Below are 288,358 nucleotides of genomic sequence, written 5' to 3'. Positions count from 1 at the left end.
TGTATCTTCATTATCTACAGCATCTGATGGGTTCAGGGTTGGGTCAACCAGATGAACTGACATCATGGAAAATGTCAAAGCTGTCGATGGAAGGAAGAGATGTGCTTCAAAGACAGAGAAAGTTCTCTGAAGTGTTTCTTCAACTGTCTGTTAAACAAATTAGGAGGGGATTTTTTTTTTTGTATTATTTGTCAAATTAGGAGCTATGACGCGGAAAGACCCCTAACTAAATTCTTCCTGATTTTTCTGGGAAAGATAATGATGTCATTCTTTGCAGCAGGAAATAAACACTGGTCCATCAGAATGCTAATGTGAGGGCCCGGTTGTTCATTTATTGGATTTGTGTGGGATGCTTCCTAATGACTGGAAGTGAAGATTAAAGCAGAATAAACAGGGCGAAATTCCATGAGTGCCATGGAGAACAGTTGGCCTTATGTCACCATTGGGAGAGCGTGACGAGCTGTCCTGAGGGATCATGCGCCTGCTCCCACTATCTCTTCTGTGTCATATGTCACAATTTCACACAAATTTACTAAATGTTTTGAGGAAGTGAGTTAAACACTGAACCCTGGGGACAAAGCTGGGGGTTTATCAAGTTAGTTTATGACCTAATGGGACCTCTAAGCAGCCCAAAATCACTCTCTTGGCTTAAAAGGTTTAAGTATGTATAAGTTGCTGTGTGTTCAGTGACTTTTCCTTTACCAGCACTGTGCAGGTTGTTACTTTTACCATTTGCAAGTATTTTTGCAAGTTAGTGTTGTGGTGCAAACGAGTGGGTCATCGTCAGGCTTCAGCAGAGATCGATGATGAGCTGACCAAGACTTGAATCAAGTCTTTGTTCAGCTTTGTTGTCCTTGTTCTTAGCGGTGTGTCTTTGAGAATCATTGAGAGCAACCTTAAAACCAGATTCAATTTCCTTGTCCCTGTCCAACAAGCAATTATTGTGATTATTGACAGTTTCTCCTGCTGAAGTCATTTTGGCCTGTCTGAACAAAAGACATTCACACAGCTTAAAACCATCAAATATTTGGCATTTTTTGCTCAAAAATAACTTGAGATGAATCAATTATCAAAACAGTTGCGGCATAATTTCATCAACTCTGCAACACCTGAGGCATTTTGCATTCTCCCTCGGAAGTCATAAACCTGTAAACCTTTCCACCGTCTGCGTTTTCTCTCTCCGTCCCAGATGACATGAACACAAGTTTATTGATCGGTCATGTCAGGGTGTATGTCAGTTAGTAGAAGCAATGAAAGATCAAGAGATGGGCTGTGGAACGTGCACAGTACAGCACACACATACTGATCACATACATATGATTGTCTTGTATTTAGCCTCAATTCAGGAGAAGTTTCCTTTCTGAAAAGTTTCAGTTGAAATTAAAGCTTTATACCACCAGCTTTCAAGTCAAGTTTCAAGTTTAACCCCTAATATACACCTTTATTTAGAAGAAATGTGAAAAAAACATCACTTCTTGGACTTGTTTTCAAAGGACAAAGATGTATGTTCGACATCAGCGTTCACAGATTATTCATCCCCTGCAAGACTGCACTTGAATGTACAACCGTGGTCACTGTTTCACTTTCACTGCATGCAGCTCATGTGGCAGTTCTTTTATTAAGAGGAAGTTGAGCGTCGCAGAGGGTTTACCTCTTTCAGCTAGCTTCTCTCGAGATCCTGTGGCTGCAGTGTGTGGTCAGCTATAGGTGTCCGATTGTTTACATTCCTCACGTGTTGCATTCACGCAGAAATGATCGCCTCAGAACGAGTCCAACGAGCCAAGTTTCTGTCCGGTCGCTTTAATTTGCGGGGGTCCCATGAAGGACTATCATTGTTTTAATTAAGGCCGTTTAAGCGTCGTAAGTTCTCCAGGCTGAATGCTCCTGTCTCGTGCCTCTTTGTCCTTCCTCCTTTAACGGTTTAGCATTCATTCTGGATCTGCACCTGTTGATTGGAGCATACGTCTTTCCCGTTTTACTTCTTGAATTTACAGCCCTCAGCTGGAGGGACGACCTTTCACTCGGCCTCTATGGGAGAGCTGCAGCAGCTGTGATGACTTCACTGGCTCCTCGCGTAAAAAGACATGGAGGAGGGGAGGGGAGGCTCTCCGCACCTTGAACCTGATAGCAGCCTGATTTGACACGCCGCCTCCGTCAGCTGTTAGCTTCTATCTGATTGAAGCAGGTTTTTTTTTTTTCCAAAGAAATAAAAAGGTGTATTCATTTCTCCTCATGGTCTCATTTGTATCTTTTCATGTGAATCAAAGAGAGGCAGGAAGAGACCACTAAAAAGTCCCCAGTTCTTCATATGTGTGGTCCTTGGCAGCAGAAAATGGACTTTTATGTGAGGCCAGCAGCTGTGTGGAGAGAAACATTAGCAATGCTGACTCATTACAAAGAGTAGCTGAACAGTCCGTGCCAATTTATTTCTGCTTTTGGCAGAGAAGGACACACTTGCAGTGGATAACAGCGTGTCAGTGTGAGGAGAAATCTCTGCTTTGTAAATGGATGATTTTAGGAAGTGCCCCATTACCGGGCAGCTCCTCACGCCTGCTGGCTTTCCTCTGGAGCAGCTGTCGGTCAGCGTGTCAGTGGGTAAATCTCCGAAATACAGGCCGCTAATGAGGCTGCAGCTCTTGAGGAAGGCCTGGCCCTGAACTCGGCATCACGCGTTTTTAAGTGACGAGGTTCCCCGGAGAAAGTTTCAGACGTCTGAATATTACGCATATATCCACTCAAGCACACTCATCTGCAGATTTGCTGTCTGCAGATCTTTTCTGACTACATTTTTGAGATCTCATTGTGGTGGTTGGTGAGACTCGGGTGGTCTGTCAAACCCAGGCCAGCTCCAGGGCGGACCTTTAACCTCCCTTCAGGGTTGTTCACGCCGACTGTTGCCCTCCTGTTCATCACTCCGGTCAAGAGGGTTTTTGGTAATGAGCTTGTTGTCGATGAAAGACCTGTCGCAGATCGCGGCACTAGCATCGGCACTGCTGCGCATTCCTGCTGGTTCACGTTACAGCGGAGATGTGAAGCAACTGGAGTTCGAGTTTAGTAACTGGTGACTCAAAGGGGCTGACGAAGCTTTTATTCAACTGGTTGGAAGCAGCTCATTGCAGCTCTTGCGTGACCCAGTGCCCAATCAAGTGGGCCGAGGGGGCAGACGTCTCGTAATGCCAAGCAATGTTCGATCACAGTTAAATCTGTAGCTTTATTCAAGGTAATGTTTCATTTCATTTGGTCACATATGGTCACACACCTTGGCGGAGGTAACTAGCTATCTAACTGCACTATTGTCAACTGGATTTTCCGTTGCTCGCTCATGATTATTTATTGCCACTTATTATGTCCAACAATGAAGACAACGACTCTTATGATCCCACGCTTCTTCATATTATCATCAGACTGTCTTTTGTTTGTGACAGAAAACACACCCTGTGCATTCATGGAGGATGGTTCGTTTGGTATCAGTCCTTTCTTGCTTTTGTCTTTCTGTACTGTTCCCACTCACTGTTTGCACCTCTGGCCATATCCCTCCCTTGTATAATAAAGCCACATCTGATCTGGTTTGATGTCGGGTGGTGGTTCCGGTCTAATGTGCTGCCAGTATCACGGCGTTGGGAGTGTTTATGGACGGCAGCCAGCCAGCTCCCTCAGTGACCTATTGTAGACGAGACTTTCCCCTCCGAGCGCCGCGGTTATCAAGTGACTGACCTGGTTTAATCAACGTCAGATGAAAAAGGATTTCCCACAGCGCACCAAAGTCACGGTGGGAAATGTCATACAAGCTCTCCTGCTTGCAAGCCCTCAGCACTCTCGCAGCAGTTAGTTTGGCTGCTGCTTATCACATATAAATAGAGATGGTGCATAAATGAAAGTGCAGTTCAGGTTCAGACATGAGTATGCAGCGCCTGCATCATGTCCATAAGAGCTGCTGCGCACTGTAAAAGGTACATGTTACCGAGTGCCAGCATCTGAGAGCCAGTTTTAGCCGGGCCACGCTCAGATACCAAACCTCCACAAATAGTGTGAGATCACGAGAGGGGGCACGGTGCCAGTTGGGTCGTGTTGGTTACAACCTTGCCCACATTCTTTTGATTTGCTGTCAGCCCCCTGGAAATACATTTTCTCTGACACGTGGCTTCCTGGCTTTTACAGCCACTCAGCTGCTCCAGAAGTCAACCTCTGTGTGAACCATATAATGTCCTTATAATGGGCCAGTGATGGAGGCACCAAAGATATCAGCAGAGGAAGAAATGAAGCCTGTTACTATCTTACGCTACGTTTTGCTGTATAGGACTTCATTTTGTTTTGATTTCACTGGAACACACCTGGATTTGGGTTTATATATATATAAAGGGGCACTCCACAGATTTTACACATTAATTTATTCATAACTGACTTTTTCATTTCAAGAAAGGTGGATTTCTGTGTTTTCCCTTTAAGCTTGAGTCATCACATCTCATCCTCTGTCACCTCAACTTTGGTCATTCTGTTTTCTTATCGTACAATAAAGAATCACTGGATGCCATTTTTAAAGGAGTAGATCATTTTAAAACTGGATTTTGTGTCTATATGATCCCAAAGTTCTCTTACAGAAGTTAACAATAGCATCTTTTATGAGAAGAACTGTTCAGAAAATGTTTGTAGATTTGGACACTTAAAATCGGGCAAATCCGATTTTTGAACAGAATTGTTGACAGTTTTTGTGAAAAGTTTTTCACCAAATTGACTTTTTTATCAGTAAATTTGGTATTATTTGGGGGTGAGGACATGAAATTACCAGCATCTGAACCCTACTTTTAAATGGTGCATTAATTTGAGGAGGGAGCGACTCTATGTCCTGATTTTAGCCTCAAATATGTTGACAGCTATTCAGTCTGGGTTTTTTAAATATTCTTTTTGATATGAATAGATTATATTCTTTCCCCCAAAACAGCTTGTTTTGCTTAAACATCCTCCCAAGACATGTAATAAATAACATTATTAGCCTATATTTCTTTCTTGTACAGGCAAACAAGGTGGTGTCCTCTGGTGTTGCTGTCTTGTTTAAATTTCAGAAGTCACAGCTGAAAGCAGAGCTGTCCATAATGACATCAGTGCCTCTTCTGTGACACGTTGCTCTCAACTTTACAACCAGAGGCTCCTCTAAAAACTCTGGTGTGGTTTATGGCCTGCCAAAATTAACACATACTCATCAGGTTCATTAATGTGTCAAAGCAACTTGATGTTTTAACCCCTTAAACCTCAGGGGATAGTGAGAAATTAGAAAATAAAACTTTGTTTTGAAACCCACAGATCTTTCATTCTTGACGAGGTTTAAGATGTTACAGATGTTAAAATGATCCTCTGAACAATATTTGCATTTGATGGTCTTAAATATTAGAAAACACCTTCCACTATAAGCCAACAGCCACCAACCTAACAATTCACTTCAACCCAAAATGTTAAACCTTTGTACCAGAGGCTGAAATGCATCATATTTTGTGCACATGTCATAATTTGTGATCAGTAAGTTGCAGAATGTTGGCTAACACTACAATCTGATGTTTTGTAATTGAGGGTGGGGTTTATAACAGGCCTGTTGCATTAGTCTTCGTTAGGTGTACCTTATAAACTGGCCACAAAGTTTATTAGAAATGATTGTCTCCCTCTTACCAATAAGAAGTTGAATTCCTAAGAAATAAAACTCATCTGTACAGCTTGTTCTTGTGTGACCACCTAGCTAACTGTGGCAAACGCCCGCTTAAGTTGCTGTGGTTATTGAGGTTAGGGTTCATCACTATCACTATTACTTGTTTAATATAAATGACAGTCTTTCTTTTTCAAATTAGATCTTGAATTTGTTTTTTTAAAAAAAAGTAGAATCCTTTAATTGAATACAGTCAAACATGTATACAGCTTGGTTTGTTGTGACCAGTAGCCTTATGTTAGCTAACAGTTGCAAATGTTAGCTAACATTACATGCTGTAGATTTTGTGTTATTGATATTACTCAGTCAGTTCACTGTTGTTTTTGTACCTTTCACTTTAGTAGGATTTTAGCGTCAGTGCTTCTTAAGTAGGGAAAGCAAAGGGGGAAACTCTGCGTTAACAATTTTAGTTTATCTTCTCTGAGTCTTTCACAGCTAACAATCCCAAGTCATAATGAAAGTGGTGTCTCATTTGCAGTATTGAAAGTTTTCGTCTTGATAACTCGCATTATGAAAGGGGACAGCTCAGAAACAGTCATATCAGTAGTAAAACATGCTCCTCTTTCTCTGTTTTGCAGGCCGGGTGGTGTTGCAGACCCTCGCGTAGAGTTTTGCTGCAGCTGTTGCGCTCTGAAGGTACTGATCTGAACGGGATGGATGCAAAAGGTGGAAGCAAGTCGGTGTTGGATTCGGTTTCACACACACAGACTCACACAGAGATACTGCATGTTTTTTAATACTATTCACTTCCCCCTTTCTTTGAGAGGACACAGATACACCCTGAATGGGCCCCTGTGGTGATACACATTGTGGTTGGGAAGTACCTAGTGCTACAACTGTCATGCTGGTCTGCTTAAAGGGACAGTGCTGATTACTAGATGTGCACTACTTTCTCCTCTCAAGTCTTTGAAACATCCATATGGTTATATAACTCTAGAACTATTCTGTGCTGAGTTTAGCAGTCAAAGAGGGTCTTTTCTGTATCATACACGATACATGATCCGGGTATTGACTTGTCTCTTAAAATGCAGAATAAGTTCTGTGCATATGTGCCGAATTCAGAGGGCAGCATTTCACCAGAGTAACCACCAACTGCTGCTAACTGTAGCTGCAGTTAGCTATTCAGCTCAGTTAGCAGGACAGCTAGCGGTCCGGACTGTGAGCACAGAGCAGCAGAGGAATGTTATAGCAACACAAAATATATGTCATAAATTCAAATTCTTGTAATCATTCTGTTGATAATTATTTTCAATGTTTTCAACTAAAATCCTTAAAAATTAACTCCAGTTATTTGCACCTTTGATAAGAGATCAACTGGAAAGTCCCTCTTCACCCTTGTGAGAAAAAGGAAGACAGAAGTCCTCTCAAACATTTCAAAAACCTAAAAATATCAATGATTTCTGGGGTCATGACACTATTGAGCCAGCATACAGTGAGAATTCATGACATTGTGTAAATGAAGTCAAACCACAATGAGGTGAAAGAGGAATGGAATGTGTTTTGCAACAGTTTATGAAACCACACACATCTTTACTTTCATATGCCTCCTGCATGTTGTATGTACTTTCTGGCACTTTCCACTGTTGAATTCTGTAAAAGAAAAAAAAAATTGTATCTCGTCTGAATAAAATTTTCACCCTAGCAGATGTTTACTGAGCGTGTTTTTCTTCGAGTCCGACAAGCGGACGAGGCGTGTTCCTTACACCGAAGCCCGTCCTGGTTGTTCTGCATGGCTGCCTCCTGTTTACAGCTGCAGAGAGTGAAAGCATTTTATCTGTACATGAGCTCTCACAAGGGGTCATTTACCCACACAAGGTGCTATATCTGTACTTCACAACACATGACTATGTGCTGTCCCGCAAAATTTCCAGTTATTGCTGTCTTGAAAGTGTTTTACGTCACAGTTTTTTCTTAAGTAGCTCCATCAGGCAGTTTGTTATTGGCGATACCAACGCTGTACTCGCCGGAGTAACAGCTGAGATCCGCGAAGTCGGGAACAGGTGACGAGCAGAGACGATGCTGCTCGTGAACATATTCAGACACAAATTCCTACAAAACAGCAAGCCGATGATAAAAACAAGATATTATGTACTGTATCAACCAGGGAACTTTAAAGGCGATGGTCGGTGGGGTTGTTACCTGGCCAGCTATTTCCCATCTTTAAGCTAAGCTAAGCTAAGCTAAGCTAACCATCTCCTGGCTGTAGCTTCACATTTACTGTACAGATTTGAGTGTGGTTTTCTTGTCTGACTCTCTTCAAGAGAGCAAGCGAGAGTATCTTCCCGTAATGACAGGCTGCTCCTTTAACACACACATTCTGGCAGCAGTTGAAGCAGGCGTTGAAGTGCCTTGCTCAAAGGCAGGCTGAGTATCATTTGGGTATGCAGGTGTGCAGGTGCACGTGTCGGTTCAGACTTCACTCTACATCCCTCTTAGCTGTGCCAGGCCAGCAGAAACCTTTGGATGTGGTCAGCTGAGCAGTTAGTCATGCTCACTGGGCTGGAGATCCTTCTGCCACCATAACTTTAAAAAAAATCTTCTGTACTTTATTTGAATATCCTCGCTTCATGTTAAATGTCCCCCGGTTTTTTAACACGAAACACCCATCCTGAGCAATTTCGGTTGATCTCGCAGGACGACGTCTTTTTGGAAACTCGGCGGGTCAATCTGTCTGATTTTCTCTTTCGCTCGCTTTGATGTGAAGCCGAGGTTGGATGTGGAAGAAAAGACAGGAGGTTAAACAAACACAAAACCTCATTTAAATAAACCTCTGTCAACTCCCACTCCCACTCCCTCTGAGGTACAGGAATGCGCTGTCGTGCTTCACATCCCACACAGAATTGCTGCAGGACTTGAGGTAATGAATGAAGCGGGGATGCCCACCCAGCAGCCAGGAAACAAAGACAGACTGCAGACTTCACTCCCAGATTGGTAAAGCATGACTGAGTTTCCCACCACTGTGCCACCTCATCATACAGGACGGTCTAACCCACACAAACATCCATTGGCATAAGGTACTCTGTGTACACACAAACCAAATACTCTCATTCAACTTCTTTTTTTTATGGCCCGAGATGTCTACTTTTTTGTCCACACACTGTAGAAAAAAAAACTTTCTGGAGTGTTTTATTACATCAAAATCTTTATCATCCATCATCTCACTGAATGAAACTTCAAAAAGGAAATATAACTTCCTAAAGTTCATTTTAATCTTGTTTTGTTAGTTTAAAGCTCCAGAAAAGAAATCTAGGTGCTCACTTAGCTTCTCACTAGGAGCAGTGGAGTCGCAGTTTTCTCCCAAAGTTTGTGCACTTGTGGTTATTTCATATCAGAAATGTCCTTATTTGTCTGTTTGTTCTTTCTTTTCCTGCTGGTTTAAAGTGGGCCGGACTTGTGATGTCACAAGCTTCCAGGCACCAATCGGTGTTTAGCAACATTTGAATCAAAACGTGATAACAGAGGAAGATTGTGAATTAAAAAAATGTTCACTAAATAATAAACCTAAATTTTGCCTCTTTACTTATGAACAGATAAAAAAAAAGTAAAGATGTTCGACAGTTTTCTGGGGTCTTAATGAGATCTGACGAAATATTCCTCACATTTTTGTTATGCAACAAAGCGAGGTTTATGATGAGTACCCGTGGAGTCGTCTCGTGTTCTTACAATGTGCTGCGACGCTTTACAGCCCAGTAAACTTGTTTAAATGTCAAATTAAGTGAGCCTGACGAGTCTGTTTTTTTTCTTTTACTGGGTCAGAAAAGACAGCGAGGTGAAGTGACAGTCGGAGGCCAGTCGGAGGCTAGAACGCAACAAAAGGTATCACATTCATCGTTTACTGTCACGCCTGTACAGCAGGTAAGAAGCTGTCAAGCTGCCTGTTAGCTTAGCATAAAGACTGGAAACAGGGAAGGACATTTACATTTGCAGTATGTTTTTAAGAAATTACTGGACTAAGTGTGCAGGTGTTACCTTGTCTTCAGTCACACAGTTGCCTGATTGCCGTGGACATATGCGTTGTGCGTATGAGCTGGACCCAGGAAGTCAGTCCAGCTTGCAGTAATATAAAGACAGAAAGAGCTGATTCCCCATGTCTGCAGTCCTTGTGCTGTCTGAAGCTAAGTGGCTGTTCGTGGTCGCTGCTCATATGTACGTGTGGCGTCATTCATCTAACAGAGCGCAATCCAGCAGATTTCCCAAGATGCTTGTCTTTCTTAGTTATTTTTTTACCATGTAGTGATGATACTAGAAATACATAAAGTGTTGTCATCGTCATCAGTTTCATGTCTTGATAGGTTATCACCTTGATATGACCTTTTCCCTGTTTTAGCCGATCACTTTTTAGAGTCAAATAGATTCAGTTCAGAAGAAAGAAACACAAAAATGAAAGGACTGTCTGAAAAAAGAACGTTTATGTTAATGTATCTAAACATCTGGCAACTCCTCAAACTCATCGTGGGAACCACAGTTTTTAGATCTCCAGTAAGTCTATAAAGAAATCTGCTTGATACTTTTGTGGGTCCTCTACATTCATCTTGGTCTTCTGACAGCTATTTCTCACTATGGACCAGTGATGATCACGCGCCGGCCGATGATAAACATGCCACAGAACACGGTATTTACATTAAAATGACTTCCTCTCCAGCAGTCATCACCCGGAGCTTTTCAGCGGAGGAAAAAAAAAATGTCCCGACTGTCTGACCTCATCGTCAGTGGGTTCACGCCCTCGCTCTTTTGATGTGGCTGCTCTGTTTGTTCACCAGCGCCAGCGGTCTGTTCTCTCCCATTCAACAATCTGCCACTTGCTAAATCCCTCACTCTGACTGGGCCGCGGCGGCATTGTTTGCATTTTTACACCAGGAGGTGAGAAACATGCGGCCTCGTTCGCGCCTCTCGAGCCCCGATTCCAGCTGCAGGGTTCGTTCTGCAGAGATCAGATGTGACTTCTCACCTGCGGTCAAATCCAGCGTGGGCTCCGTCAGACAGCCGGCAGTGTCGTCATCGATGCTGCTGATTGGCTTTTCAGTTTACTCTCCACCATGAACAAACTCTATTCTTTGAGTGGTGGCATTTCTTTTTAAGGTTGATCTGCTGAAGGCTGGGAGATATTTCTTAAATCACGAGTAGATTGTCTTTATCGCCATGTCTAGAGAATATTGTTGTTCCAGTTGAGACAGAAACATCTTTGAGGAATCTGGAAAAGCCTTTAAAGGGTAACTCCACCTAATGCCTATGTAAAAAAAAGTATTATAAGGCCTTTTGTGGCTCCAGAGGAATCTGCATGTAATCTGATAAATTGTCCTCCAGGGACGTCACTCAGTGGCTAAGTTGCATTATGGGTAATGAAGTCCACTGGTCTAATGTTTGACTCCTATAACTCTGGACTTATTATAGACAGCTTGAAACAAATAATCAAAATCCAAAAGACACAACCAGAGATATCACCTTCTTTATTCCACACATTCGTCTTCCTTTACCCACAATGCAATTTAGCCACTGAGTGACATCACTGGAGGCAGTTTAGCAGACTACAAGCAGCTTCCTCTGGAGCCACAAAAGGCGTTATGCTATAATCATGCAGTACTGCTCTCCAAGACCTGTGAGCACACTTTAATGTGTATCATTCGTGGAGTTACCCTTTAAGTGTTGTCAAACAACCTGCCATCTTTCAAAGTTTGGTTTTATATTTACTGTACCTCCAGAGAAAAAGTGACTCTGGCTCAAATGTGAAACAAAGATTTCATGAGAAGCAAGAAACACCTGAAACCATGATTCACTCGCTGATGATACACACCCGCAGTTTTAAAATCACTCAGCAAACTGTTGAACGGTCATGCTTTGAACTCGTCCTAGTGGAGGCTGAAGAGTTCGAAAAGTAACAGTGTTCAAGGGAAAGTTTCCAGAGTCGCCAGAGACACAAAAAACTTTTTTTAATGAATCATCACTAACAGGAACAATTAAAGATAAGATGCATTCGGCACTGTTTGATTACTCATACACTCCAGACTGCGAGGCATCAACTTAATTCAAAAGCAAATAATTCAATATTTACATTTTCTTGAAACATGTGTTTGCTTTATCGCAAGGAGCCGCCGAATCACAAGCATAGCACTCCGGCTCACGCACTGAGGTGAACTCTCTCACTCGCAATTCATTGAGAAGGAGAAATAACAGCTGAAACTGAAGAGAGGAAACCATAGAAGTATCAAGTCAAGTTCCTCTTGTCTTGACAGCTCCACCAGCACCATAAAAGGAGGGGAGTTTCATTCACAAATTTGCACTCCTTGAACCCACGACAGCACACAGTGGCACCCTCAGATGCTGGATGACTTACAGTGCGTAAAAAAGATACTGCAAACACAAAGCGTGACGAGGCGAAACAGGCGGCTACTTGTGTAATCATGCAAATGAAGCCCATGCATCCCAGATGTAACAGGATGAAACTGGCTTATTTAATGGTGATAAAGTCGGCGATGTAAGCCCGCTGTGACTCTACAGCAGCACAGTATTTTTACTACTAAAGGTCAGTGAGGGTGAAGCGAGATAAGAATAGAAAGGCCCCATTAAGCAGCAGTATGTCTTCATCAGCAAATCTTCAATTAAAATAGCTGCACAGACCGCTAGTCATTTAATCCCTTTATCTAAAGGATCTGGACCACTACGCTAATGGGTGTGTACATATATGCATGTGCCTGCTTTGTGTTTGTATATGCGTTTTCTTATCTACCCATCGAGTAATATTATACAGCCGCCCTTACTACACTTTATCTCTTTTATCTCCTTTATCTCCTTTTTTTTTTCCACTCAGCTCAGATCTCAGAGGTACGACACTTAACCAAAAAAAAAAAAACTCCCCGCAGCGGAGAGTCTGTAGATTAAAAAGTGTCCAGGCATGCTGCAGGTGAGCAGCTAACCCGGCGTTCCCAGGCCCCTCGGTGTGTAAAAAAAAAAAATAGTACGAGGCAGCTGTGGGAGGTCTCTGAGTGCCTGTAACTTGGCAGGGAGTGCGTTCGAAAGTATGCCCTCTCCTTTAAGTCAAACACTAGCACAGGCTGCTACTTGCTCCTGTCCAACTGATCTGCCCGCCCACACATGGGAAAGCACTTTCCAGGAATCACGCTCCACCAATCTCGCCCCCCCCCCCCCATGCCCAAGCCAGGCACCTTTATTTCATTTAAACCCATCACTTTTGTTTGGGTTAAAGAGATTCCTTAAAATAACAATCTGTACTGTAAGGCACAGTAAAAGGCTATAAAGTTCCAGCGAGCATTCAAACGGCACTCTTTAATCAAAGGCTTGGCTCGGAGGACCAAATAACGATGATACAACTGAAAGTGAATTTCCCCCCATACTGCTGAACAGGCCGCAGTATACGGCGCTGTCACATGTTATATAGACTTAAACTGCTCACTATATCAAAAAGGCTGCCCATTTCCTGGCGGTGAAATACAGGCTCTGTCACGGCCATGAGTGCTGAGCTTTTCACTCGCGTTGCATTTTAATGTGGATGTATGACGGAGGAGTAATTGGAATTTATCCCAGAACACTCTCGCTCAGTCAGAGCTATACGTACAGTGTGACTCTGCTGGCTATCGAACGTTTAAATTAAGACTTTCCACGAGACTCCTGACATTTGTAATGTGGAGCGTCTGTGTTTTTTCCACCAGCATATGCTTCAGCAGGAGGATGAAACATGTTCGATTCCCTCGCAGGATGAAGAGTTGGTTCAACGCGAGTGCGAAGAAATGATTGAAAACAGTTAAAATACTCCCTCCCCCAACAACTGTCCATCCATCATAGGCAAACCCGACGCCACAGATCACATGAGAATTCGTTTCTGCCTATTTTCTCACAGAAAATGATGTAATTGTACAGCCGCTGGCAGCGCTCATGTGACAGTCACACGTGCTGTTATGTCCTACAACTTGAAAGATCTGCGTTAAATATTCATCTTCTTATTCAGTATACACAAGTAGAGACAAGGAAGACGGTGCTTTCTTGCCCCAGGTTAGGAGAAGATTGATAAACCTCTCAAATCCTGACATAAGGCTAAGGGGCAATGAGTTTAACTGTTAGCTTAGCCAAAACTAAAGCTGTAAAGACTATAATCGGGGTGGAGACCCAACCCCGTCTCTCCAAAGTTCAGAGATAAATCTACTAATACCTCCGAATGTCACTACATGTTTTCCTTCTTTGCTAATCCACACACAAACAGAAATCTATACAAAAAGACTCCAGGAAGTCACATGTGGTTGCAAGGAAACAGTTACAGCACTTCAACATTTCTGTTTCATGTGCGCATTAAACAAGTTATAGAAAAGGTATTTGTGAGCTTGATAGTTTTTTTTTTTTGTTTTGTTTTGTTTTCTTTTTTAGCTTTGTGGAGGCCCAAGCTAGCTGCTCCCCCCATTTATACTAAACTAAGCTAAGCTAACTGAACACTGGCTCTAGCTCTATGCCTCACATAAACACATGAGAGTGTCATCAAACTTCTCGTCAACCTCTTGGCAAGCGGGTGATTTTACATGTAATATTGTTTGACCCTAATGACTGTTTTTAATTCAAGTGGACATACAAAACTTTTCAACTTTGCTTCTTCCTTGCCTTTCCATGGTGTGTTGTTGCCGCTGTCACAAATACAGCGTTAGCAACATGGCCACCACTAGCAGCCTGGCTACTGGCCAAGTTAATAAACCGAACCTGTCCAACCCATGAAATCCTAATTTGACCTATAAACCCTGACTTCAGTGCTATGAAAAAGCAGAGTATTAATAAGTAGGCAGGTTCCAGTCAAGTCCAGTCCCAGTGATGAAGGAGAACAGACTGACACAGATCTGCAGCTCTCCATTGAGTGAATGTCCATCTGTCCACTCTTGTTTTACCTCGGTTTCTGTAAAAGTCTCAAAACGCATTTTGCATGTACATGTTGTGGGTTGTCTTTTTTTTTTTCACAAAATGTAAATCGTCACAGAAAGCTCAACAAGTTATTTTTGGATTCCAGAGAATACAGTGAGACACCGTTGATGTCTGTGGAAAATGTACAGCCATATAGGTATTGAAAAATTCTGCATCGCTTAATCTATTTTGTTCAGCTTCTTCACTCTGAGTCACGGTTAGGGGAAGTTGGTGCTCTTTATATGCATATGTACTGGCTGTGAAAACGGGTGCTGCCTTTGTCAAGGTGCCGTTTACAAATCTGCTGGGGGCCTCCCCTGGTCAGCCTGCCTCTCAGTTCTACTAAGCAGTGTGTCTATTCACTCTCTATATTGCTCCATTAACCTCAATGATAATGAACCTGTATATTGTACTGTAGGGGAAAAAACTGATCATGACTCAAGACTCTTCTTTTAAATTATGCAACAGTGTACATACCAGAAATGTGTGTTTTAAATGTCACCTGGTATCTCCTCAACAGGAGTTATTATCTTATGACAATAATTTGTTTCAGTGGCAGCGGCAGCTGATCCCGGAGGATGCACTGGAAGTGATTCACTCATCCTCTGCTCTTTCCACGCTCACAGCAGGGAGCCGACAAGTGAATTACCTTAGCGTTTACACAGATGCTGACATTTAGACAGGGCCATGAGAAAGGGGAAAGTCGGAGTGATCGGGTTGCAGCCAGTGAATCATTTTGTTCACCTAGAATACTCCGTGTTTATGGTGGAGTGTGTTGTTACGGGCTAACATAACAGCCCGTGAGAGGATGGCACATCTCTCTTGTCTGTTTACCTGCTGGGTTTATGTTAGCGGGTGTTGCCGCTGCCCTTTGCCCCCCTCCCGGGTCTCACCCTGGGAACGGGTCAGCCGGTGAGGGTGTGAATGTTGGTTAAGCAAACTAACATTACTCAGAGCTGCTTTCTGACAGCGGTTTTTAACACCTGATGGAAGCCGAAATGTGAAAAACAACAAACTCCCGTTCAACTTTTCAGGCATTAAAGATCATACAAAAAGCAGCTTTTTTTTTTAGCTCAAACACACAAACTGCCACTTATCTTCATGGCTGGAAGATCTCACTTTAACATTTAAATTGCACAAGATACAGGAAATTGCATCATCAACTTTTCAGGCAGGAGTCGGCGCGCATACTCTAAATTTAATGTGGTGAACCACTTACTCTGCGACTATAAAAATCTGTCTCTTGAATGAGGGCCATGTTGCGCATGTGTTCTGACTTTGTCACAGCTCTTGCATGTTTATCACCCCGCTGACACTTCTAGGAATGATGGTTGTCATGTCTTCACAGGATGTACCACACGTTTCTTTGTAGCGTGGACCTAAAATAAAGCGTCAGTTTCCTCTTTGTTTGAAATGCGCGTTTCCTCTCTGCAGATTCACTTTGGCTTTTATGTTTTCCTATGCTGGCAAATTAGCAGCCTCACATAATGAGCCAGAGGTTAATATACAGGATTAACCTTAATAAATGAAGGAAGGTGCATGAAATATGCATCAACTAAACACACAGACCAATTTGTTCTAGAATAATTTAGGGGATATTTGTAGGGATATTTGGTGAACTCCCACGAGGCCGCGGTGCTCCAGAGGGCGTCAGCATTTTGAGGTATAATTTGGGAAATGTTGCAGTCGTAGACACCAACCCAGCTCCACAAAACACCACCACCTCCCCCGATGCCCGACTTCTCGTTTGTACCTCCTGTCCTCTCCTGCAGTTCAAGCAACGGTTATCAGAATTGCAAATATCAAGCGCGGGGCCGGCTCCTAAATCAGAATTATTAATGACCGAGCCCTTTTGAAGTTTACTCCGGGAGGAATCGCCTTACAGAAGAGCAGGAAAGTATTTAGCCTCGCGGACTTCGTTGTATTTACATTCAGTAATTACCTCACTATGTAAATGCTTTTAGTACTGGTGGAGGGAGTGCGCCATTCCTGGGCACGATCCAGACTGACTGACTGACTATGCACACGGGATCCGCAGGAAAACAACGCAGCGTGTGACTCGGTGTTACTGTTTTTAATTTCATTCCACTGAAATCAGCTTCACCGTTTACTATTCACACTCCTGACACGATGTCAAAGCTGCACTGTAAGTTGCACTGAACATTTTCTGCTGCTGCTGCTTCACATCGAGATTGCTGTAGAATGTAAAGTGAATGTCCCCCATTTTAATGGTACTTGAGTAAAAGTCTTAAAGTATCTGATATTAGAAGCTTAAGTGTCAAAAATACAAGTAAAGGTAAATAGTCCATATATTTTATACATGCTGTGGATACTGTTAGTCTCCTGATTACTCATCCCATGCATTTCCTTTCCTTTTACCTTTTTTTTGCATTTAACTGACTCTCGTACCAAGTGAATTTCCCTGCAATTTCCGTGCATCGATTACAGATGATTAACAGGAGAGCTGTACATTTACATGCACAGTTTAGTAGGATTACAGCCATAGTTTGACTATGCTACTCAATCAGACAACCGCAATTATCCGAGTATATATGACGGTGAGAAAACTGATTTGCTGGCTGAAGCGTGTCATACCCCGGTACGATAGGTGACACTGTAGTCATTTCAACTAGTGCTAACAGAGATACCTCCGGCTGACCTCTTTACGTCACCAGCTGCCTCGGCATTCGAGAAAGATGGCGTACGAAGAGCGAGGAGAAGGTACATCTTTGTACATTTCATTTGGTGTACATGATTATTACACAAACGAGATGCACAGTGGCGCTCTTGCTTGCAGTGATTTCTGAGGAAAGACGCCATCGGCGCTGTCATTCTACTTCCGGCTCACGGTCCCAGGAAAAAAATCTCGAGCCTGCACAGAACGCAAAATCTGAATCCAATCTGATGCAACGTATACATATAGAAGTAATTATAGGAGTAATCCAACTATCAATCGAATAATCTCGGTGTTTCAATCTGACAATGAGAAATCCTATCCGTGCTCGACGGAGGGGTTAAAGTCAAGAGTTACCTGCGACAACTGACTTTCACAATGTTTGGAAAGCCTCGGTACAGAAAAGGGCTTTCTGGGGCACGAGGGTTTTTTTTTGTGTGTGTGTGTGGGTTTTCCAGGTCACACACGCAGAGTCGTCTCCAGTAATTTCACTGATGCCTCACTTCTTGTCTGAGTGGGCCGCTGTGATTCAAGGCAGTATGAGATCTACTGACAGACGGCGCTGATAACGACTGACAGACCCACAGATTTTGGAGATACCCTTTATGGAATCATCGGGACTTCCTGATTTAATATCGAGCGTGGGGACATTAATCCGTCCCTTTTTATTCAATCACGAGCCAAGGCGAAAAAGTTGTGCCAGCCTCAGACTCTGTGGAGACGACGAAGAAGACGAAGGAGCAGCCGCTCTCCGCCCACCATGATGGGCAGGGAGCTTGTGACGCCGGTGCAGGAAGACAGTGTAGACTCTCCCTTTCTCTGTCTCTCTCTCTCTCTCTCTCTCTCTCTCTCTCTCTCTCTCTCTCTCTCTCTCTCTCTCTCTCTCTCTCTCACACACACACACTCGGAAACCACAATTGGATCAAAGCTTGTAATTTTCAGCGCAGTGGCGTTTAGGCATCTCCCATCTAATATAGCGCCTGTTGTTCAGGAGGAGTATAGTTGTGGAGAGGCAGCATAGAATCATGTGCGTCCACAAATGACAGCTCAGGCCCAAAAAAGACAGAGTTCACCGGGTGCAGCTCCGCGACGCCTGAAATTAATTCGCTGCCTCTTCTTTTACTGCCGAGTGATTGGACTCAGCGGCAGGAAAAGGTCAACTAGGAGAGAACATTTGATGATTCAGCACTCAGTAAATGACTCGGTCCACGGTGACGACTCTGGGGGGGGGTGACGCCCTTGACCCCATGAAGGAGCCTTTTTTATTATTTGAGCTGAATAAATCAATTATTGTCTTTGTGCGCGCAGTCAGAGCCGCGAGACCCAATGTCTTTTTTTTTTTTTCTTTATATGCCATCACGTTCATAAATAGGCTGATTAGGGGGAGCGGTGGGAGCGCGGGTCATGTGCTGCAGTGTGACAGACAGTGAATGGCCGGCTGTGTTAGCTCACGGAGGAGGGAGACTCGGGGATGCTGTGTACATGAAGGGCCCTCTGTGTCTCTGCCGTGCACACAAGTATGCATCTCATTACTAATTTTGGACTGAAATAAATCCGCAGCTCAGGGTTTCGGGCTTAAGGCCACCTCAGCTGAGCCCTGACCTAAGCTGTCCGCAAACTTGACCCCTTAACGTCATTTGTGTGAGTACAAACCTCTCCTCTGGTGGGGAGGGAGGAAGGGAGGGGGGCAGAGCCACAAGGTGATAAGTAGTTGACTTATTGGTATCATGGATGGATTACTGATGATCCTACTGGGCACAGGCCCCCCACCACCACCGGAGCCTCTGTATGAGGTTACGTGCAAATACAAAAAGATGCAAAAATGACCAGAAAGAGATTCAACACAGCCTGAACAAGATGCAAAAAGACCATACAGATACACAAAACAGCCTTAGAGACTTAAAATGGCCACAAAGAGAATCAAAAGTACCAACAAAGAGTTGTAAAATGATCACAAGGAGAAGCCAAACAACCACAAAAACATGCCAAATGAAAACAAAGAAACAAAACAATCACACGGAGACATAAAACATCCACAGAAAGACATAAAACATCCACAGTGAGACCCAAAAGAGATGTAAAATAACCTCAATGAGGCACAAAGGACCACAGACACAAAACAACCATAGAAAAGACTCAAAAAACAAACACTCAAAAAGTACCACAGATGTAAATCGACCCAAAGAAAAAGCAAACCAACAAGAGACTTAAAACAACCACAAAGAGATGCAAAACTGCCACAAGATGCAAAACAGCTACAAAGGGGCTCAGAACAAACCACGAAGAGATGCCAGAGGACAAAAGAGACGGAGACGAAACAACCACAAAGAGACGCAAGATAGCTGCAAAGAGACAGGAAACAACCCGACACAAAAGATGCAACACTGCCACAAACAGACTCAAAACTCCAACATAACTCGAAAACAACCGCAGACAGAAGATGCAAACTGATCCAAAGATGGATTCATAACAAATAGAGAGAGACACAAAAAGACTACAGATTCAAAACAACAACACAACAGCCACACACAGCCATTCAGTCATTTCTGAACCCGCGGAGAGAGAGGCAGTCCAAAGTACACACCTGAGAGAAATCCTGTACGTATCAGCAAAATGAACCCTGCCGCTCTGTGACCATCGTCCGACAGAGAGATTGCAGGTTATCTGGTAACTGGACGGCACGATAAGTGAAGAAATCTGACAAAAAGACATTCACATACACACTCTAACCGGGGTCAGTAATTAACGGGGGCTCGGGGCGAAAGTGCCCTTGAAGGATCATAAAAGGCCTGTAAAAAAATGAGGGGGCATAAAGCGCCCCTGATGATTATGAGGAGCCTCTTTTGCATTTCGCCCTGCTCACATGTCTTTGATGGGTTGTCAAATATTCATGTGAGAGTGCCACCGCTGTCCCCCTGTGGACCACTGAAGGTGTCTCCAGGAGCGTTTGATCAGAAACCGACTGGGTGTGCAGCGTGAGGCGGCCGGCTCCGACTGACAGTCTGCCTGTTATATGATTACACATTATATCATAGTAAAATACATAAATATCTTACTGGTATAAAGAGTGTGAAGGAAATCAGCATTGGAATATAATGAGACCCTGTGTGTCTTTAAAGACACAGTCGGCAGCAGAAATGTAAACAAAGGGCGGCCCCTCCCCCGAAACATGAGCTGAAATCAGACAGAATAATTTTGATTTTTAACGTAAGGCTGAATAATTGGTGCTGCACTACGTTCAGTTATGATCAGTGAAGAAACACACAAAGAAACCAGATCTGTAATTTAAACGTTTTAATGATGTATGTTCTGTTATCTGCATTGTGACGCATTCATGGTAGTCAGAATAAAACCAGAGCGTTAGAGAACAATTATCTGCCTTTTTTTTGTATCTTTATGTGTCAAAAACAACACCAATATACAAGTGGATTGTAATTACTCTTCATTTGTGAAGGCATTTTTTTTCCGAAGCACACAAACAAGATGAAATAATGTTAATAAAATGGCCTATTTGCATCAGAAAAAATTACAATACAGGCCGACTGAACGCAGCGACCTCTAGCGGCTGCAGGTGTTATTACGGCAGCAAAGGAGGAAGTCAGGTGGCATAAAGAGCAGCAAAGTCTGAAAAAAGGACTTCTGCCAAGGAGACCGCTTGTTAGTGTCCAGTGTGACAACAAAAGTCACTGGTGACTTATTTCATGAAGTTCGTTAAGTTCGCAGCCAGAGTTTTTTCACACCGAACATAACCGCCCCGACTGTGTGATTTGAGATAGATGCTAGCTGCTATTTAAATCTCCTGGTTGTAGGTCACACATAACATGTCGTCAAAATGTCAGACATCGATTCGGAGCTGTCACTGCCTCCGCCAACTGTTCAGAGGCAGAACAACACCGACCCGCCCATCCACCCTTTTATACATGATGATACAGAATAAATGCAAAGCGTTCTCTTCCTCCTTACAGTCCAGATTTCATTCAGATCGAGACCTGAGACAATGTGACTGTCTTCGGGATGTGGTCCGATGATGTCTACGATCTGCTGCTTTCTACCATTCCCTCTTTTTCTGGCAAATTTGTGATGGTGAATGTGACGCATAAGAAAATAAAAACACAGTAATCTAGAAATGGGAAGGAAGACAATCACCTGTTTTTTGTGCTTTTACTCGCATTTCAAAAAAACCTGCGTAATCTTGCTAATTTCTGTGTAAAAGTGTACGTTTTGCCCTCATAGCATGGCATTATAGCACACTTACTACAAACAGTTATATTAACTTCTAAGCGCAGAAGACACATGCTTTTCCGGCTTCTCGGAACATCCTGCTCTAACATTTCATTTGCCGGCTCATAAATCTGTCCAGGCCCACAGCAGGAAGCGGGCTGAGCCTCTTACAAGAGAGGGCGCCTCCACCGCAGCGTCACCCAGTGAACCCTCTTACCTCCCATTCTTGCCCTGTGACAGACACCCACAGCTGCTGCATGGACGTCCCGATCCCTCACTGTCAAAACATGGCACCCACCCAGAGTCCTGTTCAGTAGTAGCTGCTTACTACCTGGGAACGCTGCCAAGGCCTCTGCAAAGAGATACTATATGTACAATAGTCGTAGCGTTTGACACTAATCCCTCCTCAGCTGTATTATGTGTGCGAGTGTGCAGAGTGTGTACATGGTGTGTGCAAGCGTCAGATTTTTTACGTGGTGTTCCGCACTTGAATAAAGTGGATTGAATTGAAGAGGACCGAGTCGAATATCCAGTTTTCTCATTAACTAATAAGGTCTGAATGACTTGCTTTTAACGGTCGTCAGCAAGTGAACTGAAGGGGACCAGAGGCATCTCAGTACAAAGATCACTTGTTTATGGGCCCTAATCTGGATGATTTATCTTCAGGCTCATTTCCCTACAGTTCCTAGATATAAGGCAGGGGCCCCGGACGAGTTTACTCAAAGTGTCCGACGAAGACAAACGTGGAGGAGCGGTTTCTGATCTCTGGAGTGATCCAGTGCAGGATAAGGACAAATGAGTGTTGCTAAGGGTGATTGTAGGAGAGTTACTGATCTTGTGACGGGAGCAGACAAGGTGACGGACGAGGTCGGCCGGATGCGAGCGGAAGTTCGGCCTGCAGCAGGCGATCCACAATGGCTGAGAAAAGGATTTCGCAGGCAGATGAGCTGACAGCAGGAAGGTGTGCAGGTGATCTAGGGAGTGTCGGCGGCGCACAAGGAGGAAGATTGTGCACCGTTATTCCTCCCCACCGATTTGTGTGAAAAAGTACAAGGAATGACGAGGCTTTGTTGTTCCGCCTCCGAGCCCGGCAGCGGAGGTAGCAACGGCGCCAGATCAAGACAGAGCAGGACAGGGGCGTGACGCGTTTTGTGTGCAACCCACCATCAGGGGATTTAAAAAAGCAGCCAGAGACAGAGACTCTAAAAAAAAAAAAAAGAGCAGCAAGCGATTCCGTCCGATTCGGCTTCTGATCACAAACACAAATCCGCAGTTGTCACATCATGGTGTATAAAACAATAGGCAGCACTGTTGCCACAATACAGTATTTCACAAAGATCTGTGATAATGCTGATTGACGGCAACATAAAGCGCCAGTAATGTTCAAAACATAGCAAACACATAAACGGATGCATGTTTTTTTTAGGGGGCTAGTACATCTTGCTGTCAGCCCAGTTTAGCAGCACCCGGTGGGTGCCACGCGCTGCTTCTCCACACAGTCAGGGAGCTGACGGTCACACAACCCCACATCAGAAGACCCGAGCTGTCATCATTAAAGGTGCTGTTCCTGGGTACTCTGTGAAAACATCACACTCGACGCTGACGCTGCTGAGTTTCACGTCGCATCTCCTTTCCTTCTGGAATGCCGGCATGATATCTGAAGTCCCTCCACGATCAGGCCCTATAGGTTGTTTGGTTAGGGCTACTAACACAGCTAAAGGGAGCCACACAGGTGAGAGGGAAACACATGTAACATGGGGAATCTGCTGGGACACAGCCACACCGCAAGCCTCGAATGCTGCAGGTGTTCGACCGGGGCCGAGGGCTCATCTGCAGAACACTTGTCACCTCGGGTTAAGACCTGGCAGCTCCTGCAAATTACGCGTTCAGTTATTGCAACGCAGAGCAAAAAAAGTGGGAGATAAGTGGAGGGACCGGTGCTCGGGAGTTTCAGACGATTGTGTTCTGCTCAGTCATCTGCTTCTTTTTAATCCTTCGCAGAAACACATTTCGGGCTCCCGGCTTTCCTCAGAAATAATGTCTTTATTCCTGCCTCGTAGTGGCAGCGGCAGGTGTGTGCGAGCGTCTGTAGGCTACATTTCCACAGCGCTATATGGTTGTATGTGTGTGTGTGTGTGTGTGTGTGTGTGTTTGCGCCGCTGTAGCTCGGGGGGCCAGAGGGAGGGGATGACCGACCGGCAGCTTCACGTGTAACTGCTCCATGTGACGTACCTGTTATTGACACTGAGCATTCAACAGGGCTCCTGTGGGACCCTTGAACTTGAGAGCCGGTCCCTGGGAGCAGCACTGGAGGGCTGAAGAGTTCAGCACAGTTAATGTTCAACCCTTTTGATCTCTGCCGAGAAGTCGCATTCCCTGAATTCCTCACCAGCATTTCCAGCGGTAGAGAGACTATGAATGGCTCTACAGAAGACAGTTAACACTCTCCCATGCCTTCTGCTTTTCTTTTTTTTTCTCTCACCTTGGAAAATCACAGCAGGAATAAAGCGGATCTCAGGGGTTATTAAACTTAGCTCACTGTCAGGAGGGGCTGCAGCCAAATGGGAGGGGGGTTTTTTTTGGCAGGTTTTCATTGTTTTCTGAGTTTCTTTTCCGGATCAAAAAGAACTAAATATTTGCTCTCTGTGACAGAACAGAGCAAAGGACCGAGTGACGTCCAATATGTCACGATATCAGGGAAAGCTCCATTAATCATTATCGAACGGGATGAGATCATGCTTTTGTGATGTGATGTTTTTCCCCTCAAACCGTTGGCCCACCAGATCTGGTCAGAGTGACCCGCTTGCTTTGAACTCTGGGTAAATTGAGCAACGGGTCAAGCCATGGTTGAGAGATACAGGACTGTTATCTAGAGAGAACAGAAAGCCTTATCCCGACCTGCGCAACCGTGTCCCTTCCACGTTTGGACGTTTACAGCCTGCCGCCGCCGCTGCTGGGTGTTACCGCCGCAGACATCAAAGCAGCAGAAGCCTTCTTAACGACAATAAAGTGATCACGCCGCCGCCATCAGGGGGGAAACCTGTTTAGTAATTTGCTTAAAATGTCTGCCATGTGGATGCCAGGCTTTATTATCAGAGATAAAACTCAGCAGATGTCACAGCAGAGACGACCAATTTATCGCCCATATGAATAAAATGACGTGATCTCGCCGAGCGCCGTCATTGTAAAACGCTGATTGATTGTGTGAGATGTTTCTATTGTTTGAGTGCCCGGGCTTAGGAGGTTTAGCGTGAGCGTGATTAACTAATGGAGGGACTTAATCCCAGGTAAGAGTCGGACGCTCGGGGCCCCCGCAGCTCAGTGAACGAGCAGCCTTCACTTAACCTCAACCAAAATGCTGAGTCGCAGGAACCCCCTCGGTCACCTGGCAGACGTCATCCTTGAGGGGCCATCTGCTCTGAAGAGGACTGGACCGGACGGGAGAGTGCAGCTGACCGCGGTTAGCCAATCGGAGTGACTCTGATGATCCTTGTCGGCTTTGACATTGACAGCGACAGAGGGCCGCACTTGGATTTGGAGTTGGCGCTTTTGTTTCCAACAGTACGAGAGATGAATGACAACACGACCAGATGTAGCAGCTTTCTCGGAGCAAACTAAGGACAAAACACAATTAAGGGAAAATGCACTCAAAGCCCCAGGGATGGAACGTAACTAAATACATTTACTGTACAAGTACTGTGCTTAAAAAGAGCAATTTGTAACATTTTAGTTTGAAACGTTCAGAATGTGAATGGATCTCACTGGAATAATTTTTACATAAATAACACAAGGACTGCCGTGTCACTGAAAAGAGTCGTGGTCATGGTCGTCCTTGTAGCTGGAACTGCACAAAGATAACATTTTCATGATGACATTGACAAAGAAAACTGTATTTAATGTAAAGTGCTCATGTCATTGTCGCTCCAAGATCTATGTAATGAGGTCAGCGTCCAGTTCAGCGTACCAGATTAATGTGTCCTTTGTTTCTGTCTTTTCGTGGAGATTTACCGATCATAAAGAAACATCAAACAATGCAAACATTTCCCCGTCAGAGCCTACTGAGTTCAACCGCAGGGGTGATTCTTTTTTTTGGCAGTCATTTTAATCACGTTTTTGAGCGATGACAAGCTGAAACCATCCAGTGATTGCGGGGGGGTGGGGAGACTTGTGCAACAGAAAACTATGTAGTTTCTGTGTAACTACAGTCGAGTGATTGACATTTCCAGCCAACTGATCCTGAGGAAGGCACCTCGCTGAAACGTCGAACTTTGGAAGCGATTGTATCTGAGTTATGAGTTTCTGCCGCTTTCCCATTTGTCTCTTTGATGTGTGCCTGCGAGCCAGCACCTCCTTCACTGGAAAAGCTGTGTTTTCCATCAGTTTTCTCATTTTTTCTCCTCCCTTCCTTATCTTGTCAATCAGCTCACGGTCCCTCAGATTTTTTATTTTTTTTTACTTGTGACCCCTTCGGGTGAATCGCAAAACCTGCTGTAAAAAGAGCTGACAGGTTTTTTTTTGATGAAATTGGTCAACCCAGTCATCAGGATATATTGTTAGCCATCAACTTTTCTGCACACCACAGATACGTCTCGGGTTGACATTTGTAGCAGATGTGGCACATCGCGTTCACGTTATCAGTAGACTTTCACATCAGGAAGAGGATGAAGGGAAGGAGGTGATGTTATTACAAGCTGCAAGGCTCAAGTTCCAGTGTGTTTGGACATTTTGAGACTTTTTTGTGGAAGTAGGATGATCTCTGGGCTTCTTCAGCGGCGACCAAAACAAGGTGTCATTTTTTTAAAGGAAGTCGAACCATCAACTTGCATTTTATTGGTGACGAAACCCAGGTATTTTTCACAGGACGTCAAATCATTTTTAAACGCATCATTGGCGAATAAAACCTGATGCTTTATGTCTCCAGGTGTTGTTTTTTTGTTTTGTTGTTTTTTGTGGGGAACAAAACTAGGTATTTTTCAGGGGATGTAGGACCAACTCCAAGCATGGAAGTCGGATCATCTCCACATGTTTGCCCAAACAGGAGCGCCTCCATGTCACAGAACAAAAGGCTCAGTGGCTCTATAGCACCTTTGCTCGCACCATATGGCCGGTTGTTTCCTGCCGTCAGTCGCTCTGCCGCTCTGACAGCCGTAGAATGAAACGAGCATCTGAGCATGTGCAGGATCTCCTGTCATCACCGGCCCGAGGTGATGAACTGATTGCCAGATCGTGATGGGGCGGCACCACTGAGAGTGGCAGGAGAGGGTGGGGAGGGGTTGAAGGAGTGAAGGGTGGGGGTGTGGTTGGCGGGGTTCACTGTGAGCTAAGGCCTCTGGCTTTACAGTCAGAGGATTGGTGATATAATCCTCTTACTGTACGCGGTGTGCTGTAAAGTTGGAGCAGACCTCTCTGGTCTCAGCCGCCCCGCACGGCAGAAGAGACAGACGGAGACATGACAGGTAGCTCTGAATTTACACATCACTCCGTTCTCAGCCTTGTTTCTTATTGAATGGAAGGCAGCAGCTGGGAACTTTATGATCCCTTTCACAGGTGTGGCAGAGGAGGACGTGTCGACGATGCGCCTCATCGTGCGTCTGTGTGTTTTCAGATCTCGTGGTGACGGCGTCCTGTGATGCTGCGCCGGGCACTGATCCAGAAAAGAAAAATAGCTGTAATTTTTTCTGTAAGTGGCCTTGAGAAGGGAGTACCCGACAGTGTTTATCTCCCAACTGCAGTGCAATAATGTTTTATGAGTGCACGTTACAGTTTTATGCACACCTGACTCCCTGAGTGTTGTATCGCTGCTGCTGCTGCTGCTGCTGCTGCTGCTGCTGCTGCTACTGTGCCACTAACCTTTAAGTTTGACACTGTCCTCTATAATTCAGCTGGTGTGTCAGGCTGTGTTTTCTTTTTTTATGCCTCTGGCGCTTCAGAGTGAGAGCAAGGTATTGAGTCCAGCTGCAGTTTAAAGGGCCAGTTCACTCAATCTTTCTACTCACATTTTTAGGAGTCACGTTCATGCTAAATGAAATTAATATCAAAATCACAGATAAGTTAAAACTGTCCGTTTCTCCATGCTGCAGTTTTTACATTTCTTGAGGTTTCTTTTTTATTATTTTACTTTGTTACGGTGCTGTGCTTATACTCGGGTTAGGTTGAGGCACAAGGAACAGTTAGCTGGATCATCTTTAAGCTCAAATGAAATGAAATGATTCCTGAAAAATATCCAGCTTACAAATGTTGAAACACAGACTCGAACCGTGGTCACTGGCTTGGCAGTCTTGTCGCCTTTAAATCACCTCCCGTCCCAATCGCCTGCTGACATGAAACTACGCAACAAACAATGAATTATGAACGTGCCATGACATTTATTGTAGAAATGTCAATATGCTGTAACACTCTCATGTCTGTACAATAAACAAAGCTACGGCCACTAGCTGATTAGCTTAGTTTAAGGACCCGAAACAGCAGGAAATGCCCTGGCTCTGTTTTATCATTATTTATTTACTAGGGTAACTATATATATTTATATTTCAAGTGCTAATATAAGAGTAAAACTGATCTTCTCATGACAAGATAACAAAAGCAAACTTCTCAAAACGTCAAACTGTTCCTTGAAGGGAGATTTATAGTTGTGTGATAAGAGGTAAGACCACAATAACTAATGACGGATGCCTAAAGCTAGGCGGTAAATGTCAGTGATGGTAGCTTCGAAAAAACTTTTAAAACCACGACTCCCCAGCTGATTTTGTTGATGATGAAGACGAGATGAAGCAGGTTAATGAGAGGGTCCATCACTTTTCTACTTTTCTACAGAATCAGTGGCCGATTATTTCTCCTCGTGGTGGTCGATGTCATCGTGGAATCGAAAGCTACTTGAGCGCATGTAAAAAGCATTATTAGGTCAGACCATGTTCAGTGCATCTGTTAAGTGTTGATATCCACAGATGAAATCAGACGCTGGAGGTCAGACCATCAAATCTGACCGTCACCAGGCATTTTTGTGGCAACCAAAACAGGAATTTTAAGCAAAACCATGATGCTTTTCTTACCCTAACTGAGTTTTTTTGTGTCCAAACCTAAGCACAGAATAGGACACATTGTTACAAGAAGGGCGAAGCAGAAAATTGAACCCAGCAAATGTAAAGTTACAGCATAAAGAAAACTCATCATGTGGTTTTGCTTTCGGTAACATTTATTCTGGCGATTGGGTTGCGCTCCAGAATCGGGCTCTGGTTGGTGGGTCGCGAGGTTGTCTCATAGTTTCCAGCCTCCCAAGATAGTCCTGCGACCCAAATTCAATAAAAGAGAATTGAATTTTGTTTGTGGTGCTCCTGGAAAATAACATCTTACCCTAACCCTAACATCTTGTGTCCTGGTTATTTCTCCAGGCTTTCATTAGGACTAGCTCGCCGGTAGAAAATAGTTCCAGATGACGTCTGTGGATTATCAAGGGTCACCCACATATATTGTCTCTCAAAGGAGATATTATGCTGAGCATCTCTGCCGTCATTTTTCATATTTTTAAATATGTTTTGGGGCAGTTTATGCCTTTATCTGAAAGTGAAAGTGGAGAGATGCAGCAACCAGTGAGGTTGTGGTTCATGCCTGATCACCGGGCTGCTCCTCACTGAGTTGTTTTTAATGTCCCAAGCCTTAAGTATTTGTCAAAAATGAGGCGGCAGCTTTAGTCTTGGTAGCAAACACATGAAAACTTGTCAGACCAAACCTGTCTGTGTGGACAGATACAGCACACCTCAGTGGTAATACATGTTTTCTGAGTGATCCGGTTGGACCGACTCTTCAGCACTTCCACAGGATTAGGCGCGCACATTGAGAGGTATCAAACTGTGAGATGTGTCATCCACCTCCCCACAAAGGCTCAAATATTTTTTGGGAGCTGCAAATTTCGCAAAAAAAAAAAAGAAAAAAAACACCCCCAAACCTTTGCACCACCATTCACACCCCCAGCGGCTTTCATGCAATCATGCTTCAGAGAAACGTGGGAGTGGTGGTGGTGGTGTTGGTGGTGTGGGCGGTTGTAGGGGGGCTGGATTCTGCCTATTTGAGGACTCTCAGTGCTGCTGCTGCTGCTGCTGCTGTTGCAGCTGCTGAATTTCTCACAGTAGCAATTTCAAGGACGCCAAAATGAATTACACATAGGGAGCCCGCGTTTGGTAAAATCTCTCCGCCTAATCCGCACAATCCCGTCCTCCTCAGCTAATTCCATATCTGCTGCAATTCAGGAAAAAAAAAAAAAGAAAAGAAAGTGTGCACGCACAGACGCGCTCCCTGCATTCCCTCATCCTCTCACACTCTCCCTTTCTTTCTCACTCTTTTCACAAAATATTTGGTGAGCCCTGATCTGTGATTTGCATGAGCAATAATTAGGAGGCTTGGGGATTAAAGGCACCGGAGTATGCTTGAGTGAGGAGGCGCGCGGTGGGAGGTGTCGCCTAATCGACAAGCGCCGTTCAGATAATAAAGCAATGAATAACAATTGCTCCTCGACGCACACGCTCCTGACACTTCGCTGAGGATATTGTACGAGCTTTTTTAGAGGCAGGAAACACGCGACAAGAGGGAAGACGACTTCGGCAGCTAACAGAGTGTTGGTTTGCTGGTGCGGCAGGGTGTGTGATGTGTGTGTGTGTGAGGAGATTGATACCAGAGCTGGAGTGTGTGTGTGTGTGTGTGTGTGTGAACCAGCAGCCTGTCTGCATATGCTCCATCCTTCACCCGGCTCTTATCCCACAAGGCCTCGGTCTCTTTCTCGTCCGCTGGCGTCTTATCAGGGGACAGCTCGTCAGGGACACACGTGCCATCGTTCTGACACTGACCGTGGGTCATTGAAATGCAAACAGAGAACACACTAAACCAAATGGGGTCGAAGAGCAGCAAATATTTGGCCAGGACCCTTTTTCTTTTTTTTCTTTTTTCACTGATGGAGCCGGCCTGTTTATGGTCGATGAAACAAGGTTAGAGCAGATGGCCATTCGGCGAATACGGAACGTTCATTTGAACAGTCCTCAAATCAAATAAAGCCGATACTTGTAGAAACAGGAAGGCGCATACAGGAGCCGACCCTCCAATCTCCTCTCATTAAAGATTGAACGCCAGGAAGGTCAGCGGGATGACATGATCCATCTTAAAACAAAAAAAAAGAAAAAAAAAGAAAGGTGCCATGTGAAACGGATGACGCCAGAGGACGGTTTCGCCGCTGATAGAGCTGTGCGGAATCAAAAGAGTGGAAACTGTGTGAGAAGAGAAGAGGCTGTTTCATGAAATGTCACCCAACTGTCACACTGAGTCAGGCCAAGCACAGGAGAGGAGCTCCCTCTATCTACCAAAACCAAAAGGGAGGCAGAAACACTGGTGCTGCTCACACACACACACACAGCAGAAGGTTTTATTAATCAGCATCCAGTGATTCCTCAACATGGAGCAGCGTCCCCCTTCCACCTTCACCCAAAACCCCCCCAGCTGAAAAATTCCCTCTTGTGTTTCTTGCTGCTTGTTTTACAGACTTCCTCAGAGACAACTTCACTGAGGTGCTTCAGCCTTGAACTGATAAAGTTTTTAAAGAAAGATGAAACGGTTAGTAAGAAACGTGTCCAAGTGGTGCCTAAAATGCTGAATGTGACAGGACCACAGATCAGTTGAGGGCGGCGCTGGACATGTTGTGATGCTGCGTGCAGAGGTCACGTCAGCAGCCGTGTGCGAACACTTTGTTAACTGTGAGTAGATTTTTCAGGTCTCCATTCTTTCCTGACAGCTGTTAACTTGTACTCCTTACATTGATACACTAACTTCTGCGCTTTAAGCTCCTTCTATTTCCAAAACACGCTCGTCACATCAGTTTGAATGCATCTGAGGGGAACCATCGATTGTTTGGATTTTGCATCAGCGCACGCCACCTTTCCCTCCTCGTCACATGACTGATTTCAGACGCAGCAGGATGACACAACATGAAAAGAGACTGGGACGGAGAGGAACTCTGTGTTGGTGTCTCATATCTGCAGCCCCTCTGTCTGGATTGTCTTATTTTCTCAGTTTGTTGCTGTGCCTGGGGCGCTTTGCAAACCCCAAAATCGGTCTGTATTTGAGGCATACACGGTAATTGCCTTTATGTAATTCCAGCACATCTCTGTTGTGCTAACGCGTTACGGTGGACTTATCGGTGGACAACTAGCTCCGGAAACTTTAACAGTGAGTGGGAGGTGTATTGTTCTCAAACTTTTATGCGTTTTGTTGTAGTTTTCACGCTGCTGAAGAAACTGAGAGGGAGCAACACAAATTCATGCCACTTGCAGATACAAATATTCTAAATGTGTTTATCATCAATTCCACGTACAGTTTTTAAGCTTATTGCCTCTGATTGTTATTAATGTTGTAAATAAGCGTAGTTTTTGTTTCTTTTCTTACCGCCGTGCCAAGTATATGTGTCGATCTGGGTGGCAAGCAGCTGCACACAATCGCTCTCACAAGGATGAAAAACAAGATGCATTTAATCAAATTAAAGTGCGTCTCATCAGCACCCCACTATCCTTTATGTGGTCGAGCATCTCAAAGAGCAGGAAAAGAAAGAAAATCCTGCAGCCGCCAGGAAGAACGAGTGGAGTCAACGCACAGAGAAGTGCAATAAAGCACTTGTGACAGTTGACAAACAGTAAACAGACAATCAAATAGGCAGCACATCCGAAAACACGCTCCTCGCAGCTGTAGACACTTAACTCAAAGAAAAACACACCACTGAGCAGCTTTTTGTTTCGTTTTTACACGCCCTGTACTCATTTCCTTTCAATTGTTTATGTTCTTAAGAGGATTTGATTCATGAAATTTGTCACAAAAAAAATCCTGTATCGAAAAACAAACAAGGGAATTTTTTCTTTTACACCCACTGGCAGCAACCTCCCACAGACACTTTCAGTGGGTTTTTTTTTGTTGTTGTTGTTTTTTTTTTTTTAAGAAAGACTGTTTTAATGCTTGACGCATCATTAAAGTATTTTCTCCGAAAAAGAAACTCAGAGCTGAAGCTGACGGTGAGCTGCTGAGGGGAAACATCACTGTATGTAAATATGTCAACGTGTCAGCTTTTTTCTCAACAGTCTGCTGCAGCTTTAATCAGTGAGGAAATACACAGATCATATAGTTCATATGCACGCCGAGCAACGGAACATCAAACCATCAAGAGGAAAGGTCACAGATTTGACAGATTTTAGTTAAGTAGAACATTTTCTTAGAGAAATATATCTTACTTTTAACCCTGAGAACACTAAATCTGTGCTGTATTAACATTCTCTTTAAGCTTTTTAAAGGTACTAAGTAAAGTTTATTTATGTTGCACCTTCCACGATCAGATGTGATAAAATGCTTCACAACAAAAAAACAACAAAATCAAGACAGAAACTAGAGACATAATATAAAAAGTCTTAAATACATAAAATGAAAGAAACAAATGTCAGTGTCAGACTCATAGGAGACATGTTCTGCTCATTTTCAGGTTCATAACTTTATTTTGGGTTACTACTAACAAACACATCCGTTTTCTCATACTGTCCAGTTCTGCAGCATTGTGTTCCCCCTCTGCCTGAAACACTCTGTTTTAGCTCCTGTCTCTTTAAGGCCCCCTCATCTGCTCTGATTGGTCAGCTCAAACATGCCAGAGCCAGCTCTGCTAAATTAATTCTTACATGCCAAACTAGCTGCAACGAGGCGGAAATTATGCAAATGTCTGGCACTGTGGCGTAATGTGATGTCACAAAATTACAAAATTAAAAGCGAGACGTTTCAGGAGTGGTGTTTTCTGTGGGAGAGAGGAGCTTCTGGTCGTGCACTGAAGACTGAACAAAAAAACAGAAAAGCGTAGTGAGTCTCCTTTAAAGAACTGATGGAGATCAAAGCTGCAGGACCAGAGATATCATCGTTCTCGGTCTTCTTCCGTTCTTCCCCGGGGCGTTGTGTTCAAAATAGATAAAGTTTGTTCATATTAGGATCGGATATCGTCATTAAGATTCCTTGATAAATCACCCTTTGTCCAGCAGGAACCCAGCAGGATTCCCCCCAGAAAGGCCAGCTTTCATTTGTTCAATCCATGAAGTGTCCCTTTAAAGTGTGCAGAAGAATAGGAATTTGAACATCTATATTTCCAGTAGCACTTGGATGCAAATGAATCTGCTGGGGAAGATTGTGTGATGCGATTGAAATCTCCACAACAGATTGTTTCCAGGGTGCAGAAATGATTCTGTGCTTTATTCAGCCATAAACCCTGGAGAATACTTAAGACATAAAAAATCAAACATATTTCATTCCAATCTGAAACAATCTCCAGGTTTATAAAAACTCCCCTCCCTCTACCTTTTATCACTTCAATATGTTTATTTATTTTTTCAGGTATGGAAAATGATGATGAGGTCAGCGGGCTGTAACATCTTCTCTGTCACAACATCCCGCCTGGAGAGCTCTGTTGTGATCCGACCGCCTCGCTCCCTGGGAAATGATGCTTTTGACATTTATAGCCGCGGCACATCCATCCCTGACGCACTTGTTGTTTGCACTTTGTTTTATTGAGCGTGATGAGTCAGTCTTTCCCTTCTACTGTCCAGCATGGCAGACTCTGTTTCCACGGCGATATATCCTCCAGACAGCACCCGCAGCACGATTGATCAGATGGTCGATGTGTCCTGACGCTGGCACAGAGGACGGCACAGTCATAGATTTTAAATGTCTCATGTTGGGGGCGGTGGGGGGATTCAGACAGTGACCTCGGAGCAGGTAGTGGTTTTACCGACGGAGCTCACGATGGCGGGAGGCAGATTTCAGCTGATGCACGAGGAGTGGCTGCTGCTGGTGAGGATCAGACAGGATTAGAAATAAAAGAGCATGACCTTTTGGAAGTCTAGACCAAAGCAAATACAAAAAAAGATAAATGATTAACTACTGACATGACCTCTTTGGTAAAACAAATATTCCCATTTTGCTTGAGAACCTGATAAGCACGCCAAATTTTCAACCCTTAACCTTAAACTTCAGTTGCCATTGCAAATATGGTCCACTGGTGACGGACGAATGGACCTCTGCAGCAGCTTTCCACATCATCACGGTTATCAGCTTCTCACCCCCAATTCCTTAATCACTTTCATGGAATTCAGAAATCCAGTAAGTGTCCATGCTGGTGTGAAGTCATGACTAAGCAGATCACGCAGGAGCAGTGATGCTGGTGTTAAATCATCTCTGACAACACTGAGACACCAATAATGTCGTTCTGATCTCCCGCTCTGTTTCTGACCTCTTCGAGAGTGTCATAACTCTGAAAGGCTGCCAGTGAATCTTTTGAGATTTTGAGATTGAGGTTTATGGGTGAAGGGAAAGAAAATCCTGAGGAAAATGTTGGCTTTTTCATATTTCTGCAAATAACAGATGCATTGGTTGGAAGGTGGAGAACATGGTGGTGACGTTATAGCAGAGTGTTATCATCAGTTTTCTCTATCCAGAGCTGCAGCACTGTATCCCCCCCTTTCTGTTTCAGCTCCTGTCTCTTTAAGACACCCTCCGACTGAAAACCCCCTCTCCTCTGATTGGTCAGCTCATACATGCCTGAAACAGTGCTGCTAACAACAGAGCAGCTGCGCTAAATCAATTCTTTCATGCCAACCTTGCTGTTTGCCACAAATTATGCAAATGTTGGACAAGGTGACGGAGTGTGATGTCACAAAGTCACACAATAGAAGGCGGGACTACTGACGAGGCGTTTCAGGAGCAGTGTTTTTTGACAGAGAGAGGAGCTTCCGTTGGTGAAGTCTTTTGACCTTTTTAACTTTAAAATCTCCCCCAAGGTCCCCTTTTAACTGAGAAAAGTGTTTTATTTGAAACTTTCCGTTTTTCTGACTGTTAAAATTTCACAAACCAAACCTTTCTCCTCCACAGTTTATGAAATTAAAAAATAAGAGTGCTGAGCCCATTTGTAGCTCGACACAAAGGACTCTTTTTTTTTTTTTTTCTTTTTTCTTTTTTTTGGCTGGGGCACAGCGGTCTGAACTGACAAAGGGGGGAATCTGGCCTTTGTTTGCTTATCATCTGTAGCTTTAATGAGGATACCACACACGGGCAGTATTTTAACAGGCTGTTTTAAGGCCTAATGAAGGGAGTGTTGGGTCAGACTGAACGGTAATGAGGCGGGCTGCTTAGGGACGCTGCTTTCGATCGCCCATTAATCAGCACATTCCTCTCAGCTTCACACACACTTTCTATTTTATCTCTCGCTGTCTCTCTGATTTTCTCTCCCCTGTAATTACACAGCAAATTCTCCCCACAGGCTGCTGTCACACACACACACACACACAAGCACGCTAACCACACGTTTACACACTTTCCCCTCATCCTGTCAAGGTACATCAGGAAGAGGCCATTTCCTCATCACTCTCTAAGTAGAGCTGCTGAGTGAGACGAGGGGAGGCAGAGGCGGAGACGTTCAAACAGACAGAAAGGGGCAGGGGTAGCCATTAGTGGAACATCTTGGTAATAAATGCGTCTGCACAAAGCAGAGAGTGTTGGTGTTTGAGTTTCCTTTTCGCTCTAATCTCTCTGAGCAGTTTGAGCGGGCGCTGACTGATAAGTGGCATCCCCCCACCCCCCACCCCCACCCCCCTCCCCTCTGCACAGATGAAATGTCTCTGGCCTTGTTGTTTTGTGTTTGGTCATTTCACAGTGTGCCCTGCACAAACAGAGCAACCGGCTGAGAACACTCTGAAACAAAGGAATAATGTGGGGGCAGGAGCAGAGTGATGGAAAGCCGTCATAGCACGGTCGTCAACAAGAAAAGACTGTAGTAGGAGTCGTGGCAGGAGTCAAAGTAAAAGGCAGCTACAGACAGAAAGTTCACTGGTTTGTGCACTTCAACTTCCTCAAAGTAAAAATGGATAAATAGATCAATTAAAACATGCTAACATGCTCACAATGACAATGCTCAGCTGATATTAAGTAGGTGTATTGTTAAACATGTTAACAGTCTGAGTTTTGCTGATTGGCGCTAAACACAAAGTTACCAAACTGTTCCTTATTCACACCTTGAGCAAACATGGAGCAAAAATTTGTGACTGGTAAGTCCAAAGTCCAACATTCACTCTCCTTTTAGCTCTGTTTTTTGTCTCGACCAGCCACCAACCTTTGCTGCTGACTGTGTCCATCTGCGTTTTGGTGCTAGGCAGGTAGTTCACGTGTTTTAGGGCTTTTTCCCTCAAAACAGCTGCCTGCTAGACCTACTCAAGCTAAAACAATGTCTAAGAGGTGTGAAAGTGAAGCCATACAACTAAAAAGCTTGGTGGAACAATTAGAAAAATGCGACTATTAACAGATTTATTGTTGTTTACCATGATAACCATCTGAGTTTTGCATATAAGCATGCTAAGATCTGCTACTTAGCACTAAAGTACAAAGGCACTAAAGGCTAATGAAAATGTTTTGCAGGTATTTGGTCATGAGCCGAATTGTTGGATCAAGTAACTCTTGGGCATGCATCCTCTGGGGACAATGCATATCTGCACATTGGTACAAAATGTTCTGACAGTCAGTCCCATATGCGTTTAGACATTTTGTTGTGTAAGTGAAACCCTTGACCTGCTGGTAGCACCAGATGAAAAGTCACAGGATCAACAAAGTCATTAGTATTCAGACTCTGGGGATCATGTACTAAATTTCATGCCAATCAATCTAGCAACTGTTGAGACATTTCGCCCTGGAGCTATGTGGGCATGGAGATATGGCTGAAAAACAAGATCTGCTGTAGCCAACAAGCTTTTTAGTCTGGATATGGAAACATATCTAAAAGTCTGATGCTAAACGTATCGACGAAGTCCACTAAAACATTTATCATAGATCTTTGAAGGCTGGAAAGAAAAATGAATACATACTATATTCTGTTTACCATGAGAGATGCAGGTAGCCTTTAACCCAATCGATAACAAGATGAATCATCCCTCCAACTTTCATCGACACGCCGCTAAATCCTCCCAAAACTTTTTCTAAAGGAGTAGTTCAATATTTTTTGCAGGCAGTGTTGTCAGACTGGTCAGATGTTGCCAATCAGAAACAAGTATTTTCAATTGCTGCTGTAAAACAACAGTTAACAATCTGCATTGTTTATTCAAGAACCACTCAATTGTGCAATATCAAAACCAAAGCTGTAAATTTGCAAAATCCCTAAGAGTAAATAGTGTTGTCTGCATACAACCGGCCTGTCAATCATGATTTACAGCTCGCTGAGGAGAGACGCCCGCAGTGAAAATCAATTAAGCGCATTGAGCTGTTGCAGAAGGACGGTGGCAGCCATGCTTACACCCTCATCTCACAGATGTACTGCGTAAAATTCAGCGTTTATACATCACCAGCCCATAAACCTGTCATGTCACGCAGCTACTCACAGATACCCCAAACACAATTAGCCCGGACATCAAATCAATACCCTTCTTCTCAATTACGCCGCGAGATGCTGAGGCGTGCGGAGGTGATAATAAAGTCGTGATGGGGTTGACACTTGACCTCACATTGTCCTGCTCGGTCCTTTTCTTCTTCTTCTTCTTCTTCTTCTTCTTCGAGCTGCTTCTCTCGTCCTTCTGCGATGGAAGTGGAAACGAGCGCTGACAGCTTCTGGAGAGCCGACTCTCATTGTTCTCCTGCAAAAAAGTGCGCTTTAACAACTGAATTGATTCTTTTTCCGTGCAAGGTAGGAGACGATTTTCTTGCCTGCCCCTCCGACCCAGAGTAAAGCTAAACCTTTATTAGCTGCATATTCGATACAGAAACAACAAAATCGTTTTGTCAGCAGCATCGTTAGGACCGCTCGTCAGCCTGTCAGGACGAGGAGGTCACCGGTCGTCCTTTAACCTGTGCAAAGCTGAGATAGCAAAGAGAGAATATTCTGCCAAGAAAGATTATTTGAGAATTGCCTCTCGGGGGCTCTTAATTATTAAGCCAATTTCCTCCTCTTATGAATTTTACCGTTACTCAAAGCACTTACTGGGGCTGTAAATCACCGCTAATGACACAGCCGTCCGTCCTCCATAAAATACGACTTAATCCAGCTTTAGTGGGCTATCATGAAGTTGTAAAGTAATAACCAATCATGACACATTGTTGGCAGTGGTTGAAAAATGTAATTATATCCTCATTAGTCATTTTTACTAATGGTTTAGCCGCGGTGACCGTGCCCAGTGTTTACCAGGAGCTGCGACAGGTGTGACAGTTGGTATTGATTCATCCGTAGAGCTGAGTGAATAGCCAATAGCCGATGGTGGGGCTTAGAAACACCCTCCAGACTGACTGCTGGGAAGCAGGTGGGCGTCAGCTGCCCTCATACATCACAGCACTAACAGCCTCTTCTGCAGACAGTGGGGGGAAAAAAAAGTGCTCGAGGCGAGAGCTGGAAAAAATGTCAATAGAAATGAGACAAAAAGGGAGACAGAAAAACAGAGAGGCAGAAAGAGAGGGAACAGCGAGGCCTGAAAAACAGATCAAACTGAGTGGTGGGGGGGGGAGAGAAAAGAAGGTGATGTAAGAAGAAAAAGCCGGCTGTAAGTAAAACAAAGGAGTCAGCTGCTGGAGTCGTGCACGAACAGCTGGTGCCAAAAACAGAGTCGAGGACAAAGTGGGTTCTGTTTGGACTGGAGCGGGGCCAAAGCTGGGCCGGGTTAGCAGGCAGGGAGCGCCGCCAAAACCAGAAGAGGCCTACGGGAAGATCATTATATAACCGAGAGGGGAAACCTCACAGGCACAACAGAGATGCTCTTGACTCCCTAATGATATGGCTTGGTTTAAACCTATGTCAAAGGGGAAGGCAGGGAGACATTAAAAAGAAAGAAAGGCGTCTATAAAAAGAACAGGAAGAAGGAAAAGAGGAGAGTGAAGAATGCAGCCCATTGTTTATCCATTAACCACTGCAGCAGAGTCTATACTGCCTGCCTCCTCTCTCACTGTAGAACAAATCTCACACTGATTCATGATCAGATATAATAACACCAAATGGAAATTCTGCACAGGTAACTGGGCTCGAATGGAAACTGTTACAAAAAGCCAATCCGTTTTCATCCACTTTTCACACTCTCAGCAACGTCTTTGCAAAACTTTAAAGAAATGTGGTTTTCATTTCCTCCTCCGCTCCGCCTCGTAGTTTTGCATAAAAAGTGTTAATCCTCGATTTTTTTTTTTTTTTTTTTTGTGAACCAAGTGTCTCACAAATAAAACATTTATTTGGTCCATTCAACATGTGGCCTGACATAATGAAATCAGTGTGTCGGATCAAATAAAGCAAAACCATTATGGGGTTTTTTTCTATTCAATCCTGGACAAGAAATGACTCACTTGACTGGAAAAACTGTGAAAGTGACACTTATTGAGTCATTAAATGGTTAGTTCAACCGCCAGCAGCAGTCAGACTAAATAATGCAGAGCTGAATACAACAACAGACTGATAACTGAAGTCTGTGAGGTTTGTTTGTGTATGCATGAGTGGATGCAAGTATATGGTCGTTTGTCAGTGTGTATGTTTGAGTATGAATGTGTCAGACAACTGTGTATATGTATCAATATATGTTTTGTTTTATACTTTTTAGATACATAGATATACATTTTTTGATAAACAGATATATGTTTTTGTAAACTCTGCTTCTTTTTTGGTGTCAACTGTGAGCATAAATGCTCATAAACTAAACTTCAATTACACTTGCCTGCCCAATAAGGGCAATAAAACAAAAAACATAATTATCCCAAAATAACTTTTCCTCGATAGAAATGTAAGACATGGACCAAAGAAGATGACCCACCGGACAATAGCCCAAGATTTAAAAGACGAGGGTGTTGTTGGAAAGAATGCAGCGCATTGCTTAACTTTTCCAGAATTGGAACCAAGCTAAGCTAACCAGCTGCTGCCTGTAATGTTAAGATTTATGCTTCTGCGTTGAATCAGCCAGTCCACTAGGTGGCATTACATTTATGCCTTCCCCTGCAGTGCTCAGCAGCAGCGCTAATACCAAGGAGTGTGACGTGTAGTTCCCCCAGTAAACACACCGATCTCCTCCACTGTTGCAGTCCCTACTGATCTGCCGGTTGCTGCTCATCTTGGGTTAAACTCAGCCGGACCTGTTCCTTGCGGCGGGAGCATCTCTGGAAAAGAGAGAGCCAACAGGCCGGATGTCCCAAAGGGAGGCCTTGGCCTGTCCACTCTGCCAAGACCCAAGACACTGTGAGCCCAACAGGTTGGTGTGATTACCAGGGAAAGTACAGCACATATATATATAAATGCTCACAATGGCATAGGCCACTTGCACAGGTTACATGTACAACTATAAATCAGCCTTTGCAGTACAGATATGAGAGCAGTATATATTTTCTGATCTAACTCTCAGCAAGTGACAATGAGAAAGAGTGAATGAGAGATTTTTCTAATACGAAAAATAATTTATTTCTTAAAGTTGTTAAAGTTTTATGTTGTTGGAAGCATTTAGTAATGTACACAGTATAATGTTCACAGTAACAGCATCTAGTTTGCCCTGTGTGAACTCCATGTGAGTGTCAAGCTATACTTTCTTTTTTTATCAGATATTTGACAGAGTGCCAACCCTCCTCATATACAGCCCAGTTTAAAAAGAGCAATCATAAAGAAGCTCCTCACTTATCTCCGACTCATATGCTTTCTATGCATTTAAAATCAGAGGCTTTTGTTTCACGCTCCTCTGAGGTTTAGGACAAGTTAAAAGCCCTAATTTGTGGAATTAGCACTTCTATGTTTGAAGACTGAACTCCTCTGTGAGCTTTTTCATTAGGTTTTAGGCACTGAGCCAATTTACAAGCTACAAAATGACACAGGAGAAGGTTTTAAGAGACACCAGCTCCTTTTGCTCATGTTGTAAAAGCCTTATTTTAAAACTTCTGATTGATACACATCGATTACTTTACAGTGGAGTGTTGAGGTATGGTTGATTTAAAAAAAAAAAAATGGTTTCATTGTCCATAATGAGGATTATTATGGCAGCTGACATCTGAAAAGACCCTCAGCATTCATACATGAGAACAAGTCATCTAGACTAGATCCACAAAACGACAACAGCCATTTTGTTTCTAGTCATTTAGTCTTTATGCTCATATTATCACTCTTTGTGGTCACACTGTATCTCTCTGTGGGCATTTAACAGGTCTTTGTAGTTGTTTGCGTGAAGTTGTTGTCATCTTATGTCTCTTTGTTGTTGTTTTATGTCTCCTTTGGTCGTTTAGTGTCTCTTTGTGGCTGTTTTGTGTCTTTGTAGTTGTTTGCATTTCTCTGGAGTCATTTTATGTCTCTTTCTAGTCATTATATGTGTCTTTGTAGTCATCTTGTGTCTCTTTATAGTTGGACGTTTTAAGTCATTATGTCTTTGTTGTTGTTTTCTGTCTCCTTTGTTTGTTTAGTGTCTCTTTGTGACTGTTTTGTGTCTTTGTAGTTGTCTTGTGTCTCTTTATAGTTGTTTTGGCATCTCTTTGTGGTCTTTTGTGTTTCTTTACTACTGTGTTCTGTGTCTTTGTAGTTATATTGCATCTCTTTCTATCATTTTTTCTTCATAGTTGGTCATTTAGGATCATTTGTAGGTGTTTGCTTTTTCTCCTCACAGCACAGTGACATATAACAGAGGCTCTAGCCAAGTGGCCCCTTGACCCTTTGTGGCCCTGGGCCTGTGCCCGGTGAGCCCATTCAGTAATCCATCCATGGATCCTGTTATGATTAATAAGACACTGGCAGCCATTTGGATGAACGGGTTGGATCCAGTTACTGGACTTTTGAATAAATCAGTGCTGCAAGCCTCTTTGTGGAGTCCATTTTTTTCTCACCTGTTCTGATTTCGTGGTGTGTTGTTTTGACCAGTTCTGTTGGATCTTTCACAAGCTGCGTCCCCGAACAGCTGCGGGAGGCAGCTGCTGGTCCATAGAAAGGGTGCAAACTCCCAACAGACTGTGGATTCATGCTGCACTTCATGCTCACCCACTGATGGGATGGCAGCGGGGCACTCTGCAGACATGCCTAGACTTGTTCCTAATTGTTCATCGAAGGGCTCAAATCCAGCTCTTTCCTTGTCTGTTTTCCTCGTGTGCATGTAGCTTCTTCACATAAAGGTGATTATTTTTGATAAGCTGACACGAAGTTGCCAGTGATGTCATGTTGACATCAAGATAATGGACGTAATGTCAAGTGCGTAGCCTGCGGCGAAGTGTTTTTGACCCCGTGCCAGCCAAACACCCACTGACACACATTAGCAGCCCTCGTTTTCTTCACAAGCATCACAAAAAAAAAAGAAAAAAAAGATGCACAAATAAGCTCTGACTGCTAAATACGGACCTAGATGGTGTGCTAATCACCGCCTTCATTGTTGGTTACGGTTCCTTTTATCTGTCTCTGCGGCTGACGAGCTGCTGGAGCATGCATCGAGGTGTTAACATGATGAGCTGTGCAAAAAGGAGAGGCTTGTTAGCAGATATTCCTGAGTCAGACTGGATTGGGAATACGGCAGCAAGTCAAACTAAATCAGTGTAATCATCAGTTCTACTCTCGCTGGTGATGAATGGCTCGGCATCACAGCAGCGGAAAGTAGGAAACTTTAGTTGTAGGTGTGATTTTTATCTTAGGACCAGCTCAAAATGATGATTCCTAATTTGATAAATTGAGTGGAATTCGAAATTCTTTTCAAACGCTCAGGGGCTGCCTCTCCTTTTTAGTGGTGAAAATCAGAGACTGATGTGTTTCACCACCGTCTGGCGGCAATAAACAGATAATTATGTTCAAGTAGGTGTTTGTCTCATCTTATATTGGTGTCACATAATATGGACAACTTTAAATCAAACCTAAAACATCTGTCTGTCCCTCTCAGCTGCACCTTTAATGATTTCGTTCGCACTCGCAGCAACAATACTCAACATAATCTGGCTGACGCTCTTTACTATGTTGTGATGCTGCACTAAAAGTCAGTAAATCGTGACAGCAGCAGACATAAAACACTCTAATGGACGCCGACTCTTCTGAAACAGACTCGCATTGAATTTAAATCACCTGATGCCAGAATGAGAAATGTGTTTTGGCATTTAAAGTCATAAAAGCAAATCGCATATGGAACAGTATATTAAACCGGGAGGGCATGCATAGCTCATTGTAACATTATTACACGCTGCACTGGAAATCATTTTGACTTATGTGTTCATAAACAAAGACGAGAAAAAAAAGTTTGAACTTCAAAGTTGAATTTCAGGATGCAGACAGCAGCTGCACCGACTTTATGAGTAGGTTTATTAACATTGTGTGAAGTCAGTCGCTGCACTTGCTTTGGTGTCATTCAGATTTCATGAAATGGCGGTTTTTTTTTCCACATTTTGCCTGGAAACCCTACTCTTACATCACTTGCAATATGATTATGCACATTGTGGTTAAAAGACAAAACATACTTGATCATCTGATCTATCGTGTCTTGAGGATCTGACAGTGAGGGATATTAAATCCATCCTCAGGTGATCACATTACGAGAGTCACGTTCAGGGGTTGTCGCAGTATGAGGATTTTGAAGCTAACCTTGATATTAAAAAATGAAATACTGATATCATGTTAATACTAAACATTGTGTGAATAACCAGCACAGATGATTGATTCACTCATTTAAATCTTCTTTATTTATATAGACCAAAACCACAGTCACATTGTGATACATTATCCATTTACTAACAAAACACACAATAAGCAAAGTAAAATTTGGACTAACAGCAATTTCCTACAGATATCGACAGAATATCATTAATGTGACTCGTTTGTGCACATTGAAAATCAGTTGATGTGACAGCCTTATTACAAACTATGATGAAATACGACAGCAGAGGTACGAGTCTCGTATAAACACTAAGAAAGATGTAAATTAGAAGCCCCTCTGCAGTCAGCTTCACTGTGATAAATCTTTATCACCTATCAGAGAAGCAGCAATAAAACATGTGAATCGTCATCACTTCAGACTCACCTTCTCAGTGGAGCACTGTCACTGTTTGTTACGGTAGATTTACGTTTATTAACACCTGGCTAGGTAAACAGTGATCAGTCTTCTAAGTGATGGACAGTGGCCACCAGTTATCAAAGCTGCTGAATTCAAATGCAAACAAAAGGAAAAAAAAGAAAAATTAACGGCTTGGATGAAAATGTTCTCTCCGGACTGTCACACAGCTGGCTTGACAGTTTGTTGACAAGATTTGGGAGCACGGAGCGACAGCGAGTCCACGCCGTCTCATCTCGTACAGCTGACAGAAGGATCCTGTCCAACACAACATGCTGTAAGAATCCGTTCCACAATGTCCATCGAGCAGCTGCTCCGCTGCTTCCATTCATAGTCAGCGGCAGAATGTAACCAAGTGCATTTACTCAAGTGAAGAAAATGTAGGTGCTTTACTTTTTCATGTAAAAACCTTCCACGGTTCCAGCGTCTCGAGTGAACGGACCGGCAATGTTTCCTTTTAATTTATTTCATTAGTTTTATCTACTTTTTAATAATTTTTAGCTCTGTTCTATCAGCTGGGCAAAACAAGCGTTTTACCAACATCACTTTGGGTTCTGGGTAACTATGAGAACATTTCTTATTGTTTTTACAAACCAAAAAATCAATTGATTATTGGAAATGTTACCCAGCAGATAGTTGAAAAGGATCTCCATTACAAAGGTAAGTCATGCTTTTACATTAATGCCTGAGTACAAGTAATAATATATAAAGGTTTAACAGTCACAGGTGACATTTTTCTGAATTTCTTGTCTCTACTTTTACTAAGGTCTTGAATACTTCAGCACCGTTCGGTCATGTTAAATGAGCTTCACTAGCAGACCGAGTTCGCTCAGTTGTCGTAGAGTTGAAATAGTCCGCATTTCTTCAAGGACTCACTATATGATCCTTCTTGTAGCTGTTCCAGTGCTTTGAGTCATTTCACATGGCCTTCATGGTAGTTTTTTTTTTTTTTTTCTTTTAATCCTGGTCCTCGGGGAACCCCTGCCCTCCATGTTTTTTGGTCGTTCCCTTCTCAAAGCAACACGCCTGATTCGGGTCTTTATCGGGCTTCAGCAGAGCTTGATGACGAGCTGACCGTTTGAATCAGGTCTGCTGGAGCAGGGAAACACCTCAAACCTGCAATGCAAGAACTGAAGAGCGCTGGTCTGCATGAGATAAGACATGTGAATGAAAACTGACTTAAAAGTTTGACATTACAATCATGAACATTAAGATTTTCACCCTGCTCTCCATATAAGACACTCTACAAAAGTCTGGCTAATTAATGAGTAACTTCACTTAATCACTTAATTTGACATTCCTTCCTCAGTGCTGAATGGCAGCCTGTATTATCTCCCCGGTAAAGCCGGAGCTTCTTTCTGATCATTCCCTTTTTCGAGCTACCAGCTCCTCGCTCGCCTTCAACACCTCCAGCGAGCTGGCAGATCGACTAGGAAAAGCCTCCTGCTCCTCTCGGTCAGTGGACTCACTCGGTTGTACTACAATCCCCTCTTTGTGTTCTTTCACTCTAATGGCTTCTTTATAATTTCTTCCTCTGTTCAAAGGGCATGCAGTACTTGACTGGCTGTAAATCTGTTTGGAGACTAATCTGCCACTACCTACCAGCTGCTCTCTTGGCACTTACCAGGGCCAACATTCCCGTTGCCATGGAGATAACCAGTCATGCCAGTTACACATAAGGCCTGGCGCTGCGCCGAGCCGGCCGAGTGTTGTGGGCGCGTGCGTGCTCGTGTGAGTGTGCCTGGATAATGTGCGTCTGTATTATTAGAAGTCAAACCGTGTGGTCTGTCAACCGCCAGAGAAAAGAAGAGGTTGTTGATTAACTGCCATTACCAGCTGTTTGTCAGTGTGAGCCTGTTAAGTGGTTACGCGCTGTACAGTATTTCTTTCTGTGTTTGTGTATGTACACAATGTGCACAAGAGAGTTGGCCAAAGTCAACTGAACGTTGGCTTTTGTCTCATTGTCTAATCGAAGAACATTAAGTACACGCAGCCGGTTATCCTGCCTTGCAGGCTCAGGACTGATGAGCGGCGAATGGGCCAAACACAGCCTGTCATACTGTCTGCACTAACAAATAAGTCACCTGTGGCATCTTGTGCCATCCACTGGATCATATAACGGAGCCAATGTCTGCAGCTGTTTGGATTTAAGAGGTAAATTCAGTTATTTTTTTACTGAACTTAGTAAAGTGAGGTTGTCATTTCGGAAATATGCTTATTGTCTTTTTCACTGAGAATCAGATGAGAAGGTCGTCATGTCAGTGCAGTTGATATGAAGCTATCAGCAGCAGCAGCAGCTAGTTAGCTTAGCTTAGCCTTCAGACTGTAAATAGAAGGAAATATGTTGAAAAAATATGTTGAAACTATTTGTGGTTTACAGAGGTCATGTCTAACCCTAACCCTTTTTCGTGAGCTAAGCTAACTGGTTTAAGGTTATAGCTTCATACCCTACTCTCCACCCTATAGGGATGACAGTAGTACTATTTTTTTTCATCTAGCTCTGAATAACATAGCAAATGTGTGTATTTACAAAAATGTTTAACTATTCCCTTAAAATCTTTACACCAGCCCAGTCTCTGATATATCACACTAGCAGTTAACGTTTCAGCAAACACCAGATATGTCGAAGTTTGTACGTGGCATAGGCTACGTAATGTATTGATATTTGTAAGTGTGCCATATCACATTGAAATTACATGTTTGTTAAGTGACTCTGACGTTGGTAGGTGGAGGGGACAGGTTTGGAGTTTAGGTAGACCTGTAGGACCATCTCCAGCCGTGTTTGTGGTGACCAAAAACAGGTATTTTAAGCCGAACCTTGATTTTTTTTCCTCTAACCATGTGATGTTGGTGCCTGAACTCTTTGAAAACTTTGTAGGTTTTTCCAACCTTTGCAGCATCAGGAACTTCCAGTTTTATGGGCCATCAAGTGTGGAAAAAGTCTCCAGGATTATGATCAGTGGCTGCTTTTATTTTGAAACTACAGCTTTGGCTCCCATTTCTTAAATTCTTTTGGTGCATTCAGGCTCATATAACTGTGTCTTTGTTTGTCATGTGTTTCTTGTGTGTCCTTTGAAGAGGACAGTCACAGACACCACGGTAGATTACTAAAATGAAATTACTAGTGTACAAGGAGCCTATTTTCTTTGCTTACACGCCGGGATTTTGGCATCAATTAACAATAAAGATAAGACCTTTCGTCATTTATTTGTGTCCGGGAATGATCAAACGGCCTCTAGTTCTTTTCTACCCAAAACACAGAGGAAGAAAAAAAAAATCTTCCAGAAATAGCAACTTTATGACCCAGGATCGGCTGAAATTTGCTCAAATTCTGGGTAAATCTCTGATCAAGGACCACAAAAGGCAACAGGGTTTTATCTAGTGCCAGAAATTTTGAGCCATCATTATAAGGATTTTGCTAAAATGAATGTGAACTGTGTAGAAAATCATTTTTCAGCATTATTCTTTATTGAGTTAAGTGTGTGAGTCTTTGAAACTTAAATATGAAGCTCACGAGGACCTTGCGTGTTCTCTTTCTGTGTGTTCGGTGCACAAGTGCTGCCAAAAATGTGTCACAAATTTGGCCTTTTGATGTTGGTAAAAGTCGTATGCGAAGCCTCAAAACACTTAGCTTACTGTGAGTCACACAGGACACAGTGGTTTGAGACAAAAAAGATTAAAAAACTATTGTTGTCCATCACGGCACGCACACACGTTACCTTTGCACCACTCGTTTATGATGTTCCCGTGTTCTTTCCAGGTATGCTTGAGGCCTTTCACTGAACACCACTTGCGACATGTGCAGGGAAGGAAACAGCTGTGGTTTGGTTGAAACCAGGTGAGAGCATGTGCTCTGTGTGTGAGTGTGTGTGTGTGTGTGTGTGTGTGTGTGTGTGCTCTGGCAATGACATCACACATTCCATGACGTCGACGTGGCAACAGTGAAAAGGCAGAGGAGAGGTGAGGGGGCGAGCTTACACACCGCAAGTCTTCAATTATGTTCTGCTTTCAATTGATCCTCTTTAAGCCGCAGAGACCTGCGAGGGAAAATATCTAAAAGGAAAAAACCCTGATGTTCACAATATTGTCTGTTTATTTCACCCATGGAGTATAATTCTGTATCTGCTCGTTCCAGTGATTCACTTAAATGAGTCACTGGATTTATATTCGAATTTATATTTATATTTAGTGGAATAATGGGCTGCACCAATAAATTGAATGCAAAATCCCACATTTATTTTTGCCATCGTCATATCGGATTAAAGATGCAATATGTAAGATAAAGTTAAGCAAGCACTCAGCTGAAACGAGTATCTGTTACAAATAAGCATCATCCAAGTAGGTTTGAGTGATCATTTTTATTTAAAAAAAACAAAAAAAACAGCAACTCCTGATCAAACCATCAATTTCAACTTTGCATAAGCCACACCCACTCTGTGTTATGCCCCGCCCATTTGGAGTAGGCTAAACATACCTATACAGATGACGGCAAACTCATGCTTCCCTGATGAAGGAATAGATGCAGCACAACACTAGAGTAACCATTAACTGAGGCTAACTGTAGCATTTGTTAGCCAGCTAGCTCAGTTAGCCGTGCAGCTAGTGGTCCTATCAGCTGAGTCGTGTCGCTCCGACCAGGGCTCTCACTCAGGAGACGACAAAGACCTACAAACAGGCTAGCCGGTTAGCATGCTAACTTAAGTAGACATTTCTGCAACAGGATACATTAATGTATTTGACATAATGTCAAAACTGTTATTTCTGCACATTCTGTCAATAAGTTTTGTTGATTTTAACTTGAAGGAATTTTTCACTCTTCCTGTGTTCATAAACAATAAAGTCTGAGTTTCAGCAGGAGAGTCCTGGCAGTTAGAACACATACAATACAACTGCAATGTTCTTGGCTTGAGTTCAGCTTTGCTGCATGTTATGCTTCTCTCTGTCTTCCTGTAGTAATATGGTATATCACACATGTATCCATTTAGAGCACGTCCTGAGCTGTATGGTTCTGCAGTGATGAAAAGAGGTGACCTATTTGGTTACCATTGTCTGTTAGGATGATAATCAGTGACTACCCTTTAAATTTAGATCTCAGCTCCAGTGCTGAGTGTCATATCCTGTGATGTGTTTATGGCCCAAACCTACTAACATGTATGCATGTGAACAGAATCAAACCAAAGACATACCTTATGAGGTTCTGCTTCATAATATGTTCAAATTCAAGTAAGTACATGGCTTCAGAAGGTTTTAGTGGGTTAGGATGCTGAAAATAAAACCACCAAACCAAAGCAACCCAAACTATTTCTCCTTCTTGACCTTTTACCTAGAATTTGTTAATTTCCTGCATGTGAATCATGGGAAAAACCTGCTTCCTCTTTATCGATACCATTTCTCTGGTTATTGTCTTGAACTATGATTCACATTCTGACATTAACTTAGAGACATTTTTTATTAGGCTGAAGTTTAGTCAGTTTTAATCAGCAGTGTGATCATTCCTGTCATTGCCTCTTCTGAGCTTTGTGTTATCTGCTTCATCTTTGCTGTTATTTAGTTGAGACTGATGCTTTCTGTCTGTTGTCTGTAGCATCAGTGACTGTTAAATGACTCAGAACGACAAGTAAATTCGGCACTTTTGAATATGAATAAATCTTTTATATTATTGTAAAAAAAAGAAAAATGCAGGATGATTACTTCAGGCGACTTTAAGCCTTTAAACCCTTCATCCCCTGCTTTATCACCTGCCTCCATTTTGTTTGGCGGCAAACACTAGATAATAGGAAACTGAGTGAAAAAGACCCAATTCCCACTTACCTGGCACTCAAACCTGGATTTCCAGTTTCCCAGTCTGCAGATGTGATTACTCTTAGATTGAATGCACTACTTCCAGACACTGGAAAGACTATTACGGTGTGGGCTGCAATTCAGGTTTCGGCTCTGACTCTCAGCAGGTATCACAGAGGATGAACCTCTTAAGCTGCTTTTCACAGGGCTAACAAAACAGCAATATGTCCAGTGATGAGCCGCTGAATCGGTGGTCAATAGATCTACAGGAGGCTTTGGTGCTCTAATCTCACTACGTTACCACCTCAGAATAGATGAGAAAATGAGGGGACAAGAAACGCACAGCATCGTGCGGGAGAATATGGTGCTGTGACGCACTCTGGAAAGTAAATTAGAGCCCACACAATACCATAACATATCCCGTATTTATATGGATCTGCAATTGTGCAGAGCTTGCCAAGTGTCCAAGAGGGTAATTGGATGAGTCTGTGATTAAATGAGCGAGGCGTGGGTTTCGTCACAGTCCTCTAAATTAATCCTTGCACCCTGATTTGCATGTATTCAAATGCACATTGTCGTCAGAGTAGAACATGCATGGAAATGATTGCCGATGACTTGCCAACACCAGCCCTTCAGTTTAGTCCGTATTAATTCCCAGCTCCTGGCCTCAAGCCATGGCGGGAATGTGTGCTGGAGGACGGCCGCGTGCCCTCTCTCAGCTGCCTCCTAATCTTACCCCCCAGCCTCAGGCTCGCTCCGACCCCTCGGCCCTGCCTGTGCGGTCCAGCCAATCTTGTCTTCTGGTTCTCTCCTGCCCCCTAAAGCACTGAACACAGCATCGGCCTGTGATGGTCAGCTCTGGTGGATCCCTGACTGATTTCCTGAGGCACCTCTGAATAAAGCAGGTGGAACACGCGACGGTCAGCTTCATACGAGCGCTCTCCGAATGCATTAAGTCTGCTATATGATGAACTTTACATTACAATAAATCGCTCTGACTGTAATCTTCCTCATTGTTGCGGGAAGATGATGGAAGAGGGAGAAATAGCGCTTGGCAATCAAATATTCCCATGTCGTTGGTGTGCTGGCGTGCTTCTTTGAACCTTCTTGATTCACATGCATTCCTCTCCCAATAGGAGCTGTCACTTTGTGTGGACATTGTCCCTTCAGTGTGTGTGGCTATAGGGAGCGTCTGATGTCCACTCCGGGCCACTTGTCTATGATGTGAATGGGAAGACAATGAGACCCCCAGTGGCTCCCTCTCTCCATGACCCGCCTGGGGTCTGATTTGCCTTGGCAAGGGGGACAGAGGCCCAAAACAAAGCCGAAGGAGTCTCCAGTGAAGGGGTGCAGAGGTCAGCCCCAACGCCCAACTAACAGGCCCGTCCTCTAGTTTGGGCTCCTAAATGGGGAAGGGACACAGAGGCGTAGAGACAATGGGATAAAAGGGACCTCCAAAACCATTAAATTCTGAGGAAGTGATGGCCGTGAATGATGACAGAGACTGAATAGAGACTCTTGAGGTGGGAGGTACGCTCCATTAATGACCATGGATGCTCCATTATGGCAGCCCTGGGAGGTGGTGATGAGGTGGTACATTTTCTCCCATTAGGCCTCTCTTCTCCGATCGAGGAGACACTTCCAGATTGATGCAGGAATCCTAGTCGGGCCTGTATGGACCCCCGCTGTGAACCTCGGGGACAACGTGACAACGCTCGGGCCCCTTTAGAGGTAGGACGAGTCAGATTACTGTTTGTGTAACGTCAAGCCTTTCAGAGCCCCCTAAAGGACACTTTGATTGATGGACTTTCCCTTTTGCACCGAGCATACAGGACGATGTGGTCATACAGTTCATGGCTCCGGCGTTCAGCATAATGGATCTGCTGCTGATTGGTTTTAGCAATTCAACTCTGTCAAACTTTTCTAAAGGCTGAGAGGGATCAGTGATGTTAATGATGATCTACTAATTTCTCTCTGTCAACACTGATATGATGGACGACCTGTAGAAATGCACATTTAAGTACGAATACGCCGATCAACATCTATAGAAGTCACTCTATAAATTCAACCTCATCCCTGTTAAGGCAGATTTATTTCGGTGTCTGCATTGAGATTATGGAGCCAACATATGTTGCTCGTTTATCCTTGGCATTAAGTGTACTTATAGTCCACCAGCTCTCTCAGGGTTTGTTGTTGTTGTTTTTTTTTTTGTTTTTTTTTTAATCTCAGATGTGATTGCAGGCCATTAAACATATGTTGTTTTTCATATTGATTGAAAGTCTGTAGCGAAAGCCTGAAAGAGAGATGACATGTTATGATCTTCATCATAAATACAGACAATCCCCCCTCTCCTCCGCTGTGAATTGAACATTTTCTTCCTGAAAAACTCCACATCCCTCCCGCCAACTCCCCTGTCCTTTTACTTGGACCTGTTCCTGCAACTGTGATGTCAAAAATAAAACTTCTTCCCTGTCTGGATTGCCCCCACCCCCCATCCCCCACCCCCGATTCCCACACACTTCACTGTTTTACACAAACACCCGGGGAACACTGGGAACATTTCAAGAGTGACATGAAGTCCCCGGGTTTCGAAAACACCAATTCTGTCATTCTGAACAGTTTTCCATGATCCCTCTGAATCAAGGAATCTCCTGCGTCTTCATGTCAATCAATAAAACTGCATTTAACACTACAAGGCTTTCAGCAGACAACCAATTTGGTCCACGTGTTGTTAGTTGTCTGTGAATCTAAATCTAGATAAAATATTCTGTGACTAGAAGTGTCGTACAGTGAAAAACCTCGACTACATAAGAGCGTCGGCTAAATGGCACAGTTAAAATGTAAATTATTCAGGTTTTAAAGTCACCTCAACAGAAGGCGTTTAATAATATGCGCATCACATGCGGGTGCAAGGTTGTTGGAAAACAGTGATAAAATTCTCAGAACAATAACCAATTCAAGTACCACAAAAAGAAAACCAAATTAAATCAAATAAATGTCCTTCTGAGTGGGCTGTAATAGCAAACTACTTGAATGATTAGCATTTTGAGATGTTTCATTTTTTTTGGGCTATGCATGGGCGGATTGTAACGTGACAAGAATGAGACCTTTAGTTGCGACGGTCCAAATTATGTGACTTTATGTTTGCTCTCGAGTGCCTCTCTTCTCCGCTAACAGAGAGCAACAGTAGCTAACGTGAGTCTAGAAATGGCGTCCGCTTCTTTTCTGAGATATAAGTGATACCTCTATCATGTTTGAACACCAAATAGGACTTCAAATGGGGTAACTGCTCACCTTTGCCCTGTCCAAAAGTTAAAAAAAAAAAATAACTACTACCACCTAGAAACTCTTTAATGAACATATTGCACTGTATTTGTTAAATCCATATGAACACAGTAGTAGATACAACACAAGGTGGTTTTACTGGGGGTTATGTGCTGGCCTATTTCTTGGTTGGGTGTAGTGACTTCCTGGAGTTAAAGCTGGTTTCTTAGCAACCTCATAGACACATGAAGATGCCATGAAGTTTGTGTTTTGTACGGATTTAAGAAACAAGATATAAGGTGTTCATAAATGAACTCTAATGATGATGCAAGCTAGACTTAATCATTTTTGTATGCGGCAACACTAGCTGTTTTCTCTTGCTTTCAATGTTAAAGGTAAGCTAAGCTAAGCAACTGCTGGCTGTAGCTTATTGATCCATACAGCGTCTCCAGTGTAATCCAAGATTTTGGAAGCCCAAATTGATTTGAAAAAATTTAATTTACTAAGCCAGTATCTTCACTATAGCTGCTAAGCTAAAAGAATTAGCATCTAAAGTTAGTACACATGAACAGCCACAAGTTGTGAGTGTTAATAATGCCTTTTCAAGTCATTCTGTAATCTCAGGGCTTTTAGACACTTGGATGATGGCGAAGCTCCAGTATTGTTTTGTAATCTATGAAATGACCTGACTTCCCATCAGCATCAGGGTGAGTAGATAATGACTGAATTTTCATTTTTTGGGCGAATTTACCCTTAAGGTAAGTTTAAACAGTAAAATCAGTCTCAGTATTTCCTTCATCAGAGGACCAAGGAGGTGCCAGATTCCATGTTATTTTTCTGCACAATGTCTGTGTATGTTATCTGTAGATTCCAATGTAACTCCAGATTCATGTTAAAAAGCAGAAGCATGTCTAGACTATAATTACGTGGCCACAAATAGCTTGATTTAAGGAAGGCAGCCACATGTTTTACAGTAAGAGTCCTTAAAAGCAATACTTCACAGCTGGCTGTGAATGCTCAACAGTGCTGTCAGGAGGATTTGACTTTTTTTTCCATGCAGAAAAATGCAGCAGCCAAAAATAGGCATTCCACACTGTGAGGAATTGCTTGCAGGATGATATTCTATAGCAGTTCTCCAAAGCCACACGTGGCTCAAATCTTGGGCGGCAAACTCTGAGCAGAGATAAGGAATGCGGCTACCAGCACAACACATTTGGGGCATAATTTGGGCCTGTGCCTAAATCAGGGTCAACAAAACAACCGAGCACAAGCGCCGTACATGTCCAGGGCACTTCTGCACACTCCTCTAGTGTCTCCGTGTGGTGGCACTTTCAAGAGAAGGAGCACTACAGACCTGAAGTGCACTTACGCCATCTTTGAGGTTAAGTGCCTCGCATGTTGTTGCCTCTTCCGCACAAAAATAAGGAGATGCTACCCGAGCGTTTCTAGGGATGGCAAGAGTCTGGACCAGTGTTTTTTTATATTCCGGAGGTAGCTCAAAATGCAGCAGACAGACGAAAAGAGGGGTGCATCCACTGACATGAGGATTCATCTGATCAAAGCAAGTGCACTAAACCTCTCACCGAGGGAGCGCTCGCTGTCTGCAGACAGAGATCCCTGCTGCTGACAGAGTTAAACAGGCTGCAGTGGGAATAACGGGGGGGGGGGGGCGCCTGAACTGTTAACTAGCAGTAAGCATGCTAATATGCTAATGCCACTATGCTAATCACAATTCCCGCATAGGCGCGGGGATTTAGCCCGGGCAATGAGCAATTAAACAAGGGTCAGGTTTCACCTCTGGGAGCAGCCCGAGAGATAAACACAGCTTACGTTAAAGCCACATTGATTGATGTAAACGGAATTTAAAACTGCTCAGATGCGAAAAGACGTAAGGAAAAGATGTCAAACTGCACTCTATATATACTAGAGTGAATATATAGCAGAAAAATGAACTGGGATTTAAACTATTGGGTTGATTGATCCATTTTCAGGGCCTGGTCAAACACAACCAGGCCTCTTTAGGAAAAGGTCTGTTTTCCGAAGGTTGCACTGTATGTCTAACTCGGCTACAGTACATGCTTCTTGTTTAAGGGTCTTTGTTTGTTAATTAAATTGGGAATTTGCTTTTGTGCTCAGTGCACTGCAGCATACATAATTTAATTTTACATCCATAATAACCCCCAGCCCCCGCCCGTAGCTGGTGTCATGGCCCTGGAACGAGTGAACTGGTGCTCGCTTTTGATTCAACTGTAATTAAAGTGGACTGATGGACAATTAGTCTGGTCTAATTTCCAGGATGGCAGTGGTCGTGTTCTCACCTTTGAACCGCAGGGCTTGACACCAGTCTGACCCCCTCGGCTGGTTCTACAGACGGCTGTGTCGGGGTCAGCAGGGTGGAGAGGTCACCCATACTATGAATTCTCAAAGACTTGTTTGCAGCGATTTGACGGATGTGCATTTGTCTGTATTGTTGTCGCCTTTAGGTTTAATGTAGCTTCAGTGACACGCGTCAGGTCATGGAACAAAAACCAGGAATACTCTGGTCGATTTCTCAGTTTTTCTGCAATGGTTTTTAACCACATTGGCCTGCCAGAAAAGTATAAATGAAAGCAAAATTGCAAAATTATTCCAAATCGTTCCATATTCATTTTCTTTGTGATTATGCAGAAGACCCAGATTAGATCCTGACTCTGTGGTGTTAACCTCCAGATTACAGAGGTTAAACCCATAACCAGAGACTCTGGAGCCAAAAGATTTTTTACTCTTAGACTTACTGTCCAAAATGTACCAGCGTGTTCAGCGGCTATTTAAAAAGACTGGTGTTACTACAAAAAGCGTCACACAGCAGATGACTTGACTGTAAACATGTTAAGTTAAAGTGACACCCTTTTGTTAGCAATGAAAACGCCCAAACTAATAAAGGCGCCCCTTCATCTTCTTTAAGGAGAGCTGACCTATTTGTGTTCCCATTGTTTTGGCAGCCTCGTTAAGGTCTTTATGTCAGCTCATCTCCTGCTAATTGTCTCTGGTCCAAAATTAAAGACGAGGCGCCGTTATTTGAGAGTCATTGTTCAATTTCTCAGTAATTCATGTAATTGTTTGATTAGGATTGAGAGCATGGCGTCACATCCGAGCTAGCTTCTGGTTCACCTGTGGATAATTTTAGCAAGACATCGGGACATTTGGTATTTTAAGTTGAAGCATGATATTTTCCTGACGCTAACCAAGTGGTTTATGCACCTAAACCTAACCTGATGTTAAACACAGCATAGAAAATTGAACCTCGAGAAATTTAAAGTTGCAGCTTGGGCTATTACGATATCAGACTATCACAATATCTATAGAAAGTTTGAGAAAAAGCTCAGAAAACTTCACATTCGTCTTTAACTTTATTGTATTTTTTTTCCCTCTTTTCGGCAAACAAATAAAGTGTGGGTTGTGAAAAGAGAGTCTATAATCACAACTGTCAAAAGACTATAAAAAGAACAATTACACTTAATTAATCTTTCCATTTTATGGCTGTTGGCAACCAGCTGTATGGTGCCTGATTAAGAACGTAAAGAAATGATAATGAAATGATATGAGGTAATGTAGCATCTACATGATAGTATCATATGTGTATTATTCACACAATATCAAATTAACATTTTTAAATATTATGACTACGGTCACTATTGGCATATTGGTGAAAGCCCTTAGCTGCAAAATAAAGTTTTAACATACCTGTGGTTTGCATAAAAATACATTGCAAATATTTACTTAGCAGATTCTGAGCCTCTTCCTGGGTTTTACTTTCTATATTCCACATATGACAAATTGGCTACAACATACATACAAACATACATGCTATTAAAATATACATCAGCCTATGTTATCTCAAGTGAAGTGTACTAACATGCTCATTAGATCCCGTTTCATGTTAAACCACCTCAAACGTTTTCTTGTGACAGCGTTAAAGGAAATCGCATCTCAACACTCATCTTATTACCGACGATGCCCATGCTATACATTAATATATTCATGTACATGTCATCAGATGTTCGCTGTTTACGGTCAGAGCACACAAACACAAAGCAAGTCGCCCGGAAACAAATGAGCATTGAACAGCAATTGGGGTAATCAGCTTTCCCCTTGATGCAAATTGTTCGAGGCACTCATTTAAAAACTCTTTTTAAGGAAGACGCTTTCAATTAAAAACTGCCTTGAGGAGGTTTTTTGGCTTCGGGACTGCAAAAATTATTTTATCTTAAAAGTTCAATCCTGCTGTTTACATTATTTTATTATTTAAATTCCCATTAAAGGAGCACTACCTAGTTTTGGGAAATACATTTCCATCAGAGGAGGAATCTTGTTTATATGCTTAAACAAACTAAACATACAAACGCTCATAATTTTAATGACTAAATTAACTGAATAAACACACTGACCTTAAAGAACAACACAATTTTATACTGTTTTACTTTGTTTATATGTGGCGGACCCTGCCACATTTCTATCTCTAAACAGTGTTCTGGTGACCTTATTTTCCTCAAAGAACAGCTTGTTTATTCAGTCTTGGCAAATAATTTATTTATTTCTGACTTTGTATTATTACCTCAGTAGTATTGTAAATATTAAGCATTTGAATTATCTCTCCAAAACTACATAGCGCCCCTTGAAGGTGACAAGAGTCTCTTTTACAACCCAGGTATTGGACATCATGTACCAACAAACTTAGTGATGAAACTCATGCTGGGTTGTCATGGCAACCGGGTGAAGCGCTCACAGTTTGCATTGTACTCTGAATCCCTGGCTCTGTGGAGGCTTGAGCCACACAGACTCTTGACAGGAGGCTTATAAGAAGTCAAAGCCTGTCAAATCAAAAATTCACATGATGAGACACATCATGGTGGGGCGGCCTCACACTTTCTAGCTGTTTGCATCCTGACAAAATGACAGTGTGTTATTCCAGGGGAGAGGCTGGCCTAGCAACAGTCCGACACGAGTCATGAAATCCCGACATATGCTGTTACGTCGAGCACGAACAGCAGAATTTACTCGCATCACGTGTGCCTCTCTTTCCTGAGTTATGTCTTGTTCTGAGAAAACCTCATGATACTGTACACATCTGGATAACAGCAGCAACAACAGCCTCTCATCTGTTTCTGAAGATTAGCGCAAGGGTTCAGTGTACCGGCACGGGAAAGACATTTCTTTGAAATTAAAGAGGATGAAGGAACTCACTTGTACGGCCTTGATTTACTTGTAGTCAGCAGCTCTCAAGGGCGCAGTGATGTAACAGGATGGATATGCACCAACAGGTCCTGCAGGCAGTGAGAAGGTACAGCCAACACAAACATGGACAAAAACAACATTTCAAGACAGCTAAAGGAGAACATGGACATTTGAATTGCTTTTGATTTTTTGGACCAAAAGAAGGGTGAGCTGTGTAACATCAAAATACAGTAAACTGACTTCATAGCATCTGTTTTTAACATTTACCAAACAGCTATTACACCATAGATATGTGCACTTCAACAAGCAGCATATAAAAATGTCACATATGGCTAAAGAAGGAGAGGGTGTTACCTCGAGTGACAGCTGGCTTATCTCCCCAGCTAGCACAGATAGCCAGCAAATTTTTGTTAAAAACACAACACAAAAGTTACTTCACTGTAACTCAGCGATATCGTCTCTTATTAATCAACATGTCAATTCAATTTGTTATTCCATGCTGAATAACTAAATGTGGCAGTTGCTAAATTCAGTCATGACATCTAGCTAGGTTAGCTAGCTTAGAGCAGCAGTTAGCGGTGGGCTCTAGTGGAACTGTGTGTGACACAAGCTTTAGATAACAAATTAAAATGTATTGAATTTTAATCTACAATTTGAATATGTTTTTGATGTCAATTTCACTAATTTAGTGGATCAATCCACATGAATGAGGCAGTGGCCTTGTTTAATTCAGCTAAACTCTTGCTAATAGCAGGGAATAATTAATGCTGCCTTAAAGTGAAGTAAACGTGGTCTATAGGCTTTTTCTCAGTCTGTAATAAACATGGGGAAGTTGTTGATATTCCGAACGGCTTCATCTCTTTTCTGCCCCTGCATTTCCTCATTACGTCACCAGCTAGCTAACTTGCTTAATTGTTAGCAATGCTGAGCAGCATACCGAGCAGCAATACATCTTGAATTAAATAAGCTAATTTAAAAATTGTGAGGGGTTAATGTTAACGTAGCCAGCTCTTCTTAAACACCACAAACCACTAAGGAGATATGACTTAGCGTCAATATAAATGGACGTGTTGGATAATGTAATATTTTCTGAGGTGGTACACAGTTTAATAAGCTTTAGAAACACTGGTTTATATGACTAGTGTTGGTGTGTTAGTGTTTAATGTGCCTGAGCAACCTCTACAACACATATTCAAATGTAATAATTGTAGATTAATTCATCTTTGATTTAAATATACAGGAAATTGTACATGAACAAGTATGTGACATGGTAGTTTATCTTAAATAACTGAAGGCAGAGCTGTTTTTGAGCCAAACTGGCATAAAATTGAGGCATGACAATCTGTTTCAGAGTGGCCATCCGGAAAACATCAAACCATTTTTCCTCCTTTCTATTGCTTCTATAGTAGCTGCTTACTCATTCTTCCATCCGACCTGCTATAGTATAGTCTGTAGCCCTTTGCGTGTTCAGTTTAAACAGCAGGGCTTAGATCCTATGTGAGTTCTGAGAAGCAGCTAGTGTGTGCGAACTGACAGCTGATTGCGCTATGGTTTAATCTTGTTAGGGATTTTCAAAAGTGCTGCGTCCACTCAGATCTGGAGATAGGAGCGCCGCGCAGCCTTTGTGTGCAAAATTTCAACGCTCCCAAAAAAGGGGGACAAAGGGCCCCCCTGGTGATGTCATTCCGCTGTCAGCAAGCAAGCCCTCGCTGCAGGAGAGGGGCCAGGACAGGACATACTGTGACCATCGCTCCCACCACCACCAGCGCCTCACCCCGATGGCCTCTGATCCAACCCCTGGTGTGAAGTTCAAGACCGAAATCTGCATTGGAAAGACATATAGTCTAAATATTTCTGATCCTACAGAGCCTAAATCTGTCCTCTAGAAACTAACATCCCCACGAATGATGCACATATGTCATGTTTTTTTATTTTAAGTGTCGCTCGAGGCGTATTCGATTACCACCAGTGCTATGAAAGTGCAGCTGCCCTTATTTATCAAGATAGTGTCTTGTCTGCACACAACTGACTGTCCATCCCAGTGACACATGATGCAAGAAATAGCTTCACTTGTTACTAAAGTAACTGCTAACAAACATGCTGACAACCATCAGCTTCTCAATGACGGACCGGAGCCGTATGTGCCCTACGAGAACGGCGACGTTGGCCAGTTACACTACTGAGGTGACCTTTGGAGTTTCCTGGTGGATAGATGCTGATAGCATTGATGCTAAGTGTTTTTAACTGCTGTTAAATGTAGTCAGCTGCTGTTAGCTTGGTGAGCAGTCCACGCTGACTCAGCCATGGTTTGCCAGGAGACCACCTCTGTACAGTATTCCCCGTCAGTGAAATTGGCCTCCGTCTTCTTGGAGGCCGTGCTGTCCGGCGGTGTTCACTGGGAGCTTACGGCCGGAGCGTCGGTGACTCAGCGGTCCGGGTGTGGGATTGGGTGTAAGACACATTTCCTGCCTGTTTTTACGGGAAGCACACAACTTTGCTGAAGCCAATTAGATGGATTTGACTAGCCGTTTCAGGGCAACTTTAATGAGACTTACTGTAACGTATTAATGGATGTTTACTGATGTAATTAGTAGTTATGGAGGTGCTTTCTCATGTTCCACACTCTGACACACATGTACTGCACTGCCTACCCTTTAAAGATCTTTGACTCTACTTAACCTCCGTTTAAGACTTAACACAAATTGAGTTTCGGCCCCCCTGGCATTTTTGTGTCTTTTTTAACTCGCAATGTGAGTTGTGCAAGGAATCGTTGAGCCACATTCCAGAAAACAGTTTCATAAATCTCAGCAGTGTAGTGTGTGTGTGTGTGTGCACGTGAACACAGACAGATGTGTCCCAACTTAGAAAACTACACTACACAGCAACTCCTGTTTCCAAGAACATGTAATGTCGCTGAGTTCTCCCCATTTTTAGAGGGTGAATCTGGAGATGGTCTCTTGGCTTATGTTACAGGACATATCACACACACACACACACACACACACAGTGACAAATATACAGGGCTAAGCTTGTGCCGACATCTTACACCTGGTTTCAGATATAGCGTACGCATCCAAGTGTTGTGTGAGTACTTATGGGCATGTATGTCATGTCCATTCATCAGAGGTGACATCCCCCCTTCACTCTCACACACGCCATCAGACACACACACTATTCTTGCTCGAAAAAAACGTGTCAGCCCGTGTGGTGTCCCGTTTAAGTCAGCGTCTCTCCACGTGCCTGTAAATCATTCGTGCGGTCGCCACAACATCAGATGGTCCCGTCGAGCGGGAGGGACAGTTACGAGGAAACGGACAAGCAGACGCAGCCGGTGCTGTGAAAATATGGAGTTTGACAGATTGAAAGACAAACATCCCCTCGGGGGCCACAGGACTCGAGTTGTGAATGACCCCGGTATGCACAACAAGTAGCCGGACTATATAGATCATCAAGGTTTGGAGGGGCTGTAGCTCACTGTGCAGACTGTGGTCACATAAAACACATTTTCATGATTGAGCGTCCTTGTTTAGGGTTCACTGGGTCAAGTGACATACTGATGTGTTATTTGATCTGACGCTTCATCTTACTCTGAATCATCATAATAAAGGATCAGTCACGCCAGCATTTAAAACGAAATGAAATATGAATAGATGATAAAATGCTCCACAGAGGTTTCAGAAAGTTATGAGACAGGAGTCAATGGAGCAACTGCATCTTTTAAATAAACTGCCTTTGCCCCCTTAGCAACCAAGCTACATCAGCAGCACGCCAGACAAAGAAAACGCTAACTGACAATTCAAAGCGCAATTGATTGGAGACCTTTTTCCCTCCTCAGAAGAGGGCAACAAGAAGGAGTCCTCAAATCTGAAAATACGTTTGTTTTGTTAAAAAAATATGTTTTTTTTTTTTTAGCTTTTATGGTTCCCTCGTCTGGAATTCAATGGGTTTTTCCCGTTAAACATCTTTTTAAAAAAGTCTGTAGTTAAAACAAGTTACAAGACAGAAGCAAGATATTTTCCCATTTTGGTCCACCACATAAATATGTCAGTAAGTAATCTGCATTTGAAGCTTTAAAAGAGCAGTTGCTAACATGTGGCTACTTCTGGTGATTTCATCTAACTTGCTGAAAAAAAGCATGTAAACATTGTAAACTTTTGTTTGGAGTTTATCTTCTGCACAAATCTAAAAATCCTAAATTGTCAGAGGAACCACAGTGATGCTGTCGTCCACATTAGCCAACAGAAATACGCTTTACAACACTTTACAATCCTGAGAACAAAGAGGCGAGTTGTGATAGTTGCTGGCGTTAGCACGTTCAAGGCAGGCTAGTGTGCCTTAGCTTTTTAGCTACGCTTAATGAACTATATCTCAGAAAATGTTTGCTGTGTGTCATGAAGTAATGTGTATTCTGTCATGATGATGCTGTATGGTTGCATTTTGCTTCATGCTGCCATTCTACGTAAATGGGTTGTATTCTAAGGACAGAAGCAAAAAGACCTGCTGAAATCACTGTAAGATTGAAAGTAATGTAAACGTAAAGCAGTAGCTCTCTTCTATCAGGAACAATATCTATTAGTAGAACAGTGGGAGGATTGCTAGTCATCTTCCTTCTACCTTCTTGCCTTAATTTAGCAAAAGAACGGTTCGAGGAATAATAATAATTAAAGCAGTAGATAAATCTGCCCACACATGTCATCAGGGTCTTCTTGTATTCTTTGTTCAGACACACAGTTAACCATGGAAGGAAGTCTGGCGAGATGATGATACTTCAGAGCTGAGCCATCCTCCTCATGGAAACCTCCTCTGCTCGAGCATCCGAGGGGCTGAGAGGCCGCCGTGACGTGGGCGAACAGACAGACGCTTCGACCACCTGTGATGGAGTGTTGGTGGATGACTTCACGGCAGCTCTCGGAGGAAGCCATGTGAAATCCATTGACGGCAGAAAAGAGAGGGAGAGAAAAAAAAAAGGGCCGGCCTGGCTCGCCGTCCTGAAACTCTGAAGTAAGTGAAGAGGGTGTCGAAGCGGAGAGGAAGCGTCGTCTCAGGTTTAAGTATGACAGGGAAGTGGTGGGTCTGTGGTGGGTGTTTGCATAGAGCAGCAGCAAGGTGCAATTTACTCCGCTATAAAAACAGTTTTCCATGGGGGATTAGGCTGGTTTTTAATGAAAAACTCTGATCTCTTTGGGCATCTGGACTGAATGATGATATAACAGTTCAACTTGAGGCCTTTATTGACTGTAGGGTGACTGATGTATAGAGACAAGGCCAGTGCGCGGGCTTCTGTTAGCAATAAGTGCCTTTCATTTATATGAGAAACAAGGGGCTTTTGAAGTGGAAAAAACACCACCTCTGCAATGTGTTCATTAAAAAAGTAATTATACTTTTCCCCTGAAAGTTCATCATCCGGGTACTGAGTCACAGCAATTTGAAGCAGGACCCCTGCACCGCACATTTACCCTCTACAAAGAGCTTCAATGAGGACAAAGCACACGTTTTCCCATAAATACCTGAATTTGGCCAGTTAATGATGCCTGCACAAATGGCCCCCAACCAAACTAAATAGCCCCGATTGCCGGTTAATTTATTGGAGACAAGCGCCATACTGAGATCAAACGAGTCGCTCTCGCTTGTAGCACCTTCACTGCAATGAATTTGCTGACCCCACAACCCCTCTGCATATTTCTATAAGGGGCATGGGAGGCCGGAAGAGAGTCGCCCCGAGGTAGAAAAGGGGGTTAGCTCACATGCGGTTTGGGTTTGTATGATGCATGTGTAGCCCAATAAATCAGCTAGTTAGGACGTTTTCTGTACACACACAGTAGCTGAGAGAAAAGCAGCGACAAGGCCAGATACACCAAACGTAAAATAGCTGCAGGGGGAAGAAATGCGCACGAGAACACATGACTTACAGATGCACAGACGTTTGTCTGTCCTTATTGTTCTCCAGGGATGCAATCCTGAAATATTCAAGATAAAAAAAGAACATGCAGACTCTCAAAGACTCCCAAGCACGTCCCGTGTGGCTTTTTTTTTTTTTCCTTATCCTTCAGTCAAGGTGAGGCTTGAGTTTCATTAGCAGACAGCTTTAATGACCAGGTTAAGGGCCTGGAATTCCCACAACTTGAGCATATGAGGAGGATTTAGTTTGGCTCTTTTGTTCCTGACATGAAACGGCACATTGTTAAAAGTGGCCTGAAGGCAGAGTGGCCAGAGTGCACGACAACAGGTTGGGATCACTGACTTGTGCGGGAGTCATTGTTGCTCCAGCATACCAGAGGAAGATGTTTCTAGCGGACCGTTAGCTGATGGTATGCCGCTTATTTTCTACCTACAAGTGTGTGAATTCTCCACAGCAGATGCTCTGACATGGGTTTAGTTTTAACTTATGTTACCAAGACTGAAAAAGTGACATTATGAAACTTCCTCTGTGTAAATTCACACATGCTTCGTGCAAATGGTCTGGTTTATAAAAGGGAGTATAGTGTGAGAACTGGCTGAACGTGTACCGCTGTACAAACATCTGCCTGACCCCTGGTTTGACCTTACGGACAAATCATCTCCTCTTGTGTCCCTTTTTTTCCCCCAGTTTATTTGCCAAAAACAGAACAATTCTTCCTTTGAGGAGCTGTACAGAAGAGCCTGAGTAGCTGCGAGCTACGTTCCAACATGGTCACCTGAGCAGTAAACGTCTGCCATCGTGGACAGCCAGGTACTGAACCCCACTAAACAAACCACACGTAAATCTGTGCTTCCACTAAATGTTTCAGAAATATTGTTCTTATCTGTATCTATATTTTTTCTGTCTTCTTCAGTGTAAATATTAGTATTCTTTATCCTCACTTGGAGGATAAGTTATTCAGCAGTGCTTTGTTGATGGACTGACCCGTGTGAGTGATGGGTGTTTATGTCTCTATACATTACTTGTACTGCTCCGTGGTGCTTACTCGACAGTGCTTGACAAAGATCTCTGTCAGATCAGAACTTCGCTCTGTTAAATTAGATTTCCTGGGAGCAATCAGTACAGTGTGCAGACCTTTTGTTTGACCTCTGCCTGCTTTATGAAAGAAAAAAAAAAAGAAAAAACTAGTCTGTGGCCTCCAGTCTTTTCCCCCCGAGTCGATAAAGACAAACCATCACCGGGGCTGGCCTCTCGATGGTTTTTTTTATAAAAACACGCTAAAAGCTTCCCTCTGTATAGCAACGGCCGGGTGTTTGTCTGCAGTTATTTGATGTGGGTGAATGTGTCAGGGTCACAGTCAGGAGGTCTCCACCCCGCCAGCGATGGACCCCATTGTTCATTGAAGACCCCCCTCTGTGTTATTGAGACATGCTAGTCATCTCCATTATGAAGTGTAATTAGGTTGTTGTGCTTATTAACTCCTATTATCAGAGGAGCCCTGAGATGTCTACATGTGGCTGGTGGTACGGGGCCGGATTCACAGATGGCTGTAAATTCATGTTGCCATCTTGTTCCCAGACTGGCAGCAGGAAAGCAGACCAATGCACAGTTTCTATGAATTTACCTTCCAGACTCCTTAAAGGAACATGGTTTGGGGCCTGTTTTACATTAAATGGTTATATTTAAGATAGACAGATCGATAGATTTGATTTATGGTGCATATTTTGTCAGATGTAAAACATTTCGCTTGGTAATTCAACTGAGATTGGACATGTTTTAGTTTTTCCTTCATGATTAAGTCATCTGCTTAGTTTCCTATCTGGTTACTGGATGATTCACTCTACCCTCTGAGCCACAATGATTGTACTATATCTGCTACTGCATGACCCACAGCTGCTACCTGGGAATCCATTACGTGATGACGCACTCTACTTCCTGATGCACAACAGCCTACTGCTGCTGCTACAGCTGATATAGTTTGTGCTACTACTACTCCTGCTGCCTTCCGGTTACTCGAAACTCACTCAAGCTCCTGGGCCAAGATTGTATTACTGCGACTGCTACCTGAGAGTCAGACTAATTATTTCCTGAGCCGCGATGGCCGTGCTGCTGCTCTACCTAGTGAGCCCAGTGCTGCCCTTGGGAGCCGGGAATCAAACCAGTGACCCTCCGATTACTAGACGACCCTCTCTACCTCAGATTTTTGCTCCTGTTTTCCCAAACGGACAAGAACCTGAGCTGGGTTAACTGATATTCATTACTGGACACACATTGTGGTCCCATGCAGTGATAACTTACTGTTCAGACTGGCAAAATGGCCTTCAAAACTATTTCAAGTCTGTCATGATTGTAAACTAACAACCTCCTGGGATCAAATTAAGCTCTTATGTTCATGTTAATGTGTAGTGCAGGCAGTTCATTTAGTCTTTAGTTAATGGGCTGAAGAATTGAAAACCATCAGTTTAATCAATGTTTGTTAAAATGAGTCACACCCATCTCTGCACTCAGGATTAGTTAATCAATCAAGTAAAGCAGAAAATAACTCACTTAGACTCGATTCCTGTTTGATTAGAGTGAATAACAGTGGCTCACGAGGCAGCGATGATGTGGAGAGATGCTGTCGAAACTTGTAACAAGCATTCCGCTGCATTAGGCTGATAATAGGAGCTCTTCATTTCCTGCTGGGATAAGTGGCCTATGTAATAAAAGTCTTCCTGGTGTCGCTTGTCTTTACCCTGGTGGTCCAAACATCTGGCCAACTTCCACTAAGTTCAGAGTGTAGCTTCCCTATATTCGTGCATCCAGTCGAAGGGAAGCATTAAAGGGGGAGGTGGAGGTTTGAGTCGATTCTCTCTGATTGTTTCTCACTCTGGAAAAAGTAGGAAATTTGATAACAGGTAAAAGTCAAAACTACATTTCGGATGTTGCCACACAACATGTGCACCGCAGGAACGCCTTTTAAGTGAATACATAATGACATGATGATGCAGCATCGCCTCTGGCAGCCCGGTAATTGTTTTCAGGTCTAAGCAAACATGTTAGACTTCATCTGAAAGGATTTCTGTGGTGTTATTGACAAGAGAGCTCGATCATTTCCACTCTGATGCATCTGATCGTTTCAGCGCTCAGACAGCCAGCACTGTCTCGATGTAAACTCACCGTGTATTTATAAAGAGGCGAACATTAATGCCTTAACGTTGGCTGATTTGCTTAATTAGCTTTTTTTTTTAATTAGCACGCTAATAGCTATAGTCAATGAAGCCATATAGAACAACACTCATTAACATTTTTATTTCTTTCCTTAGTAGCGGGTGTTTAACTTTAACTTGTTATGTACAGTTTCAAGAAAGTCTACATGTATACGTGTTTTACTTTTTTACTACAGGCTGCTTACAGTCATTTGTCGGCTTCACATTAATTTGTCTTAAGTGCATTTATATGTGTTGTTATGCACATTTTGAACTAGCGAATGTTGAGAACGAAAACAATGATAGAGATAAACAATCAGCTGAGGTAGAAATGTAAATGTAAATCAATAAAAACAGAGGGCGACGAAGTTTAATGTAAACAAATAAGCAAATAAATAACAATGTAAATATAAAGCATTTGACATTTGTTGCTCAAGTTTCCGATCCAAGTGAGAGATGGAAAATGGCCGCAGTTGAAAACATCCAATCGGTGTGGATATCATTTGATCTGCATCATGTTTTTCACCATTTGAGATAATTTGTCAATTCATTTCACCGACTTCCTCTGCAGTGGTTTAATCACACGCAACTGGAGAATCAGCACCACCAACGAATGGAAATGCACATCAATTCACCTTTTCTTTTGCAGATTTACGTTTGGATGGCAAACTTTTGTTTTCAAACCTCCAGAACAGGCTCAGAATGTGAGGAGAATGTGACTTAACATAACATGAGCAAAATTGAAATCATTAACTTGTCCGTGAACCCTTTTGTCTGAGTTACGTCAAATAGATTTCCAACAGCAACGGTTGTTTTTTAATGGTGTCTGTATAAAGTTTTGGGTCCATCACTAAACTCAGCATTCACCAGAGACTCCAGTTATCCTAACGACGTAAAATACATTTCCCCTTTGAAAACCAGGACTTTACACCCAGCCAACACGACAGTCCTTCTCTCCCGCTCCTCTAAATGACACTTCAGCCAGTGGAAAAGTCAAGATTGCTCTCTCCTCACTGTGGAAGACACCATAATATCAGACAAAGGTCATGACCCAGATACAAACCTGCAGGACACAGTACGCCGTACATTCCTCTCTTATTGACTGTGTGAAGTCAAACCTCCACTGGATCCAGGGACTGACCTCTTTGGAAGCTGAGGAATGAGGAGCCGGTTGGCAGGTGAGGGGATGAGAAGCGGGTGACACATGAACCCAGAGTCCGTCCTCCTCTGTGGCACCGAGCCCGAACCTCTGAAGGGGAATGTGCAACCATAACACGCCCTGCTAGAGAGCAGCAACCTGAGACGTTCTCCTTATAGACCACCGTAATCAGGAATATTCTTCTTTGCTGGAAACGTGAGGATGAGGCAAACGTGTTTGTGATCCTACCGAAGAGTGACTGTTTTCTTCAACTTTTATTTAACCAGGCAAAATGTTTCAGGAACAAATCTTTGAATTCTTAATGAATGAGAACAGATAAATTGAGAAAAAATGAAAATGAAGTTTAAATAGTAATAACGCAAAGAAACTTTAAAATTAAAGACAGTTGGAAGCGGACAACATCAGCTGTCTGAGAACGTCAGACCGGAGCCACAGCGGAGCATCAAATTGTTACGGGTCAAAGGTCATCCACTGTCCAAGAGTCAGTGGACGGGCCTTAAAAGATCAAGGAGGAGCTTTTCAAACCCAACAACAAAGACCACGTTCAAACAAAGACAGGAGTCAACCACTTGTTATCCAGCCCAGTATGACTTGAAACTGCATCTGTTTTGGACAATTAAGTGCAAAGGCAGAAAGTCTGGGTTTAGATACAAAGGTTGTCGGATCAGATTCATGCAGGAGCTGTTCACGGATTCAAAATTAACCTTTGAGTTATTATCATCAGGATCTTTTAACCACAACCGTGCCTTAATCTTCATTTATTTGCCATATCCACAATTTTTCCACAACCATACAATAGCTGGCATTCACAGATGTTACGCAAACAGATGTTGTTTAAAGGTGTCTAAAAAGAACTCTTAATCTTGAGTTACCAGCACGAGTCGTACAGTTGGATTATTAGTGGTTATGTGACCCAAACAGTCAGAGTACTTTACTGTATATTAGCTGCTTAGCAAGTGGGCAAAGGCACACACACACACAGAGAGTGTGAATGTTTGGGTGGTAAGTGTCCAATTTCTCCAGAAGGTCTGGCTCTTCACCCAGCGCTCAGAAAAAGTGTTTTTGTTTTGATTGAGATGATATTAGACATAAAATAAGGAGATTTCCACAATTATTGGAGGTTAAGTTTCAATTTGCTGAGGAGAGCTGAGGTGTTTGGTCAAAAACTAAAAGGTAAAAGCTTTTAAATGAGCCCTGATTTTACATTAGTTTATCACAGATACTCATGTTCCAAAGGACAAGATTGAATGTCGATGCTCAACACTGACTCTGTCTCCACTTTGGTTTTGCTACTCCCTCCTTGATCTCTCATGAAATTATTTTGTTCTCAGCTAAATGATATTTTACATCTTGTATGCACTTTGTAAAGCACCTTGAACAACTGTATTGTCTGTAAAATATGCAGCATAACAAAATTCCGTCCTCGTATCTCTGATCTGATTTCACCTCTGATTTCAGCTCAACCACGATATGTTTATCTAACCACATGTTTAGGAGCCGTTTCCCAAACCTCAAAGCAGAAAATATCAGGAAATGTTCTGGAAACGTGAATTAACGCCATCGATCATTTCAAACGAGCTGAACAATCTGTATTTGCAGTATTCTAAGCTTTATGCTGCTCTCTGTTTTCTTCATGTCCCACATGGTTCTCCTGCAGGATAAAACAAACGTCTCAAATTTGTGAATACCAAATGTGATGTTCACGCTCAGCACGATGGTGAGTCAAGGTAGCTGCTCGCTGTTTGATTTCCTCTGAAAGGTCCCTGTTGGCTGGCAGAAGGAGATTGATTGCGACATCAATGCAAACCACCAGGGCACACTGCGCCGTCTGATGGAAATACTGTTTAGTGTGGAAGACGCTGAGGTTAAAAGGCTCGTGCCACAGTGGGAGAAGAGGATGTGGGAGTGGTACTCAACAACGAGTCTCCTCGGCGTCTCTCAGACAACAAAGAGACACGGGGCGCTGTCTTTTGACGCTGCTGATCTGTCATTTACAGAGTATCACCCCAGAGGTTCGAACCATGAATGAAAATGTCAAGTGGAATTTCTGCTGAATTTCACCACCTTAAACCCCCTGAAGCCACCATCGTTAAACCAGTTATCCTCCTGATATTATTTAATACAGGACGCGATAACATTTAAACCGTGTCTCTGTAGTGATTGTGAGATTGTGGATGTTAAAGTTCATCAGTTTTTTTTTTATTTCATGTTCTGGTCTGTAAATGTCTGACTAGATAGCATCGCAGGATTTCAGTGGCCGATGATGAGAGAGGCGTGGAGAGGATAAACATCATCATGGCTCTGCTCATGTATGATCCTTAGGGCCTCCTTAGTGTCCACATTACGTTTCCTTCTAGCGGAAAAGCGTTGACGGTGCCCTTGGAGGCGCACTTGTCAACCTTGAGACCTCAAAGATAGGGAGGATTTTGAAACCAAAGCAGGGCTCTGGGGGTCCTAAACACCCCCCCAGATATTGTGTTTTTGTTTCCTGTATTCTGGTCTAATTTAAAGAATGAAAGTGTGAACTGCAGCATAAAGTCGTATTTATCACTTGTCACTTTTTACGTGTCACCACCCTGTGTTTTGACACAGTCCCTGATTGTCCGAAAATCAGACGTGGCAGATTTTACAGCCTTTTTCCTTCAAAACTTTACAAATGAAATGTGAATTCTTCTCCAGGGCGTCTGAAATGTGTTCAAATATTCCTCTGTGTATTTCTCTCACTGAAGAGGTGCAACAGAACAGCAGACTACACATTGAACTGTGCCAGAAACAGGTTATGATTACTAAAAGCGGGAAAATGTGTGAAAAAAATTGTCTCAAATCAGAGGAAAGACAGGAGAATTGTGACCCCAAGAAGAAACCTGAAAAATGGCAAATGAAAAATTGGAGTCTTCAGGGAAAATCAGAAGGGTTGGCAAGTAATGGAGTGCTGTGTTGAAGAGAAAAAAAAAACCTGCATGTTGGTTTTGATTAAATTAGTTAACACTCTTGTAACAGAGGGTCGAATACACGGTTTATAACAAGCCACAATATGTAGGTTGATAAAAACTCTCATCAGCAGAAGTCAGTGTCCGGACGATCTGCCCCCACAAATGGACTTTTCTGTCTTCTGTCTCAGGATCGGAAAACACGGCAGAGACAAGCTTTTTTTCTTGGCTACCATGGTGACGGACCACAAGTCCCGACCGATCTAATATATGTATGGTTGCATGAAGAAGAGCAACAGTGACGACCTCATCGGCTCTCTGAGAGGTTGAGATCATGAAGCACTCAGAGCAGCCGCATGAAAAAAGAGCTCTGGAAAGAGAGCGTGCTGTGTACGCTCCGTCCTCATTGACAGGAACATACGAAAGTACAAACAACTCAGACGGTGCTGGAGAAAAACATTATGTGGACACAAGCCTTCAGTCTGTGCTCAGCCTGAGAGCTGCAGAAAATGTTCTTTTTAAAAGGCTCCTTGAAAAAGTGGGAGCCATTTTGGACTTCTGCATGCCAGTCGGTAATAGCCCATTATTTAAACATTCAATGTCGGACACAGCCACAGATGTGGTCCAGAGAGGGGCTCATTCAAGGATACAATTTTCATTATGTTTTACCCAGATTGTGATTTTACTTTGTTTGTCGAACTTTTTACCAAGTGGTGGAGGACGGAGAACAAGGTTTTTATTGGAAGCTGACAATATTTTCCACTCTTCTTCAGCATTATTACCAGGAGGGGCAGTTTTAGCGAGAAGATCTCTGATGTGATCTGCAAGTTACTCATTAATATGAGCCGTGCAACTTCCATATTTGTTAGACACAGTTCCTATTTCTAAAAGTGGAACTGGAATTTGATCTGATCTGTCAGCAGAACAAATGCACCCAAGCAACCTTTGTTTTCTTTGTGGCAGAGTCAAACCAGCTCTTGGATGAGCTTTTCGTATATTTTTAACAAGGTCACAGACCCAGAACTAAGTCTGGCAGTTCTTGGTTGTGGCACGTAGTGATCTGAATCTCTGGAGCCTGGGGTCGGTGTTAGCTAACTACTGTGGCCTCCTTCTCAGCATAGCCAGTGGTTAGGTGAGGCGATGGTTCATCTGAAGAGGGAGCTGCTTGGTACAGCAGCCATTCCTGGACTCAAGAACATTAACATGGAGCTTCTGAACAATCTCCACTGTCCAGCTGTGTGGTATATGAACCCATCAGGAATTGTTACTGCTAGCTAGATGATCATCATCATCACCCTGAAAAAGTGTCTCACCATTGACTCTTTTTAGGCTTTTACGGGCACAATGGATTTTGGATATATGTGGGAACAAGCTGTCAGTCAGGATAGTGTTGTTTGTGTGAAAACAGAAGCCAGCGGTGAGTTACCTACACTAACGTAGTTTTAGTGCCTGAACTAAACCGAACTGCAGCCGTACAACAAAGGTCCAGTTTGCCTGTTGCTGGTACACTGCAACAGTCGTCTTGCCTTGGGAACGTGATTTACTGTACTAAACGGATTTGGGAGTCGCTGACAATTGGCCTATTCAGTTTTTTTTGATATGAGGATGTGAACGCATGAGAGGAAAACTGTGCTTCTCTTTCTGCTCATGAGTTTTTTGTTGTTTTTTTTAACACTGGATAGTCATCCGGGGGGGTGTCACGGTAGGAGGATACAGGAAATTGTGACATGAAATTATATGCGAATGAAAACACGTAATTGTGAATGGAAAGATTATCAGTGTCAGTTATCACTGCAATAAACAGGATAATCCATCTTTGTCACCCCTCCTTGCGCTCAGTCACCACCACCAGCAGACCATTAACGACGAAGCCCTGGAGAGGAGATATTGTATGAAATAGGTCTGAGGCTCCAGGCTCCTATCTGTCTCTTACTTTGCTTTTCCCTTGAACCCCTTTAGCCCCACTGAGCAAATAAACATTAACAAAGAAAGAGACTCAAACAGCGGGTTGTTGTTCCCAAAAAGTGGAAAAATAGATGGCCGGCGGGGCACCACCACCCATCCAACCACCTTAAGTATCATCCGCCGCGGCCCAGACAGACACATCAAACGAGCAGAGCGGATGATTCCTGCCCTCCCTGAAGACTTACTGTACTCTCTCCCCATCTGCCTCGCTGAGCATCTTAAATGGATCTGCCCATTGACCTGAGTGGGCTCATAAATCACAGAGATGGCTTCCAGAGGTGGGTTCTCTGAGAGGTAAAAGGTTCGGCAAATTGACCTTTTTCTCCTCCTTTTTGAGCCCCCCGATCCGAGATTTTTTTTAAAAAACGGGGAACACTCCTGCTTCCCCGTCAAGATTTTCTGGCCCGCACGAGAAATGTGTCGGGACAGATCGGGTTACAGTTTGTGTGTGTTTGCGCTCCTGCTGCTGAATCCTCTGAACACAAGAAGAGCTTCAGTACGACAGAGGAGAGAGCGTTTAATCCTCGTTTTTTAATTGAAAACCAAAAATCAAACGATCCACAAGCACAAACAAAATGTTGTGAGAAATGAGAACAACCAGTACAAGCAAATAGTAAATGTGTACTTACTGTCTGTCTTCCCTTTTCACACCTTTGTCTGCTTCTATCAGAGGGAGATGCTCGACTTTTGTAGCCACTCCATTTATTTGATATCACTAGTTACTATTTTTTACACATAAGACAAAGGAAGCGCTTATAAACGATCATTCTTTCATAGATTAAACTACCCAGCAGTCATCAAATACAGCTGAAATTTCAATTAGTCACCTGATAGTGAAATTAATTGCCATCTACTTTGATAATCACTTATATAATTTTTCATGTAAAACATGGTTTTATGGTTCCAGCTTCACAAAAGTCAAGATTCGCTGCTTTTCCTTTTAATTATTTCAATAAGTTATAGTTTTTCTATTCATTATTCTCACAAGTCTACACAGGATAAATCATTTTAACAATCAATTCATAGAGAAAATAAGCAGCAGATTGATCCACAATGACAAAAAATATTAGTTTCAGTCCTATACATAAAACTATACACCTGAACCAACAGCAACAGTAAAATCGTGTTTCTTACATAACACAATATGTAATTTCTGCTCCTTTTAGCAGAACAGTACAAAAGACATTTGTCAAGTGTTGTGTGGTGAGGGCCAGGTGGAGGGGGGAGACGGTGCAGATCAATAACCTTCTGGAGGAATAAACACCTGGAGTCACATCCTTTTCTGCATGTATGCAAAGCAGTTTACTGACAGGAGGAGAGTTCAGAGATTAGTTTGAACTTTTAAGTTTAAATAGTGGACCTGACTGCAAGCAGTGATGGTGGGTGGAGCTGACCTCCACTGTCAGGTGTTTATGTTCTGTCATGTTGACTGTCAACTGGACACGGAGACGAAATATGCCTTCACTTCATGTACGTAACGTTACAGGGTGGAGAGGAGGTAAAGAACAGAGAGAACCGGTGTGTCTGGTGACAACAACCACCATCGCTGATAGAAATCTAGCTCTAACTCTCCTGGAAGTGGCGACCAACTGAAACGCACCGTTACCTTGAGTGAACTTGTGGATTTAATAAGTAATACGTGATAAGAAATACGCTAATAATATCATCTGTAACAGGGTAACAGTCACAAGGGACTTTTTTCTGCATGTAGCTCTCTAATCTTTCAATACTTTAATGCCATTTCTTGAGGAAAATGTTTTTGTCTTTCACATGTTCAGTCCATGACTTTTCCTTCCAACACCGATCATATCAGAGAAGGATTCATTGGATGGTATTTACGGGCAGTTTTTACAAAACAAGATGCAGACTGAACAGACTGAACTGAGATTTTAAACTAACACTGGCTGATGGCTGACACGGATATACAGAACCAGATCAGTTTTTTTTTTTTGTGCTGCGGTGAGGCGAGTTGTCAGAAAGGTGCTGAAATATTCCCGTAAAATGTGTTTCAGCTGTGGTTTTTTAGGTGAAGTAGTTTCTACAAAAGTGAGGCTGCCAACTCCAGAAGGCACAAACTGTTCAGACACACTAAGACCAATTTGGGTTGAAACATTTTTACTCCACGTAAGAGGAGGATTACATTCTGGTATTTTTTTATTTATTTTTTTTTTGGTGAGGTTGTTCCTGAAGAGCTGTTTTTTAGGGATTGCTAATACCAGACCTCTGAACACACCTGTTTTATGTTTCTCATCTCCACTTGTCTTCCATTTTTGACCACTGACAAATAAGGTATTTTTCGAAAGTGTGCATCCAGTTGGCAAAGCTTTTCAAAGACAGTGGTGAGTATGATTGCACTGACTGAGTCATTTTGGTCAAAGCTGCTGGTTAGAGTTTGCTTCGATTGTTCAGGATGATGCTTTTGAAATAAGGAGAGAATAGACTGTCTATGTGGACGTGATAAACAAAAGAAACTTGACAAATAGAAAAACACAGTAGCGCAAAACCCTGAAATGATTTTGATGTGCGAGAAGCAGAAACCCAATTTATAGAAACGTGTTCGGTATATATCCACTAACACGGCCACTAGGTCAGCTCCCCTCATCACTATTTATGAAGAAAGTGATAATTCTGGCTTGGCGGCTCGCACCAGTCAGTTTGGCGCTGGCACCCACATCCACGATTACCCAGGGTGCCCAGCAGAAGGTCAAATCCTGCAAAGAGGCCAGGTCTGAAATATGCCTGTGTTCAGCCTAATGACCCACAGCACAATTAACACTCCGCCGCTCAGCGGGTCAGCGCGCGTATACGGACGTGTTTATTGGATGTTGGCTTTGGTTCCCCGGTGGACCCTGTCGCGCCCCAGCTGATCATCTTCCAGACTGGAGCTGGAGGCACTCCAGTCTGACACATGCACAGTACAGTGGAGGCCAGCAGCCACACACACACACACACACACAGATGGAGGCTGACACACATAGCAGCACAGAGGAGCCAATGAGACGCCAGGAAAAGTCAGATTCAAGTGCTATTTTCATCCTCACGTGAGAGAAAAGCTTTGTTTCACTTTCTTTCTTCACTTCCTCTCCTAACAAGGTCTTTTTTTTTTTTTCTTTTTTTGACGCTCAAAATACAAAGGTGTGAAGCTCGAAAAGTTATGCAGGCTGTTATCATTTATTTTCCACATGGTTTCACGTACAGTAGAGCTCCTCTCGGCGCTCCCGGGGTCACAGCAGGCAGCTGTCCGGCCCCAGCTGACTGGTCAACAGTACAGCAACTGTGGATTTACCCTAAAGACAACCCTCTCTGGTCATACAATCACACGTTTGCTGCTTTTATCACCCCTGTCTCACATCCCACGTTAAGAAACATAATGCAACTGACCCATTTCTCTCACAAAAGTAGCATCTTTTCCATCTCTGCGGACCAAGCCGTTAACTGGGCGCGACTGCCTTCAGAGGGGATGCTCTACACTCCGCATTCAAAATCACTTAAGCCGCGTGAATTTAAATCCTTTTGTCCTTTATTGACTTTTGGGCTCACGCTGCGTTCTCTCGCTCACTTGCAGGAAAAAAAAAAAAAAAGAAAGAAAGATGGCAGGAAGGACGGTCACTGCAGTTTCAGGAGAGCGCGTTGGAGAGGAGAAAAAACAAAAACACCTGCACACACGCCACACCTGTCCTCGAAGATGGCGAAAAAACTCTTACCCCCCCTCCCAAGACTCATCATGCAGCTCGGATCACTTCTTTCCTCCCATGTGTTGAATGTGCAGACACCCCAATGTGCCAGACCCCGCGAAGCAGGTGCACCTCGCCGAAGCCAGATTTTAGACCCACCGTCTCCTAGCAACAACACCAGAAGAGGAGAGCGCCACCGGCTTCCAAGGGCTACCGCTATTTACCAAAAAAAAACCCTTCCTCTGGCTTTGTTTGGCTCTTTTGGTTTAAAAAAAGAAAAGGAAAAAAGAAAAAGAAAAAAAAAAAAAAAAACTAGGCCACCGGTTCTGGTGCACCAGACTGAACTGGTTAACAGATAGAGGACAAATTAGTGTGTAGTTGTTTGTGGTTTGCAGCAGGTGTGAGGTATAAATGAGCGGAGGGGTGCTCGTTGGTGCTCTTCCAGGTGATAAGCAGGTCACAGAGCCACGAGGTGAAGTTTTTCCGGGCCAGATATCCTGCAGACTGCCTCCAGCCAGTCTGTTAATGCACCTCATTATGGAACCAACACACACACCGGCTGTTTACTTTGCCCAGGTTGCTGTTTTAATTCCGACAACCAGTGCAAAACATATATTAAATGGGCACCGTCTTGTTTTGGGGAAGAAATTCAAACTCAACTTAATGAGGCAATTATACGAACTCAGAAATATTTGGGTTTTTTTCCCATAACTGAGTAAAGAAGGTGTTCTCAGGGGAAAACACTGAAGCTAGAAAGGTTGCAGGGTCCGCCAAATATAAACAAAGTAAATGAAATTGTGTCGTCCTTTAAGGTTAGTTTGTTTATTCAGTTTGTTTAGGCATAAACGAACCAGTCAATGAAAATCTTTCCCTTCTGCTTAAAATGTCTTCTCCAAAACAACGTAGTGCACCTTTAATATTACAAATAAAACATCCAAGTATGGAGATCCGTTTTTTTGTCGAAGTTGACAATTATTGATCTACAGTAGGACTGCAACAGCACGCAACTAATCACAGTAATACATTTTTATTTTTGAACCAACAGCAGCTCTTCACTGTGCAGTGTTTAGCAATGAGCGCACGTATCCCCAAATTCTGTGATATTTATAGCTTCTTATAAACTGAACGATTAAATCCAAAAACTTTTTATTACTTTGCGTCTGTAGGTTCCAACTGACAACAAGTTTCTTGGAAGCAACTGCACAGTTTGGTTATAATTAGAGGCATGCCCGATTAGTCAGCCTCCAATTCATTCATTCAAATTACAGTAATTGTAAGGACAAAGATTCAGTGCACAGCAGGTGAGATGAACATGTAGAAATGTGACAGTACACAGGTGAGCATGCAAAACAAATAACATTTACAGACACCAACATACACCACATTTGGAGGTGGTCCTGGCCACACGTGACCACTTTCTTTTAGTGGTCCTGAGCCACATTGAGGGGGCTGCCCACTCCACTGATATCCTGCGATAAACTTAAAGAAGAGGCTTAAAAACACAAGCAGAATGGATTATACATGATCTGATTTTCATGTCTAAAAGTCTCATTCGAAGGAAAAGTTTACTTGTGAGTCTCATTTTGATTCTCATTGCTTTGGTGTGGCGACTGTCACAACCAACCGTCCCAAACTGTCACTATTTGAAAGGTTGGAAATAAGAATCTAAATTAAGCTTTTCTTACCATTAGGACCTTTAAGTTTAGAGAAACATAAAACAAATTTGCCAAACACCTAACTGAAATTCGTATTCATCTATGCCTCCTTCTATATTCAGCATTAAAAGCGATACAGTCGATGTTTCTGTTTTTACTTTCTGAAAGCGTCAGTTTGTTGTGGCACAGCTCTACCGAGCCTGGCTGTTTTCATGTTTTACCTACCAACATGTTGAACATTTACGCAAAATCTCTGAGAGAAGTCAACATTTTATTAACAGTAAATATGTCAAATTTTACAAATACAGTCAGCAGACACCAATATAAACAACTGCTTTGACGTCTGTGGAGAAAGTCCCCAGATTCCCTTTAAAAAACGCACAATTTTAGATTTGTCAAGTTAGAAGAAACATATTAAACTTTGTGAAACACTGTCTACTACAAATTCTTATTTATTTGAGCTTTTTTATTAATTCGGCAAACATTATACATAAAAACATAAAAACACATACAGTAAAATCTTGGGTTTGAATATGTCAGTCAGTGTAAACATCATATAGCTTAACTGAAGATGTTAAACAAGATGACTCCAAGGTTTGGGTCCACACACGTGTTTGTGCTGCAGTATTGTATGTAAATAGCATCACTTACTGGCAAAACATAAGCTAGTGCATGTTGTCATTAGTATAGATTGTGTTTAAAAGTAACACAAACATGTATCATTGAAAACCATAAATCTGGCAGAAATGACACATGCAGTCGTGATGATACAGTAATTACTTCTGTGTGAAGAGTGAGTGTGGTTTAAAGACATCTGAGTCATTTGGAGTGTTTTTAAAAGTTCCTCACAGCACACACACAGATGAGGCAGACGATGTTACACCATGAAATGTTATCTATTGTCACTGTGCCTTTAATACAGAGGCCGGTCCTTGATGTGAGTCCCAGCCTTCCTTTCTCATTGTGGGCCGTCCCAGCAGAGATTAGGGGCCTGGGCTGCTGAATGGAGGCGAGAGGCACCTCTTTTTTTTCCACTGGATGCTTTCACTCATCATGAATGAGTGTAATTCTGAGAAATGTGCCCCATGAACAGCGGAGGAAACCCCTAAATCCAGCGGAGCTCCTGAGGGGATCTGTCTTTGACAAACGACTTCCCCCGCGAGGGGAACAGAGCCTGCAGATCACTCAGGGCCTCTAATAAAAAAAGCGAAGGCGCGATCTTACGCGTCAGCGTCGTGAAGCTCCTGGCTGCTTCTGTCCGGTGTTTCTGTGTCAATGAGAAGTGATGCTGCAGGTAATTCATCTCCTCATGCACTCTCATATTGTCCCATGTTAAGTCTTGTTCTGTAATAGCAGAGGAGCAGCGGAGAATAACAATAAAACAAACACTGCTTACAGTTCTGGCACATTCTCCTCTCAAAAGGTCAAACATCAGAAAGCTGCTGAATGAGTGACACTGACAGATGCTGTCAATTCTAGTGGGGGTTATACTGCCGGTGGTTAGCAGAGGGGCGAGGGGAGGGGAAGGGGAAGGGGGTGGGTTGGTGTTCAGGACGGGAACAGACAGCTGAGTGGGCGCGATGCTCTCCAGAGCCTGAACAGCTGAGACCAGGAGGGCCGGAGCAGGCGGCGGAGAGAGCAGCCTCTGGGACTCAGCTTTTTTTTTTTGATGAGGAAAGCCTGTTGAGGAAAAGAGATGAAGTCTGTCTGCGCACTCAGAGCCGTTCCTTAAGCTGAGCGGAAGCCATTACCCAAATCTCCGCAGACTTGACACAAAGAGCTGAGCGCAGAAAAACTGGCTTACAGGCACTCAGCTAATAGACAGCTGCGCTCAAAATAGAACGATAGCGCTGTATCTGGAGCAAACAATGCACAAACTGCTGTGCATTATCACAAACGACCCCTTCTGCATCTATTTCACCCGTAACGCTCCACAACGGTTTTTTGTTGTTGTTGTTTTTTTTGTTTTTTTGCAGTTGCACAGCAGATATCCCAGCGCGTTGCGTGGGGAGATTAGACAGACTGTGGCCGCGGAGGTACCTGACTCAGTGCATTTCGGTTCAACAGTCTAACAACATACATTCAATTCAGGGAAACCGTTCACCGTGAGGACCTCCTGCTCTCAGAGACAAAAAAAAAAAAAAAACCTAAACAAAGAAAAAAAACATTCTGGACTGATTTCCAGAGTCAGGAATGCTAAAAGCTCTAAGCCATACTTCATGGTCGGGCATCAAAGGACCTTCGGAGGTACTCGAATGCTCAAGCTTTCATCTCCACTCTGCTGGTTTAAGTAAGCCTTGAGTGAATGATGGGAACACTTTCACACAGGGAAAGAAAAGGAAAAGAGCTTGATGTACAGCAGCTTCCTTTTTTATTTTTTTATTTATGAATTTAGCACGTGAGAAACACAGCGTCGACTTCAGCCCAGGCAGAAATGTTTTTCACTTTGAAGCGCTCCCTCGACGGTAATATTAACACCTACAAACAGAGCTACCCTGCGGTGTCTGGAGCGCCGCAGGTAGCGTGGGATGTAAAGCGATCTGAGTAGGGCCTCCCCACAGACCAGACCACCTCCACACTATAACTCACCGAGGGGGTCAAGTTGAGCGCTCAATGATGTGCTCGGTCGCTCCTCCACCGCAGAACATGACTTCTGCGGGCCAGAATCGCTCCACTGGGCCCACCGTCCTTCCTCCTGATAGCTATCTGAGCAGCGACATCTGTTTTCAGGCTGTATTTACTAAACTCGGGACGGGAGCAGATTCTGAGACTCCCAGGAGGCTCCTTGTTGGGTCCAAAGGGCATCTCAGCATCCACAATCCATAAAATGAGGCATGTTAGACATAAACGGGCGCTTCAAGGGCCTTCAGACGAGGCTGTCACACGGTGTCTGGTGTGCAGTTAAAGACAACAAAATGTTATGCCGTCTCGTTTTACAACACCGTGTCCTCTCGCTGCAGCGGCTACGGAAGAAAAACAATCAAGAGAACAATGTTTTGTCACGATTATTGGCAGTTATTATCATCTATTAAAAGAATAAATTCCTTCTTTACCTCGTCACCAAGATGTAGCTTTGTGTCTCTTCTCAGCTAGTCTGAATTTAGAGAAGTCAGCGCCGTTGCTACGTTGGTCAAGCTTTCCATTGTTGCATAGTTTTCAGTGAAGTTTTGCCATCAAAATTCTTAGAACTTTAATTTTAATTAATTTCAGACAAAACCACGCTTCTCGTTTTGTAGCTGACAGCCGTCGGTTTGACAACCGTTGCAAGCAGGTTTTATCAGCTCTAGCTAGCCAGTTAAGCTAACGTTGTCTCCATGTGTTTGTTGAAAACACTGTTGGCAGATTACTTTTTATTGTTTCAGGCTGACTTATTAAAAACCTGTAGCTAGGGTTGCCTTTAACTTTTTGTGGGGGGTAGAACCCATCGTCGCGTGGTCTTTGTCATCATTGTAACAAATTAAAATGTTAACTTACTTTTGGTAAGTTTTTCACGGTAACGCTACTTGATTAGCTTGGTTTGCTACGTCACCTTTTTATAGGCGGTACGCCTATTTGGAAGGATTTCATGTACCATGCGAAATTGGCCTTTAAGCATGCAATTTGAAAAGCTTAAAATCATGTAAACGAGGCTAAATTTAGCACGCTTACTAGGTGATGGTACATGAGGAACTGCATTATTTTTGTATTGCAATGTAAAGCATGCTAGTCCTAGTATTTTACACATGAAAAATTTAAAAAACGCATTTAAGATGTGGTATTTTTTGCAAATGATATTAACTAAACCAAATGGAACAAGCAGAGTCTGACAGAGCTGCTAACATTAGCTTAAACTTTAGCATCCAGCACCCAGCGCTTCAACATGGAGTAATACAACACAAAGTGTGTGTTATTCTCTAGTTCAGTTGGCCTAATGTTTTGTTTTTGTGTTTTCAAATTAAATGATTACCCAGTATCCATCCTCATGGAGGTTGTGTAAATGTCATAGGCTAATTGAATATATCCTGCCACCAGTTACCTATATGTGAGACTGCATGTGATAGCATTGATCATTTTATTTAAGACGAATCATAATTTTCCAGACTGAATCTAAACTTATCACAAAGGAGGTGGATGATGAGGAATATGGAGTAAAAACAGGCCAAAACATAAACATGACTTCTTGCCTTTGACCCAGTTGTACACGTCAGTTATCAGCAGGAAATCATATGTTATTTACAGTACGCCTATATTGTGATGGTAGTCTTTGTTGCAAAACAAAACAGAACATTATCTGTAAGTTGATCAGGAAGGGGTCACACCAGGCTGACAGGAGGAAACTTTTGAAAAGATTCCATTAACTCTGCTGAGCTGAACATAATCGGACAATTAAAAATAACACAATGAGGCTTAACTTTCACGATTTGAAGAGGATAAAGTGCTTTTTTTTCCTTTTTTTTTTGCTAAGAGAAATAATGCAACAGTATGTGTGCCTGGTAACAGCCAATTTTAGCACTTTCTAAATGCTTCCAAGGATGAAGAGGCTGCCATGGCGGACCATCTGGACGCTGGACGTTTCGCCACTCAGGGGTGAGGGATCGTTTTTGCGAGACGCATACAAAGGAGAGACGGGATGATGCAAGATATTATTGTGGGTGAAAGCAGACACGGAGTCTGAGTCCTCGCCGTTGAACCTGTTTCAGAGGTGGCGGAGGTTAACTCAGTTACTTAGTTGCAGTCCGTTGGAGCTGAATGTCTTGGGATGAAATGTGATCAAACCTGCTCAGAAAAGCACCTTCCCGTTAATGACTGTACACAAATGAATAATAAATCAAGTACTTCAGAAAGTAGCGGAGACACGAGTCCCGTAGAGTGACTAATGGATCGTCAAAATCCTGTCACTGCCGCGCGACGTGGCCATGGAGGGTTGGTAACGCGTGACCACAGCCGCCTCTCGGACCGCGCCGTAGGATAATGAGCCGAGGTGATCGGCCTGTCAGATAAGGGTGAAAAACTCTGATGTGGCAACACCGTCTGTCAGAGTACGGGAAGCGTGTTGTTTTCAAAACAGAAACGCTGGTGGTTACTCATGTGTGCATGCATGTCCAAATGATACACAAAACAGTTGGGGACGGGGAAACGTCTCACCTTCAGCACAACGGTCCAGGTAAACACTCGTTTGTTGTGACGCAAAAAACGCAGTGGAGCGAAACGTGAATATGAGCGAGTGTGTTCGTGCAGCAGAAGATTTGGATCAGTTCATTTCGGGGACTTAACGTGAAAACAAAAGGACTCAGAGCGAAGCACCTGCCTCACCTGAGCTGTCGGAACAGGAAGCACGAGGAGCCGGATGGGTTTTTAAATTCCAGCGTCTTTTGTTTATGCGTAAACTCACACCTGATATTGTAGCGCAGGCCTTTTTTTGTGTTGTATATGACTGGAGGGATTAGCTGGTCCCAGATCACATTTGACTGGTGAATGCTTTATAGAACAGGCTGTGCAAAATCCCCTTTTTGCTGGCATTTGTTATTCATTGCAGAGTTAAATCTTATATATATATATATATATATATATATATATATATATATATATATATATATATATATATATATATATATATATATATATATATATATATATATTTACATGTTTTGGTGTGCAAATGATTCATCCTTACCAAAGTTTTGGAGCCGGTTGAGTCAGCCGTACGCCAGGAAATACTGTTACTAATTCATCTTCCTGCAAACCACAGATACCATTTTTGTGGTGTTCATAACTGGCTGTGTTTCAGGGGAAGTCAGACCATCTACATCCACGGTCATGGCGACCAAAGCAGGTATTTGAGTCTTGCTCTGAAATCTCACAGGTGAGTTGTTGTAGCCTCATCAGCAGTCGACGGTCAAAATGAGTTACTCGGCCGTGAATTCGGAAATAAACTCTGACTTGCAACTCCTCTCTCTCCAGCTCTGACTCACGTTTCCACCATCGTCTTCCTGCAACAACTCGCCAATGACGAGATTTCAGAGCGAGACTTCTCCGTGAGCGAGACAAGGATCTTAACAGTTGTCAGACACTTTGATCAACTTTGTCAGCTGTGGTTGCCGCAAGGATTACGTTGTGGTAATTATTACTGTTGTGGCAATCTACTGGACTGATTCCAAAACTCTTGGTAAATATGAATCATTAAAAGCTGGAACTTGCCTCTGATAAGTTGTATAAATGGATGAACAACTGCAGCTTCTTTTCCAGGAGGTCAGAGGTCACACAGTCCAATTAGTCAGAGGGGATTTTTTACAACTTAACAACCAAATTATCTCTCAGTAATGACTTATAATGGGTCTCTGTGGTATCTGTAAATTATTTATTGAACATAAGTAAGGCTAATTAGTAACAACCTCCAAACGCTTTATATCAGTGACACAGTAAGAAGTGGTACCAATTCACCGTCTCATAGAAATATTTTACTTAAAAAGAAAGTTGGGGTTTTTTTCCTACATTATTTTTATTTCACTGCCACCTTGAAAAGGCACAAGCGCACACCAAAGAGACATCAGCTAAATGGAACGGAAAAGGGGACGACTGAATGAGCAGCGTTTTATTTTCAGCAGGAACGTGACACAGCGTGCGGAATTAAATTCAAATATTTACCTGCTGCTCCGCACTTCCATTATAAAAGTGTGGTCGCTCTCCCCTGCAGGGATGTGTGGGTCAAGGAGAGACCGAGCGAGCGGACGCGCCGAGCTGACGCTGATGTCTTCGAGGCCATCGGGCGGCTCGAGGATCTGGGCAGCGGCGAAGGGGAGATCTGTCTGACTTTGGTGTGAATAAAACATGCCGTGGCATGTTGGTAGCGACGATCGAGGAGGCCCCCTGCATTATTCATGCAGAGTAGCAGGCGTGGGTGAGGGTTGGCGGTGGTGGTGGTGGTGGTTCTTGTAAAAGAGGAAAAGGAGGAGAGAAAGCAGGGGAGGGGGGGCGTGATACGCTCTGAAGGTGTAAGGGTGTTGCCAGGCTGTAAAGACCAGAGGTCGTCCACCCTGCAGCTTGGCTCAGTTGGTTACCATCACACTGAGGCTGCTCGCACACACTGACAGAGATCTCCCTCTGAAATAGTCACGCTGGAAATTTATTGGTTTGACAGATTAGAAGAGGAGACGACCAACCCGGGCTTGTAACAATGTCAAATGCATTACATTTACGAAACGTGAGCTAAAAGAAACAGCATCATCAGGAGCCGGCAGATTAATAGATTCAGCCTCATTTAAACAGAACGCCAATACATGGTCTTCAAACAGCGGCGCTCTGAGGAGCGATGAGCACAGGATGCTGGTGTCTGCAGCAGCCGTGGAGAGATACTCCTCGGCCCCGCTAACCCCAGAGACGGGGCTCTCCCACAAGAGCTGAATAAGTGTTTTCCCTCTGCAGAGGAAATGTGTTCCAGTCAGCAGCTCCTCTTCCAGTCAGGGAGAGGCTGACAGACAGAGCTGCGAGCCAAAGCTGATGCTACTGCACCACCTGCAGGCTCAGATCAACCGTGTGTGTGTGTGTGTGTTACGCGTTGGGGTGTGAGTATGTTAAAATGATCTTGACATTGGGAAGTTGTTTTTTTTTCTGCCAAGTACATCTTTATTTTATCAGTCAAAGAGAGATAAGGCCAACTAGGAACGAAAAGGAAAACAACCTTGGTTCTTTTATTCGGTAACAGCTGCAGACGGTGTGAATTATTGTGAAAAGTGACGCTGTTAAATCTCAGTTAAAAAAAAAAAAAAAAAAAGAAGGAATGAAGACTTGTTTAGTGCCTTTTTTTAGTGCGGATATTGCAGAGAAGACTGCAGCTGTAGTCATTCATTTCTCATGTGACACGCCCTGCAGAGTAATAGGTCAGTGATGCTGGAGAAGGGCGTGCACTGCAAAGGAAACGCATCCTCACACAGGAGATACTTCTGCAACTCAAACTTCAACCTCTCTTGATGCTCTGGGGGAGATATGCTTATCTCCTTTTCACACAAACCAGCCAGGAAAATAAAATGACCCTGCCTTTTGGAAAACGAGTGCATTGATAATTAATAACCCCCATGTGCAAAAAAAAAAAAATCTGCTCACCTCAAAGTTTTTTATTTAAGCCGGTCATCTCTGACAGCGCCCTTTCTAGTAATGTAAGATAATCCTGAAGCATGGCACGAAGGCTAGAGGTGGAGAGGAACAGCGTATCCGCTGCCAACAGGGCTTGATTACAGTAATGTGAACGCTCAGTAGCAGCTGGTGCTTATCGGCTCTGGCTAAAGTCAGCAGCAGCAGCACTGCGCCGGCTGACACACCCCTCCCTTCTCCCAACACACACACACACACACACACACACATGCAGCCTGGTTTTTTAATTCAATATAAATACACTCCATCAGCCCATGGAGGGGAAACATAGTGGAGCCAAAACCATTGCTGCTGCCTAAAAAAAAGAGTCAAGTGATTCATATTCTAGGATTTCTGAAGATGTAATCAGTGACATTTACAAATCAACACATCTGATTTTCACTTTTAATTCTATCCTGGCCCGTCGTCGTCATACAGGAGAAGATGGGCGATATATTAAAGAGAGGAAACGCACATGAATCCAGTTAATTTGTTGTTCCTCTGTAAGAAGTTTGAAAGATGCTTCTTTGATTGACGGGTCATCTGCGTAAAAACAGCAACAATAATCAACCTGACTACAGAGGACGACGTAATGATGTTTTCTTTTCCCTGTCAACAGAACAGTTTGTTTCAGGATCTCAACATAAATAATATTTTCTGTGATCTCGATGCAGAGAGCTGTCAAAACTCGTGTTTGTGTGATCATGGAATATTTATTTTGTTGTCAGCTCAGCATAACATCAAAACAGTTCTGAAATCATGTGAGCTTGTTATCTTTAAAGTAAAATATGTAAGAGTTCTGCGTTAAAGTGTCTCAGATTGAGTTGTGCACTCGTGTTCTCCCAAAAGTTTCCAACAATGTTCAAACCCAGAGAAATCCACAAGTTTCCTCATGGTTAACGGTGAGTTTTCTTTGTTCGCCTCCCGCTGTAACATCTGAGAGAGCCAGAGAGTGAGGAAGGAATTCAGCAAAGGGGAGTAAACATAACATAAATACGATGTTAAAACATCACATCATCCGTGAACATTTGAGTCTGAGTCACGTCTGATAGATTTCCAAGTCAGATTAGATTAATGTATTTGAGTCGTAAACTAGCGAGTGACTGCAGCAGTCGAGGGTGTTTGTGTCTTTGCAACCAGGTCAACTCTCACTAAACTCACCAGAGACTCTGGTTCTCTCTCTGTGTTTCCCCCTCTCCTCTCTGTAACATCAGGATCATTCAGTAAATTCATTTCTCTGCCAGCTCCACTCAACATTAGAAAAATCCAACGTCCGCCAGCAGAGGTCACCACTGTGGATCGCTGCTGCAGTCAGGTTGATAAATAGGAGTGAGGAGGAAAAAACACTTGTCAATCCTGAAAGTTAAAAAGTATTTTAATCTCAAAGCTCTCCAATGTGATTCTGTCTTTTGTTTTGTTTTGTTTTGTCTTGATTGATCACCCTAATGGCAGAAATTGCATATAGTGCTTTTAAAGGATGAGTTTGATATTTTCAAAAATATCAGTTTTCTTGGTGAGAGAAAGACGAGAAGATTGTTTGAAAGTGGAGGCAGGGTGCAGTTAGCTAAGCTAATCGGCCACAGACCCGATGAGTGAAACAGGGGTCACAAAGATTTCCACACTTTCGCACCGAAGACTTCCTGTTTCCAAGAATAAAAAAACGAAACTGTTTCATCATTTGGCCTGAACAGGACGACCACTGTAACACTGCACCTTGCTAAGACCACACCAGCAGATTTCACACACCGCCAGGCCTCTCCTTCTGAATGTTGTGGCGTTGAGTCGGATATTACTCAGTGACAGGATGGCTGGAGACAAACCTCGACTGTGGAGACTGTGACCACAGTTGCACAGTCATCAGGACTCAGAGTCATGATTTATGGTCCTACACAGAGACAGAAAACGGTCGACTCCCTTCAGGACCTCCGTCGGAGGAAATTGCAATAGGCAGGTCGTATAAAAACTGCAAGTGGAAGTGAATGTGGGCACGACAGTTTTGTGTACACAGTCAGAAAAATCTTGATGTCCGAGTCAGGCATTCATCTGAACCAAGTTTTGAGGTTATTCTTAGTTCGTAATCAGAACACTTTCATTGTTATTGGCCTGTCAAAACGTGTGAATGGCCAGACGATGCTACATTTACTGTTTCACTTTGGTAGGAACAGAATACGTAAGGCGATGTTATGTATAAAAAAAAGTTACTGTTACTCTGATAAAGTTACAGAAAAAAAAACATTTTAAAAAAAGATGATGTATTAGTCTGTAACCATGTCAACACATCAGGAAACTCACACAACATCACTCTTAATAAAACCAAATACACTCGTTATTTAGATGAAATAAGAAAAAATAAGAAAGGAATCAAGTTACATATGTAGATTATATTATAAACAGGTTATTAGTAACTGTATTGCAGTACATTTTAAAATGATACGATTGTAACATTCTGGAAAAAACACCCGTTAAAATGTTTAAAGGGCCTGATAAAGAATGCTCTCTAATAGATAGTTCTCATTATTACTAACAATAATTTATCAGCTCGGAAAATCTGTCATGACTTGTAAATAATATTTCAGAACTGCTTTTAAAGCTTTGTAAAAAACGGCTCCATTGATAGTCGATAAATTATTGCTTAATAGATTGTAATAAATAAATAGCTTGGAAGATATTACTTTCTAACACTGTGTATATGTTTTTAAAAAGTCGCCTCCAACATTATTTATAGTAATAATTAAATTATTTATAGTTTTATTTATAATGTTTATTAAGACTTAATCAGCCAGTGGTTTGTCAGGAAAATCTATTGGACTTGTAAATAACCAGAAGACATTTCAGAACCACTTTTTAATGAGCCGCAAGTAACTAACTTTATCGTCTATTGATAGATATTATAATAATTGTTCTACTTACATTTGTGAATGATGAAATGTAGTTATTCTATTTTCTAATAAGCTTCTGAAACCTCTAAAAACACACTTTAAGAAGTTTGTTCAGTGGTTAATTATTTATTAATGCTTTAGAAACTTTGTAATAAATTGGGGAAGATCTTTCAAAATGTTCAAAATACAAGATACTATTGTTCCACCCACTCATACGTTTTTCTAACAGTATACATTTGTGTACATGTTTGTATTTGGGGTTTTAAAACGTTGTATTCAGCTGGTGTTTATCTTCTGTAACTTGGTTTATATCCTTCATTCTCTGTATAAGTCAAATGTAAATGGATTGAAAAGCATCAACATCAGCTACAGTTTATAAAGCCTTTGTAAACATAATCAGAAAGTGGTGTCAGTATTTCCAAGGAGTACGAAAGTTTATTGTGGTGAGTGGTTTGACACAATGATTGTAAACATGTTCTCCTCATTTTCTTTATCCAGAACTTTGATGAGAAAAAAAAAATCAGAAAATGCATGTTTGGACATTTGTTTAAGATTATTTTATATTAAATGTTAAACGTATGTATTTTTGATTTAAAGTTACAGCAGAGACCGTATCATAAAAATGAACGTGACTAAAGTAAGATTCACGATTAAGAAGACTTAAGAGGAGCAGAGGTTGCTGTCATCTTTGGCCCAAATCCTCGGTGGCGTGCCACAACCTCCTGACAAGCTGTTGCTTGCAGTTTGGCCGAGTGTGAATGGCTGGTGCGGTGACCTGCAGAGGGGGGTCAGCGGGGTTCAACAAGCTCAACTTGATTTCTGCTGTCAACAAGGAACTGACAGCTACTGAAGACGCACCTCACACTCGCAGCGTCTTCTGAAGAAGGTGTGAAGCACGAACATGTGTGTGAGATGTAAACAATCCACACTGACTGATCGTACCCGGCGCCGTCGCAAGAATTAATGTCGGCAAAGAGCTTTTCTGCGCAACACAGATGTGTTTAAACTTTGCATCTCTTTATATTCCAGCTTTACATTTTCTATTCAACATTAAGACAAAAAAGATCATGTTTTGGCTTAAAATACAAGTTTTGGTCGCCAAAAAATCTCCTGCAGATGATCCGACTTTTATGGATATAAAACCGGTTTTGGTCACCATAAAAACACCTGGAGGTGGTTCAGCTTCTCACGAAAAAAGCTAGTTTTGGTTGCCAATAAAACGACAGGGGTCTTAATTTGTGTGCAAAATTGTGTTTTTTGTGGCCACAGTCGCAGCTGGAGATGTTCCTCAGCTCACATTTAAAGATACGAGGTGGTTTTTTTTTTCCACTTACAATTATTGAAACACAGTCTTGAACTGCAGTCACTGGCTTGGCGGCTTGTTTGTCTGTAACTCCAGCACCATACCCTCCACCTCCACACACACGTGTTTGCAATATGATACATGTTGAAGACATGTCAGTAAGGTACGAAGCTAAAGACAAGTGAAGTCTTGTTTTGTCCTCTGCGTGGCCCGTGATCGGATTATGATGGATCACATTTGTACAGACTGTCCTCCTCTCCGCCTCAGTATAGAAAGCCTGTTTGTCAGCATGTTGGGGGATTTTAGTGGGCAGAAGTTCACTAAAAAGTTAAAAAAAAAAAAAAAAAAAAAAGGACGCTTCTCGGTGTAAAACATCCACGTTCTTTGACAGTACTTTAGAGGAACTTGTGCTCGTGCCCTCTCGCTCGTGTGTGGCAATACTTTCACTGACTCTTAGTTCCTGAGAAAGCACTGACACTTTCCCCCCCCCTCGAGCGAGTCGTCCTATCTGCCCAACGGACAGAGATTACAGCACTCTGAGTTCAGTTTGGCTGGCATGAAACGTGATCCCTCGACGAGCCGTTAATGTTTTGACACGACTGATTAACTAAGACTCCCCCGATTAAAGCAACGTACAGGAGGAAGTGGGATTCTGGGGGGGGCTCTGCATCTGCGAGCAGTGTGTGTGAAAGGGGGGTGGTTGAGAGGAGGGTGGCGGGGTGGTCTCAGAGGATAGCCGTTGTCTTTCTCGGAAAAGTGAACTTGTTCTCACCCAAGAGACAGATGAGCAATGTGTTAGGGCCTTGTGGTTTATGGACAGAACGCAGTTCTCAGGCTGCTGGGGTTTTCACTGGAATTAAAAAGAGAAACTCTGTACTCAGAAGTAACTGACAGTTGTGCCAGTTCACTGTGGCACACACTGGAATAGTCCAAATGTCAAACTGTCAAGAGAACGTGAGAAACAGGCCTCGCCGTCTGAGAGGAGGCAGATTCGTCCTCGAAAAAGCACAAATGTTTCAATTCATTTCTCTCTCCATGTCGCACCTTCGGTCAATATATTGACTTACTTTTTTCTGTCCGAGCCGTGACAACATGAGCCACGTGACAGCTGACCTGATCACGGTCACGAGGTGTTTTCTGCGAGGCGTGGCGAGCATCGTTCACTTCCTCTGCCGCCCGGACGTCCTCATCACGTAGTCACGTTCCTCTGTTAGAGGCGCGTGTGTGGAGGTAACAGCGAGCAGTTGGCTCGAGGAACACGAAGTCCTGACACCTTTTTTCTCTCGAGTGTGAAGATCAGCGCACAAGATCGCCAGAATAAATGATACAGATAACGTGCAAACTTTTTCTGTTGTAAGAAGCGCTGCGTTTATGGTCTGTTTAGGTTTAGGTACAGGTGTGGCTGTAACTCAGGGGAAGGTCGCTGGTTCCATTCCCCTGGTCCACATGTCAAAATGCACATGGGCAAAATAGTGAAGCCCAAACTGTTCCTAATGTTCTTTTCGGCACCTTGCATGGCAGTCTTTGCTATTTTAAAATTGGTGTCATGCTCATAAATGTTGCGGTTGCTTGTCAAACAACAACCAGACATTTTAGTCACTGACTCTGTTTTGTGACTAACTGAGGAATCAGGTACCTCATACACCAAGGCATGGATGGGGATTGAACCCATGATCTTTGGTTTACGAGACCAACGCCTTACCACTTGGCCACCACGCCTGATGGACGCTGTCAGATGGTAGACGATGGATTCTGAGATTCGACCTTCATCCGCTATCACTCAAAGGAAAGATGATCTTGGCAGCTCTCTACTCATTTCACCGTTGTTTCAAAATAAGAGCTCACTGTCGGCCAAGGTAACTTCTTCGAGGATCAACAAATCAATCTACAAAATGTGCTGTGATGATCGAAATTAACAGGATATTTTCAGTTTGATGACAGCAGAGAGTCGGGATTACTTCATCCATGTTTTTCTGGAAAGGCAAAGCAACATTTCTATCTTGAACTAACAGATTCTGAAACAAATGCAGTCACCGATGAGACATTTGAAGACTCAGCGTCAAAGAATGGAGGGGGATTGAACCCACAACCTTCAGCTTTCAAGACCAACACCTTAACACTTGGCCATCATGCCTGACAGCTTAAAGAAAACTAAAGAGATGTCTGGATATCACATCAGATCAGTTTTTATTCTCCAGGTACAAATAATAAGAGACGCAGATTTCTGACAACAAACCTTTATGATATAGCAATGTCATTATGGATTTACTTATTATTTGGTGTATGGAAATTTCACACTGAAGATCTAAATACACAACAAAATAAATTCATACTCTTGAAAAAGAGGGATCTTACAAAAGACAGGCGATTGAAACAACACAGCATATTTAGTTGGAATAAGTTTATTAACTCCAGGTGAATTATTTCATGCAAAAAACGATTAAATCAAAATAAAGTAGTGCTGTTAAATCTGCTTAAACCTTGAAAACTTCGCTCACGGCCCGACTACATTCACTCATGATCAATTATATAACAACTACTGGGAGAAAGTGGGGAAAGAGTGAAGGCCTTGTGGACCATAAATGAGCTTTTCGCAAACACTTAATTTGTTAGAAAAAAAATATGCAAATAGCGTCAAACAAAGTGAAAAAGCCAGACTGTGGCATCATAACAAACCTGTAATGCTTCCAGGTTCACCGATTTAAATGGCGTTCACACAGAAAACAGTGGAATAATCGGCTTCACAAATGGGTCAACAGCGCAGAAAAAGTTAAAAACACGTTTTAAATGCGCTGGATTTGTGCTCAGACGCAGGTAGCAGCACAGAGAGGCGGAGGAGGTGGAGGGGAGCCAGAACAGACTGCATCACGCCTCTCGTCTCTTTCACCTGCATTTAGGCACAAATCACGCATATTAAAGATGTCTTTTCACCTCTCTGCACTGAATGAGACGCTTCACCTCCTGTTCTCTATTGGCGTACTTCATCAAAATACAATGAAATAATCATAACGCCTCAGCCTCCTTCGCTCTAAGCAGAATAAAAAGGCAGGGCCGTCTCACTCTGCAGATAACTCCAGATGAATAATGTAAAGAAGCGCGTTCGTCCCTTTGGGTTTCTGTAATCGAGTCTGGAGGTGTCTAATTACTGCTGGGAAGACACCTGATTGTCCAACTGCCGATACATAATTTACAAGCAAAATAAAAAGCAAAATAAATTATAAAGCGGCTCTCCTCGTTAAGAAACACGACACATTATTTTTTTTTTTTAAAATGGCTCACATGCTTGATTTCAAAGGTGAAACAGGCGCTCCACACGGTCAGAAAGAGCCTGAACATGAGTGGATGTGCTGCACCTTCATCACATCATCATCAGCAGCAGCAGCAGCAGCAGCAGCAGCAGCAGCAGCAGTTTCCATTTCAGTATCCAATATAAATATCAACATGTCATGTGCCTGGAGACATTAAACTATGAGAGATTAAATGATGAAATAAATATACGGATTCAGTCTAAACTAGATGTGAATATAAAGATCACCATCTACGTTTATGCCCCAGTTCATGTCAGTTTAAACACCACAAAGAAACAAACAAACAAACAAGGCTGAAAATTCAGATTAAACCTTCATTCTGATTGTCTAACGTAACTGTTAGAAAAGTTTTTTCCACAAATCACGACATAAAAAAAACACCAGTGAACAGAATCCATTTTGTTTGCCGTCATATTCATTAAAATTGCTCCACTACAAGTAAAAGTCTTACATTCATTTGTTGTTGATTCTGTGTACGCGCAACATTTTATTCTACTTTTATACTCCTGAGTGTTGCATCAAATCTTGTGTAAAATCTAAAATATCTGATATAAAATGTGTTTAAGTGTGAAAAGTCATTTTCTGGCAAAAGTATCAAAAGTACAAGCAGAAGTAAATAGTACATATACATACAACTGATTACTCACCTGGACAATTATTGAATCCCAGATTCAATATTTCCTTTTTTTTAAATGTGGTTGCTAATAAAAATAAATGTAGTCCAGTGGAAATATAAAGTAAAGATGCCAATAAAGTACAGTTATCTCCAAATAGATCTTAAGTAAATGTACTTAGTTACTGTGAATGCAGCATTTTAAGTGCCGGGTAATTTAAGTCTGCAGTGACAAATATCAACAAAAGTCTGCTCAGAATGTAAAATAAGATGCATCTAGTTTTACAAACTGAGCAAACAAACTACATTTCCCCTCTGACGTCACATTACTTTCCTGCACTGTTGATGGTGATGTTTTTCAGAGGTTTTGGGCTCTGAACATCACAGCTTTTTAAATATTTTTCAGGTGTGGTGAATCAGAACACCTCAGTGGGAGACGTTGACTTTAGTAAAAAGGTTCAGTCCTCTGGATGTGTGAGCTGGTGGTGCAGGGATGAGTGAGAGCGTCTGCACCGACGGGTCACGGTGGGAGACCAGAACAAGGTCGCCGCGCCCACCGAGAAGGTCACGGTGACGAGAGCGTGCTGCCGGCTCCACATTTATTCACTTAAAGAAGCTGCAACAGACGATACAGGGCTGCAGCATTTTCCCATTTTTCTTTTCTTTTACCACTCTCTCCCTGAAGGACTTTAAAACCCACCCAAGATTAAACCACTTCATTTCCTCCCGTCTGCCTCCTTCCTTCACTCCCTCCTGCTTCCTTCCTTTCCCATGTCTGTTAGTGCAGTGATGCTGCAGAGGACACACCCATCCACCCTCTGCTGCCTCGCTCTCTCTCTCTTTGACCCTGAGAAGTTCTCCAACGCTCTGCTGATAGTGCTGCAGTGCCCACCCAAGAGTCGCCCCCCCCCCACTCTAAAGCACTGCTGAAAGGAGCAGGAAAAAAGAAAATAATTTTTTTTAAAAAAGGGAAAAGGTTAGTGGGCTGAAAACGAATTGAAAGGATGTTTCTGTTCTGGCCTTTTTAAAAGTAAAAAGAAGAAAAAGCTTTAATATTGGAAGGAAAGAAGGAATAATGGACCCAGGAAAGCTTTTTTCTTTTTTTTTTTTTGTCATGAAAGGGAGATGACCACTTGTCTTTGACATCACACAATTATGTTTCCTTAATGAGCCCATTAACTACAGTGGACAGTGTTCACAAAAGGCAAAGCACATTCAGCAAATATGTAACAGTGACAAATGACTAAAAAAAAAACATTTCTTGTTTTAACTCCAATTTTTAACTCGCAGATCTATCAAACTGGAGCTTATCTGTCGTGTACGTAGTTAACATCTAGTCATTAAAAATACAGCCATTTCATTTTTTTCCAAAAGAAAGAGGGGATTGATCAGCGACCACTCTCATGTGTGCGCGCTAACAATGTAGATACAGAAGCAGCCGGTGAGTTAGTGTCGTTTAGATGGAAAGGTCACAAAACAGCAATCCTGCCACTGTGAGAGGGTGAAAAATGTAATATTCCAGAAGAGTTCACCTTCAAGATTCTCTAAAGCTCATTAATCAATACTTTAATCGTTTCATTTCTACAAAAAAAAATGGGAAAATAATAATAATTGACTTCTTTATGGCAAAGGGACTTAACTCGCAGATTTAGTGGTCAGACAATTGTAACAGAGTGAAAAGTTCAATATTTCCCTTTGAAATTGACAGTACAGTACTTTAGTTAATATAGTCTACTACATTTTTGACTTTTTCAAGGTTTGAGGCTTCTGTCATGCACTTACTGAAGTGCATATGAATGACGTGATGATCAGTTTGCTTAAGGAAGATCAAACAAACTACTCGGTGTCTACAAATCTTTGATTAGACCTGAACAGAACAATTCAAATCAGAAGACTGAATGTTAAATAGCAAAGCTAATGAACTCCATACTTACTGTACAGGCATGAAAATGAATAACATTTTCATCTAACCGGTAAAAAACTGAACAAGTTTTTTTTTTGCTTTGCTGAAAGAAAATAAACCCTCTGTCTCTTTGCATCTGTTTGATCAAGCCACAAGATCTCAAATGTTCTTTCTCACTGTGCGTCTGCTGACGGAGCATCGCGTTTATCTCGTTGTTCACTAAGAAAAATAACCAAACCTTTGCAGTAAAGCTTCCACGCGGACATGACGACACCAGATAAGAGATCAAACCTGACAAGGCGGGTTGTAGAAAACAAGAGTTCTCCTTTTAATGTCTCCAGCCACAACATACTGTCCATTTTACAGTACAGACTCCCAATTGTTTAATTTGATTTTGCACACATCACAGTTTAAAGTTTTCAAATGAAAAATACAACACAACTATGAAAAAAAAGGACATATGCACAAATTAAAACCTATAAAAAATATAAAAACAGTACTCTTAAATCTCATTTCGACAAGTACCATTTCAATAAACAAATCATTTAATAATGCACAATAGAGCAGACAAATTAAACTGAACCATTAGTTTTAAATAGAAGGAAAAGACATCATTTTCATCATGCAGAGGATGTAATATTAAATAACGAATCAAACAAAAATAATATATACTTCTCTATATATCTCTCTTTTAAATTTTTCAAGTCAAAGCACTCCCGTCCCTTATATAGGGAAAAAACAAGACATGTTTAAAAACACCAGAGGATCCACAATGCTTTCATTAGCTGCCATTGTCGCATGGCCTTTTATGGAAAACATTACATCTCAGCAACATCTTTTTGGCACAGAAAAAGACGTTCATAATGGCAGTAGCATTTTGCATTATAAAAGAGGGCGGAGCTGTAGCTCTTTTTCCATTATATATATATAAAAAAAAAAAGCGAAACAAAAAAAAAAAAACAACAACATTCTGTGCACCGACATCAGTCAGGAGAGTGGCGTCTCCCCCCAGCAGGGTGTGAGGCAAGCAGTTGTAGCAGCAGCAGCAGCAGCAGCAGCAGCAGCTCAGCTCTGCAGCATGCTCTTGATAGTCTTGTTGGTTGATTCATCATTCAGATGCTTAGTTGTGTACCTGCAGGTGAGAGAGAACAGACTGCATCACAAACTCCTGCACATCCAGTGAATCAAAGTTTTGTATTTAAAGTCCTACTTAAAGGAACAGTACACCCAAATAAGAATACCGAGTCGTTATATTCTCAGCCTGTTGCCGATGGAAAGTTGGTTGAAGTTTCATAATCTACACAGCTATAGAAATGTGTAATTTCAAAAATTTTTAATCTAAAATGTTACTCAGAAAAGTAACTGCATCCAGCAGATAAACGTGAAAAGCAGAATATTCCACTTCGGAATGACTCTAAACTGGCATTAAAAGAAAATAAAGAAACTCAAAAAGTACTTGAATACAGTGTGTTGTCATCCTCTGTCAGATCAGATTTGTAACTGCAAAAAGAAAATTTGGCAACTTCTGCATGCGAGTGACCTCATGCGCCCGGGTAGTGCCGGGCTGCTTCGGGCCGCCGCACAGAGAAAGAGATACAGATGTGAGGTCACCACAGAAATGGACCCGTCAGCTCCAGCAGCTGCGAGCGTCTAAAGCGGCTAAACTTTGGGAGACTGTAACGAGGACGAGGTGTCAGATGGAATCGGCCTTTCCGTAAAGGCTTCGGCACCCAAGACGAGTGTAGCGCAGAGGGCTCGCAGCAGAGCGAATCCCCGCCGGACTGTGTGAGAGTGAGTCACTGACTGAAATAAAGCGAAGGGTCTGTCTGCTGCCCGCAAACAGGCACAGACATCATTCAACTCACAGCATGAGCAGTCGTCTCGTTTTCAATGCCAGCCACCACTGGGGGATTGAAAAGTATGTTTCCTGCCAGACTGTGGCTATAATCACATTACATGCTGGGCTGTAGAGGGAGGAACACAATTTGACTCCAACATGAGCTCACCTGAGAGCGTTGAGAAGGCCGTCTACACTATTCGGTGGTTGATCTTTGAGGACTTTGATGCAGCCTTTCATCTGCGGAACAAGAAACAGACTGTTAGCATTACCTAGAAGATGTAAGGTGGAATAGTGGAGCAACATGGCTGTACTCACGTCGATTTTGGACGACTTTGCGAAGGCTCCAACAGGATGGACGTAGTCGTACAGGATGATGACTCCGACCATCACCCGCAGGCAGAAAGACACTGTCTCCTCACTGGTGAATCGGCTGCGGTACTCCCTAAAAATGACACGAGGTTGAGATTAGACATGCGAATATCAAAAGAGCGAGAAGTGAAGCCGCTCTAGTTACTCACGGTGTTTCCAACATGACTTTACACACAGTCGCCATTGTGCTTAAGCAGTCTGTCGTGTTCTCGATGGGAAGGTTCTTGTTCTGTGAAAAGACAGAAAAGAAATTAGAGGATGCTCTCACACACGTGTTCATCCATGTCCACTACTTTCTCCCGTCAGCCTCACCTCGGACACAAACTTTGTTGTGCCATCACTTAATGTTTTCAACATGGGCGTGGCGTCGGCGTAGAACAGAGATATCCGATTGGCCAGTTCATTGTTGACTTCATTCTCACCCTCCGCCTGAAAATGAGAAAAAATGACGACATTCTAGGTTTAAAATTCACTTTCTTCCCTGAATGTCTTCAGGGCAAAGGTCAGGGTCGGCCACAGAACAGAGACCCTGGAGCTCACATGGACTCTAATCATAAATGAGTAATATCTGAATTTTAATGGACAAAAGCAGTTGGAGCAGGCGCTGTGAGAAGCGTGGAGGAAGTAAACGCCCACTGATTTTATTCAGTGGTTCATTTACTTATTTCCTCTCTCCACTGTTACTGTATAGACCTATTGTGGAAGTAACCTTGACCAATCCTTAAAGATATGGTTCTGTTGTTCACAACATAAAGAAACTGGGCCTCACAATGTCCAGACCCCGAGACAGATATGGACTGAATTGATCATCAATCAGGCTGTACGTCACTTTTTACATTATGTAGAGATTAGGGCTGCACAATTAATCCAAATATAATCGCAACGTGGCAAAGTGCAAAATCCAAATCACTTTTGGTCGTTTTGATAAATCTTGTTCTCCAGATGTGAGAACACAAGTTCGTTTGGAGAGAAGAAACAAACGTCATGAAAACAGAATAATCGTGCCCACTAATCATGAATCAGATCACAATATCTTTCAATTATCAAATTAATAAAAATATAATGTTTTCATAGAAATAGTTGATGTTGTCCCCCCATTTGGTAAAGTGGGGGAAACAAGGCAACAGAGTATTTAAAAGACTGCATGGTTGTACTGCAACACCTTTTGTTCACTGGTTAATGTTCCTCCACCAAGGCCAGGCTCACGGTGCAGGATATATAAAATCAGCTTGCAAACACCTCAAAAAATTTACACAAATGTTCTGCACACACTACAAGACTTGAAAATAACGGCACACTATTGCAGTATATTATTAAGACTGGCATGGTAGAGGGAGCAATAAAGCACCCAACAAGATATCATGGGGAAGCAGATGTAAACAACTTGTTATAGTAACGTAACGTTAAAGCTGCTCTATGTAGTTTTGGGAAAGAAATCTCACAGGAGAAAGATTTTCACTGACTGACTTGTTTTCTAGCAGTGTTCTGGGACCTTATTTTCCTCTGAGAACGGCTTGTTTATTCAGTTATGGAACAGATAAATATTTCTGAGTTTAATTATTACCTCACTAATACTGTCAATATTAAAGTTCTGGGAATCAATATTTTCTAAAACACTGCACAGAGCCCCTTTAACACTTTGCAGTGAGAAAAAACAAAGCAGAAGAAACAAGTCTGGGTGAGAAAATGTTTGGGGTGAAGCGGTCAAAACACTGGTTGCCCATTATTTATCCAGACCTGGAGGTGAAATGTTAAATGTCAATTTTAATGTCTGTCTACAGTAGTTTGCTAGCTAACATTAGCCTGGAGGGTTAGGGTTGTTTACTATGGTGGCACTGTAAACTGCTCCAGGATGTTATGAAAATACTGACATAATGACAATCGCAGTCGTCCAGATTTTAAATCCTAGATGTCAAACACATTTAATATTTATAAAACCTGATGACCCTGCGAGCAGTTCTGGAGGGTTAAGACTGCATCTGTAAACCCCTCACATTACCAGATAATCTGGACAGACCTTTAGAGCCGACCAAGCTCCCGGACCAGATTTCTCCAATTGTCTGGAGGGTTAATTCTGTGTGATCCTGGCCTAAGTCATCACGCTATCTTGTTGAATGAGTTTATTTTTTTGTTCTGGACTACCTGTTGACTCGCCTGATGAGTATCAGAAAAAGCATTCCGAGAGTTAAACTGCACACTTGCACATCAGGTGCGTCTCTCAGAGTGTGTGTGGATTCATTTGTTTGCAGAGATATAAGACAGATGAGCGACACCGAAACTACTCTAGAGAGGCTCAATAACAAGCTTGTGGTATTGAGTCCTCTTTATCACCTCCGCCAAAGAGTTTATGTTTTCGCTCGCTCCGTTTGTTTGTTGGTTTATTGGTTGGTGAGCAGGATTACACAGAAACTACTGAAAGGATTTTCATGAAACTCAGCCCCAGGATTGACCCCGTTTATTTTTGGTGTGGATTTACGCAAGTTGGTAAATTCAGTTCATAAAATATGTAATGAGGTTTCTTTATTTCAAACCTCTTTAGGATACATGAAAATGTTACCTGGAAATATTAGTTCTGTTTCGTCAGCTCCAATAGTGTGTGACAGTGCACATAAAAGCCATTTTATTAAATGAAGTCATAACTGAAGAACAGTGACATAAACAACACCAGCGAGTCCTGTTGCTCCTCCGTGTTCCCAGCTGATTAACTCATCCTGCTGCTTTATAGTTTCAGACTCAATGAGACACTGAAATCACCTGCCGGCCGGCCAACAAAGAACGAGGCGTCTCTTGAATCAGTTCTAAATTTGTATGCATATTCAAACCAAACCTTTCCTGATTTATGTTTTATTTTTCACGAAAACACAGACAGAATATGAATAATCTCCTTAACATTTCAAAACAACTCGTGTTTTAACAAATGATGAGATATGAGCTCAAAGACTTTCTTTCACTGCGGGGACAGATGTGTTTCATCTCAGATGTCTGAATGATTCAGCTGTCTGAGTGGTGACTAAATTGCTGCTGCTGCTGCTGCTGCTGCTGCTGCTGCTGCTGCGAGTGTCGGAGCAACGAGGGAGGACGGCAGCCGGAGTGTCTTTCAGCAGTGACAGGTCCTAACGACAACATGTCTAGGCCCATTTGCCTAATGGCGTATTCTGGTTTAGAGAATAAAACTTCCTGTCAGACGGTCAAAACTGAGAACAGCTCATTCTGCACACGCGGGAACTCTGAAATCAAACTATTTCTTGTGCCTTCAAGGTGTCCTTGAGGCTGCTGAATAAAGATGTATATCAGGGTCTGTCAACTTCACATCTCTAAAGATTCCGTCTGCAATCGATATAGGAAACATCCTAAAACGGTTTTGAGTGAGCTGCATTCTTTTTATAGCACTCAAATAAATCTATCTTTGTGGATTAATACAAACAGGCAGGACACTGAATTAAACCACAGGTGTATCATTTGCCTCAAATGTTACACATTGTGCAGCACTTGATTGAGACTTGACAACAATGTTAGAAAAGCTACTGGATTCTCTTGGGGCCTCAGCAAAGGCACCTGAGAGATCCCACAATATCATCTGATTCTGTCTGAATGGAGCTTCAAACCCGTAACTGCATATAGACCCCACTTGTCATAAAATAAAAAGTGACCAACAGGCAAAGCAATGTTGTTGCCAATTATCATTTTATTTCTATAGACCTGATAACCTTGACACACCCAAATTATTAGCAAACAGCTGCTTGATTACACATCTGGCAGACATGAGGAAACATTACCAGTTGTGTCCTAGACAGTTTACCTGTCAAATCTAAGCCCGAGATTCACAATTCTTTTAGCTCAGGAGATGGTGGAGACTGAAGACAGAGGGAAATATCTGTCCATTAGCTGCTAAATCAAGGCTTATGTCAAATAGAAAACTAAAACGATGAGCTAAATTATTATTATTATTTTTTTACTACCACCAGGGATACCTTTCATGTGATCTGATAGCAAAATATTAATATATCGCTGTTTTTATGAGGAGTAAGTTAACACTCCTCTGTAGCACAAGTTGTTGGGCAACAGCGCGTGGAGGCAAACTCCCTGAACTCCCCGTGGGGCTGATTTCATGTCGCGAGACGCTTCCTGTCGCGCTCTTCCTGACTCCCGGAGGCCTCAACAGTCCGCAGACATCATTCATCCATCCTGCCTTCCTACTGATGCACATTTCTGAGCTGCTCTGGGATTATAATGATCACTGATGGCTTTAATCAACATCGGGCCCGAGTAAAGACAAATCATGGTGATGCACATTTTCTAATTTGATCAGGGTCAGCGACATGGAAACATTAAAGGAAAATAAATTACAGACTGCTTGGAACTTAAATTGAATATTTTTGTATTAAAACAAACCTCTACATCTCTGCTGAATGTATTGATGGTTGACATAAATGTTACCCTGGTTTGTGATGTTACACAGCTAAACCTATACTGCCTTGTTGTTAATTTACTACAGAAATGCATAGAAATTATAAAATGATGATTCCTAGCTGTATGATTGCTTTCGACCTGAAATTTTGTTGAAAGACATGGCTGTAATAAACTTTGTACAATGTCTCAGGCTTGATAAAATGCTTAGGTAACAAGTGTTATTGTCTGTGTTTCTGATGCCAAGGACTTTACACAATGAAACTGGCAATGTTTGTTTGTTTTGTGTACTAGTTTCCATCAAGGAAAAGCTAATTGCTACAGCACACTGAAATTTTAGACTCATTCTTAATTTATAACAACTTAACGGCTATAATAAATATTTTTATAGCAAAAATGTGAGTATGTGCATAGCTCCCTAACAAGGCTCCACGGGACTAAACCATTAGTGTGTTTGGCTTGTACAAAATAGAACAATGTCACAGTGTAAACCTGCAGAGAATTCTCACTTGAATGTGCCATTCCCCTCGGCTGTATTGAGATTTACAGGGAGTTTCAGCTCATTGTTCAACTGTCTGGGCCCAGTTTTATAGTTTTATCACTGTAACCCCTCTCATAGTGTCTCAGTGGGCAAAGTTTTTCTGCCCAAAAAAAGGCTCTAAGAACCCGGAATCTAACCCAGAGTGGAGAGGGGACACAATGTACTCACCGGTACGTTGTTGATTCGCATTCGGCTCAGGGTTCTCCTGTAGTAGCTGAAATCATTCTGAATGGCAGGATTTGTCATCTGCAAAAAAAAATAAATAAATAAATAAATAAAGAACTCAGCGATACATTTTAATAGAGGGAGAGAGAGACAGAGAGAGGGAGATGGAGGGAGAGAGAGTCTCCGTGCATGTCTGTAGGTGGCACAGCCTGCAGCAGGACATTCAGCTCGGGATCAAACACGCCATCATCACGACAGAATGCTTTAGCCAACAAGGCAGAAACATAGCTTTGGGGGGAAATGACATAAAAAGAACACAGATACAATTACAATTTTATTTGCTGAACTGGATTTAAATCCTCTGACACTCATCCCCCCTCACGTCCACATCCCCACTTATCCTGTCAGGAGAAATTTGGTTATTTTCCCGTTAGAGTCGGGCCATGCATCAATATAGTTTGTGACACGAGTGGTCAACAGTTATAAAGCTGACAGAAAGGTACAAAGGGTCTCATTAAGGCTTACTGTCTGATATCATTGAAACATACAGGCTCAGATAAAACCCACAGGAGTCGGTTAACCTCCCACAAAATATGAATTATTGGTTTCCACCGTGAAGCCAAACTGACCCCTCAAATAGATGGCCAACCAGAGAGCTTCTTTCAAACGTCACCACCAGTGAGAGCTTATCATGTGGCTAATTATCCTCATTCCTGTATGAGCCTGTCAGAGTCAAAGCTGCACTGGCAGCATGCTAATCCCGCTACAATAGACTGGTACTCTGTCTGTGTCCACTGTACGCACCAGGAGAGACAGGCTGCTTCGGCAGGGAGGGGCTGCACGCCGCACAGACACTTTAACTAGGTCAGAAGCCCATGTATGGGTGTGAAAGATTGATGAATAGGCCTGGCATGCCACCTTGCACCCCCTACCTTCGTGTTTTTATCCTGCCAGTCTGGGAAGTGGGCACTAATTGGGACGTTGCAGCAAGTTGCCTGGGGGTGTCGGGGTGTGTTTTTTAAGTTTTTTTTTCATCTAAGGAGCGAGGGTGTAGGGGAACCAGTTCACCCCCTGTCTAAACAGATGAGTGCCCGCACAATTATGTTTTTGACAATGGGCATTCGACCGACACCCACGCTCGATTCGTGGTGTTTTCTGGGTTGCGTATTGGCAATTTGTGTCTGAATCAGAGCCAGATAAGTTCTTGGAAGTTCGCTCCCTCCATTGTTTATAAAAAAGCTGCCACATTATGCTGAAATCCGCTCAGGACGACAACAATTTGCAGACCTCTTTTCCCCCGCCGCAACCCTTATTAGCCATTCCACTGACATCCACTGCATTATAAACAGCAGAGCAGTATCAGGATTCTAATTAAATGCTAATCATGTGCTCACTGGCTGCAGTGTAAAATTGCACAGAGCTAAAAATCAATTCGGGGGCATCAGCAGTTCTGGTGTGCATCACAGGAGAGTGCAGAGTTTATATCAACATCTCAAGAGGTCAGTTTGGGGTTTAGAGGCAGAAATAGACACTTGGGGGATGTTAGAAATAGACAGTCGTACTTTAAGCTCATCAAAGCGCAGTGTGAAGTGCAGGATCTCGGCAAACTGCTTGGCCAGCGCCTGCTCCCGCTCCAGGTGCTGAGTGGTGTCGTCGTAAGTATCGCTGGTCAGAGCTCCCAGGAGGCTGTGCAGTGCTGCCTCTGTGAGGAAAAATAAAAAAGATATCTGTGTCAGAGGGTGGGCACAATAAACATCAGCCTTTTAGTGGAATATATCTATGTATGGAAGTCTGATGAGGGCCTTGCACTCTGAGATGCTGGCATATGTGTATATATATAGTCTTCCAGGTCATCAGTGGGTGCTGCCGAGTAGTCTTTCAGTGTTTTGTTATTCAAGCCCTGAAACAGCTGAAATATCAGCACTCCATAAAAAGATGCAAAGGTCACAAGGAAAAAAAGAAAGAAATACCATACGTAGCTTGGAGAGGTGATGAATGTTCAGGAATGAAATGTAGAAGAGTTTGCCAATAAATCAATTCCCAAGGTTCTTTTTGTCAAAAAACAAAATGTGATTTACAATCATATTACAAAAAGATCAACAGCAAACAGTGATTTCTAAGAAGTACTTTTTTCTCTATTTTCAGGTTGCTGTAAATTAAATATTTTGGGGCTTTGGACTGTTGGTTGGAATAAAACAACAAAAACATAAAATCACTAGTCTGGAAAGTCATGGGCAATTGTGATATATCATGTAACTTCATACACATATAAATACACAATAAAATTTAATTGCAGCCTATGAAATGACACGTGGGACATGTTTACATATAGTGGTCAAATTAAAGCAGATGTTTTACTGTCTTGGGCGGGAAAAGAACCTACCCACATCAGTGTGTTTGAATGGGATGATGAAGTATTTCAATTGATCTGTCAAGGGATCTGAGCTTAAATCAATTGTAACAGTCAAAACTGCATCTACAAATGCTGAACATTCGGCAAGTTTAAACCAAGCACCACCAAACTTGCAGTACATGTCGCAAAAAATTTAAAAATGTGTGTACTTTCCTGCATAGACAGCTCGGTTCAATGCAAGTTCAACCTTTTTCAGTGGTGAAATAAACCTTTGAGTGAACAATTTCAGTAACTTACTTATTATTTATGAAGTTAAAAAAAAATAAACACTTATTTTGTTGAGTTTTTCCAGTTTCTCAGAACATGCAGACTGTTTTTTATGCTGGTAACTTGAATAGCCTGAAGTGTTGGATGGAGTGAGTGGAAAAATAACTGACAGGTTTATCGATAATGAAAAGAATCCTTAGTTACAGCCCAAAAGCATAACAAAGGTGTAAAATGCTCCTGTTAACACTGCCAACAGTGTGTCAGACTTGAGGTGCATCACACCAGTAAACTTTACACGCCAGTAAATCAAAACACTGCTGTAAATCTTGAACTCTATTTATATAGGCCAAAATCAAACATTTGCCTTCGAGGGTTTCACGTTGTGTACAGCGTATGACACCTTCTACATTCAGCCCCTCAGAGAAGCAGTAGGAAGGATCCTTCTTCTACATGTTCATAACATGATCATAACCACAGTTAGATGTGTTAACAGTGTCCTGTTTCCTAATCAGGATGCCTCAGCTGGCCGACAGAGACAGATAATGGGGCAGTGGTGATGCCCAAACTGCCCAGGGCCCAGTGCCAATCGGGGGAGGGGGGAGGAGAGGCAGAGAGATAGTTTGAGGGGGGTGCGAGAGGCTTTCCTGCTCAGATGCAGATGAGACATGGGACTAATTATCTCATTGGCATGTAATGGGGGAGTGGGGGGGGCGGGATTTCATTCAAGTAGGATTACACTCATTGTTTTGACAGTAAGTAAATACAAAGCCTGTGCCATGGCTTGACATAACATACCCACAGACTGATAATTAAGCATGCATGAGGACCATCAGCAGGGAAATGAAGAAAAGATTAAGTGAAACGTCTTGAACAACTTCCGAAAAAATAGTATTATTAAAACACACCTGTCTTGTTCAGAACGCAGATCTTGTTTTCAAGAAAGAAATAAAAGAGAAAAAAACCTTTCAAGCCCAGAGGGAATTTTTATTTATAGATGCAGACGGTGTTTAAAATTCAGTCTAGACGGCGAACAGAGGCTTCAATAATGACATAACCCACATCTGATGCAACAAGGCTGCATTAACAAATGAGCACTTTAGGCAGATGTATTCTAAATGCACTTTACAATTCTTGTTGATTACACACGACGATGAGCATGTCAACATAACCCAGAAAAGGGCAGAAATAGACGGCGGTCTACTTAAGATAATCGTGACGGTACATTCAGAAGACAGACAGTGCGCTGGCAGTGCAGTGCAGTAAATTGAGCACGTTTGCCATTCAGTAATGACTCCCATCTGCTTGGGCCAGCGTTTGCAGCGAAGCGGCTGATTAAAAATGGCCTTAGTGGTGCAGTTTTTTCCTCTTCTTTTCCCCTTCTACGTCCCAGTCAAACCAGAAGTTAAGATTGAGCTCTCAGGCCTTTAGAAATGAGCCACTCTGTATGTCGGGAACTCAGGGCAGGGCGGATGTCTGATCTCATCAGGTCACGGCAGAGCAGGCAAGCAGAATGCGGGCACGTAGGCGCTTTACTCAGAGAGGGGAGGGTCAGGGGACGGCGAGACTTTAGTCTGGTGTAGAACCTACCGTGTCTGACGGACCAGACTGACTCTAAATCAGCCCGTTTCTTTCAATAACAGTAAAAACCTGTGAGCGGGATTATCAAAAAAAAGAGAACATTTTTCTGTCAGCCATATTGAATTTAAGTAAAATTTGAAATGAAGTCAAAGCTAGAAACCCTGATTTGTCTCTTACATCACAGATTGATTTATTCATCAAGCAACAATGTCAACATTTGTTGGTTTGAGCTTCACAAATGTGAGAATCTGCTTTTTTATTCCTGCGAATAGGTGAATATTTTGGGGTTTCATTCTGACTGTTGGTCAAATAAAATAAGAAATATGGAAATATGGATGTTACCTACAGTAGATATATTGGCCTATAGTAAGAAAATCAATGTTCAGCCATGTTGAATTTAAGTAAAAGCTGTAGTGAAGTCAAGGCAAGAACTACTGGTTTGTGTCTTGCATAACAAACATAACTGACCTATTTAAATCATTCATCAATAAATTAAAAAAAATAATTTACAGACTTTAGCTTCTCAAATGTGAGAGTTTTGCTACAATTCTGCTTTTTACTGTTATGAATAACAAAATATTTTGAAGTTTCAGGCTCCTGGTCAGAAAAAAAAAAAAAAAGAAGATAACACCTTGGATTTTAGGCAGTTTTGTACTAGAAAAGTAATATTTTCAGTCAGCATTGTTAAACTTTAGTCTATGTAAGAAGAACTGTGCTCACTGAATAGCTAGAAGAAAAAAATGAAAACATTTAAAAAGTCATACATTTACTATGTTCAGTTTCTCAAATGTAACAATTTTGTAGCGAGTGTGTTTTATGTTGCTGTAAATTAAAACTTTTAAGCTTTTGACTGACAAAACCAATAATAAAGATATTACCTTGGATTTTAGGTTGTTTTATTCTTGAAAATGAATCTTTTGTCAGCAATGTTGAATTTCAGTTAAGTAAGAATCACCATATCAACTGTAGAAAAAGAGCGCTGTCTCTTTAATTCAAATGCAAAGCTAGTGGCAAACCTAGAAAATGTTTTTCTGTCAGACATGTTGAATTCAAGTCAGACTAGGTGTCAAGACAAGAACAGTTCTGTTAAGAGAAAACTTAACAAAGAACTGAGAGAAAGTTAATTAACTGATCTAGCTTTTCAGTGTTATAAAAATATTTATATAACTGATGAAACAAACAAACAAAAGTGTCAAAAATCTAATAATTCCAGTTTCTCAAATGTGAAAATTTGATTGCTATTTTATGTTTTATGTTTCTGAAAAATAAATATTTGTGGGTTTTTGACTGTCAATGGGATGAAATAAGCAATGGGAAGATATAACCTTGAATTTTGGGTAGGTTTATACATGAACATTTTTCAGCAAAGCGTTTTGTGTCATGGTGAGAGCTAGATGGAACAGGAGTGAGCTGTCCCTTTAATTCAAATGCTAAGTAAGTAAGTAAGTAAGTTGCATAACCCTCCCTCCATAATATCTTCCATCCCTGGTTGTCATGCTCTGCAGATCGCTCCACCAGCCTGTAGTAAAGGACTTTGAGCTTTTATGCGTATCGGGCAGGACAGCCGGCTGCAGAGGCCATCATGGCTCCTGCAGCCTGGAGTCAAGGCAGTGAAGTAGAGCAGCAGCCAAGGCTGGGAGGTGGCCTACTTCGTTACATAACCAGGCTGTCGCCGCCGCCCACTGACTACTCCATTGACTACCTTCTTCGCTGCCATCGGGATTACTGGGGTTGAGGGCATCAAGGCATGGCCTCCACCCCCCTCAGCCTCAGGGTCATAAGAAGATCAGGGAGCAGTAAGCCTACTCCTCCCTTCCCCCTGTATCTATGCTAATTAAACAACCTATAGCCCCATCCTGCAGAGGTCAGTGCACAGTGCAACGCAAGCAGCATGTTGAGAAATACCCAGCTGAGGGGGCTTTCAAAGCATGTTTATATAAGGCTGGGGTGCATGTTGTGTGTGCGTGTTATATGTCTGTTGACTTTTGCAGCTCAGCAGTCAATAATGCAGATGCACATGCAAACAATTAAGGTCACGTATGGAGGTTGTGTCTGTGTGGCGCCACGTTAAAAGACATTTTACATACAGAACGTCTGCTGTCGCCCTTCATTGTATCTTTCCTGGATTTTTGGTTGTGCTTTAAAAAAAATGAATTAAAAAAATCATACACAGCACTAAAATTCAAATCATTGCACAAGAGGATTTTTCAGTGAGAAGTGTCACACATAATCTCACAGGATGAAACAGCGTGAGCTTCAGTCTGAGAATAAGAATGAGGATAAGGTTCCCGTAGACACAGCACAGACAGACACGTACCTAATCTCTGAGAGAACTGGTAGAACTTCTTCAGTTTCCCCACCAAGGGAACCACAGCCGCCCACGCCTGCTCCTGTAACGCCTCATCGTTTGGATTCTGGATCGCCTAGAAATAGAAATAGAAATAGGAAGACCATTAGTATTCCAAATGTGTCAGTAGATAAACGTTTGAAATTTTTTACGAATGCTCAAAGTTTACGGCCATGCATAATTGTGTGTAAATAGTTGTTGACAGTAGTTGTTGCAGTGTGTCCCACACCGCTGGTACTTCACAGCCCTCATCTGTGGCTTTTTGGCTTTGAGATTGAGTATGGAGAATCAGCAGCGGAGGCTGATAGTGAAAAAAATCAAAATGAGAAATCAAAACTGAAAATGAAAGGGTATCCCCTTAAACTTGCTGCTGTAATATCCATGATATTACCATTATCATTTCTCCTTATTTCTCACCTCCATCTCTTGAACGCTGCTTTATCATAACAGTTTGCATATCCACAGTATCGAGTTCCCTTTTGAATGATGAATACAGACTACCAGAGTTATTTATTCTCACACAGGCGCAGAACATACAAGTTAGTTGGCCATCAGCTGTAGTCATCGAGATGTGTTCAAGTGCAGCCATTCGGCCGGGACAGAGGCAACATGAAGCAACATCAGAAAAAAAATATATATATATGGTGCTGAAGGTGTGGATGTCAAAATGACTTCACCGGACTTCTCTCTGGTTGAGGCTAGCAGCTACATTAACTGCTACTCTCATAACACACCTGAATCTCTGTCTGAACTGTCTGCAGTCGAGGTGCATTGTGGGTAATGTAGGCATCACTTTTGATAAGGAATAAAAAGGATGATATGTTCTGGTTCTGGGATGTATCTATTTGTAAACTCTCCATTAAGAGTCTGCCAATGTTTGAGATCTTTTAAAAAGGAACACGTCCTCCTCTTTCAGATGTAAGAGACAGAAACATATCTCCACTCTGCTCTGTCTTCCTGAGCTTGCCATAAAAGTTTAATAATCTGCCGATATTTGAGGCCACGGAAGGCATTTGACTGCACCCAGTTGTTCACTAAACCATTGTTGTTCACTCTCTGGGAAGCCAATACGTCTGCAGTCGGAAATGAAATGTGTTCTAGGCTTCATTTAAAGACCATGGCTTAGAAGCAGACTGTAGCAAGAAGTCAGAATTGATGGCCTCTTGTAACAGCTTTATTTTGTCAGACTTCTTTGTCTTTTTTTTTTTCAAACCAAACAACAATCCACAGAAACAAGGTCTCTTTTTAGAGCACAATGAAGCCAAGAAGGTAACAGAAAGACAATGCAATATATCTTGCAAATCACACAAACCTGATAAATTATTATGAGAACATCCTCATGGGCTCATGAACTCTTAATAAACCCTCTCTAATGCAGCATCCTGTCTGTCTGACTCTGCAGCAGCTCTGTACCTCTCTGATCTCCTGCCCCGCTCCCTTGTATGCCTGCAGCTCGTCCAGGATCCCCTTCGCGTCCTTCAACACCACGTCCACCTGATCCCACACCTCCCGCTCTGCATCTGTGGGCTGGGCATCTGCAGAGGACAACAACAACAACAAGGTCACAACAGGGCAAAGCTGATTGTATTTAATCCATATTCACACTGGGCTAGACATACAGTAAAAGACAGCTCTAGGAACTCTATCAAATCCTTTGATATGATAGAAAGTTTAATAAGCAACTTTCAATTATGTAAATGAAAGCTCACAGGGGTAATCTCATCTCTTCACTGCTTCGTATTTAGTTTTAACACCACCCACTTTCCTGGCAGAGATGAGGAAAATGGAGCAAGATAAGACAAATGAGAAAGGGTTGCAGAACTCTGTAACAACTCTGGGTGTAGAGATGCTTCAGTTTCAGTGATTTTTTGGTAACACTTGTGAACCTTTCCACCACACCTTGCCAAGTGTGCCGACTGCAAACGCCTGTTCCGCTGCAGAAGACATACTGTACCTACTGGAAATCGCAACTTGTATCTGCAGCTACAGTTTAGCCTTTTTACTTCTCAATGCATTTTTGATTTTGCATTTTAATTAATTTTTAAAATCATAATTAATATATTTGGTGTGAGCTTCCCTGAGGTCTGATTTCAGGGCAAAACACTGTCTGAAAATGTGAATACAAGCCTGAGTGTATGGTACATTTAGAAGAAAATTTTACAGGATTGATCAGTGCTGCATGAAAAAGGTATTTGTTGCAGTGATGTTCTTTTAATATAAAATTCACCTAGAAACAGTGTGAGCTGTATGAGGCATTGTTTTCTCTAAAGGTATGACTGAGTCTCTGGGTTTGCCAAGTGTGAGAACACAACTGTACAGGATCAAGCTGTGTTCTGGGGCCTTAGGCTACGCAGCAGCTGAACTTCAGCGCTTTAGATTTGAGGAGGGGGCTCTGCTGCAACTCTGCCCCGATTGATATTCTGCACACATTCCAGCATGGAAGTGGCAGGTTGATGGAAAGAGCAGGAGCTCTAGTGGTAGATTTGGCTCTTTTTGCCGTTGGGAAGAACTTAGAGTAAAAGATAAGTGGTGGAGAGGTTGATAATGGTATGGTAAGATATTCATGTGATCGATATCAGGAGAGGGAGCAATTACTTAAAAATAGACTCACTTTCAAAATCGAGGAAAAAATTGGGCTCCTGTTCCAAATCTGTGCAAGTCAGAACTTTCAGTAGGTTCCCCATGTTATGATACCTGTTGAGGAAAAAGAGAGAGAAAAAAAAAAAATCGATAAATGAAAAGAATGCAGCAGAAAAGAGAGCAGGTGCTCTATATCTATGACACCTCGCTCCTGCTCTGCTTCATTGCTCTGGTGTTTATATGAACTCAGTGGTGCCCCAGATGTGCCCACCGCTCACAGACACCAGAGTTCCCCTCGGACCCCCCCTAAACTCCATATGTGTTTCCTGTGCCCAGGCTCTGAACAAACCAGATGTCAAACCCCAAAATCTCCAAAAATAAAAAACTCAGTTCTACTCTTTCTGCTTTGCTAAGTTTCTTCCCGGCAACCGCAAGCTTTAACAGGCAGCATGCAAACTAATCCATTTCAGCAAGCCTCCGCAGGGAAAACAAATATAATCTACAGTCACAACTGCACGTGGAGTAAGTGGTTGTTTGCCGCACATAATAGGACACGTCCAATTAAGCTTCTATAAAAGGGGGAGTTGTCATGCATAAACACAAGAGGACCGGTTTATGAAGCATGTTGTTTGTATGTGAATTAGACCAGCTTGTATGCAAAGATTTGAGTTCACTTCATCTTCTGTGCAGAATCACAATGTCTTCAGGAAGTGCAATGCAGTGTCTTGGTCATAGGAGCTGAAACATGGCATCAATATTTAACAAGTCCTAGTAATGCACATGTGGTGTAAGTAACAGAGCCTTATATTCACTGCAAGAGCCCAGTGTGTTCCACAATACAACCGTTTGCATATGATTATTACATACATACAATCTATGTATGAGACACATCGGGCAACATTTAAATAAGGGAAAATTAAGAGTACAACAACCAATTGTTGATTATAAATAGATAAATCATCGGCCTAAACATGGGAAATGTATTCTTATTGTTGGTCATCAGCTGATAATGAAATTAAAGCTGTTAAAAAAGGAGCTGATAATATGAAGCCAATTTGCTTTAACTGACTCAACAACGAAAACGTCTACAAGTCTTTACCAAAAATCTGATAGGAGCTATGGTATATTGCTCACTACATCTTAGCATTTCTGACTATCACGTTAGCAGGTTAAAAAAAAAAACAAGCCAGGACATTCTCAGGTTTTGTAATATGATGGCAAAATGACTAATTTTGGGTTCTGGAAAATAATTCAAGTCAAATCATCTTCAGATTCCTTCCGCCTAACATGTTGCAACAGGGCTGCAACTAAATGTTCTCTTCCTTGATTAATTAATAGCTCTAACTCAATAATCCCTACATTGTTGACAACAGCTATAGTGTACAATAACAGTTGTACAATAACTTTTATTTAAAAAAAAAAAAAAGTCAGTCTGTGTTTGACTTCTTTAGTTATTCATTGACTATCAAAGCTGTTACATCCTTGTAATCGACTAATCATTTCAACAATCAGTGACTGTGTGGGGAGATTTGGACAAAATCCAAAGCAGAGCCTGAACCACTTTGCACTTCAACAGCAACAATGTACAAGTTAGTCCCAGAAATGACCTACCAACCTACAACCTACTGCTCCTCCTCACCTGCAGTAACACAATGTGCTCCTTAGTTTCAAACTTTCACACTTTAGGAACTTTTTAACTAGATTTCATTACTGTTCAACGTGATGCATATCTGGGAACAACTGGGCTGTATCACTGTACTTTATACTGCTGTAGTAAATGAGACGTCAGCTGACTTAAAGGTTAAAGAACAGGATGACTGAGAGAGAGAGGAAGGCTAGTGTGCCGTACCGTGACTTTACCGTCACGGGTATACATTCCCTGCTGAGACGGACATACCACTGACACAAACACACACATGCTGCACATACTGTATACATATACTCAACACCTCAGCTGTGCCTTGTGCAATAAAAAGTGACAGCCTTGCAGAGCCCTCTCCGCTGGTGTTCATCTCACTCCTAGAAAGCACTGAGCTGATTTTTCTCAGAAGCAAAGGTCAACAGACATATGACAAGTCAGAGATCTGTGACAGTTTGTCGAAAGAAACGGTGGCAGGCTCCATCAGAAGAGACACATTTAACCCCTGGTGACAGAGTGCAGTCGGACAGGACGTACCCAGGAGAGGGTGGAAGGGGAGGGGGGAGGGATGCAGAAAAAAGTGACGAAGTTGAACTTGGGCAGGCAGATGTCAGCGGAGATGAGTGACGGCTGAGGAGCCAAAGTGACTGAGAGAGGGCCAGTGGTGACAGGGTAAGACATGCCAACACAGGTAATGCTGGGAGACAGGGAGGTGCTGCGACAGAGCAAAGTACACACTCAGCAGTCACGAGCAGTGGGAGAGAGGAGATGTAGTGGTTTTAAAATGCATGAGATGCAGCAGGGTGGGGTGGGGCGGGGAGACATGTATTCCTGCATCTTGAAAAGCGTGCAGTGGGTCATGTCCTTACTTTAACAGAGAAGATATTAGTGATGAATGGCCAGTTTCTACATGAGTGCTGAGTTGGAGGACACAAATGATCTTTATAAACTCCTCTTCCTTGTCACCAGGGACTCCATCAACACATCAGGTGAAAGACTGTCGTGTCAAAGGAGCGAGTGACGCCTTTGACACGTGAATGCTTCACTCAGCTTCATTTTGTCTCACAACAAACCGAGTGAATCGCAAGAAAGTAGAATGAACTTTCACTGACCACCAAAATACTTGCTGTTGTATGTGTTGTTGACCAGGTCACTGGTTCAGCTGAAGAGTGCATACCTCCACTATTGCCCAATTAATTTAAACAAGCCTTATGCAATCTAAAATATATCTAATCCGCTACATCCAGATTTGATCCACATTAAACTCACTCATAGACACCAGCCACTTAAATACACCCAATTCTTTCCGCATGGTGGACTCTGTGGAAGAGGATCAGCCCTCTCTGTGGATTAAAAGGCTCATTCTAAGGTAACAGAAACACAATCATTCTTAGTTTCAGGTCATTATGCATTAGAGAAAAAATAATTAGGAAAATTGTGTTGATTTTCCACCCACCCAAAAAAATAAAATCCTACAAACTGGATCTTTAAATGTGAATATTTGTGCAAAATAAGCAATTCAAAAGTCAACTTGAACATTTTATAGACTAAATCAGTTACTGATATACTGAAAAGTGAATGGCTGGATTAATCAATAATGAAAATAACTGTAAATTGCACTTGGACACTGTGGCCTGTTAATAAATGTTGTCAGTTTATAAAACTTATCCCCCATCATAGCTCGGGAGGTGAAGCGAGTCATTTAGTAATCGGAAGGTCGCTGGTTCGAATCCATGGCTCCCCCAGCTGCATGTCAAAGTGTCCTTGAGCAAGATACTGAAACCCAAATTGCTTCTGATGAGCACTTGACACCTTGCATGGCAGCCTCTGCCATCAGTGTATAAATGTGTGTGTGAATGTGACAAGTGTTGTAAAGCGCTTTGAGCGGTCAGTAGATACGAAAAGTGCTATTGAAATGCAAGTCCATTTACCATCATCATTTGTTTAACTCATACATTTTACTTAGAATTTACTTCAAAAGCCCTTTCAACAACTGCTTGTCACTAAGTCGACCCAGTGACCACCTGCAAAGGCCCACCTGCCTTGTCCAGCCTCGTCTTATTACCCTCCTCTAATGTGACCTGAATGTCTGACTGTGCCAGCGCCGGCACCTCACTGGCTGTCGGAAAACAGCACCTGATCCAGCCTCAGAAGGGATGAGAGCTGTCAGTGACCTCGCCCTGCTGGATGATGTGGGCACTGCCCGTCATCGCTTAGACTCATCTGGTCCTCTACTGCCACCTCTCAGCTGCATGCGGACTGAGGTCGGTCGGGCTGGGCTGGGCTGGGCTGGGCTGGCAGAGCTGCCAGGGCTCGCAGTGCTTCAACGTGGGCACTGGCAGCCTTGCAAGCACAGCTCGCAGCTCCCTTGTGCTGCTTCGAATGAGGTCATTTTAAGGACGGGGATTTGCGTGGCTGCATTTCAAAGTCCAGCAGAGAATCTTGAAGTGTAACAGAAAAAAAGCAGATTAAATTTGTTCATTTTACATCCATCCCTTCAACTCAAATTTCATCTTGAGAATAATTTATCAATTACATAAACATGAATTTATAAACCTCACAGCCTGTATGATCTTCTTTTGATGATGATTGCTTCTTTAAAGATTAATTCAAAAACAATATATGCAACTGTGAGCAGCTGGCTGCTTAATGAAAGCGTAGTAAGAGAGAAGTGAGAGGATGAAGTGATGGCTGACAGTGCATAGACACTGTTTCAGAGACAGAGATTGAAAATTGAAGATGCCCCCCTCCCTCAGTGGCTGTAGTAGTTCCCAGGAGTGCTGGCATGTTCTGGGCACCACAGAGAGCCCGACGACAGCCTTGTTGTTGTTTTGAACCCCCCCACTGAGCCATCGCGTGCTCGCAGCGAGGGAGGGGAGGGCTGCTTCTAAGGCCAGGGGCAGAATCTGACAAGCAGGAGCCCGCGCAGCTCTCCCATTGGCTGAGAGGATCTACCCAACAGCTCACTGTATCCATGGAGTCAAAAAAAATTTGGTGCCATTGAAAACATTGCAGCAGCCAATCAGAGCCGAGCTCCGCGTGAGGAGCGAGTACAGTAGTAGTAGGTCTTGAAAGCACATGAATATATTAATACAGATGAGGTAATGCGCCAAAAACAGCGGATTAGTTGGGGAGTGAAGTCAACTGGAGACGATGGAGAAATATTTAATTCCACTACCGAGTACTTAGTGATTTAATGTAATTTGATTTTTTATTCTGCGCAGCTCAGCATATTTCTAATATTTTGATTCATTTTCAAATGCAAAACAAGCAATATTAAGACATACACTGATGACTCCAAACTTATTTTATTTTGGTTGCGAAATATGAAATTGATTTTTGTAACTCTGCTGTAAAATAATCCATAAAAATGTCAAAATGTTGCATACATGTGAGCAACAATCAATATACTAAATATCTGCAGATGGTGCAGAAAGGTCGAAGCTTATTTTGGTAAAGGACACCAAAACAGTGCCACGCCCATGCAGCAGCCTGACCTCAGGATGGCACTGCCTTTTAAGAGTCTCCCAGCTCTTTGCCTTGCTTGTAATAGGCACACCAAGACACAAGGCACCGCTGAAACCGAGCACTGCGGCAGCGTCCTACAAAAACAGCTCGGGGGCTGATGGCTAGCTAATGTAAGGGAGGGATAGTGCTGACATTCCACTACTCGGCTGCAGCATGAGGATCCACGTGCCCTGCTGCTTTACTATGGAAAGAAAAACAACGCCCTCCCCCTCCCCGGCTGGGGCGCAGGCACCGACGGAGCGTCACGTGGGCTCCGCCGTGGAGAGGCTGAGCGCTTGCCTGGGGTGTGGAGATGGGGGGAGGAGGCAGCAGTGAGCATGTTTACTGTATGTCTGAGTTTATGTGGGGCTAGGAGGAAAATGCTTGTCTCATTTTTTTTTTTATCTTTATATGATATTTGAATAAAAAAAAAATATCAGTGTAAGCAGGGATGTGTGCTGAGTGTTACTGCATGTGTGGGAGGGGAGGGGGCTCTCGAAGCGTCACACTGCAGCAGAGGCGGGCAGAGCTCGGCAGCTTTAAACTTGACCTAGATTCCCCGGGTGACACGCCACATCGCATTAGCCCACTCGGCCAGACCCGGACCCGCCGGAGCTCGCTGACACTGGCCCGATTCGACAGGCAGAAAATGGGGGAGCACTTCCCAAGTGGGGCTGGCATGTGCCCCCCCCCCCACATCCTCCTCCGCCTCCTGCCACCTCCCCCTTCTCAAATTCTCCTCACCCCCGTCCATCTCCTGCCAATCCTACTCAGCTGACTAAAAAAGGCTTAGGGGGCACAGGGCGATGAAAAAAAAAAAAAAAAAAATCGGGGGGAGGGGTTGCCATTTGTTTGTTTAGGGGGGTGAACTTATCACCTCGTAGCCACGCCTCTGTATTGTTGCACCCACGTAAACATCAGCTAATGCCCCCCTCACCCAGATACTGGCAAATCAAAACAAACCTCACAGGAAGACTGAATCATTACCACTCATGGCGATACTTGAGGTGACATCTAGTGTCGGTCTCATTTGACTCCTGCAGCCACGCAGGAAGCTAAAAACATTTTGAAAATAATGCCTATATGAGCCGCAATGAAGCCAATCATGAATGGAAATGGACATATGAAACCGGCCGTTTGTCCACAGGAACAGATCAGAGGCAGGATGAAAGTGGGCAGCGCCTCATCCTCGGCTAAGCTCCTCTCTTTGGACAGCACCTGATGAAAGTTGGAAACCATGGCAACAGGCGCATACACAAGAGTCAGCTAAAACGCCGGCTCCATTGAAATCGAGCTCTATGAAGAGGCTTTCAGCGCCACTCTTCAGTCGCACCAATACGACACTTTATACCATCAAAAACACACAGAGATGCTGACAGCCTGCGACTGATGTTAGTTTCACATCAATCCATTCAACCTAAATTTTAAAGGGCAGTAAAGAGTCTTCCACAGCAGTGGCCTATATGAGCATCTAAAAAGGGCTGGAAGTGTTTTGTGACAGATGCATCTAAAAGAGCCCTAAAATCACTGCATGAAGTCTTTGATTCTTATAACATCTGTCTTTAAAGGAAGCCCTCCCCACCCTGCCCTTGAGAGTCCGCTGACTTCTTACTTGGATGTGTTAGGAAATCATTAAGGAGGGTGGGAGTGTGGGGGGCATATTGACTCACAGTCGTCGGAATAAGCTGCAGCTCCTTCAGGGCAGCTGCTTCTTAAAAACCCATTCAGATGCTGCTAAAATTGCCCCAAACCATCATTACTCGACTGACCTTCTGACTGACTGTGACTCACCCGCACTGCATCCTTAAATCCTACTCCGGCACACTCCTGAGCATTTCAGCACCACAATGGTACACGTAAGTAGCTGCTGAGGAAACTCAAAGCGTGATTTGAATTGATATACAGTGGATCATCACCTTCAATGTTTTATTTTTTCCTGCACAGTATTGCCCTAACAGGATTTTTTAGGGTGGGGCTCAGAGGAGGTTTTGGAAGGATGATGAGTGTCAGATTGAAGAGTATAACCAGCCTTTTCATTCAGTAAGAGAGGAGAGCCATCTGGAGGAGGAAAAGAGTAATGAATGCAAGGAGGGAATTATAGGGAAGACCACTCCCAAACATATTAACAACTACATGCAAGCTTTAATAATGCATAGGAATTAAATTTACAAATGCAAATGCTAGGAATTTAATCACTTTTATTTGCAGAAAATAGTCACAAAGAAAATTTAATTAACTGAGGGCAACATGTCAGTTTCCTGGGATCAGAATCGTGGTGTAAGAGCACCATCCAGTGTTCACACGCAGCCACTTCAGGGCAGGCGCTCAATTGGTAAAACAGAAAAATTAGAATGACATTTCTGCAGACTGAACCTTAAATGCCACGTTTCATGCTAACCTGACAGCCGCTCAGGCTTTCAGACATTGTACGTCTGCAGAGGAATGAGTGCAGCCGGACGTGCTCCTCGAGGGAACCCGGGGCAGGAAGTTACACAGTGTCAGCCCTCCAGTGGCATAAATAATAGATAACCGAGGAGAAGCTGGGAGCTTTTAGCTGACATAACAAGCCACTCTACATATTACACCCACTCAGACATATCATCTCAAATGACCAGCTCAGAGGGCGGGTGGACAGAGAGGACGAGGCATCTACCATATGCTGAGTCAAGAGCAATTTCTCTTATTCACTTATTTTAGTTCGCCTTCTCATACAAAGCTGATTAAACAGGCTGAACATATTTATTTTTATTGTGTATTTGAAGTCACTCCTAGCCTTTATTTTAGACAAAAAAAGACAGAAGCAGTGAGTTGGGGAAATCCCTAATAGCTATAAATATTACAAAAATCTATAGTTTTTGTGCACAACCAACCATCTACACAGGTATAGCAGTGCTAGTCTTCACCAGCTGAGGGCAGTGTTCACCCAGTTATTAACAAACGTAGCAAGAGGACAGCCAAGAAAAGCTTCACCTCAGGCTGCTTTCACCACACGTCCCCTTGGCTTAGCAAGGCTAATCCATCCTGTATATACATATATACATTTACACATACACACATCCACATAAAACCCAGCATGCTGCATTAATTCCATTCTATGTTTACAATGCAACATGTCTGCTGCTCCCCTGTACTGCCACAGGGCTGTGTACTGCGTGCTAACTAAAATAGCCACCTATTTTAGTGAATGGATTCAGTCTTACTAGGAACCACAGCAGATTGTCCTTAGCCGAAACACACATGCACACAAACAAACACTACAGGTCTCTCGTGGGGACACACTGACTTAGTGATCCTATATATGAACCACCTGAGGCTTAGCTGTCAAAAGCAGTGCAGCATTCCAGCACCAAAGCTCAGCCAATCGAAGGACAGCCGTGTGTCATGGTAACAATCTCCGAGGAGACGCAGAGGAAAATACAACATGGGATGGGCAGACACGCAAACAGGGGAGAGATGATGGCGAGGTGTGACAAGCTGAGGAAAGGAAACACAACCTGAGAGCAATACAAATAACAGTTCCTTTTTTTATTACTGTGAAGTCAAACATGAACTAAAACTATACACTGCTAAAAAAAAAAGAAAAGAAAAAAAAGAAGAACACAGGTCATCCAAGCACTTAATGCCACAAAGTCGCTGGCCATTAAATAAAACATGTGAAATGTACTTGAACAAGAAGCTCCAGATGCTGGGCAGTGACCCTGCGCCCTGTAGTTACATAAACTCTCTGGCCCTTGGGGGTTGAGGGGGGGTGAAACAGGAAGCTGAGAGCACCTACATTACTCAACTCCTTTTTATGGCCCACAATGCACTTCATTTCCTGAGCCAGCATTACACATACACCCACAGTACAGCACATTAAGGCTATAATAGGCATAGGTGCACCACAGGCAGTCTTACATAATGACATGTCTACTCTATCTGTGCACCCAAACCACCACAGCTCTAAAACTGAAGGTTAGGTCATGTTTGAATCGCAATAAGATAAGGTGATGGACGCCAATAAAGTTTATTAACAACAGTGAGTTCATCTAGGTGAGTGTGACTCATCTTAAGAAAGAATTTTTAAAGATCATCTTGAGTGAATGGACCAGTTCCCCTTCATTATTTTTTCCTTTGTTAAATTCAGAGTGTAGGCGTAAATGAGACACAGGAGGGACAGATCTGGCAAGATTTGATTCTGCGCCGGCTGGGGCTCAATGTCCATAGAGAGCAATGTAATGTATCGTTCAAGCTGAAGCACACACTGTCACAGTTGCAGTTTTCTCCACTGAAACAATAGCTGTTATATGGACAGTATTTCTTCAATTCGCGTGAAATCATTCTGATTAAAAGATTCAACCTGAAACCAGAGAACTGCATCTCTTCATTTAAAGTCTCTCTCTTTGAACCATGACTTCAAATTACTAAAACAAGGTAGAAAGGCAGGTGCACACAATATTTGCCTGTTACGTTAAGCAACCTGCTTTTCAAGTATTGTGGCCAATTCAAATGAGAATTCAGATTCAGACGTTGAATAGATATGAAAAAAGACCTGTAAACAAATAATTGTAGATATGCAGATGGTGGGGGAGAACGAAACCATAGAGACGGCAAACAGTCTAAAAGTCTAACTCTACATTTGTAGACTTATGGATGTGGAAGGTGGAATTTAAGCATATGTTCTCGTGTACATATGGGCTTATTATCTGAGAGATCCCTTCCTAATACCCTAAATGTAATATGGGATATGAAATCAACAGCAACAAAAACACGTTCCTAAATTTAACTACAGCCAATAATTGTGAAGATTTGCTGCTTTTCTTTGACCAGTGTTATAGTAAAACAAATATCTTCTGGGTTTTTACAGTCCGGCATTTTCTGGCATGAAATACAACAAGGAATTCAACAATTCAATCAGAAAATAATCTGCACATTTCTCGATAATGAGCATAATCACTAGCTGCAGCCTCAAACCAATCCTTTAACCCGTTCATGCATGGTGTCCAATACAGTGGACAGATATTTGGAAGCCATTTTGAACCATTTCAGTTGGACTACTGTGTCGCAGTCACCAGGTTGTGGATTCCTGAAGCCTCGCCAATAAATCCAGTTGATTATCATATTTGTCGGTTTGAGATACAACATCATATATTCAAAATGGCAGAGGGTAGTCCTGATGCAACAACTACCTCTAGAATGTTTTTATTCAGATTTTACCAACATTTGTGAAAAAAATGACCACTTCTGCCTGATCTCAAATTAAATGCCAAGATTTTCTCTTGTTCAGATTTTATTTCAAATACTGGCCCAACAAGCAGAATATTTCCTTTGATGCATAATGTCCACTGGTGTTGACTTTGGACTGGAGTCACAGAAAAATTATGTACAAGAAAATATTATTTAAAAAAAAAAACTAGATAAAAGTATTTTGAAAATCTCTTATTTGGTTAAAAAAAATATAGTTTAACCTGTCTGGATTTCTGAAAATAAAATAATTTAACAGTTTGTCGAAACCACTCTCTATACTGTTGATGGTGTCAACTGCAGTAGACATCTCAGCAATTAAAAGTTACTGGCATTAAAGACAAACAATGAAAAAAATTACTTTGGGATTTAATAATTCATGCATTAAAGGGTTTGAAACAGCTTGCTCCAATCTTACAAGAGTCAGTAAAGGACTTACCAGCAGTGAAGCTGTGTGACTGTCGGGAGCAGGGAGGCCCGGCCTGGCAGGTGGCCCCGGGTCACAGTCCTCCAGCAGAGGTCAGCCTATGAAACACAGGTCAGCAGTCAGAAAACATCAAATTTGAGTCTAAAAGAAAAAAGGCGTAACACTGCAGACAGAGCCAGTCAAGAAGAACATTTCAGTCTAAGGCCAACAGCTAGAAACAACCAGTGGCATAATTCTTTAGATGAAATTCCACTTCTTAAAGCACACAAATTCCACTAGCATTCTGCATTTTCTGGTCAACTGCTCACACCTCTTCATTCATGTCATCTTGCTATCAAGTTCCTGTTTAAACAAGGTGATTAAAATCGCACAAAAAGGGAACACCACCAGTGAGGCTACAGATAACATGCAAGTACGCAACAGCAAGCTTGTTCTTCCTTGTGAAATATGAGCTAATTGTAGAGTCTTTATAAAAACATGGAACAAATAGACGCAACATTAAAAAAAACAAAAACACCACTTCCTATTGTGCAGCACTTCCTCTCATTCACCTCAAGGCCTCCTGCCACCTCCTTTGAGCTCTGCAACACAATTAACTCAGTCCACCTCATGTTTACTTCTCTTCATTCAGAGGAGGCTTGAAATATTGAATAGGCAATTAAAACATAGCAGTTTGTCAGCAAAACATTTACTCTCATTTATCAAAATGAAAACACACATCTAGTTTCTGACCAAAGAAAGAAAAGAATCTCCTCTTTTTTTTAAGATCAAGCGTGGTCTCTGGAAGCCAGAAGCTTGTTTCACAAGGCGTGCAGCCCTGACGGAGAGCTCAGTAGACTGTGAGACCATTAGGACCAAGGCACTCCTCTCTTCGCCAGCCTGCATACAAATGCACAGCAATAGTGACGGTGTTGGTCATGCATGAATGTGATCAGACTTCAAACCCTGAAACTTCAAACCCACAAGGGTGTGAGAGCGGTGGAAGAGAGAGGCGATCGAATGAGACAGTGTGAAAAAGGGCAAAGCACAGAAAGAGCAAGAGGTCGACTGGATGCTGAACTAAGAGAAAAACATTCTTCTTATGAACCTGATAAACGACGCTGGAACAGTCTCTCTTCCTGGACATGATTCCGACACAGGCTTTCCTTCATGTGAACTGACCGTGAGGACTAATCCAATAGAGGCAACATGTCACAGGGGACATTCTGGGTGACATCTGTGGCACAGCATTATGGGAGTCAGCTATGCATCATGCCTACAGCTGGGGGGCACGACATAAGGCCAAATCAACCCTTGAATGAGCACATGAGGTTAGGGGGGTTACAGTCAGACTACAGTGTGTGGAGCAGTGCATCAGTATCTGAAGAAACAGAAGACTTTGGTAGGTAACTCAACAAACCCAACCAATGATTACTACATTAGTCTTAGAACAATGGAGTGAGCATCAAAATAACAAGCAATGCGTCTCGTTCTTGTAATTTCATGGACTTAAAGATGAAGGCGATTTTTTTAAGTTTGAAAAATAGTCAGCTGTCTTTCAATTTCAGACATATGCTAAGGTGCTATCAGAATGGAGATCACTTGGAATACTTATAGCAAAACTTGTTTTGTTTTTTTTTCTGAAAACCTATTTAGTATTTTGTCACCAAAAACCAGTTCAAACAATTAAGAATACCCACAAGATTTTTTTGCTTACTCAAACAGGACAAGGAGTCGAGTAATGTAAGACAAACATTGGAAGGGTGTTGTATGTCTGCATCATGAAGAGGGTCATCACAATAAAAGTAGCACCCAATTGATTTATCAGTTGGCCTATTTGAGATATATCCATACTGACACATATGTTGCCTATATGAAGGTGTTTATTTTGTTTATTCATTTTTACAGAACAAAACAGAAAAAGATGCTTCAAGTAGTTCAGACTGGTTAAATTCCAAGTGAAGTTTACTGATGTCATTTTGGATGATAAAGATTTACTGTCAAACTGTAAAATATCCCTCCTACATTACCTTAATGGTCTTTGTTGTAAGTGATTGATAACCATATTTTTGTGGGATCATTGCAAAAAATGCATGTTTGTGTCTTCATACCACGTACACAAAAATACTGGCTGATGTATTGATATCAGATTTTATTTACTCCCCAGTGTACGCGACAGCCCCAAACATCCAGCATTGGTCAGCCTCTCATATGATATGAGACGGTGGATCAATTCTATTAACACAATAGTGGTAAATGACAAACATCACATCACTACAGTGCTATTCAAACCATTTTGAATCCAGATTTGTGGCTCATGTTGTATATAGGAACACTGTCATTTTCACCTCAGTGCTGTGGTGGGAAAAGACCCACATGATGAGATCATTCTAAAGCCGTGTGTGTGTACGTGTGTGTGTGTACGTGTGTGTGTGTGTGTGTGCGTGCGTAGTGATTTGCTCATCCCTTCAAGCAACAATTATACTGAGGGAAAAAGTTAACCAGTACCACTGTGGGGGGCGGGGAGGGGTCTGTGTTTTAGTGTTTCCATTAGCTCGGAGCCATCAACTCGTCACGTGAGGAGCTGTTTATCATGACAAAAGCCTGAAGTAATTTAAATAAGGACAAAGTCATGTGAGGAGATGAGTAAGAGCAGTAAGTCAGGAATTGGGAAATCTGAAAGTATAGTTCACTAAAGTTTTTACTACGGGATTTAATGGGAACTGGATACTGCAAGCTCATATTTACCAGAATGACTGGTCTGATATTGCTTTTTTCCCACTGCATCCAAGGCAATAAAACAAAGTCAACTAAACACTTACTTCCCTCTGTTTCAAAGACTCATTTCCTTGTTTTGATTTGTCACTTCCCAAAGAAGGGCACAGTAGCTACATTCCAGAACTGGATTTGAAGGTTTAGTGTGTCTAAAGTATTCTGCTATCAAGGGTGGGGGGGGACACTTGAGGGGTGCTGACACACACTTCAATATGTGCTCTCACATCAGCTAGAAATCAACGTTGCACATTTGTCCTTGGTTTTAATTTACTCCGCCACATGAAGGACTCTATAAATGTGGGCCAACATGTGTGGGCCTGCTGTAAAAACTGTGTGTATGCTTGCGCACAGCAAAACATGTGTAGAGTCCGAGTACAGAGCAGGCCACTGAAGTAATCAATAGGATCTATATGTGGCACATGTCCATTTGTCACACACAAACATAATGTAAGCTCAAATGCCAGCTGAGTCTATCCTCAATGGTAAGAACATGTGGGTAAAATATGAAATACCTAAAAATATAATTCTAATATTAATTAACTAGTCTTGTTCTCAGCATCGGCTATACAGTAGGAGACGCTTATGTCTAACAGGTCTACCAAGAGACATTGGAACTTATACAGTGGTAAGTAAAACGTCAATTAACACTCACGTTGCCATGACAACTTGTATTTCAACCGTTCCCTACCGGTGAAAGAGAGCTGAGGAGGGATATCTACTGTGTTCATGAATTTGCCGGAGCCCACACAGAGCAGAGCTGAGCCCCTGTGGAAAATCACTTCATTAAGAAAAGCTCCAAAGATCATCAGTTACATGGAAATCCTCAAAACCGAAATGTCAAAAGAAGTGCAAGAGCGCATTTCTCTCACCTGGATTCTAAAATGATTTACACCATGCCGAGTAATTACAATCAACCATACAACCCGACCACAGCATATGAGTTTGTCATTAGTATTAGTGCTCATTACATCCTGTAAGAAGCAGCTGTTTAGCAGCTGAGGGAGACATGCTTACCATGTCCACATTCTTAATTTAATATGTGAGCAGGCCATTGGACTGGACTCAAAGAAGAGCTGAGGCAGAAAGAAATGTCACCAAGGGCCACCAAAATTCTTTTACTTCATTTCGAGGGGGACCAAATGTCATTGCATCAATCCTACAGAGAGCCAAAGGCACATCCCTTCCGATGGACCACCATGGGACCTTATTTCAGAAAATGTGTACAGTAATGAATGGAGAGGGGTATATAATTTTTTGACACCACTTGAATTGTGCCATGAACATGGCGCCACATATGATGTTTCATTTAAAAGATGTTTTTTAAAGTCTAGAAAGTCTGTTTGCCATAAAAAATTTTGTTCTTTAAATTGCCGCTGTCAACATGGCCAAATTCATTGTGATATTCCCCTTTTTAGTACTTCTTCCATACCAGGGTGTCAGCAATGCTGTGCTGCAGCACAACACAATGGGGTTCACCGAGTGGTTTTACACAAAACTAAATGGTATCTTACCATCTTCACAAAAAAAAACCCAGCGATTTTATGACTTGAAAATCATGTGATGATCAAAACTGCATTTCTCTCAAAAAAAGGAAATGAAGGCCGATGAGGCACACCATGTATGAGCAGCCTGTACAACTTCTGCAACTTTAAATTAAGAGAGCAAAGCGATCACAATGAAACAGAACAAAACATATCACCATATTAATTATCACAATACATAACACTACATAAAATAGGCCTATATGACTTCTGAATATCACAAGAGGGCATATTATGATCAGGGCTGGGCAAAATACTGACATATCATTATTGTGATATAACACTAATATCAGCTTAAATATTAGATTCTATAAAATCATAATATGGTGAGTTGTCATTGTCTGTCAGTTATAAAAGGCAGTATAACAGTTACTTGATGTAATTTTCTGAGCTGACTTGTCTTTACCCACTACTACTACCCACATTAATGATGATTATATATCAAAACTCTTATTGTCTCCATTTACTGCGCAAGTCAAAACTGATGATCATCCATGTACAGTCCTAAAATGTAATGAAGTGAACAGAGTCTAGATTTCAGTCTATGAAAAATATATATTGAGTATTTCAATACAGCCTATTGCCAGTTTTCCAAAATCTAGTAAGGATTTAACTCTGAGGATGAAGGATTGGTGCGGGGGCAGCGCAGCAACGGTTTCATGCAAAAACTGAATTTCTAGCATGCTGATCTGCCATCTGTGGCTCTGTGTCCACTGACATGTAGGCGGCCACATGAGGATCTCATGCCTGCCTCGTCTAACATACTGGAATAAAATTACCATCACCAACACAGGGGTAGAAAGATCTTTGTTTTTATTTTTTATGATTTGATATGATCATATTTAAAAAGACAAAAAAACAAAAACAGCAGGACAGTAAAATAATTGCATAGCTGCTTTAAGGGGCTGTCAAAGGAGACAATCTCACACTGATCTTTTTCTCTACTGTCTATTCTGTAGATTCTCAAATCTGAGCCTGGAGGGGTTTTGTGTGCATGTGTGAAAGGTGTGGGGGCAGGGGCACACACAATGACAGCTTTTTTCCTTTTGAGTGGGCCATGTTATTTATAGCCTTATGCTGACAGATTCTATGCAAAGTCCACTTTGCCTTCTTTCCACATTTACTGTGAAGATGCGACTGCTGCATACAGAGAGCAACAAATGAAAGCATCCTGTTGGAGGCCTTTGGATGGCCTGCCTGCAGGAGAGAAGAGAGAGGAAAAAAAAAGATTGGTGATTGTGCTCTCTTCTCATTATGTGCACGCTCAGGGCTTCAGATAAGCCAACATCACAGGACGGATGTGAGAAAGTTGAGAGGAATGCTCGAAGTCTACCAGCGCAGTCAGAGCTGCAGATCAGAAACTGGCAACACATACTGACTCATACACATCAGAGGCGCACATCAAAAGTACATTACTAGCCGCCGCTAGAGGCCACAAACACAAACCAACATGGAGAGGACCTCCACAGCTCCAGACCATCAGTCTCTGCTCATTTATCAGCAAAACAGTCAGCGTGTGTTCGACAACAAACTAGGAGATAAATCTGTTGTAACAGCAGCTGATCCTCTCATGGACTCAATAAACACATGCAGTCATTAAAAAGTACAACACTGACTAACTAATTAAATCAAGACAATGCTAATAATTCCTCTGTGTGCAGAAACATGCAGGCCTACTCAGAAGGGGGGCACAGTCAGCTTTTCCTACTGAGTGACTCAAGTGTGTCATCACTTCAGCTATCATCTGCTTATGGACAAGAGCAGACACGCAGTAGTGATGGGAAAAAGGAGATTCACGTGTACTGAATAGTAGCTCTCAAATGGCACAATTTCAAGAACATTGAATGTACTACAACTCAGGAGCTTAAAAAACATATTTCTAAACAACAAGAGAAAGCACTGTAGACAATAAATGACGCTGAAGTCACCACCTTTCCTGGATTAAGCCTCGTCACGATAATGGTGTTAGAGCAAAATGCTGAACAGGCCAAATCACTTAGAGGAAGTTAATCCGAATAACTGAACAAACAGCATTATGCTATAGAGGGGGATCAATACAGCTTCATTCTGCATGAGGCGAAGACAGCAGCACCTGACCAAGCATGCTGCCTGAAGTATGTGGAATACTAGAGGCTGACATTATGATGCAAAATGCCCTGTAAAAGAAATGTAAATGTTTAAATTGTCAGAATATTTGGTGTCAGAGAGGAGTTGTTTCTTGTTATTTCCTGAAGCTGCTCTGGGTTGTAATTCATTTACAAGGGCTTTGGTAATTGTGTCCACGCACCACAGATCAGAAAAACATCCAAACCCTACGTGAACTGAGAACTAATTAAAAAAAAAAACAGTTGACAAACCCCTAACCCTGATCAAACATTCTCAGTGAGATGCCCTACAGCTGATATGACATGTATTAAAGTCTGAGGCAATCACTGTGGAGTAAATAAACACTGACTGGTTGCTTCAAATGTCACAATAAAGTAAAAACCACACAGTGGCACAATAACTTAACATGTTGCAACAATGCCTCCACTAGACAAGACTTTTAGTACGAGTGGATCACTTCTCCAGTGAACCTCATACCAGGGATAACTGCTGTAACCCAACCTGAGGCCAGCAGCTCAGTGACACTGGGTGTGTGCAAGAGGAGTGGGTTGCAACGAGGGGTCTGCAGAGCTTGGTGACATTCCAGGGAAGTCAATGATTTATTCATAGGAAACTGTCCTAATGAGATGAGAGGAGAATTTTCATTTTGTGTAGTTGCTTGGTCTATAAACGTAAGAAAATCGTGGAATATGCTTCTCAAAGTCCAAGATGATGTCCTCAAATGTCTTGTTTAGTCAGCAACCCAAAAATATTCAGTTTACTGAGGAGGAGTAGAGAAACCAGAGAATATTTACATAGAAGAAGCAGGAATCGTTCAATTCTTACAAAATACTCAAACTGCTTGATCTATTATCTAAACTTTTTTGGGGGAGGCAGTTTTCAGAAAATATGTCTTCTAAAAAATAAATGTTAGTTCATTTGTTCAGCGTCTGTGCTGCTCTGCCCTCCAGATTCTTGGGAGGACTCCTGGAACAATGATTAATAATTAAAATTAACTACCATTACACTCACTTTAGCCTCATGTTATCTCCACAGCTAGTGTCTCAGAGTTGTCCCAACTAGAAAATACAGGAGAAAGTATGTGGAACGGCCTCTGACATTGGCTTCCTCAAAGGGGTCCCAGTGGGTCAAACTGAGAGGAAGTTTAATAGAAAAAAAAATGGCTAAATTTATCTGCATTATGTTTGCACAATGACAGAAGAGTTTATCATGTACACCACATCTGCGTTCCTGTTGTTATTCAAGCAGCCATAACGCAAACACTGATGTAAAGCACTGACAAGTCCTATCTAATGACAACATCCTTGCTGAAGCTGTATGACATCACAATAAGGTTCAGACCAGATTTTAAATAAATAACATGAAAACAGCTAAAAACAAATTATTTCCAAAAAAACAATTGTGTTGCTACAGTATCCAATATTCATTTCTAAGAAAGCTCATGCCGAAATACACCTGCATGCCTCCACATGCAGTTGACTGGGATTTATGAGGTACCGCATTTGTGCCAAATGAGCCGTATTCTCATTTCATGCTTGTTTCACAAGGTTGTGAGAAAAAAGCTCTCACTGGCTGCTTCCTGAACCAATGTAATGCACAACTTCAGATTTCACTTTCTTGTCACAAGTAGCCTTTCGCCTCACTTTTGTAATCTGTGCAACTGCTGCAGCAACGTCTACATGTTCTTCATTCTACACTTATCAAAATAAGGAAGAGTTAGCTTTTAACTACTTGGCTTGCTTCAAAAGTCATTCCATCTATTATCTCATCTGTCCACACCGGTGCAGAATGAGTACAAGACATGGCAGAACAAGTCGCACCCTGTCTTACAGTCATGCAACTTTGCCATGTCTTTTCCAGCCTGTATTTACAGGTCTACACACATTCGAACCATGAGAACAGAAAGTTGTGTCCATCTGTGAAAGAAGATGCAGCCAAAGAGAGAAAGGTGGCTTCCTTATTTGAAAAAAATGCACTGTGACAGATATGACGAGGACAAATTGCAACTCAAACAACCTGGAGGCATGTAATCTCACACAGCAGAACTGGGTTTGCCTTCAAAGACGGGCCTTTTTCACTGTCTTGCAGTAAATGCAGGTTAACTGACATTTAAAAAAAGTGCTGCAGGGGACAGGTAAAGGTCTCACTGATGAGCCTCCAAACTCAGTTTACATTCACTGAAATTACCTCCATCATCTTTTCAGTAACACCATCTATCTGAGTCTTCTTGTCCATTATAGCGTGCTCAGCAAAACTGTCACAATTTGCACACAGACATGAGACATTGGAGACAAATTCAAGGTAGACGTTGCATCACAACCACAACAGAGCTGCACTTGCCATCAAATTCGGCTCTCTGGATGTTTCACTTCCACTTTGAAAACGTCTGCAAGGACTGGCCGGAAAGAAATCACATACATGTGCGTGCTATGGTTTGGTTTGCAGACAACTGGTGCAAACTTTAGACAACCAACTCCACTCAGTGAGTTGTTTTCACATGAAACAGTGACAGGTTTATTAGGAAGCCTGTGGTGGAAAATACCAAAGTATGCTCACCTTTCATGCAGATGTACTACATTTCAGAGTGAAATAATGTACTTTCTGTGCCACGACATTCATTGGACGTCTATTATGAGCATATGAAAACCTGATCTATGAACATACAGCGAATAACACTAGCCAACAGCACACACACTACTCAAAATTAGTTAAGGATATTTTAGTGTTTCACGTCTTCCGTTTTGTGAATGTTTTTGGTCCCCAGAAATGAAATTTTAATCAGAATCACAGCGAGGGGGAAAAAAAATCCTTCATCATGTATTGATTAGCATGAAAATAATCAGAGACAGCCCAGCCAATGGCCCAGCTGTCAGCGTGTGCATTTCCTTCAATGATGCATCATTTAACCGCCTGTAAGCGAGCAGTCTTAATCCCAGCCATACGGTTTGTTAGTTTAAGGCTGTATAGATTACTTGGCCGTGTGGAGCAGACGAGGCCGAACACAGCTGATAGATAACCTGGCATTAATAATATATGGGCCAGGCATGTAACATCTAAATGCCTCTGGCCAAATAAAGGAAGAAAAAAAAAAAAAAAAAAAAAACCTAGCTAGCAGTGTCGCCCCAACGTCTACCTTGAGAAACCTAGCGCTGCCCTGAAAAAGGGGGAAGTTAACGGTACATCGAGGGTGTAACCTAAAAAAAAAAAAAAATACAAAAAGCAAAACAACTTCGACTGTTTGAATTTTACAGCAACTTGTCGATACGTCGTTATGATTTCCGTACGCTTGTTATACACCATTAATGTTCGAATTTCAGCACTCAAAACAAGCCGGGGTGAATGGCAACCGGTGGACGGGTACGGCGGTTAAGTTGAGAAGACATTAAAAGGTCGGACAAAGTGGTAATTTTCTCAGGTTTTTTTTCCTTTTTACCTTGGTGCTCGTAGAGAAACACGGGAGTCGACGTCTGGATACCACGCTATAGGAGCCAGCAGCAGCGGTGCGGGGCTGAAAGGAGAAGAAAAGCGATTTGCTGCTGCTGCTGTTTCCGGGTTGGTTATTGAGCGTCACTGTGTGAGCCGTGCGAACGAGAGAGGGGAGTTCGGTTTGAGCCACCTCTGAGCGCGGAGGGGGGAAGTTTCACACTTTCTTCCGCTGTGTGAAGCTAGACCCGCCCGGTTAGCCAGGACCCGCTGCTGTATTTAAACCATCACTTGCACCGGATTACTACTGACCCAGCCTATTAATATGTCTCACCGCGGCTTTAATTAGGACCTCAGCAAGCCAGTTAGGTGCGTTGTTTGGACCAGTCGGTCAACGGTTGCTCACTCTACCCAAGTGCCCTTGAGCAAGAAGCTAACGTTAGCCTTGAGGTAGCAATAGGAGGCACTGAAGTGCTACCTGACCCTCCACTTTGACCTCAGTGTAACTTCAGACCACCTTGGATCAATTTGGGAAACGTGAATCAAAAATGGCGGCTTTACTTGATAAATTGAGGTACTAGCTTATGTTTAATATCTACAGCAACAACTTTGTTGTTCAAGAAATATTCAAAGGAATTTGAGAATTTAATTAAGAAGTGGCTTCAGAAGCAGGTAAATGAGGTTTAATGTATATGTGTGCCTAGCAATCAGCATTTCACAAGGCTATGTGTGAACTTTCAAAAGCAACCTGAGCAAAACTCACAGCCCCCAAAAAGCTCTTCAAACACAGCCCACTTATGAGACTGTAGGCAGCAGAGTATGTTTGCATCTGCAGAGCACTTATGCAAGTGGTTATCCAGATTTTCAGTTTGCCCTTGGTTAAATTTAGTGTCATTAAAAGCATGATAGGCACATGTATGCAGCGCAAAAATTTGTTATGGGAATGTGATAGAAGTAAAAAAAAAAAATGCGTCACGTTGTTGGTGGGGACCAAAAATATCACACAAAAACACAAAAGACAAATTTTGTCACGGAATAAACAATCAAGATCTCTGGTGTCCCATTGACTTTGATTACAGCGCACAGGCTGTATGAAGCCATTTTACGTTGTTTTTCTGGTTGTAGTTTATACTTTAAAACAAGTCCCCACCTGCCTCTGTTGTTTAAGAGAACGCTGCAGCGGCATTTTGCTGTGAAGCTCCTGAAATGTTCTGTTGACTACAAAACTTCACCCTCCTTTCCATCAGCATTAGGGTGAGCAGGCTGGACAATGACAGAATTTCTGTCTTTGGGTGAGCTCATCCTTTAATATCCAATATGGTTGGTATTTCTGAAGTTTTAAAAAAGTTCAAATGAGACTCTCACTAGAGGTCATTTTCATTTTCCTTTATTTATTCCTTAATTTATAGTTTTGCCATCAGAGAAGGTTTGAGATCCTGTTATGTGCGTGCTTCCACCTGTTGTGCTCCACTAAGGCTACGCAAGTCAACAGGTTTTCAAAGCAATATTAAATATATAGGTGCCAAATAAAGTGCAGCCACGCGGCCACAGGACTGGATGAGTAATCCAACCTCAATGTCGATCTTTTCATGCAGCTTAAACAAGAGCATGATTTGCCACATTTTAACATTAACTATACCACAGACATAACGTTTTATGTGATTGCGGGGCTTATCCTCATTCAGCTCCTCATTTTCCTAATGTATAGGCACAGGGTTACATTCAGTGTGTTTACTGCCTGTCAGTAGTTTTTCCTTTTATGCTTTGTGGCCCCAGTCATAGTTTGTTTGATACGTGCCCTTCAAAGACTGGCAGCTCCACCAATGACACACCTGGTTGTAATTTGAGATCATCAGGCTTTAAAAGGTCAACCATCTGTTGTTGCATCATGATGAAACTTTCTTTTATAACATTAGCGAGGATTTTACTTTCTCTTTTTTGTTAGCTTCTCAGCCCTTTGTTGTCTTTAGGTTCAGGCTACTCCACTATCCAACAGTATCAAAATAGCCTGCAAAGTTCAGCTCTTACCAGACAGACACGCATCCTAATTAAGGTCTATCAAGCAACACACCTGTATTCAATTAGGTGCCCTGCCCTGGCCAAGTGGAGCTTATAAAGCTGCTCCGTAGAGGCAGGCCAGATTCATTTGATAGAAGAATTTAGAAGAGAACAAGGTGATTTTATCCCAGAACCCTACAGTTTTGTGTGCTTGGTTAGCAAAAAAAAAAAAACACCTTGAACCATGGGGATGGAGAAGACTCACGTCAATATGGTGATTATCGGTCACGTCGACAGTGGAAAGTCGACCACCACCGGCCACCTGGTGTACAAATGTGGTGGCATCGATCAGAGGAGGCTGGAGAAGTTTGAGAAAGCTGCAGCGCAGGTGAGGAGGGGGGAAAGGGGGAAAAATACCTGCTATAAAGACACTTTAAGATGTTTAAAATGTTTTATAGACTTCTGTAACTTGCTTTCACAGATGGGGAAGAGTTCCTTCAAATTTGCCTGGGTGTTGGACAAGCTGAAGGCTGAGCGGGAGCGAGGAATCACCATTGATATCTCACTGCTGAAATTTAGCACTCAGAAGTACACCATGACTATAATTGATGCTCCGGGTCACCGTGACTTCATCAAGAACATGATAACAGGAACGTCACAGGTAAGCAGCATCAAAGTTATTCCTCTTGTGTGCTTAAATTTTTTTTTTTTTTTTTCTCACCAGTATTGTAATTTCAGGCAGATGTTGCCCTCCTGGTGGTCTCTGCAGCTAAAGGAGAGTTTGAGGCCGGCGTGTCTAGAAGCGGTCAGACCAGAGAGCACGCCTTACTGGCGTACACTCTGGGCGTCAAGCAGATCATAGTCTGCGTGAACAAGATGGACCTGACGGAGCCGCCTTACAGCCAGAAACGCTTTGACGAAGTGGTGCGAGGCGTGAGCGGCTTCCTCAAGAAGATTGGCTACGACCCGGCGACCGTCCCCTTTGTTCCAATCTCTGGCTGGACTGGGGAGAACATGATCACTGCAACACAGAAGGTGTTAATGATGATTTTGAAAAGTTGCAATGTTTTGGACATGCAGCACCTTTTAACATGAGTCGCCTCTCATCTGCAGATGCCCTGGTTCCAAGGCTGGAAAGTCAGAAGACGGGAAGGGAATGCAAGTGGCCGAACTCTGCTAGAAGTCCTGGACTCCATTCAGCCACCTGTGCGCACCATCAACAAGCCCCTGCGATTACCTCTGCAGGATGTCTACAAAATTGGAGGTTAGAAGTGGTGCTTAAAGTTGATTTTGACTGCTGCCTCGTCATGTTCAAGTCTGTTTGCAAGCCTGTGAATTGGCTCCAATCAGGAAAATGAAGTACAGGTGTGCAGAAGGAGAGTTTCAGAGGCTGATAAAGGGCCTCAAAGGTTATATTAACTCTTTTAAAAATGCTTTTTGTTCATCGGTTCAGGAGTTGGGACCGTGCCAGTCGGTAAAATTGAAACTGGCATCCTCAAACCCGGCATGACTCTGATGTTCTCCCCTGCCAAGCTCACCGCCGAGGTGAAGTCCATCGAGATGCACCACCAGGGGCTGGAGACGGCTCTCCCAGGACACAATGTTGGGTTCAACATTAAGAACGTGGCTGTCAAGAACCTGCGGCGAGGGGATGTGGCCGGCAACGCCCAGCAAGATCCTCCATCAGACGTCAGCAGCTTCGAGGCGCAGGTTGGTTCAGTTTGAGAGGAATCTGATGCAAATGCGGCGTTGCCCTGTTCTGATGGTTTCTCCTGTCTTTAGGTGATCATCCTGAACCACCCAGGGAAGGTCAAAGCAGGCTACTCTCCCGTCCTCGACTGCCACACTGCCCACGTGACCTGTCGCTTTGCTGAGCTGAAGGAGAAGCTCGACCGGCGAACAGGCAAGAAGCTGGCGGACCAGCCGCAGATACTGATGTCTGGAGACGCCGCGACAGTCAAGCTGGTTCCCATCAAGCCCATGTGTGTGGAGAGCTTCTTCACATACCCTCCCTTAGGTACGTCTCTCCCATTTGAGTCTAAATGTCTTCTCTTCACTCCAGTGTTTTACATTTACCTTTTTTTTTGTGCTTCCCAGGACGCTTCGCTGCGAGAGACCTGAAGCAGACGGTTGCTGTAGGCGTCATCAAGTCAGTGGTGAAGGACCAAGGGTCAAAACTTAAAGCCCAAGTGTGTAAATAAGTTTGTGTACCAGTATTCTGGTATGTCTCCTTTGTGAACAGTTTTATTTTCTGAGATGCAATTTGTGTTTGACACAAAGTATTTATGTTGTCTTAAAGTAAATATTCCTGTGTTTATTAAATCCAAAAGAAGCTGTAATGGACAATGAAGTTTGGTTGAAGTGTGAACTGAGAAAATAAATGATTATTATTTGGAGAACTTTGTCTTGAAACTTAATCCTGACACAATTTACCATAGCCCATGTCTTAAAGCTGGTTGCACAACTGTAAGGGAAAATTGAAACTATAGTGTTCAACCTTAGTTCAGTTTGTCTTGGACACTTTGGGAAACTGACATCTGTAATTACTGTATTAAACTATAGAACAAGAAACTAGTTGACTTACAACTTGGTTTTGTCAAACTTGGATGTGAGCAGTTGCAAAAACAGTGGCAACTTCAGGAAGTTGATCTCCTCAAACCCCAATTTGTTTTGACTTAAAGACATGGCTTTAAGAATAACTGAGCTTTTGGTGGTGGACTTTGTTAAAGTCCTGCATTCAGAATTGTATTTAAGCAAAGTATGAGCAACAACATGAACACTTAATCTCTCTATGAAATATTTTTGGCATAAATACCTCATGTCTACTTGCACTACATGGAAAATCGATTCATAATTGTTCATCTAAATGTGATTTAAAGGCAGCTTAACACCAAATTGCATCAGTCAAAAGCTGAGGTGACTAGCTGCCCTGCTGTCTTATATTAGCAACAGATTAGCTATATTTGATCATTTTTATGCTCAATCTGTGTAGTTTGGTAGATTAATCCCATGTTTACATGTTAATCGTGTTGACGTATGTTTCCATGTAAACATTTTAACTGGAAGTAACACTTTTCTTAGTAACATAATAGAAGTGGCATAAAATGTAAATCCACAAAAGCAGGCCTAGCTCAGAGTAAATGTACATCGGATATGAGAGCTGTATTGATTTTAAATAATTCTCCTTCAGAATGTGAATAAGCACATTTGTCAAAACATCTACTGTTCCTTCATCTCAAGTCTAACAGTACTTTCAGTAAGCAGCTTAGAAATGCACTTTCCCCTCTACTGCCTGAGCTTTCGAAATTCCAAGGAGAGGCACAAACTGATCTGGAAACCACAACATGTCATAAAATCTATGGAGCAAAAACAGCAGAGTCACTGTGTTGAAGTACAGCACTTTTAATGATACAATGGGTTGATGGGTTTGTTCCTTAACATGGGAAGAACTGCAAGTCAGTGAGGACTGGGTGAGAATACGTCGGCTCTCCGGCCGTTTACAAAGTCCACTTCTAAAAGACATCTCTGGCTCACAGGCAAACCTGGAAAAGTACTGAATCCAGTAACATGGAATGATATTAACATGATTCCAACTTAAAAATTTCAAGCTCATGAGGTTTTACAAGACACTGAATCGTGAACACAGGTTAATGTGAAAGTTGTAGCCTGTCAGAAAATCAAGTTATTGCTAAGATGTCCTCTTGAGTTTTCCCCGTACTTAATAGTGGCTTTAACAACAGGATACCCTTTTGTGTAGTCCTGCTCGATTAATAGTGGCTCTTCAAACCCTGAGGTGAGCGTCTTTGAATGCAGCACTCCACTCAATTCCAGTCATTGTTACACCATGCACAGAAATGGTCAAAGGACTGTGGAGATGGCGTCAAGTTCACGCACGGAGCATACATACAGTGAACAGTGTAACAAGGAGTAAATTAGTGACCTACAGTGAACCACAGGCTTTGATAATCCACCACACAGTAGCAGCAGGTTTCTATACTGTAAAACAACCATAATACGTGTACACACAAAGCAAGCAAGAACAAGGAGTACATTTAATGAAAATCTTTTCACCTCGGGAAGATCAGTGGGAGACTCCTGCCTCTTCAGTCAATTATGGTGGTAAACAGGGATGCAAGACACAAATAGTGACATGACCTATTTCACATTCCATCTCTTATTTGTCCTTTTTCCAGAAATATAAGCTGATAATTACTTGAGGGCCAGTAAAATTAATACAGATAAAATTCAAACTCTACCGCCCCGATGCTTAATCTGACAGGTAGAGAGAGCAATGGTACATGTTTTGTACAATAAAACATGTATATACACTCACACACAAATATATATATTTACATACATATATACACAGTAACAGCATAAACATAGACTTTAGGTAAGTGCTAGGGTTTTGAGAGTGGCTTCGTCTCAGCCGTGCTATAGGGTTAAGATAATACTGGTAAAGGAAGAATACACACATTCTTTGTACAGCATGGATGAGGCATCCATGGCTAGATGAGCCTTCTTGGGTTTCTTCTTCGTTGTTTTTTTTTTTTTCTTTAGGACACTTGTCATCTGACAAGGGGGTGTTATGATAGCTATTTACAGGACCTCCCAATGTAGGGAGAGGCGTAGTGCAAGTCTTTCTGGCTGTCAGTCACTCAGGATGTGCACAAAAGACATGGGGAACACCCCTTTTCTTTCCGGATCTCCTTCAATGTGCCCGATCTGGAAGTAGAGAGGGTAAAAAGAGCATGTGAGGAGAGAGAGTATAATGCGGCTTTCAGTGCTAGCCAAGTGTGTTTGTGCTTTTGAACTGAGATTCCTGGCGATGAAAAGAAGCGAAGCGGCACTCACCCACCACTCCTGGTCCTCTTCTCCTGTAACTATGATCACCTCTCCTTCGGCGAAAGTCAGCTCGTCATCGTTGTCAGCCTGGCAGTCGTAGATCGTCTTCACCCGGCGGGCTTTGCTCTTCCCCTGGATGCACAAACATCAAAAAAGTTATAACAGATGACAAAGACTTCTAAGTTTAATGAAACTTCCATGTAGCTACCATCATATTGCAGTTATAACCATTCATCCAGTTCAACAGTCAAGCCTATTAAACCTTAAGAACAGAGAAGTTCAGGATCAGCTTTAAAATCATGTTTATACCGTGTTGATCTTCCTCGGTAGTGGTACTGGAGTCTCTGCAGTCCCTGCTGGGGTCCCATTGGTGTCTTCAGCAGCTTGTTGTATGGGGGTCCCTATAGTCGCCTGCTGATTAGGTGACGGTGAGTCCTGTGGCTGAGGCTGCGGTTGAGGTTGAGTTTGAGGTTGAGTTTGAGGCGGGGGTGGCGGTTGCGTCTGAGGCCTTTGCACCGTCTCTCCAGGAGGCGGCCTGGGAGCGGATTCGGCTGTTCCAGGTTTGGGGGGGATGTCAGAGAGGTGAGGCTTGGGAGGCAGGTCTTTGAGCTGGGGTTTGGGCGGGAGGTCTCCCAGCTGAGGTTTAGGAGGGAGGTCAGAGAGCTGTGGCTTCGGGGGAAGTTCTCCAGGTTTCGGAGGAAGCTCAGACGGCTGCGGCTTTGGGGGCAGGTCTCCCGGCTGAGGCCTGTCCGCCAGAGGGGTCTTCTGCGGGGTGTCGGTTGCTGGCGGTGACTTCTGGAAGACCTCTGGAGGATGGCTGGACTTATCCATAGATGGGTGGTGTATGGTGTCAATCTTCCGCAGTGCCACTGGTGACAGCAACATACATTTTTCTTAAAACCTTCTTCAGTTCAACAGCTAACACTAAAATGAAAACTGGTGGGAGACTTTACCTTTTTGAGGTAGTTTGGGAAGAACCCTTGGACCAAGTGTAGACTTTGTGTTGCTTGAAGTAGTGCTGCAACAGAAGAACAGAATCTTAAAAGATGCTCATCAGCAGGAATACATTTTATTGAGGGGAGTGATGCAATACATTTTAGGATAATCAAGCACAAATGTCACAGTCTCTTTTAGTACCTTTGCTGCTGAGGAATTCCTTCAAACTTGTTAGAAACAGGAGACATCTTGCTGACAGGAGGAGGGGTGGAGTCGCTCCCTAAAAATATTAACATTGATGACGACAAACAGATTACTCGACACCATAACAGAGTACTAACCGCGGGATTAATTTGATATTAATGCGGAAATAAATTAACATGCTGTGATGGTTAAAAAAAAAAAAACAATGAGGGAGGCGTCATCTGGCTGAGCTTTCCATGAGCCCGCATTGTTGTTGGGAAACTGAGGTTGTGCAAAAAAGTGACATCTCGTAATTAAATTAGTGGCTGGGTGTGACTGTATGTGTGACACAGAGTGCACAAAACACCACAGAGGACAAATGATAAAAGTGGAATAACAGTCAAAATTATCCCCATTACACATATAAGGGTAACAAGAGTGCAGGTAAGTTGAGTGCGGTGTGTCTCCTTTAGTCTCCAAGTTATAGCTAAACAATTTGTTTCATATTTGAGGAAGTTTATTGTTTTGAGTGAGCCTCATGGATGTCTCTTTGTGCAGTTTGAGAATCCTGTAGTTGTCATTTATCTGAACTAGTCATGGTTATTGATTTATTTTAGAAACATGCAGATACATGTCATGTTCATAGAAGTCTAGAATGATCTCATGTCTTTGTTAATAATGAAAAAGGTATTAAAAGATTTATAAATTGTACATTAGTTAAAACATCTCTCCATCATTAGAAACGTTTAATTTCATAGTTCTAGGAGCTCCACAAATATCTAGAGCTGAAAAAACAGTCAGTTAGTTAAGCAACATAAAATTAATCAGCCAATATTTTGTTCTTTTGAAGCAAAACTGTCAAACATTCTTGGGCTCCATGTTTTCACGTGTTAAGATTTGCTTATTTTCTTTTATCTTGTGTAAAAGCAAACTGAAAATTTTGCCAACACCTCTAATCAATTCCCACCTTTGACTTTAAATGTTTTTTTTTCAAGACTAAATAATCAGTTGGCTGAGGTTAGCTGAGATTACCATTCAACATACCTTTGCACACAGAGGTATAAAAAGACATCCATTAGTCTTAATCAAAACTCCTTAAACTTCTAAGAAATCCCAAAGCATCTGAACATGAAAAGGAATTCTAAACCTCTAAACCGAAATAGTCATATTCAAGGTTCACTTATAAGCCTTTTGCTGGAACTTTGGCCTTGGAATCATGTTCAGTTGTTCGTGTTTGTAAAAAGCTTGTAAGTGGATCTTGAGTTAAGACTCTCTTGTTAAAATCTTCAGGCTGGAGTCGGTCCAGAGTGAACCAGCTCTTCTGTTCACACGTGTGCTTTGCATCTCACCCCCAGTTAAGCCCCCTTTATTGAGTGGACTGTGAGAGAGCGGGCTGGGTGGGTCAGACAGGGTGCGTTTGTGTCCAGGAGGTGGGGGCGGAGGCCTCTTCTTGGACAGGGTGGAGCTGCCTCCTGGTGTGAGTGTAGAGGGAGGGCCAGATGGGGTAGGAGCTGGAGGAGCGATACATAACACACATGAGGTGATGAGGTAATCCCACCCCCCAAATAAGTCATTCTGTTCACCCCAAAAAACCCAGAGAAGGTAGAGGAGAGGATGGAGAGGAGAGGAGGAACTGGATACATGAAAAAGGTTGTGTTCTTGCTGTCAGGAATATGTTTTTGTGGGACAAGGTGAGGAGGTACCGAAACCGACAAAATAAAAAATATAACAAAAAAAGTTTAGTTTAGTTTAGTGAAGTAGAAGATTTAAGAAGTGACTCAATAGGTAAATATGCCCTCAAATGCACCAAAAAGTTAAATAAAAAACAATAAATAAAAATAGGCATATACTTAAGAAAGAAAAGCAAGAAAAATAATCAATATATATATATATATATATATATATATATGCAGAAAAATGAGGGGAAATACAAAGATAAAATAAAACAGGAATAAACATGTACATAAATTAATATGAAAATGTATAGATAAAATAAAATAATTAAATGGGATAGGTAAATACATTTATTACTAAATAATAAAAATATGTTAAAATTAATACACAGGTAAATAATTAATGTAGCAAATTAAAAAACAAAAACGTAAATGAATGTCACATTTTGTAAATGTACTTATGCCTATATTTATAGTATTTATGGTGCATTCAATGAAACACTCAATTATTAATTTCTTTATTTTAACTTTTTATTTTGGCAGTTTCTGTCCTCCAAGGGGGAGACACATTAAAGCAAGTAAAACAAGATACTGTCTGGACGGAAATAGAAAATAATGAAATCAGGATTCGGGGTGTGGGCAAGTATTTGTTGTGTCTGCTCTGTGAATTTTTGTCTCTATTGGGACTCCAACACACACTGGTCTCTAATACAGAGAAAAGTAAGGTGAAAGCAGCTAATAGAGAGCTCAGCCAGAGAGGAATCAGCTGTGGTTAAGAGTTTACAGCTCAAGGATGGTGGGACATGATTTTTAATAAGACAAAAATTCAAGTAGGCAAGAAATATTTAACAGGAGACTCTGCTTGCCTACATGGTCCCCTTGTTTAGTTATAAAAACACACCACCACCCTGTGAATGTGAGCTGTAAAGGGAGAAACAACTGAGGGATAACTGCATATGGGGCTCACAGCCGAGTAAGGAGGGGGGAGAACGTAAAAACAGGATATTCACTGATGTATGGTCGAGTGCCAGCCAGTGTGGCGTAGTGCGAATGAGAGCCAAGGAATGCCAAGTGTGGAGCTGAAAGAATAGAGAAACAAAAAAAGAGAGAAAGAAAAGAGAGCGAGATGAGGAGTGTGGGAGAGAATCTACAGTATGTCAGTCTTTAAAAGAGCTGCTCCCACACACTATAAAATAACAAGATGAAATCTTATCAGTGGCAAGCAAAGAGAGAAAGGAAAAAGAGGGAAAAAATGGCGCTAAAGCCCCCCGGAGGCGAGCTCTTCAGCACCCACTGAGAGAGAGCGCTGCTAATCTGGAGCCTCTGAAGAGTTAGCATGTTATTCTATATGTATGTATGCCATTCAGCCTTTTAGTCAGGCCTTTAATCTTATTTTTGCATAAATCAAACTTCACAAAATCCACTTGTTTCCAGTGCTATTTTAAACATTTGAGGTACCTGGAACAAAGGGAAATAAAAACCCTGCAGGCAATTCACAAATAGTAGTTATGGTTAGTAAGTAGACCCTTTCCAAATCCAACAAACCAAAGTGCTCCAGGAACTGAACATTTGAAGGTCAGGAACTAAATTTAGATCCTTGTTCCTCCACTAGAACGGCAGGTTAAGTTCCTGAGTGCCTTAGAAGCTTCTCAGAAAAAGGGCTATCTGACCGTTAGCTGAACCTGTCACCTGGCTAGCAACCTGTTGGGTGTTTTCTTTTTCAGTCAACTCAAAGCTAAAAACACAAAAGCAAAAGACTTTTTTTAAAAAAGGTCTGTTTACCTACTGTACACCAGCTGCTAACACTAGCCTGTTTGGCTAACTAGTTTACAACAAATGATGGTGGTTTTAAGATGGTTTTGCTTAATAAAGGCCCATTCATGACTAGCAAATCCACTATGTGAGTGCAAGATGCTATTATTAGCATTATCTACTCAGCATGCTAACACGCTGCCCTTAGCTTGTCCAGGCCCAAAGCTCCTGTGCAAGCAGTAAAAATGGTCCTGATTCTGCCTTCTACACGTCACCTTTTTCCTGAGACATGCAGCTTTAGCCTCAGTCTGTTAGCATTTTATCATGTATGTAGCCATTTCATGTGTTTATGTAATACCATTTCACAGGGTTCCTGTTAACCCGGGAAGAAAATATTGAACTGCTGGTGATGGAGTTAGTGCTAACTCGAAGGTTAACAGCTAATAAAATCTACAAGTGACAGCCATCATTTCAGCCAACAGAATCAACTGTTGTTAGGCAGAAATGAGAAGCTATTTGTTTGAGAGTCTGACAGTAATTGAGGGCTTAAACATGTTAATTTACACTGGAAACAGGTGAAATTTCTCACATCTTGATTTAAGAAAAATAAGATTTAAATGCTTAATTATGGTTTAAAATGGCTTGTTGGGATGGGATGTTTTGCGGTGTAAGCTTTTTCAGCCATGTACTAAAGCAGTGAGTGTTAGTGTTTTAACCCCCTCCACAGAGGGAGGAGTGTTATTTTTAATTCCAATACTGAAGAGACAGCACGCCCACACTGTACCCTGTGTATAATGCGTCGAGGCTAATGATGAAGTGTGTATCCTGCTTCCCTTTCACACGCCTGGCTAACCATCGCCGCCCTGCCCTCTCCTGCGGACATGTTTTCCTGAATATTTACTGTGAAAGCAGTCTCAATGACACCTGCATCCCGCCCTCTGATCTGTTGACAAATTGCATTCCACTGCAGGGTGTGTGTGTGTGTGTGGACTGCGCAAGGAAGAAACTCTCTAGAAAAGTGATAACGAGGCATTCCTTGGTGCCTACTCCTGTCCTGGATATCATCAAACATTAACAGACACAATAAAAGACAGTTTCAAAGACTTATCTTCCCTCAACAGTAATCAGACACAGTGCAGCATACAGACAACCTTTAGACCATTTGCGTTACAGGTTGACATTTGCAAAAGAGGTATTAGCATAACAAAATCCCCTGAATTCACTGGCTGTCACTGGTCATAAGCTAGAAACTGTAAAAACTGTGGCTGCTGTCCGATAATGGATGCACTTGGAGCAGGCAGGTCTGACCTTTGCCCTGGTTCCTGGGTGGCAGAGGCGGGCCGTCAGCCACAGGGGAGGAGGTGAGGTCAGTGGAGGCGCTGTACATCTGGTTGGTGAAGGCGCTGTAAGACAGACGCTGCTGCTTGTCCCTCTGGCTGATGAAGCCCGGCAGAGAGAGCTTGTCGTGTGGGGAGAGGCTGGAGGAGTGGCAGAAGCTCTGAGGCCTCGGAGAGCGGTCCTTCTTGATGGGACTGGGCTGCAGAGGGACACAAGACAACTGAGACAGAGTCGACATCAGTCTGCAAAAACGTTGTCGCTCCTTGATAACATAGAGCAGAAAATCATAAACTGACGCGAAGATGCTTTAAAGGAATAGTTTGTCATACACATACATATATACAGGCTTACACTTTAAACAAAATAGATAATGTGATTAATTAACAAGCTTTTGAGGTGATGGTAGGCAGATTCAACAGATTCAACAGAGCCAGAGTAGCTGCTATTGCCTTTTTCCTGCTCTCATGCTAAGCTAAGCTAACTGGCTGCTGGGCTGATCTACACCTACAAAGGTGTTTTTTGGAAACAGGATTTAAACAATAAAATGATCTCCACAGAAATAACTGGCATCCTAACATGCATTTTACATGAACAGGAAAGCATATTGTCCGTGCTTGGGTTGCTTAGTTACAGGAAATAATATGAAGAGGCAGACAAATGATTGCTCTTCACCATCCTCAATGTTTTATTCAAATACTGTCAGCAGCTGTTTTTGTCTCTCTTTTCAATCATTGTATTTTTATTGTCTGTAATGACTATACATCCACTCTGTCACTGTACAAATACTCCATCATAAAACATGCTGACATTTGCCTATGCTGCTACATACACTGATAACACCCAAATACGCAAATATGGGTGTCTGCTTCATTGTTTTCAAAGTATTAGTTACTGGATACCTTGACCCTGGAAGGAGCTTTTTCTGAAAGCTTTCTTGCCGAGAGTCACATTAAAAAATACTCTGTCCTGTCCACACAGGTAGTTCTTAAAACACAGCCTTTTCTATTTTTTCTGTACACATACAGACAGCATGAGATAGATTAGATAGATAGATCTCTGAAAACCTTTGCTTCAATGACAATTCAATGCTTTTTAAACCTATATTTGGGAACTTCTTCACACTGTAATATAGCCAGTAAACTGTGATATGTAAAAGCCTTATTTTTAATCTACATGTCTAGACAACTTTTGACATGCAAAACAGCAAGTCTGCTTCCTGGAAAGTTGTTTATTTTTTTAACGAGCCCAGCTTCCCCTGACTTGCCTCATTTACTACCTAATGAACCGTTTTCGAGACGGCCTTGCACTACGGTGTACGGTGGCAACTGTAAGTAGAATTAATTGGTATGTGTGCTCTTATCATGCCTTTCTGCCTCTACATGATCCAGTGATATGAAAAGCAGCACTTTGATCTTCTGTGGACATCAAACACTGACTTGTTGATGCTTTTAAAAGCATCTTCACACATTGTTTCTATGAAAGCAAACAACGAAATAGAAAAGGTTCTACTAACAAAGACGCGAGGAAGCAAGAAAGCAAGAAAGAAAGAAATAGTTGTTCTTATTAGAGTCCAAACAAGCAGACATAACGTTCTGATCGAACCTTATCGTCGAGGTCGTCGTCGCTCTCGTCCATCTCCTCCAGTCTGAGGCTCCACTCGTACTCCACATGGATGTGAGGGTTGAACTTCCCCTCTGCCGCCTGCACAAGCTGACACACACAAACAACACACACAAAAATAGCTGCTATCCCTTTCTAGACAAGACAAACGCTTTTCAAAGCAAATGGCAAACAGCAACAAGATAAAGCCGTTACATCAAAATTAACCGCAAATAAAATTACAAACAAAACTCTACAAACAAGAAACACAGTAAACAACAAGGGGAGGAATAAATATGTTGATACATTTGTTTATTAGACATTTGACACTTCATTCAAAATGGCTTTTTTTTTGTCTGCATGCTCACACTGCCGTGAGTAATGAACATACATCAACAATTACTTCCACTCTGCTGTCACTGACTGCCTGAAGCTGGAGACAGATCTTTGACTGCCATCTAGTGTTTTGACTGATCTGGTCAAGGCATGTTTAATCAAGCACAATCTACAGCCCACAACCCTTTCTTTAGAGATGTGTATTTTTTTGGAGTTAGTCATTTTAAAAGCCGTTAAAATCCACTGTGGTGTCCAGAATCACCAGCTGGGTGCTCCTGTACTTACTGCCTCCTCGCACTGAGTGTTCCTCAGTCGCCTGGCAACATCCAGCGCCGTCTCTCCGTTCTGATTGGCTGAAGTAGGAGGGATAATCAACAGTTAGAGTGTGATGCGTGAGCGCAGATGACTTTAACGAGAGGATGTGTGACTCACGGATATCGGTAGCCGGCTTGCCCCTCAGGAGTAACTTGAGGCACTCGGGCTTCTCGTACATGCAGCAGTAATGCAGGGCAGTGTTCCCCCACTCCGTCTGCTTATCCAAGTTACCACTGGGAGAAAACACACACACACACACAGTCAGGACACAGGTCAGCCTGAGGATTTTCCACAGTCCTGCAGCTTCAGGTAAAAGTGTTATTACACAGGATTTTGTGAGAAAAGGGCTGGACATTTATGGACATTTATATTCACTCATAATAACAGCAGCATTTGGATGTGGGTAATGATAGGGTGTCTACTGGTGTTAGACATCATTCTAATGCTTTATAAGACATTTTCAATACCGATTTTTGGGTATGTTTCCGTTGTTATATGGTGATTAGAGAGAATAAGTTTACATTATAACATCAATAAGTGCACGTATAAAGTAAAAAGAAAATATAAGTGTAATTCATTATTGTTTATTGTTTTACACAACCTTCTAGCTTCAGTTGTGTAGATTTTAGGGATATGAAGCATTTGATGATACTCAAAGGAAAATTACATCGAGATACCAAAAATACCAATGCTGGCACTGGCAGACTGTTTCTACTGCACAGTTTAAAGGATGAATGACTTTTAAAAAATAATATTCATATGCATTGAGTTTAAGACATTTTAAGGACCCACAGACCACCTGGATGACATAGACTGACTGTTAGCTGTGCAAAAAACAGGAAAATAATCAATTTACGTCTGCTGGAACTCCCAAGTAAGGGCCAGAGAAATATGTTTAATATCAAGGGTTACAAATGACAGCCCAGCATCAATTAATGAGACAGTCCCACTTGTTTCTGTGGAGGCTGGCTGTGTGCAGTCTGAGCAGTGGTGGGTAAACAATCGAAAAGAGAGGAATAAATTAAGGCAGAGAAGAAAAGTGCTTGACCCATTTCTGTTTGCCTTGTGGGAATGTGAGCCGAGCGACGCTAAGCTTTCCTCTGCACGTCTGCTGCTGTACTGCAGACTGAGGCACGGGGAGAAGAAAGGCTCGCAGCAGACAGGCAGATCAAATCTGATGCTGAGCGTTTCAACAAAAACTGCTGTTTACTGCTTGATTTTCCTCTAAAATGATGGCGTGTTTGAAAAAAATCTTCACAGCTCTTTGACCTGCATGAAAAGCTAACCCCAATCCACACAATTTTGCGAGACTTTCTAGCTTTTTTTGTTGGTGAAAATGACTTTGAAAAGTACCTGTTCTGCACAAGGAAGTCCACCAAATGCAGCGAGGTCTGGTCAGCAGTCCGTACAGAGTAGTGCAGTGCTGTCTCTCCGGCTTCCTGCAGGGGGCCATCAAACACAGCAAAGACACTGTGAGACAATCTTGGGCAGCATCCATTCTGTATTCTCTCCCTCTCTGTGTCTCTTTCAGCATTTAAACAAGCCGCAGTAAACAAAATGGCTCCTAAAAATAATATTTCAGCAGGCACGAAGCCTGGATTTGTCCTTTTCTGGCAGTCTTACAGTAATTTCGTCTGTTTCTGTGAATTAAAGCTACAGCTGGTTGTGAATTATTTTAAAAATGGAGAAAAAACGATGAAATGTATGTTGGAATATATGTGCTGTACATTTGGTGCCGTCTTGGCATCTATGGGGGGAGTGAGTGCTGTGTTAAGTCGAGCATCCCTGTTGTGCAGTCTGTGTGAGGGAGGTGGATGTCACTGTGCTGTCTGCAGCCATTCAGACGTACTGACAGCAGCAGATCAGATATCGGTGAGTCAGACTTCATAGCGCAGACAGCAGCAGCAGCAGCAGCAGCAGCAGCAGCAGCAGCTCCCTCCGTCACCAACTGATATCCTCTTTTATTCTGCTGCTGCTGCGATGTACATTTAATTTTTCATTAGAGAACAACCGTGCCCGCGTTGACCCATTTATGTCAGATTAAGTCCGATCACACATGTTGTTTACGGCACAGTATCTTCGCCATCTACCGCTCGTTATTTAACTTTCATTTGCGCCTAAAGCAGCAGGCGCGAAAGGCCGAGGAAACAAAGAGGAAACAGGCTGAACCAACGGGATGAAAAAAAGCAGGGACATGAATTAGGCCGCCGCAGATGTCGTCATCTGAGAAAATAAATGGGATGATGCCCTTCGATGTGGCGGCGGAGGCTGCTGGACATCACCACCTGCTGGCGAAGTTATCCGCATGACTCAAAATTTTCCAACTGTTACACCCTTTGCTATCCGCCAAATAACTCACCAACTGGTAGAAATGTGTCAGCGTTGGTCGCCCTGCTGGGAGTAAACCTCACATGAGGACTGAACACTGCAGTAAAATGTGTTCAGCTCTGACAGGGATAGTTCTATGGCTATGGGAGGAGGCGGACACATAGGAACAATTGGAGGTAACACACTAAACTTGAATTCATCCAAATGAGCCACCAGATCATGTTAGAAAAAGGTATATCTTAAAGTGCCGGGTCAACTAAAGCAACTACAAAGACAGTTTGGCCTTATGTACTGAGATATCAAGCTTTACTCCTTTGAATCTTTGGTCGGTTGGTTGAGAGTTGGTACTGAGACTGTGTCCTCGTTAAGCGGCTCAAGGTTCAAATCTGACATTTGGCCCTTTTATAAACCATCAGGACTCACCGGCCCCACCTCCGGGAGCGGCTCCATTAGCTCCACCCCCTCTGCATAGACCTGGATGAGGGCCAGCAGGTCCCTGGACTGGACTGCCTCAAACAGCTCGATCATTTTAGCTGCCGCGGATGTGCACGTCTTCCTTGCGTACTTGTGGTCCACATACTTAGCATTGATGAATTCCTTCCTCACCGTCCTGAAGGGGAGAAGAGGGGTTCAGTCAGCTGTTTGGACATTCAAATCAGTTTTCAGGGAGTATTTAAGCTTGGTCAGTACTCACATGTCACTGGATGGAGTGGGCTTTGGTGAAGGGGAAGAAAGGTTTCCCTCCATGATCTCATTGAAACTACTATTCCCTACGTTCTTGGCCAGCTGGGGTAGAAAGAAGGAAAAGTCAGCATCGTGTATCTCTCTTCTGTGCCCACTACTCTTAGTTCTAATATTTCACCACAAACAGAAATAGTACAGGGTGTTAACCGTTTCTCCGACTCACCAAGAGTTCTGAGGTCCCTAGCTTGTCGAGCTCCATGGACTGGATGCGGGAGATGTGAACCCCCATCTCTCGGTGGATGCCGGAGCACTCGATGCAGGTCAGGATCCCCAGGTTGGTGGACAGCCATTTAGGATCTAGCAATACAGAACATATGACAGAAAAGTGATGCAGAATATTCTCTCCATACTCCTCAGTATACAGTTGCTGCTATAGTTAGCATGGGCATGAGCGGATGGACAGATGGTGCAGGTCCTGTAAAACTATTATTAGTTGGATAAACGCTTCAGATTTAAGCCTATACTAAAAAAGCAAATGACAGATTTTGATTCAAGTTGGACCAGGAAGCACTGAGAGCTCCAAATCGCAGCAAGAAGTGCAGTAATGCCAGAAAATGCAGCTCAAGTCCAGCATGGAGTATTAGACACATGTCACTCCTATATTTGCTAAAGGCAAAAAATGCACAAATATTCTATGTGAGAATAACAAGTAGGATATTTTTCAGCAGCAAAAAGCATCAGTACTACTCTTTACTGTATATACGTTTTGTGTGGCTGTGCTGTATGCAGCTGCTGTCAGCAGAGAAATTGGTTTCTCAGCGTCCTTACATTTGATTTATTCCTGTATGATTGCAGAACTTGGGAGAGAAATGGCAAGCTGTGACAGAAGCCATTACTCTTGCGAGGCACTAACACCAAAATCACTGACAGCAATGTGTAAAGACAGTTTTCTATGCATTTTCTGCCATGAAGCTACTTCATAACTGTGCTGTGACTGTTTGAACAGGATGTAACTCTTCACAACACACACAAAAAAACAGGCCCGCTGGCACTATGGGTGTTATTTCCTGTGGACTGATAAAGTATAGTCATATACAAATCACACACAGGACAGATCTGTGGCTCAGTGTCTAAGTACTCATAATCGGTCTCATTTTGAAGGTCTCTGTCTTGTCTCCATCTCAGACAAAAATTACTCTATGTTTTATTTCGTTGCTCAAGATCACAGTTACTGTGGATTTCCTTCAATTGACGAACTGCTTGACAAATTCTGATATAGGTATTTTTACACATAAACCTTGCATTTAAAAAGGTCCAGTGTGTATGATGATACTGTATAATCACCTGAAACCAAGAACCATTGCATTTTAGTTACCATAGAATGAGAACGGAGTCCTGCCTCAGTAGTGGGAGGATGAGACGAGGGGTGGTCGGTTGGTTGCAATCTGCAACCTCATTGCTAGATGCCACTTAAACCTACAAACTCTTCCTTTAAGTGAAGCAGTTGCCAACAACAAAACCTATTTATTGGCTTCATGTGTGATTTTATCTATAAATCAACAACAGATGTTTCAGACATCTAGAGAACTGTCCTGAGCTATCCCAATATCCCCAGACTCCTTCACAACTTGTGTGGTTTTACGGGTAGTTGTGTGAGAAGAAACTTAAACTTTATCAAATGGCTATGACAAATTCTATTCTTGTATATCGGACATTAAATGCAATATTTTTGGATGTTTCTCTCTTTGTAAAAAATGTCTGCATGTGTGATTTAAGTGTGTTTTGCCAACATTTAGCAGTCGCTAGAGCACCGTGTTTCAGCTGATTTCATCATTAACACAACATTTAGGGAAAATGTTACAGTAACATGTAAGCATGTTAAGGTTTATAAATAGTAACCAGTAACAAATCGAGACAACTCCATTTGGGCATCCTGAAGATATGAAGATATTTCTGTCTGTGTGTAAAAAAACATTAACTCACACATCTAAGTGATGTATGGGTTTATTAGAATATAGAGTGGGGAAGTGATCTGCTCGCAAGTGGTCACATGCTGATGCCAGGTGTTAAGTGACAGCACTAGAGCCGTCAGCCCAGAAAAACCAATGAGTCATACACGAAAACACAGGCCGAAGGTGAACACACGCACACACATATTTTCATAACATCATGTACAGATGCGAGCTGGTGATGGGTGGCAGAATGCATGTTAAGCATGATGAGGTGATGCATGGTGACCTCTATAGCTGCTTAATGCTAAAGCTGCAAAGCTGTGTCTTATAGAGGGAGATCCTGGGAGAATTCAAATGAGATAGAGCTGTCCTCATTCTGCTCAGACCATAGGGAACAAAGAGGTGGCCTTTGAAAGTCATTACAATGACCTTTTAAACGTGAAGTTAATTTCATGCATCGAGGAATGGAAACCCTGTGCCAGAGCAATGTCTGAGCTCTTTTGTGATTAGATGAAAGGAAACAACCCGTTATATGATGACAACTGTTCTGTATAGAGGTTTAACTGACCAGAGAATGCATCCCAAGCACATCAACAGATTAAAGATAGATTGATTTCCATACAAATCACACACAGTTGCAATTGTGGCATCGTCATGTTAGGGCTTAGAGTTAGGGTTAACACACTATGCGTTTTGGTGACGTATACATAATCGAAGAGTCACTCTATCAAACTCAATTTAAGTCCAGGAGGAGCTCCTAGCTTTTCATTCTTAGATATTCAAGATGCAACTTAAACTTAGCAATATATCAGTGATGTTAGTGTGTGACAACCGTTTTGATACTTTCTTGTTAGTTTTATTACTTTTCAGTTTTTGACAGTTTTGTTTCCATTTTTACTATGGGTTACCATTTGCTCTTTCTTTTGTCTTTTTATGCTTCCATTACACTGCACTGCACTTGTCTGCTTGATACTGTGCTATTGGAATTTTTATATTTCTCGTCTTCTTAATTTTGACCCCAGAAAGACCAGCAACAACTTTGTGGAAGCTAACAGGGACCCATTAAATAATAAGGAATTAGGGGGTAAAAAAAACCACAGGAAACAAAGAGGAAACAGAGCCTAAACCCACATCTGGAAGACTTGTTACTACTGAAAACATGTCCAAGAGCGGACACAGCGACAAGACTATAGACATGACAAATTACCTCCGCTCTCTGCAGATTGCAGGGGTCGACTGAGCGTGTGTGACTTATGTAACAACGTGATATAATGATGTTGTTTCTCAAAGCTGAGAAATGCTTTCTTTCCCCTCAGAGCATGAAGTCCTCCCGTCCATCGGTCAGCAAGTGTGTGTGTTTGTGTTGACAGAGGAGAATGTGTGTGTGTATGTGTGTGTATGTATATAGATATATATATATATATATGTGTGTGTGTGTGTGTGTGTGTGTGTGTGTGTGGTAAATGTCAGAGGGCCTGAACATCTATGCCACTCCTGAATGCTGAGTCTTTGCTTCTTAATGCAGGGGAGTATCAGGATCAGGTTGTGTCCTGCATGTTAACGACACTTGCACATGCACATACACACGCACGTGCACACGCGCTCGCACAGACACACACGCGCGCTTGTTTATTGAAGGCTGCTGGGGGATTTGCAGTGCAGCTTGTTCAGTTACCATCCAACTGAAGGACGCTGAGTTCAGGGCTGCTATGACATTGCAAAGGAATCAAGATCTGCGTTCTAAATAAAACATTTGCTTGCAGTTACATCAGAAAATGCTGAAGTGAACGTGTTTGTCTTTCACAGTAACAAGGTGAGGGTCGACTAAGCACAAAGCAGGAAGAGGATATGTATTAATATATATGTGTGGAGCCTCTCTGGGCAGACACACAGCAGCAGTACACACCTGCAGCTCCGCAGTCGCAGCAGACTTCATTGCCCGGCATGCGCAGCACGTCTTCTATGATGGCTTTGGTCAGGTCCTCTAAACCGTCCTCGCCGCCGCTGCTCTGTTCGCCACGAAATGCCATGTTCAAAGCCTCCTCCTTACTGTTGGTCAGCACTGAGATCCAACTGCACAGAGGAAAAACATCATTACTGGTGTTATAAAATACACTTTTAATACACTATTCATAACGTAATTTGTTAAGTATATCGAGAGATAAAAACACTGTGAGATATAAAGTATGTGAGCTAAAAATCAATAGCTCATAGCTGAAAATCTCATCTGAGGATTATTTCTCGATTCTGTTCATTGTTTGGTCTCCACACCAGGGCCAGAAAGCTAAGCTGGCCCACCATAAGGTTCAATTTGGCCTGCCAGATGTTTCAAGCAAAATTATGTATTATAAATAAATATAATCATGTTATTCTGTTTTAAGATCCCCAACTATTAATTGGTGTTCATAATCTGAGCACAGGAGGCACAGTGACACTTGCACTTGGAATCCCAGTACCATTTTGCATCTTGACAATACAACAGATTAATGTTCTTGGCCTGATCCATTAAGTTTCAGTTTTTCCCTTTAAAATGTGACAAAAACTTGACGGATGACCATCACAGTTTCAGGATAAAAAGATATTCAACTCCAAACAGAGAAAAAATAAATATCCTAACTGTTTAGAGGCAGAAACGTGGGGAATATTTGGCATGTCGTTCCTGAAATACTCTTTAAACAATGAATCACATGCCTGTTATTCATCTGGCAACTAATCGTTTCTGCTCTAGAAATACAAATAAATCACAAAAAAATGTAAATCATTGCAATGAAAGAGCAAGATACTGATTTCCATGAACTCAATACCTCATCACTCTATCATCACAAAAAATAAACTGTCTGTATGCTTCATTACAGACTGGATATAAACCTAAACTGCACAAAAGATGTTTGGAGAGCTACTAAGACGATAACAATAGCATTCCTTTGACCCGAAAGGTTCTAATTTTGGATTACTTTCCTCAATACTCTTTTGGCTGGCCGGTTTACTTACTTTGAAAAAGGTAAAACACACACAGATGTACACACACATGCACACACCCACACACACTGTGGTCATTAAGCATGCACGCAGACAGGAAAACACTGTGGCTGCCTTTCAGACATGGCCTCCTGCAGTTCAATACACGGCACAATCTGCTCCTACGCTCTAGCCACTGATCTGTCCCTCACACGCACACATGCATGCACACACACACACACACACACACACAGGGCTTTATGAGCCTGACGTCAGCATTTCCTCTGTCATTGTCACTCAAGCCTGTCTGCAAAGGCCGTGGCCAGACAGGGAGAGGGCACATAAACTGAAGTGTGAGACTGCCTGTTAACCTGAACGTGTGAAAAAAACCCAAGATATTTTCATCCGCAGAAGCGTAGGTGCACAGATGCTGAGCCAAAGACTTCCTGTGTTTACTTATATTATGCATTATAATATGCTGCTCGCCTAATTGAGGGGGAGCGTAATTGCACAAAGCCGGAGCCCTATGGAATACTAAATATTTCATGGAAAATCCCGCCAAGAGGCTGCAGTTAGAAGTGCGTGACAGAAGCGGCGGTGAGGAGCAGAAAGCTGGATCCCAGCGGACGACATGTACGTACTGAGTGTTCAAGCAGCGCTGAACCAAGTGCCGCAGCCACTGCAAGGCATGAGAGCGAGAACATGCAAGAGCAGATCAAGTGCCACAAATCAAAGAGTGTTTTAGTCGAGGCAGCTCGAGAAGATTCAGATTTGTGTTAATATGATTCAGTGTGTTTCTGAGACCTTTTTGAGTCTGTTTATCCATCATTTTGGCTTTTGTGAATTTAAAGCAGACAGATTAAACGTTAGAACCATGATTATCCTGCTACAAAAGGAGAAAATTCAATCTTATCTTGACATTTTAATTAGTATTGCCTTAATTAACATTTTGTCTTAATTTAATGTTAATTAAGGCAATACTTATGTTAATACAAACTACTGTTTATCTTTGATCTTCAAACAAGTTTGTTTCCTCTAATGTTCGCTCTCAGAGGCAATACAGGCAATGTATTATCATTTTTTGTTATTTTTACTGTATTATCTCACTATATTGTATTTGTATGGTTTTGCTTTCATTGTATTCAGTTTTAAACTTGTAGTCCTCAGGGAAAACTGTGCAATCCCCTGACACTTTTAGAGACAAACTTAAAATGTACCTAAATTACATCAAACATTTGAATCCATCCAAAACTAAACACAGATTTGGATAGCTGGATTAGATTTTATACTGCATTAGGACACTGAGCAAGCTAGCTGTTGGGTTGGCTAACAACCAAACTATTCATTCACATGTGTCTTTGTTGTTAAAACCTGGTGCATACATTACCCAAAATGCAACCCAACCACAGACAGTCCAGTTGGAGATTCGAGTGTGTTATGCTGGTAGCAGCTAATGTAGCTATGAGCACCTTGCCTAAGCTAGATCACTTATACCTAGCTCTACACATACAGATTTTTTTTGTTATTTACAAACTTCTAGTCTTCCAGTGAAACAATGTATGTGTATTTGTAATGTGCAACATTGTTGAATTGCTGCTGTTCTAGTTCCATCCATTTGTGCAATTGTCTAACTTCATGGGAACCAACAGTGTGAGGTTACAGTGACCTGAATAACTGCCGACCACAAATCCCACTGCTGCCCTTGCTGCCACTCAATCAACAGTCAATCTGCCCCTCACAAGACAAAACACTTCCTGTCTGTGTGAACGACTTGCTAACCAATCCGCCATCAATAAAAAAAAAACATCAGGTCACACGAATATCAAACTCATTCTCTGCATTTAAGTAAAGGTATGTTATTTTCAAACCTTTAGGAATAATCATAAATACTTTTTTTTTTTACTCACATGACAAACTCTTGCTCATCTTCAGCCTGGAAATGATATGTCCGGTTGTCTGTGGAATACAGAAACAGTCATAAAATAGGCAAATGACTTATCTTGTATTTTATTTTTTATTTTTTTAACAGCGTACTATAAACTATTCAAATATACGTGTGTGTGCAACACCTGTTTGAAAAGCACTCAAAAATAGTCTGTTACAGAAAAAGTCTGTTAGACTTCAAAAGATATGTTATCTTTGATGCCTAGAAGAGGCAGAAACTCCAACTGTCTCATATTAAAACACGTTCATGACTAGGGCTGCAACTACTGATTATATTCCAGATGAATCATTTAACTGTTGTCAGAAATACCAAAAAATGTCCATCCCAGTTTCTTAGATGCAACTTCTTAGACTTTAAGTGCCTTGCGTCAATCTAAAACGCAAAGATATTCCGTTTGATATGAAAAAAAAATGGTGGAAAACAGGAAATCTTCATGGATGAGAGGCTGGAAAGAGCATTTTCTGCAATTTTTTCATTTAAAAGTACTTTCACCATTAATCGATTCTCTGAAAATCTGTCAGTACTTTTCTGTCTGTTGATTTACTGTTGTAGCTCTAGATGTAACTAAGCTATTGTGACGCAAGGGCTGCACTACTTATTGTTTCAGCATCATCATCGCAATTAACAATAGTCAAATGTGTGCGGAATGTCAAAGTAAGGCAAATTAATGCAAACATGTCCTGTTACAGCTTTTTGTTGTCAGTACAAAAGCAAAACTGGCACAGATCTAGTTTTCCATGACTTATCTACAAGAGAAGTCAATCATAAACATTCTTGATTGATTCATCAAACAAAGCAGGGTCACCTTTGCTTGATTGATACATTCCCCCACAAAAAATCCCCTGACTCATTCCAAATACAGCTTTTCAAGTTATCTGGTGAAAATTCTTGCAGGCTTTCAAATATCGCAAAAAAACAACTTATTGTAATGTCAGTTTCTACATGGCATGTTGGTGAAATGTGCAGGATGAGTGTGCTGAACCTACGAGAGATGAGATCGAAGCACTTCCTGTCTTCAGGACTGGGTTTGACCTGGCAGGTGAGCAGGTTGAGTTTGACTGGCTGCCTGTTGGACTGTGAGCACAAAACAGATCACATTAAATTGAAAGAAAACATAAAATCAACTTGAACCTGAATATTCACAAAATCAAAGATACAAGAACCTTTGACACAGATACAAGATGAACTCGGGACTCCTCGTAAGAAGCCGGACTACGCTGGCTGCTGGCTGTGATAATGGACCCAGTTGGCACATATACGCTGAGCATTGTCTCCTGCCAGTGCCCGGGCAGAGGAGGGGCGAGTGCACGTGCTAATGAAATGCTAACAGGCTGTGATGAGCCATGGAGCTCGGCTGGCCTGCTGGCAACCTGCCATGTCAACGAGAGTCACTGAGAGTTCAGCTGCCACACCGGCAGAAGGAAAAGGAAGTTGGTGAACCGCCTCCAGACGGAGAGAAATGATTATAAGGTCTCATATAACTACTACTCAGTGAACCAGAGCAGACTGATAGGTTAGAGATTCACTCCCTTCATCTGCTGTCAGAACAAAGGGGAATCCTTTAATATCACATCTGAGGCAACCATTGCCTCCGAGCTTCTTGGAGTAGCCAGACTGATGTTTTCATGTTTGAGGTAGCTGCTGTGCGAAGGTTTAAATCATTCTCATACCCCAAAACTGTAAGACCTCGATTTGTGACCAATAAAACCGCAGAGGTTCAGATGACTGTTGGCTTCACCAGGCTTACCATCCTTTTCTTGACCTGTGAGAGTTTTTAATTGTCCAATTTTAATTCAAGAGAAACCGCAGCACTGGACTGTCCCAAAATTCAAAATATCAACTCAAAACTGGTATTAAATTAAAGGACAACAAGAGCAGAACTGCTAATCTTTATTGGACTTTAATTTTCAAAACATTAGAGTTTTTGCTGAGGACAAATGGCAAATAATGAAAAATAGATCCTGCAAACAGTTTACTGTATTTATCACATTTGTACCACATTTGTACCATATTTGTCATTTCATGTTCATGTTGCATGTTGATGACCTGACTTTAATTTCAGGAGATAAAGTACTCTGCGGTGGAGTCCGAGGAGAGAGGGCAGCCAATCAGTGACTGCAGTTCAAGACTCTGGGTTTCAGCATTTGTAAGCGTCAAACCACTAGACAGTTTAAAGAGAATTCTAGACAAGTTCTAGTTGTATGTGTGGATAGAGAAAACTGATGTATTTGAAGCGAAGTCAAGACATCTCTAACAGTGTTTGTGTTGACAAAATCAGGTATTTTAAGCCAAAACAGGATCTTTTTTTACCCTTACCAAGGAATCTTTGTCTAAACCTAAACAGATCATAAGTACAGCACTTTCAAAGCATAAAATAAAAAATTCAACCTAAAAGAAATTATATTTCAGCATAACTGTGGTTAAAGAAACGTTTACTGTCAGCATTTAATCTGATGAGTGGGTTGGATATCCAGCAGCAATGCTGACTATCAGTCAAATGACCTCTGGTCAGTCAGGTTAACATGGCCTAAACGCACAGGATTTTCATTTTTCTTTAAATTCCTAAATCCACAGGATAGGTTTCCTGGACTGATTATCTGTGCCAGGAGGTCACAACTTAGTTAATACAGTCAGTGTACAGATGCCACACTGGAACAGAAGAACATCACACTGCTTACTGGTCGCTGCAGCTGCACGAGAGTGGAGACGACTCCACAGACGTGCCAGTGTATACAGTAGCGTTCACACACTGGCTCTGAGATGAGTCACAGAGGCGCAGGATGAGGGGGGAGGGGTGAGAGGAGAGGAGAGGAGAGGAGAGGAGAGGAGAGGAGAGGAGAGGAGGGAAGAGGAAGGAAGGGGGGATATGGTTGCCATGACAACTCATCTATGTCAATTCCACTCTGCCAGCTTCCAGATTGAGAGAGCCCAACACAACCTCCCCACATGATGTTCTCCCTTTGATCCTCACAGTCACTTGCGGGGGTCAGGGAGTGCGTGTGTGTGTGTGTGTACATTTGTCTTGTACTCACCGTGGCATGAGCGATGGTGAGCATGCCCCCTTTCACTGAACACTGCCTCCTCTGCCACACCTTCCTCAACCTGTGAAGGAGGAGGAGGAGAAGGAGGAGGAGGAGGGGGAGGAGGAGGAGGAGGAGGGGGGAGGAGGAGGGGGAGGAGGGGGGGGAGGAGGTGGGGGAGGTGGGAGGGGGGACACATTAGCAAAGGAGCTGTGTTTCCTCTTCTTCTGCTAAATGTTAATGCAACATGAACGGTGCTCTGCAGCGTTTAAAAAACAACAATGGCTGTGTTAGCAGCTTACCCATCACTCTTCTTCAGCAGGTAGCCTTTCTTCTCACTGCCAAACTCCTTGTTCCCCTGCAGCTGGTGCATGCTGTAGCCACCCTGCTTACTCTGCGAGTCCTGTTTGAATCCATACGATACACACACAAAACACAAGACACTACAATTTAACACTTGTAAAGCACAGAGACACAGGCGACAGACATGCAACATGCACACAACACACTACAAACTCATCCAAGTACATTGTCTGAAAGTGCTAACAGGGAAATTATTTTAATTAATTATTCAAAATCTACCAGACATGCTCTGCAATGCCTCTAAAGGGCCAAACCACTCTACTGTCAAGCATAACAACCAGATAGATGCCAGCATGCTCCACATGCACCAGCACTTACTCTTCTAGACTTGATTCCAGACAAGCAGAAGGCAGAAGGGGGGAGATAGAGGGGAGAGGTGTGAAAGATCCGGCTCAGGTGCAGGCGACGGGTGTGAAAGACCGAAACCATTATCACGAGTGCTCGTTCTCTACTTGTAAGTGATTACTGCAGGTGCTGTTAGCTAGAGAAGCTACAGAAAGTGTAAATTAAATGTGAAAGTTTGTCTATATCGTGTCATGCAGAACAGCAGACCAACAGTGTGAATGTGTGAGAACAAAACGTTGGCAGTGTGCGTATGTGATGTGGTGTGAGGTCGGGCAGTGAGGGGCTCTCCACTGAGCAGCCAGTGAGGCACAACACTGGTCACCAGCAAAGCCTACCACACACTGGCTACCAGCATGGTACAGCACTGGGCACTCGCTCTGTGCTGCAGGAGACAAGCTCCAGACCTGGTAGCGGCCAGAGTGAGAGGAAGTGTGTGGCAAAATTCATTCTCTTAAAACATGTCTGGGCGGCACCTATGAGTGAATCAAGTGTGCCATTGCTGTGTTTAGTCCTGTACGGCTGACTTTGGGTCGGCCTTGTTAGGAATGTCACTTGCTACAAGTTTAAATTTGTCCGGGTGTGACCTGCCTACCTCCTTCTGGTCCAGCTGGAGGGAGGACTTGATCAGATCCCGCAGGGCAGTCAGCTGCTTCTTCTCCTCATCCTGAGTTTGTTTGATCTGAGGGAGAACAAATGCACCAGCAGAGCTGAGCGATTACTAGCTGTGTTTACATAGAGCTGTTTATTGTGCCAATAAAATGACTCATAAAAATACCTAGACTGAAATCAACAATTTACAAACTCCCTTTACTTCCTCTATTGTAAATACTCCTATTCTGAGCTCGCTGTTCCTATGGGAAGATACCATTTAAGATTATATACTTTTTATTGAGTTTAGTTATTTTCACATCCATTTTCATAGTTCCTATGCATGTAGCACTGGAATCAGTTCAGTTCAGTAAAAGGCACAGAAGTGAAATAAATAAAAACAATGGTCATACAGAGGAAAGTAAAAATAAAATATAGGAAAAAGTAATCAAAAAATAATATATAACAAGCATAATAATATTCTCAAAGGTAAGGGAAGCCTATTTAACCATTTTTAAGCCAAGAGTTTTATGACTTTCACCTGCATTTAAACAGTGACAATGCATTGGGATCAAACGTTTACCAGCCTGGACTCCGTCCTACATTCAGAATCTGTCCTTGCTCTGTCGGCAGAGCGCGATATAATAAACATATTAAAAATGTGCTACTTTGGTTCTGATGCTAAATGCAGTAATAATAACAATAAAAATCTGAACACTAGTAACTTAAGTTTCCAAATACATGTAGAGAAATGAAGGTAAAAAGTGTCAGAAATTGAGAAAACTCAAAAAAAGGGCAAGTGTCTCAAACTGTGCTGTACAGGTGTGAGTATTTTTAAGTAAAAAAGGCAAAAATCCTCTGATTCCACATTCTCAAATATGAGTAGTTTTTTCCTCGTCTATGAAAGTAAACTGAGTATCATTGGGTCGTGGACAAAACAAGACATCTTAAACTATCATCTTGGGCTCAAACCAAATAGACCAAAGAACCAACTGATAATCAAGAAAACAATTGACAGCTTAATCAACGATGGAAAATCACTGTTAGTTCCAGCTCTATTGTCATGTCATGGCCCAACAATCAAAACGTTGCTCTGTTAAATTAAATTCATTAGCTGCAAGCCGTGCAGTTCGAGGATCTCTACTTTTCCAGGGCGTTACCATCTTTGGTTGTGTTCAGTTTACCAGTTTCCAGGAGATTCTGAATCATGACACTTCCTGCAGATGTGCTGCATTCTCGCACCCAGTAACTGCAGGAGCATTTCTGTATGTTCTGATAAAACTGCTGCTCTAGGAGAACAGCACAGCAGTTTGTTTTGCTACATGTCTTATTCTGAACACTCCTTTCTGATAACTTGTATGTAAACAAATCACATCTATCTAACAATATCTTCACGTACTGATACTAGAAAGAGTAATTTCACCCCAAAATATCTCAACACAAATTCCACTTAGTAGTCCAGTAGCTTTTTCCAGTATGAGAAAGGTTTATGAGCTGAATAAGGGATGCATTAGATTCTGGAAAAAAAACTACTAAGCAAAACTTGAGATGTGACATTTTGTGTTGAATCACAGATGTGCAGATCTGAAGAATAAAAGTCAAAATCAAAGCATACGAAAGAGATAAAAAGGGGAAAGATGTGTGTTTACATTGTAGAGATCAGCTGCCAGCTTCTCGATGTACTGCTTCAGCTTATCCGCTGTCTTCAAGCCATCTTGGAAGAAACTGCAGAACAGAGGCACATGTGAATCTCTCTGACATTAACATGCATTGTAATAAATATGACTGACTAAATAGGAATGACTTCTTCTCAAATGTCAGGTGTTACACTCTGAAGGTCACAGAGAGGAGGAGGTGGAGGAGGAGGTTGGTGCAGTTCATGTTTAATGTATAGCTCGGCTCGATCTTTGGCTCTTGGCACAGAAATCGCAGCTAGCCGCGTCCACAGCAGATTTGCAGAGGTGTGTATAGGACATCCTGAAATCCATTATAGATCTGTCTGTGGGACACACCTCGAAGTAGCGCTGCAGCAGCAAATCACCGCTAATGACCCCTCTCTCTCTCTCTCCCTCTGTCTCCCTTCCTCTGTTCATCACTCTCTCTGACACTTCTCTCCTCCGCTTGTTTTCTTTCAATCTGTACATCAAGGATCCCACCTTTTTCCTCCCACTCCATCCAGCTCTGCATGTCAAGTACTGGTGGCCTTGCAGAATGCATAGTTAAAGTATTAAAACTGTAGCTCGAGAAAAGATTGACCCGGGTTGACTTTTTGCTGTACTATATAGTCAAAATGCATTTACAATTACTTTTACTTATCATTTTATGAGAAAATCCAGTATTTGTAACTATTATGCCTATATAAATGACAAGAGTAGCCAAAACACACAACAAGGAAAATGTCATATTCAACCTGAAGTACGAACGCTTTCCTCAGGGAGTCAAACTTTTATGACAACCAGTACGACTATTTTCACATTACTCATCACCAGTTTTTGGGAAAGATGGGCTCCAAAAAAACAAAAAGTAGTCCACTGGAAATCCTTGTATCTGTTGTTACAACACCTTGGTTAACCTGCCAGCTCACATGCCGCAAATTTCATTATTCTAGTAGGAGGCAGTGACTCATTTCTGATTTAGCTTGTGTTCATTCTGGAGGAGAACAGTAATTGTTTTTATTGATTGCCAGCGTCTGCTAGAGGATGACTCTAGCTGTAGCTTGAGCAGGGCATCTGCAGGTATCACAAATTAATGTCTTTGACTTAACTCTGCATGTCTTTGTAGTCTCAATATGATGCACACCTATCGGATTATGTCTTTAAGACAAATCCAAAAATCTGCTGGATGCAGTGACACCCCGATGCAGACATCGAAACAGTGCATGATGGGTAGGTATCAGATGCTTTTGAATATCTGGTAAAAGTGCTTTGTACAACGTTACTCAAATGTGGGGTGATAGACCTGCCATCATTTAAAGAGGCGTAATAAGGAAAACAAATCATGCGGATACTAGTGCAAAGCATTTGGACAGTCTCTCTTTAAAAGCACTCAGGGTGTTGCACTTGTTTATGCATAAAAAGAGTGATGGAGGCCAATTAAAAAAGAGTGTGAGAAAGAAAGAAACTCAGATAATTGTGCATCAGAAAATGTGTGGGTGGAGGGAGTTTCAGATGCTTTCAGAATATCAGATCTCTGTTGGAGCATACTGATGCCTCGATTGTTCCATAATTGCAATGTAGTTAGCGACAACAGGTGCAGGAATTTCTAGAGGAGAATATTCGGTGTGTACTTTTGGACTCAAGGCTGTGAGTTGTTCTCTGGAGCTTTCTGAAAAGTAGAAAGTGATCACCGTCGTTCTTACAAGAGTCCATGTTTCCCTGGGTGAGTAAAATGACATGGCTGACAAATTACCGTCCCACATTTGTTGGACTAACAGGCTCAGACTTTCAAAAGGAACACAAATTGTTTTCTTCCTTCAGGCTGTGAGCAGTCCCACACTTCCCTCAGCACTCCATCGATTGCCTTTACGCCTTTCATTCCATCACGGCTGCAGCTTCTCTATCCATCAAAGCCCAGGCTGAAGCGATTAACAGGGAAGTATATTGTTTTGTCTTGGTGTTATGACAGGACCTAGCAACGCTGAGCAAAAATTTGTCATTCTGTCACTAGCCAACGCGGAGCTGCGGTTCTGGCGCGGAGAGCACCCACTTATTTACCCACCAAACCCCACAGCTGTCAGAACATATCGGTGTGATGACCTGCGCATATTTATGAGAGCCAAATATACGAATCAAGTTCTGTGAATCATACAGGAGATAGAAAATAGATAGAGATAGACGGCGACACAAGCATTTTTTTTTTTGAGTGTCGGGAGGGATTAAGGTGGTACTTACTTGCACTGTGCGTGGTAATACTTAATCAGGTTCTGGAGGAGGTCCACTCCCTTCTTGGTCTTGATCTCATTTACTTTGATCAGGTACTGCAAAAGAATGAGAGGAGCAGAGTTCAGCCAGGAGGTGAAATTCAGGGTGTGTTTAAAGGATTTCTTGTGGTTTAATGAGGTATAATGTAGCAGAGCTGCTGCATAGAGAATAAAGACTTCTGCTTGCCATAGACACTTAGAGTATGAAGACTTGGCATTATGATAATCACATCTGAGTGCCTTTGATGTATGAGCCAAGACTGCCTTGACACTGCAGGAAAGGGGGGACCAGACTGGTAAACACACTTCTATTACAAGAGAATACCATGCCACTGCCTTGATCTAAATAAAGTTTCAAAAGGATGACGAGAAAATATTTTACATTAGCATCATAAAAAAGAGAGAATAGCCTCCAGAGGAATCGCTTTGTTGACCGTGTGCTCAGTCTGGGTGTCTGACGATTCAAAACAGAATCTTCAGACGGCACTTCCCACCAAACAAACGAATAAAAGATAATCTGAGCTAATCCTGCGGCATGCCAATCCACAGAGATTTGTCAAGAGTCACGGCTAAAAACCACTTTTAGCTCTGCGGCAAATTTAATCTATAACACAAAAGCTTTCTGAGGCCAACCCAGAGCTCCACTCTGCTCCATACATCACGTGTATGGACGTCTATATGTTGGCATGCGCATGAGTGCACGTGTATGTGCATATATGTGCTCATGCGTTGTCCCTTTGTCTGCCCGACAGTGCCCGATGGATGAGAGATTACCCACATTTTGTCTGAGCCCCGTGTGGGTTCAGTGTTTCGGAGCCACTGTCGCATATTGCGTGTTTGGGCTCTTTTGTGTGAATGAGGAGCATCGCTCACGCTGCTGCCACGTCTGAGCACAACATAATGCAGCCTGCTGAGTGCTGCCTTTCCACACTCCTTCGCTGATGGCGTAGGATGAAAAGGGTGAGAGAGTGAGAGCATCCTGTAATCTGGTGAGTAACATGGGGGAGAGGGAGCGTGAGAGCGAGAGAGTGCCGCACACGGAGAGAAATGAGGTTAAGTGGGATGAACAGATTGTACCACTGACTGCAGCAACTGTCCCACACACACACACACACAGCAGCAGCAGCAACTGCGCTTCATCAGCCAGGATGACTGTTGATTTAGGAAATCTCTGCTGTTTGATCAGATGTCTGATTATTCTTTTCATTGGCAGAGAACCCTTTGGACTTACATCATACAAATATAGATAAATCACATACATGTTTCCATTACATAACACCAAACCAAGGCAAGATTAAACGCATGTTTCACATAAAAATGTTGCATAAATATTGCTGATATGGAATTTTTATTTACATTTAATCACGTCATTATTGCCATTAACACTAGTCTACCCTAAAATATATTTGAAACTACAAAATGGCCGAGTTTTGTACAGATTAGAGCCAGATCGATACAGTTTATCAATTGGCTGATATCATAGGCCAATTTTTGCCCATCACAGATAAATCAGTATCGGCGTATACGGTGAAGTTTATAATGCTATAAATTCCCATGTCATTTTCAGGCAACAAAGTTTATGGTTTAACTGTAAAATATTGTGCCTTTGATAACCACATGTGAGGGATTGTGTAACAATGGGTGCAAGTTAAGTACTGGTAAAAATAAAAATGTGTGGTGCAAAACGTTTCATTCCCACTCATCCTGATTCATATAATTATTCTACTATCTGTCAAAAGTAATCACAATATGATTTATTCCATATAGTGCAGCCCTAAGAAAGAAGGTCAAACATTCTGAAAAATTCCCTGCCCTCCTGGTCGAGAACCACTTCCAGATATGAAAGCAAATCCAACTAATCCAATAATGTGTAAATCAAGGAACTCTGTCAAATTGTTGCAAAGATATTATAAACATCTAATATGGCAATAAAGCAGTCCTACTTATTGAGAACTACAACTGCCAGATTGAACCAAGACATTACATTTGGTTTGGTAAAATCTCTGATGGTTCATCTGTCTTAAATGTCTCAGTGAGTATCATACGGAACAATATTAAGGCACAATGATTAAAATTTAAACCCCTGTGACCAACCAAACCCTGTCTGAAGTGGTTTTACAGCTCTGAGGATCAAAAGCATCGACTCAATAAATACATCAGCAGCTTTTAAGATGGCTGGCTTTTAAAGCTCATTATTTTTTGGTCACATCATATATGTAAAGAAACAAGTCAGTCACGCTCTCATAATAAAAGTGCTTTAATACTTTTTAGTCAGTTTCCTCAAAACAACAGAGTCCTCCAACTATTATTTACAGTGAGGCTGGTTCAGTAACAAGTGGCTAAAACCACAAAGGCCTTTGTCTGAAGTTTTTACCCTGGAAAGCCCAAACGGCACCAGTCAGGGGACTTGAGCAGCCCTGCAAGCACCAAGCAAATTTGTATCAGTCTAGGGAGAGAATAAACATGCAAAGCTGTGCAGATGATTAGAAATGTATGATCCGGACTTGAGGCAGCCAGTGAAAGAGGAAGCTGTTGCTAATGTAACGTGGGAGCTACAACTCGCTTTTTGGCATCCTACATCAAGTGGAGGCGGGATGAAAAAAAAAAAAAAAAAGGATAATGAAGTGACTGTTGAGGCTTCTGAAATCATGAAGAGATGAAACTGTTTCGAGCTCTGGTTCAAACTTTAAAGTTTCAACTTCATTGCCAAAAAAGATAATTGACTAAATGATTTGATTTTCAAAAACTGAGCCAACTTTTAATGATTCCATAACAGGGAGGGAATTTCAAAATGTGAGACAGTGAGAGAGTTGATTGGGAGGTTCAGAGGGAGGCAAAGATATGACATTCCCTTCAACCTTAGCTAGACTGTGTTGAGTGCTAATAATTTGCAAAAGCATGATGGTGAAAATAGTCAGTTTTTATTTATGTGGGGAAAACGTGTGTCTGGTGACGTTAGCACTTAGCTCAAAGCACCACTGTTCTTTAGAAAAAGAGCAACTAGCCTGGCTGTAGTCTTTCCATTCACTGTATTCTTATCTGCTCCCCTTGCTTCTTGTTAGACACTCTCTAGGATATATTACACTGCATGTTCTCCTGTTGGTGTTTTACACTTATGCTCCATCTTTCTCCCTGGGACTACAGGGAATATAAGCGTTGACGCAAAGCTATCTCCTAATAGTACATAAGCTGTACTGTACTACCACTGGGGACCTCTGCCAAGTTCTCCTGTGCATTTGTTTCCTAAGAAATTGAAGCTAAAAAAAAGAAAAAAGAAAGCATTCAATGTGGCTTAATTAAGCCAAGCCTCATTTGTAACAGAAGTCTGAACACAGGTGGAAAAATGTGGGCAAGGAAACACCTCTGAGTCACAGTGAGAACGGGGCAGATGAGCACGGCAGAGGACAAAAGGACTGCAGTGAGTTTCATAGTGAATAATTCACACAATCACCAGCAGTGCAGCAGCCATCAGTCCATTATGTAATTTGAGTAAAAAATCTGAGCAAGATAAAACAGTGAACAGTGTGTAGGCGTCACCGCCCACCACCAGCGAGGTTTTTGGCAAAGCGGAGTGAACGCTAACAGTTTGTTCTGACTCTCTTGGGCACATAAAGAGCTCACATTTGTTTTACACTTAATTCTAGCTGTCAGATTCAGATTTCTTTAAGAAACAGCCTTTGAACATTATTACCAAAGATAATTCGAACTGTGTGACAAAGTGCTGAAGAGAAAACAAGTTTACAGAACCGTAGGGACATCTGAGACTGTTTAAATAAAAAGCTGTTTGAGTCATTAGTGCGAGGGGTTAGCTGCACAAATATCTATTATATTTTCTAAATTTAATCACTGAAACACATTCATTGTAACAACCAGTTTCAGTCAAGCATTGCGGCAGACAGCTGGTGCGATACATTCCTCCTTCATGAATTAATGTAGTTACAGCTGTACCTTTTGAGGCTGCTCTTATCCCTACATGTGGATCTGCACGAGTGTTAACGCTACACCATAAATTATTCAAATCATCTGAGAGAAAGAGTCAACTCGAGCTTAAAAATCTGGTTTGAATGTAGCTGCTCAAGATGACTTAATAAGTGGGCGTTCAAACAAAAAATAGCACTGCGTTGGTGTTGCTGCAGGTACAGAGAGGAAAATGAAGTACGATCCCGGAAAGTTTGGGTGGAAGACCCCTGAGTTCAAAAAGGCTTGTCAGATGCTAAAACACTCTACAGAATGTTTATAATGTGGCAGCATTGCACAAATCTGAAGGGTTATCATGATTAAAATCTCTTCATCAGAATCTGCCTGGGGCGCCCCTGCAGCGTCTCCGGTTCAATTCCAGGTGGGCGATGTCAGATTCAGTGGTAGATGTAACACTCAAATGTTGCACTTAAACTGGAAAAAGCATCATCTATAAATATGTTTCATTTAAAATGATACTCAAGTAACAGATCAGACACAATCTAAGCAAAACCTATAATGGGATATTATACTATTCTGCGTTAATTACTAACAAATATATGTTAGAATATTCTAACGTTGTAAATCATCGATATGAAGCCAATTTTAGACATTTTGTAGCACAGTATCTGTACTACTTGAGTAAAGAATGTATGAATTTTCTGCCACCTCTGCTTAAATGTAGTGGGGTAGAGGTATACAGTAGCATAAAATGGAAATACTCAAGTTAATTGTATTTAAGTACAGTACTTGAGTAAATTACAGTACTTAGTTACATTCCACCACTGGTCATCTTACATTACACAACACACTGTGGGGTATTTTTTGCCTGACAACACTGTTTTGTTGCCCCGTCTCACTGAAGGGAATGAGGAGGTTGGGGATGTGCTGTTGGAGCGATGAAGGTGTTGTCGGACTAAAACCAAGAACTACACAAATCAAATAAAACAGGACCAGTCTGACTGCTTCTGATAATTGATTATGGCTGATAAGGCGACCAAAGGTTATCCTACAACTTCATTTTACAACTAACCTCGCACATCTGGAGCTGGAAGAGACGCCGCTCCTTCTCCATCTCCTCAGCGATTTCAGCCCCGGTGATCTCCGTCCGGATCATCCCGTGCTGCTTGGCGTGCTCTCGCTTCTCCTTCTCGATCTTTGTACTGAGACAGACAAGAAGATGGTTACTGGATGCACGTCTCCTCCAGGCCTCATCTGTTTTTACATCATGCAAGTAGTTCTAGTACGAAACTCCTGGAGGGTGCAAACAATACTGCTGCACATGATCAACAGTGTTTGATCCATTATTCAGTGCTAGTATTTTGAGCTAGATGATGTAAATATGTGACACACTTTAATAATCCACTTACAACTTAGCCTCGTAGTCCTTCCATGCCTTGTCGAAGGGCTTCTTTATGTCCTACAGAAACACAGGAAGACAAGCATCAGCAAACTACAAAGAGGTCACTGTGGGGACGGGAGTTATTTGTAGAATTGGATCGCAACCAGGGTTTCAGCAAATGCCTCACTCCGTTCACGATTTATGCCGCAGACGGCTAGCCGGTGGCCACGTCCCTCCCTGTACCCCTAAGATCAAGAGTTCACGGCCGTGTTACTCGCCACTCGCCTCAAGCACAACACAAAGGCAGTATTTACTTCTGCAAGATTTACAGTGCGATCTCTTGAACAGAGAGCTCTCCCCTGTCCCTTCGGTCTCTTCTCGCTTACGCTCGACAAGCACATGCACAGAAGTTGAGAGATTAACAGAGAGACGCGCTGACGAGGCGTGTTTTTTCTCTGCCCCGCTGCTGAGCCGGGCCGAGGGGGGAGCCAGAGAGAGAAAGAGAAAGAGAGAGAAAACACATCGGGAATAGAAACTGTGTTACTGTAAATCTTACCCCTTTCACGCCTTTCAGATCGCCCTTCAGCAGTGAGTCCAGAGTGAAGATCACATTGTGGCTGAGGCTCTGGAGCTGTAATACACAAAGAGGAGGAGGAGGAGGAACACAGGGAGTTATAATGTGGCTGTTGTCATGAGAAATGGCTAACAGATCATGTAATAGTGCAGAGACAGATAAAGATATTTCTGTTTTTGTCAACAAATCTTTAAGAAACAATGGATGAAAGTATTGTCTCTTCATTTCAAGCCCCATATGATTTATCACATTGAGCCACGGAGCATCACTGTTGTTAAAACACATCAATGATCCACTTTGTTGGACTGAGGGACAAGTGCCTGCATTATAATGAAAGTCAATCCACAATAGTACCAAATGTGTCGTTACCTAGGTTTGTTGCAATACATATACCAGTATCAGAAATGGCCCAATAATGCCAAAATGCTGGTATTGGCATCGCCGAGTTCACGAGTCTACACCAATCCGATACCACATCATTTATTTATTAGAAACAGAACTCTGTTACTTCCCAGCAGTGTCCTGTAAACATGCATGCACCTTCAAGGTTTTTTGTGACTGCACAAAAACAATAACAATAACATCCATTCAGGGTTAGTAGTATAGAGCTATTATAAAATAATTAAAACTCACAGCCTTTGTCTTTAGCCTACAGTGCAATGCACAAACACAGTCGTAACATAATAGCAAAGGTGCTGCCAGCTACGGAACAAGTGCAAGTTAGCCTATTGAAGAATTAGCAGCAGCTCAACGATATGTTCAGCAGCTCTAACCATTAGGATCAGCAAGGTCATTTACTACACTACTAAGCATTTAAGTCCCTGTTGTTGTTAGCCTAGTCCACACACAGACATACAGCAATGGTCAGGGAAGTAAACAACTCTTAATGGGTGCTAATGTGCTTCTTAAGTGCCCGTCTTGCATATGGCCAAAGTCAGAATCAATCTTCTTCTGGCTGACTGCCATCATGCTCTAACAGCAAGTCCTGGAAACTGTCACAGTCTCTTTTACTTTCTCAAAAAGTAAATAAACACTGAGAAAAATGCAGAAAAACTGTCAGCAAACTGTCCAAATGTATCTATAAAATCCTTACATTCAAGCCAATAACAGATGTAGGACATCTAGGACAAGCACTATTCATCAATACTCATTTGCAGTGCACGCACACACCAGCGGCCCTCGGGGTGCGGTTATTGAACTCACTCAATAAAACACTCAGAATGCAAAAGGCAAAAGTAAAGAGAGAGGGAAAGAGGTGAGACGAAGACAGGAACAGCAGAGATAATTTCGCTTTCCCGCAATGTGCAGGTAGCGCCGACAGGTGGATGATTTAAGACGGTTTCCGAGTGAACACTAGACAAATATACACACACACACACACACACACACACACACACACACACACACACACACACAGACACACAGACACACACACAGTTGTTCCTGGTGCTGCCAAGTGTATTTATGGAGTCTAATCTCGCTGTCAGCCACACAGGAAGAGAGGGAGAGAGCGGGGACTTCTTCCAACAACAATCACTCACAGAGGATTCAAACAGGACACATTATTCAACAAAAAACGTCAGGGGAAATCCACGGCAGGCTGATAAGAGCCTCCACTGGACACACAAAAAAAGTGTAGCAGCAGTCAGCTATACTGTCCGACTGTCCTGATGAACATTTTGACTGTGTAGGCTCATTTTATACGAGTGTAGAAATGGATGAACATCACTGCTACAACCTGTGGGCACATAAAAATATTTTCTACTCTACTATACTCATCAAACACCTCCTTGGATTCACCACAACAGGCCAAACATCAACCCTCAACCTGATGTAATCCTAATCTTAACCTTAAACCCAAATCCTAAACCACTTACATAAGTGAAGACAGGAAAAATAAGCTCTCTCAGGAGAATTTCCCCTCGTTCCAACCGTGTGAGGACAAGAGCACACGGCTTTGCAGGCTATTCATTTAAATGACATACGGGTGTTGACATGTCAGACTCACCAGGTTCTTCAGTAGGGCTGACAGCTCCTTGGTGAGGGAGGAGAACTTGACGAAGGCCGTTCCCAGGTCGGGGTTGTCCCGGCTGATGAAGTTGCTGCCAAATTTGTCCAGAGCCTGGGCATAGTTCTCTTCATTCTGGACGTGGTCTGAGTGGGAAACACATAAGAAAGGACAACCACTGGTCAGTTTATCTGCCTTGAATTCTGGGTAATGACTAGCATGATGTGGCTTGTCTCTGCAACATCCTGATGAGGGTACACTGCAGGTAGTCACAAAGGTCATATGGATGATTAAAGCAATCAACACATATCCTCAAAGGGATCCAAGATAGTTGGCTGGAAATCAGAAAACTGCCAAGAGGAGTCAACAACGTGAGTATGCAATGTTGCACTGCAAAAGTTTGTATAGTTGCCAAGAACTGGCAAACTAAGCACCAACTCTTCCAACTCCAGGGAATTTGTTGCATTCTTTAGATTTTGTGTAGAGGAGGGTGACACAAGGATTATTCATTTGGTTGCAAACTGCAACCCTTTACATCGGACCCTTAAATGCTACTCAAAATTATAATCTTCAGCTCTAGAGAGTTTTATTTGGGCAAAGCTCTTGAGTAAAAGCTGTTTGTGTCTAGACATTGATTTCAGAAGGACTCTGGCTTTTATTTTTAAACGAAAAATTACAATAAGCTCTTAGATCACATTAAGGGCGTAATAATATGTTACTGAAAAAAATGCTTTGGACTTCATCTGGCTGCCTTTTCACTATTATTTAAGTAGTAGATATAACTTGTTCATTTGTTTTTTATAGTTAGGGAAACAGAATGTATCTACCTCCCTCCATCTGTAATGTAATGGCTTTTAATTGCTAATTTATTGTTAGTCGAGGTTATTTCCAACATGTCATTGTGGAGTCCCAGCAACAGAAAACTACAATCAAATGCATTTCTACCGTTAGTGGCAAACCAACTGTGACCTCAACGACTTGCAGAGTTCAAAAAATCCAGCAGGTGTTAAAGGGGAACTCCACTGTTTTTAGTCATCAAATCTTTTTGGTGAATACCACTGTATCTATGGAAATCCAAATTCAGTTGATGCAGAAAACGGTGGAAGAATAAAGGTTCTGCCTCATCGATTTAGATATTTTCTTCTGATCAGTCCATCATGAGTAGGCTATGTTACAGGGATGCAAAAAATGAGTGGGCATTCTTAAATTATGAAGTAAGCTCTGTAACTCAAACAAAAATGTCTAAAATGACACTTATAAACAGAGTAATACATTATTTTTCAACAGGAAAACAAGTAAAGGACAAGGGCTGAGAATAAAGAGAATATTTCTGTGATACTCTAATCTTTGTTCTCAAAAGCACTAGAGGAAAATCCCTGGAACAAACAGGTTTGTAAATCTTCTAAGATCTCCTGGTGAAGTTAATAATAACACAGATGTGGCAGCAAGAATCAACAGATCCTACACTGGAAAGTTCCTTTGTCAGCACAGCAACACAATAACAGACACATGTGACCCTAACCCGTGACTTTAGATCAGCTTTGCTCCAGAGAGACTCTAGTTTAAAAAATTTTGACTCCACTAAGTCATCTTTATATAAAGCAAATGTCAGCAGGACAAGAAGAAGTGGGCCTCTCCAAGTCTGTTGAACTCTGCGGGAGCCGCCAGTCAAACAGCAGCGTCCATCTGTCCTTGTCGTTAGGTGAAGGATGGAGAGAAGCTGGACGGGCAGTGATGTTTGAAATGGTTGCCAAATGTGAGGAGGAGTCCTGAGTGGGAGGTCAGGTGAGACAAGCACCCTGCAGAGCTTATTCCTGCAGTGGCCATTTTGTTGTCATAATAGAAACTCAAATATAGTCCAAACAGGGCTGCAATTATGAGAACAATGAAGTCATGTCCTCTGTTTTTAAAATGTTCTGTCTGTAAAATCACTATGCAGTACTGAGTATCGGTACTCAGTACATTCAACAAGAATGTCTAAAACATAGGCTTACCATTTATTTAAAGGTATTATTTGTAGAAAATTGCCAGAATTGGAAAGTAGCTCCAAAAACATAGGGAGCAGCATATCACCAGAATAACCAACAACTGCTGCTCTTTGCTAGCTATTCTTGGCTATAGCTATCTACTGTTTATTAGCTCATGGCTCAGTTAGCAGTGGAGCCAGTGATCCTAGAGTTTGTCTGGACCAGGACCTCAGATTGCAGGGGGGTTGACCACGGCCAATGGGGCTCAGTTAAAGTGGATTTGGAAAGCTAAGAGTGGGGTTGAACGCAGCCTCCGAGAGTGATGGAAGTCAGTGTGAAGACAGAGGATCCAGTATGGAGATATCAGAGCGGCTCTGACCAGGACTATGACTTCAGGGATGACAACTGTCGTTCTGTTGTATTTCTAACAGATAAGGCAGCTCAACAAAAGCTTGCTGCAGCAACAAACTGCACTTGCTGTTACCCCCTGTTGCCATGGGTGTCACCAGACGGAGCAGAACTGAGATCTTGAGGATAAGTACTTAAGGACCTCTGTGTTCCTAAACCCCTGGCTAGAGCCTAGCTATTCATTACATTTGCAAGACGCACAAACATCCCATTCTTATTTCTATTTTTAGGTCACATCCAGTGTTCGTCACGCTAAAACTAGATCTTGCAAAAGTAACTAACTATTGTAGCTTATAGACTTCAGGAGTTTCTCATTCACAGACTCACAATGAGAGCAAGGTCCACTGTGTTTTCTGAGGAGAACAAACAAACTCTTTTTTTGTGGGGCAAACATCTGAAACTGTCAATTTACAGGGAGGAGGCTGCTCACAAAAGTATTCTGTGGAAAATTACTGAGGATCCATGTCACAGCAACGAGCAAAACAAACTCAGGTGTTGGTTTCTGGGACAGCCTGAGTGTACACACACACACACACACACTCGCACATGAAACACCATCTGTCCCACAAAAGGCAATGTTCCAGACAAAAACAGCAATCCACATTTTTTATTCAAAGATATTTAAGATAACCTGGGCTTTCTTCTGGGGATTTATAGTTTTTTTGAACACGTATCCAACCATAAGTTAAAGCGCATTCAGGCAAGATAACCTTGGTAACAGACGGTCTCACCTTGTCCTGAATTGTAGATCGCCTTCACTGATTTCTTCACCTTCTGCAGGGAAGTTCGATCCTGGTCCAACGCCTGGGAAAAGAGTAGGAGAGGACACTTTTAGAACCCCTTGAAATTCTTTAAGAACATGCTGAAGACATTCGCATCAAAAGACAGCAGAGAGCAAGGTTTCCTTGAAGAATTCAAAGCGTAAGAATATTTGCTCAGTAGTTCAAAGCATGCATACTGTATAAAGCTAATGTAGACAGAGTGCTCACAATACAGTGCATGACCTGAATGTGGCATAAATCATTATTTCAACACTGCTGCCTGCTGGAACAAAGCCTCCGTGCTCTCTAACAGACTACATAAATAGGCAGTATATCCATTTTATTGAGTTTAGGCTATTTATCACAATGGCTACTCACAATAAAACATTTAAACGCTTGAAAAATAAACACAGCTACTGACCTATTGTTACTGTGAGTTATCCGTCTCACTTCCTCGCAGTGATTAACACTGAACAGTTACACATCAAAAGCAGTGCAGAGTTAAAATAATGACTAATATAAACACAAACACTTCACAGATGCTGTAAATCATGGAACTAGTGGTTACTCATTTAAAGATGATGCATAGCTAAATTTAGAGGAAATCCTACAAAGCCAAGCCGGTGTGACCCTTGAACTGAGTCACCCCCCCCCCCCCCAGAAAAACAGCTTCACACAAGGAAAATTCATCATCGTAAACATCATGAGAATAACTCCTCGTGTGCCCTTAATGCTCGACTCGCTTGCCGCCAGAGAATCTGCTGAAGTTTCACCACATTCAGACACATCTCGCATGCTGCGGGCTGATTTGTAGCCGGATTACCTAAACACAAGCACATTACATTCAAGGGAGGCATGCCACCCTTTAAATACCTTTTAATTCAATTTTTAAAGCCTGTTAGATTTTATAGACTTTCTGTGTCAACCTGTCTTGCAGATAAAGTTATTTTTCATTTTCATTCTATGTTTTCTTCTCATTGACTTCACTTATTGTATATTTAAATCTCTCTTGATAGCACATTCCCATTTCACACTGTCCATGCCTATCAGTTTTACGACCTTGCTCTTAACGTGTTTGCACTTTTTGCATCTAATTCTGTTTTTAATCATTCTTATTTTAAGAAACCATATTGCAATTCTCAGTAAACATATGCTTTGATTGTAATACAGTATGGAGACAGAAGAGATAAACTTCTAAAAAGTGGTTTAAAAGTTGTAATAACACCTCTTTAAAGTTTAAAGTGATTATTCTCTTATATGTGAATGTTGTAAAAAGAGAGAGTAACAGATTGGGTCTGATAACTTCATTCATTCACTTGGCGATTGTATAAACTCCATTCAAAACCCAACAAGTTTGATTTATGTGCCATTGTTGCCACTTTTACCAGATAATATTTGAGTCATTTGGATGTTTTCTTTGACCGAAAAGGGGCAGTTACTCTGGCAGCCCGTTACCAGACTAACTGCAAACCACTGCTAACTGTATTTTGTTTATACACCCAGAACTGCTGCCACTGTTAGCTCACAGCTAGCCGTGCAGCTAGCCAGATTCCTAAGGGAGTGTTGGTGTTTACACTGAAAGCACAGGAGATTTGGACTGCTGGAACAAAGAGGACTTCAGGTCAGGAGATAGATGGTAAGCATTCTTACTCCAGTAGATATCTCAAATCTCATAGACGTCCTTGACATATCTTCAAAACTGTTGCCATTTTAGTGCTAAAACTGCAGCAGGAATGTTTTGCCTTTTCACAATCCATTAGCATTGAATCGAATAAGAGCAAGTTTAATATCAACCCCTGTCAGCAGGGAGGGCTATTCTGAAGAAAGACTGTAGTTGAATCTTATTCCCAGGTTGTCAAATAATAATAATAATCCATCCCCAGCATCACTTTCCCTAACTTTATACTGCATCACAATGCCTTAATACGTGTTTTAATTTGGTGATGAGTATCCAGCACATCCCCTTCTGTCAAGTTACAATTACAGCAGCACTGGAGGTCAAGCATTCACTCCTGCTGTGCGCTAAACAACCTGGAGATTTTTCTCAGCAGCAATATGACAATCACCTGTCATCCTGGACGCCATTTGACAGTGTGACATCTAATTTAATTCAATTTACTGCACTGAAAGCTCAGGTAATTGGGAGACTTGTGCTGAGAAAAAAGTGGACACATACAACACAAGCACACACCTGAATTACCTGTCTCCGCTAAATCCTGTAAAATGTCATCCTGCCTCGGATGTAATTCATTCTGACAGTGCAATGATTTCTTATCCAAACCAGAGGGAGTGGAACCGTAACTCTGCCATGTTTGCTCGTAAGAGATGATGAACACCAGCAGAAAACACCATTACATCAAGGTCAGCCGGTTAAGAGCAAAGACACACACACACACACAACAGTGGGCTAATTAAATTTCACTACATAATTAAGCCATCCTTGGCCTCTCCTGGACAGGTTTACATGGCTCTTCCCCAATTATGGCAGCAGCAGTTTGTCGCCGCAGGGCTCTTTCTGCAGGGGACCGAGCCCTTTGATCCCCCGGCACATGGGAACAGACTCCGCTGCCCTGTACCTCCAGACACTGCCTCATTATCTAACCCTGCGTCTGTTTGGTGGAACAGTGACCCGAACAGGCTTGCGCCCACATTAACATTTTATGCTACCATTATCTCAATATTGCCTCTGTTTATATCATCTTGATAATTACTATAATGAAAATGTAAACAGCATGAAAACATACTTCAATGATGAGAAAGCTTCAAAACTTGAGGTCATCCATCCTATAACCCCCGGTTCTCTGATAACATGAGTGAGGTACCTCGTTATGGGATGCACATTACTCCAGTCAGTACTGTCTGACAGCTAGGACGCTTACATCAAGTCAAATCTAAGTTCCGCTAGAAAAATTCTGTCTGGTCACACGAGTGCCTAGCAGTGTTGAGGAAGCTACTTTAAGCTCTAAGCTGATAATACAGTGAAAATTTAACTTTTTTGTCCATCTGCCAAATGGCTAGTGAATATTCCAATGTACAAAATGTTGTGTGCTTTTTTTGGCTGGTGAATGAAGCAAATCCATCAGTCACCTGCCTAATTTGCTAGCATCTGACTAGGGGTTGGTGCTAATTTTGAACTTAATCACAATACATTTGTTGAGAGAAGTGAGCTACAAGCTAGCCTCCTCAGATAAATTTGCTTAACAGATTCAAGCTGTTTCACATTAAGAAACATCTTCTGTTAGGTGACTAAATACAAAAAAAGCCACTTATTTTGTGGAGCCTTGATGCAAACACTGTGGTGAATAGCTTTACTGTCCAACAAGGCAAGCTAACACCATGGTCTTGGTTACACTATGACGGACTGTGTTTACTAGAAGCTTAGCTAATGAATTATGGCGCAACTTCCTGACCTTTTCTGTTGTGACAACAAGAAACATCTTCTGTTAAGTCAACAAAATAAACAAACAACAGGTGGCAAAACTGCTATATCTATTAAGCACACTATAGCAGCTTGACCCCAGGTCCCCCAAAAAAAGTGACATGAGGAAACATTTTGGGGGAAACTTTTCTCTAAAAACTCAATCCAGAAACATAATAAGCAAACAATATGCAACAGTTTCCTGGTATGTTTTTTTATCATAGTAGAGTGAATATATTTGGGATTTGGACGACACATAAAACATGAAGAGTCACTACTCTGTCGCTCTGGGTAGCTGTGACAGACAGCTGAAAGGTAATTAATCATTTTTCTCATGGCAGTGACGCCAAGCAGACTCCATCTAAATGGTTCGACACAACATGTTTCACAGAAAAAGTCACGGATTAGATCCCCATAACAGCCGACACATTTACTAACAAGCCGTGTTTCCTCTCAAAGCGGCTCTCTGCAACATACCAACCCCGCCCTTGTCACTCAGTTTCGAGCCTGTCTGCAGTTTAAGCGCCTCCAAAGTAAATCTGTGATTATTCAGAGGTTGTAGTGCGGTGTGCTGATTAGGATGAGGAGCACGAAACAGAGGCTGAGCGCACAGATTGACTTTGTGGCGCTCATGTTGAGAGCAGCTGGCACGGCCACCCAAGGGGTCACCCATAATCCACTCTGTATGTGCTCGTAATTAAATATTCAGCTGTAATATGAACAAGCTTTAACAGGTTCACCTTCTAAGCTCTTTTTTTCTTTAGATTTTGGTTATTACATGCATAGTCCATAATCTGACTTAGTAAATGCTCCATGCTGTTTATTTTAGAGACAAAACTGAGAACGTTTAGCTAAAATCTCAACAACATATCTGACAGGATTAACAATACATATCTATACATTGGCGGTCAGCAGTGTTTCAGTGGTAATTGTGACTAATGTAACTTGGAGAAACAGTTTGTTAAAACTGTTATCTCTCAGCTTCTCAGGGAGGAAGAAAAAAAGGAAATCAATGAGCTAGTGCTATCTTGGCACACAGTCTTAGCAAACCCTTGGCAACAGCCAAGAATGCATCCAAACTCCGCTCTCCAAAAGGCCGACAACTATTGAATATAGTCAAAGGATTGTTTTTATCTGCTGGCAACCAATGGCAAGCAACCACTCAACCCAAGGGGATTAGCAAGTGTGACAATGCCAAAACATCTGCGGCCGCTCGTCTCTCCAGCCAAACAATAAGTGATGCATACGGACGATTTATTTACAGCCGCTGACAAAAAGGAGCAAAGAATAAAGTATGTTTATGGCCTTGTGTTATTCAACTGAGAAATATCTATCTTGATCTTGGAGAGCCATTTGTGCTGTGAAAGTCAGCATGTCCCTGTCAGAAGGCTTTTAAGTGGAAGTCTGTCAGAGACGGAGCCAACGAGGTCAAGGGCCAACTTAAAGGACGTGAAGGGCGGTGGCCAGGCATGGTGCCACAGCGAGAGCAGATTTTGCGACCAGCGTGAGCATCAAGGTCAGAAATGTCCTTCAGCGTCCTACCTAAGTTTAGAAAAAAGTCTAATGTGAAAAATCAGGAGGCAGAAGAAGAATTTCAGGCCTTTCATTCTATTCAAACATCATTTTTCTTGACATAAATATTCACTTGTGAGATCAAAAATATGCTGCTATTGTCTGCATCCATCAACTTGTTCGTTTGGGGAACTCAGACTAGAGGAGGACTTAATGATTCATTTCATTTACTGCAATTATTTGATAAATTATTTTTATGCTTAACAATCAGGGGTAGCTTTCTGCCTCTTTCTGAGTGAGCAATCAAAGGACATTTTGATCATATGAGGTTTAGCAGCTTGAAGAGTTGATGGCAGCAAACAAAACCACTTCATCAACAACAAATGCCACTAAAAAAATCACTGCAATCAAAAAGTGGAAGGTGGACTGAATTGGGATACAGAGTAGGGTGGAAAAAGTTTTCTGCAAATCAGTTACATTACAGTTTCTCTAATGTCAGGGTTTGCTGCTTTTCTCTTTATTATATCATTTCAGCTGGAATATGTTGGTGTTTTCGTCAAACCAAGACGTCAACTTGAAAATGTAAAGCTATTTCCAACTTTACAGACAAAATGAAGATGTTGTAGCCCTGCGTAAAATAAAAATAACAATCCATATGACCAAAAGGCCTCAGAGTGTGACCCATTTGACCAAAGGGGTCAATGGAGACCGACTTCCTGGTTCCCAAACAACCCCACCAACACACACAGTCATGCCCATGAGGTCAAAGCCTCGGGGGAACACTGCTGGTTGGACTGACTGGGCATGACTGACTGGAGGCTGTCTCAGCTTCACGCTTCCTGCCCGAAGCCTTATCCTCCTTCAGCAGCCCTGCCGCTTCCCCTGCAGCCGTCCTTTGACAGGAAGCAGGAAGCGGCCAGGCTTGTCAGTGTCCTGTCCTGGGTCGGCAGCACTCTGTCTAATGACACCAACTGCTCTCCGCTGACAGCTGGGAAATAAACACGCCTTGACTGGCTGGCTGGGAAGTGTTTTTCTAGATTCGCTGATCTGTTCTTGAGATTCCTGCCCTCTAACTTTCATGGCACGTTAGTCGTCGTTCTCATTTCCTCCCTGAACTCATCCTTCCCAGCTCCTTGAACCTCGCCCGTCCATTCCACCACGGCATTTGGCATCGCGCTGCCGGACGGCTGTGCGGCTACAGAGGAGATGCGATCTGGCCGTCTAACGCGTTGGCTCAACATTCTTCACAGACTGTGGGAAGCTGCTCTGACTAACTGGCCAGCTCCCTGTTTTGTCAGCAGCCCACTGGGACTCAGCTGTGCCACTGTGGCAGATTTTACTCTTCACCCAGTAGAGACTGTGACACCCCAGTTTTCAGAATTGCTACTATGCTAATTATTTCCTAGAAGAAGAAAACAGGAAAGGCACAATTATCAAAGGATTCACCAGAGCCAGGACAAAGGGCTAAACAACATCTGCAGAGGTATTTTTAATAAGAAAGTATGGAGTCCCGTTTCCATCAGTGTGACGAAAAACAAAAAGATCCTGTTAGTCAGTATGATGACACACACAAAATAACAGGAAACCTGTTTAAAATAAATACTTGGTAGATTTAAATGAAAAAATGAACTGGTATCAGAAAATAACTCAAAGATTGAGTCACTTATCTCAGAATAATAACTTAGTATATGCAAATACCGAAGGAGTATCTTTAGTAATGACTTAGTCGGACAAATGAACAGGACACATTCTCAAAATGGTGACATAGCATTTCAAAATAATGAAAAATGTTCTTTAAATATGCTGTATATCCTTACATGCAATAAAGCAACAGAAGCTTCATAGACTCTAATATATACAGACATTGAATCATTAGATGGTTTAGTTTGAGAAGAGTTTCTCATTCTTTTGCAACACTAACTCATTATTTAGAGATATTAAGTCATTATTTTCAATAAAGTGTCTCATTATAGTGATTCAGAGGACTTTGTTGTCATCACATTGGGTCAAATAGGCTTCCATACGAAAGTGACATCCGAACATTTTATTGCAGCTTTTTTCTACAACTGCATTCTCATTTCCATTCTGTTTCGCAATTACACAACTAACAACAAATGCACATGCAAAGTGTATATGTTTACACGTATTACACTAGCAGCGATAGACTTGCTGCTATTTCTGTCCAAATTAAGAAGTCATAGATCAGATCAGCCTGTCGCTCTTTTTAAGTTATTTTGTCTGCCTGTCTGTTGAGTCCATGTGGCATGACTCAAGCAGGAAGGGTGGGGAGCCGTTTTCATTGGCAGGAAACAAATGCACATCCCTTTCTCTGGGCCTGCAGCCGGAGAGGCCTTCAGCTCTCCAACTGGAATGGGAAAAATTAAGAGGATGTAACATTTCCAAAAGCAGCTGAGGTCAGATGGCCTACTTCTCACACACACACACACACACACACAAACACACACACCACACACACTCAGTATTGAAAGAGCGAGAGTGATCAACTGCCAGTGGTTTTGGTTTTGGTGAAGAGGTGATTGGGATGACCACATGACCGATGTAGTGAATCTGAAAAGGCAAATAAAATGACAAGTGAGACCATTTCATGGTTTTCAATTTCGATGAGGATCCTTTTATGAATGAAAGCAGAGGTTAAAAAAGCCTTGACCAAGGCAAAATAGTGTTTTTCTACAGGGGTTCTCAATCAATGAGAATGACTTAGCTTTCTACACCTTCTTGAGTCACAGACGGGTGTTGCAACTAAAATGTTAAGACGCCAAGCAAGAAAATGACAGAGCAATTCTAAAGGGCCAAATCCCTTAACTACATATGATGCATACATACACAATACTGGGGACCATAAAGTTGCTACTTTTCAGGGAGCCTTAAATATAATTCACTCACAACAAATTCAACAAATCTACAGGTATGTTAGTGGCTCTGTGCTACCGTTAGCATGCTAATGTGCTCACAATGACAATGTTAACCTGTTAATGTTTACCTGGTATGATGTTACCATGTTCACCATCTTAGTTTGTTTTTTTGTTTTTTTAACTAATATTTAAACTATTAAAGTAATCACCAACTATTTTCCAAAGAAATGGACACATTACAATCTGTGATCAGAATTCATCTTAAGAGGACCATGAATGTCTGCACAAGAATTCATTGCAATCCAACAAAACAAAGCAGTTGACGTATTTCAGTCTGAAAGATCAAAAAGTAGTGAAATGATTTAACAGTATGTCTATTCCACCTTAAAACTGCATGCACCATCAATGGATTTCCTTCCTTTTTGCAGCCAACTCTCAATTCCCATTTGTGGCAACCTCCCATTACCACTTGAATGTCACACAAGGACGTTTCAAACCACAATGACATTTCAACAGTCCACGCTCTCAGCTGGATAGCCAAATGATAATAAAGACCCTTCAACAAGAGTAACATGAGCTAAAACAAGTAATGTGATGAGATAACAAACTCAAGAGAAAGTTTAACGACTGAAATAAAACCAACAGCTGCTAAAAGTATCAGGGATGCACAATTTGTTTCTAATGCACTAAAATATGCAACACTATCATCCTTTTTCACTGACAGTTTATGCAGGATGCCATTCTGCCCTAATAAGCTTGCATACTTGACCTTCTTATGTCATAGGAGAAATCAATAAAGTCTGAGATGACTCACTTACATATTCATGCTATTAGCGCGCCGCTCTGAGAGAGAGACCAGCTGCTTGCTGTAGTGAGTTTGTTGAGGCCGCATAGTGAATAATACTGACTTGTGCTGCGAGGATGCCGGCTCTTTGCTGCAGATCTCTGGAGAGTCAGCACAGGAACTGACACGCATGCGTGCGGTCGGCGAAAAAGTGAAGCCATGCATGCTGCGGCGTTACATTCACACATTATTTGGCGGCTTCCCTCAGCAATGCTCCCCCTCTCTCTCAGCCCACCGCTTGTTTCGAGAGCAATGTGCATGTTTTCACAATCACACCCACATACTGCTGCATCAGACTCACCTACCATCAGACAAGCAGCAAACCTTTATGTGTATTGTGTTTACCAGTCAGGAAAGTCATTATTCATGTGAAGCAGCTGCTAAGATTATTCAGAGACACTGCCATTAACAGCCTTCAACAGGAGAACAGTGGGAGAAACCCGCAGCTGATGATTAAAATATGACAGCTAGCATCCTCTGTCTTTCTTCTCTGATGTGAGTGAAAAAACAAACAACAGCAGCGCGAAGAGCGTGTTTGTTTCCTGACAAGTATAAACCACAAAACTGGAAATAACCCACTGTCTGTTCAGGGCAGTGACTTTGTTATAGACAAACTTCTCTATTGATTATGGTTTGAGATGCCAAATAATAATAAACAGGGCTGCAATCAACTCTTGTTTGATTTTCAAATGACAGAAAACAGTGAATAATGGCTGAAGTGATGCCTTCAACTTACTTGTTTTGTTCGATGAACTGTCAAAAACCCAAAGATATTCAGTTGTCTGTGAGACAAGAAGTGCACCAAATCCTCCCTATTGGGAGGTTAGTACAAGGAAACGTTTGGCATTTTTGCTTGTAAAAAATCGCTGAGAAGGATAATTCTCTCACCAGAATAAATGTTAGTTACCTTTCCATCCAACAACTACACAATTAACTGTCTACTTGTTCTTAGATGTAGAATGCCTTTCCAAACCAAAATGATTAGCATAATTCATAACTAAATAAAAATGAAAGCATGTACAAGTATGGTAGAAGGATGATCAATCGCTGATCAAGTTTGGAATATGACTTTTCTTTGATAATTTTCTGACAAAAACATTTTAGCACGACACCTCAAATCAAAGAGGAACAGACGAGAAGGCATTTTTGGAAACGCTGCTTCAGTCAGTGTTTTCTGTCTTTTGATTTTCAGTTCAACAAGAAAACCAGAGAGAGGTTTGTTCAGCCACAAACCTCAAAAATGTGAGACTCCTCCACCTGAACAAACCAATCAACGATGGTGCTTGAGATAAGAAACCAAACTTACATGTTTGTCTTTTGCAAGTTTCACAAAGCATTCCTGATCTTGGCTGAGACTGAAAGTTCATTCTTGCCATCAAAAAAAAAAAAAAAAAAAAAAGGATCTCAACATGATTTCCGCTTAGCAGCTGTTTTGATCATATAGTGGACCAGTGGATGAGTTGTCCTGGAATTGTAGATGCTAAAATATGTATATATTTTTATTCTTTAGTAACTTTAAGATTCATTGTTGAGTTCACTAATAGCAGTTTACAAAACAGATCATTTTTACATTAAAATGTAACATTTTTATTATGATTAGATTGTGATGCCTTCAAGATCAATCACAACTACACATAAAACTGCCATTTCTTTTCAAAGCTAGTTAGTCTTTAATGAAATCAGAGTTATTATCTTTGGGTTTGGTATTTCAATGTGTCACCTTGGGTACTTAAGACTTTTTTAACAGTTTTCAAACATGTGGTATTGTGTGTTTCAATTGGAGAAAATCTGGCTTATCATGTCAATATTAAATACTTGAAGTGTTTCAGTACTGATCATTTGTAACACCGCAAAGGAGAAATAATACACCAGAAGAGCTGGCAGAAGACCAAGACTTGTGTAACAAACCAGCGCTGTGTAGGGGTGATCAAAGAAAACTAAAATAAACTACTCCAAGTTTTTATCTGTAATCTTTCACTTATCATCGATCAGTTGATAAGCTTGCCAGCTCTGCTTCCTACCAACCAGCTGCCCGTGTTGTAAATCTTCAGGGCACGCCGCCAAGGAATGTGCTCCCTTGATAAACATACACAATCAGATGTTAAAGTTATTTCTCTGAGTAACGTTCCTGCACACGGCTTGGTCATGAGTCCTTGGCCAAAGTCACAGGCTCTGCAGAGCGCTTTGGAGCATTCCTTGAAGTTTTTCTGCAGACGCTTCTCGAATTTCACACTTTATGGGACTCTGCTGGGTGAGAGAGCGGCTATTCCAAAACCACAGGTGTATCTACTCCCACGGGCCATTTGGATGTTCAGAGATTTGAGCAACTGGACATACTTAAGAACAGAAATATGCCTTCTGTTTCACCCCACAAAAGCTTTAACCACTGTTTAAGGATGAGTGAAACCAAAAATAAAAACTCAGTCATTATCTACCCTCGTGCAGATGGAAAGTGGAGTGAAGTTTTGCACTCCACACAATATTTCTGGAGCTTCGAGGCAGAACAGCACTGCAGCATTTTCATAAACAGCAGAAATAGATGGGGACTTGTATGAGGGCGAGTAGATAATGACCGGATTGTAATTTCTGAGTGAACTTATCCTTTAATGCACGTTTCCATACAGATTTCCCCCTTTGACAACATTCAAACAGTGGTGAGTAGAGTGAGTTTGATGGCTGCCGTCTTGTGGTAGAGAAAAGGAGGTGATAGAACGCCTTTCACTGGCACTAAATGCTGTTAAAAGATATAAACAACTTGTCTTGAAGGACCGTCAATGCCTTTTTCTTCGAGGCTTGAATGACCTCAGCAGGCACTTGGCTGTTCCGGTAAAGGTAGTATTGAAATCCGACATTGAGAAGCTGCATTAATGGTTTAGCTGTGGTGCACACTCACACACACAGATAGAGTCCAGGGCCAAACACCATTAAAGCTCTGAGACAGAGACACACTGTTTACCCCGCAGGCCACAACAAGACAGCCGGCCATCACAGGACAACATGGTCTCCCGGTTCTACAGGCCAGTCCTTAAGGACAACAATGTAACCACTGAGCTGATATCAATCATAGAAGTACAACAGACACACAAAAGATGAATAGAGGCACATGAAGATGATCTGTGGGTGTTTTGTTGCAGTTGAATAACTGGCAAAAACTAAAAACACTATGTCTCACTATTTTCACTGTTTTCTTGGCATTGATAATATGACATTGGAACAACGTTGGCATGTGACTCATGGGGCTTTGAAATAGTATTTAATCTTAGCAACAGTAGAGCAGCAACGATTATTCAACTAATCAAATAGTTGATTGAAAGAAAAATAAATAACTACTACTACTACAACTATTTTGATAATCTATTAAATGCCTCAGTCACTTTTCAAGCAAAAATGTCAAATATCTGCTTCCAGCTTCTTAAATGTAAGGATTTGCTGCTTTTGTTTGTCATTCATGGTGGTAAATGAAGAGTATTTGGGCGGTCAAACCAACCAACCAACAGGCGGCCACTGCCATCGCTAAAGCCACACTGCTATCATGGCATACATACAATAGCTTTGGACAAGGATCAATATCCACATGGAAGCATGCCTGTTTTTCTGTTTTGTAGAAGAAATGACATAACTGTTCATTTTAAAAGAGACCTAAATTATCAGAGGAATAGTTGATACTTGTAATATTAAAGGATTTTTGTCTTTCCAAAAATGTAATCAGTGAATTCCTCCATCAGAGATTAAAAAGGCTGTCGATGGAGGGACACTTTAACACATCTATCTGTGTGAGGAAGGCTCCAGACAGATGTGAACACTGACCCACTCTTCCTCGTCTAAATCTGGGGAAGAGCGGGAGGATCAGAGTGTCAGGGCCGAGTCTGGCCTCGGGTTAATCCGCTGCCGGCTAATAGCCCTTGATGATATACGCGGTGCAGCTGTGGCAGGAAGGTAGGCCAACAGCTGTGGCCCACAGACCGATTATCAGATTTCAGCAAGCCGACAAACAAGCAACACAACACAGTCGCACCTCCCGCTGTGGGATACGGAACAAATTAGAAAATGGCCTGAGGGTTTGTTAGCATTTATGGAAGGAGATTTAAAGAAACATTATCCCTCCTTGGATGCTCTTTTATTCAACATATAATCAATCATTGATGTTCAGTCCATTACTGGAGATATGTGATGATGGGCAATTGAAACTGCAATCCACATCAGGTTGTACAGACTTCAATACAATGCTGCATCATTCATGTTTTGAAAATAAACAAAAAATGTCAAAGTGGTGGTAGTTGTATCCAAACAAATTCGACATCAACCCTAAAACTGGGGAATATTCAAGACTTCTGACCCACATCTAATGGTTGTAGTTGATCACCAGTAGAGTTATTCAGTAAGTTTTGTCTTTTAGCTTTTTGGGTGTTGCTTATTTAATATCGGATCTAGCAGGGCTCACTCCAGCTAAATAAAGACCTTTAGCCAACAATAGCCTTTTGAATTAGCTGCTAGTCCTTTGCTAACTTGTGAAAGCTGCTAAACATTTCATCTTCCTTTATCTTTTCCTTCTTTTAATTTTCCCATTTCCTCCACTTTCAACTGGGTGGTCAATAAGTGTCACCCCTGTATAATAGCTCCATTGATGACACGAACGTTTTGGGGCAAAGGATTAGGAGCTACTTAAGTTGTGAGGTTTTTTTCAGTCTTATACACTATAGCGAGGATTTTATGCAATGTGTGCTCCAATATGAACTTCAAGCAACAGTTTGAAACAATTCCATACATGAATATGTTGCTATTACTATTTTACTATTGACCGGCAAACAACAGGTCACAGGGGTCAAAAGACTGAAAAAAAGAAAATTAAGCATCATGGCACTAGTATCACTGTTATACTACTATGTTATGTCAGAAATATGTTTGAGAATTTTTTTTTTACAGTGCACTTTAACTGGAACAAGATGTCATGTGAGTAACGGTGCCAAGGGACGGGAAATGCTCCCATTCTCTCACGCCATATGATTCACTGGGTTTGGTAACACAGGGGACAAATGAATGAATAAAAAGCCATAACTTCATTAATAATTGAATGTGACACAGCTGTGCTCCTCAGCTGCACATGATGCAGACTGGAACCTTAAATAGCCAGCACTCAGTTTTGTTATGTAAAGCCAAGTATGATAAAAACTCGTCTCGACCTAGTGAATTATTCATCGTTTTTGCCTCATTTTTTGTTGGGGAGATCTAAATACGGCCCAACATGTGGAGCTAAATCAAACAAGATTGGATGATTCAAAATGTCTTTTTGTAGAATCTAGGAGTAATTCAAGTTTTATCCAACAATACAGCCATTTTTAGCAGCTTTCAAACATTCAACTCTCGACTAACAGACAGGCACATGGTACCCACAAATGCATTCAGTGTTAATGAAGTATGATAGAATACATTCTCCAACAGGCAAAACACAAGTGCTGTGGAAAACAGAAATTAAACTGTGTGGTTTAATACGACTTACACGTTTACAGATCAAGAACCAGCTGATCCTCGGAGGCTGACTTACCAAAGAGGTGTGGAAACAAAATTTAAAATGATCTGTTATCTGTGCAGACATCATTACAGCTGACTGTCTGTTGGTAGACAGGATGCTACATGTGACAAGGCTGAAGCCTCACATGACAACATGTCGTTCAGGATGTAGCCTCAGGTGCTTTTCAGACAAAACAACTCACGGTCTTTAAAAGAACCCCATGGGTGTTTTATTGTAAAACAAACATGATCTTGTTGTTTACTTACAGAGTTATTCATTGTGTGTGTCTTCGAGCATGCTAAATGCATTTCCTTTGCACTGCCTTCTAGGTCACTATGGTTTTCTCCTGTTCTAATGGAGACAACAAGGATTTTAAACAATGTCATATTTTTTTTGGATATGAAATTACCATTTATTTTTCTACTTCTTTCCTGGGCTTATATACACATATTTGGCAGTAAGCAACAACCTTTTACTTTGAATATTGTAATTGTGAATGTATAAGACATTGTTTCAAAAAATAAATTTGAACTTTGACACAATGCTAGTACAAAATATGATCAATTCAATTCAGTTCCTCTTTAAATACCAAGGCAAAAAGAACAAAAGTACTTTCTGACATTCATTAAAGATAGGGTTGTTTTAAACACATGGTATCAAAAAAGATGCAAGTATCAATGCTTCTGATGAACTTAAAGGTCCAATGTGTAGGATTTAAGGGGCTCTTTGTTCAGCAATGTAATATAATATTCAAAGTTCAAGTTTTTACTGATGATTGATTTGCTGCCTTTCTATGTCTCACATGACAGTAAACAGAATGTATTAACATTCTGGATTGTCAGTCCGACAAAATAAGACATGTGAGGTGGCCACTTTAGTTTTTGTGAAACTGTGGCAGGCATCCTGATAATTTACACACAAGGCAACTACTCAGCTCATTTGCAAAGAAAATCGGTAGGTTAATTGCAGCCACAGTGTAGCTGCTGGCTTGGTGTTCATTTAGCTGTCTCTGCTGTCAGAGCAGGTCAATGAAAGAGCGACTGACTGAAAATAATGAGGATTACGGCCGACCGTGTACAAACAAAACACTGATTTCTGAAAAATATTTTTTTGTTTTTAAAAAACAGCATTTTTTCCATCAGCTTCAGGTTGTAATGTACACAATTTCCATGCCCTTTTTTGGCTTTTGCAGTCTTTCTCTCTCTCTACTGCTTCACTAGTACACAAAATCTCTTTACAGATGAGTTTCTTACAAAATGAGACATCCAGCATGTGATAGGAGTGATGCTAACTCATATAATTAGACATAAATAAACTCTTGAGCTTGTAAAAGAATTGTTGGAATGCTAATTCCTTTCCTGGCAGCAGTTACGGGATCTTTTGCAATCTCAAAATCACTCTATGACGACTTAAGGCGATGACTCTCAGTATAATTACTCAGTGGTTTGGAATAAAAGTCCTCATTCAGGTTTTTTTCTTTCCGAATACAGGATACCATCAAACTTTCTAAAGTGTCTCCATCTTAAAATGCTGCGACTGAAAAGACTCTTATATAAAGTCAAAAATATAAAGGGCCACTGCCTATTAGGTCAGGCCTAGCCATGCTTGAATAGAATGACTGTGAAAAGTCAACATTTTTCTGCTCCAGCCCATGTGATGTGGTGTGAGAGGCATGCTCAAAGGAATGCCAATGCAGTGAGGGTTTCCCTTGTTTCGCTGCTATGCCTCTCTGTGGTTTAGGAAAGCAAACCCAATGACGCAAAGTGCCATCTGTGGGGTAGAGAGGGAGACAATACATGCCCCACGGGGGAATAACAAGTGCCTGCCGCTGCTAATTTTAACTTGAAAATGAGAGAAAGCGGGAGTCTTAGATAAATAACCTCTGACATTTTCATTCAAGCAAATGTCAGATCTGCTGATGATGGCGCTGGTTTTGTTATTGTGTTTGCTCTTCTTTGGTTTTTGCGAACTTTTATTTGTTAGGCTGCAGTTTGTGTCGAACAAATTAAAGATGAAATCATGGATATATTGGACTCATTTTTGAGTCTGCAGAGAGAAGGAGAAAATTCGAGGTTCTCATAGGCCTATTTTAAAATCATTTTAGTTTTTAAAGACTTAGCAAACAACTACTCTTTCCAGGATCAACAAGAATGGTGCTCAGTAGAGCTCATGCCTCCACCAAGGCCCAACAGCTCTCATTCATGGATACAAGCCAACTAAAGACGCCTAATTTGTTCATCGACATCCAGACATTATTCCCTCAGAAATTAAAGATTAAGTTAGGAAAAATAAGGAAATAGAAAAATCCTGGATCTGCCCCCTTTTTTTTGTCCGGACCAGCAGCAAAGGTTAATGGGGCCTATTCTGATCTGATTCCCATCCTCAAACCAAGTTCAATGGAAATCCGTTCAATATTTTTTGTGTAATCCTGCTGACAAACCAACCAACAAACAAACAGACACCGGTAAAAACATAACTTCTTTAGTGGAGGGAGGTAATCAGCTGGTTATGGGAAAATACTGAATAATTACCTTCACAGTTTCTAAGAGTCTGTACAACAGTCCAAAACCACAAAATAATTTGTTTACGACAATACACAAAGAACACAGAAAAGCAGTAAAGCATATTGAGTCTGCAAACAGTCAATGATTAATAGTTTTGCTTAAATAATTAGATTACTACTAGAATCATTTTCTATCTATTGACTCATAAACGTGACAGCCATTTGTTGTAGCTCTAATTTGTTTTTGTTGTTGAACCCGCTGTGACATTGTCCAAGAAAAACAAAATCCCCAAATTTCTACTTGCAGCCAAAACAAAAACTTTTGCGGTGGCAAATACAAAGCATAAAACAATCTGTAATGTTGTTTGTAATATGGGACATTGATAGAAGGCGATATAACTGAACCATTATTGGTCTATTTCTAGAATCAACAGATGAGAGCAGCAGTTACCATCATCAACCATCTCCACTGCTGCAGAAATAAGAATATACTAATGATAAATAATAATAGTTGATTGTTTAATCATCCACTGGCAATTTTGCCATTGAGGGTAATTGTTACTTATCTGCCAAGAATACAGAGATGATAGAGGGATACAGAGACATGCTTGTGGCTCAATGTTGAAGACTAAATCAACAAAGTCTAGGATGTCACAAACTACACATTAAAACATATAAATCTTCCTATTTTTACATCAGTATCGGGGAGTCTAAAATGTTAATTTTGTCCGAAGGGCGGCACTTATGAGAACCTTCCAACTATGTTATGAGAAATCAGGTTCTCTGAGAATTAATGAAGAAACAAGACTCTGGAGCCCCAGCAGCTCAGTTGGTAAAGCATGCGACTCATGTACAGAGGCTTTGTCCTTACTGCAGCGGTCCATGGTCTGAGTCAAACCTGTGGCCATTTGCTGCACGCCATCCCCCCTCCCTCTCATCCCATTTCCTGTCATCTCTCAAGCTACCTTGTCAATAAAGCCATGAAACGGCCAAAGAAAGACATATAAGACATATAGATAAGAAAAGAAACAAAACTCTATGGCGATCTTGTTGGCAGCTATAAAAGCTGCAGTGATTAGCCAGTTCTCGAGAAAATTAATGGCATTTATTTTTGGCATTTATGATGATAATTAATTGTTCCCGTCATTTTTTTGAGCAGGTGTGTCGAACAGTTGCAGGTTTCAGCCTCTTAAATGCTGGTTTCATTTTTCCTACAATATGATCAATTGTTAAAATATTTTCATCCCTTGTAGCTGGTAGTTCGACGGCCCAACAATGTTCACATGCCAGATCAAGCTGGCAGATCAAAAACACAAAGTATTTTTGGGTGACTCTTTCGAAACTCCATAGTTGTATTGTTTTTCTTGGATAATCACTTCTAAGCTTGTGTTCCAGGGTACTATCAGCTGTTATGTTTGACAATTATCAATATTGAAAATGCTTATCAGAGCTCCAGAGTGTGATTATTTTGGCCCCACACACAGCCAGAAACCTGTCAAGTGCTACTACGCATTTTCATTGGTTAAACAAAAGCATGCTTTGCACTTCTATTCCTGTAAACGATCGTTTACTGAATGTGTTGGGGAGTTAACTTTAAATGCATTACTGGGTCCACTGAAATGAAAAAGTCAGAGGTCCCAGTGCAACCAGTGCAAACGGCTCGTCTGGAGCCCTGCTGGTAGTTCGCAGCTACAGTCTCTGGAATCTGCTTGGACAAAAGATAATTAGTCCAACCTCACCAGCAGAAAATCCAACACTGCCTTCTGGGAACAGCCGTGAATAAACACCACAATGATGACTGCTCAGCACCCAAGATGACACTAAAATAAAACCCAGACGCACCAACCAGCTTCCGGTCTGCCACCCACACACTCACTCAAACACAATGCCCCCATCTTGGTCTTAAAAAGTCCAGAGAGCTTGGAGCCACAAGGGTTATTTTTAAACCTCAATCTCTCTCCATCTCGCAACTCATTGTTTATCGTATTACTGCACGGATACGTGAGTAAACAGTCAACATCTTTGTGAGCTCCACTGCGACCACAGGGAGAGAAAAGTAACAGGGTGGAGGCTGCTGGTGAGTCATGAATACTTTTGTGTCATTACGAGTCGATCAATAATTGATGCTGGGTGCTGAAATTAAGACGATATGATGCCACTACATCTTCTCTGTTCTTTCCTTTCTTTGCACCTCCACATGACTCAGAGGATGACTACTCTCCTGTGGGTCAAATCACCCCCTCAAGTTACAGCATTAAATATTCAAGCCGTACCTTTGCATAATTTACCTTGTCAACATACCGAGGAAATGACTTGGAGGAGGATGAATTTAAGTTTGAGGAGCTCAGCAGAAACATTTTAAACAAACTCCTCTTCAGGCAAAAAGACGCCGAAGGCAGGTATAACTTCACTGTGGTGGCGGAGGCAGCGCTGCTGGCTGTGTGATGCAAGTGAGTCCTTACATGCCTGCGCAGGGATCAAACAGAGTAGATAATTTTGTAAAACAGACACTAATCTAGCAGCATTCAAGGCTTTAAAGCTGGCTGTCTGCATCTGATGGGTGTATCCCAGTTTAAGTAACAGGCTGAATTGTCATCGCTGAGGGCATCTCGCCTTTGTTTAAACAGCGAAGAGCATGTGTTGCTGGCTCTTTGGTACCAGCATAATGGTCTTCCTTGTCATGTGATCGCTGCAAAAAAATTCCAGAGCAGCTACTGAAGCCCAGCGCACATGGCGGCCCTCTCTAACAGATGTTTTTCGTTTGTGCTGCTGCAGTCTCTTTCGGTTCAGAGGCACGGAGCCAGAGAGGTGATTCATGATGCGAGCCTTTTCCTTGTTACAGTCAGCAGACACAAACTGGGCTCCGGGTTAGGAGTAAACATGCTGCTGGTTCTGTTTTGGTAGATTTTCTATCGTCGTTGTTATAAGAAGCTTGTAAAGGGCCAACGCTAGAGGTGATGGATGGGAGAGGACGAGGCCATCTTCCTCATCTGGATGTTTACAAGTGATTTATAACAAATAAACCCCCATATAGTGGCTTTAACACAGCACAGCTTTACGTGAGAGATTACTCTAAATACTGGCAGCCTGAAGTCATTCATGTCTGCAGCTAAATGTGTTTCAAAGTGGGAAATGAGGTCACGTTTTGGCATTAACAGGCAGCAGCGAAGGTGAGCGGTGCTTCCCTGGTTTGATGCTCCATTTAATCATCGCAGAAAGGATGCCAGTGGAGGGCGACGGTGGGGGCGGGGAGGTGGGAAACACACACACACACACACACACGCACACATAACAACCCACCTGCCTGGCCTTATTACACTGCCCACTACATGATCGAAGGTGGCACAGTGTCGCAGAGTGCGACTTTTGGATGCAGTATCTCAATTCTGCGCTAAAATCCATCTTTTTTTAATATATATATATATATATATATATATATATATATGCAATCTGGCCTGGGTGAGAGCAGGGAATCTCTTTAATCCTCAACGGTTAAATCCAGATCTGACTGCCAGTGACTAGAGAAGGTCTTTCTCTCTCTCTGTCACACACACACACACACACACACACACACACACACACACACACACACACACACACACACACAGCTACAGCCTGGCAGCATGCTCTGAAGCTGCAAGTTATGTAATAGTGAACACAGAGAGCTGCAGGCCTGAGTGCACATCCTCCTATACCCTATACTCCCTCCACCACAGCCATCCACCCCCCTCCTCTATTATTACTATACATATCTGGCAAGAAAGAGGAGCAGAAACACACAAGATGAGAGGTCACCTACACACACAGCAGCTCTGCACCAAGTGTGTGTGTGTGTGTGTGTGTGTGTGTGTGTGGGTGGGTGGGTGGGTGGGTGGGTGTGTGTGGAGAAATGTGCATTTCTTTTGTCGATGCATCAGGCAGACATTAAAAAAAAACAAACTCACTTTTACGCTCAACAGGTGCAATTATTTTGTTTTCTGTGCCAACATCATTATGGATTATGGCCTCTTAAGGTAAATTTCACCAGCTGAGTTAAGGGTGGATTGCGTGTTATTATCTTTCCTGTAAATAAACTGCATTCCACCTGAAAACCTGTTGTGTTTTCATTTACATCAACGCAGCTCTCTTTGGTGGTGATGTGTAATTAGGCATCTCATCCATCCATCCATCCATCCATCCATCCGTCCGTCCATTCATCCATCCAGGCTGACACAGTGGCCTTACCTCCTCCAACACATTCACTGTGTTCCTGCAGCTCTGCAGTCGGGTGGTGAAGCTGGATGTTGTCGGGGAATTGTAATCCTCAGTTGTCTCCGAGAGAAACTCGGACACCGATATTTGATCCGGCATCCTTTAACGGGGGGAAAAAATGCCCACAGGAGGGTTGGCGATGAATGCTCAGAAAGACAAAACCATGTAAGACTTAAAAATAAAAATAAAAAAACAGGCGAGGAAGCAGGGGGAGTCTCGTGCGCGCCGATGGAAGGGAAAGCCGTTATTTGTTTTTTCTTAGCCGTTATCTCCACTGAAAGCTATCGAGATGATTAAGACGTGTCTTCTTCTCCGGTGACTTCTCAAATGACTTCACTGTTCCCCAGGGGCCATGGGAGGAGGGAATTAACTAAATTTCTGCAGGCTGTGTCCCCTCGGTGCGTCTGTTCCTTCGTAGGGATGTCTAAAAGCGACGCATTTATAAATAGTGTCACTCTGCGTCTGACTAAACCTCGGAGGAAAAACCACCGTAAAGAATAGCGGATGCCCTCATTATGCTCTACAGATGTTCAATAACCCCGCTTGTCGTCAAAACAGCGCGCCGTTACCAGCCTCTGTCTGAAATGTATCATAGTCCGAGGTCCGCCGAGGTCGTCGCGAAACGCAGCGGGGCTCGGTCCTCCCGTCTTCAGCCGTAGTTTGTGTTTTTTAACGCTAAATGCTGCCGCAGACACGTTCACTGCCACTCTCTCCTGCTCGGTCGCGCTCGAGCTCCTCACAGGCAGCGTCAGGCTAGATGGGAGGGAAGACCTGACTTCCGGTCACGATTGTCAAAATAAAACCCCGGTTGTGACTTTATTTTTGGTAATAGTGAAAAATGAATGCTCATATTGATGCGAGAACGGAAAAAAATAAAAGCAATGAAAGTCTCAATATTTAATTCCAATTTATTCGAAATTGTGGCCTTATCATTTTTGTAGGGCCCATATGTTTCATCAGTTTCAGTAGCTACCACATTTTGTCAAATGTTCTCTTAAAACCTGAGCGAACCACATAATTCCACAAAATAAGTGACAAGTAAGCATTAAAGACCGATGCAGACCGAGGTCACACCAAAGCTGAGACACTGCTTTATGCTGCCTGTGTATGCAGGATGGTGAAATGTACACATACATTAATAACAGTAAGATAGATTTAAAAGAATGCATGTTTGACCCATGTTTGAATTGTAAATTCATAGTAGTGAAACAGCAATGCATTGTTTATGAGACTGTACTTGAAAGTTAAACAAATTTGAGAAGAGCTTCTGGTTATCTGAAAAAAAAAACTGATATACCGTTGCTATTCTATTTTGAAAACAAAATGACCCGTTTTCCGGTATTTTGTTACACTTGACGCATCTCTCTCCCACCCACCTCCGCCTGGTTGACGGGGCCGAAGAGCCACTCTGCGCATGCGTGATCTGGAATCTGTTGCTGGTCATTACATTCATTTTCCTAGGCTAACATGGACACGGGCTGATAAAACAGAACAGTTGGTTGTTGTGAGTTTGCACGAGTGTCCCCTACTGTCAGATGAGTTTATTTCAGTTTTATTACATCTGACTGTCACTTTGGGGACTAAATGTTGACATTTTTTCAACAGGCTTACTGGAAACTGAATGCGTGAAAACACTAAAATATCCCGATTTGCCTTGTTATTTTCGAGTTGTGTAGTTTGGGTTTAAGATATCTGGAATAACAGGTATTCATATTTCTGGCTCTGAGGAAATGTGTATGGTTAAGCTATTAGACCACTTAAATAAATACAGTTCAGTTTATTCAAGACGTCATATTCCCAAAGAGAATCAGGTCTGAGGCCAGTAAGCCACATATCAAGAATATGTAATGCACATGTAATACAGTGTGTATAATATAAAAACATTGAAGTTTTTCCACAATGTAACATTATACCTTTACATCTTTAAAAAACAATTTCACATCTGACTGACATAAACTACAACTTCTCCTTTTTAATTGTTGTCATAGAATGGTGCATTAGTATATGCAAAATCATAATGCATAGATAGACAATCTAAAATAATAATTTTTCTTCTGTTATCATTCAGGGAAGTTTCTGAGGTCCTTCTTGCGCTAATCCAAACATGGAGCGCCACCTTGTGGCCAGTTTAAAGGAATATCTTCTGTTAAATGTCTTTTAATGTTGAGGGATCCTCCTCAGCAAATGACTAAGAACTAATAATTATTACACCTGTTAGTTTGGTTCAGCCATGGTCCAGAATATATATATTTTTAAAACTATAATCTTACACTCTGTAAGGGAAGAAGTGTGTTCTGGTCGATTAAATCTCTTTAATTCGAATGACGTTATTATTTGCGTTTAATATGAAAATACTGACAGGAAGTTCCGGTTTTCGTACGCTCGCTAGCTTACCGTATCCTGTGTTAGCGCGGTGCTAGTGCTGCTAACGTGAGGGATAGAAGGAGATAGTTGACGCATTAAAGGGAGTTCGCCCCAGGTTAAACAGCCAGAACACAGGTGGAAAGGTAGATATTCTCGCCGAGTACCTGGATACGCTTGTCATTTCTCCCATAACAGCCTGTTGTCCTCAAACTTGTGGCGTGGGAGAAAAACAACAACCAGAGTTCACACTGAATGGCCGAGGGTAACGCAGGTAAGTTAACTAACGGCAACAGCCTGTAAATAATTTATGCAGTCAGTGATATTGTGTCTCGATATAAAATTAAGCTCTCACTAACAAAACGTTACTGATTTTGTTTATAAAGCTAGGCTGGCCACATAGACGTGCTCGCTAACGTCTGTTTAGCTTATGTGTTAAGTTAGCTAGTCATTACAACCAAGCTAATGTTAGCTGAGATAAACTTTCCGCTAACCTTAGCGAGCTGATTCTTGATCTATGCAGTCACGTTTAGCTTGCTATGGGTTGTAAACGTTAGCATGTCAGTGTGATAAGGCTATTCTTAGATGACCTGACAAGTGACGATGATATGTGATTCACCTGTTATGAAATACAGGATCTGATAAAAAAAATGGAATGAGCTTGTTAGCTTATAGCAGCACCAGTCCGTTCGGTAGTTTAAAGATGTGAAATGATCTTAATGATCACATCCTCTGAATTGTGCAGAAGCTAACTAGCTACCTTAAAAACTATATATAATGTACTGCATAATATACATTTATTTTAAAGCAGTAATAGGAATATTTATGGTAGCAGGCAGATCAAAACAACACGCATTTGATTGGTTATTATATTTGACTATATTCTTTCTCCTAAATATCCCTGTCATGCATGGATGATTAATTTACAATGTAAGATAATTTAATGCATTTTTCCTGACTATACAACAAGTGACAAACCATTCCAGTACCTTTTTTCACAATCAATATTTTAATTATAAGTAGTTACGTATATTCCCACTGCAGTGGACATCATGCGCCAATGGTATGCAAGGTGATTCTGGAAAAGCTTTTGAGATCCTTTATTACCAGTAATCTATTGTCTGCTACACAAGATGTATGAAATACAGCTACATGTGTTTTTGTAAGATATTTGCTGCACATCTCATCATTTTTTTCCTGTGTAGGAAGAAAAAAATACACAATTCCAGTGGACATTGTGCCCTTAAGGGTGTAGTCTACTTATTGAAGTTATATTTAGATCAAATGTGCTTCTGTTTACAATAATTATCAAAACAAAACACATATAATAAGGCAAAATATGAGAATGCAGAATATACCCTTTGAGGCATAATGTGAACAGATGTATTTTCTTTCTTTCTTCTTTTTTTAATCAGAAAAGTGATAGAATCTTGTTATTCAAACCTGGATGTTAATTAATATTATTATTACTTTTTAATCAAGATATTTCTAAAACCTTATGTTAGTCTGGTTTTCTATGAAAAAGAAGATTTTACAGTTATTCCAGAGGTGCATGGTGCATCTCCTCTCCTTTCTGCCATTGTTGAATTCATGATTCCATATATCAGAATGACAAAGATTTTCAAAGACAATAATAAACTGGACTTGTGGACAAAGCTTAGGGGGTCCAGCACTTGATCGTTTGAACATGGTATTCCAGCTTAAATAGTTAAAATAAATCTACTCTGATGGACACCATGCACGAATACTTACTGTAATTGTATTCACACAGCTTCAGGCTTTTATTATAACACTGTCACTTCTCTGTTTGCAGACCCACCTGACCTCAATCCAGATGGGGCGTCACACCAAAAATCATATCAGCACAAACCTAGAAGAGGCCGGCCCAGACACAACAATGACAGAAACCTGAGTAGCAACAGTTATGATCCTTCTCAGCAATATGGACACTTTCATCAGGGATTCAAACCCCCATTCAGCCACGATAATTCAAATGATGCATTGCGTCAACATCCTCCCTACCAGGAAGAGGATGGAGCCAGAAGGCGAGGGAGAGGTAGAGGGAGGAGAGAAGGGAACGGGGATTTTGGTGGCTCCAGCTCCTGGCGGCAAAGACCTGGAGGGGACTTTGGTAACAACAGAGGTGCCAGTTCCTATCGTTCAGGGGCACATCTCATGGATGGACCTGATGGACCCAACTGGAGAAGAGAAGATTCAGGCAGGAATTTGGAACAAAGCAGTGAAGACCAGGATGCCCGTGCTAAAAAACCCCGGCGGTTTAGCCAGGAGCAGAGAAGAGGACATCAAAATGAAAGGGGTAATCACTCTAAGGAGAACAACCCAACAGCAGGAGGTCAGAGGGCAAATGACACTAAAGTAGAAACCCAACCTTCAGACATCAGTGACAGAACTCAGAGGAGCAGGATGGCTCTGGACTTTCAACATGATGAACATCAGAGGAAACACACTGAGACAAAGCGACGGATGGGACCAATCAAACCACCCAAACCACCAACTCAAGATGAAACTGGCTCAGAGAGGAGGTCGAATGTCCAAGATGACCCTGGTCACTACAGATCATCTCAGGATCTTGCTGCCAGTAAAGCTGGTCGTGGCTCAGGACGAAGCACACCCCTCCAGGCCAGAGGGGGGAGAAGAACATATCACCAGAACCACCGGCCGGCCCAGAGGAACTGGAACAAGATACCAGAGAGCAAGGAGACACAGACAGGTTAGACCAAAGAGTATGGCTCCACCTAAAGTTTATCTTCATTGTTGAAAAATCTCTCAATTCTTTTCTGGATGTGTTGAATAGTTTGATCTAGAAAATGTCAGACAATGCTGAAGAGTCAGGCGCTTTCCCAAAGCCCAAGATAACATTCTCAAATGTCTGTTTAGGTCACAACCCAAAGATATTAAGTTAACCATCATGGAGGAGTAAAGAAACCAGAAAATGTTAAAATTTAAGAAGCTGGAATCAGAGTTATTTTACTTTCTTTTTTCTTAAGCTGATTAATCAAATTTCAGAATAGCTCCTATTAATTTAATAGTTGCCAAGTCATCAATAAATCATTTCAGCTTAAAGAGGCAGTCATGGTTATAAAACATACTGATTCAAGACTTGGAAGTTTGAAAAATGTTAAATTTTTACTTGTACTTCAGTGCTTGATCAACACAATTAGTCATAATCAAAAAATCTTTATAGTATTTTAAATGAATCAATCCTGTCATCACAGTTGTTGTCTCTTGGTGTCAAAATAAGTGAGAATGAAATAATCAGGATCAAAACATACAACCAGTTGTGTTCATAACAATGTAGAGGCTATGATAAAGGCTTCGAGTGTCTGGAAAAGTTTCGTATAGTAACGAATAGGAAGTGCCTGAAAATGCTTTAATTTTCTTTGACATCTTGAGTAATTGACCACTTCCTGATTTTCTCATCAAAAGTGTCTTCTAAGTTACAGTTCTGTAGTACTGGTTGACAAAGTCACATTATATTTTGTTCTCTCTGTGCTTCATTCTGTCCTCACTGGCCTGTAATTTAGCAGCTCATTGGTCTTTGATGGAGCCGCCTCAGGGTTGTTTTGTATTAAGAAGTCATTTGTGGGTTATTTGTCTTCTGAACCCTGTCACTCCACAGGATGTCTGATTGAACAGCTGTCTGAGGAGAAGTACGAGTGCATGGTTTGCTGCGACGTCATCCGGCTCATGGCCCCAGTGTGGAGCTGCCAGAGCTGCTACCACGTCTTCCACCTGAACTGCATCAAGAAATGGGCCCAATCCCCGGCCTCTCAGGCAGACGGTATTTGGATGTTTATTTTTAGCAGCACTGAGCCGCACTCGGTACAAAACAAAAGGACCACTGTAATGCATAATACCGCTGTGCAGATGGACAATACCTAGTCACAGTAGCCCCACTACAAAAACACAAAACGCAGCTCTCAGGCTTTGAAGTTCCTGCTACATCAACAGGATATTGTGTTGCATTGCAGTTTGGGGCCAGTGGAAATATCTGCTGTTCTCTTTTATATGAAAAAAATAATGTGTTGATACTGAAACAAAGGTGTTTTTCAGAATCAGCTGAAGGTTGGCGTTGTCCCGCCTGCCAGAATGTTGCACTAAAACAGCCGACTTCCTACTCCTGCTTCTGTGGTGAGTGATGGTCATTCATGCAGTTGGATACATGAATATTTAAATGAATATTTTTGTTCTGTTTTGGGCAAAAGAAACTCATCACTCTTCTTTACTCCCACATGTGATTGGCAGGTAAAGTGACAAACCCAGAGTGGCAGCGCAGTGAGATTCCCCACAGCTGTGGTAACATGTGTGGGAAGAAAAGGAGTGGAGTGGACTGCAACCACCCCTGTAACATGTGAGCCTTGAACAATCACAGTGAAACCGTCTTGTGTTGTGTGTCTGTCTTTTGTTATTTTGAGGTATTTTTAGGGGCACGGTGTGTTGGGTTGGGATGCAACACTGTGAAGGACAGTTTGATTCGATATCAAGTTGTGAAGTCGCTGATTATTATCAATGAGTGAAGAGGAGTTTGACGTTCTGATTGTGTCGTAGGGGAGATTGGAAGTCCACCAATTAAACAATAAATACAATTTATAAATCTGTTGGGGACTTTTTTTTTTTTTTAAAGAAAGGTTAGAAGGTGGTTAGAAGTACTACAGTTTGCGATTTTCAGTTTTTCATATACCTGTAATTTAGTCACATATCCAAAATTCAGGACCCTGTTGAACAATATTTTCTGTCTCCCTTCAGCTTGTGTCATCCTGGACCTTGTCCTCAATGTCCTGCCCTTGTAACAAAATCCTGTATCTGTGGGAAGACCAGGTAATCTGCATTTGAATCATGTCTACATCTGTCTGTCTGTGTTCACTCTGTATTTATCAAGATTCCAATGATTTATCGATTAGCTTTCAGCTATCAAATTGGTAAACAAATATGAACACAATCGTTATTTATGTGGTACGCGAAGAGATTTGTTCTTCTAGCCGAGTTTTTAACACCATAGTAATTATTGGCCCATACATTTGCAGTCAACCAATGCGCTGTGGTCAGGGAACAGTGCTGCAATGTGACAAGGTGTGTGGTGCCATACTCAACTGTGCTGACCACACCTGCGCCCAGGTGTGCCACAGTGGCGCTTGTCAACCCTGCCAGCTGCAAGTTCAGCAGGGTGAGTCTCAGCACGGCTCTGTACAATGTTCTAACTGATAGAAATGTGTCTTCAGAATCAGCTGATTATAAGTTTGCCTGTTTTAATTGTCCTTAGTGTGCTACTGTGGCGTTACAACTCGTCAAGTCCTGTGCGGCACAGATAAGGAAGGATTTGATGGTTCGGGACACTTCTCCTGCGAAAAAACATGTGGAATGTAAGTCCGTCCATGATCTATTCACAATAAAGCTTTTATTTCAGTCTGACAGTCCCACCCACATCCTGATGCTCACTCTTGCTCTATCAGGATGTTAAACTGTGAAGCTCACCGGTGCCAGCAGGTGTGCCATCGTGGCCGGTGCCAGCCATGCCCTCGCTCCCCAAGCCTGGTGAAGACGTGTCCCTGCGGTCAGACGCCGCTGACCAAACTCTTGGAACTGGGCTATTCTGAAAGACGGAGCTGCTCCGATCCCATCCCGTCCTGTGGGAAGACATGCAACAAACCTCTGGCCTGTGGATCCAGCGGTAAGGAAGAGAGACAAAGGGTGTCTTAACTAGAGAAAGTACAGATTTGTGGTTTGAAAAGAGAACTGCTGTATTGTCAACATGCTCGGACTCAGACCAGAATTCTGAGACAATGAAGCAGTTCATATTTTGTGTTCAGACAGGATGTAAATTACGTTGAGCTTCTCCCAGTTCGTCACAACTGAATGAAAGAACTTGTGTTATTTCAGACACCATCCATCTGTGTGAGAAGCTGTGCCATGAGGGCAGCTGCGGGCCCTGCTCCCTGACCTCCACTATCAGATGCAGATGTGGCTTCAAGACAAAGGTGAAGCAGGCTTGAGCACCAGCAGAATGTTTGTCTGATATAGTGGTGCTGTTCTCATTTGTTGGGCTTTTATTCATCATAATAAAGACTTAAAACAGCCCTTTTGTTTTTCAGGAGGTCCCATGTGCCACAATCCAGAAAGAGGGTAAGATTTCTAATGAAATTAAAGAAGGGACTCTTCTTGCTGCTCTTCTGCTATTTAACTTCTGACTCTTTTGGTTCCAGAGGAGCTCGTGTTCACTTGTGAGAAGCGCTGCAACAAGAAACGCTCCTGCGGCAGACACAAGTGTGGCGAGCTGTGTTGTGTGGTGAGTATTCAGTTACCTGACGTTAGTGTTGTGCATTTTATACCCTCCGAACGCTATTTAGTTGGAAAGACAAGAAACAGTGCTGGTGTTGGCAAAACTTGTGATGCTTATTTTGATGAAATAAAATAGTTTTATACTACTTATGCACAAACAACACCTTTGTATCGAATTCAGGGTCTTAAAGTGAATCAAACATAGTATAAATGTGGTCACTGGGACAGATGTAGACTATAGGAGGTGGTGTCACTGGTTTCTGTCTGTCCGTCCAGAACGTGGAGCACAAGTGCCTCCTCATCTGCGGCTACAAGCTCAACTGTGGACTCCACCGCTGCCAGGAGACTTGTCACCGTGGAAACTGTGATCCCTGCTGGCAGTCCAGTGAGTCCTGCAGACATTTCTATCAGTCCAACAGGGCTTTATTTATTAGCCATGTCTCAGATGTTCCATATACAGAAGTTACTCTGCCATTAAAAAAAAACTTAAATGTTTTGGATTTCATCTCAGCTCATATCTGTCGTGTAGGGCTGTGCTGAATACCATTTTTTGAGCTTCAAAGCTTCAGCGCAGGCTTTAAGGCTATAGATACAAGAGAGGAATGCCATGTGCCTCTTTCCCAATCAGTCTTCTTTTTCTCCTCTTCAAAAAACCCCAGCATCATTAAAATACAGACTTGGACATCCATTACCATGGAAACAGTAGACGTTTTGAGACATTCAGGTCAGGCCTGACTATGTGGCTTCCCGATTGCTTCTGTCTTTAGGTTTCGATGAGCTGACATGTCACTGTGGACTCACCGTCTTGTACCCGCCCATCGCCTGCGGCACAAAGCCACCAGAGTGCAAAAACATGTGTACAAGAAGACACGAGTGTGACCACCCAGGTGAGATGAAACGGCAAATGTTCACACTGCAGTTTAAGGTGAAAAACACAATATTCACTAAATGTCTCACCAGGGTACAAGCAAAAAAAAGGGGGCAACTAAAAAGCAGTTTGAGCTGTTAAACCAGGCAGTGCTGATAGAATATGAATCAAGGTTCTGTTACTGCATGCCCTATTTCTCACATGAATGATTTCCAGAAACATATTTTAGTTCACTGTTTAACTCTTACATGAGAGACTAGTTTTCTGCTCCTATATCAATTTCCAAAATTTCGAATATTTAACCTTTAAAACTGTCAATGTTAATGTTCTCCCAACATTTATCTCTCTTTAGTGTTTCACAACTGCCATAGTGAAGAGAAGTGTCCACCCTGCACCTACCTCACTCAGAAATGGTGCATGGGAAAGCATGAGGTAACTCCCCCGAGCTGGCATTTGCATAACTTCTGTTTTCATTTCCTGTGATAAAAGTGACGCTCTTTTCTTCTGTCCCACAGCAACGCAGCAACATCCCGTGTCACCTACAGGACATTTCCTGTGGCCTGACATGTAACAAAACACTGCCATGTGAAAACCACCGCTGCAGACGGATCTGCCACCGGGGCGAGTGTTTGGCAGACGGCAGCTGCCAGCAGCCCTGCGTGCTGCCTCGTCCAGACTGCGGCCACCCGTGCTCCGCTCCCTGTCATCCAGGCAGCAGCTGCCCGCGCACCACCTGCACCACAAAGGTACAGCACGCTGAGAGCAGCTGGACTTCCAGACGCTCAGATACAGGTTACAGAGTTTGTGCAGTCTGTTACATCCAGGCGTGGAATCATGACGAGTTCATTCGCCATCTAGTATTTCTCCCTAATTAAATAACGTCGTTACTCTGGTGTAAAATGATTTTAGTCAATAAATGTGTCACATCTCCCTATTATCAAAGGTTACATTCAACAGTCCAGCTGTGTGTTCCTGCTGCACATCGGCTTCCAGCATTTGATGAAATCTGCTGTAATAGTGTGCAACTGTCATGAAATAGCTAACTTTGATGAAATAATAACATTTCAGTGGCAGCCCTCCAAACGCAAGAGCTTAAACAATGAGGCCTTTCACCACTGCTGGAGTTGATCACATGAGCAGCATCAAACTGTCAAAAAAGAAAAAACGGTGTCTGCTGAGTCTTATTTTTCATACTTTTTACAGGTTTCTGTACAGTGTGATTGTGGTCGAAGAAAGGAAAGGGTTGTCTGCACAGAGGCAACCAGCTCATATCAGAGGTCGGTTTGGCCCTTTCTGTATTCAGCTGTTTTGAATTGCGAATATGAAGTGGTCGAAACGTCCTTCAATCTCTGTTCTGCAGGTACGCTGCCATCGCCATGGCCAGCAAACTGTCTGACATGCAGCTCGGAGACTCCATGGACATCGGCCCGCTGCTCACTAAAAAGGAGGCGAAGCAGACTAGGTAAAGGAGGAAATTAATGATTTTCTGTTGAAATAAACGCGCATAAAATGATTTGAGAGGCCTGGCATGATGCGGGTACCTTAAATCAATAACGAAACATTATTTAAATGTTCTTCCGCATAGAAATGGATTTCCTGTTCACCGTGAATGATGACTTTTTGCTTGCACATTAATTATTAAATAAATCAATCAGAAGGATGCATTTAATGGATTACAACAGGACCAGAACTATCCGTTTCTCAATAATCATTTCAGTACTGCAAGCTCCAGCAAATGGGGGCACACAAAAACTGCTTATATACTGTATCTTGTTTTCTCAGGCTTGAATGTGACCAAGAGTGTGCGACTCTGGAGAGAAACAGGCGTTTGGCGGACGCTTTGCAGATAGACACATCTGCTGACCCCTTCAACATCCGCTCCACCTCTGTTTACAGTGACAGCCTCAAAGACGATGCCAGGTCTGTCCTACGCACCGTTTGGTTAATGCTGTCCACGCAGCTTGTTCAACGCACTACAGACTACCCATGAACCTCTCTATTCCTTCTCTCTCCTTCAGAAAGGACCTGAAATTTGTGACAGAGGTGGAAGAAGAGATCAGGAACCTTGTCGAGCTTGCTAATAAGGTAAGGGTGTCATAATGAATCGATTGTGCTCACAGGTTGTGGTGTGATGCTCCCTCTGGTGGCTGTGTTGGGAGCCCGCTGCTCTGAGGAATAACTGATGAACTTTACATTTAAATACAGGAGCATCTTAGAAAATTTCAGTTGCCAGTCATGCTATATGATCCCAAAGTGCTTTCTAAAACAATTAGATTGGAAAAGAAAAAAAAAACAGCAAAAGCAGGTGGCCAAAAAAAACAAAACAAGAAGAGGCTGAATGTTACTGAGCATTCAAATATCACATACATTACACCTGCATTAAAGACTAATTTGCATGCAATATTGTGTCTAACATTGTGTTCATTCGGAAATCAAATGATGTAAAAGTCATGAGGGTTATATCTAAATGAGGTAATAAAGAAACAGTATGAATATAACGTCCCTCAGTATTTATTCCATTTCTCTGTTTGCCTCTATTATAATCATTTGCATTGGTTAATTATAGCTTCTGTCAATTTAGCACACAAAGCAACGTCTTCCTGATTAGGCAGCCCACCTCTGGCTGTGACATTGATGTATGAATTACATTTTTCTATTATTTACTGACCCAGTTGTTGTATATTCAGCTATTTTTGAGCTCGGTCAGTCCTCCGGTGGACCTGTGAGGAGGAGCCGGCTGTGCTCGCTTGTAGGTGTCTGACATGATCGACGAAGCCTCTTTAGTTACTGTTTCTAAGCCAGACTAAATGAGTAGGTAGCTCATGGAATGATTTGAAAAATAGACTTCGTGTTCTCTCTTTTTTTTTTTTTTTTTTTTGTTCGATGCATTGAAGCTATCAGAAGCTAGGCTGTCAAGGTCACTGTTGGGTCTGTTTCTTTGCTAGATGTAAAGGATTGTTTATCACCAGAATCTCTTCTTGGAGCAGCAAATCATTTCGGCAAAGCTTCTCTGCCTCAGAGTCTAACTATAAAAAGGTTTTATCATAAATTCCTCCCTTGAATGTCTTGCCATGACTGATTTAATTTTCTGCTCTTCTTCTCTTTTTTTTGGATGGCTACTTTTCCTAAAAACAGGGTTATTGAATGTTTTACTAAATAGCATTTTTGCTGAAATACTTTAAATAACTTGCTTCTGGCTAAGAGGTTGGACCAGTTTTATGTCACTTTCTGATTTCCCAACCTCTCCATGAGAAGCTCATGACTACAAGAATCAAACATGCTAGCATGACATTATTCTGTAGTTTAGAAGGTAATTTAAAAGGCTTGTTTTCAGCAGTTGCTCCTGTGTATGGGTAAGATTGTGATTAACGGTAAAAAATGTGTTGTGTTTTTAATATATCTGTTCCTTTTGGTATGTTAACTTCTGGCTCACTAGCTCATCAGTAAAGATGTTCTCATCATAAATCCTTAATGGACGTGCTTTTACTAATGTCTGCAGGGAAAACAGCCAAAGAGGAGCCACTGTTTCCCGCCCATGAACAGAGAACACCGGAAAATCATCCACGAACTGGCCGAGGTCTACGCCGTGGAGAGCGTGAGCTACGACAGCGAGCCCAAACGCAACGTGGTCATCACAGCCCAGAAGTAATTCAGACATTGAAAGACGTGAACATGCACCGCCTGGGTGCTTTCGAAACAAATCTACTTGTTGACTCTGGATTTGACGATGTGCTCTCACTCGCAGGGGGAAGTCGGCCTGTCCCAGCTCAACCCTGACATCGCTGATCGAGCGCGAGACGACTGCGAGGGCGCCTCCTCCCATCGCTCACATCAAGCAGCACAGCAGCAAGTGAGTCTTCTAGTCGTGAGTCTTCTGTTGTTAAACATCACATTGAGTTATCAAGTCTCACGCTTCTTCTCGATTCTCTCCTCAGGGCTGCCAGTGGAAGCACCTGGTCGAAGATGGTCAAAGAAGAGCCCGTGATCGACTACTTTGATGTCCAGGACTAAAAAAAGACAACCCCTCAGGATCTACTCATAGAACACCAGTCTACATCTGCCAAAGACACCTGATAACCCTTCTCGTTTATGTTCATCGAATCAATAACAATTCCTCTGGCTCCTAATCAAATAAAATGTATGTCTGGAAATGTCTCAAAGACGTGACTGCCTCCTGGGAACACCCACACTTGGTATATTCAGGAGGAGGATTTGAATGCGTGTCGAGTCAAGCGTTCTCCTTAAATTAAAATATTAAACTCAATCGAGCAAAATCATTTAGAAAAAAAACCTCCTGATTGTTTTCTTTGCCTCATTTGAACCCAACTTCCCTGGAAAAGCTCCTATCTCAACAGTAGATGCTTCTTTTAGATTGAGCTCTCGCCGTGCCAGAAATTGTTTTTTTTTTTTTTTAGCCATGGGATATCTTTTGTTCTATCTGCTGGTGTTGAGCCAAAGGGTTCAGCAGTAAACCTCTGCTGATTGAGTTGGTGGGTGGGTAGGAGTGGGCTGCACTGCGGAAAGAAAAGCTTTGTTTGAAACACGGCGTTGACCCAGATGTTGTGAAAGCTCTGCTCTTGGTACAGGAGTTTTTTGAGGTCAGTTTCAGAACTCGCGTCTATGTTCGGGGACACGGAAGATATCATTGGACCGTTTTTAAAAAGTTTATATTCGGATGTACCTTCATTACGCTCTGTCTCGACACTTCCTGTTTGCAGTTTGTAGTCGCATACATTGAGAGCGCTCCTTACACATCCATTTTAATAAACCGTTGGCAGCGGTCCACTACACACATACATTTCTGGCTCTGTTGTTTTCATTGAGTGTGTGTTTTTCTTCTAAACCCAAGAGAGATAACATAAAGCCATCCAGCTTCCTTTAAGTGTCATTGTTGACTCATTCAAGAAAAGTATGCGTCTGAAGTGGATAAGAATGCCAAGGAGTGGATATTGGTAAATGTCTTAACATCTCTCACATTACGGATTGGTTGAAAGACAGTTTTTCAAGCTCTGAAAGGAAATAAGATTTTTTTTTTTTTTTAAATATAATTCTGCATATTTTACAGAACGGCCTTTAAAAACACTGAATAAAATTGATCCAGTTCAGCACAGCTGGTGTAAATCAGGTGCTCAGAAGCCCAGAAATCACAAATTGATTTGTTCGTGTGCGTAGTGAAGAAGCCAACAATGAAGATTTCAGCCTTTAAAAAGGGTGTTAATAACATCAAATCCATGTGGTGAGCTGTGAGGAGCCATTTTATGAGGTTTTTTTTTTTTTTTTTTTTAGTTTTTTCCCCCATCAACTTCAGGAAAAAATGTTTTGTGGACCATGAAACCTCATCTGACTTCACATCAGCGTGATGGTAAGTCCATGATTACTGATTTTTCATTTTTGTGTGAAATTCCATTTTCTGCACTGGTTTACAAACAAACTGCACGCAAACTGTTATATTATTATAAACATTTGTAATCTGTCAACAGAAATTTTGGGGTTAGATCCTTTGTGGCCCCTTATTAAAGGGGCAATATGTAGTTTTGGATGAGAAATTCAAACTCAGGATTTTAATATTGACACTATTAATGAGGTGGTAAAATATTTATTGTCCCCATAACTGAAAAGACAAGCTGTTCTGAGGAGATAAGGTCTAAGAACACAGTTTGAAGCTAGAAAGGTGGCAGGGTCTGCCACAGTGTTTTTATTCAGTCATGAGAACAAAGAGAGTTTGTTAATTTAGTTTATATAGGCACAAATTAAATGAAATATAGTGCATGCTTGATGGTTCAGTGCAACTGTGAATTAAAATGTTTACTGGCACAACTTACAGATGCTGCTACAGATCGTGTGGGTTAAGGGAGCTGATGGTGCAAACCGTTTTTGTTTTGTTTTTTTGCTCAGTGCATCACTCAGGTTTACACCACCTCCACCCCTCCAAAATAAAAGTGAGTCTTTGTTCCTGCGATGCACATTTGTTTATCATTTCTGCACACACACACAAAAAAGAGAGTAACCTGTAGCCACCACCTCACACTCCCTTTTGTTAAATCCTCCCTTTAAAAAAAAAAAAAACGCTCCTGACGATAATTTGATGACACTCCCTGCCACTGGGTAATTTTTCATTATATCGACTCTCCGGCAGAGACCGCGCCTGCGCTCCTTGCTCCCCTCTCACCGAGCGGAGGCTTCACCAATCCCTGGCTCTGGCTCCATCCCCCGGCTCGGCGTCTCACAGGCCAGTGCTAATAAGTCGCCTAGCTGTCCGGGTAATGGGGAAGTGTTTGGGGGGAGACGCCGCTGTCTGAGGAAGCCGTGAGGAAGTTGAGGAGCGCAGGAGGAGAGGGGGAAGAAGAAGAAGAGCTCGCTTCTCCGCTGCGCGCCGCGCCGGACCGGACACCTCCACAAGAGACACATCCTACAGTTGCTGTTGTTGAGTAGCCCTTAAAAAAAAAAAAAGAAAGAAAGAAAGAAAAAAAAGAAAGAGAGAAAAAAACAGAAAAAACAGAAAGCGCATAGTGATGGAGAGAAAGGTATGGATGCCTCTGCTACCTTGTGATTACATTAGCCACATTTTGTTGTATTTACTCGCTGCGCTCTGCATCCGCATCCACCATTGGAACTATATATTTCTCTTTATCCTGCAGGCGCCGGATTAGTGCGCACCGGAGTTTTTTTTCCTCTCTCTCTCTCTCTTTCTCTCTCTCTCCTTCCTCGCCTGGCTGTAATTTATTGTGCCTCTTTAAAAAAAAAAATGAGAGAGAGGAAAATAGCTGCCAGGATTTAAATTCCCACCTCATGGTGTATTTAGAGGGGGGCTCATTCCGAGGGCGCACAGTCGCATGGTGCACAATTTCTCTTTCGAAAGAAAAGCCAAAAAAAAAAAAAAAAAAAAAAAAGGGGGTGATGTGGTTTTTTTGGAGGGGGGGGCGCGATATTGAAATGGGGAGGCTGTGTAGCTCCGTCTGCATCATCACACAGTATAGTTGCAGCACCTCACCTCCTCCACCTCCACCTCCCACCCCTCCCCGTTTTGCGGGCCCGACGCAGACACCAGCGCGGCTTGTTAACCTTGACTCGTGTGGGAAGCAGACACTTGAGGAGTAATGCTGGAGGAGGGGGTGGTGCTGGTGGTGGGATGCACGGTGTGAGCCTGCGGATCTTTACCTCTTACCTCTGCACGCATGCCTTTAATTCATCCGCCGTCACCCCCCCACCACCACCACCTTCCCTTCATCTCTCCCCCCTTTCCTTCATTCAGGGTCCCTGTGATGGTGCTTCATGTGTTCATCATCGTGTTTGTGTGCCCCCACCGCCACCAAGTCTGCAAGTGTGTTTTGGACCTTGCAGGGTAAAAAAAAAAAAAAAAGAGAAGAAAGTTTCAGTTTCAGTGTGTTAATCTGCTGGCAGGCTGTGGGTACACACAGCAGCAGGAGAGGAATCTGGGGGCCAGATCTACTTCTGCTGATCTGAGGGGAATTTTTTTTTTTTTTTTTTATATTCCAGCAGCAATATTTTCACTCCTGCTTCTGACTGTTTACGGAGTTGACCGCTAAACTGTGCGTTAGAGGAATAGTTTGGCATTTGTGCTTTCCTGCTGAGAGATACTTCTTGTCCGTGCATTAGATGTGAGGCTGCAGCCATTGGCCGGTTAGCCTAGCTTAGCATAGATACCGGAAACAGGAAATTAGGTAGCTGGTGGACCAACCGTGAGGCCTTATTTTAGAGAAACTTTGCATGGAAGTGAACGGAGAGAGGCAAAGATGTTTTTGATCCTGTTTCAGGATGTATACATGTGGTGTCTGTCAGTTAAAAAGATTATTTCCAAGTAATAAAGTGTTAGACTGTGAAAATACGTAATTATAAAGACTACACAGCCAACAGCCACGTTAGTGATGTAGTCTGGTTGAACGCTGGTTAAAAACCTGTAACTTGTGTATGAACAGCTGACAGAACTGACCGTCTCTCCTTTCACATCACTGCAGTTGTCAATATGAGCACATTTATTGTGATTTTCAGTTTTTTCAGTACCTTCTCTGGGCCGAGGTGGCGGCCATGTTGGTGTTGGTGGCGTATGTTGAGAGAGACAATGTCATTCACTGAGCTATTTAACTCAAACTGTAAGATATCGGTAATGTTTATGACAAACTGTGTGTGGCTACTTGTATAGATTGAACAAACTAAAAATAACTTGTAATAATAAACTGTAGCGATGCTGGAAGGTGGATTTTGTTACCTCTGATAAACCCAAGCTAGCTGTCTCCACCTGCTTCTAGTATTTAAGCTATTAGTCTTCTAGCTGTAGCCTCATATTTAGCAGAGGACAACAGACATGACAGTGGTTTTGATATTCTCAGCTACTGAGTACAGGTTATTTGATCTATGCCACGATATCACTGCAGCTTCTGTATGTTAACTATGAAGCTACAGCTAGCAGCCAGTTAGCTTAGCAAGCTTAACATAAAGATAGAAAAAGGGAGGGAAAAGATAGCCTAGCCGGATGCAGTGACCAAGAAATATTCCAGCCTATAATCCCCCATAAATCCCCTAAAATGCTGGTTTTATACTTTGTATAGAATAATTAAAATTATATAAACTGTATTATTTAACTTTAGAGGGGTGTGTTCCCTTTTCAGAACTGGCTACCTGTTTCTGTAAGCTAACAGGCTGCTAGCTGTCGCTTCATATTTAGCATGCAGACCTAATAGTGCTACGATCCTCTCATCTAACATTCAGCATTAAGGCTTCTCCATCAGTTCAGTAGTTTAATTGATTCTATATGCCATGTAATGTATGGATGCTGACTATGAGGCTCCCACTAGCAACCCTGCTCGGAAACAACAGCATAAACCAGCACCAAAGACCAGCAAGACCAGCATATGTTGTGTTTTGGTGCTGGTTTTGGAGCTGGTCTATGCTGTTTTTTTCAGCAGGGCTGTCATGGCAAGCTTCACATCAAGACAGGAAATGTGAGGATACCTGGCTGGGTGCAGTGACCAAGAAATCATCTGAAAAAGGTAGCTTTTGTACTTCAGTAAAACAAAATATAAAGTGTAATTTGTTACCTTTGAGATGTGTTTGTAGGATAGAGCTGAGCTAGCTCTTTCCAACTGCCTGTAGTCTTTAAGCTAAGTTGAGCTAACAGGCTGCTAGCTGTAGCTTCAGATTTAGTGTGCAGACATAAAAGTGCAACATTTTTTCCACCTCTAACACTTAACATTATGTTGCTCCAAACACTGAACAGTTCAATACAGTTTAATTGATCCTCTATCCCATGTCATGTCTGTATGCTAACTATGAGGCTAGCCCTAGCAACCAGCTGTCTTTTATATTTCAGTTAAACAAAATAAAGTGTAATTAGTTAATTTTAGACGTGATTGTAGTTAAGCTAACAGGCTGCTAGCTGTAGCTATAGATTTAGTGTATATGGAGGCAAAAGTGGTATCATTTTTAACACGTTGACACTTCAGGAGGCCTATTTAGTGGCTGCACTGCTTTTTTGGGGGGGATTATGATTTGTCCCTCTCACTGACATTCACCATGGTTGCTTTTCTCTCTGTCTTACATTAGGAAAAGTAAAACATTTGCTCGTTTACTTTATGCGAAGCCTGGATGCGTGTCCAAAGCCAGTAAAAACTGCGAGCTCAGAGGCGCCCGAGAACGCTGAAAAACTTTCAGTCAACATGTGTTTTCCCTTTTTTTTTTTTCGAGGGAGGCATTCATCCTTGTATAACTGCAAATGTGTTTCTCAGTCGAACTCATTTCACATTTTAAAGGTTTTCTCAGGTTTCAGCCTCTCTCTCGCTCCCTCCCTCGCGCTCGCTACATCGCTCCTGCTCTGGTTTCATGTACAGAACTGTTGAGTTATGGACTTGGTGACTCAGCTGCCTGCTGTTTTCAAAGATCACCTTCTCAAGCTCCTCGGTTTTGATGCTCTGTATGAGAGAAACACAGACACTGGCACTCGGACGTGATCAGTCATCACGGAGTATTTCATTACCGCTCTTATTTAGGAAAAATTGCAGCTTGCGTGTTGTTGTTTTTCCATAGATTTAGTCCCTCAGAAGTCCTTCCATTCAATTTTCTTGTGCGGCAACACTTTTTTTCCAGATAGGATAGGATATACATTAGATGTACATATAATATTGCAGGAATGCCCCAACTCTCCTGCTTTTTCCTCACTGTTCACTGTTGAAGTCTGTATAGGCTAAGCTTTTGAGCTTCTCTGCACTCGAGCTTGTTTGAATACTAAGAGGGTTTTTTTTTTTTTTTTCCTCAAGTCCTTGTTGTTTTCTGAAGAAGTGGTTGATCCTTGTCGGAGCTCTCTCTGTAAAAGTAGGACTGAAATAGCTAAATTTCAAAACCGCAGTCTTCCCTGACCCAACTGCTGGCACAGATATTCACTTCAGTGTAAAGAAAAAGGAGACCAGTCCCATTAGTATGCAAGGTGCCGTCACAGCTCCTGAGGTCTGATAGAGGATCAGAGGATCAGCTCCTTTTACAGTCTGCTGAAAGCTTGACCTGGCTTTTTAAGGAAAACTGCACAAGAACCCCCCCTCCCCTCGCTCCCCTCACTCACGCATATTTACACCTCAGTCACTCTGTTCAGTCATGTTTGAAATTTAGTTTTGGGAAACTCATCAAGGTCAATCAGTGTTTCACTGAGTATGTGCTTTCAGCAGCAGAGTTTTTATTAAACTTCTTCTTTTTTTTTTTCACACCAGAAGTGCGATTGATTAGAAAAAAAAATCAAACTGGAAGCTGCACACAGTTGGCTGTGGGTCCTGTATAGCAGGTCACCCAATTAAATGTTCCCTGGCTTTGTGTTTTGTGTTATTTGCAGGGATAAATGGACAATGGAGCACTTCCTTTTTTTTGGCGGGCGAGGAATGTGCTTGCTCAATGGCGGAAACAAATGAGCTTACAGGAAAGCTGTTTATTTAACTGAATATTACAGTGAAAAAGAAATGAATAGACAATTGACAGCACAATTTTTATTAGCAACAACTGTGACAAGGAAAGTTTTCTTGCCTCAGTCGCTGGTTCCCTCATTTTCTTCATCTTATATTATACTGAGTTACATCATCTATGAGATTTGGACACAATCTGAGGATATGATTTGTAACTCTAGGAGATTGTGATGCTTCTTTTTTACTGTATATATGTAATTATCAGTTAATTGAGAAAGTAATCTGCATTGTCCATCAATAGTGTGAAATATGAAGTTGCAGCCTTAAAAGGAAAAATTAGTCATTATCTACTCACCTCTTAAAATGGATGAGTGAAATTTCGTAGTCTTTGAAACATTTCTTGAGCTGCACTGCGAAATAACGTGGCAGAGCTCACCGAAAAAACAACTGAGATGGAGATTTGTTTTAAAATGTAAAGATTTAATTTAAGATTTAAAAAAAACAGCAAAAACCTGCCATTTAAGTGTCTCCTTACAGATTAAATCTCCAGAAGCCTCACGATCAAAACTTGAGACGGATGCCCTGCTAATGATCTTAGCTCAGCAACTACAGTGAAGACTTCAGCTTTGAAAATGGTCAAAGTAATGTCTCTTCATATCAGTTTGAAATTTCTGGCCAGCGACACATCAAGATCTCAAATTGAAAAAGGGTGTTATTTATAGCCTCAGTGTGCACCCACTTCAGACGGGAGTAATGCTAAAGCATTAATCGTAGCAGCCACAATGAAGATTTTGTCTTCACAAACTGCATGGAGCCATTTGATATACATTTTCAAACTGATTTTTAAAGACGTTATTAGCAACCCTTTGAAGTCAAAATCTTCAGTGTAGCCGCTGCGCTACAAGTGTTAGCATGAAGTAGGTGCTCCCGCTCGACCGCACCTTAAGGGTGTGAATAACGTTTTTCAAATCAGCTATGGATCTTGGAGCTTCTGGACTATTATTATGCCTCCATTACACCTGTACGGAGCCATTTTGTCTTGTTTTTTTTAACATTCTCAAATAAGTCCCCATGTACTTCAGATGTTCAGGACAATACTACATTGTTCATTGTTTCCTCTGTGAAGCTTCAGAAATGTTTTGCAGACCATAGAACTTAACGTGATTTTCCATCAGCACAAGGGTTAGTAAAAAATGCCTGAATTTTTGTTATTTGGGTGAACTGATCCTTTAATGTTACTTCCACATACTGCAGTATAGCAATGCAGCATCTGACTCTGACACAATGCAACATACTGAATGTATACTGTGCTTTATATAGACTTGCAGCTCTGGCATATTTTGCACAGGCACGCAGTATACTTAGAGCTGCCATACTGGGGATGGATTTCATATTTCCGACCTATAAACACCACTCTCACAGCCCTCTGCACATCCACTGTGTTATTTTATTACCACACTGAGATTATGGATTTTTTATGGTTTGTAACCTAATTAGCACGTCGCCCTCCTCCCTCACCAACACATTCTAACATGTTATTTAATCACTTGTTATCTAACCTATAGCGCTCGCTTCGTTTTTTTTTTGTTTTTTTTGTTTTTTTCGGTTCAGTTCCATATTACTCCCATTCACAACGCAGAGTTAGCTGTCTAATGAGATTTTGCGCTCTGCTCAGAGACGAACTGTCTGGGTCCTAATGGCGCTACAGTTCACCGAGCGGCTGGCTGACCCATTTAGATGATAACGCTCGATACTGCACCACACTCAGACATACAGATTCAATATAAGTCAATACAGCACACGTGCCATGGGCAGCACTTGCAGATACATCTACCTTTCCTTTCAGTTGCACAAGCTTTAAATGATTTAATGATTTAAGTTCTCTTTTTCTTTTCTATTATGGATCAGGCTTGAATGAAACCCTGCATCATTGGTTTTCCCCTGAATTGCATACTCACAATATGTTGAGGGCTGCAACCAACAATTATTTGCATCACTAATTAATCTGATAATCGTTTTCTAAATTAAATAGCACAAAAAATAATCAAGCCCACGGGGGACGTCTTCAGATTGCTTGTTTTATCTGACCAGCAGGGCAAAACCTAAAAGGTAATTAATGTTCTATCACAGAAGTAAACACATTTAGCAGATTGTTCAACACAATACTTGCTGATTAATTTCTTCCGTTGATTAATGAGGCAATCGTTTCAGCTCGTTTGGAAGCTGGAAAGATCCGAAATATTAAAAACAGCTACCTAGAGTGAGATTGAGGAATATTAAGATTTATGTGGCTGTTCATGAATTTGAGAGTTGTTTTAATTTTGTTTTGCATTGTCTTTTATACCATAACCTGTGTGTGATGTTCTGTCAGAGAACTGAAGAAGTGGTCATAGTTTTGTTCAGATGAGCCAAAATGGCTACCGTCCTTCATTTTGTTGTCCTGTGCAGCAGCACCTGGAAGTTGTTACGATGAGCTGACAGGTGGTGGTAATATGAGTCATTGTTTGGAGGTCTTTAATTTTTTGGTTATATAATGTCAATTTCTACACTTCAGTTCGTTTAGGAGACGACATACAGTATGTGTATGTTTATTGGTTTAGGTGTATGAGCAGCGTAATCTCATGCCAAAGTTTCTAACAAACCTGCCGATCCACCAGAGGATTTGGCTTGATACTTGGTTGGCATGTACCTCGTGATACGATACTGTCACGATAACGACAATATCAAAATACAGCGATTCTGCGATAATCGATATATTGCAAGAAATTTCATCCATGACACATCACGATATCTGTGTCACTGAAGAAATTCTGAATTTATTGACTGCACAGGAATTACAAAACATTGTCCATCAGTTTTACATGAATGACAACCAAGTAAAACAAAGTGTACACTGCACAGTGGCTCTTCTTAACACACACACTGACCGCATCTTAATTATGATTGAATATCGATATTTGATGTATCAGTGTATCAATAATGTACCTCAAGACAAAATATCGCGATATATCGTAGTATTGATATTTTGGTACACCCCTACTAATTGCCCAGTTAAAGAAAAATACCCAGTACTCTCAAAGGCTCTTGAACTCTTCTAACTGTTTCTAATCTGTCTCCCAATACAAATAAATTCGGTAGCAAGAAGCAACGAGCTGTATGTGTTTGCTCGATTTGTACGATGTAAACAAAATCAGTTTTTACATCCTTTTATTGTGTTGCTTATGGGACGAATGGCAATTCAGGCAACCTGGATAAGGGAAAAGAGTAATTGTGGATTTTGGAAACAACCTCAGAACAGCGTAGTGATAAACAAATCTTCTGGGTTTTTCAGAGATTATAGAGTATTTAATATTTAGTACATCTGAACACTTGGCCCCTTGAATCACACATAATAATGATAATGATGATGCGTGAGAGGCACAAACTGGCACTGATGCAGTTATGTGTGTACTTATTGATGAATATCTCTAATTGCTCCGTGGGCGGTGTCTTATGATCCCGAGGGAGTGGATCTGCTTCCCAACAATAAAAAATGAGTTCATTTAATTTGCTCTCATGTGCAGACCTGGTGGACGTTGAGTTTTTCGGGCCTCCTCTGAACGCCTCACCTCTCCTTTTTCCGTGTCTGATTCTCATCTCTCGGATTTCGGGGTCAGTGTTGACGCGGCCCCTGCATATACCGATTCTGCCCTCGTTCTGTCGCCTCTCTCTCCCGTCCCGCCTGGGCAGAGTGGTGCTGAAAGATCCGGGCTAATACTGAGCTTGGATGGAAAGTAGGAAAGAAGAGAGGAAGAGAGGGAGGAAGGAGGGAGGACTTATTCTGCCAGTTTCATTTTTCATCCCGTGGAATTTAACATGGCGGTTGGGTTTATTCGTGGAAAGTGACTGTTTTTTCACCGTGTATTTGTGTCAGAGCTGACCCGGGTGACCTCAGCGCTGACTAACGCGGCCCACTGAAGCCTGTTTCTGTCTCACAAAAACTGGGGTTTGTTTGGTTTTATTTGTGTTTTTTTTTTTTTTTGTCGGTTTTACACTTTGAGCCCTGGAATAGTTCCTCTCTCAGTTCACCAGCTGCTGCTCCAGTTTTGAAGCCACTGCAGTCGGCGTTGCTCTCGCCCCATTGGCTGCTGGCTCTGGACGCAAGGCAGATTATCCCGTTGTCATGGCTACAGCAAACAGGAAATGCCCTGAAGCAGGTATTGCTTCAGGCCTTGTTCCGGTGTGTCACCCGTTTGCTTGAGGGGGGAAACTCGGCTCGTTGCTGTTGCTCCGTCTTTTCCATCTGCTCTCACAATGCCTCCTTTTTTAAATTTTTTTTTTTTTTTTTTACAGCCGAGGAGCTGAACCAGAAACTCCGTCTGGAGAAAGATGCTTTGTCCCGAAACAAGCCCTGAAATCCGACATTGACCCGAAAATTCCTTATCTGCAGCTTCTTAGGTTAGTTGCTTAACACGGCGTCGCTGCCTTGTGCAACCTCATTCACCTATTTCCCAAGTCGCTTTGATCGCAAAATATCAGCAGATGCCCTATTATTTTCACACGCCACGGGAGTCCTCTCTCCCTCCGTAACGTTCCTCTTCACTACACATGCCGAGCTGCAAAAAAAAAAAGGAAAAAAAACGAAAAACGGCCCTGAAATGCACTTCTACGCTTCCTAATCCCCCTCAGTGAAGGTGCACGTCTGCATGCTTTTGTACTTTTCCTTTGATGGCGGCTGATGGCCATTGAGTGGAGAGCTCCAGCCTTTAAGCAGCTTGAGCTGGGTTTTGTGTGCCGCTCTTAAAGTGAAGAAAGAGGAAAAAGAGAGGGGCCCAGCAGCGGGAGGGAGCCAGACTCTGCTCCGTACCCTCAGTGCAGTCCACATTCCCCCTAGTGCACCCCATCTGTCTGTGACAATAATGTTGACGAGGGCAGGTTTCCTGGTTTCTGGTATGTAAACGGTGCCACTGGGAGCTGCACGCTACATATCAGCACCGGTAGAATTTTGATTCCTTGTGTGCTCTCTCTCACTCGGTCTTTTTAATTCCTTCTTCTGGGCTAACTGTGAAGAGATGGTTGACAAAAAGCAATCACAAAATGGATTTCTCTTCCGTTCTTGCTTTTCTGCTCAGCCTCTTGAAATTCACGAGCAATCTGAGAAAAGATGAAAGAAGAATTCGACTACAGTGATTGATTTACAGGTGAATGACTGGCGAGCACTTTAAAAACTGTCCTGAGTGATGCAGTCCTATATCGACACTAATATTTATGCGTTAGAAACCGTATTCGGCCTGTAACTAACGATGATCTTCTTTGTTGATTAATCTGTCGGGATTAGTCTGGTCCATAAAATGTGAGAAGATTGTGATAAATCTCATGAAATCACTGTTTCCCAGAACCCAAGATCACATCCTCAAATGTCTTATTTTGTCCGCAACCCAAAGATACAGGAGCTGATTGATTATCCCACTAGAGGTTTTCTCTTTCTGTTTCCTTCTGACTGGTATAAAGTGAGTCGGCCCGACTAAGGTGATGTCACATCCTTCTGTGCAACAGTCCGAGTTAGAATCGTCTGAGGCAAAACTGTGGGGTCGTTCGCTCACGCTGCCGTTAAAATATGATCGACACCCACACTATGTGGTTTAAGCTGACTGAATGAGATTGTGAGTGGTTGACTATAATAAATAACAGCACAGATGTTGTGTTTTGTTTTTTTTACTTTAACTTTCATTTTTGCTGATAAGAATGTAGTTATATTTTGAAATTAGTCTCCAGGGCCTTTAGAATGTCTTCGACCGCTCATCACAGCCAAATAATTACATCTATATTGTTAATTGATTTATTGTTACGAGCAAAAAGTGCCAGGTATAACCCAGACCAACTCTATCATTTGTGTTTCTTCCTTTTCTCTGTTTTATATCACTTTAAACTGAATATCATATTACTAATTGGTCCGACAACAGGCCAGTTAATGATGTAACATTTGTCTGTGTGGAGAACTGTGATGGATATTTTGTGTGTGTGCTCCTGGAGATGCGACTGCAGCATCAAATACCAGCGACAGCATCTTATGAGTAGGGACAGACCGATTATCAGGGCTGATATTCAGCTTTATTCAGACTCCTGGGATCTGTGGGGTTTTTTTGTGTCTGTGTCAGATTGCCAATTATTTGCTCTGATGCAACATCCTCTCTCTGTCTGTCGTCACCGCTCTGTCTCACCCTCGGTGCTATCTGATTGGTTACGCGTCACAAAGAGGAGCCTGTTAACGCTGAATAATCTGAGTCTGCAGAGTAACTAGCAACTAATCAAATACGTGTAGAGGAGTGGAACTATGATTTAGCAGGATGAGGAATTACTATTTTCTACAAACATCAGTCCCGATATCTGTTATCAGTCTCAGTGATTATTAATAATCAGTATCATCACTGAAAATAGACGTCTGTCGATGACTGGTTCTGAGTTCTTGGTCAGGTGTCTGTCTGTGGACCCTACAGCACCACAGACGTGTTGAATGCAGATGAGATTAAAATGAAGGCCATGTTTGAAGGGGGTGTGGTCCGACCCATGACTAATGAGTGTCCACTTAATAATTCAGTAACGCAGGCATTACTAAATCATGAGCAGCCACGGGTCGGACGATGAGCCGCAGCTGGCGTGATCCCATCGCAGGACGGTCTCTAGTTCAGCCTGTTCTAAGATTTTATACACCAGGCAATTCATCTAGAGTGAAAAATACCAGTTGGTTTCGTCCCTGCGGCATTTCGAAGGATTTATAGAGGTGAAGTTTAAAGAGGTCGTATGTTGTGAGTGGTTGGCTGTGCTGTAAAATGATGATGCAGCTTGCACACCATCCCAGACAGCTTGTAATCCTGCACTGTACACAGCACCACTGACTGCTGGTGGTGCGAGCTCTTTGTCTCTCCCTTGTGGCCAAACAAGGAAGTTAAGATTAAATTTGTTTTTAAAAAAAATCCATATAAAAAATGCCTAGAAATTTTAATAACTCGTCGTGTGGCGGTGCTGAGACCGAGCAGTGCTCTCGGGCTTCTTTGCCTTTCTGACACCTTATGTTTCATTCATGCAACCGGGCCCCCCTGGACCCGGATGCTCCCACTCCCAGGCAGCCAGAACGCCTCCCGCTGCCTCCCTGCTCCCTCTGTTGGTCATCAATAATACTACTGCTGCTCCCTTACCCCCTGTTAGCCCCCCTCTGCCCCCCTGTCTGCTGCACACTGGGACATTACCATTTGGTGAGACTGACTGGCTTTGGTGAGGGAGACGGCGGGGGTCCGTCAGGGGGTACTCCTGCGCTCAAGGCTCCCTTTTGCATCGACCGCCCTGCTGTGGATCTCTTTGTTATCATTGAACACACATGCCGCTGCCGGAGAGGCAGGAGATTGGCACAGTCGATAAGCTTTTTTTCGGGTTGAGCTTTTGACCTTGAGACGCACACCTTGTGCTGCTGTGTGATTGATAATACGTGAACTCTTTTGTCAAGTGTTATGTAATTACACAGTTAAAATAATGCACGGCGTCAGGATTGTTGAGATTGTTGCAGGGTTTGACTGCGGGGAGGACACAGATGGTTCTGATGCAGCAGAGGGACATTTAGCATTGGAGGTTTGGGTTCCTTGCGCTCCTCAAAGCTCTTTATAGTAGACTCATGACAGCTGCAGTCCACTCGTCTCACCAGCAGGTGTCACCGCTAAGCTAATGCCCAGAGCTCTCAGAAGCATCATGGGAGAGCCGGGGTATCAATATATTGATTCCAATTATCAGGTTGTGAAGGTCATACATGTGGATCCTGGGTTGCTTCTCCTCCCTCTGCTGCTTTAGGTGTCAGTCCTGACTTTTCTGTCGAGCGTGTGGTGGATAACATGCACGCATCTAAACGGGTTTTTGAGCGATCCTCCAGGAGGTCGTGACCTCCGGCCTGAAGGTCACAGACACACTAACCAGCTGTCCACATAATAACTGTCGAGTTTTTAGGAGCATCCCCCCTGTTTGCTTGCGGCACTTTTGACTAAAAAAACCTCATTACGATAATTAAAGGGCAGATTGTGGGCCACTTCGTGTCGACTAATGAGGGTCGTTTCCTTGTTGCAACACTTTCCTGATGTTTTTTCACACCTGCGTGGGGCTGAGGAGGAGGAAACGGCGACGACGCCGACAATTTGCTGTCATGTGTCACGAGCCGAGGCCCCTTGAATCTGAATCTGCCCCACTTCACCTCCTTTGTCATTCAAACAACCTCATGAATATTTCACTGCCCCGATCTGACGGCTGGAAGAAGAAAGGGGAGGGAGAGAAAGAAGGGGCTGGAGCCGAGGGAGACATGAAAGAGTCGTAATCGCCAACGCAGCGCGGTTGTCGTCGGAGTAATGACCTGTGTGGCGACGGCCGAAGCTCTGGCTAGTGTGTAATTGGTGTGAGATGGCCTGACGCATCACAATGTTAAAAAATCAAGCCAGCGTCAGGGCAGCTTAATATTGATTTTGTCTAATAATGTTTAGACCCTTTTGATTTGTGCCACAAATCACGCATATGATGTTGAAAGGGAAAGTCGCCGTTTGTCATAAAACTACTAAAATATAAAATTGGGAAAATAACCAACAGTCGTGTAAATGACGTCACCTAAACCTGTAACTTAAACTTTACAGAGCTGCTTTTCCTTTCACATCACTGCAGTTGTCAATATGAGCAGATTTATTGTGATTTACATCTTTCGCACTACCTTTTCTGTGCCGAGGTGGCCATGTTGGTGTTGGTGACATATATTGAGCGAGACAGTGTAGTTCACTGAGCGCTTTAACATGAGGTTACATAATAATTTACTTTATTTACGACAAACTGTGACTTAATTGACTTGCAAAATTATCTTGTATTATTAAAACTGACATATGTGTGACTCTTGGCACAATTAAAACAGGATTGATACAGTATTTTTTTCTAAAATAAGGTCCAATGAGGGAAACTAGAAGGGGCGTGACTCTCTTTAAGCCTCCTGGACGTCCTTCTGTCCATGAAGGAACAGTGTGTGTTTCCACCTTCTTTTTGTGGATTAGGTTTCCTACACTTTAAAACTGTGAGAAATCCCAGAAGAAACTCATTTCACGTGTCAAGTGACAGAGTCACCTTGCTGCAGCCACAGCAGAGCAGAGTGTAGTAGCCTGTGGGCCAGGACTAGTGGGTGAAAGGTAAAGCTAATGAGGCGAGCGGAGGAAACACTCCTAACCTACGAATGCACTTTGACAAAGGCCGACGCGGAAACGCAGGAAACGAGAGGTGCTCTTGACGTGGCCTTCTCCCTTTTGTGAGGTCGCCTTTTTGCGTGAGGGCTGTGCCAGATGTAACACACACACACACACACACACACACACACACACACGACTCGAGTGTTTTCAGATGAGAAAATAACACCACCGGCACCCTCCTCCTCGCCATCACCACCACCACCACCACCATGTCATGCCTCCATCATGTATGGCAGTGTACACATGTGTGGCCCCTTTAAGAGCCCAATGTCCAGGGCTCGGAGCTCTGTGTGTGCTGACCGTGGCCTCTGGGTTGGTCACCGGGGGGGGGGGGCAAGCTGCAGAGGAGGAACGGCTGACTGACTCCAACCTCCCCAGCCCCCGTTTAGACCAAACGGCAGCCTCTCCGCGCCGCATGCCCTTATCTACCAATGGAATGCAACAGCTGTGCGGGGGAGCGTCAGGGTGGGCTGGCTGAAACCCCCCTGCCAGACCCCCGCACAGCACAGCTCCCCCCCCCCTCCACCACACACACACACACACACACACACCCTCCACCTCCAAGCGACGTGCCGGGCTCCTGAAAGGCAGCTCAACTAAAAAGTGAGCTAGACACAGTGAGGGACTCGGCAGGGCTGCTGCACATTCAAAATAGAGTCAGAGGGAGGGAAGAGAGAGAGGGAGAGAGCGAAGGAGAGAGAGAGAGAGAGAAGGAGAGTCAGGGACAGGCAGTGCTGAAAAGGAGAGCACAAAGAGAAGGAAAGTGGAGCAGGGGAGGGGAACAGGAGGCTGGGTGAAGGGAGAGGGAAAGACAAAAGAAGGAGAGGGGAGACATAGCAGGGTGATCGGAGGGGACTGAGCAAATGGCTACGGAGGAGACGGCGGGGGGAGCCAGGAAAGCCACCAAGAGCAAACTGTTTGAGTTCCTGGTCCATGGAGTGGTGAGTGGCGCTGTCCGTCATTCTCATGAAGGGAGCTTGGCTCTGGCATGCATCTGTGTGTATGTGTAGTGTGTATGAGTGTGTGAGTGTATGTGTGTGTGTGCATGAGTCGGCGCAGCAGCAGCAGCAGCAGCAGCGGTCTGTGTGTGTGAGATAGCTGGGTAAAGCTTGGCCATGTGAAGGTTATTTCCAGCCCCCGTTCCCCCCGCCCCCCCACACTGCATCCCAGCCTGTTAGGAGACGGCTGGGCAGAGAACAAGAAGTGGAGCAGCGTGGATGGATGGAGCCGAGGAGTAAAAAAGGATGGGGAGCAGAGGGTGATTGTAGAAATAAGAGCTAAGCAGCAGCAGAAGCAGAAGGCAGCTCAGCTCAGCTTCCCCCCTCCTTGGCTAACAGAGGAGCACACTGCCTCTTCCCTGGGAGTCACAGACAGAGGAAAAAAAAAAAAAAAAAAAGGAAGGGAAATGACGAGTCCACTCACAACAACACAGCCAGAGAGCATGAGCAGCCCCCCCCCCCTTCGTCTCTTCCAGCAGGCAGCGTGCCGCTCGCCTCGGTGGAAGGATTTGAACCTGTAAGGTCACGAGACAAACGGACGTAGTAAGCGCAGACGGAGCCGAGGGAGGCAGGCGGCCAATCCTGGAAATCATGCAGAACAATCAGGCCCATTCATGTGGAGCTAGCATGAAAAGGTCAAGTCAAGTGTTGCTCATGGTTAGAGGTTAGGCAACTGTTACCATAAGCCCCCACGCTAAATAACAGAGCACACACCGGTTTGTTTTGGTCAGGAGCTGAAAGAATTATTAGAGAGTGCGAGGGCGGTGTAGAAAAGTGTGGGTCGGCGACACTTTCCTGCTGAAAGTTTGAGCAGATGTGGCTTTGACATTGAATCAAGTGTGTAAAAGAAACTGCAGGTTTACGGCAACGATTCCTCGTCCAGGTCCAAGGCTTTTTTTCAAATTTTTTCCTTCTTTGCCGGCTGCAGCGAACAATCAATTATCGATTATTCTTGGAGTGTCAAAAGAAAAAAAATGAGAAAAGATACCCAGCATAGCTCTCTGAAGCTCAAGGTGACATCCTCAACGTGTTTAGTTTTGTCGGAACCAAGAATCAAAAACTCAAATGATTTTCGGTTTTCTTTGACGAGCGACAAAGAAAAAAAAGATGTGAAAACAGAAGTGTATTATCTTGCCTGAAAAAAACAAGTAATCGATTCCACTTTCTCCTTGGTTGGAAAAGTATTTTTTTCTTTCGTAAATGTCCGTCTGATTCTGGAGATACCTTGTGATTGAACTCAAAGTCACCTCTTTGCAGATCTCGAAAATCTGGCATCACTTCCTAATCCTCAAGTACACAGAGAAGGTCAAGAGACTTTCTGGTGTTTATTTCAGATATTTTCAGGCTGTTTAAACTGCATGAATTTATATTTTGGGGTGTATTATGCAGCAGAAATTGACAGTAGACAGGCGACAGAAAATGACAGAATAGACAAATGAGGGATGAGCAGACTCGAGTCACAGACGTCGAGTAGCTTTCAATCATTTTGGAGTGCGCAGAGGGTTTTTTGGAATGCAGGGTTAGAGAATCGTCTAAATGTGTGGACGCGACCCCCCCCCTGACGGAAACGCAGTTTTCAGTGTTGAAAGTTGAAATGAGCAATTATTTTGATCACGTACAAGTCAAGTTTTTAGGCAAAAAAAGGACAAAAAAATCAGCTGGTTGTGGTTTAAAAACGTGTGAACATGTGTTGGTTTTTTCCAGTTTTCTGTAACAGTTAACTGGATAGTTTGGTTAAAGGGGCATTATGTCAGAATTTTTGTTCAAAAACAAAACAAATGCTTAACAAAACATCAACTAAACTTATCAAGAGAATGTGAAAAGATACATTTAGATTTTTTTACGGCGTGTCATAGACGTCTATGTAGCCAACCCTAACCCTAGTCTACTGAAGTTAGCATGCTAACCAGCTAGCCCGAGCTCTCAGTCCAGACTGCTAGCTGCGAGGCTAACAGAGCTAATTAGCTAACTACAGCTAGAGTTAACAGCTGCTGTGGTGATTTGCTAGCCCCCTGTTTGTTTTGTTCTTACATATTGCACCTTTAAGTAAAACAGACAGTTTTCAGCTTTTTCTGTCACTCTCACAGTAATCATTAAAGAACCGCTAGATCATAAATTTGCACCGAACCGAATCTGGCATCACTTCCCGATCCTCAAGTACACAGAGAAGGTCAAACAGATGTTCTGCGATGTAAGTATTTAATCAAAACATTTTATTTTTAATTCAGTAATGGCAGTCTCACAGTCAATAACTGAGCAGATAAATGGGAAAGGAGCCGTGTAAACGAGGTATGTTGTTCACGGCCGGTGCAAGGGCTCCTCTTTTTAATCATTTCAAAAACCTGAAGAGGTAAAAGTACAAAGCATTTCAAAATGCAAAAGTCTACCGCAAAAAAAGGCCCTGTTTGGTCCCGACCTCATGATTAAAAATACATTTTTGGTGCGGAAACTTTGATTGAATATTAAGTATGTAGTTTTGGGGGAGGAAGAGAAAGATTGCTATTTCTTTTATGTATAAACAAACTAAAATGAACAAACTCTCTCTTTGTTTTCATGACTGAATAAACAAACATCACAATTTCCTCTTTTACTTTGTTTATATTTGGCGGCCACCTCTCTACTATTCAGTAATAGCGAAAAACAATTATTTATTTATGTAGTTTGTGTTATTACCCCATTAATCTTGTAGATATTGAAATTCTTAGTTTGAATTCCTTCTCCTTAAATGTGAGTATCAGCTGGTTTTCCCATTTTTCTTGGATTTCACGGTGTTGAAAGCAACGTTTCACTATTTGCAATAATCAACAATGACCTGCCACATTACGAGTGTGTCTTTCGGCTGAAGTGAACCTCACCTTCTGTCGCAGATCCCGAGCCTCGGCGTCGCCTCCCGACCCCTCTAAAAAGACATCGTGTTATATGTTTGTCAAATCTTCTCATGAACAAGCTCGACTGAGTTGTGATGTGAGGCGGAAGTCTGTTTTAATCAGCGCCGCCGATGTCGCGCCGGGGCGTCCTGACAGCAGGTAGATTTATACAGTGAAACACGATGAGGTATTGTCTCCGTGACAGGAGCGGTCATTACAGGGGCTCCGGTGCTGATGCCCTGCGCACAGAGACAGACTTTAGGAAACAATGGAGCAGGTGATTGATGAGCCAGATGAGTGTGTCCTCTCAACAGACCAATTAACCTTGATGAGGCTCTGGCTGCTCCAAGCCAAATATTTCCCTCTGCTTATTTCCTCTCTTGCCTGCCTGCCTCACCCCCCCCCCTTCTCTCCTCTCTTTCCTCTCCTTCCTCCGCGTTTTTTTAAGATGGAAAACTCGTTGTAATAGTTGCGGCAGGTTCCTCTCCGTGTATACTGCAGAATGGAGAAATATTTATATGATGGGATATGGGGATGATTCGGCGCAGTCTGTTAGCTTGTGGCGAGGGATGACGTTTCCTCCCTCACAGGCCCATTCCAGAGCAGCGAGTTCCACATGAACTGGAATATATAGAAGTTCACTATATGTAAACATTGTTGTGGTTCTTTTTTCCGAAGGTCGTGGTGTTCCTGCCTCCCTGCAGCATCGTGTGTGTGTTGTGGGGGAGAGCGTTTGGCCGAGGTCTGGTTCTAGGACTGATGGGTGGGCTGAAGGCCTGGCTGAGGTCTCTTCCTCTTTCTCTCTCATTATCTGCCTTAACCCCCCCCCCCACCCCATCCCACCACCACCACCGCTGTAAACTTCTCTGGCTCGTTTGTGTGTGTGTGTCTGTGTGTGTGTGTGTGTTGTGTGGAGGTCAGCGAGGGCTGCGGTGATGAGAAAAGCCTTCCAGCATTCACTCTGCGTGGGAAACCCCGATAAGCCAAAACACAATACGACACACTGTAGCTCCGTCATGTGTAAAGTCTGAGGGTTTTTTTTTTGTTTGAGAACTTTGACTTCAAGCCTACTCACACAATTTCATTGTCATTTAAAGGGTTAGTACACTCAAATTACAAAAAAAGAAGAAAAAAAACCCTTATATTTTTGATCAGGGGTTGGCAGATATGGCTTTTTCGTGGGCTGATAACAGCGCTGTTAGAAATCAACAAGACTGATGAAAGGTGGCAGGGTCCGCCACATGGAAACAATGTTAAACAGTATGGAGTTGTGTTGTCCTTTAAGATCAGTGTCTTCATTCAGTTCATTCAGTCATGAAAACAAAGACAGTGTGTGTTCAGGCTTAACAAAATCTGTCAGTGAAGATCTAAAATTTCTAAACAGTGCACCCTTAATCAAACACAATACATAGTGATTAAAAATACATCTCTTCTGTGATAATAAACTAAAACAAGCATTTTTAGGACATTAACTTGGGATTTGATTTCATACTTGACAAACGTAACAATAAATCGATGAATGATCTGAAGTTCGAGCTCCACTCAAGAACTACTCTCATCTCCGGTTTTTAATAGATCTCAGGGCTCCAAATCGAAGCCGTCCATGTTACAACCCACGGATTCGTATGTTTACTGCAGTGTGGGTTAAGTTTGGCCTCTTCAAATCCCTCCCGAGATGCCAACACACTTCTCAGATATCCATCCACATGGCAGATTCGATTGCTGGCTGGCTGGCTGGCTGGCAGAGCTCCGGGCAGAGTGTTGGAGCCAGTTCAGCAGGTCAGATTATAGAGTACCACTCATTGTGCGTGCGTGTGTGTGTGGATTTAGAGGAAATTCATCTCACATGTTATCCAGCTATGGTTCTCTGTATCTGTTATCTGCAAAGGTTCGAATTCTCTAGACAGACAGACAGACAGAGGCGTGTAACAGAAATCTGGCTGCTGAAAAAGTCTAGTCTGATGCCTGTTTGGGTGTTTTTTTTGTCCAGTTTAAGTAGGAAGAAGGGGCTCTTAAGACTCCAAGAGGTTCGAGCGGGAGGCCCCCCACCATATGTTGTTTTATCCCCCCCTGTTTGAGACCCTTCTCAGTTTGCCCCACGACATCCCCTCCCCCAAAACCTCTCAGCCAAGAGTGACAGCAACGCCTGCTCAGGCTTCTTATCGCAGGATTTCTGCCTTGTCACCATTTCAAAGGGCGAGAAATACATCAGTCTCAGCCTGTCGTACGCCGCTCTGAGTTATACTGTCTGCCCGTGGAAGTCACAGATTCTTGTTTTCCTACTTAGCCCCTCGCTGGTGTTTATTCTTTGTTTTCCGATGGCAGGGGTCACGTGTGTTTGTGGACGGTCTAAAGATCAAATCTGGTGGGTGTATGTGCGTGCAGAGACCCACTTTTAGAGGGTGACAAGCTATGAACTGTTGGAAAATAACGTTAGCGAATGAGAGGATATGAAACCCCGCGTTTGTATCCTTCAGCTGTCCTTGTCTCTCCAACATTTACCCACTCTGTTAAGAACTGTATCAGTGTGTTCTTTGAAAAAGGATCGTTTCTTTTCTTTTCTTTCATTTGTGTGTTGTTGATGGGGGGAAAAAAAGTTCTTTTAAGTCATGGCTCTACTGAAAAAGAGAGGTTTGGATGTTCTTTTGAATAATAAGTGAGGTAGAGGGGAGAATAGAGAGCTTTAAAGTGTCCGATGTGACAAGTTGTTTGTGTTTTTTTTTTGTGTGGTAATTACTGAGCAACCGCTAGGTACATTAATAAAACCAGAGAGATTTGCAAGTCTTTTTACGGCTAATATTCAATTTCATACACCACAAGGACAAGATAATTAATTAATGTTATAAACAGATAAACTTGTTTCCTGTCAATGTGCGCTCCTGCAAAGTGAGAAGAACCACAAAGATACTTGCACTTTGTCCTCATATATATATATATATATATATATATATATATATATATATATATATATATATATATATATATATATATATATAATTTAAATTTTTTTTTTTACTTCACTACCTTGCAGATTAAGATTTCATACTCAAACGCTGTGATGAGCTCATGAAATATGCATCATTATAGATCAAACAATACAACGGTCAGGGCCGAATTAACCTTCAAGGTGGCCCCGGGGCAGAAATAAGCCACGGGACCCCAATCAGGGAATCTGACCTCCTTTCCCCCCTGCTTGGTTCCCAAATTCAGCGTTACTTTGACTGAATGCTAAATTATTTAAAAACAAGCAGCATGTGAGCACAATATCAACTACGGTTCATGGAACACAAAAAGGTAAAAGTAAAGGATCAGCTACATTAGCCAACTTGTTACCTGACAGATGTAGCTGTCTCTATAGTACAGGTTAAAGATATTTAGGTGTTTTGCTCTACGACATCAAATATGTCATTAAATGTCCCACAGTTGAGTTAAACATGTCTTAAAAACTGCGGTGGCTAAATGAGTGGTGTACATATAAACGTCAATGCCACACCGCTCTATAGGACCGCTATGTGCTAGGCTATGAGCTAACTACCTGTAACGCAAGGTACGTTAGTGGTAAGTTAGCTGTTTCTTTAGCAGAGACTTCGTAAATCACCTCAGTGTTGTAACTGTCCACCGTGGTTATTTTTCGGAGGTTGCGTACAGTTTGAGAGGTTCACTGAGTATCTGCTGGTTAGCGACGAGGAAAGCTGTATGGCCGGAGTTGAGGTTGAGTAGTCGAAGGACACAAGTTGTGTTTTGTACAGTAGCCCCCGAGGTTCGGCCCAGATAATTCAAAAACCCCTCTGCTGGCGTCCTTCTTTATATAAATCTGTGGCATAAATGAAGAGAATGCTTAGTGGATGAAAATTAGAGTACACCCTTGAGTGCGGGATGAGTCATCAATATTTCGTACCATTTTCCAGGAAACTAAAAACCCTGAAATTCCAAAAGTCAAAAGCCAACCAAATCCACACACAACTCTATCAGTATTGCGTGCAAGTCGTCTCTCCACTCTCGTTTGATTGGATTCATTCATGAAACAACCCCAGAGTTAAGACGAGCCATTGAAACGTGCTTTTTACATTTCTACAGGAAGAAAACCCGTAGAGTTAATTAAATCAGTGTTAAGCAGCTGCCACACAGATAACCCAGGACCCTCGTGTCTATGAGAGTTTTAGGCTGGTTGTCCGCTCAGTAATCCTCACCAACAGTATATATGAATTAAAATTAGCTCGCCCTTGATCGAGCCGCCACAATAAAGTGCTGCTTACAAGTTGATGCATTAGTGATAATAATCCAGTGACATAAGAACACAGACAGGAGCCATTCTCCTGCACATTAAATGCTTTTAATTCCTTAATTTGCTGCTAGTACGGCTTGAATTTAAGTAATATTGAAGTTGATTTTTACACTGTAGTCACGGTTATGGTGGTCTGTGCTGCAGTCGGAAATCAAAGGATTCCTTTCAGCGACACAAACCGCAATTTGGTGTCAGACAATAAAGCGAGGCGGGAGGCAGCTGTTACCATGGGAGTGACAGGCACAGGTGATAGTTCCCCAGTTGTTCCCAGGCGTCAAGGCGGGAGTGTGGGACTGTGGACTCTGACACTGTTTGCATTGTTTGGGAGATGTGTGTGAGTGTGTGTGTGTGTGTGTGTGTGTGTGTGTGTGTGTGTGTTTTTGCACGCTGGCAAAAAAAAAAAATATTCATGTAGTTTGTTTTTCAGCCGTCAAATCCGGTTTCAAGCAGACTCAAGAACAAGAGAGAAAATAAGGCAGAACCAGAACAATGCTGCTTGTTCTCGGTACATTTGTCGTGTTTTTTGTTTGTTTTGTTTTGTTCAGACGAGACAGAATAAGGCTGATCGCTGCTCCGCTATCAGCTGACAATTCAAACGCTAAATGATTTGAGTGAAGCTGAAACGTATCTCACAAGGCTCAACAAGTACACTCTCCATATTTCAGGCTGGTCCCAAATGTCATCAAACACAGTCTTTCGTTTAAAGATTGACTTCTTTCATGTTTTCGACCCCACGTGGAAAAAAGATCCGAAACACAGAAAATGGTTTAAGTTGACGTCACGGAGTTGCTTAATGTGTGCTCAAGTTTACCAGCTTTAGTTGTTGTTTGATTACTGAGAGGTGACCAAAGGTTACAAATGGTCGGGAGGCTCTCTAATTTCAAGGGACACGCGAATTGTATTTATTTATTTAAGTGTGGTGTAGGAGCTGATGTGTGACTCTTTGTTGCGGCTCTGCTTCGTGCTTCTGTCAGAACAAACTTCTCCTCAGTCCACCTTGAATCCACCAGAGGGAAATGCATAAAAGTGCATTGATCTAATCCTTTTGTTATATTTTTAGACGCACTGATTTGTGATTAGAATTAGTCAGAAAAAGCACAGAATGTTTTCTGCTTCTACTTCACGTGACCCCCCGTCCTTCTTTCTCCCCACCCCCAGCGTCCTGGCATGCCGTCTGGAGCGAGGATGCCCCACCAGGGAGCTCCCATGGGCCCCCCCGGCCCACCGTACGGAGGGAGCCCGGCGGTGCGGCCCGGCCTGCCCTCCCCGGTGATGGAGCCCAGCCGTAAGAGGCCTGCCCCCTCCCAGCAGGTCCAGCAGCAGCAGCAGCAACAACAGCAGCAGCAGCAGCAGCAGGCCGTCCAGAACCGGGCCAGGAAGTGAGTCAGACCGCCCTCCTGCCTACACACTGCATGGACACAGCTCCTTATATGTCTGCTTTTGTGTGTGATGGTTGAGATCATGCGGACGACAATGGCTGTGGTTACACCTTGAACTTTGCTCATTTTTTAGCATCAACCTTGAAAACCAAACATGGGTATGATGACGAATCACATGCGGGCAGCGTGTAAGAGCTGGGCATCGAACCACATGTAGACGTCATTAAACAAAATTTATTTGAGGAGTTTATTTTATGATGTGATATGAAGGGTTTTGGAGGGATCGAAAGGTATAATCCTGAATACATAGAATAGCTTAAATGGTCCCATAACACATGTAGGTGTTGTACTGGCGCCAAATCAGAAGATCAGCAAAGATTAACAATGAATTACTTATTAACCTTCAGTCATAATGGTGGTAAAAGTGATGGCATGCTAACATGCACACAGTGGCCATGCCGACATGCTAATGTTAAGCATGTACAATGTTGACTGTGTTTGCAATCTAAATTTGACACATCAGAGCTCAGACACGCCAAGACAGAATTAAAGAACAAGTGGCAACAAAAGCAGGCCGTTGCATTGCCTGTGTCTCTGCACTCGAACGCGTCGCAAAGACTACAGCTGACGTACCACCGGTAGCGCTAGCCTGTGTTCGTCTATCAGAGAGAGATGAAAAAGAAGAAGAAAACGGAAGACTGCATCAGCGCTTTTTGCGACCATAGCTTCTTCAAATCGAGAAAATGTCAGATAAGAAGTTGCAGGTGGCAGAAGCAGCACTGAATGGTGGCAGATATCAACCATTCAGTGCTGTTTCTGCCACCTGCAACTTGATCGATGGCCTGATGTGTCAGAGCCCTCCGTGTGCTGAATTTGTCATGAGCATTAAACGCAAAGGACAGTGAATAGCATTAACTAAGGTAACATAACATTTTGATCAGTTGATAGTATGAGAAATATTAAAGGTATATTGTTAAAGTCATCCTCTGGGAGACGTGAATGTCTGTACAAAATGCCGTGTTAATCCATGGAGCAGTTGTTGAGACATTTCGGAGCGACCGACTCTGCCACCCTGAGCTCCACACAGCTAGCATGGCCAGTGAAAAAATGCCAAATATTTGCAGATGGAATCAGTGGATTTCTGTTTTTATATAATAATCGTGGGCTCTCGCTCAGACAAAACAAGCAATTTGCAGATGCGACCTTGAGCGGTTGGCGTCTCTCCCTGTTTTTTTGATGAAACAGTGACGGATTAATAAGAAGAAAGATCCCTTAAAATCTGATTTAGAGAATCGGATCGCAACAATCACACTGTGCAGAGAAGTGAAACCACAACCTTTGTGCGCTCAGCTTTCATTTCAGTTTCTGTTTGGACTCTCTCCTTCTGCTCCTCTGTCTGCATCTGCTGCCTTGCTCACTGCTCTGTGCATCCACCCCTCACCATCCCATGACCGAACGTCCCTCCTCTGTCTGCTCGTCATGTGTCTCCCAGTCTTTGTCTTCCAGTCCGCCTCGTGATCATATCTCCGTGGTGGCTGTCTGGCGGCCGTTCAGGGTCTAGTTGTACTTGCTTTGGCTTTTTGTCACACTATCTATTGTCTGCTATTTGACGACCATGTACAAAAGGTCTGAACATCAATGTCCCAGACACACACACACACACACACACACACACACAAGAACACACACTCTCGGTGGATGGATGTCTATTAGGAGACGAGTGTGTGGCAGATATGGTCATTAGAAAGAAGATCAATATGCGCACTCAGTGGCCCTCTGTCTCTCTCCGTCTCGTTCTCTCAGTATCTGCAGCACGATTGATCCACTTACAATTAAGCGGGCTTGTCGAACAGGTCAGGGGAAATGTTGTCCTGCGCCGGGGCCTCAACCCCCAGAGCGGGCCGACTGGCTGCCGAGGGTCTGATCGATGGTCCAGGGTGACCCGTCCAGGTGTCTCTGGCTCTTTCTGTTGCTTTGTGAGGAGTTTGCGTGTCCTCTGGCAAACGAGCCGGCGCTCCGGCTTCGAGTCCGTCCAGCTCAGACCCCTCGTGGCTGCCAGCTGAGGGCGAGCCACCTGTGTTTGCAGTGTCATTGAGACCTTATGGTCCCGGAGACAGTCCCTCTGCAGAACAAACGCTGTCCTACGCAACGCTGCTGCTGCTGCTAAAAATAGGATTAAACTCCAGATTGCTTTGCATAAAGTGTTATGAATACTCAACCCCGTGTCCTAGAAATAATTTGCTCTCCCAAATATGTTTTGTGGGGAAACATTTGTTTATGGTAGGAAGCACTACATAAATGGTGGCAGATGGTGGAAAGAGGATTTTAACACCAGAGACACAGGAGCGCGTCCCGTGTCCCACGTGTTGCTACGTGACATTATTTTACAACATTTCCAATTATGTTAACAGAAAACGTGGTGTGCTGTTGCGAATCAGCAGGATATGAACGTGGTATGATTGCCAGTGACTCCACAAACGACATGTGTCACCGTTCCCCAAAACAACATGGCCGCTGCAGTCAGGACCTTCATCGTTTGCTTGTAGGTTTGGTTAGGTTAACATCAATATACTTTGTTAGGTTTAGGAAGACATTGTGATTTGGCTTAGGATAACTATGTTACTTATGTAACCTTTGTTATTAATGTACCTTAAATTTTCGGTTAAGATGTCTTGAAAGCAGCGATGAAAAGAGTAGTGAAAATCTGTGAGGACAGTAAAGATGTAAAAACAGTCAAGAGGAAATTACAACACAACAAACAACAAAACAACACCAAAAAAATGTAATGATAAAAATACACAGGGTAAGCAATGGTTACACCAATCATGGTGCTCTCACTCCTATATCTGAATAAAATGCATTGTTTTCTGTAAAATATCCCATGTTTTCGTCGCAAGTGTTCAAGGGATCATTGCCATTAAACTGTGTATATTGGACGATGTATCGATATCAGAGTTTTCCTCTCCCTGATATTAGTTTTGGCATTGTCCCCAAAAACTAGTATCGGTCGGGGACATGTGTTTTGTTGCGGTGTACCACAGCGTCACAAGGCTGAAGGTCTTCTTTAGTTGCATGAAATGAGTTGAAAACTTCCATCACACTTTTCAGGAGCTAAATGACCGGATGACTAAACGTTCCTCGGCGCTCATTACACATGGTTATGTAGGACGCTTTGCGTTGCTTGTGAGCATCGCTAGCTGGATGCAATAACAGGTTTGTTGGTGAGAGGCCAGTCAGTTTAAAGGTGCGGGACCGGAGCTGAATTACCCGTTCAAGAGCGACAAAGAGTGTTTTGGCAGTGGAAATACAAAGACCCTTTTTTCCTTTTAGTTTGGTAAATGACCAGAAAGGTGTGAGTTGCACGTGCGTTGTCTGAGAACCCACTTCACATTACTTCACTGATTCAAAATCCATGTTTGCAATCCAGAGCCGAACAAAAGAGCCGAACTCTGCTTGTTCGCTCCCTTTCCCTCTGATAGTTCACGGTGTCCATCGTCGCTGTATTGTCTGTCTGTGTGTGTGAAGCATGATTGTTTTGGTTCACAGAGAAACTTTGTTGAATGAGCGTGTCCCTCAGATGAGACGCCTCCCAGGTCCTCCTCTGATGCACTTTGTGCGTGCATGGACACACTTACACGCCCATCCCAGTGCCTGCCCTTGTCTGAGTTTTAGATTTCTCACCTTCCAACAGACCCTTGAACTTAACACACATCCAACACACACACAGACATACAAACAGCCAGAACCGCCAGGTGTTTCGGCTCTGACATCGTTCTTGCTGCCACTGAGTGTGTGTCTCGCCACAACTCTAATCGGACAACCTTCGAATCCTCACTAATTCTTAGGAAGCCAGTCGGATTCCCGGGAGCCAATGAGATGCCGGCGAGGCAGATGGACATGAGAGAGCCCCAATCAGATCCCACGCTCGGATCAAAGTAGGAGTTTAATTCTGCTGCATGTCCATTTTCTTACGTTTGATGACTCTGGCCTTTTTCACCTGAGCCCCCTGAATGAGTTGTGTGAGGCCAACCAATACGTACGGGCCTAGAAATTGACCCCTGACATGTAGTGATGCATGCTTTGGACTGGAGCATGGCATGATGGGAACGATTTTTGTTTTTTTTCCACCGGGAAGACAGAAGATAAAGTAGAAGTCGAATTTCAAACCCCTTTTTGAAACAGTTTAAATTGAGGATTGTTGTGATGCAGGTTTGTTTCTTTCCCTTTGCAATGCACCCCCGGATCTTTCAATTCTCCTTGCAGCAGGCTTGTTTCAGTATTTGGCATGCTGATGTAACATACTGCTCCACAGACCGTTGCAGTGCTCTGTGATAGGAAATTTCTGTACACTGCAAAAAATCCACTTAAAAAATAAAATCTTACCTAATTTCGTACGACATGTTCTAAATCAAACCCGGCTGGGCGATGTGGCGATACATAACATGAGACAATAGAGACAAAAGTAATCCTGTTAGTCAATGATGGGTTAAAAACATTACCAACAACTAATGACTACATTGTAAGAGGGTGGATAACATCCATCAGAATAAAAAGGGATGTTAAATGTGGAATATTTCAAAAAATAACTCAAAGAATCAACAGAATGTGAAGAAATAACAGTTATGTCATGTCCAAGGCAACTTCTTATTGTGTTGCTGATATTGACAGAAGTTAGCATGCTAACCAGCTAGCCTCAGCCCATCCTTTCTCATAATATCACTGTGAGCTCCACGTCTGGAGTGTTAGCGGTGTGGCTAACTCAGCTAACTAGCTAACTAGCCGATGGAAACTCGTCAGCAGCTGTGATCGGTTCCTCAAGTGATATGCTTGATGTTGTTTTAATCTAGCGTGGAAAGACTATAAACCTGTAAAAGGATTGGTTCAACATTCTGGGAAATGTACTAATGTACTTACTAGACCATCAGTACACAATCATACCTGCTAAATGAAGCTAGCAGCCAGTTAGCTTAGCGTCACTTAGGACAAAGACTGAAAACGGGGAAACAACTAGCCTGGCTCTGTTGGGGAAAAAATGCCCCCACTTGTTATATAGATATGTGTAAAAATGTGTAAAAATGACTTAATTGTGATTTTACAGGGAGTTATGTGCCAAACTAGGTCACGATTGGGCACTTGAATGACCCCCAGTAATGCCACAAATTGTCATTTTCACTCTTAGCTTGTTGTGCATTAAGCAAAGAAGATATTAGGTGTGAATTAGGGAGCATTAGTGTTGCCGGAAGGCTGATTTTCTGACCTTCAGACAGAGCCAGACTAGCCCTTGTTTCCAGTGTTTATGCTAATAGCCTTATGTTTAGTGGACAGATATGAGAGTGGTATCAATCCTGTAATCTAAATCTCAGCAGAAGGATTTATTAAAAAATAATACAATAAAGACACTTGAAAGTATCTTGTCTTTTAATTCCGTTCAATCCAAGACTTAATATCTTAAAACAGGATTACAGAGGAGGAAGAATCTGAAATCTTTGAAAGACGACATGGAATCCTTCGATTCTCAGCACTTTTTCAGATTATTTCCAGGATGAGAGCTCACTCACAGGACAAGATTACTCATCTTTGATGGAATAAAAAGATTAGATAATCCTAAAATATGATATTTAATAGTGGATGAGACTGTTTTAATGAGACTTTTGTTTGAAAATACCAAAATCCACCAGTCTGAAGTGATAACTTATATCTTGTTTGTTCATTATGTATAAGAAACAAAGTCTAAAAATGACTTACTTGTGGTTTTACAGGAAGTATGTGCCAATGGTTAAAAATCTGTAAGACCACAACTTGTCATTGTTATGCTTTGGTTTTTGTACGCTAAACAAAAGAAATACCACATGTGAAAAACTCAGAAAAAATTCACAGTAAGGACTCTTGAAAGTAGCTTGTCTTTTAATTCCACTCAGCCTACGTGTTAATATCTCGAACAGGAACAGACGAAGAATCTGAAATCTGTAAATCTTCACACTTTTTCAGAGCTCTGCCAAAAGGATGTATCCCCCACGAGGCAAGATTAATACCCTTCTATAGGAAAATATGCTTAAATCATCTTAAAATAAGCTAAAGAAACAAGTTAATAGTTAATGAGACTTTCTTTAAATTGCTCTTTTTGCAGTGTGGGTGTTTTTGAGCCAGTGTGTCCTCCTGCAGTCACCAACAACACAACATGTGCATGATTTTACACAAAGTCTCCACAACTGTCCACAGATGGTGATTTAATATTTTTACGAAGCGGAAAATCAGTTTCACTTAGTGAGAAAGTTCTGACAAAAGCACCAACTCAGACTGTCTTATTGTTCTTGCCCCCCTGCTTGGTAAGTAAAAAAATAAAAATCAAAGTCAACAAATGTTCTCACACAGCAGGAAATGCCAGGAATTCATGAATGAAAATATCCACACGCACATAAACACACACATACATTCTCCTAATCTTGACTCTGCATTCCCAAAAGCCCCTGAAACACACATCCTGTCACTGTCCGAGTCCTGCTGCAGTGTGTGTGTGTGTGTGTGTGTGTGTGTGTGTGCGTGTGCGTGTGCGTGTGACAGGCAAGAGGTGTGTGATGTGACACTTTTTTGGCTGTTAGAGGCTCTCGCTCTCCAGGTGGACCGCTGCATTTCACACAAACACAGGAGCACGTACGCACACACACACACACACACACACACACACACACAGCTGGGATGCTGGGGTGCTGGATATGGCCCAGCATTTTAGCAGATGGCCTGGGTGCTACGCTATCAGTCACCATAGTAACATGCTCTCTTTTTCCTCTTTCTCCCTGTCTTTCTCTCCCTCTCTCTAGTGCTAAGAGAAGGAAAATGGCAGACAAGATTCTTCCGCAAAGGGTGAGGCTGCTTATTTTTTTTTTTTTTTTTTACCTTTGTTGCTATGTTTGTGTCTCTGCGTGTGTGTGTCAGGGGAGAAAAATCCTGGTCGCCTTTTTGATGTCAGGGGTTTCTTGGAAAGGCGCAGAGGGCCAGATGATTATTTGTCGTTTCCAAATGAGAAGAGAGAGGATGAGGTGGAGCGATTTAGGGGTTGTTTTTTTTGACTGTAGGGTTTCACTCTTGTTATTTGGTTGGTGGCTCATTGATTCAAATTGGAAAAAGCCAGCGGGATGTGGCGGGGGATGTGGCCAACAAGTACAAGCGAAAGAGGTGGCAGAATCATGGCGTTGCCACAGGTGAGCGTGCGCCGACAGAGGTTGCGGGTTTTTTTTCGTTCCCAGATTTTTCGGGGGCCCCGTGCCACGCCATCACCTCACCATCTCGGAGGGCTTTTACACCGAGTCTACGGAGGTCTGAGCGTCTTGGCTCAGGTCTTATCCCCCCTTAACATAACCCAGACAGAGAGATAGCAGTGGGCATGGCTCGGGGGCGCCACTCCACAGTAATGAGTCAGGGGCAGGGAATGTCTGCCACACTTCTCCGTCTGCCTGGCACCTTGGCCCCGGTGAAAGGCGAGCGAGATGGAGATAGAGAAGGAATGAGAGGGAACAATGAAGGCAGCCATTTAGAAAGAAGCATGAAAGAGGAGAGGAGAGGGGGGAGGGAGGGAGGAGGCTGAGGGAGAGTGTGCACAGTTTGGTAAGTAAGCAGCAGCAGCCCTTGATGCTCTGAGGACTTTCATCGGTATGGTAATGTCTGGAGTCCTGGCTGGTTGGCTGCACACTCCGCATCTCTGTTTTTTTTTTGTATCCATCCAGCGATGGTGTGGACGGCAATATGAATGGTGGACTGGGCAGCAGCAGCAGCAGAGGGACCCTCTGTGTATGTATATATATATAGAGGGACCCTTCTGCTCCTGTCAGCTTCCTATAAGATAAAGAAAATAAGTCTAATGTTGAGCAAATATGAAAAGTTACAGTTCATTTTACTCTGAATCTTATTTTTTATGTATTTATTTATTTATTTTTTGCGGGGTGATAAGTCGTTTTAATCCCCTCAAAGTCAGAACATCACAGGTTTATTTCCAAGTTCCCAAGTTTATTTCCAAGAAAGAAACTTCAGTTTTCCCTATTTTAGTATTTAAGTATTTTGAGGGTTTTGTTGGCTGGCATCATAAAGATCAGGGGAGAGAGAGAGTTTAAGTACGTGGGACATTACAGCTCAGCACCATATTCCTAACGGTAACTGTAAACAGAGCTTGGCTTCAGACAGACGCCTCCATCCTTGGAGACCTGGTGCAATATCATTTGTTACTTTTTTGAAATGGCAAGAATTACTTTTTCGGTGAGGCTGTAGGATGATACAGTTGAGGAAATTTGGAAGAATTGGAAAATAGTGTTTAATAAATACCCCTAAAACGCCCCCTTTCAATAAAAAACAGAAAAAGTACATATTACTGAAGATGACTGTGCAACTGTTGCTATGATGTGAAACCCAATAAAGGAGAGGATTTCTAAAAGATAAAGAAAAGTTGTTGGTACATGAAGGCTCATATAAAAAAAAGGCAGTATAAAGGTGGAAAAAGGGAGAAACAGCGCTCTACTATGTCACTCTGATTAAATAATAATATGTTTCTAAACCAAGGCTATTTTAGCTAGCTGGCCAATCGAACCATACGTTCTGATTTAAAAGCACATAGTGGTCACATCTATTATCTATAATATGTATGTGTATATATATATATATAGCAAGACACAAAGGCAGGTATCCGAACAAAAGGCGAGTGTAAACCAGGAATAATGCGAGGAATCAGGAACCAAAAGCCGGAAGCACACGGGGGGGAGGTGGAACAGGGAGGACACAAGGACACGGGGGGCAGAGCAGAACAGCGACTTGACAATGAGAGAACAGACAACAAGGACTTTAATACACAGGGCAGTGATTAACTGATGGGACACTGGTGAACGCAGAAAAAGGGCGAGAAAACAGACAAAGGGAGGCAGTGGACAGTGAAACAAGACACATGAGGATAGAACTTCAAAATAAAACAGGAAGTAGCCAAGCCACAAACTCAAACCGCAGCACTATCAAACACTAACTCTTCCTGAGGCCCCTTGTACGTCACACCTCTTCATTCCTTGAGAGAACAGCTTGTTTTGCGTGGCTGCATGTCCTTGAAACAAGACACCGGACCCCCTGCTGCACAACAGCTTATCTTCCTTAATCCCCTCATTGATTTCAAGACAGCTGATCGGTCTCCTTAATCTTGTCCATGTGAAATACTGCAGTTACGGTGATTTTAACGCGAGATCGTCATCTCCTCCCCTCTGCGCAGATCCGTGAGCTGGTCCCCGAGTCTCAGGCCTACATGGATCTGCTGGCGTTTGAGCGCAAACTGGACCAGACCATCATGCGCAAACGTGTGGACATCCAGGAGGCGCTGAAGAGACCGATGAAGGTTAGGACAAAAAAACGAGCAGCCAACGTGACAAATTATTCACCTCTGCAAGGGCAAACATGTAATTTAAAGTATCTTTTTGCATCTCATAAGGCATTAAAATTTCTTGAAACTGCCTTATCTTTTTATCAGCGGATTTCATTTTTCACTTCTTTTAGTTCGGTGTCACCTTAAAACACACACAAAAATGTCTTTTTTCAAGGCTGAAGATTTCACGACTCCTGTTAGATGAAAGCACTTTATTCATCTGCTTTTATACTGTGTTAATGAGTTCAGACAGGGCACCTGCAGCAGGACATTTTAATGAATTTTATTAATTTTTTTTGTGAAACGTTGGTTTAAACTGTGCTATTTAATGTGCCCTTGTGTCAGCAGCAAAAGCGTAAACTGAGACTTTACATATCCAACACCTTCAACCCTGCCAGACCGGACGCTGATGACTCAGACGGCAGCATTGCATCTTGGGAACTGCGAGTGGAGGGAAAGTTGCTGGATGATGTGAGTATTCTAATTTAGTAGCGTGGTCAATTTCAAGGTGAAAATAAACTTTACTGATGTGTGATTCTAAGAAGGATCTGAGATCATAATCGTGAATGTGTGACACTTATGGCTGGCAGTCACACTCGGTAATGATGCTCTCAACACACTTACTATGCTGTCCACGCAGCGCGAGAAGCAGAATGATCTCGCGTTTGCGTGTTTTGCCCGTAAGCCTCCATTCAAAACGCTCTCATGTTCTCAGCGGTCCAGGTCAGGGCCGTCATTTCGCAGCAGTGGGGAGCATTAAAGTTTCAGAAACCACAAATATTTCTGGTTGAGCTCGGAGGAAGTGGACCCTGAGAATATCTGGCGTCTGATCTCACTTGCCCTGTTGTGGTTTTTTTTTTTTGACGAGTATTGCTGCTGATAGCAAAGACAAAAAGAGGAGTGTTTGCTCTTGTGTGTGTGTGTGTGTGTGCGTGTAGGTGTTTGATGTGTCTGATTTTAGACGTTAACTGACCACATCTCTCTCTGTTTCACAGCCGGGGAAGCAGAAAAAGAAGTTCTCTTCGTTTTTTAAGAGCCTGGTGATTGAGCTGGACAAAGACCTCTACGGTCCTGACAACCACCTGGTTGAGGTCAGTTCACGCTTGGCTGCTGCACTCTGTGCACAGAAGAAGGGGGCTAAGTTAAGAAGTGCAGACCTGCCATCAGATCAACCTTTTACCTGCTCTTACAGACTATTTTGTCACAACGATCAGTGTTTCTAATCTTCACTTTCTATTTGATCTTGCACTTTCGACCTGCAAATAACAAACATGCTAACCTGCTAGGTAGATAACACAGCACAGTCTGAAGGTAGCTATTTGTACAATCACACATTTTTGCTCCCGTCCAATACATATGAAAACATGAAAATACAAATATGAGGGTAAAATGCTGACATCCACTTTTAAAGAAATATTCAACCTAAAATATATTTTTTGAGTAATAAATGCTCATCCTTGTGGCCACACTCAGGAGAATGTTAGCAGCGTTAGCCTGATAGCCACCATGAGGGTCCCTCTCTGTAAACAGCTAATTTGTATTTATTTAACTTTTTAAATAAATAAACAACACTGTCTATTTAACGCTGTGCTTTACGCCACAAATAAGAAACATTGTAACATGCTAAAATGCTAGGTCGGTAATACAGCGCTGTCTTTTAGTAGGTTATTTATAAATGACACCAACACATTTTTGCTCTTGCACAGTGACTTTGAAATGAAGTAATGAGTATCAGGGTAAAACACTGACGTCAATCTGTAAACATTTAAACGCTCAACCTAAAAAGGTGTTTTTGTTAATAAAAAGTTGTCTCGAAGCAACAGCCAGGAGACTGTCAGTTAGCTATGTTAGCCTGTTAGCTGCTGTAGCCTGAGGCGCGCTGCAAAACAGCAATTTTATTTTATTTTTTTCCCTTTTGGCTTTTGTACACATCAGACAATCAATTTATAACATATTAATTAGTGAGCTTTTCAAACAGAGCCAGGTTAGCTAAATCCTCAATGCTAAGCTAAGCTAGCTTTGTTTTATGCTCCAGCTCTGGATTTAAAATTAAATAATGTTCTTGTGGGTTGAAATTTCTGCTTTCTCACAGCAGACATGTCTCTGAAGGAAACAAGCAGATGAAGCTAATTTTGTTATCGATGGCTCAGTTCCATTAATGACCACCCACACAGGTGTTTTCACTTATATTACCTGTTTAGACTCTCTTGAATCAGCAATAATGGACATTTTTCATGGTCTACCTCTCAGCGACAACTTCTTTAAAGCTTCGAATGTTAGTTTTATCTCTATAGCCCATTTGGACTATGTTCGCTTCTGTACAGCTGTCCTGTTGGTCACTTCACGGGTCAGTGCTTTCATCTGAAATCACATCTATGAATAATAAAGAGCTTTTGTATGCAGTCTCTTCAGCCATGCAGTCAGGGTCAGTGACGGCCTCCTCATCATGCAGCGAGAGCCACTTGCTGAAAAATTGTTATTTTGTGATGTCTGGTTCAGTCTCAAAGCCACAATCACCCCACGAACCTGCTCCCTTTAACACCCACATTCAATGAATACAAATAAAATAGACGGAAAGAAGGGACTGCCATCTTTCCTTTTCAATAACTTGATCCTCTAGAACAGCATACAGAGGAGGGTGTTTTTTTAAAAAAAAAAAAAACATTTCAACATTGCAAGGTTGTTTAAACATGCAGGTGTGAGAGCTTGGAAAAAAAAACAAAAAACAAGTGCTTACTTTTAAAAAACAATCATAAGCCGCCCTTCACTTCGTATCCTCGCGAATTGCATTGACCTGGGAAAAAAAAACCCCACTTTAAGAGTTTCGGAGTGAAAATCATGACTTCTCAAGGTTCCTCCTTTTAAGAGGGTATTTTAGCGAGGCACTCAGGTGGTTCGCTTTGAATGATTTTCCATCAAAAGAAATTTTTCTCTACCTTGAGCTACAATCAGTACTTAATCTGCTCTGAGTCAGCCATTGATTGGAGGAAAACATTACTCTGTATTGCATGCCAACTCACTGCGATCCACCGTATTGGAGATGGTGTTTTAAGTGCTTTCTCTTTTCAGTTTTCAGAGCAGTCAAGATAAAACGGAGTTGTAAATAAGTCGTTTAATCTGCGGTGAGACTCAGAGGAGGTGTGCGAATACAAAGACTGAGACACAGAATCGTGCGGGTCTAGTTGAATTTGGCCGGGTGGATGCTTAGTTTTTCTGTTCTTTCACCTCAAGTCTCCTCTGATGGTGTGAGACCATTCAGCTGCACAACCACAAGGTTAAGCTTTTGCTATGTTGGTCTCAGTACACTGTGCATGGCTAGTTTGCAAAAAGTTAACCTCTCATCACACCGCAGACTCGTGGTCGAGATCAAGGTTACTAGATGTAGGAGCACTGAATAGGCTAGTTTCTTTTTGCACCTGTGTTAAAGGTCCAGTGTGTAGGATGTAGGGGCATCTGTCAGCAGAAATAGAGTATGATAGTCATAGTTACGTTTTTATTGCTGTACGGCCACCCAAAGCTAAGAATCGTTGTGCTGTCATTACCTTAGCACGAGCCTTTTAAATCTACAGCGGAAGTGGGCCACCATGTTTCTACAGGAGCCCAGAACGGACAATCTGAACACTGGCTCCAGAGTCTTTTAACGAACACTATAGGGGAGGGTGAGGTGAGGTTTTTTTTTACACTAGTTGTAAAGACACAAAGCTAGAGGCTGCTTAATCCTCCACATTGGACCTTTTATTATGCCAAACCTCCAACTTTGAACAGTTTGCAGTTTCCTGAAAGGAATATAAGATATATCCAGAATTTTAGTATTGAACTAACATTATCAACAGAATGCCAAGGAACAACAGTTTTGACATTAGGTCAATTGTGAATGTTGTTGCAGAGATGTCCAGTGAAGTTAACATGCTAACCAGGTTCCCCTGACCTGTTCTGTCTCAGAATACTACTTTTTACCAGCAAGAGGGAATAGTCCCATAGCTTTGCTACTCTTTACGAGCTCTCGAAGCTAATAATTGAATAAGATCCTCAGAAAATGTCTAGAAAGGAAATACTCTTGCATCTAATTTCCTAACCAAACAGAAAACCTGGTAAATTTAAATTTATTTCTTTTACCTAATTAAAATTAGCTTATTTGCCTCATTAACTCACTGTAAAACACACTTAATTCAAACTTGAAACACTACTCATCAAACAGTTTTGGTTTTTCATAAATAAAAAATTTCATTTAAATCCATGTTAGAGTTGATGAAATATTTCATAAAATGGTAGATTGATGGAACAACCGACATTGTCATTCCTAGAGCCATGCTGCTCACGTGGCTAAAAAACTCTATCTGCTTCATCAGGACTGTCTGGGTGTGGTTCGGCCACATTTGACTCACACTGCTGTCAACGTAAGTAAACAACCCCCACCTACTGTCATCATAATTTGAGTCAAATGTCGTCAAAAGTCTGATTGGTGTGGGAAATGTGTGACATCACCTTTTTCCAGATGAGCTCAACCACATCAAACAAAACCAAAAATGTAGAAATCTCTGATCCAAAGCAACCAAAAACTACTCTGACTTTGGCTGAACAAAGTGTCTTGTAGCATCCCGTTAAGCTGATTCAGAAAAAGGGGAATTAATTAGAGATTCTGATTAATAAGTGTGAAACAAACAGCTAATGAGGTGTGAAACTAACACAAATGATCATTCAGTTTTGCGGGTGAAGTCAACGTGTCGCTGTCTGCTCTTTCAGTGGCACCGCACGCCCACCACCCAGGAGACGGACGGCTTCCAGGTGAAGAGGCCGGGAGACGTGAGCGTGCGCTGCACTCTGCTGCTGATGCTGGACTACCAGGTGAGGAGGAGGCGAACACAGTCTCATAACGGCTCACAACTCTGTCCAGAAACACAGTTACGGCTCCGTGACTAATGCATGCCATTACAATCAGCTGTTGTAGTGACAACCTGCAGGCCTCACATCTCTGATAAACCAACACAAACATTAGAGGGCCCATTTAAGACTCCATTTTTAAACCTGACATCCAGGCTGGGGGGGGGAATACGATAAGGCTGTCAGATGTGATGTAGCTGATGTGAAAAGCTCCGAGGTGGGCGGTTGTAAAAGGAAGTGTCGTAATGCGATTACATCGTCTCCACAGCCTCCCCAGTTTAAGCTGGACCCTCGCCTGGCTCGCCTGCTTGGCATTCACACTCAGACCCGCTCCTGCATCATCCAGGCCCTCTGGCAGTACATCAAGACCAACAAGCTGCAGGACTCCCATGACAAGGAGTACATCAACTGTGACAAGTACTTCCAACAGGTATGGGACTCACTGTGCGCTATAAATCACACTGTTGTAGCATGAATATTAAAATCAGTGTCGTCGAAAACATGCAGCGATGGAAGAAGTACTCAGGTCTTTTACTGTAAAGGTACTCTGCGGAGGTTTTGATCTCTGTTAATGCTTAGGAGCAGTACAAGTAGCAGGACAAGAAACACAAGTAAAATAATCAAAATGAAACAATCTGAAAGGTTTAGAGGGGGAAAGACACTCATCAGCCACTGGTTTAACATCTCACAAATTATATTTTATAAACTGATTTGGTCTTTTTTTTTTTTTTAATGCAAAATCTTATTTTGAAAAGAAACTACAGGTGTCAAATAAATGTAGAGTTAAAAGCTGAGTGGAGTATAGAGTAGCACAACATGGGTATACCTGTGTGCAGTACATGAGTAAAAGTATTCTACTCTCCACCGCTGAGGATATAATATTACTGCAATAATGAGAGTAATATGAAGTGTATCTATCTCGAAATACAGACCTCTGTCAGTGGCATAAGTATTGGCGGTGCAACCGGTGCAGCTGCAGTAAAAGAGCAACAACTAACATCAGCCGTCCAGAATGGCCACAGGTCCCTGTTTTTGTGAATGAAATAGCTGGGGGCGGGTCGGTAAGGTAACGCTGAGTGGCTAGTATAGGAGGAGGAGATGAGGCGGGCCTATCACCATGATGTTAAGCTAGTGACCTCTGTGATCTCCTAATTACACTGTAAACGTACGATATGCACTCCACACACTAGACAATGTGTTGCCAAGGTTAGACACCTGCATGAGTTTGAATACAGCCCTTGAAAAATACACCCAGCCAGAGAGTAACAGTTTAAATGTGACCATAAAAGCTTTGAAGGTCTTGAAAATGTAGGTTAAGGAGCCTTGAAGGTGCTTGAGAAGTGTTTCGCTGTAGCTGTGACTGAATCCCACAAATCCAATTTGCTCGACACTTCAAGGAAAACTGTATAGAAAAGTCCACAAAGCCCCGGTGTGTGTCTGCGCTCCGAAGCAGAGATTTCTTCACACACGCTCCATGTTTATTCCCCTCCAGATCTTTGACTGCCCTCGGCTGAAGTTCTCTGAGATCCCTCAGCGCCTCACCAACCTCCTCTTACCCCCCGACCCCATCGTCATCAACCACGTCATCAGGTACGTTCTCTTTTTCAGGACTCTCTTATTTGATGAGGAAAGCCTGATTGAGATTAAGTTCAAGTGAGACAAACAAAGATGTATGAAAAAATGAGTTTTAAGTACATGTTGAGTGAATGTTTGGATTTGTGCCAGGCTGTATTTATGTTGTTGTTGGGGCCCCTGTAAGAAAACATCACATTTGATCGAGATATCCCATTAAAATGGTAATTAAAGTCTTCTCTGTTTTCTCAGTGAGGCCTCAGAAGTTAGAAATAACTAAATGGCTTTTCTTGAATTTTCAGTAAGCTTTGAAAGATTTATTAAAAGATCCGTCCCTTAAGTACTGTGGTAACATTCTCTCTTCTCCACAAATGATCGTTTGCTCCTGTCAGCGTGGATCCAAACGACCAGAAGAAGACGGCCTGCTACGACATCGACGTGGAGGTGGAAGACCCCCTGAAGAGCCAGATGAGCAGCTTCCTCCTCTCCACCGCCAACCAGCAGGAGATCGCCTCGCTCGACAACAAGGTGAGAGCCACGACAGCACGGGACGCAAACTGCGGATTGATTCTGCCTCGGCTTTGATGCTGTAAATCACGGCGAGGTGACGAGTAAGCTGCCTCGTGGGGGACGTGTATTTTTAAACGGGAGCGTTTGCTCGCGGTGGATTTCACGCCCTGTTGTTTTTTGAATGCGGGAGCTGTTACAAATGCGTGACCAAGATTAACGTTTAACAGACGCATTTTAACTTTTAAGCCGACATGTTTGTCGAGAGCGGGTTGTTGTGCGTGAGCAGGAAGCTTTTATGAAATATGTTTGCTCCAGAACTGTTTCTGCTTCGTGGCAGGTTGATGTTTTGCCAGTGTATTGCCTTTTTTTACTTTTGCATGATAGCAGATATATCGGTTACCCTTTTATCTCATTCAACTACACTAATGACAGAATACTAAGGGGTAAGGCAAAAATGAATAGGGAATGAAGGCATTGTACACTCAGGCCCAGATTAGATTATACTGATTTAAAATTCACCAGGTTGGTCATCTTTCCCTCAGTACCGCCTCTTATTGTTAACATCCTTTTTTTTTTTTTCTTTTTCTTTTTTTTTTTTTTGCATTTAACCTCTTAAACACTTTGTATTTTTTTATTTTATTTTTTATTTTTAATACTCTTTTTGTTTTAATGTTAATGTTAAACTCATAATTTCTTGAAGAAAAGCGTATTTGCTGTTTGTAGATGTGAAGGTTTAAACAGTTTAAGAGACTGGGAACCTTTGGAGTCGCTCAGTGTGCCACTGGTGCTTTCCTGATTTTAAACATTTTTCCTTCAAAGCAACATTATGTAGAAATTGTCATTTTGTGTGATTTGGTGCCCCCCACAGTTTTTGATTGCAACACCGCTGTCAGAAATACAAACCCCAGGCCTGTAATACATTGTCAGATGTAATGTAGGTGCTAACTACATACTTGCTAATAACAGTGTTAAGTGTTGAAAACGTGTATTTTGATCCTCAGCTGTGATCCAACCATCCAGTTACAGTCAGTTTCATAAGGAAACATTTGAATCAGTAGCCTTTTTTCACTGCTTCTCTTTCAGATCCACGAGACCATCGAGTCCATCAACCAGCTGAAGATCCAGAGGGACTTCATGCTCAGTTTCTCCAGAGATCCCAAGGGCTACATCCAGGACTGGCTCAAATCCCAGAGCCGAGACCTTAAGGTTCGATGCTGCTTTTTTATATTCAAGCGCGGTCGTTGCGTCTCATGACTTAAAGTCACATTGGAGCGACTCGCTGCCTTTTGTTTGAGACATGATCTGGAAATGAAATGCAGGAGGATCATTCCTGAGTGTAAGCCAGTGAAACTATTTTTGAAACCGTTCATTTACACCCCAGATCAGACAGAGCATGAGCCCACCAATAAAGACACACAGAGTCTGGCTCTTCATCACATTAGCAATACAGAGCTAAAGGCCCAAAGGTTGACTTTGAATCATGAAAATAATTAGGGATCCTCCTCAGACAAATGATTAACTGGTTGGAAATACTGCCTCCTGCAAATTACATCCAATATTTGTCTATTAAAAAACAGAGTCAGATCACAATCAGCATTTGTGAGGTGTAAATATTGATGATGGTTATTATTTGGCCCTGTCGTTAATGATTGTGCCTTCCTGTCGGCTGCAGCTGATGACAGACGTGGTGGGGAACCCTGAGGAGGAGAGGAGGGCGGCGTTTTACCACGAGCCCTGGTCCCAGGAGGCCGTCAGCCGCTATTTCTACTGCAAGGTGAGGAAAAAAACCCTCTTGTACCCGTTTCACACTGGGGGAAAATACCACTAACAGTTTCTCCTCAGTGGGAAAGGGTACAATCATTCCCAGATCTGCATTAGCTCTGCCGGGTGTTTATGGACTCCAGCTCTGGCAGTTCGTGGCTTCCATGCTTGTTAGCTGCCTGATCGATAATGCGCATGTGGAACTCTCGACAGAGAAGCGAGATGTCTCGCTCCTTAGCAACGGCCGCTGTCAGCCGTTCTTGTGCCGAGAGAAAAAAAGCTGCACATGCGTCAATGACAACCATATACGAACTGCCCCTCTGCAGTTTACTATCTGTTTGTTTTTTTATGTGGCATCGTGACATCAGAGCAGGGAAGATGTAGGACCTGATCCATAGGAGACGAAAATACGGTGAATATTATCACGTAGGATAGGAGAAAGAAAAAGAGCGAGGGTGACGTCACCAGCGCCTTTCTGAGAAGCTGAGAGATTTTTCAACTGGAGCGGTGATGCTGGCCTTGATCCTTCTTTCAACTGCTCTCTGTTTTATGGTGCATTCAAGAACGTGGCATACCAGAAGAAAAAGGCAAACTCATCTTCTGGCCATGGGAAAGGAGTAGACCGCCTTTTAAAAATCTGCACACACACTAACACAAGTCTTCTTTCCTTTTGCCTTCTTTTCCAGATCCAGCAGAGGAGACAGGAGCTGGAACAGGCCTTAGCTGTGCGCAACACCTAAACCAAGACCCTCCTGAATCTGTGCAACTGATTTCAGAGCTGTGTTTGTGTGTGTGTGTGTGTGTGAGGCCATCACTGTAGTCTGGTGAAACCTTCCACTTCTAAAAATGTCAGTACTAAAAACAAAACAAAAAAAAGGCCTTTGTCTTTTTTTTTCTCAGATGTTTGTGAAATTAGAGGAGGTTTTCCCGCATATGTATGGAAGCCTGATCTTGACGCAAACACACACACACACACACACACACACACACACACACACACACACACACACACACACACACACACACACACTGCGTATTAGCCCCGTCTCTGTGCAGGACTGCGAGGACATCATCATTAAACCGCATGTATTCTCCTCCGGAAAGGTCGAGCGCTCAGACCACAGGCATCCTCGGACTCGCCGCCTCATGAACAGAACTTCCTCTTCCAATCCGCGACTCTCTGCTTTGTAAATACGTCAAGAGAAAACTCTGAACCCAACTGCTCACACGCACATGCACACACACACACGCTGCTGTGTTGTGAGCGACAAATGTATCAAGATGTAATGCAGTGTCACACTCGAGCCTCGCAGCGCTCTGGATGAGTCTTCATTTTATGTTTCCTTGTGTGTGTGTGTGTGTGTGTGTGTGTGTGTGTGTTTTCATTTGTTCTCATTAGGAGAGTGTTTTTAAAAGATTAATTACACCAGCAAAGTCAAGATTACAGTGGGAGCCGTTGGGTTCCAGGGAATCGTTGCTGTTTCATTCATTTTTCAGGTTTTCTGAGTGAATCAATCAGAAATCATCCAGTGTGTCTCATACAGTAATTTCTAACAACAGTATTAGTGAACTTAAGTATTACTATTATTAGTGGAGATACAATAGTGTTTTACTGAAGGAGAAACGAGTATCGATCCTCGTAATAATAATAATAATAATAATAATAATAATAATAATAATAATAGCTTTTTCCCTCCCTTATTCATATAAGAAATATGCCTCCACATGTCTAGACTCGTCGACTGATTTGTTTTGTCAAAGTCGCTCACTGCCTCTTCCTTGTGTAGTGTGTGTGTGTTTTTAAAGCCTGTTAAAGGATAAGTTCGCCCAAAAAATGAAAATTCGGTCATCATCTCCTCGTCGTCGAGTGAGCAGACGGAAGCTTTCAAGCAAAGCGCCGTCTGCAGCGTTCTCCTAAACAACTGAAGTCAATGGGGACTCGTTTTGAAATCCAAAAAAACAACCAAAAAAGATGTAAATAAAGCCTCATTAAAGCAAATGCTGGCGCTCTGGGCCTCTTGAACCTTTGATTATGACGTTTTATATTTATTTGCAGTTGGTTTTTTAATGTTCTAAAACAAGTCCCCATCTGCTTCAGTTGATCGGGAGAATGCTGCAACAGCGTTTCGCCACGAAGCTTCAGAAATGTTTTGTGGATGACAAAACTTTTGTTTTCGTTAATTTTCCATTAACGACTGAATTTTTAAAAAAAAACTTTTTGGATGAACTGCTCTTTTTTAATGTCCTGAAGGTGTTACCAAAGGTTGCAACGACAAGAAGAGAACATGATCACTGAAATAGAAACGGGCACCAAAAAAAAAAGAAAGAAAAAGAAATCCTCGCCTGGGTTTAAGAGAAACTGCAAAAAAAGAAAAGAAAAGAAAAAAAGGGGGGAAATTTGAACCGTTCTGTGTTTTTTTAAAAAGAATGTTTGCAGCCAATTAAACCTTAACTAAGTTTAAAACTGTCTTGGCAATTGAACGCTTGAACCCAGGTCTGGAGAAACGTGTCCATTTCTACACTTTTTATGTTACATGAAGAAGAAGAAGAATGATTTTCTTTTCTAGAGATGTGAATGTAAATATGTTTTCATCCCTTCAAAGAGGGCCAGCTGTACAGTATACGACAGACTATCTGTGTGTGTGTGTGTGTGTGTGTGTGTGTGTGTGTGTGTGTGTGTGTGTTTCTTTTTGGGGTGGAGGGATGTGGGGAGGGAGGGGGAGTTACACGGTGCAGTATGGGAGCTTTATGAGTTTTAAATTAGTAGAGCAGGAATGTTAGTGTTCCTCTGTGTACTGTCTTGGGTCGGGCGGTTTATTTTAGGTCCATCCCTTAACTATCGTGGGAGCTAGAAGCTGCAACAAAGAGAGACCTCCCTCGCTTTCACTCTCAGTAGCTGTAACACATGTTATAATCAGCACCCATCTCCTTTTACACCTGTTTTTATTTTATTTTATTTTTTTAAGACTTGTATGTATATGTTGTAATGTCAGATGGAGGATTATTTTCCCTCTGTCTGTCTCTCAGCAGTCAGTTTCTAGCTGGAACCTTTCTGTCTCTGGGTTTCTTTGCACTGTGCTGTAATTGTTTGTCGGGACTCTCTTCTGTTATCCCAGCATACACACGAGAAAAAAAAAAAAGAAGAAGAAAAAAGCGATTGGAACGATTTTCACGATGACCTATGCATGCTCCATGGACGTTAATTAAAACATCTGATTATCTGACGAGACTGTGCGTGTAAATACAAAAATGCTGGCAGAGCAGTCTGAGCGACGAGCAAAAAGACTTTGTTGAAATGCCTTCTGGAAAAACTTTTTTGCCAAAAATGATATGCCCTACCAGCAACTAACTGTAGGTGTTAATTTTTTTTTCCCTTTTTTTTTCTCTGAACTGTGTTTTTGTTACTAAGTTATATTAACTGCACTTGTTAGAGGAGAAACAGTAGTCATTGGTAGTATCTTTAGTCCTGTGTCTGACCTGGAGTGGTTTGTCTTTGTACGGCCGGGGCATTCACGTTTGTTGTCATACAGTCACTGATTCACTTGCACCCTCTTGTGGAGGAAACTAGAAGCTGCGACTCCTGGGTGACCTCGGCTTTGAGGCGCCGCAGTTCATGAGAATATCTGACAAAAATGTTAACAAGACTACTGCGTCTCCTGTCACTAAGAGCCCTGACATACTGTTGACACGTTTTTGTCCCGCTCCCTGCATGTGTTTTGTGAAGAGTGGGATCTGCTCTTTTTCCTCTCTGTTTACACTGTTGTCGGAGCGTCACCAACAGGGAGATGATAGTATACATAACACTGTATATCTGTAAAGAGCAAAAACTCGTTTGGTGATTCTACAAAAAAAAAAGAAAAGAAAAGAAAAGAAAAAAGAAAAAAGGGAAAACAGCTGTGACATTGCGAGACAGCCTGGATGTAAATAAAGAAGCGCTTGCCAAAGTTTGTAAATGCCATGATATCTGAAGTGTCTTTTTTTTCCTTCACATTTTATACCTCAGCACCTTAGTTCAACTAAAAATGTACATATTTATGTGTAAAACTGAGCTCTTTGAAAGCTACATAACCTCTGCTTTACAGGGAAATACTTAAATATGCATCAAAAATATAACTGAGTTTCATACTGAGTTTAAAACCGTGTTCAAAATAGCAATACTGAATTCTACGTTATCAAGGACTGAGTGATAGTGTATATACAAGTAAATGTCACTGGCAGAGGAAGAAGTAGTACCACAACATAAAAATACTCGATTACAAATAAAAGTCCAAATTCTAAGTCAATCTAAAGTATTATAAGCAAACTAACTTAAAAGTACTAGTTACTTTAAATTGTCACTCACACTGACACTGATTGTTGTTGCTGTTATTGTGTAAGTAACATTTTCCTGTTGTAGCTGACTGAGTTGTAGCTACAGTAGTTTCGTCTACGATGGTGGATTAGCCCAGTGGATTCTGCCTTCCAAGGGCCACGAGACAAATCTGAGGGGTCGTGAGATTGGGGGAGTGATGGTGGCAAAGTCTTTCCACGCTTTTTGGACCTTTCTCTAATCCTTGTGTTACCTCCTTCGCCTTGGAACAAGATATTTAAAGTTCAACAGTCGGTCAAACTGCTTGCAACTCACAGACTTGCGAAATGTGACAAGGGGACCAAACTAGACAGATTTCTTTCCGTGAGAGGTCACGAGCCATTTAGGTCAGGGGGCAGTTATTACATCTTGGCTTAAAGTAACTGGTGATGGCATTCGGATAAACAATATTTCTCTGACTCCATGCATATCACTGTGTTTGATGCTGCAGTGTTAAACGCATTTATATTTGATGAGTAATTCACTCAGGACCTTGTATTACTGGTACATTCAAGCTTTCTTTTCCATATGCTGAGTTTTACCTCTGGCAAAAAGGTGTGTTTCTCCCCAGTCATCATATCTGTGTTTCAGTGTTTAAACTATAATTTTGCAGCATCTCACTCCCACTTGATTATACAGCATGTGGTGAATTACTGCGTTATAAACAGAACAATCACAGAATTAATGGAGACACCTTCCATTGATCTATTTTAACACATTTTGCCAGACATCTTCTGTCATATTTGTCATCGTTACAGAAGCTCAAACTCAGTTTCACCAATTTTTCATTGGCCATGTCAACAACATGATAATGCTTCGGCCTAGCACTGAAGCTATCAGAGCATGCAGGAAAATGGAGGTTGTGTAATTTATATGCCGGAGTTGGTTGTGTAAAGGAAGTGGTTGGCAGTTAACGTCCTCAGGTCCCTTAAACGTGTTTTCGTAACAACACAACAACGAGTAAAACATATGATGAGAATGACTTGGTGAAATTGAGGTTTGTTGACTGTGCTGAAGATTTGAGTGTGTTACCTTTATACATTTAAGTATTCAGCGGTTGGAATATAATTTTTATGAGTTTTAGCTAACTTAGCTCTTAAACTGGAAAACGATAATGTGTTAAAATGACGTGTTTGTCCTCGGAAACTGTGGGTACCGGCATTCATGTGGATGCTATCTGACAATGAGTAAAAACTCGTGACATGCACTGCACTCCTAAACATCGCAGCAGACCAAGTTCCCTGCCTTTATGGCACCAGCACTCCCAGATAGCAGTGGCCCTGCCCAGCAGAACTATGCTCCCTGCCACACCAGAAACAATACTCAGGAATGGCCTGGGGAATGTAACAAAGAGCTCAAGGTATCAATCTGGCCCCAAAACTCCCAGATTCCAATCCAATTAAACATTCATGAGACGATCCACGGAGGCCCAATCGGGATCGGACTTGCCTCTGACCTATCAAGGTATGGGTTGTCCTGTGGTTTCTGGTAACAGGGCTGTTCTGCAGACAGATGTACTTTTACCGCTGCCATCAAAACAACATATCCCTGACCAGTCGGCAACAACAGTGACAGGGAGACTAACCTACCTGCACACTGTCATTATGTCTAAACAGCAAATCATGTTGCGCCCTCAGTAAATGGTTATTATTCTAAAACATTAAATGGGCAAAATTACTGAAAGGCAGCTGTTGATTTCCCAAAAACTTTGCTGTCTTCAACCACAGCAGCACTTCACTTCATAAATGACATCGAATAAAGTCTACTTTTCTCCATATTCCACATTGCTTCTTTAAGTAAGAATCTAGCGTCCAATTAATGTGATAATTGTGCAGCCTTGCTAATTACCGCTCACAATAAGAACACTCTGCATCGGTCGAGTGTTGATTTTGTGCTCACTCTCATCGTTGGGTTAAATATCCTGTATGAGCTAGACGTTTCTCAGAGGCAGCAGACAGACTTTTTATTGTTCACTGACCTCACCACAAGGAAGCAGGTGGAGGCCTTTCCACACGGCGCATTACAGCAGCGCTGTAACGCTGACTGCACCTCAGAAAGAGCCTCTTTCACTCTGCTGCTCCACTATTCTCCCGAGCTGGTGGAGAAGTTTTGTGGGTTGGGGGAGGTCAGTGGGCCTCAGCGTGAACGTCTCGCCCCCTCAGAGAGGAGGAGGAGGAGGGAGAGGAGGCCGTGTGAAGTAGGCCCATTCAGGTCGTTCAACCATCTTGCTGTGAAGGTTAACCACCCACGCCACAGCGGACCTCGGCTAGGTAGACACGACCCTCCCTCTGGGCACTGGGTTCACTTCTCTCCCCAAAGACACATTCGTACTGACTACTCGCCAAAACCCAGGGAGGCCCGGGCCGGGGTGGAGAATTACTGACTTAATATGAGGAGACGAGGCGGGGCAGGCTGCTTTGGAACAAACTGTTCACTGCCTCCAGGTGCTGCAGTAAAGCTTTCAGGCAAACCGGAGAGACTAGAAGATGCAATATTCTCAGTATGAACACGCCATCACAGCTGATTTTTCTGCCATGTTTGCCTTTTCTTCAGACAGCAAATACCTCCAGGTGTAACTGTTCACGCACACTGCATACAGATCTCATAAACAGTTGTCTTTGTGTCTAATGACACTGAAAGAGGCATTTCTGCACACCCTGAATAGTAGGAATGAGGAAACAACTCTGAGCAGAAATATCACTCTTTAATACCTCTTAAAAAAAGAACATATATTAAATGAAAAGGCAGCCAACGGCTTCGGATTGTTTCCAGTATTACTTTAAAAATCTCCATGAAAGAAGACTTATGGCTCAAGTTTTTTCCTCAAATAATCATTAACAATGAAGGCCTTTGTTCAAGACACAACCTGCTATATTTCTCTAAAGGAGTATAAATATTCTCGCTGGACTCCTTTGAGAATACATTAATGGCAGAGTACAAGCAGTCCACGTTCATTGAAATGTGTAAAGACACCTCCTTGACTCATAATTCATCGAGACATGACAGATTCCAAGTTATAGTCTGCTAAGTCCAAGGTCCTCATAAACACAGAACACAGAGGTTTTCAGCTGGAGGACACACGTAGGAAACTGCATCAGCAAACAATTGCCGAGTCAAACTGTCCATGGCAACACTGTGCTGTCTTTATCTGATTCTGAGCTTTTTGTGCCAAATACAACAGCAAGAATTTCAGTGTGTGGATAAAAGTATCATTTTACAATTCACATTTTCATCATGAGTATCCTTTTGTCCAGTCGGTATGTTTGAGGTCCGCTCTCAAGAACTCCAGGCTTCTAGGTGCTGTTGGCCTGCTCTTGTTCAAAGAGAGCCATGGCGAGATGTGAGCGTGACCCCAGACCCTCCAGGTTGCTGAGGACACAGCGGTGGTAGATGTCCTCGCTGAACCGTGGGTTGCATGCTCGCCGCACATATTTCTGGATCAGCGCCGGCTCTACAGCTCTGAAAACGTGCAGACCCGAGTAACGTACAAATATGTCGTATACGTCCATGCTCTCCAGCAGCTCCTCGTTGTCCAAGATGTCGGCAGCCATCTTGGTCCGAGCAGTCATGTAGTCTGCGTTGTAAAAGCAAGCCTCGTCAAAGACATGGCGGTCGAAGTGGCCATCTCGCAGTGACTCTGAAGCAAAAGAGGAGGACGCGGCCGAGGGCTGTTGGTCACGGTACATGACAGCAGGACTGTACTCTTGGAAGTGGATGGGGAAGAAGACCTGCCAGTTGCTGATGGCGTTCATTCTGCAGCGGTTCAGGAAATCAGCATTGACTTCTGTCCACACGCCAGCGAGGAAAAACAATGTGTCCACTGGGTGCTTCTTAGAGATGATGTCCATCAGCTTAACCTGCGATGGCACCTCCGTCTTCACGCTGATCCAGGGGATCTTAACATCACCGTAGCGCTTCTCCACCTCACCTATCATGGCCTTAATGCCAGCAAACACATCAGTCTGGCTCACTCGCTGAGCATCAAACGGATCATAAATGAACAGGAATGTGAGTAAAACATTGTCATGGGTGTCCAAAGTGTTCATCACGTACATGTCGAGGAAGTTACCCACATAGTCCTGATCTTGGGCAGTGACGGGCAGGATGACCTGCACGCGCGTTGCCTCCGTCACATAGGGCATGGGGATAATCTCAACGGCACTTAGAGGTCGTAGCAAGTTTACCCGTTTGGCAATGACTTGACTGTGGTCTTTCTGGGTATAAGCTTCCAGCGCAAGATCCAGAATATACTCCATACCTCGCGTGGGATCAAAACGCCGGTATCCGTTAAGAAGACGGCGCTTGCGGAAGCGTAGCTGGGGCTGGTAGTGTTCATTCAGACGCTCCACTGCAATCTCCAGAATTGCGTTTACATCGGCGCGGTCGGTCCCTCTCATCTCACACTTTGGTGAGCTGTCGATGCACGAGTAAATATGCTCTTCAGTAAAGTACTCCCAGTTTATAACCTCAAAACGGGTTCTTGGCTTGAAGGGAGCGTTGATTCCAATTGGCCACGTGACTCCGTCTTTACCCTCTGGTGTCAGGTCACTCAGGTTGTTGATCTGCATCTGATGAGTACACATAAAAAGCCATCATGTAATGGAGCCAGCTGTCAAAACTGTGTACACATCTCCCTTTCCTACACTATGAAATTTTATCTGCGGTTTATTTGAAGTCAAATCAAAACAGCACTAATTAGCTATCATTAGCAGCTACTTTAATCACATAATGAGGATACTCAAGTAGATCATTTTTACAAGATGTTGACACTGGAATATAACATTCATGCCCCAGCAAAACACCCAATCTCTTGTCTTGGCATCCTGACATATATTTACATATTGTATCAGTCAGGAATTTCTGCCTTGGCTCTCAAAAGGTGGGTGTGGTGGAAAAGAGGACAAACCCTATGCTCTCACACAGATCTCTATCATCCCCGAAGCAGATCACTGACACCGTCCCATCAGATATGAGTAACACAAACAAACTTATATCAGTGTCAAGTTTTACAAACCTGCAGCTGTTGAATCTGTAGGTACGTCCATTCCAACTCAATCTGGCTGAAGCGTTTGTGCAGGCGGTACATGAGATTTGGTTCTGATATAGGGTGGACCGTGAAGGCGTTTTTGAACTGTATGCTGTCTTCACGCTCTGGATCTGCGTTTTTACCGAGCTCAAAGTAACGATATGTCATTTCCTGTCAGGCAGACAACCATTGCGAAAGAGATGTTAGTGTGCATATTCTGCCAATAAAACTGTCTTCAACTGATAAAAAAGAAATTCCCTTTTGTTTGATAATTTCCATGTACACTTCTTACCTGGTGTACCTCCACACAGCTGAGCCCCAGGTAGTCAATAATACAGCGGCCCAGCCACTCATCAGGTCTCACACTAAGGATGTCATTACGGCAAGTGTCGAGGTGGGGCTGCAGACGAGCCAGCAGACTGCGGGACAGCAGATAGCCGTAACCCCCGTGACAGTAGCGTGCCTTCTCCTCTCCACCAATGAACTCCTCCGCCCTGCCCATGTACAGGTCCTGACCTGCACTGAGGTGGCCTACAAGCTCTGACAGACGATCTGCCTGCATGTAGGTGTCATCCTGAGCTAAAAAGAACCAGTCATAGTCTGAACCGTAGTGCTGATGGAGGTGACGCACTGTCTCGTACATAAGCCACACTGGGCGGTCATCACCATGGGCTACCACAGTCATGCCGTGAGGCACCTTAGGGCTACGCAGGCCTGTGAAGAAAAAGGTGCGGTGGAAGTGGTGGGCAACTGTGCGATTCACCGCCACGGCGAGCGTGTTGAGGGTGGCCCGAGAAGTCAGCACACCCACCAGCAAACGCTCTCTGATGCCCAGTTCAGTGTGGATATACCGTGTCCTGTGGAGATGGACGGATTAACATTAACAGAAAGAACGAAAAACAACAGAGGACCTGAAAACACAAACAGAATAAAGGCAACACATTCTTCTGACTGTCAACTTGTCACAAGAAATACAGACCTCAATACATTTACATAAAGCTTTGAATCTATTTTAAGACAAACATCAAAATCGTTGAAAAGTCTGGTGAAATATCCTGTATTTGTGAGGCATTTCCCAGCCAATAATCAGCTATAGGATTTGACATTAGCAATAAAAGGAGGTGGAAATGTGTGCTGAGGTCTGATCCCCACATCTGAGCTTCAGTATACTGTAGATCCTTCTGCTCTCAGTACAATTACCTTATTGGAGGGGAGATTTAAATGTAAGCCTATTAAATAGAGAGTCAAGTAATGTAAATCCTGATGCAAATTGTCTTCAGTTACTTAAAACTAATCAAGATAAAAAGTCATGTGGTACGGTACATCCTGTAAAAATCTGTCTTTAAATGTGTTAAATTTCCGTCTATATCATTGTCATTTATACAATCTCTACATAGAGCATAGCATTACTGTGATGTTTTGACAAAGGCATGATTTCCACACTCACCTGAGGACTTTCTTGTGTGGCTTGTTGGGATCCTTGTGATAGGGCACGATACGTGGCTGGAAGTCATCGTCTCCAGCTCCATCCCTCGGGTCCCTCTGGCCATCTCCTCTGCCCAGGAAGAGCCTCCCATTCGCCAGCTCATCTCCACAGGAGTCATCGGTATCCCCTTGTGTCCAGGACACCATCAAAAGGCTCAGACTACATCCCAGTGACAGCCCGAGGATAAGGGGTAAAGCAGGCCTGAACAGGGCCAAAAGTGAGGAAAGACGCATGTCTGGCAGTTATGAGCTACAGCTGATGAAGCTGGAAAAAATGTCCAATATGCCAGCTCTCCTGCCCGAGCTTAACACAGGGAGCTACGTTGAGGAAAGTTAATTTGATGACACAGGCAGAAAATTGCCTTGCATGTCACATGGTGTCTCCTTCCTCGGTCCCATCTTGTGAGGTAGTCGTTTTAAAGTTTCTAATCAAGCGAAGGTTATATTTGAACATTAACCTAGCTTGTAGAGCTACACATTACAATTTTCTCATATGTAAGAAATGCTATTTTAGCTCCAACTCCATACCTGAAGATGCCCAAATGATTGTAAAGAAACGGTGTTTGTACTTTTAAGAAAACATATTGCAAATAGCACAGTATCATTAAGGTGTACTGCTGTGTAACTGCTGTCTAACACGCCAAGCTGGTTATGCTATTCAATGTCGTAACGACCGTGTGACGTTCCTCTGTGTATTCATAGCCGTTTGCGCCAACGTTTGCGTTAATTAGCCTAACTAATTTTGGCTAGCGATACCGCTAATAGCCGTCTCTAAACTCAGCTAACTAACGTAGCAAGACGCTAAATGTCACCTGGTAAAGTTTGAGTCCGAGTTGACGTTGAACCAGCTGGTCACCAATTGAAAAACTCAAAGCAAGAGGACACGAAAGTTTTGATATCTGACATTATTACCTCAACCGTAACGTTATGTGCCGGAGGAACAAACATCAAAGAGCAAGCTAGCATGCTAACATCGCGTCCGTTGTTTTAGTGCAGATATGTCGCTCAGTCCGTCTCCACGAACGCTGACTTGAAGGTATATATCCCGTTTTCCATCGTTGATACAGGTGGTAGAAGCCCATCAGGTACAGTCGTGCATACGTCGTCCATTTTTACAGTTTCTTGACTTCCTCAAAAATTGAGTGCCACACACACACAGAAAATAACGTCCCTCTCACGTCGTTTTTGCCCTCATCATGAGCGTATCGTGCTGCAGCATCACCTCTGACTGACTCAAGGGACCTGTGTTTCCGATAAGGACTGCTTGACACAGGACACCCAAGACCACAGGAAGAATATATCCACACTTTATGCTGTTTCAACATTTGGATCCTTGTGGTGATGCTGAAAAAGATGCATTTAAAATCCTTATCAGTGTGGTTACAGCACCTTAGCAAGATGAACGTCTATCCGCTACACCAGCCTTTCCTTTCAATGTCAGGTGCATTTACCTAACGCCAAGCCCTTGTACCAGCGAATCCTAGCCAATAATCGCATTATTTTATCGATGTTTCCATTAAATCTGTTACTAATTTAGCAGCAAATGGACATTTTACTGCAGTCCCACCAGAAGGGGCGGGGTCTTATGTTCTCTCCGCCCTTTATGACCATATATGGTCCGTCTGGCGGTTTGGTGATCGGATACATCCACCCGGCGAAAAGTGGACACGAGACGTCGGTGTGCTCCCGAGACCAGATATCCGTATTCAAGGTAAGATAGATATTTATGGTGTCTGACAACTGCGGCTATTATGGGTAATATACACAGGTTTATGTATGAATAAATTTTAGCCCGAAAAAGACTAACTGAACGCCGAGTTAGCCGCCTTCAGACCTTGTCGTCGGTACTTGGGCCTTGCGTCAAGTTAGCTTTAGCGGCTCAGGCCTGTCACTTGTAACGGTGGTTAGCTAGCCACCGTTGTTAGCTTAGCCGGAGAGCTAACGCAGCTAATGTTCACTTTATCCCTAATTGTTCTGAAATAACTCCTTTGTACGACATCATGTCTTAATCAGCTCACGCGGCTGTTTGAGTTCTGCCATCGGCTAATTCACCGAGAAGTGACAGATCCGCTTTTAACGTTAGCGGCATCCGCTGAAGTACCGTTAGCAACAGCTGGGCTAGCTATCAGGCTTTATAATGTGAGGAGCCCAACGTGCAAGCAGGTGGTTGAGATAGGGACCAAAAATCGGGTTTAGTGAGCATTACCACCATCAACTTTGCCTCTCGAGCTTAACAGGTGACCATGTTTGGTCTTCTCTAACATAAGTCCGTTATAAAAACAGTTGTACGTGTAAGTCAAACCGTGAGATGAAATGCCGGCATTTTTGGACACTGGTTCCTCTCCCAGCGCTACATTCTTGAAGCGATTAGCCTCCTTTTAACTAGATTCATACTCGCAATAATTATGGCTAGTGTAATGAAATTATTGAAAGACTTCTGAGTCTGAATGATACTTTTTCCTGATATAACATGTTAATATATGATAAGACTGTTGATCTATGTGTCTCTTTGTATTTCCTGCCTTTTGATTAGCCTTACACAACCATGCCATCCGACTTAGCCAAGAAGAAGGCAGCAAAGAAGAAGGAGGCTGCAAAAGCTCGCCAGCGTACAAAGAAACCTGATGAGTTAAACGAGGAGGGTGATCAATCAGAGGCCCAGACTAATGGAGCTGAGAGCAATGGTAAGAGGACTCATCTTTGACTCAATGTTACAGACTAGGCTGTGATTTATTTATCTTGTAACATCCCAGAGATAGGTTCATGTTTAGCTTCACATGTAAGCAAGTGAATCAGAAGGAATTTTAAGTATTTTTTTTTTTTCTTTTTGTTTGACAGGTGTTGCCAGTTTAACAAAGGAGCTGGATGAATTTGAGCTGGCGAAGACCGAGGCACGGGCAGTGACGGGCGTTCTGGCCTCACACCCCAACAGCACTGATGTCCACATTAGCAGCCTGTCGCTCACCTTCCATGGCCAAGAACTTTTAGCGGACACCAGTCTGGAGCTCAACTCGGGCAGACGCTATGGGCTCATTGGCCTTAACGGCACAGGTAAATGGTCTATCCTGGAGTAAAATTCATACACTTCCCCCTAAACCTCTTCCTCATCCAAATTTGCTCATTCAAAATTTCCTCTAATAGAAATGGGATGAATGTTGCAATGAAAGATTTTTGGATGAAACATGAATGGTAAAGAAATTGTATCTACTTATATCTGCCAGGAAAGTCCATGCTTTTGTCAGCAATCGGGCATCGTGAGATTCCCATTCCAGAGCACATCGATATTTACCACTTGACCCGGGAGATGGCACCCAGTGAGAAGACGGCTCTGCAGTGTGTCATGGAGGTGGATGAACAGAGGATTATGCTGGAGAAGGAGGCAGAGAGACTTGCTGCTGAGGACTGTGAGTCAGATGTGATGTATTATGTAATAATTACAGAGATTCAATTTACTGTCATAGGAACAGAATAGTTGAGATGGTTGAGTTGAGCAAACTGAAAATAAAATTCTGAAATGAATTCTACAAAACACAACCAAGTTTGAGTGTTGCGAAGTTAAACTAACAGTTTTGCATTGAAGACAAGGGAGCATAAATTCAGAGGTGTTTTATAACAAATTAATACTGATGCCTCTCTGTCGCCCCTGCACAGCCGAGTGTGAGAAGCTGATGGAGCTGTATGAGCGTCTGGAGGAGCTGGATGCAGACAAAGCAGAAGTGCGAGCCTCTCGGATCCTCCACGGTTTGGGTTTCACCGCTGCTATGCAGCAAAAGAAACTGAAGGACTTCAGTGGAGGATGGAGGATGCGTGTTGCTCTGGCCAGGTGAAGATTAAAGAACTTATTATCGGGCCATTTAGCGTCATGATGTGACACCTCATCTTCAACATTGGTTTTAATTTGAACAGTATAGTGCTTTGATTTGATATGTAAAATGCTGCCTTCAAATTGAGTATTGGTAATGTTGTTCAGAAAGTGTGTGTTTTGCTTTGAAATTAAGACGTGTTATAAGTTAAACTGGGGAAGCTAACAGAGTTGTTTACACATTAAAAGTCATGGAAGAGGAGCCGTCCGTATGTGAATTCCTCCCTTAATTGTAATGTTAAACTGATTCTGCTGCTTATCCTCTTTGGTGTTTCTGGATTACGGGGGGGAAGTTTTATGATGATGGAATTTAAATGACTATACTTTTATTTGTTCAGAGCCCTGTTCATCAAGCCTTTCATGCTGCTGCTAGATGAGCCCACCAACCACTTGGATCTGGATGCCTGTGTGTGGTTGGAGGAGGAGCTCAAGTCGTAAGTTGAGATCCTACTTCATCACTTAAAATGAGTCCAAACACTTGACGTGTATTGCTCATTCTGTTTATTGTCATCAGGTTCAGGCGAATCCTTGTGCTCATCTCACACTCTCAAGACTTCCTGAATGGTGTGTGCACCAACATCATCAACCTGCATCAGAGAAAACTGAAATACTACACGGTAAGAACACTGGTTGAAACCACTGCTGGTGCCGGGTGTTTTTTGTTTTTTCTTTTTAATGGCAACATTTTAGCAGCCTCAGCATCCCTTTGAATATCTTTGAAAACAAATCTTGAATTTACTTTTCTATATGTGAATCCTTAATCCTAAATAAGGAAACTAGAGGTAGGCTGTTACTAATTATGTATGCCGCCTTGTTGGATGACGGTCCAAATCTATTTTTGCTTCAGGGTAACTACGACCAGTATGTGAAGACCAGAGAGGAGCTGGAAGAAAACCAGATGAAGCGCTTCAACTGGGAACAGGACCAGATAGCACATATGAAGGTAAATGAGAGACACCATGTGGTGGAAAGTTTTCACTGCACACAATGACATTAGACATTAGAATGGTTCTCTATGCATTTCCATTGTCAAAAGTTGTGGATGGTAGCCACTATTCTATAGAACTATTCCATGTTGTCGTAGTTTTCATAACCCTTTTGTCAAGGTACATAACACTGATCTAAAATCACTAAAAGGTGTAGTTTAAAAACTCAAGACCACTGATTGAACCATCCGAACAACTATAGTTGGCTCGTCCTCCTCTTCTGAAGTAGGAGCTCCCAAACTCCTGTTTTTATCAGCAGTGTCCTTGCTGCCAGTAAACATCACACTTCACTGGGAATACATTTTTTTTCTGCATTATGTTCAGTTAAAGTTTTTATTTCTTTCTTATTGCATATCAGTTTCTCAGAGAGGCAAATATTGGTCAGGCTTTTGCTAATATCTTGAATGAAGAGGTGCCATTTCAAGCAGCAGAATGATTTAGTGCGTGCAAAGTTTGGGCTGTCTTTTTAAACTAAATTAATTACGTCAGGATCGGGGTGGCTTACCACCTCAGTGGTAAACAAATTATTCAATTTAAAGACTTGTGACTTATTTTGAAGGGGAAAAATGTAATTCTGAAATTCTCAGAACTTGTAATAAATATTCTATTTGCGCCCCTCTCCTGTAGAATTACATTGCCAGGTTTGGTCACGGCTCCGCAAAGCTTGCACGACAGGCGCAGAGCAAAGAGAAGACGCTGCAGAAGATGGTGGCATCCGGCTTGACTGAAAAAGTTGTGAATGACAAGGTACTGTGATGTGGTTGAAATGGTCGTTTAAGTAACTTTCAGTGGTTTTCAGACCCAGTGACACACATTTTGGGGAAACTGGTTTCACATTTATAATATTGCTGTCTGCTTCTGTCTCCCACAGACTCTGTCATTTTATTTTCCTCCCTGTGGGAAGATTCCTCCTCCTGTAATCATGGTTCAGAATGTGAGCTTCAAGTACAGCGACAACACGGTGAGTAATAAAAATACAGCACGGACAAAAAGCCTCTTTCACTTGACAGTAGATACATTTCTCAGACTCGCATATGTTAATGTTTGTTATAGCCGTACATATATAAAAACCTGGAGTTTGGTATTGACTTGGATACACGAGTGGCCCTGGTGGGACCCAATGGAGCAGGAAAGTCCACCCTGCTGAAGCTGCTGATGGGAGAGGTAGGTACAGCATATTTCCCCATTATCACATTATCAAGCTGCCGCTGTCTTCAGAGGATTAAAGTTCATTCTGTTTTTGTAGCTTCTACCCTGTGACGGTATGATCCGCAAACACTCTCACGTCAAGATTGGCAGATATCACCAGGTAAAACACTCAGCCTCAGCACTCCTGCATGTTTCACTCCTCTAAATTACCAGACAACAATTAAGGGCAAAAATAAAGCTCTGCTAGAGCTTCTAGAGAAAGTACATTTATTTTGGAATTAAATTTCTATGTATCTGCCTGTGTTACAGCATCTGACAGAGCAGTTGGAGCTGGACCTGTCTCCTCTGGAGTACATGATGAAGTGTTTCCCTGAGATCAAAGAAAAAGAGGAGATGAGGAAGATCATCGGTCGCTACGGGCTGACAGGAAAACAGCAGGTAGGACTGGGGCACTCATTCAGATTATGTCATTTCATTTTTTATTTTGCTGCAACTGTCTCCACATTGACACCTGAAATGTCTTCCAGGTGAGTCCAATCAGGAACTTGTCAGATGGTCAGAAGTGCCGGGTGTGTTTTGCCTGGCTGGCCTGGCAGAACCCTCACATGCTGTTCCTTGACGAGCCCACCAATCACTTGGATATCGAGACCATCGACGCATTGGCAGAAGCCGTCAACGAGTTTGACGGCGGCATGATGCTAGTTAGCCACGACTTCAGGCTAATTCAGCAGGTAACTCATCCATCAATTTAATGGATTTATCTGTACATCAAATTTACCATAACCACTTGTATCTCACACCATCATGACCTTCATCTTTTTTTTTTTTCTCCTTTCTCCAGGTGGCTCAGGAGATCTGGGTGTGTGAGAATCAAACCATCACAAAGTGGAACAGGGACATCCTAGCATACAAGGAGCACTTGAAATCAAAGATTGAAAAGCAAGCGCATGACATCTAAATTAACATCACATTCTGAGCCACTCCTTTATCTTGCATCATGGATTTGACCTGCAGGCTCCTGCGGGGACGAGCAGTGTTTGCGTTGCAGGAAACGTCCGAAGTAGAACTGATACAATCTCTTATGCATCTTATTGGACACGTCTCTTGTACATGTCGTACTGTATTTCCATCTTGGTTTGACAGTGCTGCACCATGCTAAAACCCACCCAGCCCTCCCCTCGCCCTTCACCTCAGGCTGCACTCTGATTGGCTGATTCACCTGAAGCATCTCAGTGCATTTTGGAATGCATTCCATTGTGCTGTCTTCATAGGAAACTTTTATTTTTCCAAATGTTCTGTTTTACCCCAACATGTATGCAGCAGCTTTTAGGTCATATTTTATGATATTTAAAAGTTGACTTTTTTTTTTCTGTGTAAAAGAGCAGTTCTGCCTTATTTAACAATGTAATGCAATAAAGGTTTGTCTGAATAAACAGAACAAAAAAAAACAGCACATTTAGATTGAGAAGACTTTATTTTACTTACTGAATACAGAACTTGTATCCAAAAATCAAAACCTGTTAGGGAAAATAAACTATTTTACATCTCTGTAAACAAGAGGACAAAACTTGAAGTGATTTAAAGAAGTTGCTTTGGATTCTGGAGTGAGCCCCATGGCTGCATAGATCCGCCCTCACCTGACAGCCACTACACAGAACCATGTGTATGCTGCTCACCTTCTCTTCCATATAACTGGACTGGGCTGTCCAAAGAAATTGTCATTTCTCAAAATAACTAATGCTAGTAAAATGACAGCCACTCATTTAAAAAAACAAACAAAAAAAACTAATGAATCCAGTGCATCACCAGGATGCATTTAAAAAAAAAAACAACTAAATTTAAGGTGACGTGGTTAGCGTTAATCTAATATCCATACAGGGGACATCACAAGTTATAAAATCTTCATTACGAGCTCTTGCAGTAGAGCTGTGTTCATGTCAAACTTGAAAATTTGAATTTGCAAACACCAACCACCACACAAAATTACTAAGTTTCTCGTAGCAAAATTCTAATTTCAATCAATGTCAATTTTACAAGCCAATTTCTTCAACCGTACAACAAAATTTCAACAAGAAAACATTTTCTGCTGATCTCAAAAACATTTGCATAACTTACAACTCGCCTCAAAGGGAAAAAAAAAAACATTTTGACAAATTGTGTATTTAAATGAGAAATACAATGGACAAAGACCTGACAGAATGCATTAAAACGTTTGGCTTGTACTGTAGTGAAAATGTCACGACGGAAACATGATGTAAACAACATTTTTGTCTTTGTCATACAGAAGCAACATGGGTATTCTGTTCCATTTTTATGGATTTAAAGCCAATCATAAACTAAAAGGAGCCACTGTTTTTTATCCTCTACCACTGTAACTATTACAACTGAACTGAAATTAATATTTATTTAATCTTAGATGGCTGACATCTGCAGTAGTGTTTCCATCATGATTAATAGTGTTCTTGAATGTTTACATTTAAGCTAACGTGAACTCAATGAATCTAACATGACATGAAAACAGCTCAAATTTTACTGCCATTTTTAGAGGGGAATTCAGGTATTTTTAAACTGGGGCTCCATATTTACATGTGCTGTTGTGTAAATCATTTGGACTTACACTTCAGCTGTCAAAGTTACATCCAGTTAAAGTGCTTCTTTTTGCTACAGTAGTAAAGTAGTAAGATCTTTTTTGTAATCAGAAACAAGTGTCGTACAAGGGCTGAAATCTCAAGAGAAGTTATTTGTTGGAGCGAGTGGTTTGGCGTTTAGCTACAGGGACTGCCAGCAAGAATTTATTTCTAAAGTCATGGCTGAATATTTTGCCAATTAAGATGAAGCAACAACTTAACTCTCGCAAGATTTCGGCGCAAGACTTGTGTTCCTGGTTACAAAAAAGATTTCATTATTTAACAAAAACATCTGCAGAGGCAAAAACAAACACATTATCTGATGAGTCTTTGATGGACGCAGTCGGCCCAAACGAATACACTGCAGCCATTGACATCTTTGTCACGGCTGCCAGCTGAGGGGATCTACTGGACTGATTTCAAATATTTTGTTAACTCATTTACATGCCAAGCATGTAAAAAATATGAGGCTGCGGTTTAAAAACACCAGAATTCTCCTTTAATAACAAGTAACGGAATGATTACTGGAAGACATTTTCTGCCTTCACCACATTCTTTAACTGTATGTGGCTGAACTGATCATTTGCTATTAAGTTTTTAATTTAATTTCTACATAAACCAGTCCGTTAGTCATTACAGTCTGAAAATACATGCTGTGTTATAAGTTACATTTCCAACATTTAATATTTTCTTACCGGTTGGCTAAAAAGGGCAAACCAGAAGAAACACACTTAGTTCCAACCTATAAGGCTGCACATAAAGCTTTAAAGTTTGTCAGCTGGAGTTTTCCAGAGACAAAACGGCTGCAGTGTACGCAGGTAAATACGGATTGATTAGATATACGTAAATGTTAGAAATGGCCTAGTTTTTAAAAAACATGGCTCCCGTCTAAGGTTCCAACTTGTGCCTGATTGACAGATTAGTGACACTAGGTGCAGTTGAAACAGTGCAAGTAGGAGTGTTTCAGTTACGTTTGTTGCTGCTGGCAGCACGTTTCGGTGGCTGATAAAAGGGGACCGCAGCAGGCAGAGGCGCATTCAGGTGCAGTTACGTGTGGGCCAACCGAGGGGAGTCTGTGCTCACTGGGCCTCCCACTCCTCATCTGAGACGTCATCAGGGGGAACGGTGCGAGTGTTGCTGGCCCGAATGCTGCTGATGTTGGTGAAGGAGAGGAGGTTTGCGATGCCCATCAGACTGACGCCGGTGCCGTCCAGATTCACCTGAGCCAGATGCATGTGTTTCAAGAACTTGAGGCCTGAGGAAAACAAAAAAAAAATACATAGAGAATGTTCAGCCATGTAAGAAAAGATTTAAGTTTAGCTGTTGCGGTGGATTTTAGAGGTTGGCCTCACCGTGGTCTGTGATCCGTGTGCGGCTCAGATTGAGTTTAACAAGCTGATTGCAGCGGATCAGACCTTTCCTCACAACATTGTCTCCCACCTGAGTGCTGGCTAAACCTAACACCTGAAAAACACAGCAAAAAAAACCAAAACACTATTAACATCAGCAAAATATCTTGCATACAAAATTAGATAATATCAGATGCTTTAACTTATTCCTGAAACCTTTTATCAACAATACAGGTATAGAGTGATTTAACCTGATAAATACCCTGTCAGCAACTGTACATTTAAATTTTCACCACTTTAACCTTAAATTAATGAGCTGCAGTGCAGCAGAGTTTGCTCTGCAGAGCTAGGACCAATAGTAAATATCCAATTAAGTGTATAAACTTAAAATAATCAAGGAATAACGTGAAAATGTCTTAGTGTAACCTTTAGATTAATTAAAACCAAGGTTGGTTAACCTGTGTTTACAATAACAAAAGGGTTCATATTACAGAGTCACAAACATGATTTCTCTACAATTTCTTAAATCAAACATGTGCTAGGCAGATGACGGACAGATGAATAATCTCACCTGGAGGTGTGGCAGACAGATGATGAGATCGGCCACTCCTCGACTGGAGACTGCCGTTCGGTCCAAACAGAGCTCCTGCAGCTCCTGCAGCCCACGCAGAGAGGGAAGTCCTGCATCTGTCACCTGAGTGTTACTGAGTGACAGCTTCTTCAACCTACACAGGGTGCACACAGCAGACCAAGTCACAATGTTTGTAGACAATAACTTAGAAGTAGTAGAAAACCGGTGTTGTAGCTTATATACAATGTATGAAAGCCGTATGTATCCATCTCATCTATCTTAGTTTTACAAATGTCACCCAAATAAACCAAAACTAGCAGCTAGTCTGACCTCATCAATGACGCCAGCAAAGCAAAACACAGTACTTTTGCTGTTAGTGCAATGTCATGGTGATTCAGACTTTACTCTTGTCAAAGTTCCTTTGCAAGGATACCATCACAAGTGCACGTATTGTACAGTACCAGAAAAACAACTGTTACAAAGTATGGTGATGACCTGGTCATGCTGGACAGCTGGCTGACTCCCTGGTCTGTGACTTGTGTGTAGTCTGTCAGGTCCAACTCTGACAGCAGAGACAGTCTAGAGAGGAACGACAACCCGCTGTCTGTCACAGAGTGACGTCCAGGGAGTGTCAGCTGAGTCAACCTTAGACCTGCAAGGAAAGAAGAAAAACCTGTGATTCACCACAGACTTGGACAGTTTTGTTTCAATTCCACCGACTGCTCAAGTTCTTTTCTAATAACTTACCTGAGATAATCTGCAGGGCTTGATTGCCGTCCGCTACGGGGACTCCGGCTAAACTGAGGGAGGACAGGGTGGGGTGGGATGCAAGGTGCTCTAGGGAGCCTTCTGTCACACTTGTCCCATCCAGGTTGAGAGTCTGTAGGCTGGACAATTCTGCCAAGGCTGACACATCTCTGACCTGACAGAAATCAAGAGAAATATAAAATGAGAATTCTTGAAAACTGGCCGTCTTTCTCATTGTTCAGTAATATGGACCCTACGTTTAAAGTGGTTGTTGTGTTAATGCCGGCTGCCATGGCTATAACTTTGTTACTGAGGGCATCTTCGACTGTCAAAGTGCATTCTCTAAGTGCTTGTTTTTGCCACAGACAGGCCGAGGTTGTTATTCTCAAGTGTCTGACATTATTGACAGGATCCTTACAGAGATAAACCTTTGTGTTGAAGTGTTAAATCGTTCCAGTTCAACCAGAATCAGCTGCTAAGACTCTTTCTACCAGACTCCATGACAAAAAAACCCCAGTAATTTTACTCTTGCAAGTTAAAGTACCTTCGTCTGCTTGATGCTAAGGAGCCTCAGCTGTGGCACACAGGAGGGCAGGACTGCCAATGTGGCTTCGGTCACAGCTGTCTGGTTCAGGCTGAGCTGAGAGAGGCAGGACGGAGCTGACTGGAGATACAGCACCATCCCGGCATCGGTCACTTTGGTCGAGTCCAGGGACAGGAAACACAGGCTCTTTAATCCTTGTAGACACAGAAAGAAGGAAAATAACAAGTCAATGCGTGACAAAATAACAAAGCGCTTAACAAAGAGCAGCTTCTGTTGGGATCTGGTGTTCCTGAAAGTAATTGTAATTATTACGCCTATCATCCTCTCTAGACACAGTCAGAAGCTTGTTCACAAGATGGTTTGTAGAGAGCCTGACCTGTTATATGCTGCAGACAGGAATCAGTCAGTTTGCTACAGGAGGCCAGGTTGAGGTACTGGAGTTTGACCAGGCTGGACAGGATTGACAGCCCAGAGTCTGGAAAAAACAAGAAGAGGAGATTAAAAAAATGAAGTTGCCAAAGCAAAACTGTTATCTGACAAGTCTAGTAACTCCTGGGATACAATTCAATACCTGTGATGAGAGGAGAGTTAACCAGACTTAGATGCTTCAGCGCTGTGAAGGCCCGTAACTGCCGCAGGAGCTCATTGGTGGAGTAAGGGTAGCAGTTGAGGACAAACTTCTGTAATGGGCAGCCGAAGAAGAGCTCTAGGGTGCGTGGACGTAGGAGCCTCTCACGGGACATGTGGTTGAGCAGAAGCTCTGCGAGTTCTGGGGTGAGGCCGGCCAGACTGCTGCTATACTGCATGCTGGGAGCTGAGAGCGCACAGAGTGACAACGTGAGTAAATGAAGCAACGAGACAAACCAGTGAGTATTCCACATCGTCTATTTACCAGTCATGAGGTGGACAGTTGCGCGGGTGGCCAAGGCACAAAGAGACGGCACGCTGGGTGTCCTGAAGGGTCTTTTTGGGGGGGATGGTTGTCCCTGGGAGCCACGCAGGTCTTCTTGCTGTGCAGCTCTCTGAAGACGCTCCACCGCGGCCAGACCTGCAGCTCCAGGCGCCACCCGACCTCCGGCATCCTCAGGCTCTGCTGGGTCCTCCTCTGGAGCCTCCCTGAAACACACAACTGTCTTTTAGACCCGTTCTGTATACACTTGCACTCTGAAATGCCAGCAAAAGTTGGTCTGTATTCCACACTTTTCTTTTTTCAATTACCAAAAGTATAGCGGAACAGATTTCTAATGTACAACCGACCCACAGGAACTCAAAACACTCTGCAACTTAGAGATTGTTATCAATCTTCTTTCTCCATCTTCCTGTCTAATCATGACTCAGAATGCCTAAAAATGTCTAACAGGGTGTTGCTATGAGAGCAATCAAGTAATCTGCAGACTTGCACAATCATCTCAAACTGTAATCCTATTACAGTTTCACAGAAAAACTGCAAAATCAAACATTTGAGAAGCTGGATCAAACAAATGTTGAGCATTTTTGTTTGAAAAAACAAAACAAAAAACTGCTCAATCAATTGTTAAAATAGCTGCCAAGAGAACCTCACTATAAACCGTTATTCAATTACATTCAAAATTTTACAAATGAAAATAAAACGTCATAGTTTAAAAATAATGTACATTCCTTTCTCACAAAGAGAGAGCTGTACTCAAGTCTCCACAACAACTTGGAGACATTCCATTCGGGTCTCTTATGTAATATTTTCAAGGCATCATTAGAAGCTACTTCAAGTCTCCATAAGCTTGCTTCGCTTTAGTTTGACACAAGTGTGCAGTATAAAGTGGTATACAGAATGCTTCTCTTTCAGTCTGTACATATACTAAACTTGCATGAAAGCATGTTGCAACATTGGCTAGAAATGTCATCATCATCTGTAATTAGTTTTTTAGTAAAATGACCCAGATATTTAACCTTATTAGCAATCTCAAGAGCTTAAAAATCAGCGGCAGTCCAGTGGAAAACATGCATTACCGATCCTCAAAAAAATGTGAAAATGCTCATGCTCCTCAGAGAACAAAGTGTCTTCAAATTGCTTCTTTTGTCCAACCAACAGTCCAAAACCCAAATAATTTAATTTACAAGAAACACATCTAGCTGGAACCAACAAATGTTTCCCATGATTGTATGACAAATGCCATGAAGGATGTATCAATTGACAACATAATTAAGCAACTAACTTTCTTTTCGATGGACAAATTGCTTAATCTAATAATCATTGCATCTTCAGTGGACACCCACCTGAGTCGATTCCCTTGCTCTGGCCAGTGGTGCCTTGGCTCAAACTCTCCTCTGAACCTGTTCTCCGGGAAGAAAGGCAGCCTCGGCATTCCTGTGAAAATACCACATAAGACAAATGCAATCCATGAAGATATTAATATAATCAAGTAGTCACTGGCACAAAACAAGCACATAAACAGTAAAAGTCACTTCTTGAGCATGTATCTTGTTCTTTTGTCTTAACAGTGAAAAATCAGTAGCATTTTAAAATCCCACACCTCTAATCAACATCTTCTGCTCTCTATCTCCAACAAGCTTCAGCTGGGATCGAGCTCCTCCACCTCTGTGGTCCGGCACACATTCAGAATACTATATGACAACCACATGCTCTGAAAGAATGGACATAATTGGCTGACCGCCTATAAGCACTCTGGGAACTCAGTTCTCTCTGGTATAGCTCAGAAGTTCTGAGTAATGTGTAATGTATGCTTGACAGGAAAGGGGCATTCACCCATATATTTCATAATCCTAATCTGTCCCACATATGACACACAGGACGTCAATCAGTCTAATGTTCTGTATGCTCAGACTTATGTAACATATAGTATGAAGCTGAATGAAGTTACTCCAACAGCTGAAAGCGAGACGCTGCAGCATCTGTTTCTGGCATGGGAGAACGAAAAGTTCTCTGTGGCGTGAGTGAATAAATGGAGACAGTGGGGGGGGGTGGCGGCGGGGGGTCAAGCTAAATGTAGGACAGAGCAGAGGGAACAGTACCGTTAAGCGGGTTAGGTGGTTCTTCCTCTGCGTCTTGTTCCTCGTCCATCTCAATGCCAGCGGCGTCCTCAGCATTTCCAGGAACCAACCTCTGACCTCGTCCTGTTGAACAGCACCAGCACTGTCATCGGATGACTAAACGGCTACTCTTTGAATAAACATTCTGGGTTGTTGAATCAATCAAGCTCATAGAGCTGCAACACAGAGGAGCTATTTTGGAAAGGAAAATCACAGACATTTTCTCCATTGGCAATATAAAGTTATACATATTTGGAGTAATTACAGATCTTGGTTTGACATAAAAACTTAAGGTGAGACACATATCCAATCACTGACCTTAAAAGTTCGTGTAGCCAAAGATTAAAGACCATTAATATGTAGAATTAGTTACTGGCCTCTGGTAGGTTATTCCAGGCTGAGGCTGTTGATGCTTTAAGATCACCATCAAGATTATTTTGGTGTGAGATTCGGAGATACTGGCAGTCCAGAGATCTGTCCACTGTCTATCATAATGGAGATCGACTTGTGGTGCTCCAACGGCAAAAACATACATTTTGGAAAAACGCAAAAGCAATGTCTCTCTCTGGAAATCATGGCCTGGTTCCTCAAGATGATCCACAGTCATTCTCATGAGCAGTTTCATATAGGAACTATTTTCTTTCCAGATCACTGCACAGAAGGAAATGTGTGTCTACTTATGGACAAAAGGCTAGCTAAGTAAGTGTGTTACAGCTTGGCCGTGTGCATCCTGCACTGTCACGAGCACAGGTCTCTTGTCCATGAGCAGATGCATGCTTCCTTCTGTGCATTGATACAGTTGGCAGCTTTATTTCTGGAGATAATAAATAGTATTTTTCTGTATTTTCTGGTGGTTTAAATTTGTGATGACTTGTCCCTTTAAAACTTGTTTAAATATGGGATTTAATGCTTACCCCAGAAGTGATTGGGCCCTGACAGTGAAGGGCCAACTCCAGGTATCCCTGCATAATTCGCTGCCTCCTCCCACAGCAGGTTGGGTAGTGGAGGAGGTGGAACAAGGTCCTGCCCCTCCACGACGGGGATGGGTGGCTGAGGCGACACATCACAGTGTTGAGGCTGCTCGTTGTGTACTGCGGATGGAGGTTCTGCAGGACTCTGTGCCTCCTGCGGAGTCTCTGGAGGAGTGGTCTGAATACACAGTGCAGCGTTGGGTGTGAGGCCAAGAGAGTGCAGTGAGCAAGCAAGCTCTGCCTCTCCAAAGCGTTTCCTAGGAAAACCCTGAAGGAGTGAGAAGGAGGCCAGGGAGGGGTGACGTCCGGTGATGTGCTCCACAACGCTGCGCAGAGGGGCGTCAGCTGGGAAGCGTTCTCGCATGGACTCACCGGATGGCAGCCGAATCTGCAGCAAATAACATGAGGTTTAAACAACTACAGTTCTGTAGTTTCATTTAATCTACTAGATTCGTGCACAACAATTTAAATTCTCCATAGCCTCACCATGAGGATGCAGTTGTTATCCATATTAGTCTGAACCTTTCCACCAAGCGTCTGCCCTTGACCACTTGGAGGTGATGTCTCTGTGGCAGCGCTGGGCTGATTCTTTTCCTGCAGGCTCCTCCGATCCTCAGCTATCCGCTTCAACACCAATTCACGCTCCTGGAAGACCAACACACATAAGATGTTCTGTTCTGTGATTACTAATCAGACCTTGGGCTAAAAGAGCAAATGTTATTCTTTGTGCAATATCAATATCGACTGCCACTCTGAGTTAGCACCGTTTGTCACCAGATGTGTTTGTTTTCAGCACTTCTGACCTGTTTCTTTTGTTTTCTCTCTGCTCTGGCCTCCTGAGCAACACGCTGTCTCTGCTGCTCTTCAAAGCCGCTCTTGTCCTGTTTGATGCGAGACTCGATTGGTAGAGGGTCCGGGGACAGGTTGCATGACTGTGATGGCCTCAACACCAATGAAGGAGATGCTTTTGAAATAGAAACAAAGTATATACTTAATCTTGCACCCTGAAACTTTTCCTTTCTCATCAAAGTGTTACTGAAAACTACTACTGCATGATTACAAAGAAATAGTTACGGGACATTTCTCAGATTCTACAGACAGGTCATGGGTATCCTTCAGATCACACTAAGGTTGAATGATTTTGTCTCAAACCTCTGATTAAAAAAAACAAAACAAAAAACAGTGTAACTGAAGAGTGCAATTTCTATACCTAAGCTGGACTTTGTATTATGGACCCTTGTCTATTTGGATCAATAATTTCTGTAGCTTTGTGCCATCTAAGCCAGGTCTCTCTCTCTTGACAAGGAGATTTTGATCTCAAGGGAGTTCCTGGTTAAATTAAGTTAAATAAAAGGAATTAATCTACTAAATAATTATCATGATGATGTATTAAACTTTTATGTTGTCCTCTATCCTTCAAAGCAAACACAATCTTTAACAAACTGCTTGGTGTTGTACCTCTACTGTCAGAAGGAGATGTTTGCATGTCTGAGGTGCTCGCTGCCTCTTTGGGTGGGTTGAAAGCAGAAAACGCCGTCTCAGGTGGCTGTGATGACTGCTTGACCAACTTGTGCCGCGGATACTGACCCTGTAAGAGCCTGTCAGCATATGAGAAAGGGACACATACGATTTTAGGGAGACATTTATGGACAATGATGTTTGCATTTATTGAATGCTTGGCATTAAAAAAAAAGAAAAAAAGGGCTTGGTCAACTCACCACTCTGCTGCATCCGGCACAGAGAAATGGCCTGCCTGTATAGCTGCCTGGATCTGTTCCTCTGTGAAACCCATCTCGCTCAGGATGAGGAATAACTCCCCAATAGTCTGCAAAACAAGCACGGCATATTCAAAAGAATTGTCCAAATAGAGATAATCAAATCATAGAAGATCAGACAGGAAACTAGATAAAGGCAGCTTTCTTTATTGTTACTTTTTCAGTCAGGATGACTAATCAAGTTAGAGTTGTTTATGATGCAATCAAATACACATTTTCAGCAGTTTTTACCATGCTTATGGTTTCTAATCTAGTTTCATCACTGCTTTGTTTGATCTGCCATGTGCTGTTTGTGAGGATGCCAACACCACTACCCAATTAGTCAGTCAATCAATGATCAGCTCATATTGGGCAACATACATGCAGATATCTGCAATAGGCCAACATCCGACCAATACATCAGTCGGACTAAATTTTATCATTAACAGCTAATCATTTAGTCAATCAATCGTTGCGGTTCTAGTCCATTTTTTTTGTGTCTTTTATGTCAATGGGCAATTCTGCAACTAACTTTAAAACATATATTTTCAACTTATTTTGCAGTACAATACCAAGTACATTACAAAGCACTATATTTTTGTTCTTTGTATATGCTGTGCATATTACAGTTCAAGTTTATAGTCCTAGTATAATATTACTTGAGTAGGGTTATGAACACTACTCAAATTTAGTTATGGATAATGGGAAATTTTACTGGGTCACTTGATTGTTTATTCTGTGACATTCACAAATTTTACTCTACTGTATATGTACCCATATCCAATATTCCTAACTAATTCTGAGTAGTGTATCTTTATGCTGTATAGCCAACACCACTTGTCATTTTATAGCTGTCTATACGCTTATTCAACAATATAGCTTTTTCATTTACTATTGTTATCATTGAATGTCTTACTACAGTTTTATAAGTTGATTGGTCCATATTTGACAACTGCATACACAGGGTTATTATAATTTTTATTATGTTTTAGCATGGGATAGCTCCATTTTATCGTTATTTATTTGTCTTTGTCCTCCATTAAACGTCATCCTGCATCTGACTGATGCTGACCTGCACTTTCGCCCTTAAACTCTTCAGTGTCAGCTCAAAGTTTTAATCTCAGTCAAAGCCTGTCAGGTACAAATGCATCGAGTCAGCGACTTTAAACCAAACACCAGATAAGAAGCTAACCTACAGCTAGCAGCTAGCAACGCTGGGTATGTTGTTATGCCTTTGCTACAGTCAGGGCTGTCAACAAACATCGTTAGCTAAACAGTTACAGCTAGCTAGCCGATGGAGAACGACTGGCGAGCTTAAAGCTAAAGCAGCTAGCATGCTAATATTTGCATACAGCACTGCGTCATGTCAGACGCAGCTCGGTGGTTTATATCTTACCGGAGGGGCAGCAGAACTCATGCCGTTGTCTGAAGGTTGATGCAGGAGACTCGAAGTTAAACTGATATTAATTGATAACTTTGTTGACTTCCTGGTTGGGTCTGCTGCGCAGCTTGCTATGCTAGCTGCACTGACCTCTCCCCCTTTGACTCGTAGATTGACAGGATACCAACAAGGAACCAGCCTATCAACACAGCGGAGAACCGAGGGTTTCTGCACCGGGGCAGCGGCCCGCGAATCCAGGCCACCCTTAATGAGTGACAGGCCCGAACCCCAACCGCTTCCCGGACAATACACATGAATCATCGATGACTAAACATTATCCATGTGACACAGGGAGACGCTCAACTGACCACACTGCGGGTAGAAGTGACCATTGCTGGTATAGACGCCCCAAAACACGTGATTTAAAGAAAGAAAGAAAGAAAGACTGAATGAATGAATGAATGAAGAATTCCAGAAAGACGGAAAGAAAGAAAAAGGAAGACAAGACAGAAAGAAAGAAATGAATGAATGAAAGAATGAATGAATTAATGAATAAAAGACAGAAAAAAGAAGGGACGAAAGAAAAGACAGACAGAAAAAAAACAAAAAAGAACAAGAAAACAAAAAGGAATACCAGAAAGAAAGAAAATTTAGGACAGAAAGTTAATTAAATAAAAGAAAATTAAATAAAGAAAGAACAGATCTGATAATTATTATATTTAACAGGTGAATCTCTCAGCTTCATTAGCAGCAAACGACCAGCAGGGGTCACTCTGCTCACACTGATCTGACCTTCACACCAGGCAGGCTGCATTTATACAATCCTTTAATGTTTATGGCATATTTCAGTACAAAGATGTCTTGGAATAACACATAAACCTGCTTGAGTGTTATGTATTCATTTATTATTAATTCATTCATTTTGAATTTTTTTTTAAATAGACATTTCTGTCCATCGGGCAGTGAAGGCATTTTGCTATTAGTTTCAGTAAATTCTATACATACTGGCATTTTGTATAGAGTGCTTAATGAACTGTATCATAAAATCTAGGTTTATCTCCCTTCAGCTGTCAGCCATGTCATATTTCAAATGTGCAGCATGTTTTTGGACTGAAGCCAGCTGTGAAATAAAGAAAATATGGTCTACACTCAGTATCACTCTCATAAAATCCATGAGTTTGTATTCCAACAACATTATTCATGTAGGAAGTTACTGTAAGGATGTCGTCAACATTTTGAATATAATTTCTTTGGTTGTAGGGTGGATTTGATGGGACACGTGCTAGTCAAACCAACCGTAGACAAACTTTATGCTGTTAGTGATAACAAAAGTCATTAAGTCAGATAAGGTTTTCATATGACTGCAACTGAGCACAGCATGATAGGTAGAACTTCAGATAAAATAATAAAGTATCTTACAAACTAGATAAACAATATAATTAACATACAGCATCCCTACAAAACTAAATAGTGTGTCTATGTATCACTTTTTCTTGATAACTATATCCAGTTACAACACACTAGTCAATCTGCATTTGGTGTAGAGAATGAGCTAGTGGACATGTATGTTACGTTGAGGGAAATGAGGGGTAGGTGTGCAGACAGGTGATGGTCAGCTGACTACAGAGCAGCAGGAGGGGTCGAGGACCACTGCTGGTCAAGAAGGGAATCACAGGATTTGGAATGAGAGGAGAGGTTACCACTGGCAGGCATGAACAGCGACCAGAGACTGTGAAAAAATAATAAAATGACACTTGCTTTCATAATTTTTGATTTAGGAATAAAGAAGAAGAA

The 288,358-nt window shown here is 42.4% G+C and overlaps 8 protein-coding genes, 1 long non-coding RNA gene and 1 other non-coding gene across 26 annotated transcripts; 5 read left to right on the top strand and 5 right to left on the bottom strand.

Annotated features, from left to right (window-relative positions):
- Positions 1 to 58,333: 58,333 nt before the first annotated feature.
- On the top strand, positions 58,334 to 78,136 carry LOC119008249. 3 transcript variants are annotated; one of them, XR_005071367.1, is made up of 4 exons: positions 58,334 to 58,886; positions 63,504 to 63,781; positions 65,367 to 65,489; positions 77,487 to 78,136. It is a non-coding gene; the product is annotated as an uncharacterized LOC119008249 (long non-coding RNA). The 3 variants fall into 3 exon arrangements; XR_005071365.1 differs by lacking the exon at positions 58,334 to 58,886 and adding an exon at positions 58,893 to 58,985 and having other exon boundaries at positions 77,487 to 78,133; XR_005071366.1 differs by lacking the exons at positions 58,334 to 58,886; positions 77,487 to 78,136 and adding an exon at positions 58,893 to 58,985 and having other exon boundaries at positions 65,367 to 65,490.
- A 15,049-nt stretch (positions 78,137 to 93,185) lies between these two features.
- Positions 93,186 to 93,257, bottom strand: trnat-cgu. Its single transcript has one exon. It is a non-coding gene; the product is annotated as a tRNA-Thr (tRNA).
- Positions 93,258 to 97,666: 4,409 nt separating this feature from the next.
- fam49bb (family with sequence similarity 49 member Bb) lies at positions 97,667 to 134,603 on the bottom strand. Its single transcript, XM_037079940.1, has 12 exons — positions 134,440 to 134,603; positions 124,618 to 124,703; positions 113,841 to 113,923; positions 112,643 to 112,764; positions 111,200 to 111,305; positions 106,247 to 106,386; positions 104,688 to 104,765; positions 99,884 to 100,000; positions 99,721 to 99,800; positions 99,518 to 99,644; positions 99,369 to 99,439; positions 97,667 to 98,494 (listed from the first exon to the last, which is right to left on the bottom strand). Exons 3-12 carry the CDS (start codon positions 113,911 to 113,913, stop codon positions 98,428 to 98,430), a joined length of 981 nt encoding a protein of 326 aa, XP_036935835.1. The 5' UTR covers positions 113,914 to 113,923; positions 124,618 to 124,703; positions 134,440 to 134,603; the 3' UTR covers positions 97,667 to 98,427.
- Positions 134,604 to 136,366: 1,763 nt separating this feature from the next.
- si:dkey-37o8.1 (uncharacterized protein LOC407641 homolog) lies at positions 136,367 to 138,826 on the top strand. Its single transcript, XM_037079939.1, has 7 exons — positions 136,367 to 136,815; positions 136,909 to 137,088; positions 137,166 to 137,462; positions 137,541 to 137,691; positions 137,881 to 138,137; positions 138,210 to 138,444; positions 138,525 to 138,826. Exons 1-7 carry the CDS (start codon positions 136,672 to 136,674, stop codon positions 138,626 to 138,628), a joined length of 1,368 nt encoding a protein of 455 aa, XP_036935834.1. The 5' UTR covers positions 136,367 to 136,671; the 3' UTR covers positions 138,629 to 138,826.
- A 987-nt stretch (positions 138,827 to 139,813) lies between these two features.
- asap1b (ArfGAP with SH3 domain, ankyrin repeat and PH domain 1b) lies at positions 139,814 to 200,195 on the bottom strand. Of its 6 annotated transcripts, none has more exons than XM_037079935.1 (29): positions 199,407 to 200,195; positions 178,494 to 178,566; positions 175,388 to 175,533; positions 173,362 to 173,436; positions 172,834 to 172,883; positions 172,497 to 172,626; positions 167,478 to 167,563; positions 165,237 to 165,312; positions 163,592 to 163,678; positions 162,973 to 162,981; positions 162,594 to 162,694; positions 162,304 to 162,373; positions 160,258 to 160,345; positions 159,234 to 159,282; positions 156,275 to 156,441; positions 152,640 to 152,773; positions 152,427 to 152,518; positions 152,156 to 152,342; positions 150,758 to 150,843; positions 149,522 to 149,637; positions 149,375 to 149,442; positions 148,757 to 148,864; positions 147,125 to 147,353; positions 145,075 to 145,143; positions 142,410 to 142,488; positions 142,226 to 142,290; positions 141,582 to 142,141; positions 141,282 to 141,404; positions 139,814 to 141,152 (listed from the first exon to the last, which is right to left on the bottom strand). In XM_037079935.1, the coding sequence occupies exons 1-29, from the start codon at positions 199,530 to 199,532 to the stop codon at positions 141,078 to 141,080; spliced, it is 3,324 nt and encodes a 1,107-aa protein (XP_036935830.1). In that variant the 5' UTR covers positions 199,533 to 200,195; the 3' UTR covers positions 139,814 to 141,077. The 6 variants fall into 6 exon arrangements, with proteins under 6 accessions (XP_036935830.1, XP_036935828.1, XP_036935827.1 ...); XM_037079933.1 differs by lacking the exon at positions 145,075 to 145,143 and adding an exon at positions 143,741 to 143,902 and having other exon boundaries at positions 149,378 to 149,442; XM_037079932.1 differs by lacking the exon at positions 145,075 to 145,143 and adding an exon at positions 143,741 to 143,902 and having other exon boundaries at positions 199,407 to 200,194.
- A 1,599-nt stretch (positions 200,196 to 201,794) lies between these two features.
- nfx1 (nuclear transcription factor, X-box binding 1) lies at positions 201,795 to 213,757 on the top strand. Its single transcript, XM_037079508.1, has 23 exons — positions 201,795 to 202,068; positions 203,608 to 204,525; positions 205,435 to 205,596; positions 205,869 to 205,946; positions 206,061 to 206,166; positions 206,562 to 206,633; positions 206,840 to 206,979; positions 207,076 to 207,175; positions 207,266 to 207,483; positions 207,693 to 207,790; positions 207,905 to 207,935; positions 208,016 to 208,098; positions 208,368 to 208,476; positions 208,859 to 208,978; positions 209,312 to 209,391; positions 209,475 to 209,705; positions 210,163 to 210,236; positions 210,320 to 210,421; positions 210,742 to 210,879; positions 210,978 to 211,044; positions 212,459 to 212,604; positions 212,705 to 212,809; positions 212,895 to 213,757. The coding sequence occupies exons 1-23, from the start codon at positions 202,050 to 202,052 to the stop codon at positions 212,968 to 212,970; spliced, it is 3,273 nt and encodes a 1,090-aa protein (XP_036935403.1). The 5' UTR covers positions 201,795 to 202,049; the 3' UTR covers positions 212,971 to 213,757.
- Positions 213,758 to 215,101: 1,344 nt separating this feature from the next.
- smarcd3b (SWI/SNF related, matrix associated, actin dependent regulator of chromatin, subfamily d, member 3b) lies at positions 215,102 to 260,695 on the top strand. 10 transcript variants are annotated; one of them, XM_037079707.1, is made up of 16 exons: positions 215,102 to 215,483; positions 224,193 to 224,297; positions 238,405 to 238,625; positions 242,471 to 242,560; positions 245,444 to 245,486; positions 247,864 to 247,986; positions 248,359 to 248,484; positions 249,009 to 249,104; positions 252,363 to 252,410; positions 252,757 to 252,858; positions 253,163 to 253,324; positions 254,387 to 254,484; positions 254,859 to 254,994; positions 256,060 to 256,182; positions 256,649 to 256,750; positions 257,424 to 260,695. In XM_037079707.1, exons 3-16 carry the CDS (start codon positions 238,414 to 238,416, stop codon positions 257,475 to 257,477), a joined length of 1,515 nt encoding a protein of 504 aa, XP_036935602.1. In that variant the 5' UTR covers positions 215,102 to 215,483; positions 224,193 to 224,297; positions 238,405 to 238,413; the 3' UTR covers positions 257,478 to 260,695. The 10 variants fall into 10 exon arrangements, with proteins under 10 accessions (XP_036935602.1, XP_036935600.1, XP_036935601.1 ...); XM_037079705.1 differs by lacking the exon at positions 224,193 to 224,297; XM_037079706.1 differs by lacking the exons at positions 215,102 to 215,483; positions 224,193 to 224,297 and adding an exon at positions 217,765 to 217,967.
- Positions 260,696 to 263,768: 3,073 nt separating this feature from the next.
- chpf2 (chondroitin polymerizing factor 2) lies at positions 263,769 to 267,865 on the bottom strand. The gene is made up of 4 exons (XM_037078484.1): positions 267,559 to 267,865; positions 266,404 to 266,968; positions 266,100 to 266,282; positions 263,769 to 265,653 (listed from the first exon to the last, which is right to left on the bottom strand). The coding sequence occupies exons 1-4, from the start codon at positions 267,828 to 267,830 to the stop codon at positions 264,379 to 264,381; spliced, it is 2,295 nt and encodes a 764-aa protein (XP_036934379.1). The 5' UTR covers positions 267,831 to 267,865; the 3' UTR covers positions 263,769 to 264,378.
- A 1,242-nt stretch (positions 267,866 to 269,107) lies between these two features.
- On the top strand, positions 269,108 to 275,040 carry LOC119008339 (ATP-binding cassette sub-family F member 2-like). The gene is made up of 15 exons (XM_037078485.1): positions 269,108 to 269,307; positions 270,130 to 270,280; positions 270,435 to 270,647; positions 270,818 to 271,000; positions 271,248 to 271,419; positions 271,797 to 271,892; positions 271,973 to 272,075; positions 272,306 to 272,401; positions 273,072 to 273,191; positions 273,316 to 273,405; positions 273,498 to 273,608; positions 273,691 to 273,753; positions 273,903 to 274,031; positions 274,121 to 274,324; positions 274,435 to 275,040. The coding sequence occupies exons 1-15, from the start codon at positions 269,140 to 269,142 to the stop codon at positions 274,549 to 274,551; spliced, it is 2,016 nt and encodes a 671-aa protein (XP_036934380.1). The 5' UTR covers positions 269,108 to 269,139; the 3' UTR covers positions 274,552 to 275,040.
- Positions 274,953 to 286,922, bottom strand: si:ch73-173p19.1. Its single transcript, XM_037078483.1, has 17 exons — positions 286,580 to 286,922; positions 285,148 to 285,254; positions 284,888 to 285,027; positions 284,233 to 284,393; positions 283,916 to 284,074; positions 283,373 to 283,817; positions 282,441 to 282,542; positions 281,685 to 281,775; positions 280,324 to 280,547; positions 280,003 to 280,245; positions 279,808 to 279,906; positions 279,432 to 279,625; positions 278,888 to 279,062; positions 278,636 to 278,792; positions 278,141 to 278,294; positions 277,573 to 277,684; positions 274,953 to 277,475 (listed from the first exon to the last, which is right to left on the bottom strand). Exons 1-17 carry the CDS (start codon positions 286,883 to 286,885, stop codon positions 277,300 to 277,302), a joined length of 3,045 nt encoding a protein of 1,014 aa, XP_036934378.1. The 5' UTR covers positions 286,886 to 286,922; the 3' UTR covers positions 274,953 to 277,299.
- Positions 286,923 to 288,358: the final 1,436 nt, after the last annotated feature.

This window comes from Acanthopagrus latus, chromosome 19 (genome assembly GCF_904848185.1).
Source record: "Acanthopagrus latus isolate v.2019 chromosome 19, fAcaLat1.1, whole genome shotgun sequence".
NCBI classification, from domain to species: domain Eukaryota; kingdom Metazoa; phylum Chordata; class Actinopteri; order Spariformes; family Sparidae; genus Acanthopagrus; species Acanthopagrus latus.
The sequence above is the reverse complement of the archived record's forward strand: the minus strand, read 5'-3'. Positions and strand labels throughout refer to the sequence as shown.

Bases quoted from the DNA above. Each gene is read 5' to 3' on its own strand.
- fam49bb (XM_037079940.1), bottom strand. From the start codon at position 113,913: ATGGGGAACCTACTGAAAGTTCTGACTTGCACAGATTTGGAACAGGAG. The intron at 111,306-112,642 runs GTACAGAGCTGC...TTCTATTTCTAG, and splicing joins CGGGGCAGGAGATCAGAGAG to GCGATCCAGAATCCAAACGA. The intron at 98,495-99,368 runs GTGAGCTCATGT...TCTCACCTGCAG, and splicing joins GGCCTTCTCAACGCTCTCAG to GTACACAACTAAGCATCTGA.
- si:dkey-37o8.1 (XM_037079939.1), top strand. From the start codon at position 136,672: ATGGGGATGGAGAAGACTCACGTCAATATGGTGATTATCGGTCACGTC. The intron at 136,816-136,908 runs GTGAGGAGGGGG...TTGCTTTCACAG, and splicing joins TTGAGAAAGCTGCAGCGCAG to ATGGGGAAGAGTTCCTTCAA. The intron at 137,463-137,540 runs GTGTTAATGATG...TCTCATCTGCAG, and splicing joins TGATCACTGCAACACAGAAG to ATGCCCTGGTTCCAAGGCTG.
- asap1b (XM_037079932.1), bottom strand. From the start codon at position 199,532: ATGCCGGATCAAATATCGGTGTCCGAGTTTCTCTCGGAGACAACTGAG. The intron at 165,313-167,477 runs GTAAGTACCACC...TCTGTTCTGCAG, and splicing joins TATTACCACGCACAGTGCAA to TTTCTTCCAAGATGGCTTGA. The intron at 152,774-156,274 runs GTGTGTACTGCT...CTGTATTGCTAG, and splicing joins CTGCGACTGCGGAGCTGCAG to ATCCTAAATGGCTGTCCACC.
- nfx1 (XM_037079508.1), top strand. The intron at 207,936-208,015 runs GTAAGATTTCTA...TTTTGGTTCCAG, and splicing joins TGCCACAATCCAGAAAGAGG to AGGAGCTCGTGTTCACTTGT. The intron at 212,810-212,894 runs GTGAGTCTTCTA...TTCTCTCCTCAG, and splicing joins ATCAAGCAGCACAGCAGCAA to GGCTGCCAGTGGAAGCACCT.
- smarcd3b (XM_037079701.1), top strand. From the start codon at position 229,960: ATGGCTACGGAGGAGACGGCGGGGGGAGCCAGGAAAGCCACCAAGAGC. The intron at 252,411-252,756 runs GTAAGTAAACAA...CTGCTCTTTCAG, and splicing joins TGACTCACACTGCTGTCAAC to TGGCACCGCACGCCCACCAC. The intron at 256,751-257,423 runs GTGAGGAAAAAA...CTTCTTTTCCAG, and splicing joins GCCGCTATTTCTACTGCAAG to ATCCAGCAGAGGAGACAGGA.
- chpf2 (XM_037078484.1), bottom strand. From the start codon at position 267,830: ATGCGTCTTTCCTCACTTTTGGCCCTGTTCAGGCCTGCTTTACCCCTT. The intron at 266,969-267,558 runs GTGAGTGTGGAA...CCATCTCCACAG, and splicing joins CCACACAAGAAAGTCCTCAG to GACACGGTATATCCACACTG. The intron at 265,654-266,099 runs GTTTGTAAAACT...TGTACTCATCAG, and splicing joins TACAGATTCAACAGCTGCAG to ATGCAGATCAACAACCTGAG.
- LOC119008339 (XM_037078485.1), top strand. From the start codon at position 269,140: ATGGACATTTTACTGCAGTCCCACCAGAAGGGGCGGGGTCTTATGTTC. The intron at 274,032-274,120 runs GTAGGACTGGGG...AATGTCTTCCAG, and splicing joins GGCTGACAGGAAAACAGCAG to GTGAGTCCAATCAGGAACTT. The intron at 274,325-274,434 runs GTAACTCATCCA...TCCTTTCTCCAG, and splicing joins ACTTCAGGCTAATTCAGCAG to GTGGCTCAGGAGATCTGGGT.
- si:ch73-173p19.1 (XM_037078483.1), bottom strand. From the start codon at position 286,885: ATGATTCATGTGTATTGTCCGGGAAGCGGTTGGGGTTCGGGCCTGTCA. The intron at 285,028-285,147 runs GTGAGTTGACCA...ATATGCTGACAG, and splicing joins GTGCCGGATGCAGCAGAGTG to GCTCTTACAGGGTCAGTATC. The intron at 280,246-280,323 runs GTAAATAGACGA...GTGCGCTCTCAG, and splicing joins AACTGTCCACCTCATGACTG to CTCCCAGCATGCAGTATAGC.